The 250,451-nt window shown below is 38.8% G+C and overlaps 2 protein-coding genes and 1 long non-coding RNA gene across 12 annotated transcripts; 2 read left to right on the forward strand and 1 right to left on the reverse strand.

Moving 5' to 3' along the window:
- Positions 1-34,172: 34,172 nt before the first annotated feature.
- OSMR (oncostatin M receptor) lies at positions 34,173-86,179 on the forward strand. Of its 2 annotated transcripts, none has more exons than XM_047731258.1 (18): positions 34,173-34,475; positions 47,602-47,687; positions 52,204-52,376; positions 57,889-58,060; positions 60,462-60,737; positions 62,428-62,557; positions 63,139-63,290; positions 67,257-67,399; positions 68,142-68,292; positions 71,834-71,910; positions 73,364-73,586; positions 76,533-76,712; positions 77,808-77,912; positions 79,264-79,437; positions 80,189-80,359; positions 82,971-83,052; positions 83,546-83,618; positions 83,963-86,179. In XM_047731258.1, the coding sequence occupies exons 2-18, from the start codon at positions 47,615-47,617 to the stop codon at positions 84,515-84,517; spliced, it is 2,910 nt and encodes a 969-aa protein (XP_047587214.1). In that variant the 5' UTR covers positions 34,173-34,475; positions 47,602-47,614; the 3' UTR covers positions 84,518-86,179. The 2 variants fall into 2 exon arrangements, with proteins under 2 accessions (XP_047587214.1, XP_047587215.1); XM_047731259.1 differs by lacking the exon at positions 34,173-34,475 and adding an exon at positions 35,272-35,474.
- Positions 86,180-88,681: 2,502 nt separating this feature from the next.
- On the reverse strand, positions 88,682-230,105 carry RICTOR (RPTOR independent companion of MTOR complex 2). Of its 9 annotated transcripts, XM_047731253.1 has the most exons (40): positions 230,022-230,063; positions 229,803-229,850; positions 222,485-222,526; positions 184,192-184,289; positions 172,044-172,108; positions 171,090-171,221; positions 156,478-156,541; positions 152,567-152,693; positions 149,426-149,595; positions 144,078-144,145; positions 140,619-140,686; positions 139,292-139,374; positions 138,078-138,165; positions 137,238-137,328; positions 137,062-137,128; positions 136,836-136,916; positions 134,719-134,819; positions 132,536-132,701; positions 132,126-132,227; positions 131,962-132,008; positions 130,167-130,302; positions 129,576-129,775; positions 129,228-129,354; positions 128,463-128,627; positions 128,194-128,270; positions 127,668-127,746; positions 121,528-121,637; positions 120,918-121,005; positions 119,679-119,771; positions 119,223-119,329; positions 118,299-118,528; positions 115,570-116,578; positions 115,216-115,287; positions 111,582-111,759; positions 110,705-110,789; positions 109,693-109,926; positions 101,668-101,823; positions 101,235-101,358; positions 93,306-93,444; positions 88,682-93,181 (listed from the first exon to the last, which is right to left on the reverse strand). In XM_047731253.1, the coding sequence occupies exons 4-40, from the start codon at positions 184,225-184,227 to the stop codon at positions 93,107-93,109; spliced, it is 5,040 nt and encodes a 1,679-aa protein (XP_047587209.1). In that variant the 5' UTR covers positions 184,228-184,289; positions 222,485-222,526; positions 229,803-229,850; positions 230,022-230,063; the 3' UTR covers positions 88,682-93,106. The 9 variants fall into 9 exon arrangements, with proteins under 9 accessions (XP_047587209.1, XP_047587207.1, XP_047587204.1 ...); XM_047731251.1 differs by lacking the exon at positions 222,485-222,526 and having other exon boundaries at positions 109,693-109,812; positions 230,022-230,105; XM_047731248.1 differs by lacking the exon at positions 222,485-222,526 and having other exon boundaries at positions 230,022-230,105.
- LOC125100814 (uncharacterized) lies at positions 187,887-228,961 on the forward strand. The gene is made up of 2 exons (XR_007127665.1): positions 187,887-188,151; positions 228,827-228,961. It is a non-coding gene; the product is annotated as an uncharacterized LOC125100814 (long non-coding RNA).
- Positions 230,106-250,451: the final 20,346 nt, after the last annotated feature.

The raw sequence follows: 250,451 nt of genomic DNA on the forward strand, positions 1-250,451 counted from the left end.
TTCAGCACAGTGTAAGGCGAACCTTTGTCCTCGGCTGCTGTGTTTCCATCCCCAGTCGTCCAGAGTATAATAATCTCAGTCTGAAAAGCCTTCACCAAAAGAGCATGCTTGCATTTTCTTTTCCTTTCTAAGGCTAAATTTCTTACTATAGATGTATTAAATATCTACTGCTGGGTAACAATACTACAGCAAAATTACTGGCTTAACCAGCACACATTAATTACCTCGTGGTTTCTATTTGTCAAGAGCCCAGGGACAACTCAGATGGGCCCCCTGGTCAGGGTCTCACAAGGCTCGAGTTGAGGTGTGGATTGTGGCTGCAGCCTCATACAAAGCTTGACCGGGGAAGGATCCGGGGGAAAGAACGCTGTGGCTGCAGCGTTCAATGCCTTGCAGCTGAAGGAGTGAGCACTTTGGGCTCCTGTTGGCTACTGGCCAGAGGCTGCCCTCAGCTCCTTGTGGTAACATACCCTCTGCAGACTGGTCACAGCAATGGCAGTTTTCTTCTTCAAAGGCAGCAAAGGAGGGGGTCTCCTTGTACTGGGATCACCTACAGATAATCATAGTCCAATTACCTTTCCTGTGTCCTACCGGTTAGAAGGAAGCCACAGAGTCTGTCCACACTCAAGGGATGGGATAAGGGCACGCATGGCCAGGAGGCAAAGATCATGAAGATAAGCCTCCTGAGGCCTCCTCTGCTACAGTGGAGTGTGAGCACCTCACCCCCTCCCTGTTCCTTCTGAGGGTTCTCTCTTCTTTCCACGTGTCCACTTCCTGCCTCCTGGTCTTTGCCCAGATTGCCCCAAATTTGGAGGGCAAGGGAAGTAAAATTTCTTCCACCCCCAATGCTTACTCTAAGGGCAGGAAAGGTATTTATTTGAGAAAAAACCCTTCATTGTCAGTTAAGATAATAAAATTTGGCAATGTAATCCAGGGTAAAAAGGGGCCAAATTCTGCCCAACCTAAAAGAGATCAGCACAAATTTACATGAAATAGAGTCGAATGTATGTAGTTGAGAGGAATGTGAGTTTTTCATGCTAATCCAGTGGCTATAGTTGGAAAGAAATGAATGCTGTTATAATGAGGTGAGTTTAGTTTTTGGAGATTAGAAGAGGGAATAAACCACAAGTAGAGTGGGAGCCCTTCCACTCTTCCCCACTGGTCCAAATCCCCCCTCTATACACACTGCCCCTCTCCAGGCCTGTCATCTCAGAGACCAGGATTCACTCTTTCTGCTGCTGAGCCAGCAGAAGTTAGGCTGAGGGGAAAGGAGGCCATCTCAGAGGATGCAAAAAACAATAAAGGACCAAATGGTGTAGGGCTTGATTATCTCTCTAGGGAGTGGTGAGTTTTACCTTGGGGGAAAAAGGTATATGAGAGTGTAAACCAGAATTAGTTTCAGCAGTAAAAACCACAACATTCCCAGATAAGAATGACTTAAACAAAAACAAAGGTTGTCTGTCTCTCGCCTTCTAGAAGTCTGGAGATAGCCAGAGCGGGTTGGTAAATAATCCCCGGGGGGCAGAGAAGCAGACTCCTCCCTCCATACTGCCCTGCCCAGGGCAGCCTCCATTCCCAAGTAACTGCCAGAGCCCCCTTCTCTTACTCCATGTAGGGACACCGTGTGGAAGCTACACACACAGACTTCCGTTAACATCGCCCTGGTCAAAAGCAAGTCATATAGTCACACCCGGCCGATAGGGTGGCTGGAAGCTAGAGTCTTTATTCTGGTCAGCTAAGTCTCCAGATAAAAATTATTCACTTCGTGGGGCGCCTGGGTGGCTCATTGGGTTAAGCCTCTGCCTTCAGCTCAGGTCATGATCTCAGGGTCCTGGGATCGAGCCCCGCATCGGGCTCTCTGCTCAGCAGGGAGCCTGCTTCCCCCCCTCTCTCTGCCTGCCTCTCTGCCTACTTGTGATCTCTGTCAAATAAATAAATAAAATCTCAAAAAAAAAAAAATTCACTTCGAAGGAGGTCAATAAATGCCTGCTGGTGGACATCAAGCATCCTCTTGCCCAGGCGTGGTGACTGAAGACGCAGCCCCTGCCTGCCCCTGTCAGGGAGGACGCACTGCCTCCCTCCTGGGGCTGCCACCAGCTCAGGCCCCTGCAGGTCTGCCTCAGCTGCAGGGAGATGCCCGACCCAAGGAGTTGTCCACATGGAGCAGCTGAGATGCAGGCATGGAGACTGGCCCTTCAGCCAGGTGTGGGACAACTCAGACAGGCCATTGTAGCTCCGGAGCCCCTGTGGGCTCAGCTAAGGTTGCCGTTGGGGAACTTGGAGGTTCTACTTCTCTTTCATCTCAATCCTGCTCCCACTTCCTCCTTTTCCCAGCTGTGGACACCAGGGGTACGACTTAACAGACACTCTGTGCCCCAGGCTCTGGTTCCCAGGGACCCCACCTGCAAGAACAGGGGGAAGAGGATTTAAAGAGAAAGGACCACAGGAAGTAAAGTGAGAAGAGAGAGAGTTAGGACATAGGGAGGTTCGTGAGGGACCCCATTAGTCCGGGTTCTCCGGAGGAACAGAACTTACAGCGGGTGTGTGCTTGTGTGTATAAATACAAAGCGATTTATTATAAAGAACTGGTTCGCATAAATTCAGATGGTGATGAATCTCAAATCTGCCACGGGGGCTGGCAGGCTCAAGACCCAGGACAGCCAATGGTGCAGATGAAGCCCAAAGGCAGTCTGGAGAATTCCCTCTCACTCCGGGAGGCTCCGTGCGGTCCTCCGAGCCTATTTAGGCCTTCAATGATTGGATGAGGCCCACTCACCTTATGCAGAGTAATCTGCTTACTCAAAGTTCCCAAATTTAAATGCTAAACTCATCCAAAAATACCCTCCAAGTTGACCTGTAAGATCGAGACCCAGGAAGCTTCCTTCTGGAACCTCCACGGTCCTCCCTTCATCCCCCAACACAGACACGCATACATGTACCAGGCCAAGGTGGTGGACATGGGCACCTTGGGTGGCTCAACCGAGCCAGACCCCTGATTCCAGCATCCCCTCTGCTGCCCTGAAAGGCTGTCAGACTTCCCAGAAAGCTTAGGGAAGGAACATTCCAGGTACTGCACACTAGCTTCAGGAAAGGTCACAGGGGTTGGGATCTAAAAATACAAAACGGAGAGTACCTCCCTCCATCCAGGGCAGAGACGGCCACAGCAAGAGGTGTCATGGAGCATTAATGTACAAACACTAACGGAGCCGGCAAAGCCCCTTCGGTCCTGCTTTCCATGCCCCGGTGGGAACAGAAAAGAAGAGGCCACCAGGAAAATTCAGCAAGTGTCTCAGCTGATGCCCATCACATCCCCCCGGCTCAGGGCTGGCCTGACACCTGTCAGATTTCCCTGCCCAGCTCCAGCCCTTCCTTACCCTCCTCTGACTCTCTGTCCTCTTCCAACTCCTTTTTGTTCTGTTGGAACTAAGTATGTATTGTGGTCATTTTTGTCTTTCCTGTTAGAGGATGGGCAACCCAACTACAATGAAGATGTCCACTCTTTCGTAGGTACTTACGAGAGCCAAGGATGATTTTGCTTCTCGTGTGCACTCAAAAAGGTCAGGACCAAGATCTTTTCATTAGGAATGCAGGTTACATCAGAAGGGGTGCCGGTCCTACGTTACCATGTCTTTCCTGCCCCCCACCCCCTGCACAAAAGTGTATATACTCTATAAATGATAGCGGGAGATATAGAAAAAAACAATTACTTGGCCTCCTTTTCTTTGTTAGGATATATCCAAGATACAAGAAAAGAAACTTAAAAGACACAGAAGAGAGTTTAAAGCAGGGCAGCTTGTCCTGATTAAAAAGCCCCAGCCCTCCTGGGAACCGAGACGGAGCAATAACATGATTTGTTCATCGTCAGCTCGTTAGTTGTGGAGCTCGGTTTTTAACACAAGTCTTAACTGCCATGATATGCCATAAATGGTACTCAGGTTTCTTGGCTTCTTATTTCCATTCAATAAACCCATCATTTTCACAAAAGCAGTATTGCGTGCCAGTGGGACTTTCCGGTGTTTGCTGATGGACTGGCAGATGGTACACAGACTCTCACTGAACGCTGACTCTTCCCATCACGACCAAAGCAGGGTCCCCAGGACCCTTGCCGGGCACAGGGCAGAGAGAGGATCCTACTAACGCTTCCCAGTAGCGGCCCCAATAGCCCCAGTCTTTAGGGATTTGCAACACCTGGCATTTTATTGGATTACAGAATAGTCATCTCCTCCCCACCCCAACCTCCGTCTGTGATCAGACACATCCAAATGACTTAAAAAAAATAAAGATGGTTAGTATGCCCCCTTGAGACAAACACAGCTATACCCCTGGTGTTGCAAACGAAGGCCCTCGCAGCCCTTCCCTCCAGGAAAATTAATTATACATGAGGATTTTCAGGAATCGCTAGAAGTATGACACCCCCTTTCCAGATTTCCTGGAAGAATCATTCGTTTCTGACAAATAAGTTCATTTGAGCATGTAATGAAATTTGATTTGATTTTTAGACCTTTGCAAATGTTTCATGTCCATCAAACTGTGCATCAGAACAAATAACTCTGCGTTGGACCTTGTGGGGGCTCCAACCCAGTGTAAAGAACGAACTAGAGCAGGAGAAAGCAGCCTGAGCCCCTCCACATGCAGGTCTGGTCTCCAGCTCTGTATCCCCCTGGCACCCAGGGCACGGACCACAGGAAGGCAAACACCTACATTCCCATCTGGCACCCAACCGTGGGGAGCTTGCGGCTCTCTTCCCACAAAGCAAATTTCACTTGGCCTTTTGCAGAAGATGAATGTGACTCATTTTCCCTGCTGAGGGCTATGTGATGACCAGCCATGAGCCACACATTCAACTGAGTCATGAGTGCTGACATGCCAGTCGTGCCCACTCGATCACATTTAATGCTCAGACGTTCTGTAAAAGCCCTAAACCCACAAAAGCAACTTGATGGCAGGGCTCAGACCAGATCAGCTGTGGGGGGCAGGGAGACACTCACTGCTGTCCCCTCAGCCATTTTCCCCTGAGCCCCGCCCAGACCCCTCCCTGTCCTTCCCTCTCTCTCTCGACGCCTGCATCTCCAGGCTGGTCAAATCTGGGTTTAAATGCGCCAGCATGATTTATCCTTTCTTGAGGAAGAGGCTGCTGCCAGTTTCTGGCTGCAGGACCGGGGACCTCACCAACAATCCTCAGCCAGAGCTCACTGTGCTCCCAACCTTTCTTCCTGTCACCTTCCGATTCATTTCCTGTACGCCATGACCCCTTCTGGGGAACATTAATTAGCCACCATGTTTTTCATTATAAGAATTCTAGGAAAGTGACATCTGTATGACTCACACTTCTGCAGTGTAAAAAGTATTTACTATAGTTGATTGAGGCAGATACGTTTTTGTGCTAGATACGTACTATACGGATTTATGACCATCTGTAACCATTTTGGGAAAGGGAAAAAAATCAGCACCATTAGCTGTGAAGAAGGCTTCACTGTATCACTAAAACTAAGTGAAAACATATGGGATGAAATATCTCTAAATGATCTCATAAATGTCTTTACTTAGAAATACAACAGACTTCCTCTATAATGCTAGTTTCCAGAATAAAGTTAACACGGCCCTTAGTCATCATATTCTACCACTCGTGGCTCGATAAGATAAGAGGATGATTTTACAACCTATACTGTCATCTGGCTAAAGGGTTTTACAATCCATACAGTTGTGAGCTTGTAAAATAAACTATGCAGATTTATGTGGACCAGGGTCTAAATTAATTCAGGTCTAAATAAATCAAACCCTAGCTAGACCGTGATTTAATTAAAAATTGAAAATATGACTCATGGCACTTAAGTCTGCTGGTGTGTCCTCTGCCAGAAGAGGCATCCTTGCTGTAAGAGACACAAATGCTGGGAGGGCTGGCAGATTCTTAAAGGTCTAAATAGAGGGGGGTGGGGGGCATCCAGATAAACGTGGCATTCTGAGAGTTCTGTAATTGCTCAGATCGATGTCTCGAGGGCCATTTCAGAACAAGGAAGCTCACAGTGTCGTTCGGCAAATACGCATTTTTATTGTCACTTTCTCTCCCTCTGCTTTTGGGTTTTTATGGTTCTCCGTACCTTCTTGTGAATATGTATATATTTTTTTCAAACTTGATCTTTGTTCCATTTTAAGTTTGTATATGATTATTATCAACTCTTTTCTCCCTTTCTATTTTCCAAAATAGCTTCCCTGCCCGCAGTGCCCCTACTGTGTCCCAGGGGCTTGGACAAATCTGACTGTTTAGGAGGCTTCCCTCCCTGGCTGGGCTCCTTCTTCAGCCCGGTGCTCCCAACAAGGACCTGTGACCACTGTTGGGTGACCCTGGGCATAAAGCAGATTTCGGGGCAGGGCATGTGGGCCAGGGATGTCTGCACCCCAACCAGGACACAGGGGCAGACCGGTCCGCGTGAGCCTATAAAGATCCTGGGACAGTCTCTGAAAACTTGGTTCTCCTGGAAACCTTGGAGCACACAGTTCCCACGTCCCCGATGGTGCAGGTGGAGAGGAAGCTACCCCACTCAGGACTGGCTCCTCCCCGGAGGGCTCTCTGGGCAGTGCCATCTTACAATAGATTCTTCTTCCAACATTTCCAATTAAAAGCTTGCCATCCCATTGGTGTTTTGAGAAGAGTCTTTCATGCCTTCAGGCAAAGGGGTCAGGAATTTGGGAGTCTGGGGTCTCTGGTAGGGTGAGAAAGGGGATTCTCGTTGAAATCAAAAGGTATATGGGTGTCCACCAAACCAGACAGGGCTTCTGGACCTGTGTTGTACCTTGTCTCCCCAGCCTCCACCCCACACCCCCAAGCAGGGCCTTCCATTCCTCTGCAAAGGGCTGGCTCGGAGGACTGCTCAGATTGGGAGCAGCCGTGGAGGCTGGGAAACACTGGGCTCACAGGGGAGGACAAGGGTCGGGATTTCCCCACATGCTGACCTTGCTCGGAGAAGGCAAGGGAGCTGATGCAAACCTCTGAATTACTGTCCCTTCCTTTGGTCCTGCTTCCCAAGCTCCTGAACAAATTTTGAGAGACTCAGAGAGAAACAGGGCTTTTGGGATCAAGTTGAAGATGCCCCAGAATTTTCCTCAAGAATAGCCAAAACCGAGGGCCTGGACACCCCGTCACTGCCAGCTGTGACCAACAGGCAGGGGAAGTGGGGGAAATAAAGAGTTCCTAAAACGACAGAGGCCAAAGCCTTGGCAAATGAATCTCACCTCCTGTCAGCTGATTGATGGCCCTGATGAACTCCCAAGGAAAAGCGCTGAAGCGGAAGCCTCCTTCTTCTCTTCCTTGCGACCATCCCGCAGAAGGTGGCTAACCGGGGAGCGGAGGAAGGCCCATCCATGAGCCTGTGGCGCCACCTAGCAGAAACCAGAAGGTACTGGAGAAATGCCGACCTGGGAGGTTTTTGGGTTTTGTTTTGGTTTGTTTTTCCACCATCAGAAAAAGGGGGTTTCCATTTCATTCATGGAGTTCTGGGAAATGGAATTTGTATAAAACCTTTCTTGCACATGATGGAAAACATGTATTAGCATCTAATGAGAGAACTTGGCCCAAAGGCAATTATAATCAAAACATGAGGATAAGAGTTTAGTTCTCTAAACTTGCATTTTTTTCCCCCCAGGGACAGCTGTGACTCTGCTTCCAGAAGAACTGGATTCTGTCTTAAGTTATACATTTTGGAAACTGACAGAGCTACCTTTCTCCTGTTTTCTTTTCTTTTCCTTTTTTTGCTTTTTCCTCCTATTCTCTCCCAGATCAGAGTTACTTCTGAGTGACGCCTATAAGTCCTGCAGGGAACACAGGCTCAACGAGGACAGATTCCACAGGCAAGTTTAGGTACTGTTCAGTCGAGGGGACATTCTGACAATTTTATGATGTCACTGTGCCCCTCTGGGTTCAGGGGACAGAGATGAAGTTGCCTCTGTTCCCACAAACCCAGCCCCATAAGGAAACACTTGCCATGCATCATGAAACCAGAGCTTATCAAGGGATACAGGTACACCTGAACCGTAAATGGACATGGCCCGGCACAGAAAGCTGCAGCGGCCTCCCATCAGAGCTGCCCGAGGCTCCAGAGGAAAACAGAGACTCAAGGAGGCTGCTCAGCATCCAGCCAAAAGCTCTTTTGACGACCACATTGGGAAGAGGTGAGTCATTGCCTTTGAAAGGGTCAGGAGAGCATAGAGGTTGTGACTACAGACTCTGGAGCCAAATACCCATGGTCCATGTTTGCTTCTTTTAATTTAAGCCTCGCCTCAATTCTCTAAACCAAAAAAAAAAAAAAAAAAGGCCATTCTAGTACCTAATGTTTCCACCGGGTGAAGTTTCACAGGGTGAAGATTAAATGAGATAAACCATATAAAATGCTTAATTAGGATAAGGCCTGGCACGTGGCAGTTTGCTTCATAAATATTAACTAGTGTTTCGTTATCTCAGAGTTTAAAGAATCACACCTGAATTCCCTTGCACTCTAATAAACCAATCGTGGTTTTCTTTTGCATCCGAAGGTTTTCGTTACCCAGCATGGCCAACTGTTTGTGCAGCACACCCCCCTCCTTCAGGGGAAAATTCTCTGGATATTCCCACACTGGCAGCAGAAACAGGAGGAAATAAGCAGCCTTAAAAAATTCTCTTAGGAGGAAGCATGCAAAAAAATTTGAAGACCACCAATCTCTCTCAAATGGATGTTCGATTAATGCCATTGGGGGACTGCCAATCAGCGCGGTTTCTTTTCTTTATGATGTTCTGCAAACCCCAACACTGTCTCTGGTTGATTCAGTGAACATTCCTCAACAGTCCAACCACAGTAAGTCTTTCTTTCAGGCTTATCTATTAGATTTGATGTTTCCCAAGTGCAAGGATCCTACTTAGCCTTTCCGTGCCCGAAGTGACTAGAAACGGTTTTGTGCTTTTGGGTTAAACACCTAGACAACTGGAAAAGTGGTGATTTGGAGGCGGAGATTCCTTGTCCGCTGAATTGATTCTACAGCCAAATGGAAGTAAGCCTTAACTTTCAGAGCATCTCTGTAGGGTCTGCCTCTGTGTGCTGTCCTTGAACCTGGTCCAGTTTCATCGTCTGTGGGTGCCTTTCAAGAATCAGATTACAGGGCACCTGGGTGGCTCAGCCGGTTAAGCCTCTGCCTTCGGTTCGGGTTGTGATCTCAGGGTCCTGGGATCGAGCCCCATGTCGGACTCTCTGCTCAGCGGGGAGCCTGCTTCTCCCCCTCTCTCTCTGCCTGCCTCTCTGCCTCCTTGTGATCTCTGTTTCTCTGTCAGATAGATAAATAAAATCTTTAAAAAAAAAAAAAAGAATCAGATTACAGCACAACATTACAGACAGCCCATTTCATAGGAAGTGGCAAACTGATGGCATTTCCCGCAAGGTGGGGGCCTGAAGAATTTACCAGAAAGCCTTTGACAAAAGTGAATAATGCCAGTGAACCAGCACTTAATCTTTAGAAGTCACGGGATACACATCCACATACAAGACTTTTCAAGCTGAAGCCAGAGTGTAGTGCGTCCTCGAGTTTCACTGACTAAGACAAATGAGGTTGTGCTCGGGCACTGGTGGTGGGGAAAATGGCATGACAAGTTTCAGAGGTCTCCTATCTTAGGCTTCACGTGGCTTTTTAATGCAGCTCTAATTGAACTGCAAAGCAAAGATTATGAATATTGATTTGATCTAGCAACAGGGTCTACTCTCTTCCTATTTTTTACGCTCATCCCGCTGCTCTGTTGCATGATCACACATTCTCATCTGAATCAGGTCAACAGTCCTTGATGAAAAAGTCTCACAAACTCTTTAAGGTGGGGAAGACATGGACAGATGGAAAAGGCTTTCTTGCCTACTATGTTATTTAGCATCTGCTTCCAAGTCTAGATGCAGGGTTCATGCGAGGCATACCCAGAAATACCCTTTTCACCCATTATATTGGCATACTTGTGTAAAAGCAGTTATAATCCTTGAGGTCTTCTGGCTTAGGAAACAGCTCTTTATATGTGAAAACTCTGTCCATGCTGAGTTAAGCACAGGATCTCCTTCCGTGTCATTACCTTATAGTGAAATACTGCAGCCAGGAAAGAGATATGGGCTTCATGTACCTTCCTACCAAACCAACCCCCTGCCTCTGATATGCCCCAGGATCTAAAGAGGTATAATGCTGTACAAATGAACTGTTTGCAAGATAGATCAGTTGCAAAATATGGTTAAGTTCATATGCACATACACTTGAAGATATACGACTTTCTGAATTCAATAGAATTCCAATCAAAATTCCCCTGGGCTTTTGGGGAAACTTGCAAGCTGATTCCAAAACGTGTATGAAAGAGCAAAGAGCCAAGAATAGGCAAGACACTCAAAAAGAAGAGAACTTGACTTCCAGATATTAAAATTATTATTAAAATTATTCTAGGGCTAAAGCAATTGAGATAGCATTGTACTGGTGGGGAGAAGTGTAGATGGACTAGGACAACAGAATATAGAGCTCAGAAACAAGTCTACATTTGCATAGAAATCGGACCCATTTTTTTCTAGAGCTGACATTGCAGATGCCTGGGGTAAAGATTTTTTCAGTATATGGGTATGGGGAAAACAAATTACCCATATGTTTAAAAAATAAAATTGAAAAACCCTCACATTAAAACTTCTGGTGTATTAAGGACTCAAATGTAAAAGTAGAACTATAAAACTTATCAAAGATTAATATACTAGTATAACTTTATGTTTTTCTGGTTTGTAAATATTTCTTTGAAAAAATATATGTACTATAAATGATTCTTAAGATGAGATCAACTATATTAAAATTAAGAGTATATTTCCTTAAAAGACACAACAAACAAAGTAAAAGGATAAGGCAGAAACAAGAAGAAGGTATTTGTAACACAAAGGATTAATCTCCAGCATATATACAGAATCCCCATAAACCAGTAAGAGAAAGACAACTTAACTGATAAATGGGCAAAAGTGTTAAATGTGTATTTCTCAGGAGAAGAGAAAGAAATAGGTAATAATGTATTATTTTGAGCAATTTTATTAGATATTATAAAAGAAAATTAAAACCACAGTGATCAGATACCATACACACAAGCAGTAAGAATCCTGATATAACCAACATCAGCCAAAGTTCCACTTTGGAAGATAATCTGGGACTATCTACTAAGTCAGAAAAGTGGATGAACTCTCTGACTCAGTCATTCCACCCCAAGGTATAATCCCTTGGGAAATTCGTGCAGTGTGGACTAGCAGACATTTGGAAGAATGTTTCATAGCAGCACTGTTTGTTTGTAATTGGGGAAAGAACTCTGATAACAGACGGAATGTTAATAAACAAAAGAATGGACAAATAAACCACGGCATATTCACAATGAATACATCAAGGAACAAATCAAAAAACTGCACTCATTATGGATGGAATTCGGAAAGAAAACTCGCTGAGTGTTAAAGCAAGTAGCAGAATATAGGCAGAATGACTTCATTTACATAACATTTGAGAACATGCAAAACTAAACAGTATGTTCTGTGGGGATGTAAGTATACGAGATAAAGCTGTAGAGAAAAGCAAAGGGGTGATGAATAGAAAAATCCAGATAGCAGTTCTCTCTGCCAGAGAGTCAGGAAGGATCCCATGGAGGTTTGCAAATAATGGTAATGATCTTTCTTGAGCTGGGCCATGGGTAATGGACTCCGATTGCATGTTTATTATTTAAACTTCCCACATTTAAAAAATATTTTTATTTTGAAATTTTAATCGAAATATCTTGAAATTTATTTATTTATTTATTTATTTATTTATTTATTAGGGGGAAGCAGGCTCCCTGCTGAGCATACAGCCCGATGTGGGGCTCAATCCCAGGACCCTGAGACCATGACCTGAGCCGAAGGCAGAGGCTTAACGCACTGAGCCACCCAGGCACCCCAAATATATTTAAAAATATATTTTTAAAAATATATTTTTATATTCACATAGAAATCTTAAAAAGAGCAAAGTGAACTCCCATGTATCCTCCAGTGATTAGTGTAGTTCAATGACCAAAACCAGAAAGTTGACCTTGGTGCCACACGATTAACTAAACTGCAGACCTTATTCAGATTTCACTGTTTTTCACGTGGACTCTTTGTGCGTGTGTGTGTGCGTGCGTGTGTGTGTGCGTGCGTGTGTGTGTGTGTATACTTCCAGGAAGTTTTATCACAGGCTTAGATTCCCGGAACGGCCACCGCAGTCAAGATACAGAACTTCTCCATCATCACAAATAAACTTGATGGTCACATCCTCCCCCCAGCCCTAATCCCTAGCAACTGTTTGTCTGTTCTTATTACTGTCATTTTGCTACCCTGTTTATTTTTTTAAATGTTCTTTTGTATTTCTTTAAATAGTTAAAAAATAAATAAAACAAAACCTCAAATTCAAAAGGGAGGAATGCTTAGCTCATGGACTGGAGATCCCCACCATCTGCCTTAGCCTACGCAGTGTGGTTTGCTGAGTCCCCAGGCACCTTGTGGTCCCGACAACTCATCTTCCTGGCCGCCTAAGAGGCCATGCGTAAAGATAAAGTACCTGTCTGTACCACCCTGTCTTCCCCAGCTGGCCCCTCCCCCTTGACCTCCAGTCCCTACCAGCGGGTAGCAGCAGCTCCTGACAGTTTCTGTTCCAGAGCGTGAAGTTAGCCCCGCATCGGAACGCTCATCACACAAATGAGACACAGACAGTGATGGTACAGATGCCCTTTGAGTCACCTGACTGACTGACAGCTCAACACCCAAGTCTTATTTTCAGTGTCAATCCCTGTCCCCGCCGGCGGGCTGGGTCCTGCTCAAGCAGCGTCCCTGCAAGATCTCAGGCGGCTCCAGACCCAACCAGTTTAGTTAGGTTGAAGCGAAAATGTTTCCATCCATTTGAACCCCAGCCTCGCGCTTGCCTGCCCCACTGCCCCACCTGCTCGATAATGTGCCTCCTTCTCCTCCAACCAGCCTCTCGGGGATGGAGCCTTCCCCTGCTCTGTGCCTTTTTACTTAAAAACAAAATTGTATCTCATTTGTACTCCTGTAATTCCATGAGGTTTACTGCCGTCTTCCAAACCTGGTTCACAACAGCCTCCCTCTCCTCCCTTCTGTTTTTCCCTCTTTCTAGTTGAGGTGTGTTTTGTTTTGTTTCCATTTTATAGTGCTCAGGCAGGCATGTGTAGGCAGACCCTGTCTTCGCCAGCATCGATCAGTTCTTGGAATCCTTCTCATAAGAGGAATCACATTTCCTTCTAAGAACAATGCCATAATTGGAGATTGCATTCCTGAAGAAAGTCCAATCACAATTAAATAAGCTTATAAAAGTGTATTCCTTAAGACAGCAACACGTGATTTGAGAAAGGGGTTGTAGACAAATAAATCTGGGAAACACTGGATTTAACGAAGTTAACCCCCGACCCGTGTCACTGGGAGAATGCTCAGATCTTTCTGTGATCCACAGACCTTTTGGGGGTTAGAAAGGGGAGTTTTCTATGGACTACTTGAATGTAGAACCACCACCAAATTAAAGCATATATATGACAAATATGTATCATTTCTTAAAAAGCAAAGTTAAAAGACCTGAAGAGGCTATTTTCCAACTCGTGTAAAAAAAGAGCACAAGCACGTTCCCCGCGCTGATGACAACCCTGCTTGCTCTCCAGACCTTCCCTCCACCTCGCCATCTCCCCACCCTGGCGAAGATATGAATGGCTCCCCTGCCCCTCACTCAGGTCTTGTGTACAAGCTTTGATCCCAGGACCACTTCCCAGAAAAGGTGTTCCAGAGGCCTCAACCACAGACAAGAGTCAAATCGCTCTACGGATCTCATGAGAAGACTCAGCTCCTCCCTTTTCATTTCTGTTTTCCAGAGGCAAGTAGTTCCGGCTCCCTTGATATATTTTTTGTATATCTCTGAAAAAAATACTTATGTTGCTATTTTTTAATAATTCTGTTCTCGGTATTACCTATCAGCTTTCTTCCCTAGAGACAGGATATTGCTCTCTTTCTCGCACACACACACACGCGCACACACACGCACGTGCGCGCACACAGTGCACACTTCTCATCCACCTATGATGTCGGTAAAGTTGGAATCGATACTCAAGGGCACCTGAGTGGCTCAGTCAGGTAAGTGTCTGCCTTCTGCTCAGGTTGGCTCAAGTCCTGATCTCAGATCTTAGGGTCCTGGGATCAAGCCCCGCATCCAGTTTCCCCGCTCAACAGCCAATCTGCTCTTCCTCTCCCTCTGCTCCTCCCCACTGTTCTCTCTCTCACTCTTTCAAGTAAATAAATAAAAGCTTTAAAAAAATCAATACTCAATAAACATATTATTATGACTATACATAAATGATAAATAAAGTTAGCAGTGTAATATAACATGACTTGCTTTTTTTCCACTCACATTTCCTTTCCTAAATTTCCTAAAGTTAGTATGTCTTGCTTTTCCATTTGCTCAATTTTCTATATATTTATTATTTATTTCCAAATCCTTCCCCTCTTGATAAATCTCCTCTTGATAAATACAAATAAAGCAACATTCCATCCACTTCATCTTCTTGAAGAGATCTCTCTTAGAGACTCTGGCCTGCAGTTACCTGATCGGGTTGACTTGTAGTTCTATCCCCTATCTGTTTTCTTGGTCTCCTTTCCCGTCACTTCCAGGACTTCCTTCACATCTGTCTTGCATTGGATCTTTTATTTTCCTCTCCACAGTTTACTTCCTTGTTTTGGTGGATCACACCCTTCAGTAGTTTCCTTAGCAACAATATATGGGAAGTCAAGTTTTTGTGATCTTGTTTGTCTCAAAAATGACTTATTTTACCTTTGTACTTTGCTGACTCGGGATGGTAGCAGGCCTAATGCCTCCTCCTTCTCTAAGCATTTGTCTTTGGCAAAAATCTCTTCTCCCTTCTATGGTTTCTCTATCTCCTTAGGTATCCATGCAAAAGGACTCTTGAACCAAGACCTCAGTTTATAAGTTAAACATGTCCTCAGGAGAAGAACTTGATTTTCATACCATAGTCAAATATCAGTTAGGTCATGTGAAGAACCAATTGTTTTTTAAAGTCAAGTTCACTTTTACTTAATGGTTTAAGCTTAGATGTCCAATTTCAAATATTTTCATTCCTCAAGAAAGCCTATATTTCATTATCATTGATATTAATGAAAAAATATAAATTCCCTCCTGATACACAGAGGTCTTAGTGATCCTACAAAAAGCATGAAAAGCTAAAGAAGTGCCAAAGTAAGAGTTTTCATATTAGGATAAATATACAGAAAAACAGTTATATCAGACATTACTGCATTTTATTATTTGTATATATGTTTTGTATGTATATGCATATTATACACATACATATGCACATTATACATATATATGTAAACATGTGTAATACACACACACACATACTTGATCCTTGAACAACATGAGTTTGAACTGTACAGGTTCACTTTTATCAGATCTTTTTGATATAGTACAATACTATAAATGTATTTTTTCTTCCTTAGGATTCTTAATAACATTTCCTTTTCTCTAGGTTACTTTATCGTAGGAATAGAGTATATAATATAGATAGCATACAACATATGTGTTCATCGACTGCTTTGTTCCGGTCAACCAGGAGGCTGTCAGTAGTTAAGTTTTGAGGGAGTCAAAAGTTATACGAAAGGGTCATGTATGTCTGGTTGGGGGTAGGGGTTGTTCAAGGTTTAACTGTATGTATGTAGCTAATGCATCTACATCATTCAAAAGTCAAGGGGTTCTAAGAGTACACAATGAACGGTTTTTTTCCCACCCAGTTTCCTAGCCCATAGAAACCATTACTTGTTCCTTGTGTATCCTTCCAGATATATTTAATGTACTTGAATATTAGAAAATACATTGATAACTTGAAAGAAGTGTAACAAATACATTATTCAAAAAGGTATGAACAAGGTAAGAGGAAATGACAATCTTCCCATGGTTTCTTCAGAGCCCACCCGGGCCAGTGTTCCCCAAGGGACTGTTCACAAACCAATGGTTGTGCACAATACAGTTTAAGGTGAGGCAGGGATGAATGTTCATAATTTGAAAATTTTTGGAAAGAATCGCAAACTACACAGAAAATTTATTGCTACATAGAGAAGAATTTTTTTTTTCCCTGAGCCATTAGGTAAATGGCTAAACTAAAGCCCCATTACCACCAAATTCTTTAGTATTTTTCCTACAAACAAGGGCATTTTCCCAATACAACCACCAAAGTCAGGATATGTTGTTACCATTCAGTCCTCAGACTTTTGAAACCTAATTCCCAATGTGATGATATTAGGAGGAGGGACTTCTGGGAGACGATTTGGTCATGAGGGTGGAGCCTTGTTAGTGAGATTAGTGCCCTTATAAAAGGTGCCCCCAGAGAGCTTCCTTGTCCCTTCTGCCATGGGAGGTTTGGGTGAGTATACAGTCATCTAATGAAACAGAGAGTTTGATCCTGAACCTACCAACATCTTGATCTGGAATTTTCCAGCCTCCAGAACTGCGAGAAATAAAGTTCTGTGGTTTATAAGCCACTTAGTCTACGGTGTTCTGTTATAATAGCCTGAACAGACCACAACAATTACGTGTATCAGGGATGCCTGGGTGGCTCAGTGGGTTAAGCCGCTGCCTACGGCTCAGGTCATGATCCCAGGGTCCTGGGATGGAGTCCTGCATCAGGCTCCCTGCTGGGGAGCCTGAAGCAGGGAGCCTGCTTCTCCCTCTGCCTCTGCCTGCTACTCTGCCTGCTTGTGTTCTCCCTCTCTCTCTCTCTCTCTCTCTCTCTGACAAATAAATAAATAAATAATCTTTTTTAAAAAAATCTTAAAAAAAAAAAAAGAATTACATATAGCAGAAGGCATATGGGGTTAGAGCAACCAGGCTAGGTGAAAAAGATTCAGAAAGCAGTTCTAAGAAAACATATTTCTTCATTGTAAAGGCATATGTCAACTTCTTAGTTCCTGACTGGCTATTGCAAAAAGGGCCAAATAATTGTAAAGATAAACAAGAAAGAAGTACCACATGGCAGTGAAAGTTTGGTGTTGTTGATGATTTATTGAACGAAAAGAGCGAGCAAGCCACTGCCGCTTAGAGCTAAAACGGAACCTCTCCAACACACACCACTCTCCTCTTTTCAATAAGCCACTTTGTTACAATATTAAATGTCTTGGGATTTAAGCCTTGGACACTTGTCAGAGAGGCAGCAATAGATTAATACAGCAACTGAGGCTGAAGTCTGAGTGCCAGCTGGTGAAACCACTTTGAAAATGTTTTCTTTCTGTACAAAGAAAGAATGAAGTTCAAAGGAAATTCTAACACAGACACTATGAAAAACAGTTTTGTAAAGATAAATAATTCTCCAGAAAATTATTCAAGAGCAGTAACAGGAAGCATTTAACAAGCTGACAGCTGAGCAGAATGTGAAAATCTCTTGTTTTTAATTTATTTAAAATATACAGAATCGAACTGTTCCAATTAAAGTGAGTAGCTAAAGTGACAGGCCCAGTGACAGATTTTATAGATTAATGCCTCTGTGGTTAACACGTCCTGAACACCCAGAGAGAACTATTTATTGTAGTTATTTGAAACTGTTGTAAGCTGTGTCCTACTCCAAGAAATAACTGAATGCTCTCTTTAATAGAAATGTATACATTGCACTTAGTTAATATATGATATTGGATTTTTTAAGTATCTGTATCTTTTAGAAATGAGATCTTTATAGATGAAATGATAGGATGTTTCAGATTTGCTTCAAAATTGCCCCGTGGAATGAAGGAAAGGAGATAACCATACAGATGGTGGAACACTGGCCAGGAATATATCATTGTTTAAGTTGAGTGATGACTATGTGGGCTCCTTATACTACCTTTTGTTACTTCTGCATAGGTTTGAGATTTTTCATAATACGAAGTTTAAAAAAAAAAGATTAGGGAGTTGTGGTGGTTTCAATGGTCATAGTTTCTAGAGGGCTGAGCATAGACTATTTTCTCTTGGTCTCGAGACACGGCCTGTGGGGCACCTCCTCATGCTGATGCAGCTCTCAGGGCTACCTGCAAAGATGAGCATGGTCCCCATATTGTTGAATAACTGCCAGTTTGCAAAACAAAGTCATCTTTCTGGTGGGTGACACATTCAATCCTTGGAAAGATTAAAAAAAAAAATAGGGGGTGCCTGGGTGGCTCAGTGGGCTAAAGCCTCTGCCTTCGGCTCAGGTCATGGTCCCAGGGTCCTGGGATCAAGCCCCGCATTGGGCTCTCTGCTCAGCAGAAAGCCTGCTTCCCCTCCATCTCTCTCTGCCTGCCTCTCTGCCTGCTTGTGATCTCTGTCAAATAAATAAATAAAAATCTTAGAAATAAAAAAGAAAGAAAGATAAAGAAATAAAATTTGGGTGCATATTAAGGGGTCTTTAACCCACTTATATTTACTCTTGACTCACACTCAGGCCAGGGCTGTGGGTATCCCATAACACCGTTTTCCTAGGCATGGGCTGTTCTTACCTCCAAGACAGGCATTTTCTTGACTCAGAAGCTTCCCACCAGCCTTTACTGGGGATTCTGCTAAAATATATAATTGCTTCAGGCAAAACCATGAAGCCTTCAGAATAAGTTCTTTTTGAATAATCTGTTAAAAAATAGAAATATTCCGGGGCGCCTGGGTGGCTCAGTGGGTTAAGCCGCTGCCTTCGGCTCAGGTCATGATCTCAGGGTCCTGGGATCGAGTCCCGCATCGGGCTCTCTGCTCAGCGGGGAGCCTGCTTCTCTCTCTCTCTCTCTCTCTCTCTCTCTCTCTCTCTCTCTCTGCCTGCCTCTCTGTCTACTTGTGATCTCTCTCTGTCAAATAGATAAATAAAATCTTTAAAAAAAAAACTTGTCTTTCCATTAACTTTAAAAAAAAAATAGAAATATTCCTTTTAAACGTTGACTTCTTCCGAATCAGTCTTCCCATTCCAAGCTTCTTTGATTCCCTCTGTCTCTCCCCATGTTTTCGTGTCAGTCCATCTGATTGACAGAATCTAAAACATGTTGGGAGTCCTAGATGCAGGGAAGGTTAGCATAGGTAACTCTATAGCTTTCCAGCCTTTACAACCTAGAAGGAGGCTGTAATGGGACTTGAGTGAGTCATTTCACTTTTTCTAATAGACCACTGAGAGGGGGAGTTTAGGGAGGAAAATGAAAAGATGAAGACAGAGAGGACTGGGAGAACCTGGGGTCATAGAAATGACGGCAAGATGGCGCATGAGGAAGTAAATTGTTAAGCACTTAGATGATGCAGAAGACCACCATATACAAGTGTAAAGAAGCCATTGAAGCGGGCAATAACCAGAGCCCCACAAACATTGGTATGGTAAAAAGATAAGGTAGAAACAATGAGGCCTAAAGTAGTCCTCTTTCCAGAAACTTTGGTTGGGAAGGGGAGGGGAAGGATGTGGTTACCATCCATGGGTTCTTGTGTAATAGTGAATCATTCCTCACTAAGGGATTCGTAAATTTGGTCTGCCCTGAATTGACTAGAAATAGGCTTAATTTATCTCTTCTTTGCCATTTTTTTTTTAACTTGTTTTCTCCTTGTTCCCTGAATCAAGGATGTTCTTTTTGGGTCTCCCAAGTCTTCTTGTGAGTCAACAGCAATCACTCTCAGATTCCCTGTGCATTTACTTATTGTCAAATGATCACAGCCCACAGCTGTGGGAAAAGTCCCTGAATTTGCTGCCATCTCTATGTCTGTGCTCCCCTTGCTCCCCGGCCCACACAGTCTGCATCTCATTATCTCCTGGCCAGGGCCTTCTCTCCTACTCACTTTCTTTGTGCTACAACTCACACTAACTCTCACGTTGTGCTCACAGAACTCCGGCCTCACAGTCTTCCAAGTCAAACCACGGCCTCAGGGCATTGGTACACACAGCAAATTATTTCCCAATATCCATCTCCCCTTCTTCCTCACCTCTAGACTGTTAAATGAGTAGGAGATAAATACAGGTTTTACGTGAATCACAAAGTTTGTTTTAGACTGTACCTTACATAATACAAGGACCACAGGACAAATCGCTCACCTTGGTGACAATGGCTGTGTGGTCCAGCTGCCACACAATGTGTAGGACTGGCTTCACAATGACTCCTGTGTCTTCTGAACCAACCTCCATGATTTGTTCTCTGCCTCTTATCTGTCTCCTCTGACTAGAACATCTAAAGATGTTTCACATCTATTACGACATTTGGAGATTTGGGGGCAAGAATGAACAGTAATTGGTAGGATTCTTCTGGAAGCTCTGTCCCCTTGGAAACAATATACACACGGCCCACGATTTTCTGGTGTTGGTGTCAGTTAGCTTGTAACGATTCCAGGCTCTACCATTTAATAGTAATGCTATCTAACCTTTTTGTGTCTCAGTTATAAAATAGAAATTATTATCACCGTCCCTGTCTCCAAAAATGGCTATGACAATAGTTTGAAGTGAATACAGTTATTTTACCTTACTTTTGCACGTTTTAGGATATGACCTAATATGACCATTTGGACCTCTCCCTGGATCTTGGAAAATTCTGCGCCATTATCTTCACAGTAAACTGATCTCTGTCTACCCTCTAGGGTCATTCCACGGTGACACAAGATGGACCCGGGGCCACTAGCACCTAACACACACTTTGACCCCCCAGACTGACACAGAGCTTGACTGACAGCTGAGTGCGGCTAGATTTCAGCCCTCGCTCTTCCCCCTTGGCTGGAGCCTTCAGCTTTGCAAAACTTCAGGCCGCTGACACAGTGGGAGGTGGGTGCGCGCCACCAACGGGTCCAGCCGACTGGGTGGAGTGGGTGGGAGCTAAACTCAAGTCCCCTCCTCTCGCCAGCTTGTGTGACTCAGCACGCAGTTACGCATGCCTGGGAAGAAGGCATTTTTGGCTTTACACAACTGGCTGTGTCTCCTGCACCCACTTTCCGCTAATAAGCAAAGAAGCACCTTAGAGTTGCGGGTGGCCCAGTAAATGACACAGGGTCCTGTGGCAATCCTGATGGCTGGCTCACAGACCACCCTCTGCTCTTCCGGGCCCCCTAGTCTTTCCTCCCAGGGTATCCTTCTCCTTACTTATTCAATCCTGTAGAACTCACGGCCATTTCAAAGGTTAATTTGCGCATTTCCAAGGAAGTTGGAAACCTAAGTTGCTCCAGGGAATTGCTTTACGAGTGTGTCCCTGGGCTGCATGGAAGGTCTACACCAGACACGGCTCTGGGGGATGCGGCCGGCTTCCGTGGCTATCTGCGCTGGCACGCTGCTGGGAAGGAATGCTGGGTTGCGCCACCTGGGGAACACCCTGACCTCATCATGGCCAAGTTGAGCCGAAGGGCTGTTCCTGGCCAGTACTAGAGTCTGGGGGTGGAGAGTGGGGGAACAAGCATCAGGATCCTGTGAGGTCAGACTTGGCTTTTAGCGCCAAGGTGGGAAGACAGTGGAAATTCCTAAAAGAGCCTGTTCTCTAGACAGCTGGTGGCCACTAGAGGGCTCTAGAGTCTCTCTCTCTCTTCCCAGCTTGTCCTGCTGTGAGCTGAGAGGTTGACTGAGCTGCTTTGGATCTTACCAGGTCGGCTAAGGGATTAAGAGGGATAGCTATATTTTACAGATTAAGCTATGAAAAAGAGTAGAGGCCTGGCTCACCCCTCCCCACCACCAACTTTATTTCTGCTGAGGGAGTTATCCCGAGGCAAAGGTGCTTCTTAGAAGCTCAATCTCTCCAAAGTAAACATGTATTTAAATTTTTGATAATATAAAGGTTGACCAACTTATACTTCTACCAACAACATTTGAGAATTAACTGTTGTTCCATGCTCTCATTAACATTGGACATGATCAATCTTGTAAATTTTCCAACACAATGGATTAAAACTACACATTGAGCAAATTTCCTTGTTTTTTAATGAGCATCTGCATTTTGTCTTATTTCTATTCTCTCAATGTTCTTTGCCCTATAATTAAAGATAAATAAATAATTAAAATTTATTTTATTAATAAAATAATTAAAGATAATTAAAAATAATTAAAGATCATTAAAGATAGTAAAATAATTAAAGATAATTAAAAATGATATCTATTTTTTAATGCACAAAATCTCCCCACACAAAGGAAAAATGACTTTCATGTAGTCCTTTCCTACCAAAATATCCAAGCATCTTGGCCTAGCCCTCATTCCCTCCCCAACACACTGTGGCTGTCTTTCTACAAGGACAATGTTCACCGTGTGGATTGCTCTGTTCTCATAGTTTTGTGACTGAGCCTGTCAATATGTGAACTATCCGCTTTAGATTAAAACCGCCTAAAGGGCAGACCTGGTTTGCTGATTTGCTCTGTTTAGCCAAATGTGTCCTTTCAGTAAGCGTTGCAACTGCCAAAGACAGGTTTCAGACTTGGCTTCTCCTTCCCAACACAATAAATCTAATATGCGATTTTGGCCACAGTTAATGCGTAAAACAGGGGATTTGGCTAGCATCTATGCCAGGAGGAAACATAAGCAGTAAAGCAGAGAGCCGCCCTCTGCTGATTAAAGGGGGAAAAAAGGTTTACTAGCAAAGTTCAAATTCATAGTCTGTAGCAACTTATAAAGGAATGTGAAGTGTTAGCTCTGGTTTCAGATGCGCTGAGGGTTTCTTCTCCACTATGAAAAAGAAAAGTCCTGTTTTTTAGATTATACATATTTCTTTTCAAAGAAATATATGATCACTAGAGAAAATCAGCCATTTCTTCAGAAGTATAAAAAAATGACTTATAACCATGTAAAGATAACCACAAATAACATATTTTATATTTCCTTCTCTGTATAAGCATGCATACTCATATATAAATACTATGTTTTCCAAAGTTAGTAAGATTCAGTATCTTGCTCTTTGTACTGAACACTGGCATTTTCCCGTCATTAAATACTCTTCAAAACCTGATTTTTCATGGCTATTTCACTTTAAAGGTGTATCGGTAATTTGTTAACCAAATTCTTCCCATGCCCATACGTCTTCATGCCTCTCTGCTTCTGCTTCTGCTTCCTCTTCTTCCTGTCTTCAGAAGCCAAATCTGAACACAGGATGCTTCCATATCCCAGCCTCTCTTGCGGTTCTGTTGGGACCATGTGACCGAGGCCCAGCCAATGGAATATGGGGAAAAGTGGCCGGCCTTCCAGCCAATCCGCGCCATCCTCCCACCCTCTCTTTTGCTAGTGCAGCAGCTCCAGCAGTCTTGCATCCAGGAGGCTCAGCTATCCCTTGGAAGCAGCCTTTCAGCCACTTGGAAGGGGGCTGCCTGGAACAAGGGCCCCCTCTGCCCCATGGGAGGATCTGTGCCCCAACCTAGGCCCCTGGGGCTTAGGGGCTCTCCTTCGCCTAGCTCTGTGAGGCCAAGTTCTAAAACAGGCATCGGGGGCCAGGGACACATTCTCAGACTCCTGTTGCACAGCCTGGGACTCAACACAGACTACTTGGAATCTCAGGTCTGTCTGTTCGTGATGAATAAAGCCCACAGTTGTCAATCTGGGCCCATTTAGCTACATTCAGATAAGTGTGTCCCATTTGTGGGGGGGGTGTCGTCATAGCATTTTAAATTTTAATTTTTCTAACCAAATATATTTATGTATATAAAATTTCAAAAGATACAAAAGGGTAGAGTTAAAGCTCTCCCCTCTGCTCTTCAGTCACCTAGTTCTCTTCCCCAGAGGCAATTAATTTCATTTCTTCTATGTCCTCAGAGGGATTCTAATTGATTATAACTTATAAAAACCAAACTAAATAAATGTGGCCCCTTCTCAATCAAGTAGGGCATTCTTTCATTTTTAAAATTATTACCTTTTATGGTGGACATTGCTGCTATGAACGTTGGGGTGCGGGTGCCCCTTCTTTTCACTACATCTGTACCTTTGGGGTAAATACCCAGTAGGGCAATTGCTGGGTCATAGGGTAGCTCTATTTTCAACTTCTTGAGGAACCTCCATACTGTTTTCCAGAGTGGCTGCACCAACTTGCATTCCAGCCAACAGTGTAGGAGGTTCCTCTTTCTCCACATCCTTGCCAATGTTTATTGTTCCTTGTATTGTGTAGCCATTCTGACTGGTGTGAGGTGGTATCTCATTGTGGTTTTGATTTGTATTTCCCTGATGCCAAATAATGTGCAGCATTTTGTCATGCATCTGTTGGCCGTTTGTATGTCTTTTTTGGAGAAGTATCTATTCATGTCTTCTGCCCATTCCTTGACTGGATTATTTGGAGGGGATTATGCTGAGTGAAATAAGTCAATCAGAGAAAGACAATTATCATATGGTTTCACTCATATGTAGAATACAAGAAATAGCTCAGAGGATCAGAGGGGAAGGGAGGGAAAACTGAATGGGAAGAAATCAGAGAGGGAGCCAAACTGAGAAAGACTCTTGACTCCAGAAAACAAACTGGGTGTTGTGGAAAGGGAGGTGGGTGGGGGGATGGGGTAACTGGGTGATGGGCATTAAGGAAAGCACAGGATGTGATGAGCACTGAGTATTATATGCAGCTAATGAATCATTGAGCACTACACCAAAAACTAATGATGTACTATTTGTTGGCTGAGTTTAAATAAATAAATAAATAGAATTACTACTTTTAAAAGGTGACAAAAATCCAGTCTACACAGCCAGGTCTAAAATGAAAGAACAAGCCTCCCTTACACACCATACCTCATTCTTAGACTATCTCCCCAAGAACCACCACAGTTACCAATTTCTTGTAATCCTAATCAAGACATTCCTATGTATCTATAAATATCAACAAATTAAATAGGTGCATGGACATACCAAACGCACATTTCTGACTCTTATTTTTTTCACTTAAGTATATATCTTGGGTGTTATTTCCATAGCAGTACGTACAGATAATCTTTCTTTTGAAAGGTTAAATCATAAAGTTTCCTATCTTCTGTTGAAACCTCTTTAGACTTTTGCTACTAAGCAAAAAATGCCCTTTTCCCCCACCCTTGTATCCCCCCATTTTTCCCACAATGTTTTTCTAATGAGTGCTGGGGTGTGATGTTTGTGTGTGTGTATTACAATTTTACCACTATGAACGTTTATAAGCCTAAAGTTCCAGTCACATAGAATATTCTCTCTTCCTAAGAACAGGGGAGAGTTTCCGAAGAAATTGTCTATTATCATTATTTTTCAGAAAGTTTACAACTTCATCTTTAGGCATCATTTTCCAAAAATTTTGAGGAAGACAAGTTCTTATAATTATTTTTGCTACAAGGTTTAATAACATTGACTGAATAACATTTCCGTCCTTTTGGGCTGTTTCATCTTATTCTAGTTTAGCTCAATTATTTTGTATTGAATTTCTGTGAATATTTCTCCTAAAATGCCTTGGGTGTGGGGAAACTACCTGATCATTATTCCAAAGTGACTAAGCATCATCTGATATTTGGTAATGGACAAAATAATTGCTGTTGTGTTAGAATTGGATGAAGATGGTGACATTTGAGAAGCTGACAAAATCTAATACAAAAGTGAGTGTAAACTTTGGGAAGTTTTCATTTCAATCTGGGTGAAATTAATTTGGTTTTGGCTTTAGAACAAAGTTCAGAGGAAATACAAAGGTAAGTCTGTTAAGCAACTTTGTTGCTTAAAACTCTTTCCTTCCTTTTATAGTGCTATTGAGATGTATAAATCTTCATTCTAAAGTGATGCTTAACACAATGGATTGACCTTATCGATTCCACCCGTTTTCATCAATTTCCAGATTGAAGTCAGAGGCAAGTATACTTCAATCTTTTGAAAAACTGGTTTGTTTTCAGAATATTTTATGGGAAAGAAATCTAACCTAGCAAAGGAAAGGAGCTGACACCACTTTCCCTCAACAAGCTAGTCACTTAGCAGGTGAAAATACAGCTAGAGACGTGCCACTTCTAGTCATTGATAGGTAACTCCTTCTTAAACTGACCTCCTTCACATAACAATATAAAGGACTAGAAAAAACACTTCTTAAAATTTTTTTAAAGTTTATTTATTTGACAGAGCGAGAGTGGGAACGCAAGCAAGAGGAGTGGGAGAGGGAGAAGCAGGCTTCCCACTGAGCAGGGAACCTGATGCAGGGCTAGATCCCAGGACCCCGGGATCATGACCTGAATGGAAGGCACATGCTTAGCCTTCTAAGATGCTTAGCCTGGCCACCCAGGTGCCCCTCTTAAAATTTTTAAGAAAAAAAATAGCTTTAAAAAACCCACATCCAAATGAAATGGAAAATAACCAACAGTAGAAAGAATTTTTTGTTGGGGGAAGGGGAGCATCAACACTTGGAGGAAGGGAGAGTCAGTTTCCTACATTTTATAACCTTTAGTCTGAGACCAGCCCAAGTCTGGATAGTGAGGGGGCGCCTAAAACTCTGTTAGAAAATACACAATATTTCTGGCTTGAAGAACCAGAGGTCAGAGTTTGGGGAAACCATACCACTTGGAAAATGAGGGGAAATTGCAGAAAAGAGAGAGCTAGAGAGGAAGAAGCTGTGTGTAAAGTCCATATCATGCATAATGTCTGAACCATCCTTATCCAAGACAAACTCAAAGCAGCCTAGCTGAGCCCCAAAACACTGAATTCAGGCTACAGCTATTATTTTTTTATTTTTTTTTAAAGATTTTATTTATCTATTTGACAGAGAGAAATCACAAGTAGGCAGAGAAGCAGGCAGAGAGAGAGGAGGAAGCAGGTTCCCTGCTGAGCAGAAAGCCCGATGTGGGGCTTGAACCCAGGACCTGGGATCATGACCTGAGCCGAAGGCAGCGGCTTAACCCACTGAGCCACCCAGGCGCCCCAAGCTACAGCTATTATTAATGCAAGCAACGTCAAGTTTGCAGCTTGAGTCTAACCATGAGAATTGTCCATTTAAAAAGAAAATCAGGGGCGCCTGGGTGGCTCTGTCGGTTAAAGCCTCTGCCTTCGGCTCAGGTCATGATCTCCGGGACCTGGGATCGAGCCCCGCGTCGGGCTCTCTGCTTGGCAGGGAGCCTGCTTCCCCCGCCACTTCTCTGCCTGCCTCTCTGCCTACTTGTGATCTCTCTGTGTCAAATAAATAAATAAATAAATCTTTAAAAAAAAATCAGTACCATTGACAGAACATAACAGAATCCAGTCTTCATAACATTATATTTACAATGCCCATGTTATAATCCAAAATTACTAGACAACACTAAACAAACAAACAAACAACCAGAAAAATGTGATCTGTTCTCATAATAGAAACAATCAGTGGAGACTGACTCCACCATTATCTAAATACTGGAGCAATCAAGCAATGCTTTAAAAAGCAGCAATTATAACTATGATCAATGAAGTAAAAGAATATGCCCGTAATGAACTAAAAAATAGGAAGTATCAGTAAGGAAATGTAAAATATTAACAAAAGAATAAATAAATAAATAATTCTAGAATTGGAATATACATCTTTTAAACAAAACTTGCTGGATCGATTTAATAGGGGAATGAAGATGGTGGGAGAGAAGTCAGCAAACTTAAAGATAACTCAATAGAAATTATCTAGTGTGAAAAACACAGAGGGAAAAGAGTTAAAACAATAGAGGGACACCTGGTTGGCTCAGTTGATAGAGCATGTGACTCTTGATCTCAGGGTCATGAGTTCAAGCCCCATACTGGGTGTGGAGCTCACTTAAAAAAGTTAATAGAGCCACATGGGTATTTGGGACTATATGAAGAGGTCTAGCATATTTGTAACTGAGTCTCAGAAAGATATGAGAAAGATAATGGGGCAGAAAAAACATTTCAAGAAGTACTGAAAATTGCTCACATAAAGAACAAATTTGCAAATTCAAGAAGCTTAGCAAATGCTAGGCAGGATGAATAATGACAAACAGCACATTATAAATACAGTGATCTGAATGACTGATGATTTATCAGAAACAACGAAGGCCAGAAAATCATAGAACAATGTCTTTAAATAGTTGAATTAAGGGGCGCCTGGGTGGTTCAGTGTGTTAAAGCCTCTGCCTTCAGCTCGGGTCATGATCCCAGTATCCTGGGATCAAGCCCTGCATCGGGCTCTCTGCTCAGCAGGGAGTCTGCTTCCCTTCCTCTCTCTCTGCCTGCCTCTCTGCCTACTTGTGATCTCTGTCAAATAAATAAATAAAATCTTTAAAAAAAAATCGTCAACCCAAAATCCTATATCCAACAAAAATATCCCTTAAGGATGAAATGAAATAAAGACATTTTAAAATGAAACCAAGAGAATGTACTCTAATGGGCCTGCACTAAAATACTAACACTAAAGGCAGTTCTTCAAGAAATGTCAGCAGGTGGAAAATATTTCTTTTAAATATATATCACATTGCAGATTTTACTGTGTTATAGATATATTTTACAACTGTAAGGTCAAGGACAGATCGTGTGGGTAAATGCACCTATTAAGTGACAGAGTACAATATTATCTCAAGTAGACACTGAAAATTAGGGTATATATTGTAATTCACAGAGCAAACACTAAAGAATCATGCAAAGGCAAATTAAAATAGAATTCTAAAAAATATTCCCATAATGTAAAAGAGGACAGAAAAGGACAAATACAGGGACAAAAACAAGAGGGAACAAAAAAGAAAACATATAGTAAAATGGTAGGCTAAACCCAACCATATCTATAAATGTCTTAAACATAAGATTACTATGCATTCTCTATCAAATTAAAATAGAGAGGCTATCAGACTGAATTTATTATTCTGTTTATTTATTTTTTTTTAGATTTTACTTATTTATTTGGCAGAGAGCCACGCTGAGCAGAGAGCCCGATGCGGGGCTCAATCCCAGGACCCCGGGAACCCAGGACCCCGGGATCATGACCTGAGTCGAAGGCAGAGGCTTTAACCTACTGAGCCACTCAGGCGCCCCAGACTGAATTTTTTAAAAAGTCCCAACTACATACTGTCTGTAAGAGATGCTATTTAAAATATAGAGAGGACTATAGATTTAGTTTAGATTAAGTTTGGCAAACAGCTTTCAAAAGTCCCAAAAGTTCCCACTGAATTCTCTCCAAGTTCTACTCCTATTTTAATGTTCTAGCCTTTAACATTAACTACCTCACTCATATTTATTAATTCTCATCAACACGGTCCAAGAAAATAAAGCAGCAATCTGAACAAACACATATACATCATTCTCCCTAAGCCCATGGGGAAAAAAAAGGGAGAGATTCAGAAAAGCTCTTCCACTGTCTGGTTTCTGATGATTTCTAGGACACAGTATGAAAATAATTACAATATCTAGGAGAGAACAGATTGTGTAAAATCAATCAATTAATCCAACAATCAATCTTCAAGTAATATTTAGTTCAAAAAAAAACTTTTAGAACTATTAAGGATAATATTATCCTTCACTGAAATTCATTTCACAGGTATTGAAAGGAATGCAATTCATAATTAAGTAACTATAAAGAATTACCTGAAATTACAAAATATAAACATTCCATGTGATTCCAACACTCAACATCTTGCTTCATCATTGCTGGCAAAATTTTATATCTATATAGTTGGAAGTGACAGCTATCTCTTAACTAACCAAGCTTTATGATATATCAGACTAAAAATTTTTCTGGAGGCCTACTTAGTTTTTCACAAGAATACATGCACATAACATCATTTTCATTTCCATTGAGTTTTCTTAGAAATAATGCTGGTATCGCCCACAATCATACTTCAAGCAGTGGCGTCACATACTTTAGGCATACTTTAAGACCTAAAAGTGAATCTTTAAAATAGCAAATGGGGTGTGTGATATATTGTCTCCCAAATAGAGAATTCTTATCCACGAGGCCAATTACAGATCAGCATCTCCTACTTACCTGATGACGCCACTTGCTTCAGAAAACTCCCAGCTCCTTCCAGCTCTATCAGTGTGGTTACAAACACTGCCAAACATGTAATTTTAGATATTTGTAGTAGTTGAAAAAAGAGAATCGTGATTATATTTCACAATTTACATAACTGATTTCATATATCTCTATGTATATCTATACCCATACCCAGATCTAAGCTAGTGTCCCTGATAATTACGGAACTGTTTTTCCTCTAAGGAGTTGGCTAGGATAAGGGTACATCCCACTCACTCGTGCCTTCCCTATAATTGTTACACAAATGAGACCTTCTGGTGGACGATAGATGACGAGGATCATTTCCCAGGTCTTTTGACATGGTGTCTACAGTCTTGGCCATTCACTTAATCTAACAGAATCATGTGGGGATAAGTGAAGAGTTTGAACTTGGGCATATTGATTTTGATATACAAATAAAGTGGCCTGGAATTCAGATGAAATAATTGCAATCAAAGATTTGGGGTCATCAGTGCACAAGTGATCATTGAATTCAGGAGCACGGATGCATTCACTCGGGAGACTGGGGATCAGAGAAGAATGTCAAGGATAGAGCCCCGGATATAACAATGTCTAAAGGAGAACAAGAAGACCAAGAAGGCGATGGGGAAGAAAGTCAGGGAGAAGGGGGAAGTGGAGAGAGTTGTGCTACTGAATTCAACAGGAAGAGAGAAGAGTGGGCAGGAGGGCAGATGGAGAATGAATATGTATTTTCCCAGCATAATCTTGTGGACGCTAACAAGGAAGGGTATTTCAGCTCTTAGCTTAATGCCTTTGGTATCTTTATCTTTTTCATTTCAGTTATTTTCGGGCTTATTTTTAATACTAACCTTCAGAACACGTATGTCATGCATGCTTATGTATCAGCTTGCTAGGCCTGCTATAACACATTACCACAAATTAAAATAATTTGTTCTCTCATAGTTCTAGAGCCCAGAAGTCTGAAATCAATGGGTTGGCAAGGTGAGTTCCTTCTTAGTGAGTAAGGAAAGGGTTAAAGCACAGGCAGGGAGAGACAGGAGGCCCCTGACTAGGCTCTGAAACTATTCCTGGCTCAGACAGAGCAGAACAAGAGATAAGCGAATAGGATGGGAATAGGATGGTTTAAGCGTCTTTGGCTCAGTTCACAATCTCCATCTTGGGGTTTTGAGATTGAGCCTAGTGTCAGGCTCCCTGCTCCCTGCTTCTTTCTCTCCCCAGACTCTCCTCCCGCCTCTCCTGGTGCTCATGCACTTTCTCTGTCAAATAAATAAATAATATCCTTTAAAATATATTTAAAAAGAGAGAGAGAGCGAGCTAAGGGAACAAACCAGACCAGCCAGCCCTGGATGTTAGCGGGGTTTTTTGTTTTTTTGCAACTACATTTTAACCACAGAAAATGACCAGACCCCAAAGAAAAAGTAAGCCATTAGGGATATTATCAATAGTTTTGCTCAAAGAAAGAGGGCACAAGAATCTCACGGCCACAAGCTTCCCAGTCAGTTGTCAATAAAAGAGCGTCAGTAAAAGCCCACAGTGGCAACCCACTCAGGACCCCTCTCACTCCAGAAAGCATTTTTTTTCCTTCCTTTCTGTTCTCACCTTCGCTTAATAAATGTTCACGTCACCCTTTTGTGTCTGCAAGGTTCATTCTTCAACTCCGACGAGAACCCTGTGATGCTGCAACAGTAGGGGCTCAGAGGGAGACTCTGTTCTGTAACTTTCTCGTGGCTTCTGCCGACGGCCAGCAGTTCTTGGTGTTCTTTGGCTTGAGAAAGGTAACTCCAGTCTCTGCCTCAGTATTCAGATGGCATTCTTCCCACGTGTGTGCGTCCATATTTCCCTCTTCCTATAAGGACACCAGTCATTGGATTAATACGGTAGGACCTCATCTTCCCTTAATTAAATCTACAGACACATTTCCAAATAGGGTCATATTCTGAGGTTCTGGGCCGACATGAATTTTTGGAGGATACTATTCAACCTAGTAGAATCACAAATTTACAGGTACTATAACTACTAGACTCTAGAAAGAGGGATAAATTTAAGTTATTAGAATGGTACACAAAATCAAGGACTTTTATGTGGGCACCTGCTGCAGGAGGTCATTGAGAGGACATGACCTCCCGTTGACTTATGGACTGGACCTGGGGAAGCAGAGGCTCCTTACTGCCTTCTCTGTCCTTGGATGTAAATTCTGCCCACAGGAAGACCCTGCAAGGACTCTGCCTTACGAGAGTAATGTGTTACTGAGACCATTCGGACTCTACACTGACTGAACCCAGTAAGGCTTCTACATAAACTCTTAAGACTCTGGCGGGCAGGTGCAGAGATCTACTCACCTTGCAGCAGCCCAAGACAAGCCTCGTATGTGAACTCCCTTATTAAACCCTACAGGTACTAAGCTGGAGTGGTCTGCCTCTTTCTTTGGCCTTTCCTTCCCTTCCAGTATGGGTTAGTTTTGAAATTCGTAGCAGGGCACTGGCCCAAGACTAAAACCAACAGCCTGGAATTTTTTCCAGCTTAGTTTCCTTCCTTTGTAGGAGGAGCTCAAAGTAAGTTTAGACTCGGGTTGCAGAAATTCTTCACACTCAATATTTTTAAATTTGGCATCACATCTACCCTAAGAGACATCCCTCAGAACTCTTCCTATAAAGAAGAAATTAAAGTTTTTTTTTTTTTTCTTCACTCACTAAAATATAGACTCAGAAAGCTTTTCCAACCCTTTGGGATCTGGTCAAGTAGCTTCCATAGCTGAGCAGATGACTAAACTAATGGACACTTTAAAACTCTGGAAGTAATGAGGTGTGGCAAAGGACCACATGTTTGTTTAGACAAAAGTACCTTCTCTTCATTTTCATCAAATATTTACGCTGCACACTGGTCTTTGTGGCACCATTAGGTAGTAAATGTATCAAAGACTAAAACAAAACTCTCTCCCTGGGGGGACACTGGGAGGAGCAAAAACTGCACAACCCAGAAGTAACATTTGGGCTGATTCTGATATATTTTGAGCCATTGGGTCAATTCCAGAAGTGATCCTAAGATAGGATTCATCATGAGCAATCCTTCTTAATCACTCCTGGGTTCCTTCCCCTCCTACAGTGCTTGGCATTCATGATCCTGCCCAGGTCCCCAAACTGGACCAGAACAGGTCTAGCAAAGCTCCATGAACAATCCTCCATCAGGCACCTCAGTCCTCCAGACACTAGAACACACTGCTCTCTTCTCTGGGTCCCAGCAGGCCACAGAAGCATGGTGAACTGCCACCCCCTCCTGGGAGCTTCCCACCTGCAATCCGAAACTGGCCAGTACTTGGGAGGGCAGGCAACGACCAAAGAGAGACACTGGCCCCTCCCGGGTGGTAGGTGCAGCTCTTATAAGCAAAGGGAACTTAGGCAGGAGGCTCGTCTGGAGTGCCAACAAGATGAACGGGATCCTGGCATCCCTCAGCCAAACCTTACAAGCTGATGCAGAGGCCTGAACCAGGTCTGGTCAGGTATATCCTGTAGGTGTTCTGGCCTCACTACCTCAAGGCCGTGTGCATGGAGCAGCTCCTGGCTGCCCAGCTGGCAAGCAGAACCCACTTTCCAAGAACAGGGGAAGGGGCAAGGAGCCTCGGGTTGTCCAGGTGCAGCTCAAGGGTCAACTGGAGGTCATGTCCCTTCTATGACCTCCCCCAACAGGGCAATACTAGGATGGTCTCCATTCCAGCTCAAATTCACAGGGCTCTCCATAGTCCAACACATAATTATGAAAGAGGAGTCAATAGATACTTCAAAGGCCCTGTATTTAAAATACGCGTTTCAAAGACTGGATGGCATTTTTAAGAGGGAAAAGCAAGTTGTAATATATACGGCTCTTTTGGGAAACAAAGGCTTTAGGACTGTGGCTCTGGATGAAACTTGATCAGAGGCGTTTGGAGATAGAGAGGACAATCAGGTTCCTAGAACTGTCCAAACACATTTTTTTTTTTAATCGCTCTGGGCGCCTAATGGACACACAGTTTGGCTGGAGCTCTTGCCTTCTGCCTGAAGATTTTCTTCAGGGACCCCAGGGTTCTGTATCTCGCTTGGAGTAACAAGTGGCCGCACGAGGTCACCCCGGCTCCTGGGTCCCTCGGCTGCTCTCAGCGTCCCGCCGCCGCGGGGCCCACTGGCCCTGGCCAGAGAGGCCGGCCCGCGATGCCTCTCCGGGCCCCACAGAGACTTCGGTTCCACTTCTCCTTTCCAGGCCTCTCCCACTTCCTTTCCCACCACTCCCCGCCGGCCGCCCGCCAAGCCCCGGACCGCACCTCCGCGGGGTCTCGCCCGCCTCCCGCAGGGTCCCAGCCGCTTCCCCCGGGACCCAAAGGGGAAGAATTCCTGTGGGTCCCAGGAGTGCCAAGAGTGCGCAGCAGGACGGGAAATTGCAAAAGTCCTCATCCCTCTGCCCTCCCCCGCGGTTTTCCCGTAATTCCCGCCCCTCGGCGCTCGCCCCGCAGCTGATTCATAGCCCGGGCGCGGGGCCGCCCCTGCACGTCCACACCGGCGTCCACACCGGCGTCCGCATCCGCGGCCCCGCGCCGCCCAGGACCCGGCCCGGCCCGCGGAGCCCTCCGCCCGCGCGGGGTGAGTACCCCGGCCGCCCGCTCTCTCCGCGCCCTGCGGCAGCTTTCCCCGCGCCCCGCCAGCTTTCCCCGCGGGCGGCCCCGGCGCGGCGCCCGGCGGGACCCGACAGCTTCGCAGCCCCTTCCCGGTGTCTGCCCCGCCGGCCGCGGCCCGGTCACGGCCGCCAGCCCGCCCTGCCCGGCGTCGCCCCTACCCCGCGTCGGCTTCGGCTGGCGCTTCGACCTGCTCCGGGACGGTGCTCAGAGGGGTCCCCGCCTCTGGCCCGCCCGCCCGGCTGCTGCGTGTGTCTTTCTCTCCCGAGCGCACGCTGCCGGCGCCCCCGCGGCGTCTCCCCCCTGCTGGAAGTTCACGGTCCCGTCACTTTCTCAGTAGTCGGGGATGTTTATTGAGTTAAAATCCCCAAGCAACCCACTTTCGCGTCTCTCCCAACACATCGCCCCGGGAGTTCATCGTCCCCAACCACCCCCGCGCCCCCCGAGCTCCCCCCGAACATTCCCTCCTCTCCGCGCGATCGGCGATGCCCCTCCTCCCCGGCTGTGTTTACACCTGAGAGTGGGCGGCGCTCACACCCGGCGGCGCGCGGAGATCCCGGGGGCGCGGTGCGCGGGCGGGCGCCTGGCCTCCTCCGCCACGTGAATGGAGGAGCCACCCAGCTGGCAGGTTGAGCAGCGGCGGACTTGGAAATGCCAGCGCTCCACCCCTCGCCCGCGGAGAGGGGTTCAGGAACTTGTCCAAGACCATAGAGCGGGCCGCGGTGACTCCGAAAACGCCGCGTAGCCCAGGGGCACTTGCGCTGACACCGGGAGTCCTTTCTTGCTGGTCCCGGGCCGGCACTTCCTCAGCCGGTCCGTGCCTGCTTGCGTGCGGCCGCCTGCCTGCCCAGTGGTGGCAGGCACGCTCTTGGGTGCCACGGAGGACAGGCAGGCTCGAAGACACTCTGCGTGCGAATAAGCTTATTCTCCGACTCTAGAGGGGTCCACTGTAGGGGATCGGATCCACGTGAGTGTAGTATATTTGATGTGAGCTGGAGGGAAAGAAGCTCGGGTCGTATGCCCAAGTCTAATGGTGACTGTGGGACTGGGCTGGAGTTACTCATCCGGTCAGCCTCGGGTTTCCCCCGTGCAGAATAATGGTGGTTCGTACTTACTGTGGATCAGGCACCGTGCTAAGCACTTTACTATGCCAGTAAATGAGCTAGGTAGTAGTTTTGTCATTCTCCTTTTATCAGTGAGGACACCAAGGCCTAGAGAAGTTCAGTAACTTGTCTGGGGTCACACAGCGAACAGGTGAGAGTCAGGAATTGGCTTTGGCCGCTGCTTATAAGCACTACGGTGTGCCTTCCAACTCTCGGACCCTCTTTGGAGTGGTCCTGGTTGTGGTGCTTCCTTACTGCTCTCCTTTGTCTCTCTCCTGGGCTGCTTTAAAAGGACACCTTTTTGTCTTTGAGGCTGAAGGGCTCCAGACTGAGCTGAGCCTCAGAATCAATCTTGGGTCTTTTTAAAGCCCTGGACTCCCACTTACCTATTTAGAATCTTCAGGTTATGCTCAGGTTGTGTCTGCCCTGGTAGCATTCAGAAGTATTAGAAGCCAATAGTGACGGGGAGCTCACCACCTAATATTTGATGGCTGGACAAAGTGAATTCTCAGCTGTAACTTGCCTCCTGGTAAATTACATCTTGATCCCAGTTCTGCCTCTTGTTGGCACCACAAATGTGTCTGAGCTTTTTGTATCAAAGGTCAGTTTGACAGTGTCCAACAGGACTCTGGCCATATGGGGCAAAATACTTTTTGCACACTGGGTCTCTCCTTCTACCCCTTTCTTTAACCTGAAAGACCAGGAGCACCTACAGAGGTGCGTGGAGGTGTTCCAGACTCTCTGATATTCCTTGTAACCCTTCTGTCCTGAAAAAGGAACCAAGTCAGGAAAGCTACTATGGTTTTGAAAGAGAGATCAGTGGTAATAGCTTCCACAAGACGAAGGAGTATGTTTTCCTTGTGGGAACTGGGCTGGGGCGTTGTTGTCTCCTGTAGAAAAAAATCTGAGCAAGTGTCATCTTGCTCACTTACAGAACAGTGAGACCTGGCACTCCTTACCCTGGAGAGGGAAGCCCTTCTCAATTAAAAAAAAAAAAAAAAAAGAAAAGAAAAAAAAAAGAAATGGGGAAAAAATAAAACACAAACAGTATTGTGAAAAGTATCCCTTGCTCCCAGCAGGCTTCTTTGTAGTTACAAATGCTCATAAAATGAGTGTTTTTTTCCCAGCAACTGTGTTCTGGGCTTCACAACCTTCCTTCCCTTTTCATTTTAGTTTCTGCAGTTGGCCCTGGAGCAATGCGGGGTCTAGGGGTGCCCAAAAATCTGCATGTAAATTTGGTCTCCCCAAAACTTAACTACTAGTAGCCTAGTAGTTAAGGTTGATGAGCGTATCTTGTATGTTACATGCATGATATACTCTGTGTTTTCTATGAAGTAAGCTAGAGAAGGAGAGATGTTATTAAGAGCATCATAAGGAAGAGAAAATACACTTATAATTCCGTATTGTATTTATTGAAAAAAAATCTGTGTATAAGTGGACCTGTTCAGTTTAAACCCACATTGTTCAGGAGTCAGCCGTACAGGTTTTTCAGCATTTATTTATTCCAGGTTGTCAAAATTTCATTTTTATGTTTTAAAAATAATACAAATAATAACTAAGTATGTTCTCATTCAAAAAACAGAGAAGTATATGGAATGAAATGTAGAACTACCATGTAGAACTCCTACTCCCACTCAGAAGAGGGAAGATGAAGTTTGGCAAATACCATTCTGAGATTTTATTTTGTTTTCTATGCATTTGCATAATAATGTGTTTATACATATATCTTCATATATGTAAATGAGATCTTACTATACATTATGCAGCTTACTTTTTCATTTTCCAAGTCCTAGAGATTTTCCCATGGCAGTATAAATCTCTTTTGCTAAAGGCTACATGTAATTCTAAATTAGAGCTATAATTCATCCATTTTTCTCTTATTAGTGGACATTTGGATGGCTTAAAATTAGTCAGCATTAGCAACAGTACTTCAGGAAAGATGGTGCGTTCGTCTTTGTGTGTCAGCCTGAATATTTCTATTCAATAGAGTCTAGGGTCAAAGGGTTCGTTCATGTTTCCACTTGATAGACACAATCCTTCAAATGATAGCACTGCCCCACCCCAGGTACTAATTTAAAATCTGCATGAGAATCTGTTTCCGTCATCTTTCCTACCATCAGCCATTATCTTTTTTTTTTATTTAGATTTTCAAATCTGAAACCCAATATGGCATTTTAATTTGCATTTTACTGATTACTACTGCGGTTTAATGTCTCTTAATGTTTATGGGTCATGCAATGTCTTCTGTGAATTACCTGTTCCTGTCTTTTGCTCATTTTTCTATTGAGTTGCCTTTTCTGATTCCTTTTTACTGCAGATTCTCTGTACCAAGTCAGGATCTTAATTCTTTGTCTGTTGTAGATGATTTAAATATTTCTTCTGCTGCAATGCTCTTTTTTTCCCCCACTATTTTTTTTTTTGTGGTAAAATACATAATATAAAATTTGCCATCTTAATCATTTTTAAGTGCACGGGTCAGTGTTATTAAATACACTCCGTACTGGGCAACCGTTGCTAGCATTCATCTCTAGAACTCTTTCCATCTTGCAAAACTGATACTCTGGACCCATTCTCCCGAACCCCTGCCAGCCAGCATTCTGCTTTCTGGCTCTGTGAACTTGACTACTCCAGGTGCCTCATATGCATGGTGGACTCATAGAGCACTTGTCTTTTTGTGACTGACCTGTTTCACTTAGCAACGTGTCCTTAAGACCTTCCATGTTGTGGCAGGTGTCAACATTTTTCCTTTTCGAGAATGAATAATATTTCATGGTTTGCATATACACATTTTGCTTATCCATTCATAATGCTTTCGTTTTTAACTACCTTCTGCTTCATGGATGTTATAAATATTTGTGTAATCAACTCTGCAATCTTATTTTTTTTTAAGGTTTTATTTCTTTGTTTTTCTTTTAGAGAGAGAGAGAGAGAGCTAGAGCGAGCAATGGGAGGGACAGAGGGGGAAGGGGAGAATCTCAAGTCAGATGCTGTGCTGAGCTCAGAGCCCTCCATGGGGCTCGATCTCATGACCCTGAGATCATGACCTGAACCGAAACCAAGAATCGGTCGCTTAACTGACTGAACCACCTAGGCACCCCTGCAGTCTTGATTTTTGTGCTTCGTCTGGCTTGGGGAGATCTTTTTCACCGAAAAATTATTTTTTAAATTATCTTATTTTCTTCTAAAACTTGTATTATTTTGATATGTACAGTTAGCTCTTTGTAATACCAGATTTTTGTATGAAGTAAGAAGTGAGGATATAACTTAATTTCTTTCTACAATTTTAGGCAGCTCACCCGACACCATTTCTTTAAGTATCTGTCTTTTTTCCAGCTCACTTGAAATTCTGTTTTTATAGTAAAATAAGATCCTATTCATACGTGAGTCTATTTCAGGACTCTCTTCTGTTCCATGGATCTGTTTTCTCTCTTCTTCTTCTTCTTTTTTTTTTTTTTTAAAGATTTTATTTATTTATTTAGCAGAGAGAGATCACAAGTAGGCAGAGAAGCAGGATCCCGGCTGAGCAGAGAGCCCGATGTGGGGCTCAATCCCAGGACCCTGAGATCATGACCTGAGCCAAAGGCAGCGGCTTAACCCACTGAGCCACCCAGGCACCCCTGATTTCTCTCTTCTTATGCTAGTACCACCCTGTGTGACGTGCTACAGCTTTGTTCTTATATCTAGTCATATATATTTGTATTTTTTTTCCAAAAAAATTCTTTTGAAATGATTCTGATACATTTTCTCTTTTTATAAACTTTATAAATAGCTTGTCAAGTTTTAAAAAATCCTGTTCGAATTTTTGTTAGGCTTTCTTGGGTTTATAATTGTTAATAATTCTTTATGCCTTGGAACCCATCCTGGTATGAGCTCCAAGGATGGAGGAAGCAGTGTGAGGGGGGAAAGTGCTGTGCTCTGGGGAATGACTCACCTGGTTTCAAGTTCTGGATTAACTCTGTCAACCTGTACCAAAGTCACTTTAGCCTCCTTAGCCTTCATTTCCTCATCTGTGTGTGAGGTTAATAATATAATTTCTTGGGCGCCTGGGTGGCTCAGTGGGTTAAGCCGCTGCCTTTGGCTCAGGTCATGATCTCGGGGTCCTGGGATCGAGTCCCGCATCGGGCTCTCTGCTCAGCAGGGAGCCTGCTTCCCTCTCTCTCTCTCTCTGCCTGCCTCTCTGCCTACTTGTGATCTCTCTCTGTCAAATAAATAAATAAAATCTTTAAAAATATATATATAATTTCTTCCGTAAGACTCGTGTGAGGATTCAGTTAATAAATTCATATAAATCACATCGCAAAGCCCCTGGCAGAGAGTTAACATCCAATTCGTGCTAGCTAGGATTGTTTTCATAGTTACTTCATGTCTTACTATGAGCCTCTGCAGAGCCACATCATGGAAGGCACTGGTAGATCTTTCCTTTATGTATCAATAGTATCCTAAGACACACAAATATGCAATAGATATTGAAAGTAGTGGTGCTTCTCAAACTTTAGTGTGCCTTTGAAATCACCTAGGGATCTTGTTTAAATGCATACTTTTATTCAGTGGATCAAAGGTGTGATCTCAGGTTTTTCATTTCTAGCAATTTCTTGGGTGATGTCTTCATCCACGCTTTGAGTGTCTGGTCTTTGACTGGTATTTAAAACCACGCTGCTAGGGATACCACTTCCTGTTGGGTTAAATGTGGTTGACAGAACTTGTAAAGTGCTTTCTTTTAATAGTACATGCTAAAGAACTAAATTATAGTTGTGTTGTTTCCTTCCTCCTCCTCTTCCTCCTCCTTTTCAGAGCAAAGAGGGTTTGAGAGCGCTAAATATGATACCAAGTTCTAGTCTTAGATCTGAAATCACTGAGGCAATTAATTCTCTGGATTATTTAAAACCTGTTTTAAGATGAAGTCAGCTACCTAAAATCTACCCAATCAGAGTATAAAATCTAAAGCCAACTAAAAGAAAAGCCATAATTTCAAATGTCTTACCAAATGGAAATGTGTAAGGTATAAGGAAGCACTTGGAAAAATGTAAGACAAAAAGCACTCTTGGAAAACATGGAATCTGGTCCCACCGTGTGAGAACATGGTGTGTGGCAAGCCTTGAGAAGTGGTACACAGCAGAAGCTCTGCTACTGTGAGTAAATGTTTCACACAGAGATCATGTGATCTCTTGCTCGCCTCTTTCTACTACCAGGCTTCCCAGTGGGGGACTTTGAACAAGGTAGCTTCGTGTACCTTAGTACGCTGGTCTATCAGGAGGGAATGACAGTATATTTTTTTACCCAGAACACTGATTACTTTCTGTGTTTGAAAATGCCTTTTTTTTTTTTTTTTTTTTTTTGCAGGGGAGGTCAGGGAGAGCAGAGGGAGAGGGAGGGAATCTTAAGCAGGCTCCATACATAGTGCAGAGGCTGATGGGGGCTCCATCTCATGACCCTGAGATCACAAGATGAGCTGAAACCAAGAGTTGGACGCTAAACTAGCTGAGCCACCCACATGCCCCTGAAAATGCATTTTTAAAGTGCCCGTACTCTCTTGGGAGACATCACATTTTTGTACAGAAACACATGACGTGCTCATAGGCTGATCCAGTACCTAAAAAATTCCAACCGTTTTTTAGGCCTCTTGGACAGCTCTGCGTTGGATTTGAATCACAAAATACCATCAGCTAGTTTAGCCCTGTTGGGATATATGGTTCAAATATGAAAATAATGGAATTGCAACTACTTGCATTCATAAATATATGTGAAATACACGCACGTTTTAAAGAATGCTTTATGTGGCCGAATTACATAATGTGATAGAGTTGACCACAGTTGTCCCTCATCCTGCTCACCTTCCTTACCCCATCCCAGCTCTAAATTTATAAGTGTTCATTGTTGGGTGTGTCTTTGGAGGCCAGTTTGGGTCCTTGAAGTAGAAGACAGCAAGGCAGAAATAGATGTGCAAGAGATCTGGGGGGAGAGCTCTGGGGAGGGATGCAGGGACAAGGGAGCAGGAGGAGACAGCCCCAAGGCAAGGTGACAGGGAACAGGGAAGACTAGAAGGAAGAGCTTCCCCCTGCAATTCAGTTGTGAGAATGTTTTGCCCAAGCCAATGGGAGACTTTGATCAAATGTTGCCTGTTAGAGGAGTCCCATGTTGGGCAGAAAAGGTTTGGTTTGCTCACTGCCTGCGAGCAGCCTGCAGGAACCATGGGCTCGGGTGTGAATGTGCGTGGATCCCGATGTACAACAGGGGAAGCTGTCAGGCATCTAGTTCCTGCAGCAGATCCTTCTAAAGAGAGTACTAAGTGGCACGGTTGCACACCCCTCTCCCAGAGGTGTTTGTGTACACACGCTGTTCTGCAACCTGCTTTTTCACTCAGTATTTTTGGGCTATTCTTCTACAGCAGCCCGTAGATCTGTTTCATTCTTTTGACAGTTTCATAGTTTTCCTTTGTGGAAATGCACCATAATTAATTTTTTGGATCCTTTTTCACAATTAGTTGGGTTGTTTTCATTTTTCCTAAATATTAATAATACTATAATGAACATTCTTTAAAATATATAACTTTTTTTAAAGATTTTATTCATTTATTTGACAGAAAGAGATCACAAGTAGGCAGAGAGAGAGGGAAGCGGGCTCCCTGCTGAGCAGAGACCCGCCCCCCACTCTGATGTGGGGCTCGATCCCAGGACCCTGGGATCATGACCTGAGCCAAAGGCAGAGGCTTTAACCCACTGAGCCACCCAGGTGCCCCTAAAATACATAATTTTTGTGTACAGACACACATATATAAGGATGCTATCTGTAGGACAAAATTCCAGAAATAGGATTTCTGGATCAAAAGGAAGGCACCCTGAAATTTTAATAGGTAGTGCCAAAATGACCTTGATAAAGTTGTGCTTTTTGACCATCATTGAGTAGCAATACTTACTTATTCAAACTCTTACCAGTGCTAGATGGTAAAACCTTTTTAGGCTTTGCCAGTTGGACACCACATAGACACACACGCAGACGTACAAACTACTATTATAATTTGCATTCATTTAATTACTAGTGATATTGTCTAGTTTTCCTTATTCCCTTTTGGTTATTGGCATTTCCTTTTTTGTGATTTACATATTCATATCATCTGCCGGGTTTTCTACAGGGTTGCTTGTCTGTTTTTGATTGATTTCTAATTTCTGAGAGCTCTTGGTATTGTAGGGGACAGTAACCCTTTGCCATCAGTATTGAAACTATTGTTCCCAGTTTCTTATTGGGCCTGACTGTAGCACTAAAATTTTTTGCAATGTTTATTTAATCGTTGTACAATGTTTATTGCTTCTAGGATTCATATCATGCTAAAGCGGATTATACATGACCCTTGGCTCAGATTATGATCCCAGTGTTCTGGGATCAAGTCCTGCATTGGGCTCCCTGCTCAGCATTCTTTAAAGTATTCCTTTCTCTCTCTCTGACAAATAAGTAAATAAAATCTTAAAAAAAAAAAAAAGAGTGTTCAAAAAAATAAAAAAACAATAATTGGATTTTCTGTATATAGGTTCTCATAATCTCATGTAATCCTCATGCCAATCCTATGAGGTAGGTTCTTTTTCCTCCTTTTACAGGAAAAGAAACTGAAGCTTAAATGGGTAAAGTACCTTGTCTCTGGTGAGACGATTCCTAAGTGTCCGAGCAGTGATCTGACCGTCAGCAGTCTTCACATCCGAGCCCGTGTACTGGACTGTTACTACCTCCTTTTCCCACAAATGTCCAGGTTATTGTTCCAGTACAACGTGGGGGGAGTAATCTGTCTCTTCTTTAGTGATTTAAAAGACTGTCGTTAGCATATGCTAAATCCCTACGTATTCTTTGGGTCCGGAATATTCCTTGGATCGAGGTTTTCTCTTCCTTCCTTTGGTTTCCCTGACCATCTGGGGACTCAGCTTGAATGCTAGCTGGAGTCCCAAGGCCCAGGAATCCTCACCTGAATATGGCTTAAGAAAAAGAAAATCAGCTGTGCATAAGCCAGTTCAGTCTCCTATAAGGGATGACCTCACGAAACTGCTAGAAACACTTAGCCAGGTAGGTTTAGACAGAGGGGAAGGTGTGCTTGAACCTTTCTTTAGGAGGAAGAGGGTGGAGGGAGGGTTGAGGGGAAGCCTTGCTATAATGGCAGCGCCCTTTGGAGGGGGTCCCCAAAGACAAATAGCGGTGCTCATAAGAAAGAAGTAAAGATAGATGGATCTGGGAAATGTGGGGACTGTGCCACCAGCCCTTCATACTGCCACACAGAACTCTCTCACAGGGAGCACACACCCAGCACACGTCCCAGATGAACAGCTTCTTTCTTGAAACTGGGATTTGCATATGACGTCACGAGGCACCCAGCCAATTCCGCTGCGTTTGGCAACACACCCATGTTCTTGGGAAGCAAATGACTGGTCATGTTGCTTCTCAAGGGGTTATTTATGGTGAGGAAACTTCCCAGGAATAAATATTTTAGTAATGATGGAAAAAAGTGCTAGCGAAGAAGGGCAGGCTTCTACCCCTGGCAAAAGTCATGTTTCGTTGCACATGTAGAGTTTGTCCTGGGCGACAATCGAAGGTGGCTTCTTTTTGCCCAGAGATGAGATTTGAATGGGAAGTTCTGCACAATGAGTGGGTAATTTTTTTTTGCTCTCGTCCCTTTTCCTCCCCAGAGAAGACAGGTCAACGAAAGACTATGAATTAGGCAATGTTTGGCGCTAGAAAAAGTGGAAGGGCCTGAAAAGGAATCTGTTTACTAAAATAAAATTGAAAGCAAAGAACGAATGTGAGAACATTGGTGCAGATATTTATTCATTCACAGATATTTCCTGGGGAACAGCTGTGGCCTGAGATGGTGATGGACAATGGGGACTGAGACCCAGGCCTGTCCTCAAGCAGCTCAGTCTGGTTGGGAATGGCAGGGATCTGAAAAATAGAAATAAAGAACCAGGTTGAGCGTAGTGTGGGTGAGGCAGGAATGTGGGTTTTCCCTTTCTGAATCCTGCCCCTTCATCCTTCCCTGACTTCCTTTTCCTACGACACAGTAGTGGCCATGCTCCTCACAGACAGTTGTGCGGGGAGAGAGGGCCTGACGAGAGAAGGAGAGGGCACGGTGGCCTTCTCTAGCCCGAGGCAGACCTCTCTTTCCTATGTGCGCTGCCTCTCCAGGCCATCATCCGGTCCCTGCGGTTTAAAGACCGTCTGTGTACGCCCAGGATGACTGAGCCCCCTGCCAGGTCCCCTCCCAGGGACTCCAAAGTGTGTGTCCGGCTAACTCGCTCCCTTGGACATCAAATCAGCAACTCAAATTGAGCATGCTGCCACCAGAGCCCTTGCTAAAGCCCACGACATCTGTGCTTCTACCTCTGTGAATGGTAATTTCTGTTCTGCCAAGGGCTCTGGCCATTCAGGGGGCTGTCCCTGATGTCTTCGTCTGTCACCCCCAGCACGTCCTGACTGCTTTGTCAAGTCTCTCCCAAATCCCACCACTGTACCCACTTCCAGTGCCTTCATCCCGGCCGGAGCCCGCACCATTGTCCCGGCCTATCGCATAACTTCCTAGCTGCCGTCCCTCCCACTACTCCTGTCAGTGGCCATTTACACCTTTCCCAGAGCCCCCGGTGGCTCCCACCTGACTCAGGGTAGAAGCCACAGCTGGAGAAATGTTTCCCGGGCTGCTCTCCATCCGGGGCCCTCTGCACCTCCTGCCTCTCACCTCCTTGCCCCCTGCAACACCAGCTCCTGTGGTTCCTTGAATAAGCCCAGCACAACTCGCTCCCTCGCCCCCAGATCTGTCGCCATGCTAGCGGGGAGCTCGCCAGCAAAGAGCTGGTACCCTCCGAATAGGGCACAGGGTAACTAGAGGCAGATTTACAGGGGAGGGGAGGAGGGAGTCCTTGTGGGCCATGCGGTCAGTCTCCTGGGGCTTGGAAGCAGCTGGCTCGGGGTCCTCAGTGGCTGTATTCTTCCCGCAGCATCAGGCTCTGGCACTTCGGGAGAACTGTTCATGCAGCATTTCCCAACGGCTGATATGCATGTCTCCGGAATGTTCTTCCAGTGGCCAACTCTCATTCTGAAGCTAACCTCCTCAGGTTCACAACCTGCCGTGTGGGAGGAGGTGGGGAAGGGCGGGACTTCCAAACGAGACTGTCCCCATGCTTCTCAAGAGTCCAAGAAGTCTCGTCTGGAAGTCAATATTCCTGTGATCCCCCGACCGTAGATACAAGTCCTTTGTAAAGACTCCTAGTTTTCGATTTTGTTACATGACCACTTTTATTCTTTAATTTCTGATTACCCTTAATTCATAGGTGGCTACTAATTTGCCATTTCAAGTTTCTCTGTCTTAAGTTTCTCTGTTAAACACAAATTTGTTTAAATTCTGTGACATGTGAGATATTTGATTCATCAGAACTCCAAAATTTGAAAAAAAAAAAAAAACATCTTAAGTAGCCCTTTCCTACAGAGAACACAAAGCAACCTACATCACTCCCAGAATCACCTGGTTTTCAATTTACAGGATGAGATTTCCTCACAGAGAGAGGCACCTTGCGCTCCTCAGGGTAGGCCGGCCTTAGGATAGGCTCCTGCGCCCATGGACTAGGACTGGAAGGATGGGTCTGTTGCGCGCAGAGTGTCACACACTTCATGCTAGCATTTTCCTTTGCCTTACCTTCAGTGCTGAGCAGAAACAACTTCCTCTTGAATTCCTTTTCTCCCTGGCTTTGATATTTAGTTGTAATAGGAGCCTCTTCAACGTGGTAAGTTGAGATTTTAGAGAGGTGAATGACCTGTTTGCCAAAACTAGAAGTAGCAGAGAGCAGGCCTAAAGGACTATGAGGAAAAGCTGTTGTTCGCAGACTTTCTGCTGGTGATTGGGTCCGTCTGTAAGCGGATGTGACTACCCTAGAATAATTTAAGGGCTGGCTGTATTCTTTTTCTGTCATCACTGTTGTTCCTATTTAGTGATGGGCAGTGAAAGGGAATGGTCTGGTTTGCTGAGTTTCTGGATTTGATGAAGTCTGCGTGGCTAGACTGAGGTGAAGGGGACTCTGAACGGTTTCATTGCCTGTCAGTAGGGTGAGTCAGGCTTTGAAGTAGAAAAGTGAAACTCAGGGCTTCCCTTGACTAACACCATTACTATTAAATTAAGAACAAATTAGCCTCCTTGAGGTCATCAGTGTTCACCCTTTGTGCCCTCAGCTTGTCCTGTGGTCAGAGGACCCGATGAATCAGTGAAGCTCTTTGACCTTCCCTTTACAACCCTCCTCTAAAGCGAGGAAAACCGGAAATTATCTTGAACAATGAAACACTGCCTATCTCTTCAGGGGGAATGTGCTGGGTTTTCTTTGGTGAAATTGTAACAAGGGAGATAGGGAAGAGTGAAGATGACTCCTCTCTAAGTAGCTCACTCAGATATAGCTCTTCTGAGACCATGGTCCACTTTTTTACGTTTCACTTCTGTTCCTTTGTTTTACCTTTCTTCACGAGCCTTCTCTGGGTTTGAATAAATTGGTAGGCCACTTCTCTCTTGCCACATGGCCTCCGTGGCACGCGGCGGTAAGCATTCATGGCTTCCGCATCTGGGACCAGTCACTCTTGGCCAGTGGCTGGCTGACCTGGGCTGACGCCGGTGAGGATGGGGGACAGCCATGGTGACTCAGTGCCCCCCCCCCGTTGCTCCTCCTCCTCCTGGGTCCAAGAGGGTAGCCCAGAAGGGCTCTTTTCTTGCCAAAGGTGGAAGCACAGAAAAGCAAGCAGAATGACACAGGGGTTTTGAGGCTCACCATGGCTTCGGCCTCCGCAAGTCACCTGGAGCAGGGAAATAAACTCTTACTTTGGAAGGCAGGGGGTACTCCAAACTCTCATGACAAGAGGCATGGATGGATGAAAGGAGAGAAGAATGGGAGCCTTTAATACCATCATCTACCACAATGGGGTCAAAGACACCTACTCAGAGCTAAAATTAAATGAAATTTTTCTCCTGTAATTTATCTTTTTCAGAAATCCGGAACCTATGGCTCTCTCTTCAGTCTCTCAGACAGCATTCCTCTTGGCATTGCTGTCCTTGAGAACTTACCAGAGTGAAGGTGAGTAGTGGGAAGAACAGTAAAGAAAAAAAAAATGCAGAGAAAAAGAACAAGGTAACTGGTACTTTGGAGGAAAGTTGCACAAGTCTTTTCTTTGGTAATTACTTGGAACTGGTGAGTAGCAATGGTTTCCTTAGTTTTGACTTCCTGATAGCTCATGGTAATAAAGCCACACCTTAGCCCTCATTTCCTAGCCAGTGCTCTGGTCATCCGGGCACTTGTGAGTGGATCTAATCCCGCAGAACTCATGGTAGATACACTGTGAGTGACTTCTCCAAAAGAGTTGCCTTGTCCTGTGGGGCTGAGGTACAACCAGACCAGTGCAGGCCACTGGCTTAGAACAAGTTGCGATGTCCTTCAGTGACATTCATTGAGAAACTGTTTGCTGCAAGATAATATGCTAAGTACTGAAATGCTGTTTATGGGAAAAAGAAACAGCATTTTTCACTTAGCTACTCTCCCAGTGAGGGTATTTTTCAATAAACCAACTTTGTAAATAGTGTCAATAAGGACACTTGTAAAATGTTCATAATGACTTTGGCTAGTACTTTGAACCAGGTGGAAGGTACTCAGGCTCGAGTCTGTTGCCTGTGTTTAACAAAGCTTTGCACTTTCCTCATCCTGTGTTTACTCTTTGCTGTCCTCCCTTTGTAACAGAGAGCACAGATGTACGGCCTTGTAATTATTCACACAGCCCCTTCCATGGATTCCTGAAGTGATGTTTCCAGGAAACACCCACAGAAGGTTTCTATTTTCCCTAACACTCTGTGAGAAGATATTTGGAAAGAAAAAGATTTTGTTCTGATAAGAGCTCAGTTCTCTGCCGGGTGTTCTGTAAGTCTGGGTCTCTATCTTTTAGGTTCAGGGCACATGAGATGCTGCTGCTTTTTTGGCTTCTTAAAATTCATAGTTTATTGATAACCTTCCATAATCTGGAACTGAAAGTTGGGAATTAGGACTTCTCATTCTCACCCTATCTATCTTACTTGCTAAATGTGAACAGTCGGGCTGAGGGGGTGGTCCATACCATAGGAAGGTTGGGTCCAGCTAGAGCCTCTGATTCTCAGACAGACCCATGCCCCCAATTCCAGGCTCTCCAGAAAATCCTACGCATTTAATCCCAAATTTTTGGCCCAGTTCCCTTCCCAAGTGAAGTCTCATTATCTGATCCAATGACGACTGACTAGGTACCTTCTACGTGTAAGACACTGTTCTCAGAAGAAATTCCAGGGAAGAATGGACCTTTTCTGCTTCAACAGACGTTCATTACCCATTTCTCTCTCCACCAGTCTTTGTTTCTGCGTCCAGCTTTCTCCGCTAAGCATGCCTGCCTTGCCACATAATCCTGTCTTTGAAACACCACTTGGGCTTCTCGTCTCAATTTTTGCCGCCTCTGCCAGGTACCCGCTAAACGTCCACTCAGACTAGTGGGCCTCCCACGTGATGGCCCAGCCAGGCTCAGGGCTGAGACTTGGGTTCTGAAGTCCTAGCTTCTCCCAACCCATGAGACAGAGCCAGACTCACTTCCACTTGTTGCTGGGCTCGTGTCTGCTTCAGTCAGAGATCGTGGCTATAGCATTTGGTTTCTTTTCTCCCATTCTCTTGTGTAAGTACCATATAGACCAAGACAGAGATGTAAAAACGTAGATTTTTTTTTTTGTAGAAGTGAAATTACACTATATATGCTGGGAATATTTATACTATGTATGGACTTTTTAAACTCTATATAAAGTATGTATGTTGTATCTAGTGTAAATATATATACTGGGAAATTATACTATAATATGTAAATATAGGTAAAATATAAAAATATATGCAGGTAAATTATGTATATTTTAGTATGTGTACTTCAGTATATGCTTTTTAAAACAATACAACATACAATGAGGCTTTTTAGCTTTGATCTCAAATGTTCTTTTAGCAATAATATTCTGTTTAATGGCTGTGTGATGTCCCAAGTTATAAATGAACCATGGTTTATTTTCTTAAGTAGTGTCAGGGCCAGACAAAGAGCCTGATTGAGAGAAGTCAGAGAAGAGTCTGTGATTAAACCCAGGGCTGTCTGATCACCCACTCCTCACTGTAAAAAGAGAGCTGGGCCCAGGGCCAAGAACCCTGGGTTCGGGTCTAGTTGGGCGCTCTTGGGAAGTCACTTCCCTTTTTTTAAAACTCAGTTTCCTCATTGGAAAATAATGGGTTTGGGTTTAAGAGTCTGCACAGTCCCTTAATCTCTCTGACTTTACCTTGACATCTCCCACTGTTTCCCAAGGAAGTCCTCAATTGCTTTTGACCCGAATTATTTCTGACTGATGTCTCTCCCAACTGCTTGAGTCACTCAGCACTCACCGATTGCTCACGTCAATATAGAGTTCCTCTTTTACCTAAAGCATCACACAGTAGCTTTCTCGAGCCTCCAGAAGTAAAGTTGATACTGGTCGTTGACTCATCCTTTAGCAAGGAGTCCCCGGGTGTCCACACTGTGACAGGTGTGTGATTGGACTTGGTTTCACTGAGCTGAGTAAGAATTAGTCCCGCCCTTGTCGAGCTCACAGTCCTTGGGGAGACACCGGGAGACACACTGTGATCAGTGCTCAAACAAGGGCTTAGAAAAGCAGCCCTGGGGAGAAGAGAATGCCACGGATGAGGAGAGACAAGCTGTTGCTTGTTGTGCTCTTGAGAACTTGTGGAGATCCTGAGTCCCTGTGATTTGAGGTCAACATCCGCTGTGGGGAAGAGGTTGTGCCGAAAGCTGGGGACAAGAGTCCATTCAAAGATGTCTCTGCCTTGGCCTCTGCCTTCCAGGAAGTTTGCATCTAGAGTGTGAGACTGACAGCAACAAATTACTACCCAGACAAAATGGAATGAAGGCTAGGGAAGCTGGGATGATTTTGCAGACATCCAGCCTTCTCCATGCTATTGGTTATTATTAATTATTAAAAATATTTCCTCCTATTCCCTAAGGGATCTGCTCTTTCATCCCCCTAAACCTCCTTTTACTTAGCTTACATCTTAGGCTTGGAAGACTCACCCAACTGGCTGGTTTAAGGAGAGGATGAATAATGGCTATTGGCTTTAACTAAAGAGTAGAGAAATTTTATTCACAAAGGAGAAAAAAAAATCTCTAACCAAATAATAAGAGAAAGTGGCCATCATGTTTTGGGCTTCGAGTATTCAGAAATTCCAGCTGACTTCATTTAACTTTGTATGAATGGGGTCTGATAAATGACTCACTCTGACAAAGCTCATTGAGAATCAGAAAGAAAAAAAAAAAAAAAGACTCAAAATGCCAATTCATTAAGTTGCAATGGGAAGTAAAACTGGAAAAATGACTGGTGCCTAGCCTTTTGGTGCAGATTGACCCAGAGGACTAAATTCTGCATCCTGAAGTATCATCACAGTGGAGTGAACTAGGTGTCTTAGAAGACTAGTTCTTGTAAAATCTAGCATATTACGGGGTCTGAAAGTAATGCATGCTTCTAAAGAACATTTACAAAATACAAAAAAAGCATAAAAAAGTAAAATCACTCTGCCTCGCCATCCAGAAGTAATGAGTAGTAGCATTATAGCTTTACTTCTCTTTATAGCTTTCTGAAAAATAACTTAAGCACTTTAAAAAATATAAAATGGAATGCACAGTCTTGTGTGTTTTTAAGTGTGTGGGAAAGGTCGAGAAAAGCATATGATTTAAACATGGCAATAGAGTGGAGTTGGTAGGATGGTAGGGTCTCAATCTCTGTATCATTTGAATGTTTTGATCATGATCACGTATATGTAAAAAAAATTTTTATTGAAGGGAAATTCACATAACTTAAAATTAACCATTTTGTGGTTAAAATGAACAAATCAGTGACATTTGGTACATTCAAAAATACGCAACCGGCACTTCTGTGTAGTTCCAAAACATTTTTATCACCTCAAAAGAAGACCCTGTAATCATGGAGCACTTACTCTCAACTGCTCCCATCCTCAGCCCCCAGCGATCACCAGTCTTCTATATTCTTCTATGGATTTACTTATTCTGAGTGCCTGTGTCTCTCCAGCTGGGGTCCTTCCTTGAGCTAAAAACATCATCACAATTATTTTATTCCACACAAGTGCCTTGCTGGTCTTATCCACAGAGTTCAGTAAATTCTTTCCAGCAGTGTTTTAAGTGTAGTGCATTGAGATCTAAGCAATCATGTCTAGAGATAGGGTATGTTCCCACTTCAGCGTTATTTAATAAACTATGAAATACTGATTTTCAAACAGAAAACTCATTTTTGATTTCCAGGAATATGAAATTTATAGCCAAGATACCTCTTTATATAACCTTTCATTTATCTAGGCTTTAATTTCTTTATCTACCAAATGATTTCCAGATTCCCTTGCAGACTTTCAAGATGGCTAATTCTAAGAGGCACCTGAGAGCATTATTTTCCAAAACTAGACAGTGGTGATACTGACCAGTTTATTATCTGTGACTCTTCAATTGTGTTCCTATTAAATGTTATTTCATATCTTATTTTTGACCTTTCAGTTTTGTCTGAACCTTTGCCATGTGCTCCTGAATTCCTGAAGGTTTCCGTCAATTCTACATGTCAGTGTTTGCATTTACAATGGACTGTCCACAACCTTTCTCATCATCAGGAATTCAAAATGGTTTTTCAGATAGAAATCAGTAGAATTAAAACATCTAATGTCATCTGGGTGGTAAGTACTTTTTTTTTTTTTTTTGGCTCAACATTTTAACAATCCTTTTCTGACCAAGATCTTTCTCTTATAACATCCACAAAAATCCCAATACAGAAACATTTTAGCGACTCAACATGGTTTTCCAAAACAATTACATTTCTGTATTTGTAGTTAAGAGGCTATGGAACCAAGTAACATGACAGCTTTGGTTCAGTAGGCTGGATACAATATGTTATGGAAACAGATCATTTCCTCATTTCTGTTCTATCCCCTAAGCAGGCTAGTGGGCCCATTCTTGAGTCCTAGATTCCAAAAATCCATGAACACCAACCTTCTTTTTTCTCTTCCCTCTTTCTTTCCTGTCCACCAGACATTTTCCTCAATTAGATGTAATTGTTTGGCAGCATTCTTCTTGCTAGTGTGGCTTCCTGTCTGTTGCTTCTCTCCTACTGTGGTGAAATACAAGAAATGATGAGTCCAAGCACTGTGTGTTCTCTCCAGCAAAGAGGTTCTTCCTGGACCCACCATGTTGGAGAGTAACTTAAGATGTCCTTTGTTCCCTCACTTGTGGCTTTTTCTACAGCAAATCAAGTTATGAAAATCCTTCATTTCACGATCATTTTGCCTTTGAATTATTTGGGATTTGTCACTTGTCTTGGTTCAGATCATGGTTGGCCCATTTAGCTGACACTTCTCCATCTCGTGCATTAAGATACTGTGGTGGTTTCTTTCAGTTTCCATTTTATGGTCTGGGGACCCTTAATGATCTACCCACACAGCGTGCTCATTCATTATCAGAGGATGCTGAAGGACAACGCAACAGAATGTTGTCTCCTTGAAGGGGAACAGAGAATTTGCCTGGCGTGAAGGGAAACGCAGGGATGTGTCACGGCTGGGGATCTCTATTTGCTCAGCCAGAGGCTACTCTTCTCTCAGGCATTGGAAGTGTGGGCGCAGGGATTTGGAATGGTTAGTTAGTTTAGGAAAGTGTAAATGTTACTCGTTTTGAAGCCTCCAGTTACTTTCCATGTTTATGCATTTGAGATCTAGATGAGAGGCCTTAAGTATAACTTGGACTCTGTCAACCTAGGTTGATAGCAGTCTGCCATTCCACGCTGCCAAGAGTCATTTCCCTCAGTGAGAGTTGTTTAGTGTTCTGATTTTTTTTTTAAAGATTTTATTTTTATTTATTTGTCAGAGAGAGAGAGCACGCGCACACACAGGCAGGCAGAGTGGCAGGCAGAGGCAGAGGGAGAAGCAGGCTCCCTGCCGAGCAAGGAGCCCAATGTGGGACTCGATTTCAGGACACCAGGCTCATGACCCGAGCTGAAGGCAGCCCCCCAACTGACTGAGCCACCCGGGCATCCCTAGTGTTCCGATTTTAAGCAAAAGCATTGCATGTTACAGCTACTCACTTTCTACCATCAGCATATCTGCCCACTGGACCTCATACTAATTGTTTTTGTACTTTCATTTATATATGTATGTATGTATTTTTTTTTTTTTAAGAGAGGAGAGAGACAAAGAGAGTGCATGCAAGTGAGCAGGGGAGGGACGAAGGGAGAAAGAGAATCCCAAGCAGGCTACATGCCCAGTGTGGAGCCTGATGTGGGGCTTGATCTCATGACCGTGAGATCTCAATCTGAGCCGAAATCAAGAGTCACATGCTTAACCAACTGAACCACCCAGGCGCCCCCATAGTTTTGTACTTTTGATGGTTGCACTCATTGGTTGTCGATTTAGATCCAGTAAAATATTGCACAAAGGTCATATTGAGGCTACTTGTCTAAGAAAAGGAAGTTTGAGAGAAATGCTGGAAGAATTCATGGAAAACTAGTACTTAACACCATGAGAAGTAATGCTAACCATAGACCAAGTGGATCCCATTTTTTATTTTCCTAACAGGCACTTGTTCATTTCTGTTTTCACCTTTGATTAGTCTAAGAGCTCTTTTTTCTGGGGAGAGCAGCTTGTCAAACCTGCTTCTGTAAACTACTAAGGCTCGAGATCTTCACGACTAGAGTTCTGCCTCGTCCGATATCTGGTCCCCATTATCAGCCAGCTCAGCCCGACAGGGGAGAGGAGAGTAGTGTGTTGTGCCAGGCAGCTCCTTCAGCCACACGCCCAGACAGGGGTGACGGCCACGGGCACGCCCCAGGTAATCAGTGGCCAGGCCTCCCAGAACAGACAATACCACAAGAAGCCTTTGACCCTTCCAGACCTAAAGTGAAGGAGAGACATGAGATCCCCCTGCAGCTGAGGGGAAGGAAGCCAGCCAAGGGGACTGCTTCTGAAAAGAGCACAGTCTCCCTTTTTGTAAGGTGGCTCCTCGTAAGGCAAGGCTGGCAGTTCGCTTTCCTGCATGCGGAGAAAGGACAGCTTTCAGGACTCCTGCCTCTGGCAGTCATGTGCCTAACCAAGCCAAGGAGGACCGAACTGGTCCAAGTGCTTGCAGCCGGGCTGGGGACCCTGGGCTGCCTCCCGGATGGTGCGGGCCACGCAGAGGCCTGCTGGCAGCCAGCCGCCTGCCCGCACCACACGGCCTCGCCTGGGCCTGCTCCTGCCCTCGGACTGTCCAGCCGCTGGCCTTCTGGTTGGGTCAGTGGCCAAGGGAGGCGGCGTGGAGTCCTAGTGCAGGCCCAGAAGGAGGCCGGGAGCTGAGTCTGCCAGGAATCTGCGCTCCCCTCAGGAACGAGTCTGTGACCTCAATTGGACTCCTGGAGAGATGAATGTGCCAACTTCTTGCGACTTACTAGTGTCTGCCAAATTAAACTTGCCACTTCAGTGAAGGAAAACAGCCCCAGCACAATTCATCACATTAAAAAAAAAAAAATCACTGAATTGATGCATTCAAGGAAAGTTTTATCTCCTCCATGACAAGGCTGTGAGCAGCACAAAGCACAAGTTTGTGGTTAGACAGAATCAGCACAAGTAGCGTCTGAGGAAAACAGAGTCCACACTGCCTGTTAATGATGCAGTCACTGGGCGCATGGTTGGGAGACTGGGAGCCGGGATCCAGCCATTATTCAAGGCGTAGGTCTGTCAGGGCTGAGCGGGAATGAGGAGAAAAAACACACAGACCAGAGTGTCCTAAATGTGGGACGTGCAGTGCTGTGGGGTTGCGGCAAGGCCTGACCTTCTCCAGCAACTTGAAAGAAGGACTTTTTGAACCAAAATAAGGAAGAGGATTAGAAGCTAATTTAGAAGGGAGGGTGGAGAATAATATTCTGGGAAGAGCCCACAGGTGTGAGCTGAGGCCCTGAGGGGACGGCTGTGAGCTCCCAGGCCTGAAAGCTTGGAGCACAGAGGGGCAGGTGTGGCCCCGGGTGGACCACACAGGACACTGGAGGTCGTGCTCAGTTTTCCTGTTTTATCCTGAGAGCCACGAAAAGAAGAGGAGTGACAGGATCTGGCTGGAAGTGTTTGACATGTCTGCTCTGGCTCACAGCGGAGAACAGGTGGGGCAGTTGGAGAAGCCAAAGCACTCCCTGTATGAAGGGGGCTGTGCAGTGGGCCCAGGGGAGAGGTGCCTGGAGTGACCGGTGACAGTCCGGGATGATGACAAAAGTGGCTAAATTCCAAAGAGATGCAGGAGGAAAAACCCAGACTGTGGCTTGTGGACAGCAAGGTCACCATTATTGATACAGTTTCTGGGTTGGTTTTTTTGGTATTTGCTCTTAAACAAGATTTAATCAAAATGGACTCAAGATTGCTTGTATTAAATAGGAAAAGTTGTATAGATCAGGACCTCAAATCTTGTATTTAAAACGTGTATTTTGTAGTTTAGGAGTAAAGCAACACGATAAACCAAAAGAGAAACGTTTCGTAACTTGGAGTCCCACACGGAGGGCGAGTGCTGTGCACTGGGAGGTGGGCGGAGGTGCTCTTCCCCGAGGGCTGCACCAGATTCCGCCCAGGCTCCGCTGCAGCCCAGCAGCCTGGAAAGGGGGAAAGGAGAAAGTGGAAGGAAGGTCTCAGAGTCTGTCAGCTCTGGCTGTATGTGACACGCACGTCACCCCCATCCTCATGACTATAGGGTTTTAGATTGGCCTTTAGAAATGGGGCTACAGACTCAGTTTTCCCCAGGAAGTGCAAGCATTTGATGTTCCCATCATCCAGCGGTGAGGGCAGAAAGCAAGTGTCCTGGAGGGGCCCACTGGGGAGCCTGAGTGCCCGGAGCCTTGCGGGACAGGAAGAAGAATAAAACCCTGTGTCCTTTCTCTTGGGGCCATGCTCCAGCCAGGGACACAACCCGACCACAGATGAAATGCCAGTGACTATACGCAGTGTGGAGGAAGGCTTCTTTGGGGGGGGGGGCGTGTAGCCTGGACTAATTCCCAGTGCAGAGGGGGCGTGGGGACCTTAAACCAGGGACGCTGGGTGAGCAGACACTGAGGTGTAAAAGTACAAAGCTATTCCCCAAGTGCAAGGTAGACCACTGTGTCCAGAGAGGAGGTCCCTGTGAGGGAGAGGCAGGTTGGAATCAGCATGTAGATGGCTGAGAGGGTAAGGTGTAAAGGAACCATTGAAGCCCATTGAATGAAAGAAGACACCAGAATTTTAGAAAGATCAAGATGAAAGGCTGTGTGGAGGGGCGCCTGGGTGGCTCAGGTGGTTAAGCATCAGATTCTTAATTTAGGCTTGGGTCATGATCTCAGGTCATGAGATCGAGCCCCACATTGGGCTCCCCACTGAGCGTGGAGCCTGCTAAAGATTCTCTTTCTCTGTCTGCCCTTCCCCCACTCACGCACTCTGTCTCTAAAGTAAATAAATAAATCAAAAAAAAAAAAAAAAGGCTGTGTGGGAAGAGCAGTTGCAGTTGAACTTGAACAAGCTTCCCAAGAGCACAGTGTAAGACATCTTGTGTGCTTGACCTCCCTGGGGACTGAAGATTCTAACAGGCAGAGCTCAGAGAAGAGGACATGACCCCTTGGCCGCCATATCTGCAAAGACAAGTAGACCAAACGAAACAAAACAGAAAATAGACAAAGCCAAAAGGCCTCACGGAGAGCCTCCTACTGGCTTTGGAGAGCCATCAGTACTCCTGGGTACCATGAAGGCCTGCCCTCTCTATGGAGATTTGGCCAACTTGGTGTGGCTGTGGCTAAAAAAAATTATTAGGAAAATACTCCTTGGTCTTGCTTATTTTTAAAGAATGACTCAATTAGTTCTCTAGTTTGCAAAAATTTTCTTAGCAGCCTCTGTGCGACGAGTCCCATGCCTACCTTCTAACTCTGACCTCTCCCCCCAAGACTTGAGTATGTTCAGCTTTCTTTCACCTGCACCCCACGAGCCCCCTGGAATCAGAGAGCCATTGGGGGTGGGAGATGAGCTCTCAAAAGGCAGGAGGCTGTGGCAGGTTCTGCTGTGACGTCGGAGTCGGGGAGCGGACTGCTTAGGGATGGACCACTCTTGCGTGTATCTGGGAGCTGCACTGAGCTCCTGGCTGTGTGCTTAGGGGTAACTCTAATCAGGCCGTTTTCCAGAACAGCATGGATTCATGTTTCCAAATTTTTCCCTTTCTTTCTAGGAGAACTACACCACCACTGTGAAGTGGAACCAGGTTCTGCACTGGAGCTGGGAATCCAAGCTCCCCTTGGAATGTGCGAAACATTTTATAAGAATGAGGAGTGCGGTAGATACTGCCAAGACCCCCGGGCCAAGGGTCTGGAGCAGCTGGAGTTCGTGGGAGGAAGCAGATGGTAAGAAAGGAGGTGGTAAAAGAATTAAAAGCTCGAATATTTAATATTACTTAGGAATCAATAACCAAATAATAGAAGTCTCTTTTGAGGAAACCGAGTAGAAACCGACATTATTTTTCTTTGTCTTCCCTTGGAATGAAGAAGTGCGGGTGTGAACTGTGCCACCAGGAGATAGACGTCTACGGTTTTGCCTCACAATTTATTCTCAGCGATAATTACGCAAGTTCAGACAATTTCGTATTTATTTTCCAAACATGGGACCTGTGTTTATTACAACTACTAAGAGAACAAAGCAGGACATAAATTGTACATATGCTTTTATTAGAAGAAGACAAAATGTGTCTGCACCTAGAGCAGAGGTTAGGAAGCTTTTGTGTAAAGGGCAAGATAGCAACTATTTTAGGCTGTACAGACCCTATTGATCTCAGCCATGACACTGAGACATGTAATTGTAATGGGAAATCCATCTTAAGCAATATGTAAACAAATGAGAATTGTTGTGTTCTAATGAAACTTTATTTACAAAAACAGATGGCAAAATAGAATTGGTCCATGGGCCCTAGCCTGCCAACCCCTAAGGTAGAGAGAAGCAGTGAAATATGGAAACAATGAAATCAAGTCTTCATTTGAGTAATGAGGTTATGGAGAAATACATTGTATGTATCTCCTAATTTTGATAATTTAATTTTGTTATCATTAAAATCTAGAGTGGATTTTACCACAGCTTATTATGCTTCATTTAAACTATAAGCTGGTTCTAAAGCAATGCCATTTGGCTCTCTCAACATATACCATTTGCCAGATAATCTGGAATTCCTGCCCATAGAACCATTCCTTTGTTAAGTGTTTATACAAATCTATTAAAGTCAAACTAATAGCAAACATTAACCCATAAGTAGCCACGTTATTAGTTTAATACTGCTAATAGAATTAAATCTGCATTTTAGTCATGTTCTAAGCACTCTCCATATTAATTTAGCCCTCAAATCAGCCCTTTGGAATATGTATTGTTCTTATCCCCACTTCACAGATGAGGAAACTGGTCACAATTAGCTTAAAGAACCCATGCGAGGTCATCAAGCCTGTAAGTGGTAGAGTTGGAATTCCAGCCCAGACCAACCTAGCTCCAGAGCCCACCCTCCCACCCCACCCCTGTTCACATTACATCCTACTGCTGACAGAGGGACACAGAAAAAAAACAGACTGAAAAGATAGTAAGAGAGGACAACATTATAAACAGCTTTGATAAAATGGGCTAGATTTCTCAAAGCTATAACTTCTGGTCTAAGTCAAGGATGAATGAAAAACCTAACTGTGTATTCTAGCCCCCAAACACTGGTTCTCAGCCGTGGTTGCCCATGAGACTCGCCTGGAACCTTTAAAAAAGCTCCTCTGCGCAGGCCACACAGCAGGGTGAGGTCAGTGGTGGCGGTTTCCGTGGCTATGGTGGGCTGACTGAGTGGGAGCCACGGAGCCAAGCAGTCAGAGCAGGCAGCCCCTTCGGGGGTTGCAACTGGGGGCGAGCGGGGCTGAGGGGGCGGGAAGGAGGCATGGGGAGGGTGGCGAGTTGGCTTGAAATAGGAGACACCTGAGGATTTTTATACACTGATGGTCATACAGGAGAGATGGTGGAAAAGGAGCTATTGGAGTGACCGGCATTTCTGAGAAGGTGAGCAGAGATGTGGTCAGTAGTACAGTGTAGAGATTAAGAGGGACACGTGGGGGCGCCTGGCTGGCTCAGTCAGTTGAGCGTCCGAAGCTTGATTTCAGCTCAGATCATGATCTCAGGGTTGTGGGATCGAGCCCCGTGTGGGGCTCTGCACTCAGCATAGAGTCTGCTTGGGATTCTCTCTCTCCCTCTCCTTTTGTCCCTCCTGCTCACGTTCTTTTTCTTGCTTAATTTCTCTAAAACAAATGCATAAAACCATAAAAAGGGGGTATGGGGGAGACACGTGGCTATGGAGATGGGCAGGCCTGGCAGATGTGCATGTGACCTTGCCACCTGCTGGGTGAGTGAACTTGGGCTCCGTGGATCCTACCTGTGCTGGTGGTAAGAGATATCATACGTCCCACCTAATGCAGAACCTCCTCGGGGCTGAGGCCCGTAGAGGGCAGCCATGGCTGTCACAAGCAAATCTGGCAGGGACACCTGATCCCAGGGCTGAGGGATGCACTGTCTTTGCAGAGGGAACGTCAGCAACATTTTGCCTAACAGTAGGAGCCCTTGTAAGAAGGAGTGTTTGCGCAGCCCTGAACTTTTCTAGGTTTGCCCAGAGGTTTAGGCTTGGCTTTTCCCCAGCAGGTAGAAGAGGCTAAAGCTGTTGTTGTTTGTTTCAAACCAGAGGGGCTGGTTTGAAACTTGAGTGATGTTCTAACCGATCGGCCTTTTTTTCTCTTGCAGTACAGAATTCTCTTGGACAGGACCCGCTGTTCGTTTTCCCTAAAGATAAGCTCGTGGAAGAAGGCTCCAATGTCACCATTTGTTACGTTTCCAAAAGCCATCAGAATAACATATCCTGTTATTTGGAAGGCGTACGGATGCAGGGAGAACAGCTCGATCCAAATGTGTCCGTGTTCAACTTGAATCATGTTGCTTTCATTAGGGAAACCGGGACAAATATCTATTGTAAGCCGGGCCAAGGAGACGGGATAAAGGGCACCGTTCTCTTTGTGTCAAGTAAGTGTGCACACGCTCTGTGCTCTTCTTTCCTGTTTCCTAGAGCAGATGGAATTTCCTTTCCCAGAAGGCAAGTAAACATTTCCACCCGTGGTCTGGATGTTCTTTTGTCTCCCCAGTCTTCTAGGAGAGATTGTGAAAAAGATCTTGAAGGGTTTCCTGTTGTTATCTTGGCCTTATTGACAGTTTTATTCCTAGAGACCAAGATTATTCAAGGGGAGAAAGTTCGGTCCATTTCCTGGACCACCAGGAAGGGCCCTGCCTGCCTCAGCCATGCGGCAGGACTGCAACATGGCGGGGGTCGGGGGGTGGAGTGGGAGAGATGGCAGGGCACCGACTCCAGGGAGGCATCCAGTGTTGCACCCAGAAGACCTGGGTTCGACTCATCTTCCTGTGCCTGGGTGTGCCACCTTGGCCAAGTTTCCCCACCTCTCTGAGCCAGTTTCCTTCTCTGTGAAGTGAGCCCAGGACTGGTTGTTTGAGGGTGAATGAACACAGACAGGCCTGGCTCCCAACACTGTAGCCGAGGAATCCAGAGGAACCCGCTCTGAAGTGGGTGTGGAAAACGTCAGGTGCCTCCGTGGCTGGCAACAGGGAAGGGGGAGCACTGCGCTTTTCATGGAGGTCTGTGTGCATGTGCCTGGGGGCCTCCTGCATTTGGTCAGGAGACTTCCCTTCCCTGAACTGGCGGTGAGGCAACATCTGAGCCTGCTCCCTCCTGCTTCTCTGGCCCGAGGTGTGCTCCAGGCTCCCGGGCACCCACCTCCACTGTCTCCCAGGGCGAGGCTTCTGAGAGCTGCAGGGATGCGGGCGGGTGAAGGAGGGGATGACTTGGAGGTGCTGCATTTGACCTTGGAACTCTCAGCGCCCTGCTGCCCAGCTTAGCAGTCCCCCAAATCAGACTTGCTGGCATCCCAAGCCTAACAGCCCCAAGGCTGTCTGCGAGCCCCAGCTTCCAGGGGAGGCAACACTGACTTCATTCATTCATTCATTCATTCTTCTGCTCACTCCAGCTGTCTGACAGCCAGTAGTAGGTGTTGAGTGCCTCCTAGCAGGCCCTGTGGGTACGACTCCTGGGACACACTGCAGACCCCGGCACAACTCCCACCACTGGTCCCCGGTGATGGCTCAGAGAAGAACAAGGGAAGGGAGAAGGGGCCCAGATGAGGTGCCTGAACTGTGACTTTCTAGAGCTGCGGGTGGGGTGTGATGCTTTTATCATTCAGAGTGATTCTGTGGCCTGAGACCCAAAAGGACCTCTCCGTTTTCCTTGTCTTTCATGAAAGGGAATTAACTAAGCCTTTCTTTTCTTTTTTTTTTTTTTTATAATTTTTTAATTTTTTTCAGCATAACAGTATTCATTATTTTTGCACCACACCCAGTGCTCCATGCAATCCGTGCCCTCTACAATACCCACCACCTGGTGCCCCCAACCTCCCACCCCCCACCCCTTCAAAATTCTCAGATCGTTTTTCAGAGTCCATAGTCTCTCATGGTTCACCTCCCCTTCCAATTTCCCTCAACTCCCTTCTCCTCTCCATCTCCCCTTGTCCTCCATGCTATTTGTTATGCTCCACAAATAAGTGAAACCATATGATAATTGACTCTCTCTGCTTGACTTATTTCACTCAGCATAATCTCTTCCAGTCTAACTAAGCCTTTCATCTGTTTTTTTCCTTTGTACGGACAGAAGTCCTCGAGGAGCCCAAGGACTTTTCTTGTGAAACCCCGGACCTCACGACATTGAACTGTACTTGGGATCCGGGGAGTGACACCGGCTTGCTCAAACAGCTTTCCCAGAGCTACGCTTTATTTGAATCGTAAGTTAGCTCCCATGGCATTCTTGACAGAGTCCTCCTTGTTTAAGGCGCTTGTGACAGCAACAAGAGCCACATTCAGATGTTGAGGAAAATGTGAACAGATAGTTTACAACCGTCCTGCCAGAGTGAGGAAGAAGTCTTTCAGAGGTGTGTGATACTTTCCACCTGAGTTTCAAGAAAGGAAACTGTCACATAGAAATGATAAGAAAACCTGTTAGTGGTGAATCTTGATGTGAACATAGTTCCATCTGGTGTTCTGGGTCTACCTAATTTCTAACTTTTTAAGAATATTTAAAATACATTAAGGAGTCGTCTCATCCCCCATGTTGGTGGAGGGGGGTGGTCAGTGGTTCATGGTCATTACACATTTCACTACAGAAGTCGAATTTGTTGAAACGTTTTCACTTTTGACATTTGTTGATGGCGGGAGATCGACACCGTCATGTGGAACATAATTTGAAGGCCACTGAGTGTGCCCTGAGGTAGGGATATATCTCTGTGTTGACAAAAGTGTAAACCCTGAAATTGTCGTTTTGTGTGTGTGTGTGTGTGTGTTTTGTTGTTTTTTTTTTTTTTTTAAGATTTTCCGGGAAAAAGACCCTTTGTAAACACAAAAGCTGGTGTCTTTGGCAAGTGGCTCCAGAGTCCCAAGACATGTATAACTTCACACTCACGGCTGAAAACTACTTACGAAAGAGAAGCGTTCACCTTCTTTTTAACCTGACTCATCGAGGTGAGACCAGTATCAGAACCCGCTATGGCGTTGTGTGACATGCTCTGTGATCAAGGAAATTTTGATTTTCACCTAATTCACATCCTAAGTGAAATTTTTAATTTAGGGGCACCTGGGTGGCTCAGTCAGTTAAGTGTCTGCCTTCAGCTCAGTTTATGATCCTGGGGTCCCAGGATTGAGCCCCGCATCAGGCTCTGTGCTCAGCGGAGAGTCCGCTTCTCCCTCTCCCTCTGCCCCTTCCCCTCCCCTGCTCATGTATGCATGTGCTCTCTCTCTCTCTCTCCACCTCTCTCAAATAAATAAGTCTTTTTAAAAAAAGTTTTCATTTATAACTCTTGTTGAAACCACACTTCTCTTCATGGAAGCACGCATGGCCCACAGTCCCTGGTTATTTGTTTTGATAATGTAATAGGCACGTGCATGCTTACTACTCACCTTCAGACTAGAACTCTGACGGGAACTCACTGCCTCTCCCATCCCCCAGCCCCCCACCCGGCTCCTTCCGCCAAGATAAGTACAGATTTAAATCTCGAATGTGTGTATGTATGTATAGGTGTATGTATTCTCATTTCTAATGTCCTCCAAAAAATGTTATGTTTTTATTTTGATTGGTTTTAATGTATATAAAAGGCATCAAGCCACATGTGATAATTTAGTAATTACTGCTTGTGTGGTAGTAAATTACTGATATTGACCCGTATTATTGAGTGGTGTTATAGTCCATTGGTATTCACTGCCGTGAAGTATTTCATTGCATAAATCTATGGTATTTTGGTCAGGCATGTCCTCTAATGGTTTTTCAGGTTGTATCAAGGTTTTTGTTCTTGAGGATGGTGCTACTATGAGCATTATGGATGTAGGACTGGCCTCCTTTTGTTTTCTTTAAATTATTTTTTATTTATTTGACAGACAGAGATTACAAGTAGGCAGAGAGATGGGCAGATAGAGAGAGAGAGAGAGGAGGAAGCAGACTCCCCGATGAGCAGAGAACCTGATGTAGGGCTCGATCCCAGGACCCTGAGATCATGACCTGAGCCGAAGGCAGAGGCTTAACCCACTGAGCCACCCAGGTGCTCCCTCCTTTTGTTTTCTTGAGTGTATACCCCAAAGTGGAACCGGTGAGGACATAGAGAATGTGAATGAGCAACTTCAGATACAAAGCCAAGTGGTTTTCCAAAGGGGCTGCCCTGGTCATACCCTGGCCCTTGAACTCATACAGCCTCTCCACGCTGGGGTCGTTGCCCTTTCCATTGTGTCAGTTTCCTGGGTATACATACCCTGGTGTCTGTCATGGTTTTGAGTACAGATCCTGAAGGTTGAGAATCTCTTCCTATGTTCTGACCACATGTTTTCTCTCTTATGAAATGCAGAATCTTCACATGTGTTCCTTTTTTCTAGAATGCTCATCCCTTGCTTTTTACTTTCTTAATTCCTACATATCTTCTAGATTTTAGCTTAATCACCAGTCAGCCAGATAATGACAGAGTGCCTCTAGTATAGCTGGCACTGGGGACTGGGCAGTGAACAAAACTGGGTGACTGCCCCATGTGACCTTGGGTGTGAGAGTGCGTTGGGGGAGGGGATGAGAGTGGGGAGTGGACACATACAGTATTTGGAGTATCGCTACACACTGTGGAGAACGTCAGCTCGGGTCATGCAGTAGAGAATGCCTGATGCCACTTCAGTTAGGATGAGGCCGCCAAAGAATGAGACAGAAACAGAAAACATCTAGGGGAAGAGCATTAGAAGCAAAAAGAATAGGATTTGAGAAGGTCATAGGATGGGAACAAGCTCTGGGTTGTTTGAGAGACAGAAAGAATGTTCTTGTGCCCATACTATGAGAGAGAGGAGATCGGAGTGTCCTGGTTATGCAGTGACTGTGGGATGAATGGGGTAGTCTTACCAGCTGTATTAGAAGGTGTCCATCAGGACAGGTCAGTGGCTTACACTGTAGGAAAAGCTCACGCAGGTGGGGCTGTCAGAGGTGAGGGCGGAGAAAGGAACTGGATGGGAGGCTCTTGCAGTGGTCAGGCAGAGACTTTGCACCAGAAGGCATGATGAAGTTGGTGGGATGTGGTCATATTCTGAATTCACTTTGGGATTGAGTTGGTAGGACTTACTTAGGGAAGGCAGGGGAAGAGGAATTTAAGATGATTCCTAGGATTTTGGCCTAAACAACTGAGCTAATAGTGGAACTATTTCCTGAAATGGGGAGGGTACTGTGGAGGAGCAGCTCTGAGCAGGAGGGTGGAGTTTTGTCTTTGCCTTGTTGAGTTTGAGGGGTCTTTTAGACATGGATGTATTGAGGAGGCAGTTGGATATAGTTTGGAGAGCATGGCGGAAGTCTGGGATGGAGAATTAGAATTGTGAGTCATGAGACTGTGAATAATGAGATAAAGACGAAGGCTCAGGATAGGGGCTTCTAGAACTCCATCATTTTTTTTTTTAAAGATTTTATTTATTTGACAGAGAGAGAGAGAGAGAGAATGAGAGAGAGAGGAGGAAGCAGGCTCCCTGCCTAGCAGAGAGCCTGATGTGGGACTCGATCCCAGAACCCTGAGATCAGGACCTGAGCTGAAGGCAGAGGCTTAACCCACCGAGCCACCCAGGCAGCCCTAGAACTCCATCTTTTAAGTCAAAAGGCCTTTAACACTTTCACTGTGGTCACCCCACTTTCAGTGTCACATTTGGTTTTGTGGTTATTGATTCATGTTTGCTTCCCTGTTGCACTTTGAAGGCAGGTCCATGACTGGTTTCAATTTCTCTCCCACCTGACAATTTGTCTTTTAATCAGTGTGTTTGGAACATTTATATTTGACATAATTATTAATACGGTTGGACTCAATCTGCCATTTTATTATTTATTTTCTATTTGTTCCCTCTGTTTTTTTGTTCCTCTACTCTTCCCAGCCTGCCCCCTTTGGGATTATTTGAATATTTTTTTTTAGTATTCCACTTCACTTTGTCTACTGACTTTTTCCTACATCTCTTTGCATTTCTGTTTTTTCCCTCTGGAGATTATGTTACTAATATTTCACAGTTTTCTTAGAGTTATTATTTTCCACTTTACGTAAAATATAGAAGCTTTACAACCCATGTCTTCCTTTACCCCCCACTACCGACTCAGTGATATTTCACATTCTGGTCTTCTCCAATCTGCCTGTTGCTGTCTACCTTTGAGAGTTCTCAAATGGAATATTTGAGAATGCTTCATGCACTGTATTGACTGGATTCAGGAAGAGAGACAGGATGGGAGGTGCTTACTTTGTCTTTTAAAACCTGAACCATATCCAGTCCATTTTTCATTTCAGATATTATATTTTTTAGTTCTAAATTCCCATTTGATTTTTTAAAAAATAGTTTATATTTTTCTGCTAAGAAGCGTTTTCCTCTATTCATTTCAAACTTGTTTACTGTTATGACATAGGTCTCTCTTAAAGTCTGTAATAATTGCAGCCATGTGGGCCATCTTAAGGTTGGCATCTGTTGATTATCTTTTCCTTCGGAAATTGGTGACATATTCTGTTTTTGTATGTAGAATATGTATGGATTGTATCTTTGACATTGTTGATGTTATTTTGTTTAGACTCTGGGTTCTGTTATACTCTCCCAATGAGCCAACTCTTCCAAGTTTTGATCCTCTTTCACAATCTGCCTGCTTAATTTTAGGAGTCCTAGGTAATTTCTTCTTATGTTTTGTTCAGAATTTCTAATATAATTGATGAGAGAGAAAGGCTGTAGTTGGCTTACTCCATCTTGGCTGTAAGTCTGGTTTTGTTTGCTATTTTTTCAAAAGCAAACAACAAAAAAATATCAGTGAATAAATAAATGTAGACATGAACTGCTGTTTACCAAAGTCTTTTTGGATTTATGCTTGAGTTTTTTTTTTTTTTTACTTTGTTTCCTTCTTTTCTTTTCTTTTTTTTTTTTTTTTTTTTTTTTTTTTTTTTTTTTTTTTTTTGGCAGTGCACCCAATGGCTCCTTTCAATGTATTATTTAAAAATGTAAGTGCCACAAATGCCACCATGACCTGGAAGGTACACTCCATTGGGAAGTATTATACACTATTGTGCCAAGTTGAACTCTACGGTGAAGGAAAAGTGACACAAGTAAGAATGCTGCTGAATTTCCTATTTTCAAAAATCCCTTTATGTTCTGAACAGAGAGACTTATGAATAAAACCTCTTTAAAATCTTATTTCTGGGGGAGGTGGGTGGGGAGAGGGATAATTGGGTGATGAGCATTAAGGAGGACATTTGATATAATGAGCACTGGGTGTTATATGCAACTGATGAAGCACTAAATTCTACCTCTGAAACTAATAAATTAATTAATTAATTAAAAATAAAATTTTGGGACACCTGGGTGGCTCAGTGGGTTAAGCCTCTGCCTTAGGCCCAGGTCATGGTCTCAGGGTCCTGGGATCGAGCCCCGCATCGGGCTCTCTGCTCAGCCGGGAGCCTGCTTCCCCCTCTCTCTCTGCCTGCCTCTCTGCCTGCTTATGATCTCTCTGTGTCAAATAAGTAAATAAGATCTTTAAAAATAAATAGATAAAATCTTATTTCTGTGTGGGTTCAGATGGCAAGGGTAATCTGTTTAATTAAAAAGTTCATGAAATTAATCACAAACTTTAGAGTTGGGCAGAGGGCTTTAGAGATTTTCTTTTCCCAAAGAAGTAGTCTTACCCCAAATCTGATTGAACCGTGCTGTGATATGACTTTGCAGTGAAGTATGCTCACCACTACACCTGTCTCCTCTATTCCTTCTTCTGCTTCTTCTTGTTTCCTTTTTTCTTTTCATTTTGTTTCTTCTTTTCCTTCCTTCTTTCCTCCCTCCCTTTCTTTGAAACAGCACAACGTTTCCATCAAGGTGGATGGTGCGCACCTCTTCAGTGGCCTGGAGCCGGACACGGAGTACATGGCCCAGGTGCGCTGTGCTAACGGCGACCACTTCTGGAAATGGAGTGAGTGGACACCGCAGAACTTCACCACAGCCGAAGCTGGTATGTTAAGCTCCCTGCAGTGTCACTCAAGGATCTCAGCTGACTCATGGGAGATGGGTTAGGGTTTCCCTGAGAGCTTTTGACTGTACCCACACCTGAGGGGAACATATTGCAACAGAGGCTGAATACTCTTTTTAAAAAGAACCGGATTAAATGCTTAACTGCGTGTGAGTGGGAAGCCATCCACCTCAAACATGGGTCAGTCAGTGTTCTTTCTTTTATATGTTTTCTCTCTCGTCTTTGATTTTGCGAAATGGTTTCTAAGCTAGTATTGCTGGGTCCCCATTGGATTTTGCGAAATGGTTTCTTTTTTTTTCTTTTAAGATTTTATTTATTTATTTGACAGACAGAGATCACAAGTAGGCAGAGAGGCAGAGAGAGAGGAGGAAGCAGGCTCCCTGCTGAGCAGAGAGCCCGATGTGGGACTCGATCCCAGGACCCTGAGATTATGACCTGAGCCGAAGGCAGAGGCTTTAACCCACGGAGCCACCCAGGTGCCCGCGAAATGGTTTCTAAGCTAGTATTTCTGGGTCCCCATTGGATCTGGAGCTATGTAAGTCAATGTAGACTTTTCAAATTAAGGGCTAAGGACAAACAGTAGTGTCCATGCCAAGAAAAACTTTGTTCTCATACCAAACAACTTCAGGCTATGTGTGGAAATGTGATGATATTTGGAAACTGAATTTTTAGTGACACGTCATTCGTTCAGCAGCAGCGAGCTGTGAGTTTTCTCGATCATTCTTGCAGTGGGACTTTCCTCACCCCGACTGAACCACCAGTCTTTCCTACAGATAACTATGGCTTGTGGTGCCTTCCAATAGGGCCTCCAGAGATGAGCTGGCCCGGCGCTGCTTTCATGTCCTTCCCACTCAAAACGACAAATCATCGTTGTTGCGCAGAGACAGAGGAGGCAAGTTCTGCCTGTAGATTCCTGGTTTGTGGAGTTACTGAGATGTAGCAATCGTGACAGTTAGGGCAGCTGGCCCTTACGGAGCGCCCCACAGAGCTCCAGCGCTTGCTGGGTTTTTCTCTTATGCCTCATACCAGGCAGGAGACACGATGGGTAACCATTCTTGCTGTGTAGGTGAGGGCCCCGAGGCGCACAGAGGAGCAGTGATTTAGTTGGCCTCACCAGGGAGTGACAGAGCTGTTGACTGTGACCCAGACCCCGGCCCTCTGACTCCAGAGCTCTACCCTCACCTAGAACTCGATTCTGTGTGTTCTGTCTCTTGATGCTGTATTACAGCCTCCAGATCTTGTCGATTCAAGTCCTGGCTCTTTTACTGCCAAAGGAAGGAGTATATGTATTTATTTGATCCCAACTTTTTTTCCTCTGTGTGTGTGTGTAGGCGTGTGTGTGTAGGCGTGTATGTAGTCGTGTGTGTGTGTGTGTGTGTGTGTGTAGGCTGGTGGGGCTCTTTCTGTTTCTCCACAGGAGGACCATTTTAAAGTAGTGACTGGAGCTGAGGGCTGACGAGGACAGCTCTTCTAAGCCTACACTTGCGTTAGTCACTAGTGGTCCTCAGCAGCCTTCCTCTCCTTGTCTGGTGTTCCTGCCCCACCTCCCGCCACTTCCCCCTCCCAACCCGCTCTCCCACCATCCTGGGGGCCTCCAGTAATTTTTTTTTTAGAGGCATAGACTCCTCAAGAATCCCTGCTGTAGAAAAGCCCTGTTCCTGACAGTAATGTGGTATCCCCCTCAGTTGTGTTTGATTAAAGAATTTTTACTTTAATGGTAGTGCTCTGCTTTGGTTTTTTTTTTTCTTCCAAATTTATTCCAACATTATAACCAAAATTGAGTATAAAAGGACAGTGGCAAAAGGATAGAGTTTTTAGTAAATTGTATTTCTTTAGTGCAAAAAATCTGAAAATAATTTTGCTTTTGATAATAACAAGAGAATGAGATGAAGCTACTGGTAGTGAATCTGTGTGTTATGTATCTATCTCTATCTATTTATATCTGTATCTACATTTTTTTAACCTCTGACAACACTTTGCTTGATGCTGGAAAGATCGATATTTATGTGTAGTAGAACCATGCTGCAGTGTAATCGTAGTGAGCAGACGGCACCAGTAGAAATACAGCAGAAACTATATTGACCCAAACAGAGTGCTGTCAGCTGTGCTGCGGGTGCTGTTCTCACAAAGACTGACTTACCAACCCGCTGAAGATTTTGCATTGAGCTTAGAGTCCTGTGTCATTTCTGAGTATTTTAGTAAGTTTTTGCTTGCGTATTGGCTTCTCCAGTGGATTATTTAGCAAAATGAAATCTGCTTCAGGGCGCCTGGGTGGCTCAGATGGTTAAGTGTCTGCCTTTGGCTCAGGTCATGGTCTCCAGGTCCTGGGATCCAACCCCATGTCAGGCTCCCAGCTCAGCAAGGAGTCTGCTTCTCCCTCTTCCTCTGCCTTTCCCCCTGCTTGTCCTCTCTCTCTCTCTCAAATGAATAAATAAAATCTTTTAAAGAAATAAAAATAAAATAAAATCTGCCTTAATACATTTTTAAAAATACACAGTCATCTTTAAGTTGAGAAAGTGTCAGCAACTAAAACGGGACTTATTTAAGTTTCAATTATTAGGCACAGTAAACTATATTTTTATAAAACAGCTAAATCTTGGGCGCCTGGGTGGCTCAGTGGGTTAAGCCGCTGCCTTCGGCTCAGGTCATGATCTCAGGGTCCTGGGATCGAGTCCCACATCGGGTTCTCTGCTCAGCGGAGATCCTGCTTCCCTCTCTCTCTCTCTGCCTGCCTCTCCATCTACTTGTGATCTCTCTCTGTCAAATAAATAAATAAAATCTTTAAAAAAAAATAAAAAATAAATAAAACAGCTAAATCTTTGTGTCATGCTCCAAAACAATTCTTCTTGCACTGAGATGTTTAGAATCAAATCACAAATCATTTGTCCTACAATTTGCTGGTGATAAATACAGACTTTTCTAGAACAGTATAGTAAGGGAGTGAGCGGGTGCCCTGAGTGTCCAGCTGGCAGGCAGCTTCCCCAGGCAGGGGAAGGAGGGAGCGTGGGGATCAAGGAGGGGTGCCAAGGCCAGGCGAGAGGACCAGTGAGAGGACCAGCCACTGTGAAATCATGAATACACGTCAGAGAACCACCAGCCCCTAGGGCTCCCCATTAGGGCACCTCCATTGCAACCTTCGCAGATGAAGCAAGGAAGTAGCAATGGTCTGCTGCTCTTAGAAATTCAGCAAATGAGAAATTTACCTCACTAACTTCCTACAATTGGTCTAACTGATGAATGATTCCAAAATTTTCTGGTGACTTCCAGAAACTCAGGCTTGATGTTCATAAGAGCTTTCAGTTTGATGCAGCAGACCTTTTGTGAAGCACCTACTGTGTGCACTTAGTGAGGTGTAAACAGTTGGCTGTGGACAAGTGGGTAGAAGTCACAGAGAATGAAGAAAGTGAAGAGCAAGCCTCAGGTAGGCAGGCTGTCCTCACTTCTTCTGACCGAACTAGAAACAGGTTGTATTGTTCTACATACATATAACAGGACACACGATCTTTCCTTTGGTTCCTTTCAGCTCCCTCAGAGGCTCCTGATGTCTGGAGAAATGTGAAAACAGTGCAGGGACGTTGTGTTGTGACTCTTTTCTGGAAGGTAAGACATACGGATTTCACAAGATAGGTTTGATTGTCACTGTCTTCCGGGGTGACACCAGATACTGGTGCCATCTTTGTTGAGGGAAGGGGGGACCTTAATGTGAGCCCAGTAGAACTAGAACGTCTTACCCAGGGGAGGAGTCCCCGCCCACCCCCATTTCCCTAATGCTGGGACTGTTCCTCCTTGACATCCCATTCTACAGATGGCCAGTCCTGAACCTCTGAAACTTCTCTTCCTACCTCCTGTAACTTTTGCAGGGCTCAAGGCATGAGTGTAAGTGGAGAAGCGTATACCATATTTAAACGTTATAAATATTAAATACAATATTTACATACTGGAGTTATGCATCAAGCTGAAAAACTTTAATGTAAATATATTTGGGGAAAAAAAGTAAAATCTATTTTGACATTCTCCCTTGCCCATTAAAGCCTGGCAACCTGGAAGCCCAGGTTTGTGTTCAGAACTCTCAGACCCTGGGGCGCCTGGGTGGCTCAGTGGGTTAGGCCGCTGCCTTCGGCTCAGGTCATGATCCCAGGTCCTGGGTTCGAGCCCCACATCGGGCTTTCCGCTCGGCGGGGAGCCTGCTTCCTCCTCTCTCTCTGCTTGCCTCTCTGCCTACTTGTGATTTCTCTCTGTCAAATAAATAAATAAAATCTTTAAAAAAAAAAAAAGAACTCTCAGACCCTCAGATCATGTTTTCATAAGGAACACAACAGTCCTAGGAGAGTTGGCCCCAAGCCATGCCCTCACCCCTACCCCCGCCCCCGCCCGGCTCTCCTTCCCACCTCCAGGCTGGCTCTCTCTGCAGGGAGCCTGGCACTCACATGGGCAGTCTCTGTGTCCAGGCTCTGGCCACACCTGGGTAAACAGCTGCTCACAGTCCATTTTCAGGGCTAGGGGTGTACATACCAGGGCCACCGTCTGCCCTTGAAAAGGCAGACTGGAGGGACAGACCCTGGCAGTGAGCTTGGGACGGTATGGGCAGGGAATTCTCTTGAACCTGGAGGATGGTCTGGAGGGGGCTATGTGCTCCATGAATGGCTCAGGGCACAACTGTGCAGGGAGAAGATGGCTGAAGGGAGAGGGGAGGCCAGAGGCCAGGCCCTTCCTGCCAGGATCTGCTCTTGTCTTCCCCCCTCAGCACACACTGACTCCTTTCTTATCCAGGCTGAAGAGAAACCCTTCCTCTCTAGCTTGGTCCCTCTTCTCTGGACACGTTGTGCTCTTGAGGAGCTCAAATGGTCCCCTTTTCTACTTAACTTCAGTTAGAGTGGAATGCCTGATTTTAAGCTTGGTTTAGAGTGTTATTTTCTCAATTAAACTGTTTTTTTAATTTGCTGGTGTGTGGGGGGGGGGCAATGGAGGGACAGAAAAGATTTTAAAAAAGGAATTATGCAAATTCCTTTCAAAGGAAGGCCCATTTTGAAACGGTGATCCGTATTTTTTTCAGCCACTATCAAAACTGCAGGCCCACGGGAAGATTCTGTTCTATAACATAGTCGTAGACTATCTAGACCGAACATCCGTCTCCGAGCTCCTCTCCATTCCTGCTCCGGCCAATGGTACAGAACTACCTCTGAGCCAGTGTTCATCCCAAATCCGCATCACGGCTAATAACAGTGTGGGCACGTCCCCTGCTTCGGTCATCGTAGTGTCCCGAGAGCCTGGAAACGGTGAGTTTTGTTTTGTCTCATTTTGATTCTCTGGTAAAGTGTCAGTGATGTAACGAATTAGGAATGGGCCAATTGGAAAGGCAATAAATAGCTCGGAGACAAAATGTCTAGCTGCCAAACACTGTCCGTCCTTTTCTTTTGGGCTCAGGCCGGCTGTGGGCTTTCTGGGACAGGCCTGCCGCGTGCGGGAAGAATATCGGCGCCGCCGCAGCCCCGCGCACGGCTGCCCTGGGATTCCTCAACAAATTCAGAGTTTCCTCACGTTTACCCAAGTATATGCAACACCAACGAGCAGCCTCCACTGAGAGCTGTCAGCGTGCTTTGTAGCTGATGAAAAAGGGGTCGCGTTTCTTGTAGAATATTTTGTCGGTCTCTGTCACCCGGAAAGAGCCCATGAGCGCGGCCAGAGGTGATGGAAAGAGAACTGACTGGCATCAGCTTTCCAGAGGGCTTTGCAGAAGCTGCAGAATGAAAGATGGTAACTGGCTAGTCTCGTAGCCCGTGAGAGACCGGACGAGGCAGAAATGACCTTACATGTACAGTCGGTAGCCTCGTGCATGACCCGGTTGGGACTGCGTGGGGAGAGGCTTGACGCATTATCCCTTTGCCACCTGCACGCACATGCGCTCGTGCACGGGAGCGCACTGTGCGAGTGCGCATGCTCGGGCAGACCGTCCTCCGCAGCCCACACTGGGTCCTGCACCTACCCTGACCGGGCTTTGCTTCCAGCAGCGCTGCCTTCCAGCTCCGGCTCCAGGGGCTGCGGCAGGCTGGGTTACACTAGTCTTCCAGGTTAGGCTTCCCTTTGGGTTACGTAGGCTAGATCGGAGGATGATGGTGCCTTATTTGTTTTTAGAACTATCCAGTGTGTCAAGGAAGAAAAAAGAAATCTGGTTTGTGGCACTGAAGGAAAACTAAGAGTTTCTTCACATGATCTTTGCTTGTCAAAAGCTGCATTAGAAAAGAAAGTGAACTAATAGTACACTGTATGTTGAATAACTGAATTTAAATAAAAAATGAGTCACTTAAAAAGTTAGTAATAATAATAGAAGAAAATGAAAAGTTATATTCTATCTTCTTTAGGACAAGATGAGGAAAAGTGGGCATTTTAATCACTCTGGGGAGCTGATAAAGACAGCCTTGTGTGAGGCCCAGTCCAAACAACACTGCAGAGCACTTGGTTGTTGGGGGCCTTCTACTGTACCTTCCTTCCCCATACCCTGCCCTCAGACCCCCCCCTCATACTTTCCCTTGTGAGTCTCTATCCAGCCTTCCTTAAGTGGCCCACATTCTTAAATCACCACAGTAGATAAAGTCACTGATGCGCTATGAGGCCAACTGTTAACGTTAAACCAATTCACACTAGAGTGTGAATGATTGAAGAAAAAGATTTTCTTTCTCTTTCCCTCCTTTATCTCTGCTTCTCAAAACATACTTGCAATTTTCAAAAAGCAGCTTGATAAGGGTTATGGTTCGGAGTGTGGGATGAAATTTTAGCCAGTGTGAATAAGTCAAGTGAAAAATGTCAGCTTTGATGTGAGAGAGATTTATTTCTCTAATGGAAGAAGACAAGAAAGCCATGTAAGTGGTATATACAAAGACCTTCACAGAGAACCCTTTGTCTTATACCTAGAGCTACATGTTCCTTTGGGTATCCCCTAGTTATTGTCTAGAACAATTAAGAGCACTGTGCTTTCACACCAATGTCCAGCTGTAATTAGGGGTGCCAAAGGAAATACAGGAGGCCCAGTTAAATTCAAGTTGTAGGTGAATAATGAGTAAATGTTTAGTTAAGTCTGGACCATGCAATATTTGCTCTTCATTGATTGCTTTTCTGAGCGGCTGCCTGCAGGCCCACTCACTCCTCGGTCTGGGTCTGCTCTCACGTGAGCGACCAGCTGGGACCCCTGCCCTATGAGCAGTGGCAGGCTATAAGGGCAGCCTGGGGAAGTAGGAGAAATTCTCATCCCCCAAGGTGACTCTGCTTGAAATCAGTAGAACCGGGAGTCCATTGAGATCCTGCCACTTGTTTCCGGTTGAAAACTCCCCTGGCATATGAAATAGGTTGAGATGAGAGCCTGATCACGAGGACTGTGCACATCCCTGCAGAATCCAACTTAGTACATAGCCGAACTTGTTTACTTCTGTCCTTCTCACTCAATTTCTACCCCTAACATCAAAGAAGTAGTAGTTCGTCCAGGAGCAGTCAGCATTACTTGGGGGAAGTAAGACACATTACTCATTTAGCCAACAGAGATTTTTTGTAAGTATTAGGCACCAGACATGGTGTCAGCAGTTTGTTGGGGAAAGGGAAAGATAGTAAATATTTTAGACTTCACAGGTCATACGACCCCTGTTCTATATCCTATATTCTTTGTTTTTTTGCAACTCCTTAAAAATCTTTCTTTAAATATTATTTATTTATTTATTTGAGAGAGAGAGAGAGAGAATGAGAGAGAGCATGAGAGGGGACAGGTCAGAGGGAGAACAGACGCCCCGCTGAGCAGGGAGCCCGGTGTGGGACTCGATCCTGGGACTCCAGGATCATGACCTGAGCCAAAGGCAGTTGCTTAACCCACTGAGCCACCCAGGTGCCCCCGTTAAAAATCTTAAACCCCTGCTTAGCTCAAGGGTCATAAAGCAGGCTCTGGAGGCTAGATTTGTCCTGCTGGCAGTAGTCTACTGACCCTTGTTTTAGGGACTGAAGTCTGGTTGGGTCTCAAGGTTAGGACAAGAGGCATCCAAAGGGCAAAAGTGAATATTTGCTGGGAAGTGAGAGGCAGGAAAACATTACCTTGTCCCCAAGCTTCTGTAGCCACCACAGTGACAGGGCTCTTCACTGTCAGAGACAGTGTATGCTCAAGTTGATTTTCTTCTTTAAAAACTTTAAAAAAAAACAAACATATGATTAATTCTGTCTGAAGCATGGCTCTATTTGTAATGTAGAAGAAGTTGAAGAAGAAAGAGTTAAAGGCACGGAGGATGGATTCCCTCTGTCTTGGAAACCCCAACCCAGACACGTCACAGGCTACCTTGTGGAGTGGTGTGAGCATCCCCAGGACCCACCCTGTGATCTCCAGTGGAAAAACCTGGGTCCCAATGTCACAAGCACAGTTGTGAGCTCAGGTAAGAAGAACCCTGCGTGTTGCCATCTTTTTCCATCCGCCTCGCAGCAGGTTCAACTAGGACCTCTGGACCATCTCTCAGCTAGTTGGTGCTAAACTAGTCATTTTGAGATGACAAATCCAGCATGGGTACTCAGAGCTCAGATTTTACAACGAGGTAGCCTAAGATTTGGCCTTCAATCTACTTTTACACAGATAATCTGGACCTAAGGCTGGGATAGGTTTTCATGACTTTTATGAACTTATACCTCGAAATCAGTGGTCTCAAATGAATGGCAAAGGGACATTATAACCCTGCCTCTCTAGAGGGCTTTTACAAAAGCAAAGAAATGTAGGGTTTGGGGAAGGACACAGAGTTGTAGGAATCAGTCGTCAGCTCCTTCACTTTCAGTGGAAAATGTAGAACTGGACGTCCTACCTTCCACATTGGAGTTGTAATTTCAAGATTGCCCCCCTTTAGCAGTCAAAAGACGCCTGGGTTCATGGCTGCAGTGGTGGGGTCAGCAGCGCCATCTGCTGGGCTCAAGATACAGATGTGGGACTTGTCAGCGTCCAGAGCGTGCCAGAGGCCAGGGAGGACATTCAGTTGCTGCTGGGGAGTGAGGAGGTGAGGCTGCCCTTGGCTTGAGCAGGGCGGCGGCGGCGTGGCTGGTGTTGAACGTGGACTGCAGAGCTGCAGGTGTGAGGGCAAAGTGAGGAGGTGCCGGCAAAGCCTTCCAAATGCTCAGCTTTCACGGGGGCGAGAGAAGACAAGTCTTCCTGGGGGAACTTGGAGTCACAAGAGACTTTAAAATGGTTTTCTGTGTCTGGTTAAATTCCACACCCCTTCCGCATTGAATTTCATGCACGTGGACTAGAGGGCGTTGAAGAGCTCTTGTTGGAGAGGACGGTGTAGAGGACAGGCCCTGCAGGCTTCGCGGGACCCAGTGGAGGACTCCAAAGGCCAAGGGAAACGGGGAAGATGGTGGAGATGAAGTGCAGGAATTCTAAGGAGGAAATTATTTAGGAGCCAAGTCATTTTTCATTCTCTTCCTTTTCAGAAATAAAGAGACTGTCACTCTGTGTTACTGACGATCTGCTGACCTTTCTTCTCTAGATGCTTTCAGACCGGGGGTTCGATACAACTTCAGAATTTATGGAATTTCTACAGAACGGGTTCCCTATTTATTAGCGAGAAAAACAGGATACTCCCAGGAACTGGGTAAGTTGACAGCGTGTAATGTGTCCGTGGGCACACTTGTTCGGAACGATCCAGAGAGCCCAGCCATGAGTTTAGGAATATTTCAACACCTTTCCTAATTTTCAGTGTCTCATTTATTCTGGTAATTCGGTCTTAACAATATTATGAATCATAAACTATAAACCATTTTCATTAAAGACCATTTATAAAATATTATACAAAAGAAGAAAACAAACTCATTGCTAATTTTACCACCTAAACGCAAATATCCAGTTAATATTTGATGTATATCCAGGTATTGCTTTCTCTGTACAGATACACATTTTTAAATAAAAATGGGATCTTACTCCATACAGTTTTTTTACTCCTCTCACCCAGTATTATCTAACTACATCTTTGCAAAGTGTTCAGTTGTTTTTGTCAAAGCACCCATTGGTGGGCATGTAGGATGATTACAGTGTTTTTCAACTAGAAACTGTAAAATTCATCTTCAGGTGTCTTTCCGTAGGCAGTGCTCAGTCCCTTTTCTCCCTAGCCCAGTCTCTTATGACCTCTGAGTCCCCATCATTTTAGCGATATCTTTTCATTCATATCTACAATAATGGTTTTTAAATGAAGTCTTAGAATACTTGAGTCAAAGGCTTAACTTTAGTTTCTTTTCTTGTACAATTTTCAAGAATTTTGACACATATTGCGAAATCACCCCCTAGAAATTTCACTGTGATTCCACCAACAATGGAAAGCAATTTGATGCCACTGAAATCTGGGCACCCAGGACCTCCCCTGCCTTGCACTTATCAGGTCACGTCTCCCACAGCTCCGTTTGTAGGAGCCGTCTGTGACGCGCCGCGCCGCGCGGGTGTGTCGCTGGTGCACGTGTCTCTGTGCACAGATGTGTGTGTGAAACAGGCCCAGGAGGCTTTCAGAATGAGCACTTGCTTGGAGTATTTCAGTGACACTTGGATGGCTTGGCATTGTCACCTGGGGACTAGAGTTCCTCAGATGCCCCCGTCAGCCCGTTCTCTGGCAGGGTCTCCTGTCAAACGCTATTTAGAATTCAAGAGCACAATGAAGTCTAAGAAACCCTTTTTTCTCTTTCCTACTGTGTGACCTCGTGCAAGCTGGTGAGTGTCTCTGGCTGTCCCTTTCTTCACCCATGAAAGGCCAGGCTTGGATAGGAAGATGGCTCAACTCCTCCCAGCCCTCACAAACCGTGTCAAGGCATGAATCCCCTAGAGAGAGAGAGAAAACCCCTGAACTTGGCAGAAGTGCCTACAGCCTCCAGACTTGGCTGTGGCTCAACTTTTAGTTTACGTGTGTGCTCGCAGAATATTTCCAGTGATGACTTTCTTACCCCAACTTCCTTTTCTAGCTCCTTCAGACAACCCTCAAGTGGTTATGACTAACCTGACCTCCCACTCCTTCACTCTGAGTTGGAAGAATTACTCCACTGAATCCCAACCCGGTTTTATACAAGGGTACCACGTCTACCTGAAATCCAAGGCAGGGCGGTGCCACTCAGGATCCGAGAAGGCCGTTCTTCCAGGTGACATTTTTGGTTTGTTTACTCTTTCAAGACCTCACTCTGCAAGGCCATTTGAAACATGGCCAGGGGTGCCTTGGTGGCTCAGTCAGTCAAGTGTCTGCCTTCAGCTCAGGTTGTGATCCCAGGGTTCTGGGATGGAGCCCTGCGTCGGGCTCCCTGCTCAGCGTGTAACCTGAGCTTCTCCCTCTCCCTTGCTTATACTTTGTCGAATAAGTAAAAACTTTAATAATTAAAAAAAAAAAAAAAAAAAAAGGAAGGTGGCCATGTGTGACGGTGGCCAGGCTGAACCCTCTTCTTGCATGCGTTTATGGTCCGAGGTGCTCTTCAACAGATTAGTGGGCAAGAGGGCAGGGGTCAGTATTGTAACTGACTCAAAACAAAGTGCCTGGTATTTTTGACTCATTTGAGTACCATCAGCTCCTTAACCTGCCAATTATGAAACTTTCTTGCTAACTCCCTTTTCTTTTTTTTCCTTTGACCTTGTTAAAGGTTATTACAATGTATTTTTAAGTCTCAAGCTCTTACTGTGTCTGGAAGATTCGTGTGCTCTTTCTGGATCGCCAGCACCCCTTGTCTCCTTTGCTTTGCTTGCCATCTCCTATTTTACCAGCGACCCAGAGTGATGGACTCATGCTTCAGTTCTTAATTGGTTTAGGGTGCTGACAGTGTCAAGTCAACAAGAGTATTGGTGCCCAGCCCTGTCACAAGATCTCTAATAATTATTTTTCCTGATTTTTTTTTTAAATTACAGATGATGCAGCAGTGTGTTGCAAATACAAAATTGACAACCCAGAACAAAAAACATTTGTCGTGGAAAACCTACAGCCGGAATCCTTCTATGAGTTTTTGGTCACCCCATACACCAGTGTTGGCGAAGGCCCCCATGATGCTTTCGCAAAGGTCACAACTCCTGATGAATACTGTGAGTTTTCCCGAATCAACTCTTCCCTTAGGTGTTGCTGGGAAGCTAACAGATAACACGCACAGGGACATTGGCTTTGTTGAGATTAGGAGTTTTTAAATTTTCTCTCGCTCTCTAGATGAGATTCTGTTTCAGAAAAAAAATGTACGTAACCCCACTATATTAACCAGAAAACAGTGGGGCCAGTCTGACTGTCAAGACCTGGAGCCTTCCTCTGGCCTGTCTTGGTGGCCCTGAGGCAGTCTCTGGAACTCAGTCCCAAAATGGTTTGAAAATCCCACAAGGCATGGTTTCGTGTCCAGTTCGGAAGAGCTCCAGACCTTCTGTCTGGAGGAGGGTGGGTGTTTTCTGCAGCCGGCCTTCTGGCTGGTTTCCCTCAGTCGTGAACCAGCTGCTTCCTGACTTGGCCTTTCTGGGGGCAGTTGAGAGAGGTAGGGTGGGTTGTTGGTTATAGATCTGGCAGAGGCTAGAAGTGTTCCTTCAGGAGCCTGGTGTTTGCTGATTGGGGGGTGGGGTTGTGAGATAAAGAGATCCGTTTTTCAAAATGCATTTGTTCTGGAAGGAGAAAGAAGAGGGTGGGGAGAACAGCAAGACCCCGTTGCCAGGAAAGGCAGACCTGAGGCCAACAGGAAGTGGTGTGGGAAGAAGGGGAGAAGCAGGTATCCCACAGTGGATGGTGGAAGACACTCCTCCCTGAGGAACAGACCGACTGAAGAGTCTGCCTGCAGGGACCCGTGGTCCTTGGGCCTCGTGCAGGGTCCCTTTGACGGCAGCCGAGCTGTAGAGACAGGATGGCCGCTGCAGGTACAGCTGCTGTCCGGACGCGGTGCCCGGGGCTGAAGACACCTGCAACTCTGCCGCAGGCTGGGGCCCTCTGTGCTGCTCAGCCCTCAGGTTTCCAAGGCAAAGGTCGGCACTCTCAGAGTCAGATTAAGATTCCAGTCAATGATTTCCATTATTTGAGCATTCTTGCTGTTTGAGGGTAAATTTTAAAATTTTAAATTTATTTCTAGGCTATTTTTATTCCAGCTTTGGTATTCCATTTAGGTGGTAGGTGTGTGTGTGTCTGTGTGCGCACGCGTGCGTGAGAGAGAGAAACAACACAAATAATTATCTTTCCCTCAAGTATATTTTCTAGCTTTCATTTATCTCCCTTACTCATGCTATACTCCCTTAGCCTTCGCTGCGACTCTCTATTGATGATATCGGTTATTACTAAAGAAGAAGCAATTATGCAGCAATGACAGTGACACTCCGTGGTCACACTAACAACGGGGGTGAATCTCACAAATGCCATGCCACGTGACGCGTCGGAAGCCAGACCCGACTCCTGCTGCAGGGTGTCGTGACACAAAGAGGCAAACGCCGTTTGTGTTCTTAGCGGACAAGATAGTGGTTACCTTGGGAGGGGATCCTGGTTGGATGCGGACCCCAGGCGGGCTCTCTGGGGAGCCGAGCATGGTCTTTCTCTTGACCAGGATGCTGATCACATGGCTATTTTCAGACTGTGAGATTCCTCGAGCTTACTTTGTGAGCACTTTTCTGAATGCAAGGATTCCATTTCAATAGAAGTTTAGCAAAAACGGCCTGAACCTTGGAAGCTATCATGGTTAGGCCCCCAGGTTTGTTCTCAAATAAGTTTTAAGTCCATAACTTAACTAAATCTTAAAACCAATTATAGTTGTCAAAAGTATGGATCTGAGAGCAAACTATTCTCTAGTGGGGTCGTGAGGAGGGTTTCCTTCCCCTCCCCGCTGCCATAACTGAGAGCCAGGTGCTAGCGGCTTGCTTTGCGTCCTGTTCCCTTCAGACAGGAACTGTCCTTGCCTCCAGACCCCTGTGCTGCCCCATCGCACTGGGTCGGGCATCTCCCCAGGCCTGCCCTCCCTGACAGAATGCCAACATTATCCACCGCATCCCCAACCTCAAATCAAACCGCACTCCTGTGCGGGGGCACTTAAAGCAAGTACTGGGATTACAACTACTACCAGCCCATGGGCCAAACACTGTCATGCTGCTGAGCCCCCAGTGAGGGGCAGAGAAGTACACTCCACCCACCAGGAAGCTTTGGCAAAGGCAGGGAGTATAATTCTAATAGGAGGAAGGAGTGAAGAATTGGAAGTAGTGATCTAATTTGTCAGAAGAGAAAACGAGGGATACCCGGGTAGCTCAGTCCATTAAGCATCTGCTTTTGGCTCAGGTCATGATCCCAGCCAGGGTTCTGGGTTCCAGGCCCACATCAGGCTCCTGGCCCAGCAGGAAGCCTGCTTCTCCCTTTCCCTCTTCCCCTCCTCCCGACTCATGCTCTTACTCTCTCTCTCCCTGTGACCCTCCCTCCTGCTTGTGCTCTCTCCAATGAATAAACTTAAAAATCTGGAAAAAAAAAAAAAAAGAGGGCAAGAATCCAAGTCACAGGTGCTGACAGCAGATGTTCCCTGTGTTGGTTGGTTGATAGAACCCCCACCCCGTCAGCCAGAAATCAGACTGAATCTTGCATAAATAGATTTTTGAAGAATAATAACTGAAATTAATTTCAATTTTAACTTAATTTTGTTCCTTTGAGGAGGGAAAAGTACTTGTTAAAAACACCACTTCCTGTTTTCTTCTCCAGCTCCTACACTGATACGTATCATACTCCCTATGGTTTTCTGCATTTTGCTCATCACGATCACATGCTACTTGAAAAGTCAGTGGTAAGTGTGTGGGGAAGAACTTTATCCAAGAAGTCAGAGAAAAAAAAAATCTTAGAAACCTAGAAAGGAGTTTCAGAAGCTTGAAATCATATTAAATAATGAGAGAAGGTGCTAAAAAAGCAAAGGACAGAGACTTAGATGAAAATATGAAAATTTTTAAACACTTTTGCTTTCCAGGTCGATACATAAAGAAGACGATAGCTATCTGAAAAGACTGCAGAGCCTGTTCAATAACATAGCTAATACTGGTACTGCATACCTACTTGGCAATATTCTAAGTGCTTTACACACAGCTCATTCAGTCCTCGCACCACCACCGTGAGCAGGAAGGAGAATTACCTCCACTGAATCAATGAGTAGATGTGAGCATAGCCTGCCCAAGGTCACACAGTTAAGTGCTAGAGCCAGGTTTGGAACCCAGGAATCTGCCTCCAGAGTTCTTTTAACTAGTCACTAATTGTAAAATTCAGTCCAATTTTTCACTGTGTTCTAGGATGAAGGAGAAGTGTTATCCTGACATTCCAGATCCTTACAAGAGCAGTGTTCTGTCATTAATAAAATCCAAGGTAAATGGTGGAAAATTGTATGTGTGCCATATATCTATTAAAGACCAATTTAGGGTTGGGACTGTAGTCATACTTTTCTAGACCTCCTCAGGAAGATATAACAAAGCAACAGCCACCTTGGCTCCCGTAGCCATGAAATGGGTGAATGGAACTTTGAGATTTCTTCCATTGGGAAAATCCTTTGGTTTGCAACACCACCTCCAGTTAACCTGTGGCTAGGATGAAACACACAGAACTGAAGATCTAAGTGCATTTCACATACTTTATATACTCGGACACACACACACACACACACACACACACACACACACATTTCATATTCGCATGTTTTTTGTTTGTTCCAGGAGAATCCTCACCTAACAATAATGAATATCAAGGACTGTGTTCCCGACTCTATTGAAGTTCTAAACAAGCAGGAAGGCACTAGGAAGTCACTCATGGAAACTGAGTCTACCAAGCCCACCTACCTTTACCTCCTTCCAACAGAGAAGAGATACTCCAGCCCTGGACCCTGCATCTGTTTTGAGAACTTTACCTATAATCAGGCAGCTTTTGACTCTGCTTCTTGTGGCCATGTCCCAGCACCCCCTAAAGCCCCACCAAGTCAGCTGGGACTGTTGACATCACCTGAAAATTTACTAAAGGCACGAGAAAAAAACTACATGAACTCCCTGGGAGAAATTCCAGCTGGAGAAACTAGTCTAAATTATGTGTCCCAGTTGGCTTCACCCACGTCTGGAGACAAGTCCAATCTCCCCACAAATCCCCCAGAGCCAGCACTCTGTTCAGAATATAAAATGCAGATGGCCATACCCTTGGGTCTTGCCTTTCCTCCCTCGAGTGGGAGTAGCAGCCTCTCTTCCATTACCCTTTTAGATGAAGGTGAACACTACCACTGATCAGTATACCCATTTCATGCCTTTATGCTACATAGACGCAAAAAAGGAGCATCGCCAGCACCATTCATTCCATCACCCGATGCCTCGGCACCTGTTTCCAGTGAGCAGTCCAAGTTGGCACATGAGACCACTAGAGTCTGGCTTGGTTTCAAAGGTCAGAAACTATGGAACTTAACATCTCTCCTTGGAGCAGGCTTGCCGTAGAAATGGTGGGATCATGGGAATAGGCTTACCTTGCTGCTGTCTCAGGCTCACCTTTGGAAGAGCAGACCCAGCACTTGGCACAGAGATAGACCCTGCCCACTCAGTATTGGACAGGGTGGCTATGGTTCTGGAAGTTCAGTTTTTAGAAAGGAAATATTTCCATTAAGTTTTACCCCATGTCCAGTATCTTAAGGGTAAAGAAACTAGATTTAAGGTTTTAGCGAAGGCCACAGAAGATTTGTTACTAGACCATAAGATGCCCAGATTAATTTATTCTGGGTGTGTTTACTAAGAGAGTCACAGATGTTTGAGAATAAAACGGGATTTGAGACTTGCCTTTAAGTGAGAACAATTTGTAGTTCATTGATGGCAGTAAAATGAACTCTTCTGGGCCCATAGACCTTATCTGAAAGGTAAGAAATGTGAATATAAACTAAGCTCCCCACAACTGCCTTTCCATTTAGCTTACTACAGTTAAAGAATGGGATTGGCAAGGAACTTAGTGTCAAGACAACAGCACTCCTACATGGTAGACATCAGTCTTTGGCCATAATTTTTGACAACTACCTCAGAACAGAAAAAAGAAAATGTTATTATTAATTCCATTCACACTTTATGGTTCCTTTTTTTTTTTTAAAGAACTACTATATATAAAGACCTGTTTTCATTTAGTACCCTTCAGTCCTTGCAATTGTCTGGGTCAGGAAAACACCCTGTCTCATTTATATTCCTATTATGCTAACAGTGAATAAATAGAAATGTCATTTTTGGGCATGGTTTCGACAGAATTGTAAAAAGCTATATAGAGTGGGAAGTTCTGTATTCGCTCAGCAGCAGCTTTGTCTCCTTGAATCAATATATACAAATGCACCAGATGCTTAACAGGTGTTCGGTATGTGCCCGTTCCTTTCTCTTCCTTCTACCCATCAACGCTTCCTGTTTATTTATCACATTTCTAAGCAAGCCTGATCAGGAGTTCCTTGTTTGCTGTGCTGGAAATGACACCATCTAGACCTCTGGCACCAAATGCCCTGCAGTGTGTCATCAACACGACACAACCAAGAGTGAGAGCAAAAGATCCGCACCTGCAAGTGAGGGGACTGCCAACTGGCCTGAATATACCAGCACAAACCAGGGATTCTATTCAGGCTTTTCAACTTTTTTCTTATGTAGAACTAAACCTTTTGTTGGAAAAGCTGGTTATGTACTACTAACACAGTACAAACGACTATCTCGATTAGTCTGATAGTTTCAAGACGACTTCAGGGGCCAGTATTGTCATCATTTAGCCTCTTTATTGCTTTCTCATGGTGAACAATTACAAAAGAAATGTCAATGGCAGTGAAGACTGATTTGTAAATAGTATCTTTCATATAGATTTTCCTTTAAAAATAACCCATGAAAGCTTGAAGTCATTTTTGTTGCAAAAAGTCTTAATTAAAATAGTTCACCACTGCATTTTGTATTTTCTCTACCTCAATGAAATAAGAATCTAACAGTAAATATAGTTAATAAATCACCTTGTGAGCTTACTAAGAATGTACATTTCTGGGTACCACTCCACACCTCCTCATCAGAATCTCTATGGTATGAGGCCTGAAGTCTGTATATTTCATCAGCTCCCTCCCAGGCATTTGGACACACACTCAACTTTGAGACGCACTGTCCTAAGTCAAATCATGTCTTTCTGAAATAATAGCAACACACCAACAGGAAATGCTGGGCTATGTAACTTTATGCTTACAATATCACCGTGACTACACTTCTGGCTATAAACATCCCTCGCCCATGCCCATCACATCAAATACATTCATATTTAAAGCCTTAATGTCAATACTATGTGCCATCTTAACAGCATTGCTTTAAGAAGTGTTCTTCAGAAACTCTGAAATTTGTATTCATGTCAGTAAAATCAGGATTAAAAAAATACTCCTGGAAAATTTCAAATGACACAAAAGTATAATAGTTTAACAAACCCTTATGTATATCATCAGCTCCAACAGCTACTAACCCATGGCTGTTTCAGCCCATCCAGATCCTCTTTCACTCTCCCTCCTGACCGTACTTGGAAGCAAATCATACAATTTCACCTGCAAATATTTCTCTAATGTTTCTCTAAGCCCTATTTTCCCTAATATAACCATAATATACCTTTAAAAAATTTTTACCTAGGGTCACCTAAGTGTCCAAACCTTGATTTCAGGTCAGGTCTAAATCTCAGGGCCATGAGTTTAAGCCCCACCTTGGGCTCCACGCTGGGCATGAAGCCTACTTAAAAACAAAACAAAGTACCTAAAGCCAAATTAGTAACAGCGCTTTAAACATATCAAGGTATTTTGATGGTGTGCAGGACTGGCATTAATGACCTATAAATATCACATCAACCTGGAGAGTGGTCCTCAGCTGCGTGGGTACCGCGATCACGCAGAGCAGAGACTTAGCCACACAGCAGAACCACGCACTTGCCAAAGGAGCTTGCTCACATTCTAGCATCTACCTGACTCAACGCTGATTCTAGCAAAACGGATTCTCCACTAGAATGTGTATTTATCGAGAAAATCAAGTTGAATTAGACAACTAGTATTTCTCCTAAGAGCTCTGTCGAAAGAAAACTGGCTTTCATCTCAAAGAATCTACAAAACTTATTTAACATTTTCCATTAAGTAGAACTTTAGAAACCCCTGAAGAGATGCAACAGGAGAAAAACCCTTCAGAATTAGTAGTTAAAAGATTTACAACACAGTAACTAAATATATTCAATTTAAAGTACCAAGCAAATGCAGTTGACTTAATCCTCTAGGATAAGCATTAAAGAGACAAAGTTTTAGTGTATTTTGCTTTTTTTGAAATCAACACAAAAGTACGTGCTATGATCTCAATGACAGTCCCCCTCAATATATGATGAAATCCTAGCCCCCAAAGATGATAGTATTAGGAGATGGGCCTTTGGGAGATAATTAGGTCACAGGGCTGGAGCCCTCATGGACTTGGGATTAATGCTCTTAGGATACTCTGCAAGGCTACTATTCCTTCTGTCATGTAGGGACACAACAAGCACTCTGGAAGAGGGTCCTCACTCAACTGTGCTGGCCCTCTGGCCTCAGACTTCCAGCCTCCAGAATGGCAGAAACAGATTTCTGTTGTTTGTAAGCTACCCAGGCTGTGGTGGTGTTAGAGCAGCCTGAATGGACTAAGACGATACTTTATTTTTGAGAACTTTTATGTACCAGAGAACCGGGTTTTTTCAAATGAAACAAACTTTCTGAAGTTTAGGTCCACATTTTCCAAAGATCAGCTGTCTAATGATTATTAAGTCTGCTTTTAGTTTATTTTGGGGCCAACTCTGTTTTTGTTGACCAACAAACATACACAGAAGGCGATGGGAAAATGATACACAGAAATGTGCCTAAAGACCAATCTATCCAAACAAATCTATTTCTGAAAGTGAGACATATATTTTACCACATTTAGACAACTGTAAACTAGCTTTGACCTGGCTTTGACACTGAATTTTATTTTCCAGCCTTGGTAATTTCCCTTGTGGTATTTTCTTTTGCCACTAGGTGGCTGTACTGATAGCCCATCTGATCAGGACAGTTTCTGCCTGAGAAATCAAGTACCTTCCACAGAAACGTCATCATCATACTCATCGTCTTTACTGTATATTATTTCCTCAAAAAATTCAGAACTATTCTGGCTAAAGATTGATCCATTTTTTAAAACACTCCATAATGATTTCAAGTTAAAAATAAAACCTGTAAAGTTATTTGTTTGATTATGAAGAATGTTTAAAGTGTAGATATCTCAAAACATCTGGATGAGCCACTAATGTATTACTGAACTAGACTCTTATCTGTGGTACCTAAAAATCATTTTTACTGGGGGTCACACGTGTCAGCCTCTATGGTACATAATTAAATCAACACTGATTGTTTAAAATTTCAAACAGAACAACACAAGTTTTAAGAATTTTAAGTACATTTTATTAACAATGTATCCCTTTAATAAGATTATGCTTCAGGAGGCTTTTAATGCCCTTGACATAAACTGTACACATTATACAAAAACAAGAAAACCACACACACACAAAAAATCAAGGTGAGCAAAACCATTTGGGGACAAACCTTCTTTAAATTATACAGAACTCAATGAAATATTCTTACGGAAAATATATAAATACTTTTTCTTTCTATGTTACAGTTATACAATATAAATCAGATTTCAATGTCTGTTCAGTGACCTACAAACACCAGAACCTCCAAATATGTAGCAGCTTATTACTAAATAAAAAAAGGATATCATGTGGCTAGGGAGCAGTAAGTCTGAGATTTTTTTCACAATCCCTTACCACTTTTCAAAACTAATTTACACCATTTGTTTTACAATGCAGCTTCAGGGTTTCTGTCAGGCCAGTAATGGAGCATTTTTCAACTATTATCTATGAAAAATTTTTATCTCTCCCCCGCTCTGCCCTAAGACTTTGTATTTTGTGCTAAGTCAACCTATTTAGTGGCAAAATTACAAAGTATACTTTTTGGCATAAATTATATTTTTCAAATTAAATATTTTGTAAAGAAAAACAAGATGTGCAATTAATGCATGCTGTCGCATAGCTATCCACCTACATTATAAAAATACTCCAGTGCGGGGGGGGGGGGGGGGGGGGGGGAGAGCCACATCCTGTGTGAGTCATAAAAACCTACTATGAATGAGAAATACTTTGGGAACCTGGAACTTAAAGAAAAAAAGAATGTTCCTAGAAAGATTCTCACAGATTTCAATATTGTCTGATAAGCACTGCTATCCATTTCACTAGCATGCTATTATAATGACACTCTCACTGTAGTGAAACTCTTGAAATTAAGCTTGTGACAATGGATTTCCTGAATGGGGAGCCAAGGGAGGCCTTTCCCAACTTACATTTTGGAAAACCTGAAATGTTCTTTTATTTCATCAGTTCTTCTCATAAAACTCTGTTAATTCTACCTTTTCTTTTTTCCCAAGTTTAATGGACTGTGAATTTTAGACAACACTGGAAGCATAAAACAAAAGGGGGAAAACCTTAAATCCAAAGGACTTTTTCCCAAGGTAGTTTTACAAAGCTAATCTCACACAAAATTAGCACCTCACTCTTACCATGCAAAAACAATTGCAGTTATAATTTGGATGACAATTTGATTAGTTTTTATTGCTCAATGATCTGTGCTTTAATGTGGGGATAAAAGGCATCCTCTGAATGGAATGAAAAAAAAAAATTATAAAGAGCAGTAGACAAATCTAAATAAGCATTGACACCTCACTGTTGAACACTTTAATATGCCCTGAAAAACTCAGCTTTAATTATCTCAAGCTCTGGATAAAAGAGCTAAAAAAGCTACCATTTCAAAAGACCTTGTACACATGATGTTAGAATAACTAGTATAAGAATGTATATCCCTCCAAAGAGCCTCTTTTAAAGTCGCTGTCTTACAGAATGTACTTATGCTACTAATCTTTATTAGAAAAATTTTTATTAGGGAGACTTACCCCCTTCAAATCTACCTAGGCATAAATAGGAAATAAAAGTATAAGAAATTTTAGACCATATTTAATTATTAATACTAATTTCTAATTTCCTTATTATTTGTCAGTATTTACTTAGTATGTGAAGCTGAAATCTGTTCTTGAAAAAAAATTTCAATTAGAAATGACAGTTCACTTTACAATTAGATATTCACAGTTTACAACCAGCACAACTGCCCAAATTCCTCCAAATTGTTCAATAATTACCATTAGTACAAATTTATAGGACTAAGATTAATTCTAAAATCTTGAAAAACTACAGTATTGACATTATTTTGGTATTTTATAGTCTGGTAGTATCTATTATTTATAGATGATTTTCTCGATTATTTCTATTACCACTGACACCATTCCTAATCTTTTCTGCTATAATGTTTTTAAACACTAAGTTAATCACTTGGCACTGCATGTGAGCATTTTTCATCATAAAAGTCTACCTTTATACAGATGAGTACTTGAAAACGTATTAGACCTGTCAGTGAAATATGGATAAACCAAATAGCACTCTGCATTTAAGTACAGACATTTTTTCTTAGATTACTGATAACCACAAAACTCTTGTCTCTCCAAACTAAGTGTTACAGGCAATTATTATAATGTATACATACATGTCTTTCAAAGTAATAGTCAAACTGTTCAGGCTAATAGTAACAGAGACTTCATTTCAAGATGGATGAGTGAAGTGGGGTCCAGGATGGGGACAGTTGTGTGCGTGTGTGTGTGTGTGTGTGTGTGTGTATGTGTGTGTGTGACAAAGAAGAATTACTGTTAACTTTTGAGGGATTAAACCACAGATTTTATATTCTATATTAACTGAGGTAGTGTTTAAAATGAATGTCTAAAATATGTCAACCCCATTATGAATAAGATTACTAAATTACCTCCTTTGGAGTTTTTAACCACTATTTGGTCTAGTAACTCTGACATTTGGTTCTCTGGAAGGCATTTTAGTCATCCAAGACCAAAGACCAAGGTGACAGGCAACGTTCTTAATAGTACTGTTAACATTTAAATAAACACTTGGGTTCAGTGATAAATTAAAGTTAAAAAAAATATTTTATTTTCACTTGGATTTTATGAGAGAAAATCTGAAGAACCACTTTTTAACATAAGCAGCAGCTTACAGCCCTTATCTGCTTTGTTATAAATGTAAGTTGCTACACAGTGCATGTAAGAACAATTCACTGAAGTGCAGTCGAAGAGGTGTTATGAAGTGAGATGAAAAGTTTCATCCCAGTTGGAACTTTCAGTGCCAGTAAATTAAAAAGAAACAAAAACAAAAAAATAAAAATAAAAACAAAAACTATCTCTGTGAGTTATGTTTTCTAGTTCACAGGGTTCTTTACAGAGATCTCAAAGAACAAGCCTGTTATAAAAAGGATCTGTACTATGGGAAAATATTACTCAAGGTACTAGGACTGTGTCAAAGCTGATGTGTTAACTGTAAAAATGGTATAAACAAATGAATTAAAAAAGGGGTCCTAATCAGTCCAGCTGGATTTTTTTCTATTTATATATAGACCTCAAAAAAGATAATCCTTTCATTTACAAGCATTCTACTGGTGATGGCCATGCTATTTTTATATACAAATTTGCATATATGTTTAATTCCTGTAAAGATTTCCAAATATCTTTAAACATATACAAATTAAACACACAAATAAACAAAACCTTGCCCTCATCAACTTAATAACTTCACAAATATGATAAAGGCAATGACTGTACTGATAAACGCACCTATCACTGCATTCAGTTTGTGCAAAACAAGAACACTGATAGAAAAAAATTAAATTACTGCTGCTTTAAAATTTGATACTTAAGGCTTTTCACTACAATTTTAAATCATAATTCAAGTTGCATTTATGACTTTTTTAAAAGGAAATATGGCTCTTCTTTTCCCATGGAATGTGTAAACCAGAGGCAAACTTCTCTGTCAAGAGATCCAAAGTGTTAGTTACTGCTTTCTTTTGTTTTAGGTCTCAAATAATAGCGCTTGTTCAAGTTCCTGTTTCAAATGGTGACATGGGAAGTTGATGAAAATGAGGAGTCCACTGAAAACATTTACAACTGGGAAATACTCTGAATTATAAAATGACATTCTGATTGGAATCAAGAACTGTAGTGAAAAACCTTAATTGGTTCAAATAACCTATACTAACACATTGCCACAAAACTGAAGAGACAGAAAACAAAACTGTTTGCAAGTCTAGTAACATAAAAATAACTTACAAGTCCTGGGTTGTTGAGGCTCTTCTTTTGCTTTGAGGTTACAAACCTCTGAAGTAGTGTTACAAATATTAAGAAAAATGCGGAAGGGCCAAAGTTCCCCCTCTAATACCAGCAGTTACAGCACACCCCACTGTGGGACAGGGAGTAGCCTCAGAGACACTGATTCCTGGTTTCCAGGAGTTAGTTAACAAACAAGGCATCTTTATATTTATCCTAAAAAAAGAATTCAGAAATAACTGCGTGAAGGGTGCTTCTGGATATCCTATTATTGTTCCACTGTTACTATGCTCTTAAAATGAAAAAATAGAAAATACCTACGTAGGTATTCAGTGCTTGGCTCTTGCATATTATGGAAACTAAAATTCGTAAAACTGTGGTAATGAGCAATGAACCCCCAGAGGGTTCAACAGGGAAAAGAGGAAGTTGTTTTGGTTAGGGAAGTCTGCAGTTCCAACTGTGCGTGTACCAGTAATGGCTGGAACAGAAGATACTCCTGTCTTTGCTGCCCAGTCAGCCAGCATTTTCTGAGGCTTTTAGGAAATCCACAAATATGAATATATATAGCATTCGTCTATAAACATCATAACCATGAGGTCAGGATTCAGCAGATGTATCAACTAAAGGTTGCTTTGGTGATGTTGCCAGCACAGCCTCTGCTTCTTCATGCATCTAGGAAAGAAGTGGTAAACTGTGAATGACCTTCTAGTGTTATCGAAAGATAGAATCTCTCTCTTAATCCCAAACACAGAATTATTCTTGAAAGTTAAATTTGAGAAATACAAATCTTACTTACTTGTAAAAACTGTACATCTTGAAATAATTCTTGTATGAACCTCCGACATGGAAGTCTAAATGTGCAGTGTGAGAGCAAATGGGAAACCTCAGAGTAAAGGCAGATGTCATCAAATGTTTGAGGATACTTCTCTTTAATTCTAAAACCAAAGAAAAGATGATGGTGTGCTTAAAAACTATTAATAATGACTTACTATTTTTCCTTCCAAAATACCACTTTTTAAATATTTTTTTCCTCCAGACATTGATCAGATGGCATATTTGGAATGATGGCATAAGAATATAAAATATTAAATATTTCTACCTCAAACTTTAAATAGATATTTTAAGTTTGGGGTTATCTCTTAAGATGATTAAGAGAGTCAGAAATATTCTTTTTCACTAGCATGAGAAATGGCAAAACTTATTTATCAGCCTAAGATGACTAAACTATTTTCAAAATTAAGTTTGAAATATCCTTGACTGGGCTCTTTGTATCTATCTACCTTCTAACAGTGGCTTTTAGCTAAGATAGCATCGCAGAAGCGGGGGTGGGGTGCCACTGGGGTAACACACAGGCTAAGGCCCCACTACTGTTGGAGCATCTGGCCAGGAGGTCTGCAGGGGGACCCCGGCATCTGTGTTACAGTTCTTTTAAAAGGTCCACAGGAGACTCTGAGCTGCATTTCTTCGGAGGACCGCACTACTTTTAATAGCACAGATCAGTGATGGCCATAGTTCAATGTGAATTTTCCTTTATCGTGTTGCTATGATTTAGGGGAGAAAAATTAAAATCTTGCAACTTTTATTACAAGAAAAGTGGAAAATTAGGGAAAAAATTAAACCAAGAAAATATCACTTGTTTTTGTGTAGGCCGCCTTTCTCAAACTGTTCAGTCTCAGGATTCGCATACTTTCTTAAAAATTAAAGAAGACTGGGGGGAGGAGTCAAGATGGCGGAGAAGTAGCAGGCTGAGACCACTTCAGGTAGCGGGAGATCAGCTAGATAGCTTATCTAAAGATTACAAACACCTACAAATCCAACGGGAGATCGAAGAGAAGAACAGCAACTCTAGAAACAGAAAATCAACCACTTTCTGCAAGGTAGGACTGGCGGAGAAGTGAATCCAAAGCGACGGGAAGATAGACCCCGGTGGGAGGGACCGGCTCCCGGCGAGCGGCGGAGCGACAGAGCACAAAATCGGGACTTTTAAAAGTCTGTTCCGCTGAGGGACATTGCTCCAGAGGCTTAACCGGGGTGAAGCCCACGCGGGGTCAGCGTGGCCTCAGGTACCGCAGGGTCACAGAAGGATCGGGGATGTCTGAGTGTCGCAGAGCTCACAGGTATTAGAACAGGGAAGCCGGCTACAGAGACAGAGCCGAGGAGTGACTCTCAGCTCGGGGTTACCTTGAACCGGCGCAGGCTCGGTCAGCTTGGAGCCCGGCCGGAGGCCAGGGTGGCGGGAGTCATTGGGCGCTGTTCTCTGAGGGCACACTGAGGAGTGGGGCCCCGGGCTCTCTCCTCCGGGCCGAAGACCGGGAGGCCGCCATCTTCATTCCCGCCCTCCGGAACTCGACGACGGAAAGCGCTCAGGGAACAAAAGCTCCCGAAAGCAAACTCGAGCGTCGAGCGGATTACTCAGCCCGGCCCCGGATAAGGGCGGTGCAACTCCGCCTGGGGCAACGACGCTTGAGAATCACTACAACAGGCCCCTCCCCCAGAAGATCTGCAAGAAACCCAGCCAGGACCAAGTTCACCTACCAAGGAGTGTAGTTTCAATAACAAGGAGAGCGGCGGAATTCCAGAGGAGGAGAAAGCAAAGCACGGATCTCATGGCTTTCTCCCCATGATTCTTTAGCCTTGCAGTTAAATTTTTTTTTTCTATTTCAATTTTTTTTCTTCTTCTGCTAAATTTTTTAAACTTTTAACCTTTTCTTTTTTAACATTTTTAAACTAGATTATCTAATATATATTTTTATTTTTTCCTTTTTATACTTTTTCTTTATTGGTTTTCTTTTTTTAATTTTTTTTTTCTTTCTTCCTGAACCTCTTTTTATCCCCTTTCTCCCCCCCCCCCACGATTTGGGATCTCTTCTGATTTGGTTAAAGCATATTTTCCTGGGGTTGTTGCCACCCTTTTAGTATTTTACTTGCTCCTTCATATACTCTTATCTGGACAAAATGACAAGGTGGAAAAATTCACCACAAAAAAAAAGAACAAGAGGCAGTACCAAAGGCTAGGGACCTAATCAATACAGACATTGGTAATATGTCAGATCCAGAGTTCAGAATGACGATTCTCAAGATTCTAGCTGGGCTCGAAAAAGGCATGGAAGATATTAGAGAAACCCTCTTGGGAGATATAAAAGCCCTTTCTGGAGAAATAAAAGAACTAAAATCTAACCAAGTTGAAATCAAAAAAGCTATTAATGAGGTGCAAACAAAAATGGAGGCTCTGACGGCTAGGATAAATGAGGCAGAAGAAAGAATTAGCGATATAGAAGACCAAATGACAGAGAATAAAGAAGCTGAGCAAAAGAGGGACAAACAGCTACTGGATCACGAGGGGAGAATTCGAGAGATAAGTGGCACCATAAGACGAAACAACATTAGAATAATTGGGATTCCAGAAGAAGAGGAAACAGAGAGGGGAGCAGAAGATATATTGGAGAGAATTATTGGAGAGAATTTCCCCAATATGGCAAAGGGAACAAGCATCAAAATCCAGGCGGTTCAGAGAACCCCCCTCAAGATCAATAAGAATAGGTCCACACCCCGTCACCTAACAGTAAAATTGACAAGTCTTAGTGACAAAGAGAAGATCCTGAAAACAGCCAGGAAAAAGAAGTGTGTAACGAACAATGGTAAAAATATTAGATTGGCAGCAGACTTATCCACAGAGACCTGGCAGGCCAGAAAGAGCTGGCATGATATATTCAGAGTACTAAACGAGAAAAACATGCAGCCAAGAATACTATATCCAGCTAGGCTATCATTGAAAATAGAAGGAGAGATTAAAAGCTTCCAGGACAAACAAAAACTGAAAGAATTTGCAAATACCAAACCAGCTCTACAGGAAATATGAAAGGGGTCCTCTAAGCAAAGAGAGACCCTAAAAGAAGTAGATCAGAAAGAAACAGAAAATATACAATAACAGTCACCTTACAGGCAATACAATGGCACTAAATTTATATCTCTCAATACTTACCCTGAATGTTAATGGGCTAAATGCCCCAATCAAAAGACACAGGGTATCAGAATGGATAAAAAAACAAAACACATCTATATGTTGACTACAAGAAACTCATCTTAAACCCGAAGACACCTCCAGATTTAAAGTGAGGAGGTGGAAAAGAATTTACCATGCTAATGGACATCAGAAGAAAGCAGGAGTGGCAATCCTTATATCAGATCAATTAGATTTTAAGCCAAAGACTAAGAGATGAGGAAGGACACTATATCATACTCAAAGGAACTATCCAACAAGAAGATCTAACAATTTTAAATATCTATGCCCCTAACGTGGGAGCAGCCAACTATATAAACCAATTGATAACAAAATCAAAGAAACATATCGACAATAATACAATAATAGTAGGGGACTTTAACACTCCCCTCACTGAAATGGACAGATCATCCAAGCAAAAGATCAACAAGGAAATCAAGGCCTTAAATGACACACTGGACCAGATGGACATCACAGATATATTCAGAACTTTTCATCCCAAAGCAACAGAATACACATTCTTCTATAGTGCACATGGAACATTCTCCAGAATAGATCACATTCTTGGTCCTAAATCAGGTCTCAACCGTTATCAAATGATTGGAATCATTCCCTGCATATTTTCAGACCACAATGCTCTGAAGCTAGAACTCAATCACAAGAGGAAATTTGGAAAGAACCCAAATAAATGGAGACGAAACAGCATCCTTCTAAAGAATGAATGGGTCAACCAGGAAATTAAAGAAGAATTGAAAAAATTCATGGAAACAAATGATAATGAAAACACAACAGTTCAAAATCTGTGGGACACAACAAAGGCAGTCCTGAGAGGAAAATATATAGCGGTACAAGCCTTTCTCAAGAAACAAGAAAGGTCTCAGGTACACAACCTAACCCTACACCTAAAGGAGCTGGAGAAAGAACAAGAAAGAAACCCTAAACCCAGCAGGAGAAATCCTAAAGATCAGAGCAGAAATCAATGAAATAGAAACCAAAAAAACAATAGAACAAATCAACGAAACTAGGAGCTGGTTCTTTGAAAGAATTAATAAGATTGATAAACCCCTGGCCAGACTTCTCAAAAAGAAAAGAGAGAGGACCCAAATAAATAAAATCATGAATGAAAGAGGAGAGATCACAACGAACACCAAAGAAATACAGACAATTCTAAGAACATACTATGAGCAACTCTACGCCAACAAATTTGACAATCTGGAAGAAATGGATGCATTCCTAGAGACATATAAACTACCACAACTGAACCAGGAAGAAATAGAAAGCCTCAACAGACCCATAAGCAGTAAGGAGATTGAAACAGTCATCAAAAATCTCCAAACAAACAAAAGCCCAGGGCCAGATGGCTTCCCGGGGGAATTCTACCAAACATTTAAAGAAGAACTAATTCCTATTCTCCTGAAACTGTTCCAAAAAATAGAAATGGAAGGAAAACTTCCAAACTCATTTTATGAGGCCAGGATCACCTTGATCCCAAAACCAGACAAGGATCCCATCAAAAAAGAGAACTACAGACCAATATCCTTAATGAACACAGATGCAAAAATTCTCGCCAAAATACTAGCCAATAGGATTCAACAGTACATTAAAAGGATTATTCACCACGACCAAGTGGGATTTATTCCAGGGCTGCAAGGCTGGTTCAACATCCACAAATCAATCAATGTGATACAACACATTAATAAAAGAAAGAACAAGAACCATATGATACTCTCCATAGATGCTGAAAAAGCATTTGACAAAGTACAGCATCCCTTCCTGATCAAAACTCTTCAAAGTGTGGGGATAGACAGCACATACCTCAATATTATTAAAGCCATCCATGAAAAACCCACCGCAAATATCATTCTCAATGGAGAAAAACTGAAAGCTTTTCCGCTAAGGTCAGGAACACGGCAGGGATGTCCGTTATCACCACTGCTATTCAACATAGTACTAGAAGTCCTAGCCTCAGCAATCAGACAACAAAAGGAAATTAAAGGCATCCGAATCGGCAAAGAAGAAGTCAAACTATCACTCTTCGCAGATGATATGATACTATATGTGGAAAACCCAAAAGACTCCACTCCAAAACTGCTAGAACTTGAACAGGAATTCAGTAAAGTGTCAGGATATGAAATCAATGCACAGAAATCAGTTGCATTTCTCTACACCAACAACAAGACAGAAGAAAGAGAAATTAAGGAGTCCATCCCATTTACAATTGCACCCAAAACTATAAGATACCTAGGAATAAACCTAACCAAAGAGACTAAGAATCTATACACAGAAAACTATAAAGTACTCATGAAAGAAATTGAGGAAGACACAAAGAAATGGAAAAATGTTCCATGCTCCTGGATTAGAAGAATAAGTATTGTGAAAATGTCTATGCTACCTAAAGCAATCTACACATTTAATGCAATTCCTATCAAAGTACCATCCATTTTTTTCAAAGACATGGAACAAATAATCCTAAAATTTATATGGAACCAGAAAAGACCTCGAATAGCCAAAGGAATATTGAAAAAGAAAGCCAAAGTTGGTGGCATCACAATTCCAGACTTCAAGCTCTATTACAAAGCTGTCATCATCAAGACAGTATGGTACTGGCACAAAAACAGACACATAGATCAATGGAACAGAATAGAGAGCCCAGAAATAGACCCTCAACTCTATGGTCAACTCATCTTTGACAAAGCAGGAAAGAATGTCCAATGGAAAAAAGACAGCCTCTTCAATAAATGGTGTTGGGAAAATTGGACAGCCATATCCAGAAAAATGAAATTGGATCATTTCCTTACACCACACACGAAAACAGACTCAAAATGGATGAAGGATCTCAATGTGAGAAAGGAATCCATCAAAATCCTTGAGGAGAACACAGGCAACAACCTCTTCGACCTCAGCCGCAGCAACATCTTCCTAGGAACATCGCCAAAGGCAAGGGAAGCAAGGGCAAAAATGAACTATTGGGATTTTTATCAAGATCAAAAGCTTTTGCACAGCAAAGGAAACAGTTAACAAAACCAAAAGACAACTGACAGAATGGGAGAAGATATTTGCAAATGACATATCAGTAAAAGGGCTAGTGTCCAAAATCTATAAAGAACTTAGCAAACTCAACACCCAAAGAACAAATAATCCAATCAAGAAATGGGCAGAGGACATGAACAGACATTTCTGCAAAGAAGACATCCAGATGGCCAACAGACACATGAAAAAGTGCTCCACATCACTTGGCATCAGGGAAATACAAATCAAAACCACCATGAGATATCACCTCACACCAGTCAGAATGGCTAAAATGAACAAGTCAGGAAATGACAGATGTTGGCGAGGATGCGGAGAAAGGGGAACCCTCCTACACTGTTGGTGGGAATGCAAGCTGGTGCAACCACTCTGGAAAACAGCATGGAGGTTCCTTAAAATGTTGAAAATAGAACTACCCTATGACCCAGCAATTGCACTGCTGGGTATTTACCCTAAAGATACAAACGTAGTGATCCGAAGGGGCACGTGCACCCGAATGTTTATAGCAGCAATGTCTACAATAGCCAAACTATGGAAAGAACCTCGATGTCCATCAACAGACGAATGGATAAAGAAGATGTGGTATATATACACAATGGAATACTATGCAGCCATCAAAAGAAATGAAATCTTGCCATTTGCGATGACGTGGATGGAACTAGAGGGTATCATGCTTATCGAATAAGTCAATCGGAGAAAGACAACTATCATATGATCTCCCTGATATGAGGGATAGAAGATGCAACATGGGGGGTTAAGGGGGTAGGAGAAGAGTAAATGAAACAAGATGGAATTGGGAGGGAGACAAACCATAAGTGACTCTTAATCTCACAAAACAAACTGAGGGTTGATGGGGGGAGGGGGGTTGGGAGGGGGGTGGGATTATGGACACTGAGGAGGGTATGTGCTATGGTGAGTGCTGTGAAGTGTATAAACCTGGTGATTCACAGACCTGTACCCCTGGGGATAAAAATATATGTTTATAAAAAATAAAATTAATAATAAAAAAAATACATGCATCACTTTCATAATTCAAACAAACAAAAAAAATTAAAGAGGACCCCCAAAAGCTTATTTTTTGTGGGCTTTGGCCATTGCTAATTACCATATTAGAAATTAAAATTGAGAAAACTTCAAAATATGCTTTAATTCATTTAAAAAACAAACCCATTACTTGTTAACATAAATATATACTTTTTTTTTTTTTTTTTTTTAGAGAGAGTGAGCAAGCAGGGGTTGGGGTGTTTGTGTTGGGGGGTGGGCAGGAAGAAGGTGGATCCCAAACAGACTGCCCTGAGTGTAGAGCCCAAAATGGGGTTCAATCTCGTGACCTGAGCCAAAATGAAGAGTCGGATGCCTAACTGACTGAGCCACCCAGGTACCCCATAAATATTTACATTTTAATGAAAAATAATTTTTTTAAAACCAAAAAAGTGAGAGGAGTGGTATTTTACATTTTTACAGGTCTCTTTAAAGTCCAGCTTAATAGAAGACAGCTGGATTCACATACCTATTTCTGTGTTCAATCTTTGACCATACGTTATTTTGGTTGAAGTATGTGAAGAAAATCTAGCCTCACACAGATATACCATGCAGAACTATGGATGTAAGCTAATTAGTCTAACTTTTGAAGTATTTCAAGGATCTTTTCACCCTAAAAAGCAGAACAAAGAATAGCCATGTTTATAGTTTACTTACGTTAAAAGCCCAGTTTCATGACATTTAGTTGATACTGAACTACTCAAATTAATGACTAATCTCAAGACTTCTTTGCGAAGGAGTATACGGCACATTGGTGTATCATCTGGAATTGTTTTAACACCTAAAGAAAAGATGAAAATATTCTATCTTTATCACAATAGAAAATGATTGCAACTTGTGAGATTCTTTAAATCTTACCTAAAGATCTCAAACGGAGATAAACTGCACCTAATCTGTCAATCATTTTGGGATCAAAATTCTAATGGAAGAGGAAGGCTAAGAGGATACACAACAGTAGCGCCAACAGTTGGCTAAGTACACCTGAATAAAACTGACTTGTAGTTTTGAGATAATTTCCATTACTTATCAACAACAACAAAACTAAGTATGGTTTTATTAACAATGCTTGGATGTAAATCTGCAAACTAACCGAGTAGCAGTTCTGTGCTTTTGGTGCTGCTGGCTGAGCCTTCTTGAGACACTCCATCACTGCATCCAGAAATCCCCGAAAATTTAGAAGGAACCACTTCTAAGGGATTATGGATCGTCTGCTCACACCAATCAGAATATGGAATGTCTTGAAGGTCTGAAGAAAAAAAAAGTTATTTCTATTAAAGTATCATAATGGTTTAATTCCTATGCTTCATTATATACCACAGAGGAGATGATTTCTTATGATTTCTTTCCAGTTTTCAACAATTATTTTCCATGATGATCTTCAAAGTAAATTTGTACTGCTCAGATAGTGAAATCTGTTGAATTCTAGAGACATTTATACATGAAATTTTATTTTCCTAAATTACAAAATGTATGAATATATGATTAAAGAATTCAAATGAAAGATGTACGTAGAATGAAACAGATATATATCTTATCTACCCCATCCCATATTCCCACCCCCACAATAAATACCTCTCCAAAGGGAAATACAGTTCAAAGTTTGACACACACATATGTGCGTGTGTGTGTATTTTTTAAGGTTTTATTTATTTGAGACAGAGAGAACACAGAAGGAGAGAGGGAAAGGCTGACTCCCTGATGAGCAGAGAGCCCGATGTAGGGCTTGATCCCAGGACTCTGAAATCATGAACTGAGCTGAAGATAGACATTTAACCAATGAGCCACCCATGCACCCCCAACATATATATCTTTTAAGATCTTTTGCTACTTTAACTTTGTTTTTCTGGTTCTTTGGGTGTGTAAGTGGGATTATGTTATATTTCTTATTCTGTGACTTGCTTTTCTCCCCATTTAATAATTACCAATATAAGAATTACACTTCCCTGAGCTTATCAGTTCATTCCTTAGAATTAAATTTACTACACTACCCATGCATTGCTAAGGTACTCCTAGATGAGATTTCGAAGTCAACCAAATATCTCAGTATTGCTAAACTGACATTAACTTTTTTGATTTAAAATTCTCCTGAGCACTTACAATGATTAGAGCAAATGGATATCATCAGGAAATCTTTGGCTATTCTTGTAGAGAGTAACACTGGGCAACCTATAAAATCATACAACCTTGGTACTATAAGAAATACTAGAAATTAATTGACGTTTTCATCTCATGAAAGAAGAAAGATTCAGAGAGAGGAGATAAAACTCAGCCAGAAGGTAAGAGCTTTTGACAGATGGTCCAGTACTCTTTCTACTATAGCATGTTGTCATAGTAGAGAACAAAAAAGCTCTATTTTTAAAACCCAGGAAACCAGACCAATGTCAATCTCTCCCAATGTTGTTTTCCTTTGAAGAGATATGACCCTTTCACCTCACCTCTAAACACTTCCTAAGATGACAATTTATAAAACATTAAGTAGAAAATGCTTTGGTTCCTTGGAATAGATGATCTATAAATTTAGCATAGTTTTAAAATTTTGCTTATTAAGGAAATCATGTGCCTTTCAGGCACTTAAAAGTAACACATGCTATTTAATCATTCATTGATTTAAAAAATAAAACTTATGCCAAAAATCTGAGAACTGAAGACATATTTTAAAAACAGTAATGCGGGCGCCTGGGTGGCTCAGTGGGTTAAAGCCTCTGCCTTCGGCTTAGGTCATGATCCCAGGGTCCTGGGATCAAGCCCCGCATCGGGCTCTCTGCTCAGCAGGGAGCCTGCTTCCCCTCCTCTCTCTCTGCCTGCCTCTCTGCCTACTTGTGTGATCTCTGTCAAATAAATAAAATCTTTAAAAAAATAAAATAAAAAACAGTAATGCTGAATAACTAGGTAAGAGATGAATATATTATTTTAGAATCAGTAGATATGCTACCCAGGGACTATGATGACAAAGTATTTCAGCACAAGGAACAGTAAGAAAGTTCATTCATTCAGTCAACACGTTTCTGGAAAGTTACAAACTATTTCAGCCTCACTTTTTTTTTTTTTTTTTTTTTTTTTTTAAAGATTTTATTTATTTATTTGACAGAGAGAGATCACAAGTAGACGGAGAGGAAGGCAGAGAGAGAGAGAGAGAGAGGGAAGCAGGCCCCTCGCTGAGCAGAGAGCCCGATGCGGGACTCGATCCCAGGACCCTGAGATCATGACCTGAGCCGAAGGCAGCGGCTTAACCCACTGAGCCACCCAGGCGCCCTCAGCCTCACCTTTAACCTATGATGACTCCTAGCATTTCTAACCGTCAGAATCAGGTCCTATCTCTGAACATGTCAAGCATTCTCATTAAGAGAAAAAAAAAAAAAACAAAAAAACAACATTCCTCTAAGCACACTAGAACCATACAATGCATAAAAATCTGTGAGGTGGCAGATGCAGACTAAAACGTTACCAGATAGCTTATTCCAATAGCCTTTCCTCTGAGCGTTAAATTTTTGAACCATTACCACCAGACCATAAGTTTTAGACAAAGAAATGTCTATGTTCAAGTCTAGATGTTCCTTTAAAATGATCATTAAATAGCACAGGGATTATTTTTTAGTCATCTGCCATGGACAATATGGAAGTCTTCTTCCTGATACATAAAATCCTCAATATGGCCTACAGGAGTGCTTCTCAAACTTTATTATGCACGTGAACAACCTGGGAGTCTCGTGGGAGTGCAGATTCTGATTCTGCGCATAGCGTGGAGTTGGAGATTCTGCATTTCTGACAAGCTCTCAGGTGATGCTGATGCTGCTGGTATGCCGGCCACACTTTAGGTAGCAAGAGTTCTGCAGGACCTGCTCGCTGCCCATCTCTCCAGGCTGATCATATACCTGCTTCCCTCTTACTGTCTAGGTTTTACTCACACAGATGTCTTTTTGGTCCCTACTATTCTCCATGCATGCTCTCATGAGAGAAGACCGTTGCTTAGGCTGTTCACTCTGTCTTTAAATTTTCTATATTCCATCTTCACCTTTTTTAGCTTCTATTCATTCTTTAGATCATAGCTCAATAGTAACTTCCTCAGAAGTCTCTTTTTTGACCTGCCTACTTAGTTATATTCCTTTGCTGATACCATGTACCTATTCTTGATGGCACTTGTTACAAATGCAGTACTATATGCACACATTCGATTCACATATATTCACATACTCGACTGATCAAGTGATCAATCAATCCATTCACCCATTTCTTTCCTCACTGAATGCTCAAAGAGTGCAAGAACAGTGTTTATGTGTTTTGTTTTTTACTTTTCCCTCTCACAAATTTTTCTCTGGCATCTAGTTTAATGCCTGACCCGTGGTAGTAGCATAATAAATATTATGTTGAGGGCATGAATGAATGAATGAAGGTTTGGCAACTTTTTAACCATTTGGCCTTCCTCCCTTCACACTTCTAAGATGGGTATCAGTAGTAAACTGTAATCATTTCCCAATTCAGAGCTATTCTTCCCCTGCTGCTTCTTACTCTAACACATCTTATCACTGGCCAACCAGCTGAGAGGCTCTGATGGCTGCCAAGGTGAGCGCCTTTCCGCCTGCCGTCTTTCACAAGTCCCAAACCTTATGATCAACTCTCCCCACGACAGGTCACAAATGGATTACAATAGAATTAGCGATCTTGTGACTAGGTACATGAGAGGTGGTTTCCCTATTTCTTATTTGATAAAGTAAGTAGAAAACAGTAAAGTCGAGTCCATAGTAAGTACTTCCTAAGTAGCTGATGAATAAGTATACAAATGAAGAACTTGCAGAAACTGAAAATATCATAAATGATGGAGCCCAAATGACTTAAAACACATTATTTTTTACAGTGCGCGATACATCAGAACAATACTGCCCAAACTTCTCACTCACAGGAAATGACAATAATTACAACATTCCGGAGCCCTGGACAGGGGCTGTTCACAGTGTAAAATGCCTAGTCCAAGGGTCTGTCCAAACCCAGGCCCCAGAGGCATGGAAACATTGAGGGAATTAATGATCTCAGCACACCCATATCCTATGCAGTGCATCAGCATGCTATAACCCATCAGTTGGAAAGCTCTTAATCAGAACACCAAGGAAAAATTTAGAAGAGTGACTCAGAGAACTTTGATATCACTAGGTTTTTCTGAGCATGGCTAAGTGATACTCACCAAGAAAAGGTACCCATGGAAACACTTTAAACACATATACAAACACCTATTAGTTGGAAGTTGCTAATATACATGTTGCCCAACTTATGATGGTAGGACTTTACAACGGTGCAAAAATGATACACATTCAGTAGAAACTCTATTGCTTCAAATTTTGAATTTGGAAATTTTCCTGGATAGTCATGTAGTCATGTGTGGTACAATCCTCTCTTGTGACACTGGACAGTGACAGTGATCCACAGCTCCCAATCAGCCATACGATCATGAGGTAAACAGCCAATACACTATAACCATTCTGTTCCCAAACACCTATTCTGTTTTTCACTTTCAGTATAGTATTTAATCAATTACATGAGAGAGTCAACACTTTATAAAATAAACTTTGTATTGATGATTTTGCCCACCTATAGGCTAATGAAAATGTTCTGAGCAGGTTTAAGATAGACTAACCTATAATGTTTGGTAGCTTATGTATATTAAATGCATTTTAAAATTATTTTTATTAACATATAATGTATTATTTGCCCCAGGGGTACAAGTCTGTAAATCATGAGGCTTACACATTTCACAGCACATACCCTCCCTAATGTCCATAACCCAACCACTCTCTCCCTACCCTCCTACCCACCAGCAACCCTGTTTATTTTGTGAGAGTAAAAGTCTCTTACCGTTTGTCTCCCTCCCAATCCCATCTTGTTTCATTTTTTCCTTCCCTACCTCCCAAACTCCTTGCCCTACCTCTCAAATTCCTCATATCAGAGAGATCATGATAACTGTCTTTCTCTGATTGACTTATTTCACTCAGCATAATACCCTCTAGTTCCATCCACGTCATTGCAAATGGCAAGACTTCATTTCTTTTGATGGCTGCATATTGGTATTCCATTATATATATATATGTATATATATATATACACACACACACACACACACACACACCCCACATCTTCTTTATCCACTCATCTGCTGATGGATGTCTAGGCTCCTTCCGTAGTTTGGCTATTGCAGACACTGCTGTTATAAACATTTGGGTGCATGTGCCCCTTCAGATCATTTTATCTTTAGGGTAAATATCCAGTAGTGCGATTGCTAGGTCATAAGTTAGCTCTATTTTGAGTTTTTTGAGGAACCTCCATGCTGTTTTCCAGAATGGCTGCACCAGCTTGCATTCCCACCAACAGTGTAGGAGGGTTCCCCTTTCTCTGCACCCTCACCAACAACTGTTGTTTCCTGACTTTTAAATGCATTTTGACTTACGAGTTTTTTCAACTTAGGATGGGTTTATCAGGATGTAACTCCATCATGAGTTGGGGAAGATCTGCATATGGCATTTGTTGTATCATATAAGACAGCTGAATCTGGGTCTGCTCTCACCAAAAACATACTGTCTACTACAATGTAGACATAGTACATAATACTATGCAGCTAGGTATTAGAAATATAAAAATGAAAAGACATGACAGTCCATATACTGAAAGAACTTAATGAGTGGAAGGGGAAAAAAATAATGACCAATATTGATTATAAGAGATCCATGTACAAAGGACAATGAGAGTAAAGATGAAGGAATGTGAACATCTGACTTAGAGAGTGAGGGACAGCTTTATGTGTAAAATACTGTCATTCAGGATGAGGTGGACCAGCCAAAGGGACTGTCTGTATGTTAGTTTCTGTATGGGGGCCAGGGGAAGAGGGAATAGCAGGGAAAACACATTTTTCATGCCCGGAATTATGAAATACAAAGAAATCTGTTGCATTCCTATACATTACTAATGAGGTAGGAGAAAGAGAAATTAAGAAAACAATTCCGTTTACGACTGTACCAAAAATAAGAAAATATCTGGAGAAAAACTTAACCAACAAGGAAAAGACCTATATTCTGAAAACTTCAAAACACTGATGAAAGAAACTGAAGATGACACAAACAAAAGGAGAGATAATCTATGTTCATGGATTAGAAGAACCACTACTGATAACATATCCATACTACCCAAAACAACCTTCAGATTTAATGCAATCCTATCAAAACAGCAACAGTATTTTTCACAGAACGAGACTAATACTAAAATTTATATGGAATGGTGAAATACCTCAAATAGCCAAGTAATCCTGAAAATTTCAAGATATGGTACAAAGCTGAAGTAATCAAAACAGTATGGTACTGGCACAAAAACAGACTCATAGATCACTGGTACAGAGCAGAGAGAGGCCTGAAATAAACCCACACTTATTTGGTCAATGAACCTAAGACAAATTATACAAGGGAGCCAGATTGTACAAGGGGGGAAAGATAATTTCTTTAACAGATGGTGCTGGAAATACTGGACAGCTACATGCAAAAGAATGAAACTAGACCACTTTCATTCCGCTTTCACACCATACACAAAAGTAAATTCAAAATGGATTAAAGACCTAAGGTAAGACCTGAAACCATAGAACCCTTAGAGAAAATAACAGGTACTAATTTCTTTGACATTAGCTATGGGAACATTTCTCCAGATATGCCTCCTAAGGCAAGGGAAACAAAAGGGAAACAAAAATTTAAAAATTATTGGGACTACACTAAAATAAAGACTTTGCACAGCAAAGAAAACCGTCAACAAAACAGTAAGTTAACCTACCGAATGGGAGAAGACATTTGCAAATGACATATGCAATAATGGCTTAAAATCCAAAATATATAAAGAACTTCTACAACTCAAAACCAAAAAACCAAATAATCCAATTAAAAATGAGGAGAGGACCTGTACATTTTTACAAAGAAGGCATACAGATGGCCAACAGACACATGAAAAGATGCTCAACATCATTCATCATCAGGGAAATGCAAATCAAAACCACAACGAGATACCATTTCACATCTCTTAGAATGGCTAAAATCAAAACACAAAAAATAACAACTGCTGGTGAGGATGTGGAGAAAAAGGAACCCTCATGCGCTGCTGATGGGAATGCCCTTTACAGTACAGCCACTGTAGAAAACAGTATGGAAATTCCTGAAAAAAAGATTAAAAATGGAAATACCACATGATCCAGTAATACTGGGAATTTACCCAAAGAAAACGAAAACACTAATTTGAAAAGATATATACATTCCTATGTTTACTGCAGCATTATTTACAATAGCCAAGATATGGAATACCCAAGTGAGTTTTTATAGTGAATGGCTAAAGATGTGGTATAGAAATGCAATAGAGTATTACTGGATTATAAAAAAGAATGATATTTTGCCATTTGCAACAGCACCGGATGGATAGACCTAGAGAAAATAGTACTAACTGAAGTCATCAGAAAAGACAAATACCCTATGATTTCACTCATATGTAGAATTTAATAAAACAAGCAAACAAAGAAAAGAAACACAAATAAAAGAGACTCTAGAACACAGCAAACAAAATGGTGACTGCCAGAAGAGAGGTGGGTAGGGCCATGGGTGAAAGAGATAAAGAGGATCAAGAACACATTTATCTTGATGAATATACAGAATTAATGACTCACTATACTGTATACCTGAAACTAACACTGTATGTTAATTATGCTGGAATTAAAAAATAAAGAGAACAAAAACAGAATTGCTGAATCATCATACTGTACATCTGAAACTAATGTAACATTTTATGTTAATAATAGTCCAACGGGGAAAAAAAAAAAGACAATATATCACACAAAGAATCTTGTGTGATCTTGTGTGGTAGGCATGAATAGCCAGTAAAGAACTGTCAACAGACTCATCCCAGGGAAGACTATGAAAGATGAATTGGAAGGGGCCAAAACTGAAGACAAAACACTAACCTCCAATCTTCCAATAGGGAAATGCTGAGTGACCGAACTAAGGCTGAAGTAGTAAGAACCGAATTAAGAGGGATGGTCAACAGAAGTGGGACATGGCTTGTGACTGGAGCACATTCAAATTAGGTAGAGAAGGACATAATCACTTACCTGAATGACTGCATATTGCACTTAGTTGATTACTGGGCTGGAAACCCAGAATTTCGATACAGACACAATAAAGGCAGTTATCATCTGTATGCTCCTGTAATCCAGTGTCTTCTGTACTTTCTAAAAACAGAGAAGCATCTGAATGGATTGAATTCATTATTTCCGTAAGACTCATCTGCTGTCGTAGCAAGTGAAAAGAGTTTTTTACAAGACCTCCAGTTCCAGATGGAAGACCTGTGCATAAGTAAATATGAAACAAAATCTGATAAAGATAGTATCAATGACACCTCTTTTCAAGATGTCTCAAACTACATGAATTTTTAAAGAAGGAATATAAGCGAAGAAAACCAGAACTCTTTTTACGACTCAAGATCTTAACTTTAACTGGGGAGAAAAAAAGAATGATTTGCTTAAAATTAGGAAAATAAAGTTAGCAGATAAGCTTATATTACTTTAATATAAAATTTTAAATGAAAATGGAAAACTAAAATAATACAATTAAGACATAATTTCAATTATTCTCAGTAATTCTATAAAGAAATGTAATAATTCTGAGTCTAAAGAGGTACTAAAAAAAATCAGATTATGAAGCTTTAAACCTATGGCTAACATGCATATATTCATTATAATCTTATTGTTCATTATAAAGAGAATCATGTAATATTTAAGCATATTTTTCTCTCTCTCCTTTCCCCAAACACCTTTGAGAATCAGAATCACAAATTTTTTCATGCATTAGTTTTTAAAAATAGTATCAAATGATCTAGTTTTTGTCTTCTTGAGAGGCTGGGTAGAACAGTTACAGTCCCTCACAAAAATATACTGTGGTTTAGTTTTAAATTGACTCAAACAATTATTTTGGCATAATTTTTAAGTTGATCCAAAAGTAAGTATATCTGAATTTTTAATGTCATCCTACTGAAAAAATTTTCTTTTTCATCAACTTTGTTTTAAAAAGAATTTTCTTTTTAATACAAAGAAGAGTCTCATGAAAACAAAAACCATGCATTACCTCCTGCCTCATGAGCAAACACTCTGGCACCTCGATCATCGTGTGGAGGTATGTTTTTTGTCTGAAAATAGGGAATATCCTTTACCTAAAACACATCAATTATGAAGAAGTTCACTTTATGAATATTAGCAAAATTAAACAGAATGCAATTGAAATAGAATTACTACAGCACATGAACTTACAACAAAAAGTTCACTAAAGAAGGTTAAATTACCAAAACTTGATAAAATAACAATTAATCCTTAAAGTTTTCATCTCCTCTTAGTAATTTAAATAAATATTAAAATAATTGCTTTTAGAATTTATCTAAAATGTCTTTAGACTCCTGAGCAAATGTGGATTCTTTAGTGCTGTATCATGTAGGTATTTATGAGTATCTCGTGGGATTAGGACAACTTTATATTACTGGACACATGTGGCTGTCCTATGTAGGATAAACAGGTTCATGGATTAAAAAACAAAAAACAAGGAATATACTGTATACCTCGAACTTACACAACTTTGTGTTCAATGTCAAAAACAAAAAAAGACAGAAACACAAGGATAAATCAAATGTGACTAAAAAGCAAAGTAAGAATTCACTGAACTTGTATAGAGAATATACTGGTAAAGAAATCAAACAAGAGGCTGTTTTACTATGGGAAGAGAAGGAAGTATAATGTTCTGGGGACTTGGAATGGTGTATACCACCAAATGGTATACACCTCAAAAAAGTACAGAACAGTTGAGAAACGTGAAATAATTTTCATCACAAAATGTTTTTAAGCAAAACTGCCTTAAAAATAATTATCTTCTCCCAAAATAGTAATCACTTAAATTGTAATTTCTAGTAAGCAGTTACACATATGAAATAGTAAGAATATAGAATTCATGATACCTGGAATATATCATTGATGTCTACTGGAAGAGCAAGACCAATATAGTCATCGGAACTACCATATGTTGCACTGGACACCATGGACCTCACTGAGGAGGATCGCTGCAGGGTATTTTGATTAATAGGACTTAATAAATCTTCTTTATCTAATGAAGCATAACTTAAAGCTTTCATGAACCTATAAAACCATAAAAAAAAAACCCATTTGCATTAGTTTCTTGATTTGTAGTATTTATCATATAGAGAAATTATAATTTTTGTAACTTTTTAGCTAGCCAAGTACTAAACAGTGGTACCTTTTTTATTAGGAGCATATAAACACTTGAAATCATTTAGCTGTTATAAAATGATATACAAAAGACCATCCGTAATGGGACTGTTATGAAAAACAACTACAATGGCCTCCTGGGTTAAAGTGAAAAGGTGGGCAATTAAGATAACTTTCAATATCTAGAATTAAGAAAAAAAAAAAATGACCCCAGAAGTCACAGGTATGATCCAAGCACTATCTTCACAATCATTTCAAACTAGTAAATTTGCTATCATACAACCAAGGGCATGTCTATTAACTCCATTTAACATTATTTTTATGAAAAATAAGAACAATTATCATCCTTTGTATGATAATTACTTTAATGGCTATAGGAACAAGATTTATGTAACACAGCAGAAAGACACAAAACAGCAATTATGTTATCATTTGTAAATATTACAAGGCACTTTTATTTAAAGCACTGATATTTCCTCAATGCACTTCTTGCTAGTGACTCCATAATAAATATGGTATACTAATATTTCCATAAGATACAGATTTCTTATTCATGCAACATACATGCTAAAATATTTACTAGGCACTTGCTTCATATACACAAGGCACCACACAAGGCTCCAGTTAATGTACACTGGCATTGAGAAACCCAAGTCATTTAAAATGTAACAACGTAGCCTGATATTTAAAAAGGAATTATTTAATAATGCACACAAAAGAAATCCTTCAAAATTTTAACTATTAAGGTTATCATAGTGGGGACGCCTGGGTGGCTCAGTCGGTTAAGTGTCTGCCTTTAGTTCAGGTCAGATCCCAGGGTCCCACACAGAGCTCCTTGCTCAGCGCAGTCTGCTTCTCCCTCAACTTGTTTCTCTCTCTCTCTCTGACAAATAAAAAAAAAAAAATCTTAAAAAAAAATATAGTAAAAACCACTAACTGAAATTGACAAATTTCATAAAATGGGTCAGTGGTTTTAAAATTATATTGTTAAACCTCTCTTACTTCATAGAACTCTTTCTTTAAAGGAGTACTGAGGGTGAAAGAAGGAATTATTGGATTACTTGCCCTCCCAATCCCTACTTCAACTGACTAGCTCCGTTTTAATCTATTCTGCAAACTGGGTTTTCACAGAAATGCTTTTGTGAAGAAAGAGATTCTCTAGTTAAAAAGCAGTATTTGAAAAGCTTAAAACCACTGATCTAGTCCAAATTCTATTAGATGAGGCAACTAAGGTCTAGATATTTCAAAATTCATGAACCTTCCCACACAGATTCATAATAGTGAGCAACTGAGGTCTGCCTAGTTTTGTTCTGGGCTGATTAAGTGCTGCAAAGCTGTTGAAGTCTAGGCAGATGAGACAGTACAGCACAGTTTATGAAACACTGTTTCAAGTTCATTCACTCAGTGCCAGGATTAGTTAGGATTAAGAACTCCTACTTCAGTGTTTGTTCTACCATGTCCCAAGGAAATAGCTGAGTGAGATATGATTTTTAAGACTGCTGTGTCAGGCTCTCCATTATACCACAGGCATCTGCATGCCTACCCTTTTAATTTTATAAGAAAACAAAACAAGTAACAACAGTCCTTCTTTGCCTGGATTCCAATCTGAAAGTAAATTTGTAGTTAGCTTCCATCACTTTCATTTTCTCTGAACTAACCAAAGGTAAGAAGTAGGAATAGAAACACTAATGCCAACACGACTTTTTTCCTCCATGGAACCTGGTACACACACAATAGGTACTAAATACAATTTGAAAAACAAACGAAAGATTTGATAAACACAAGGTTCTGCTATGCCGTCATGCCTCTGTACAAACTGTTCCTGTCTCCTGTTTTTTGTTTTTATTTTTTTTCCCTCCCAATAAAAACATCCATTCATCTTTAATCCAGGAGTAAAATTTCCAAATAATTTTCTCCTGGTCTAACAGAGAATACAGGAAATAAGATTCTAAGAACCCAGACTGGTTAAGATATAAGTGACTGGGGGTAGCTGTCTTTTCTGGTCTATTCTTCAGAATATTTAAACAGTGCATCTCTATGCCTTCAACAATTTGGACAGAAATGCCTGCTTTGATGGGATATAATCAACCTAACTGAATGATGCAGAGTTAACAGCACCTTGGTTATCTTACTGAGCCGTATGACAATACTATTTCTACTGCTTATTTTGCTGTGCTAGGTTACTTACTGGCCCTGGCTGTGCAGTGACCTCTTGAGTTTTTAAATTTTTTGTTGTACTACAAAAACTTCCTTCTTTGCTACCAATTTTATCATCTGTCCTTTCCCGTTATAGTGTTCCTACCAATCAGAAGCTTCTAATTGTTGCTCCTATAGGCCTGAAAACCTGATATCCAAGCTTGTTAGAATAAATATCAACTTTGACTATGTGTCAGAGGTACCTCTTCTGAATACAATTCATGAACCTTACTGATAGATTTAGACTAGTGAGCTATTAAGAGATCTGCCTGTCTTTGTTCCGAATTGGTGAGGCTGTCAAAGATGGGTGAGTTTCTGTATGAGACATTATTGCATAATTTATAAAATTCTATCAAACAGGGTATAATTTATTATCTGCTGCAAAGGAACCCCTTCTACTAAGTGCATTAGCATTACTGAAATATTAAGAATATTATTAATATTATTACTATTAATATTACTAAGAATTTGGTTCTATAAAACCCAAATGGGTTACATAAACAAATAACTACCCATAATGCCAATGATGATGATGATGGTATGTGTCAAGCACTATTCTCGGTATTTCACAAATACTAATCCACTTAAATAAACGGGAATTAATAACCAAAAATGAACTAAATTTTTTTTAAGTATTTGGCCCAACAAAAACAAAAAAAACAGGGGTGCCTGGGCGGCTCAGTTGTTAAGCATCTGCCTTTGGCTCAGGTCATGATGCCAGGGTCCTGGGATAGAGCCCTACATCGGGCTCCCTGCTCAGCAGGAAGCCTGCTTCTCCCTCTCCCACTCCTCCCTGCTTGTGTTCACTCTCTCTTGCTATGTCTCTCTGTCAAATAAATAAATAAATAAAATCTTAAAAATAAAAAAGGTACAGAAATCTTTGCAACAAATTTTTCATTTCATATATTTTAAAGGTAAAATCAAATTATTTATTTTGATCGACTTGGTCACAGTCTTTAGACTTGGCACAGAAATTCCCTAATAACAGTTCTTGAGCATAGACAAACTGCTACTGCTGAATTCTGAGGGCCAAGTAATTCATGTAATGTTCGTTAGGTTCCTACTAAATAATCACAGCTACTTAAGACAAACTGAGAATTTTACTAAAATTTGTAGTTAGAAAATATAGTAAAAATAAAGGTCAACTTTTGGGGCCTTAAATTGACCTACCTGAAAAAGTTGTTTGTTATTGTAGGTCTTAAGCTCCTGATTCCCCCGACATGCTTCTTTTTAAAATCGATCCTTGCAGAAGCGAGAAATAAAAAAAAGCTTGTGACTTATGTGTCCTTGCAAACCATATATGTTTATTTTCAGGGCCTAAAAGAATTTCTTTTCCCCCCTCGCAGCTGCAAGAATCCATTTCAAATCATATCGGGTAACTAGGAGCTTACAGCCTACCATAGTAAGCAATTATAATTGGTCAGTTCTGAGGCTTATGTAGATGTAAAACCTGTCTACTAATGCTTTCCATTGAAGTCTGTTAAAATGCAACCATAATTGTTCATTAAATGCGTATTTGCTCACCTGCTTGGTGTTAACCTGGACTCAAAACTGTTGGCCTTCATGGTGATGGTATCAGTAAATAGCACGTCTTTTGCTGGAGATGCCAAAGCTTCAGAATGAGATAAGGATGGATGCATTCTTTGTTGCTGTAATCTTTTCAGCGTAGCGTAGCCAAAGGCATCTCTAGAACTCGTGTAACTAAAGTTACAATCTGCTAGACTTTTAATCGTAGCAATTGAGGGTGCTTTAAGGGACTGTGCTCTTCTAGGAAGTGTATGAGAAGAACCTGGAGGCACCAGGGACACTGAGTTTGATTTGGAGAGAGACAGATGGTTAGACTGTGGCGTCAAATAGTGGCTTGTCTTAACAGTTTTAGTACTTACCACAGTACTCATACTTCCACAGTCTGTGTCCACAGTTGTAGCATCAACACCTACTGTCTCTCGTGAAGGACTTGAACTCATTGAACTTATGCCACTTGTTGTAGTGTCTGTATTAAAACTTTGGCTACGTATCTTCATTTGTGAGCTTGTTGAACTTTCTACAACTAATCTCTCTCGGCTTGTGTTTTCTCTGTGATTCTCTGTACCAAGACTCTTGGTGAATTTTAAGTCATTCTCTCCAATACTTGGAGTACTACCAGTGTCTTCAATGTGCTTATTCCCAACAAATGAAGTTTCTAATTGTAATGTTTTCTGTACTGTGGATATGGGTGTGAAATCATCACTATGATTAAAGTCAACACTGGGCTCTGTAAGCGTTCTGATCCTCCTGTTGTTTGTCTTATTTTCAGATGACAGTTTCCCTCCTTTCGGATCACTGCTACTTCGATGTTTTTTATTAGGCAAAGTAAGTGAATTTAAGATACGATTCTTCACAAGTTTACTAGAAGCAAAGAAAGGGAATGAATTTTTATCCTTTATAGGTCCAGGTCGATCATAAAATGCTGGTTCTGTATCTTCATTGATGTCAAGAAAGAATGTACTGGTAGAGCTGCTGCCAAACCGGTCATCCTCCATCATGAACATACCTATGATCAAAAGATTGTTAATACAAGCACATCAAAAATGACAAAACAAAATCATGGCAACTGTTTGTGACATATTTCAATAATTCTTTGTCGAATAGTCATCTGGGGAAAAAATGTTCAAAAATAAAGGGTTAAACTGCTGAGGAGCCACATTTAAAAAAAAAAAAAAGAACTTCTTGAGACCAAGTGTTTGAACTTAAATAAAAATGTGATATTATGTCATTGTGAGGAACTTCTGTTATTTCCCAAGAAAAACTACAGGATTCCTTACAACACAATTTACATGAAGTGGTTTTTTGCTTGCTGTTTTAATGGCACGGAGTTTCCAAAACCTCCAAATATTCGGGATAAAATTAAAGGAAAAAGGAGATTTGACCATAGATGTTCACTCAGTTGGCAGAGATTCCCGTTAGCTTATTTTTCAAATCATAATAGGTGGGAGATATTAACCTTACAAGAAGTGAATTCTTCCTCTTAAAATATACTTATAATGAACAAAGTCACAGCATTTTAAATTCATGTTTAAATCAATTAGGCTTATTTATTTTCCTTTAGGTACTAAGGATCTCATCTAAATTCATTGTCTAATAAAAAAGAAAAAAGACTCAATCTGGGTGCCCAATGACATCTGTGATATTTTATCCTATTTTACTTTTAACTTTTTGTTCAGTAATTATAAACTACTTGAAATTTATTTTGAAAGAAAGCAAAATAAAATCCCAAATAAACTTGCATAATGTATTTTCAGATTTTGTCAATTCTAAGATACACATTTTTCCACAGATAATATTTCTAAAATCAGAATGCATCTTGTAATCAGTGGTATGTCCTAGCTTAATAGGCAGTATTTTTTTCTTCTTTTTTAGTGGTCCATAAAATACTGGTGCATCTTATAATTCACAGCATCTTAGGCCTGGTGAAATACGGTTTGAAAAATGTTGCACTATCTTTTTTTTTTTTTTTTTTTTTTAAGATTTTATTTATTTGTCAGAGAGAGAGGAGAGCGAGCGAGCACAGGCAGACAGAATGGCAGGCAGAGGGAGAAGCAGGCTCCCCGCCAAACAAGGAGCCCGATGTGGGACTCGATCCCAGGACGCTGGGATCATGACCTGAGCCGAAGGCAGCTGCTTAACCAACTGAGCCACCCAGGCGTCCCTGCACTATCTTTTTAAAAAGAACTATGTCTTAAATTTTGTACAACTAACAATATTTTTAGCACAAGGCTTAAAACCACAAACATTTTTATTTAGTTGATTTTTTGATACTCTTTTAAGAGTTTCAATATTTAGTTTTAAAAATTTAGCTCTTCTCTCAAAAATGAATATGTAAATTTAGTATCTTAACATACATTCTGGTTCAACAATCTCTATCTGAAAAATGAGTGAAAAAATTATGTAAACGAAAAAGGTAAGCAAATAAACATTCACTTTTTAGATTTTATGATAAGCAAAAATGGGAATGGTTCTTTTGGCACATGGCTTTTTAACTCTGTCAATAAGCTTTTCCAAAGACTATTTAGAAAAGCAAGGAGAGAACAATGGAGTCTGTTGGCTATCACTCTCTGTTGTGAAAAGATAACGTATTTTCCAAGACCCCATGACTGCCAAAGTATCTTAGAAAAAAGTACATTAGGAATGTAACAAATACATTTCCATTATGATATTACAAACACAAATGTTAACTACAGCTAACTGTACATGACCTTGTCAAGAATACTCACTTGATGGTGCAGATTCACTTTCACTATTATGTCTAGAGCTGGTTGACTCTGAGTTCAAACTCAGGGTGCTTGGGATAGATGAAAGTTCATTACATAGTTGTTCTACATCATCTGGAACCACTGGCCACAGATGTTTGCGACTGTGCCTTACAGAATCCCAGTTGTGACATTTCAGAATATCACAGCCCTGTTTGGTTTTGGCTATGAGCCCAAGCACATATACACAGGTCCTATATGTAAAAGATGTAGTAATGACAGTTTATAATTCCAAACTGAGATTTCTTAAAGCAACCAAAATATTAGTTTGCTATATGTACATTTGAATTTTTTTTTAAGTCATTAAAAATTACTTAGCTTGTAGAAAAATATATTAAAATGAGTTAGGAGTAACTTAGAAGCCGTAAGTAACATGAACACCTTCTTAACATACACAGTAATTACACAGAAGTAATTTAAAAGAACATAATGAAATCTTAGAGGAAAATGGCATATACAAACTTTTCTGGGATAAATGTGAAATATAAGGGCTATTGGAATACTGCATATACACCATACTTTCACTGTTTGCCAGTTACTAAACTTCAAAATTATAATGATAAAAATGAAATGGTAACATTAAACAAGGAGCTCCTTAAGATGTTAAACAGTGCATTTAAAAATCTTTTTTTTTTTTTTTAAAGTAAACTCAACTCCCAATGTGGGGCTCAAACTCATGACCCCAAAATCAAGAGTCGCATGCTCTACTGACTGAGCCAGCCAGATGCACAACCCACCCCCCAACCTTTTCTTTTTAAATCTTGCATCATTAGGATTTTCAGTGAATAGTTCTAATGGACTACACTGAATCATAGAATACTCTTCCCTCACAGCTACTTGTGAACAAGAATATATACACTAAAAAGATTTATTAGTGAAGTAACATACCCTCTGATTGAAAGAACCTCACACTGCTTTGCAAGTTTTAGTATATCTGGAATCACATTTTCCTCCTGTAGTAAATTGAGACCCCAATTTGATGAGCCAATATTTCCCTGAAAGAAAAATCACTTATATCAAATATATTTATAAGAGTAACTCTTTCAAGAAATTTGGAGAGCTAAGAAGAAATTTAACCCCATCTATGAGAGAGAAAAAAAAATGTGAAAAGAAACCTTAAATACGGAACTTGAGAAATTAATGCTTCATTTGTCTTAGCAAGAAAACTAATAGCTTAATCATCTACTTTCCAGTCTAAAAATATTTAAAATGGGCAGAAACAATTTTGGTCCTAGAATATTAATCTGAGAACAAGTTCTAAATAAAATGATTTTTATTTATTATTCATGGGAAAATTTTAAAAATCTAAAAATGATGAAGATCTTATAGAAGTTTATTACAAACCAAGGCCCAAAGAGATGCTTTCAGTTTTTTAATTTCTTCCCATTTATCCAAATCTGGACTACGAACATTGTGACAGAGTTCAGTAATAATATTCTGGAGAAAGAAAAAAAAACCATGAGTAACAATATGTTTTCAAAGCATCTTAAAATCAAATTTTTAAGGTTTGCATTTAGTAACTTTTACGTATTTAAAATTCTAAAATAATTTTATGTAAACTTTAATTTTATGTAAACTTTTTAGGCAGCATTAATGCGGGGGTTCTAAATTCATATTCTACAGAGAGCACTTACAAGCTATGTGGTTTTGAGCAAGTGAGTTAATCCCCCATGCCTTGATTTCCAATCTCTAAAAGAGAGATCTATTTCATATGGTGTAATAATGACTTAAGCATTACACAGGAAGTCCTTAACAAAGCACTTGGTACCTCGTATTATAAAAATGTTAGTCATAATTATCAGTTTTTTAAATAGAACCTAATACTAGTGAATAAAAAAAAAATACTGTAAAGATATGTGCTCCAAAAGTCTTCATAGACTTAATATAAAAATAGGACATTATAGAATACATTTATGTAAAACTTTTGTTCCTGGGATAAACACTGATACAAAAATGAACTAAACTGCCAGATTACTATTGTTCAAAAGACACACACGCAAATACTTCTGTATCTATTTCTAAAATAAGAAAAAGCTTGCATTTATTGAAAACACTTAATAACCAAGACATATTCACAGCCATAAATTTGGTGTGCATATAATCAAAGAATAACTGCTTGACACAAAGCCTGTTATATTCCAAAAAGTATATGAGAATAGGGAGGTACAAACAAACAGCAATTAATATTTCCAGTTTGTTGCTCACCAAAGATTCAGGTTCAGTTTAACTCCCCCACAAGAACAATGAAGAAATTCAGTTTTTCAGTATGTTTCTACAAAAGAGATGAACTTTCCAACAAACTACAAAGGACAGAACTCAGATTTTAAGTGGCTTACTTACTCTACGTTAACATATTAGCTATGCAAAAGGTGACAGGTAAGTCAGGGAAAGGCATGCAAACCAGTGCTACATCTAAGGATTACAAACACCAAGTCAGTTGTAAGATAGAAGGCTTTAAAAGCATTATTAATGCTGCTAACTTTAAGGCTTTTGAGAAGTTTTTGCAAAGGTACTACACTTTAGCAATATTAAGATTTTTTTCTATGATTGTAGCTATTTAAAACAAGTAAATTGTGTTTTTACCTGTACTTCCAACAAATGGCAGCCTGTTTTGTGGTGTACCAGTTGTCCATAGAGGTGTACAGGCAGGTAGACATGAGGACGCTGTAATCTAGTATAAATAAAGATGACTGATATACCTGTTGTCTCATTTACAATATGCTAATTAAAACAAGGACTACTAATAAAGTAGTAGATAAAGATATAATATATATCTTTTTGGCATAATATAGATATAATCTCTTATATCTATAATATAATATAAAGATATAATCTCTTGGCATACATAAATATATGAAAGTGGAAAAGCATGAGGATTTCTCTAGAAAAGTAACAGATTAGCTGGCCTCAAAGTAATGAGTAATGGTAAGAGAGCTGAGACCAGAAAAACAGACTAGGGTAAGAGCATGGAAGATATATAAATTATATTAGTAAGGGTATTCAGCATGTTATGAGTGCCACTTGAATTCTTGAGCAGTCAATGCTATGCTTTAAGATTTTTTTCTTATGTCAGTGAAGGTAATAAAATTTCCAAGTACTCAGAAAATTTTAAAAAATAAAGAAATATTATGAACTGGGTTTGAATTTTATATTAGAGGACCAGCAATAAATTATTCCATTAACTAGACTGTACCTTTGGTTACTCCGACGAACATAGTTATCACCATCAATTGGCTTTCGATAAGTAGTAAGTGCTTCATTAAGTTGTTCCTCAATCAAGTCAACATATTTTGAATTATATTCCTGGAAGATAATATTGTTTTAGTTATACAGAGTATCATATTATTCACTAAATTTATAACATGTTAGGTACATGCCAAATCTTAAAAGCATAAATATGAGGAAAATGAACACAAATTTAAGACATTTTTAAAATGGTAGAACATGGTATTATGAATGCAAATGTTCTATCAAATCTAAAAGCTTTCTGCTTATACTCTTATTCCCATTTTCAATTAGTATTTTAGAGTCCATATAAGTTACTAGTTTTGTTTTTCATCTTATTTAAATCCCTTCCCCATTAAATACAAACAAAAACTGGCCTCTTATTATTAAACCGTAAGCATATTCACTAGAAATCTTAAAAAGAAAATTAAATGAATTGTATCATTTTAGCATCTTTTGGCAAAAACTAGTATCACTTTCCCCACTGATTTAAATCAAGTCAAATGTAAAAAATGTTGCCAACTAAAACTTGAAAAACTTTTGAATTCTTTAATATGAAAATCAGTCATACTTCCATCTTTATTGCAAAAGATCTCTACTTCATTTTTTCCTTTTTTAAACTATTTTTTAATTTAAATTCAATTAGTTAACATATAACCTATTATTGGTTTCAGAGGTACAGGCCTGTGATTCATCGGTCTTATATAACACCCAGTGCTCATTACATGCCCCTCTTAATGTCTATCACCCAGTTACCCCATTCCACCCCTCCAGCAACCCTCAGTTTGGTTCCTATGATTAAGAGTCTCTTGAGGTGCCTGGGTGGCTCAGTTATTAAGCATCTGCCTTCGGCTCAGGTCATGATCCCAGAGTTCTGGGATCGAGTCCTGCATCAGGCTCCCTGCTCAGCAGGAAGACTGATTCTCCCTCTCCCACTCCCCCTACTTATGTTCCCTTTCTTGCTCTCTCTCTCTGTCCAAAAAAAAAAGTCTCTTATGGTTTATCTGCCTCTCTGGTTTCATCTTGTTTTATCTTTTTCCTCTCTTCCCCTATGACCCTGTTTTATTTCTTAATATGAGATCATATGATAACTGTCTCTCTCTGATTGACTTATTTCGCTTACTATAATACCCTCTAATTCCATCCACATCATTGCAAATGGTAAGATTTCGGTTTTTTGATGGCTGCGTAAAATTCCTGTGTGTGCACATATACCACATCTTCCTTATCCCAGCTGTCAATGGGACATCTGGGGTTTTTCCATAGTTTGGCTACTGTGGACATTGCTGTTATAAACACTGGGGTACGGGTGTCCCTTCAAATCACTACAATTTATCTTTAGGGTAAATGTTAAAAGATCTCTAAACTGCTCAGGAGGAATTGGCAGAACCTCTCTGGAAAGCAATTTGGCAGTATGTATCAAAAATGTTACTTCACATACTTTTTGACTCAACTACACTTTTAGAAATTTATCCTACAGAAATACATGTACAAGCATGCAAAGGCATACAGAAGAATATCCAGCAAACGTGGTTTACAAAACAAAAAAAGTTGGAAACAATGTCAATACAGGAGTGGTTATAAAAGCTAAGGTACATTCATACAATGTACGATGACGCAGCCATTAAAAAGAACAAGCTAGATTTAAATGTACAGCTCTGAACAGATCCCTCAAATATGCTGCTAAATGAAAAACTTATTCTTATCTACTCTTGAAAACAGAACACATTTGTATTTTTAAATAAAGAGTATATACTTATAGATGGATAGAACATCTCTGAATGCACACAAAATAAACTATTACAGACATTACCTTCAGAAAAGACAGAATAAGCGCACAGGGAAACATTTTTCATTCAAAACCATTTCAGACAACTTGAATTTGCTGAGTTACCTTAATTCCCTACTTAAAGCCTTTAAAAATGTACTTTTCCTATTTTTCCTTTGGGTTCCATATTTACTTTGTAATAGTAATAAAAGGTTTTAATACTATGAGCATACCATAATTATTACTACTGCTACTATTACCACTACACTACTACCAAACTTTCCTCTACATATGAAAATCTTAGGGGCACCTGGGTGGCTCAGTGGATTAAGCCTCTGCCTTTGGCTCAGGTCATGATCTCAGGGTCCTGGGATTGAGTCCTGCATAGGGCTCTCTGCTCAGCAGGGAGCCTGCTTCCCCCACCTCTGCCTGCTGCTCTGCCTACTTGTGATCTCTCGCAGTCAAATGAATAAATAAAAAAATCTTTTAAAAAATATTTTCATGAAAATCTTAGTGCAAAAAAAAAGCAGATATTCTGAGCTTTGCACAGGAGTAGTTACATTCCTGTGGTTAATCTTTTGACCAAAGGGATTCATTTGGAAAACACTAGCCAAAGGTCGGGGTATGGTTTATAGCTGTGAAATAGTATACTGAGTTTCTTATGTGGGTCATCCTGAGGATTCTGCCCAAAAGGAGCAATCTGGAGGGACAAGAAAATCCCAACTGAGGGGTGGACCTCTACCTACCAGGAGGTAATGTAAGTATGCAGGCAGAGGAGCCCTTGACGGCCCTAGTCAAGGGAACTGAAAATGAGAGATGCACAGTGGTGAGGTCTTGAAAGTAATGCTCAAGTAGAAGAATTAACATCTGAAATCTGCCACAGTCAAAGCTAAACAGCCCAGATAAAAATTGTACCAAATAAGTCAGTCTGTTCTTAGCCCCATGCCTCTTCTTCCTCCTCCTGCTCTAAAGCTGAAAAGGCCCTAAACTGGCAGACAGCTACTAAATGGAGAGGAAAAGGAGCGCAAAGAGTGATGAGATAAACTGTAAACTCCACTGTAGTGTTTCTAAGTCTATGTCTGGATGCTAGGGTGAAGTTTTAAATTGAATGAGTGAGTTTTTAATATTGTACTGGCCTGGAAGTTTTATTACCTTGAAACAGAGACAGTCTCAGTCCATCTTGGCATGCCATAAGCTACTGGGAGGAAATCAAATACAGTGAACATGGGCTTTGGAATCAAAAAGCATCCCTGTTCTGCTATTTTTAAGTTCTGTGACCTAGGATAAATTACTCCTCTAGGATAAAGTTTACTCTTTTTAGCCTCCAAATTTTCATTCACAAAATAGAAATAACAGAATGTATTTCACAGGACTGCCCTGAAGATTAAATGAAATAAGACTTGAAATGGTAGGCAATCAGTAAGTTCTTTCCCTTTCTCCTTTTCTCTAATTAATTTGAGAGAGAGGATTATGTTGTTTTTATTTTTACACCTTCCATTTACTGTTTAACTAACTGTAACTGCGATTCAGCATGTTTGTAACTTTCTACTGAAAATGCTCTAGCAAAATTCACCAATGACCAAACTGTCAAATTCAACAGCTATTTTCTATTGTTCATCTTATTTGACCTCTTTATCAAATATCTATCACTGGCCTCTCCTTCCTGAAGCATCCTTTAGTGACACCATTCTCTTTGGCAATTTTCTCAGTGTCTTTGTCCTTCTCTTCCCCTCATTAAACCAGAATGTTCTTTAGGGAGCAATTTCCAGTCTGTTTCCCTCCTTCTTTCCCTCCTTCCTTCCTTCTTCCTTTTTGTTCTTTATATCTTCCCTGGTGATCTCACTCATTTCAGGTTTCAACTACTACTATATGCTGAAGACTCCCAAACTGCGATCTTCCAGCACATACCTGAGCTCTAGATCCACAATTCCAAATATTTTCTGGATATCATCTTTGGTCATCCCAGAGCAATACAATTCAACATACCCAAAATTCATTATCCTCAACCTGCATACCATTTTTTGTGATCACAATCTCCTTTTTGAGGATTTTTAAAAATTTATTTGAGATAGAACAGAGTGAACACCAAGTGGGGGGAGGGACAAAAGGAAAGGGAAAAGCAGACTCCCCACTGAGCAGGGAGTGTGACCTGGGGCTCAATCCCAGGATGCTGGGATCATGACCTGAACCAAAGTCAGATCCTTAACTGACTGAGCCACCCAGGTACCCCTGTAATCGCAATCTCTTTGTGGTGGTTCACTGCATGCTCAATCACGGAGATTAGAAACCTGAAGAGTCAAGATGGACTCTTCATTCATTATATCCAATCTGTCCACACATCCTGTTCATCTTAGTTCAAAGATGTCCAGAAAATGTATCCCTGCCTATCCAATCTCAGCACCACTGAAGTTCACATTCTTTTTTTTTTTTAAGATTTTATTTATTTGACAGAGAGAGAGAGATCACAAGTAGGCAGAGAGGCAGGCAGAGAGAGGGGGAGAAGCAGGCTCCCTGCTGAGCAGAGAGCCCGATGCCATCCCAGGACCTTGAGATCATGACCTGGGCCGAAGGCAGAGGCTTAACCCACTGAGCCACCCAGGCGCCCCTGAAGTTCACATTCTTATCAAATCTTTCTTCTTAACTGGTCTCAATATTCCTAGGCTTTACCTTTGATAATCAAATATGAACTCCTACACTGCAACCTGTCATGTTTCTAAAGCACAGCTCTGATTATGACTACTCTTTAAAGACCTATAATTCCCTCACTTCCAATTAAATTGAAATACATTAATGACATAATGTGGTTTATAAGGCCTTCTATAATCTAGTTCTAACTTACCATTCTAGCCTTATCTTGACACTCCTCACTTAGCCTCACTGCAACTACGTGGAATATAGCATTCTTCACAAGTCTGAAGTTCCAATAATCTATAAAGATTTATTATTCTGCACCCTCGGCCTTGAATACCCTTCATCCAACTTATTTACCTACTCCTCAAGACCATTTCAAATATCATATCCTTTCCTGAGCCCACCCAACATTTCTTTTGCTAATTCTAATCCCTACGGCAGAATCATTAACCCTTCCTTTGTGTTTCCTTATATTCACATGCCTTTGTTAGTTTTATTTTGTACCTACTATTTGAAAGTACTATACTAGATAAGCTAAGCAATTTCCTAATACTATAAATCGTATAATAAGGTGACCGATTTTACTATGGTAATTTGTTTAAATAACTTCTATTTATGAAATAAAACTATCACATCTTATTTCAATTCTCCAATTCATTAATTATTAAAAGACTTAATCCCTAAATCACGTTTTTGTTTTTAAAGATTTTACTTATTTATTTCAGAGAGAGAGAGAGAAAGCAAGCACAAGCAGGGGAAGAGGAAGAGGAAGAACCAGGCTCCCCACCGAGCAGGGAACCAAACATGGGGCTCAATCACTGGGATAACGACCTGAGCCGAAGGCAGATGCTTAACCAACTGAGCCACCCAGACACTCTGCCTAGTTTTATAGTTACAATATTTTTTAAAAATGAGAATTTCTTGTGAAATATGGTTCAATATAGACAATGATTGAAATTATGAAAAATCTAAAAATTATTTACATTAGCATTGGTTATGGGTTTGGTATTGGTAGCATGAGTTTCTAAGATGTTTTGACAATTAAGAATGCTTCAAACAAAATAAAATCACGATGATGACCAACTAAAGAAAAGCTAGGAAGTTACTAATAACAAGAAGTACATTCTCAGATTTATGTCAAGTAGCATCCTAAAATAAAGTTTAATTAGATTATTATATCTGCTTGGTAGAATCATTTTATAATCTTCCTTTATTTAAGAAAATTGTTTTAGATATAGCTTAAAACGGCTATCAAAAGGGACCCAAGAATAAAAGAAATGATAGGTTAAAAAATTAAACCAGTAGACTGTAGCAATTAAACTGAAAGAAAAATTACAATAGAATGGACACAAAATCAGTAGGTTTGCTATAAAACAAGGTGGTTTAAAAAATGGATAAATATAAACACAAATAATTACATAGAATTTAAGATGACTTCATATGAATGTTTAAATTTTGTTGTTGTTGTTTTGTTTTGTTTTATTAATTTCTTTTCAGCGTAGCAGAATTCATTGTTTATGCACCACACCCACTGCTCCATGCCATACGTGCCCTCCATAATACCCACCACCTGGCTCCCCCAACCTCCCATATGAATGTTTAAATATTTGACCTCTTAAGCTTCAAAACACGGATATAAAAAAAATCCTCTAAATTCATAGATCTATTTCCTAAGACATAAAACTGAAGCTTACTCAACAGAAAATTACCTTGTGCCACTTTTCCAACTGTTTTGCTACATAACCCCTTTCATTCAGATAGGAAAATCCTTTTGGGATGGAAAGAAATCTGTAAATTAAAACAATAGTTTAACACAGAGCCTGACCACAAGTGTTTAAGGAGCAAAAATATCTTAAGCAATACCATGTTTAAAGAGCTAAAAGACTTTAGAAATAGCTTCATCCTGACAGTAAAAGGTCAACTATTATTTACTATAATTTCAAATATAAATAAATTTTCATAATCTTGCAAAACACATGAATTCAACCACAGTAAAGAAAATGTCATGAAAATCATGAGGAGACACAGAAATGTAAAAGAAACATTAAGGAAAACAATGAAAAGACAGAGTTTCAGTATTAAAAATATCTAAGTTTCTAAAATAGACCTCTTTCAGAAGTTAACACTAAACTCTTTAAAGTGTTTCCTGTTTGGATTGAATCCAGCTTTAAAATACACTGCTAAAGAGAACACAACAAAAAACATAACTACAAGAAAAATTTACTTAACATTTACCTCAGGAGAAGAAGCAAACCCTTGTCTCCAAGGTGGGATAAAGCTGGCTTCATCTGAATAAGAGCATGAAGATTGGCCTAAAGAAAGTAATTATCAGGCAAATTAACAATTGCAAAATGATAGTAAATTGTTTCCAAAACACCTATATTAAGTACATTATAATTTCACATAATTTTCTATTAAAATTCAGTACTTTAATAAAGTTTAATAATTAAAATAACAATAAAAATCATGTCCAAGTATTTTATTATAAAGTAATAAACCTTCACCTTGTCTTCACATGCTTCATCAAGAATATCAAGAGCTTCAGAAGAAATCGTTTTGTTTTTATCATGTAGCTGGGTAACTAGTAATTCAATGCCCCAATTATTGAAGAATTCAACATTAGCTCTCAATAATACTCTTAAATGTTTTGTTGCATACAGCCTGCAGGCCTACAAAGATAAATGAAAATATAAAAACAAACAAAACCCAAACTTCATGGATAGTCTATTTGGACATTGTTTTGGGACAGTTTTGCTATTTGAAAAGAGCAGAAAAACTGGAATTGAGGGTCTAGCCCCTGATATATTTTCTTAGTACTAGGTATATAAAATATTTGCTTCAATCTAGCTGCTTCTTCCCCTTTAGAGAAAGAAATGGGTACTGTATATGGTTCCTTGGAGGAACTACTGTTTTATTTTTATTATTATTTTTAAAGGTTTTATTTACTTATTTGACAGAGAGAGAGGAGAGCACAGGCAGAAGGAAGTGGCAGAGGGAAAGGGATAAGCAGGTCCCCCCGCACTGAGCAGGGAACTTGATATGGGGCTTGATCCCAGGACCCTGGGATCCTGATCTGAGCCAAAGGCAGTCGATTGCCTGACTGAGCCACCCAGGCAGGTGCCCCATGGAGGAACTACTATTTTAAAGTAAACTCAAATCCCATACCCTATTCTTAGAATTAGTAATTAATTTTGCTTGGCTAAATTTTATGAAGTAAAATAAAAAAAATACAGCTATAAAAAATACAGTTCTGTTAATGTTATACTCACATCAGTGGCTGCAGTAAGGATTTTGGAAAGGATAACTCTCGCCAATCCATCTCTGCTGTAGTCCAAGCTAGAAACGGTCAGTTTCAGTAAGTGATCTTGGTTTTTCAAGGAACAGAGATTAAGGAGACTTAAAAAAAAAAGGGGGGGGGAATGAAAATATAAACAAGCATTTCTAGAAGAAAGCATTTAATGATAAATATCACATAAAAGAGTAACAAAGCATCAAGATAACTCTAATTTTTTTTGGATTTTAACAGAATTTAACAAATATATATGTACATGGAATAAGAAGCATGCTACTTCTAACTACATTAAAGATTAAGTTCAGGAATATATTGAAACAACTACCATTGAAATACGCTGCATTTTTCCAGCATTTTGACTCCATGAGGGTGGCAAGAAAGTGTTCCAATAAATAAAAAGTAGTGTTGACTAAGGGTAGTCAATAAACCATTATTTTGAAGACTTCTTTCAGGTTTCATTCCAGATGAAGCATTGAGCCACTGAACAATATCTTTTACCAGATCTTCTAAGTATCCTTGCCCATCCTAAAAGCAAATACATTGTGATATTATTGGAAAAGCACTTAGTGACTGTAATTAGAAAATTAACTTTAATCAAATCCAAGAAATGTAATGATAATGATAAAGTTACTAATAATGGATACCAACCACCAAGTATGTTCTTTTAAATTTCATTCAACACAATCCTGCATGAAGATGATATTATCTCCCATTTTACAAAGAGAACACCAGGTCTTCTCTAAGGCACATAAGCTGTCTTAAGTCACATAGCTAATGATAAAGTCAGGATTCAAATCTAGATCTGAGCTCATTCCTTATGTTTCTAAATACAACTTATATATACTCAGAAATAAAAGGGAGAGGGCAGATTTAGTGAAAAACATTTGCTCTGGAAAATACTCAAAATGCTTATTACCTCTTCGGACTCAAGAAGAAATTCTGTAAACTGGCAACCCACAACTGTGAGCTGCTTGGACTTGGCAAAATCCAGATCCAGGTTGGCATATAATTTACTGCTGGGCTTATAAAAGTAAAGTAGTCTTCGTACAAACCTAAGAGCAAAATAAAATTAGCAAAAGAAAGGAAAATTACTTTAAAATATTAACCAAAGCTTAAGATAATAATAAAGTCTTGAATATGTCTTGGGTTTAAACCACTGGAGTAAATGGCAAGGAATAAAAACATTTGGTACATTACACCCACATGCACACATGCAAAAACAACAAAATACAAAAAACCCTCCTTATTGTGAAGAATAGTTTGTAAAATAAGAATTTTATGGTGAGATGCCTCAAAGAAATATCAGAGAACAAAGACACTAGCTGACTAAATGCAGATGTAACAACAGCCTAGAAGATAGGCTTGGATAATACGAAGAAGACAGAAGACACCTGAACATAAATTTTCTTCTACTGTATTTTGTGACAATCTTTGTCCCATGACTCTGTAAAATAATCCTACACTGGATAATTGTAAGCAAAATAAATCATACTACAATTCTGTCTGTTTTTCACCATTAGGCAAAAAAACAAGCACAAAAGCTACAGGTAAAATTTAAGAAACTGAATTTATGAAGCAATGAACAATTTATATTTCAATGTTATAACTTTCAACATTACAAGCTAAGCTTCTAATTTAACTCAGTTCAATTTAATTTCATGCATTACAATCCATCCAATCCAATAATGGTGCCAATTCCAGAATGTGGAGAAACAAAGCTGAAAGAGACTTCATCCCTGTTTTCAACCAGTACGGAAAGTTGAGGCTAAGCTTCTTTATTCCAAGTTTATATATGTTTTGTATAAACTGAATAGAGATATTAAGTTAAATATCATGAGTAGATGAATATAACCAAATAATAAAGTTAAGGACATAAATTTTTCAGAAACATGAAGTAAAGGCGCTCTCATCGAATGAGATCATTAATGGTAGTGGATTAGTCTAAACTCAGAATGAGTAAAAAATGCATGGGGTTACTAGAGAACAGCACAGTAGCTTGAAGTACTGTGTATGCCATGAACATTAGTATGTTTTATGAAAGGTGTGGAGAACATTAACTTGGTTAAGGGGAATGAATGTAAAGAGGAGGACAAATGGCTAACCCTCCAAAGTCAGATGCAAATGCAAGTAGAGACAGAACAGTAAAAATGGCCATCATTTTAGGAGGGTAACACGATGTCCTTATTATGTCATCCTCATGCCTAGGGCTAAGATTACAACATTGTTGAAATTACCCCCATTTGAGAAACTTTCATCTGAAGTACTTCGTATGTTCCAAAAGTAAAACCAGAATATAAATACTAGAAAAAGAATTAGCTGATGCTTTTGGGTTGTTAGAGTATACACAAAAATGTATATACATGTACCTACTGAATACCGATTATTAAAATGTATGTATGTGTCTTTTTTTTTTTAAGATTTTTAAAATTTATTTATTTGACAGACAGAGATCACAAGTAGGCAGACGGGCAGGCAGAGAGAGAGGGCAGGGGAAGCAGGCTCCCTGCTAAGAAGAAAGCCTGATGTGGGGATCGATCCCAGGACCCTGAGATCATGACCTGAGCTGAAGGTAGAGGCTTTAACCCACTGAGCCACCCAGGTGCTCCTGTATGTATCTTTAAAACACCAATTATTACTTTTCATGGGTATCAGGTATAATATAATTCAAATATAAGTTCTTTCAATTTAAATGCAAAACAGTTGTTACATACCTGTGTAACTGTTCATCTTTATAGTTTCTTAGATTTACATTTGGCCACTAGAAAAACACAATATGTTATATCATATATGTATTTATCAATTCCCAAAATATAATTTATGATGAATTACAATGAATAATACAATGAAGCCATAACCAAGAAGTAGTCTGTCCTACCTTAAGAATGGTCCCTATAAGATTCCAATTCCATTCAAGATTCTCTTTATGTTGAAGGACTTGGCTATCTCTAAGGTTCATTAGAAGGGCTTCCTCTGTATCCTAACATCATCAGAAAGTAATTAGGAAAATTAAGTCAAATTATCTTCACATCCAGAAAACGAAGTTCAAATTTTTAAAATTCAATTTCAATTTAAATTTCATTTAAGGATGAATTATCAAGGCTTTTTAACTTTAAAAAGTTATAAAAACATAGCTCTAAACAGTCTAGTCATTATAAAACTAGAAAGCCATTTGAAATTCCATAAGCATGAATAAAACTGCTAACTCAAGCAAGTATATGCATATTAAAATCCATCAGTTAAAAATTAAGAAACTAAGTTAAAAACTGCGACATTTCACGTCAGTACCTTAAGAACAAATATATCTTTCTGAACTCGGAGATACTGATCCCGTTTCTGGTGGGTTGCTATTGCTTTCTGAATAATGTGATCTAAATGAAGGCTGTAAGGTTTAGGTCCTCGTTTCTTCATTTCATGGAAGCGTTTTAAACAGTTCAAGGCTGCACTGGCTCGCCTAATTAAAATAAAATGAATTAATTCTGTAGCAAAGCTAGCATAATTTTAGAGATCACTTTGGTAAATTAGTAAAATATTTAAATTCAAGGCTAGAGATTGTTACTAAAAAGTAAATTATTTAATCAAATTTGAACCACAAAGAAAAAAATCAAGAACACTGCTGATTTGTATGAAGAAACACTATGTAGACCCAACTAAATATGTATTTGTTAATCTTTTCTTCTGTGGTGGTGGGCACTTTTTGTATACTGGTTTTAAGAACTCCTAAAAGGAACCCAGTTTTCTCTCTTTTCTTAGAGAAGTTTAAAATTTGCTTTTTACATTTAAATCCTTAATCCACCTGAAAGGAATTTTTGCTTATGGTAAAAGGCTGGAATATTTCATTTCCCCGCATCGTGTGGATAACTGATGATTCCAGTATCAGTTTGTATAGTCTCTATTTTCCCACACTGATCTGCAACTGTTAATGGTATCCTTCTAAACATCATTTTTAATTCCTTGTTTGTGGTCCATAAAAGCACAGTTTTCAAGAATTGGTAGCAATCAAGTCTCAACTCCAGAACTTCTGGTAAAAACAAATCAGATTTAAAATTTTAAAACCTTGAGATGTGCTCAGATTGGGAACTACTGAAGGTAAAGAAAGCTTGCTGAGCTAAAAACAAACAAAAAAACCTGTTATAAGACTATTATTACTGAAATTTTGAAGGTAAATTTGAATTCCTGATGAACCCTGAAATTCATGGCCATAATCTGACCTAGAGAGGTTAGCTCTACCAGGCTTTGGGAAACACATTCTTCCATCATGAAACTACTATCCATCATGAAACTGAAAGGGACTTCTGGCTGGCTCAGTCAGTAGGGCATTCAGCTCTTGATCTTGGGTTTATCAGTTTGAGCCCCACACTAAATACAGTGATAGATTGCTTGAATAAATAAACTTAAAAAAAAAAAAAAAAAAAAAAAAAAAAAACACCCTGAAAGCTACCATTACTTATGGAAGCCTAGAGTTAGAACTGAGATAATCCCTAGTTAACTCTCAGTTTATAATACAAGTTCATTCTATTCATTCTATTAAATAATAAATTCATTTAATTTTATTAAATAATAAATTTAATAATAAATTCACTGGCAGAGATAAAATTAAAAGAATGTTATTTATTTATAGTGAAGCCCACATATGTACTTCTGAATTAATAAAACTAACTAAACTTTTAAGAACTGTGTAACTGTCAATAAAATTAACAGTTCTGAACTGCTAATGAACTATATTTCACTAATACTACAAAAAAGTCTAAATATATAGATTTTTCTAATAGGTAGAATTAAAGAAAAAAAAAAGAAAGGAAGGAAGGAAGGACGGAAGGAAGTCAGACTCCTGGCTTAGACTAATCTTAACCAAATGAAAAAGATTCCTACTAGCACTTTCTAATCAAGCTTCTCCATCTTTACCTTTTAAATTATATTTTATTATTAGCACTGAAATTCCAGCAGACCTACAGCTGTATTAGCATATTTTCGTTTATAAATTCTGTTTGCAGTATCTCCTTCAGATTTAAAAGTTTAGCTTACTTCAGTGCCTATAGTATGGGTTTCTAAATTCCAAAATTTTTAAAGACACATACAAATGAATACATTGCTATTCTTTGTGCTTTATTAAGTACTTTAGACATTAAAGAGCCCGAGTTGCTACTCAAAACATAAAATAGTCCAAAAAATTCTCAAACACCATTTTTAATGATGTGGTAGAGTTTATGTCCTGGTCCAGAAACATGCTAGAAAAATTTGATTTTATTTTACTAAGCTATAATACTTTGTAGACTACATTAAATAATACTATCAATTTTCCTCTCATCTGTAAGGCATCCCAAAAGAATTCTACCCCTCCCCCCACAAAAAGCATTTCCAAGCAAACTCTACACATACACATACATACAGAATTTTAAAAAGAAGAGAAGGTCATCTAAATGGGTATTAAATATACCAGGCACAGTCTTTGCTAGAGCTCTGATACTTACAGTCTCTTTTCCTTGGGAATATCAAAAGATGCAGCCATATTCATTAGGGTAGGCAGGCAGTGCAAATGATGGCTATGTGAATGAGGAAGTATTGTATTTGCCTAAAAAATGAAACAGTATTTTTTAGGAGGTGACAAATAGGAATATTTTATATAACAGATTATCCACAGATAAAATACTAAAGCTTTTACTCATGAAATGAACTTAATGATTCACTCTCCAATACATACTTATTTATAATTTATCTTATCTACTTTCAGTAAGGATGAGAATGAATGAAGATACAGACTCATATAACATTAATAAAATTCTGAATTTTACAGATCCTTTATTAAACATTAAGTGGTAACTTAAAATGAATTTAGTTATAATTAAACTCAATTCTTAAATGATCTGAAAGGATTACATATCAAAACTCAGATCCAGTGCTATAATGTTACATTAATCCTACTTTCCAAACAAAACCCACCACACAATCTGCTTTCCACCAGTGAAGATAAGTAAATTAATCAAATATGGAAGCCAGAAAATGTAAGCATAACAAGCAATGAACTAATACCACTATATTCAAAATGAACAGCTTTTTTATTTCAAGGGAATCTAGAATTCTGGTCATGGAGGAAGGAAAAAATGAAATTTATAAAAAAGATTCCTTCATAAAGAACAAGTAATTCTAAATATTGATAATCTTACAGGAAATGATATATTAAGAACTAAAATAAAAGGGATGCCTAGGTGGTTCAGTCGGTTAAGCATCTGCATTCAGCTCAGGTGGTAATCCCAGGGTCCTGGGATGGAGTCCGGCATCGGGCTCCTTGCTTGGCGGGGAGCCTGCTTCTCTCTCTGCTTGTGCTTGTGCGCATGCATGCTCTGACAAATAAATACAAATCTTTAAAAAATTTAATCAATTAAAAAAATAAAAATCAGATCTGAAGGGATGCCTGGGTGGCTCAGTCAGTCAAGCGTCTGCCTTTGGTTCAGGTCATAAAGGGTCCTCGGATCGAGTTCTGCACCGGGCTCCTGGCTCAGCAGAGCCTGCTTCTCCCTCTGCCTGCCACTCTCCCTGCTTGTGCTCTCTTTCTCTAACAAGTAAATAAAATCTGAAGAAACAAAAAAGGCAGATCTGAAAACCTGCAGAATTACTTATTCTTCCATGGATGGACTGAAGGAGAACAGAGCATGTGGCTAAACAATTCGTTGGTAAATAAAATAGTTATCATTAAACTCTGTTTAATTCTCTTTACCTCACTCACAGAACCCAGCTATGATGTGGAAAAAAACAAAACAAAATACTAGAGGTGGGGAGAACTGAAACAACAAAAACAAAAAAGTACTTTGCCAATATGAGACGATCATAACGTAATTTTAAAAGATCTGCTACAAGGTTACTTCTTCCTTAACCAGTTAAAATGGTTTTTATTTAGTATTCTATTAACAAACAGGTGACCTAGAAATAGGAATTCTATCTTGCAAACAATCAGTTCTCCCATTGCTTGATTTGCTGGGAGTAGAGAATGGTTGGATCACTTCCTAAGTGCCTTGTTTCCAGAAGTTACTGACGTCATAAAATCAAGGCAAACCAACCCCCAAACAAACAAACACAAAAAACTCACCTTCTAAGCCTCAACTCACAAGTTTAAAGAGAATGTTTTCAAACAAGGGAATTATACTTAGAATTTTTTTCAGTTTTCTAAAATTCAGGCACTAATTGCTGCATCAATTCCACTGCTGCCTGACTGCAGTAATATCTAGTTTTGTAATTTCTTGCTTATTAGGCAACAAATCTTTTTGAGATACATTAAGATTTGTAAGACTCAAAATGTTAACATCCAAAGTGGGTATAAAAATCAATATTCAGTACTTTTTGATTTTTACATGTTCCATTTATAAAACTAGCCTATACTATATATACACATTACACACACACACACACACACACACACACACACACACACACACGTATGTATAGACAGATACAAGGCATCAAGGGTTCTTCGCATCATAAAGACAAACACTCAAAAAAAGCAAACTTACTTTTTGAGATACTACAAAGTAACATTATTTTATAAATTAAAACATTAATGGTATGAAACATAATCAGAAGTTGTTCAACTTACCATATGTAAAAGCTCTCCTAAAAGGATGGTAGCTCTAACTGAGATATGGTCATCACTGTTTGTTATCACTTCAACCAAACCCTTTGAAAATATAAAGAAAATATTACTGTTGCAAAACAGTACATAGGAACACATTTAAGCATCACATATGCTTATTGCTCTGAAAGAATTCTGTCAGAGAAAATTTAAAAATAAAATAGAATAAAATAAGGTTTGTAAGTCTTACCTCTAGAAGCCCATTACGAATGAACGCAGAGAGTATCAGTGCCAAATAATTATCCATAAGGTCTGGCCTAGAAATAAACATAGCACAGAAACAGTTTAAAAACTGCTCAGTATATTACATGATTTACCAAAAAAACAGTAATTATAATAAATTTGAACTATTTCCCTAAATTCTACCTGGATCTGGCTCGATGAGGAAGAATAGTTTTTGCCTCAGCTGCTACAAAGCCATCTGAAAGCCTCCAACTGTCTTGGAATCTGCCTGGATCTAAAATAGTTAAAATTAGGTAGTTACAAGAAAATGAGAAATCACTAAAACACATTAGTTAACCATTGGCTAGTCAGGCTATAAAGAATGTTGTAAAATGGTTAAAAAAACAAAATTGGTTAAAAAAACAGACTGAGGGGCACCTGGGTGGCTCAGTTGGTTTAAATGTCCAACTCTCGATTTTGGCTCAGGTCATGATCTAGGGGTTGTGGGAATGAGCCCCACATGGGGCTCTGGGCTTAGCAAGGAGTCTGCTGGACATTCTCTCCTTCTCTGCTGCCCCTGCCCACTGAAATACATAACAAAATCTTTAAAAAATGTTAAAAAAAATAAATGAAAAGGCATACAGCAAATAAATGATTTATTGATATACACAGATCTAAACTTCCTCCATTTTGGGACTTCGGAGTCATTTGGGTAAAACACAACTATAGCAAGGATTAAATAATCTAATTTGAGAACTACATCATTTTCTTATCTCTGCTCTTTCTTTCTTTGTTCATTTTTCTATAAATTTCACTGCTCATTTGCAATATTTAGGGTGATGGTAAAGAAATTAACATTTCATATTTTTTGAAATTTATTTAAGGTTTTATTTTTATATTAATTTATTATGCTAGGATGATGCAGTAAGAAAATGGTATTCAATATTTAGTTCAGTATTTTGCCTTTGAGGGACTCTGTGTATTAGATAAACCATTTTAAAAATCACAGTATATGAACAGATACAAATGGACTTCAGTACTTACCTACACTGAGCAATGCTTCTATGAATTCTTCAGTCACAACAGGTAGAGGAAGACGAAATATATCATAGAGCACTTCAAGCAGACCTCGCTGCAAGTACAAATAAATACAGTTCATTTATTTTTATGGAAGGATCTTCATTTAAATTTAAAAATTTAAAACAGATGTTTTAAATGTCCTATTCACAGAGAAAAAAACAGAAAGAGAACTCCTTATTTTAGAAAACTGCCATCTCAGGTCTATACTAGAGAAGAAATAACTATGGTGTGCTTACTACATACACGACTTAATCTTTTCAATTAATCTTTTATTATCCCCACTGTAGTACATATGGAAAAAGAGATTTAAATGTAATTTGCCCAAGGCCACGGAACTATAAAGACTCAAATAAGGAGTCAAATCTCAGTGGGCCAAACTCCAAAAACCATGTTCTTTCACCACCTGCAAAGCAAGCCATCATGTGAACTGGCCCCACCCTTTAGTTTCCTGCTTATAGATCTTTCCATCTAAAATCATATCCTTCCATTTCCATGGTCTAACGGCTTCTCAGTTCACATTTTAAGCAGGGAACCCCTAGCTAACATCTTCTAATATTTTTCAACTCCAGGTTTGGCTCATATAAAGAAAAACAAGAAAAAGGCAAATTTTATTCTTTTGAGCGCAATTAAAAACATTTAAGTAGAAAAGGAAGAATCACCGAAGAGTTCATATTTTCCCCTCCAATTTCAATTTCTTCTAGCTGTTTGGTATAAATTACAATGCACTAATAATTTAGGAATATATCTAATAAATAAGCATATAAATATTAACGACCCAATTTTTATGAAAACCACCATTCATTTTATAAAAACTTAAGTTAGAAGGCATAAGATACATAAATACTGCATTTACTTTTTACTAAATATATTTCTGTATTGCTTGAACCTTTTACAATGAGAATGCCCTCCTCTGTCTGCATTTCTAAATGAATAAAGCATAATTAATTTTGTATTTTTAATCCAGTTTTTAATTCAGTCATAGTTCCTAACAACATCATTATTTCAAATTATTTGTATTAGCCTCAGGGATCAACTTTATTCAAGTATTTTTTTTCAATGCTCTATGATACAGACGAACAATTCATGAGGAAAAAGCAACACATGAATTAAGTTTTTTTATAATTAATTTCCTCTGTTAAAAGTCTGGGAATGAAATAGTAAGAGTAACTTTTGCCTACCCTTATTTCCATATTTGGTATACAGAGTACTCCAATTAGAGACTGGATCCCAGAGTTTCCAGGTTTACACAAATTAATAATACCTAAAGAGGATAAAAAAGAAAAAAAAATCACTGATTTAAATTTCAAAAAATACATAGAGCAATGTATTCGTAATATAAAATCTGTGATATTTTTCCAGATAACTTCAAAATTATGCTATTATTTGGTTATCATAATAACATTTCCCTACTGACTAGAGATCATCAGTAATTTTATCATTTAAATTTTATCTTGTATCATTTAAATTTAAATATTTGTTGCATACTCAAAAAAGTTCATCAATCTGACTGCCTAGTACTCCTCCTGTTTGCTGATGAGTGAGTCCCAGAGTCAGAATACTAGAGAGAGTAGAACAATGTTCTGTCTCTCTTACCTAATACCTCCTTAACCTAAAGTGAAATGAAAAAATTTGTTCGGCATTTGTCTTTTAAAAGCATAATTCTAGGGGCGCCTGGGTTGTTTAGTGGGTTAAGCCTCTGCCTTACGCTCAGGTCATGATCTCTGGGTCCTGGGATGGAGCCCTGCATCGGGCTCTCTGCTCAGCAAGGAGCCTGCTTCCCCGCCTTATCTCTCTGCCTGTCTCTCTGCCTACTTGTGATCTCACTCTGTCAAATAAATAAATAAAATCTTAAAAACAAAAAAAAGTATAATTTAAAAATTTATTGAATGCACAAAAAACTATAATTGGCAGAATTCAAATAATCTGTATAGATTGATATTTTAAGTGGGAGAATTAAGTCAAACAATTTAAAGCACATTAGTATGTCACAAAGGAAGTGAATAGCCAATAAACGCATACAAAATATTAGTATCATTAGTCACTATGGAAATCTAAGTAACATTTACAATTAGATACCATGACACATCCCCTAGTATGGCTAAAATGTAAGACAATGTGAAATGCTGGAAAGGATGCAAGCAACTGGAACTTGTACATGCTGATGATAGGAGTATAAAATAGTTTAAGTATTTTGAGAAAAAGTCTGGCAGTTTCTTATAAAACTAAACATATATCCATCCACCTTGTGACTCAGCAATTCCATTTAGGTATTTACCTAAGGCAAGTGGAAAGCTCATGTCCACAACAAGACTTTTTAATCAACCGGGTAATCATTAGCACACAGACTTACAAATAGTCAATTTTAGTAATTTTGTACAAATCCCTCTCTAATAATAACATACAAAGTTAAGACCAGGTTAACATCTAAATTAGATGCTGCAATAGTAATTTAACATTTGAAAAAATGAATCAAGTTTTTCTTATTAAGCAGCACAAGTAACTTACCTGCCCATGACCGGAATGTTGCTATGATTCCCATTTTACTGGCTAGAAACCTCGCTTCTCTGTCTTCTCTGAGAGGAGGTGGGTGCAGGGCGCAAAAAATTAAATGTTAAAATAAAAAGTGAGATTTCCCTCTACTATATCAGGAAAAAAAACTATCATTAGTTAACATTTAAATATTTACACAGGATATAAAACATGTTTTTTAAAAAAAAAGGTCAGATCTAATTCAAAGAAAATTACCCAATTATATATTGACCCTCACCCCAATTTAAAACTCCCAACATAGTTTAAAGTAAGTTATAAATTCCACTTTTCAATTTGGTTCTACTTTTCCTGCTCTTCCTGAAAATTATTCTTAGATACCTCATTAATACCTCTAATTGAGCACTACAGACAGCACCACCCTATTTAATAAGCATCCCTGTCAAAAGGCTACCCCTTAGCAAAGAAAATTACCTCTTACTTTTACCACATGTTTTCTTTTTTTAAAAGTTTGTTTGTTATTTAAGTACATATATGTATGTATGTAATCTCTACACCCAATGTAGGGCTCGAACTCATGACCTCAAGATCAAAAGTCACATTCTCTTCTCACTAAGCCAACCAGATGCCCTACCACATGTATTCTCTTCACTTGAAAATTCTTGCCCCAAACTTATTTCAGCATTTCTTTACTTTTCTTTTTTTATTTTAGCATTTCTAACATGCAAGCTCAATAACCCATATACTCACTGATATGAAATAACTAGATATTATTAATATCACAGCTATTTTCTTCTAATTGAGTATTCAAGTATCATACTGTTTTCTTATGCAATAGTTTTTGACCATTAATCAAGCAACAGAACTATTATATTCATTAAATATTTTCCACATATGACTTATGGCCGTTTTCAATACTTAATAGCAATCTTCCACTATTTATGCCATGTCAACCACCTCTATTTTCCCAACTGTCTGTGGGTTTTTTTGTGCTTTTTGTCTTCCCTAATAAGGTCTTTAACAGTTTTGAGAATACAGAAATCTGAGAACTGGGAAAGAAAAAATAGAGGGGTTGGATTTTAAAAAAAAAATCAAGTTAAAGAACAGTGAGCAGTCTGCGAAAGAGAAATGAAACACTTAAAAAAGATATACAAACGAGCCACACTAAGCTCTGCAGCATCAAATACATGAGAATGTAACAGAAACTAAAATGAGAAGATAGGGTGGTGGAAGAAATGAGAATTGGACAATTGTGGGATAAAGTTTTCACAGCTCCTTCTTGTAAAGATGTTAGTGACAGGGGCACCTGGGTGGCTCAGATGGTTGGGCATCTGCCTTCGTTCGGTTTGAATCATAATCTCCAGGTCTTGGGATAGAGCCCCATGTAGGGCTCCCAGCTCAGTGGGGAGTCTGCTTCTCCCTCTCCCTCCGCCTTTCCCCCAGCTTGTACTCTCTCAAATAAATGAATACATCTTAAAAAAAAATGTTAGTGACAGGAGTGCCTGGGTGACTGTCAATTAAGCATCCAACTCTTGATTTAGGCTCAGGTCATGATCTAGGGTCATGAGATGGAGCTCCGCATCAGGATTCAGGTTGAGCAAGCGAGAAGCCTGCTTAAGATTCTCAGTCTTTCTCTTTCCTTCTGCCCCTCCCACCTGCTCACACTTGCTCTCTCGTCAAAAGAAAAGAAAATGTTAATGACATACCTACAGTGACTGCCTAGTAATCCATCTCTAACCTACTCAATAAATTTGTAATATTAAAAAAAAAAAAAAAATCACTCCATTTTCCCTTGTTCCCTGGCCATAATGTACCAATGCTCCAGAAACCACCCATAGTCCAGGAACTAAATCAAAGTAAAGCACAGAACCAAACAGGTAAGAAAGGAATTTGGTAGAATGTACCTTATCCCTCCAACTCTAAAAACAGCCAGGCTCATCTCTCACTCATCCCAGTAGGCAGAATTCTAAAAATGTCTACCATGCCCTCAAGATTCCACACCCTATCCCTGGATCCTGTGAATATGGTATCATTGCTATGACTGTGACTAATTTAACCTTAAACAGCCTGGCAGATCTTAAAAGACAGGGAGATAATCTGGTAGGCTTGATCTAACTGGAGCTTTCACTAGCTAATGGCAGAAGAGAAAGAGAGATTCAAAGCAAAGGATTCCAGGAATTTCTGCTCTGTTTGAAGACAGAGGGAGCCAAGTGGAAGGAACAAGGGTGGCCTCTGGAAACTGAGAGTAGGCCCCAGCTGACAGCAAGGAAACAGAGATCTCCGTTTTACAGTAGCAAGGAAGTAAATTCTGCCAACAACGTGAATGAGCTTGGAAATGGATTTTTCATCAGAACTTCCAGATAAAAGCTATGCCAGCTCTTATCTGACTGACCTCTTCTGACCTACTGAACTGTGAGCTAATAAATTGATTTATTTAAGCTGCTACATTCATAGTAATTTGTCAGTTAACAGTGGAAAGTGCATTTCTGCCATCAATAAGGAGAATATCAAATGTCATCAGGAAAAGCCAAGAAAGGAGCCTAAGAATCCCAATTCACAACTCAGCAGGAGGAAGATTTGAGAAGTCTTAAACAGAGAACATCTATTTTGATTTCTTAGCTCAGCCAATATTTCTTTCAGCCATGAAATATTAGGGTGTGATCAGTCCATAGTTATAGAAGTAATTAAAGACATAAAACCACTCACTATCTTCCATAAAAATGAAAAACAATGAAAAATGAAAAACAATAAAAATATCCCGTTTCACAATATTCTAAAACTTAAGAATTTTAAGTTATATTCTATCTATTAAATAAGTGCTTATGTCTGTCATTCAATAATCCTACTAGAAAAACACTTCATAGCACATTTATTATCATCGCACCATCTGCAAAATCTTTACAGATATGTTAATACACTGATCACTAAATCAATTTATAGTTATCCCAAAATACCTCACAAACATGGGCTTTTCTCTCCAAAATGATGTTGAAAATTACCCTACCTCATTCCTAGAAAACAACCTTTACTTTATCTCCTTTCACTTTCCCATTAACCTTACTTTCAAAATTCTACAGAGTATCTTTATCTTTCTGCTCAGTCCGTTTGTTAAGGCGGCTCTTCATTCTATTCCCTGTTGTTTCATTCTCTTAAGTCTCCCAATATAATTATGCTAAAAATACGTACAATAGAAAAATAATTAAAGATCTAGGTTTTTATTGCAATCTATCTTACATTATTTTAAATAAGAAATTCGGAGTCTTTAAATTTCTCATAACTGTTTAATTTTTTAAACCTCAGCTAATTATGAGAACCACAACATAAATTTCCTATTAGTGAAAATTTACTTAAACTCTCATTGAGGAAATTTACTTAAACTCTCATTGCTCTAACTCTACATGCAATCAGACAAACCTAAAAGCTTTAACAGCAACGTACACACTACCTTATAAATTACTAGAAACAAATGGTACTTACTTGAGTTGTCCTTCAGCTGTATCTGGACTGTGTCTGTAGTGAAAATCAGTATAGGGTGCTAAAATTCGCTAATTAAAAAAAAAGGAGAAAAAGAAGAAAAAATTTAGTGTTTATTATAAAACACATCCTTCCTGTAACAAGCTAAAATTAATTTCACTTCTCTGTATCTTTATTGGGTATGCTGTTTGAGAAACTTGATTCTTCAAACTCATCATCAAGGAATGTATGCGTGATCTGTAATTTTATTTTAAGATTTTATTTATCTGACAGAGCAAGAAAGCATGAGCAGGGGGAAGAGCAATGGGAGATGGAGAAGCAGGCTCCCTTCAGGGAGCCAGATGTGGCCTCAATCCCAGGACCCTGGGATCATGGCCTGAGCAGAAGGCAGACTAGACTGAGCCACCTAGGTGCCCAATTTGAGTATTTTTAATGTACCAATTAAATTATGGATGCACAACCCATGAATCTAAGGTTTGGTGTATTTTCTCAAACTAAGTCCATCCCTCTAACTAGCACCAGATGAAGAAGACATTAGAATCCTTAAAGCCTCCTTATTCCTAAATTCAGTCACCACCTAACCCAAAATTATTATCCTGACTTTTAAAACCATGACTTAGTTTTGCTTATTTTTGAACATTATTAAGTGGTCTATTACACCCTCTTTTGGGTACTAGTATAAAAAATCCAAGTTATTTGGTGTATTATCCTTGTATTTAACAATCTTGCTAAAGTCACTTATTTTAAACTTTTAACCACTATATCTCATTTATCAACTCTCTCACCATGCCTACTGCATTATTGTGGTCTAACTTTTAATGTTAAATATAACTTAAAATACATAAGGCATTATTAAAATTGCTTTCGACAATCAGTATTCTTTTATATTTAGTCATATATATGCCTTTTCTGTCACTACTCTTTTCTTCCTAAATTTCTTCGTTTATCTTAGATCATTTTCCCCTTGAGGACTCCCTCTACTCTTTTATTCTTTGTGTATGTCATTTTTTTTTTTAAAATCTATTTATTTGTTTGACAGAGAGAGAGAGAGATCACAAGTAGGCAGAGAGGCAGGCAGAGAGAGAGGAGGAAGCAGGCTCCCCGCCGAGCAGAGAGCCTGATGCGGGGCTTGATCCCAGGACCCTGAGACCATGACCTGAGCCGAAGGCAGAGGCTTTAACCCACTAAGCCACCCAGGTGCCCCGTGTGTGTCATATTTTAAGCAACAATAAATATTTATTATCTCATATGGTTCCTGGGAGACAGCCGTCTATGACAGGCTTAGCTATGCAGTTACGGTTTGGGGCCCTCATTAAGATTGCAGTCAAAATACTGGTCAGGCTACAGTCACCTGAAGCCTTGACTGGAGCTGGAGGACCTGTTTCAAGAGGGCTCATGCACAATGTGCTAATTGACAGCGACAGAGAATCTAAGAAAGAGTAGTGTTTCTTTACATTCTATTTGGTCTTCTCTTTTTTATTTTTAGTCTCAAAAAATCTTTTATTTTGCCTTTGTTTTTGAAAGACATTTTCTTTGGGTTAGGCTGGCATATTCTCCTTTCGGTGCTCTAAAGATGCCATTTTACTGTCTTCTAGTTTTTAAGAGTTCTGTTGGGAATCAGCTATCAGACATGTTCCTTTGAAAGCAATATGTTTTTGTTTTTTTTTTTCTCCCCCTTAAGCTGTTTTCAAGATTTTTATTTATCTTGGTTTTCAACAATCTTACCATGATGTGCCTACATGTTTTCTTTGTATTATCTTATTCGGAGTTTTGTGAGCTTTGTGAGCATAAAGTTTCATCAGTTTCAGAAACAAAAGTCCTGGCCATTGTCTCTTTGGATATTTGCTTCTGCCCATTTTCTCTTCTCCAAAGACAAAATTATATCTTATCCCTTCTGTGTGTGCTATTCATTTCTTTCTTTTTCCTCTCTGTGCTTTACCCTGGATATTTTTATTGACTTTTCCTCTAGTTTACTAATATCTTCTTGTCCAAAATGCATTTTTCATTGAGTTCAGAATTTCAAGTATTTTTCAGTACTACAACTTCCACTGAAATCATTTATGTATTTCTATTATCTGTTCAAATTCACCATTATTTCATCATTTTCTTCCTTTTTTCTTAATTTTCCTGAACAAATTACACATGGTTGTTTTATTTATTTATTTTTAAGACTGCTTAAGTCTTAAAAAGTGAGAGTGAGCACGGAATGGGAGAAGCAGAGAGAGTGAGATAGTCTTAAGCAGACGCTGTGCTGTGAGGCTGGATCTCACAACCCTGAGATCATGACATGAGCCGAAACCAAGAGTCGGACCCTTAACCAACTGTCACCCAGGCATTCTGGGTGTTGTTTAAAATAACATCCATGGTTGTTTTAAACTCTTTCCCTCTAACTGCGCTATCTGGATCACCTGTGGGTATGGTTCTGTAGAATGTTTCTCTTTTGGGTGTTTAGTCAAATGGTCATATCTTTTTGCATGACATTCAATCAAATTAGTAAGTGAATGTCAGATACTGTGAATATTCCAAATGATGTTACCTCCATCAGAAATGGTTTATCCTTTCCTCTGTTAGGTAGAGTAAGGTGGGGGGCTGATCACCTTATCTTTATCACCAACTGTGTTAAAATTGAGACTACACTGTAATTTTGAGAAGACTGAGGATACCTTTGGTTTTCCCTCGTTCCTCAAGTATGGTCTTCCAGGATTTTCAATAGAGAACTTAGCAAATATTTTTCTCCTTAGCAATAGAGACTGGGAATCTTTTCTACGTATTTTTTAAGTTTTGAACTTAAATCTTTAGCTACCCATCCAGAAAAGCATCTGTAGATCTTCAGGGCAACTCAAAGAATCTTCCCTCTCACAAATTCCACTTTCTGGCTCTTATTGCTTTCATAGCTCTATGCTGCTTTAAATATATGACTTTCATAATTATTCCAGTTTTTTTTTTTTTTTAATTTGACAGAGAGAGAGAGAGATCACAAGCAGTCAGAGAGGCAGGCAGAGAGAGAGAGGGGAGGAAGCAGGCTCCCCGCGGAGCAGAGAGCCCGACGTGGGGCTCGATCCCAGGACCCTGGGATCATGACCTGAGCCGAAGGCAGAGGCTTTAACCTACTGAGCCACCCAGGCGCCCCAATTACTCCAGTTTTGTAGTTTCCATAGCAGATGCTATGAGTGATCGAATTTATTCTACTCTGAAGTGTAACTTTAAAAGATAAAGTTTTTAAAAATTACTATAAAAAATTACAATTGATTTACAACCCTTATAGACTGTCTATATTATATACATTATATACATTATATTAAATCCACACATTTTTCTGTCTGAGGTCAAAACATATCACAGATAGCAGAAATTAAAGCGAGAATAAATTTAAAAAGGGATTTTTAAGAGGAAGACAGACCTGAGCCTAACAACAGAGACAGCAGCACTGAAAATAGTTCCTTTGTATGGAGAAATGGAAATCAAAGTATCAATTTAGAATCAAATTTTGTAAAATATAATTATTAAAAATGAGGATAATATTCTCTTAGTGACTATAAAATGAAGATTATGATATTAAAGTGGATGATGAAGAATGATATGTACGGTAAACAGTATTTGTTGAATATTTACTATGTGCTAGGTACTGAAGTACAAAGATCAGAATTTTATGCAGATTAGAATTAATATATGTAAAGTGCCTGGAAATACTAACTCATTATAAGCATTACATGAGTGTTAGCTGGTGTTATTACAACTATTATTATGACAGTATTTATTGTTCACAATAATTCTTTAAAATGAAAACCATGACCTTCCTTTTACCTAAGAAAAAAATGGGTCCAAGAGAGGCTCATAACTTGTCCAAGTCGTAAAGCTAGTAGATTACAGGAGCAAAAAAATCAAAACCAGATCTGTATAGTCCAAAGTCTATGCTCTAAATCACTATGCTATTTTGGGGAAATCTTGTTAGAGGAGTAAAGAACAAACATTTGTGGTTTTAAAGAAATAGATACATAAGCAAAGACACTCCTGTACTTAAATGTCTACCATATTCTTTTGAGTTTTTTTTTTTTAATAAAGGCTTGGCTAATTTGTTTTATAATTACATAGGAATAAAAAAACAGGCCTTTATTATAATCATCTCACCAATCCTAAAATAATAGTTCTACCTGATTAAAAAAAATTCAGGCTAAACATACTATAAAACATCAAAAATGCTAGTTTATTCCCAATGGACTCCCATGAATAATGAATGTATTTGAAATCACTTATTGAGAAGAAAATTTTACTTATTAGTTAATGATAAAAGCTGTCACTTTTATAATCTCAAATACTTCTACTGGCCTTAATAAAACCAGAACTGTAAGACTGAAGACAAATTCCATATAATGATTTAGAAAAACATGCTAGAGAACAATTTATCTTTTATACTTTGCATAATTTCATACCCAAATATAAACAAGTCCTTAGTTTAATCTTACTCTGAATGGTATCTACAATGGACAACAATGTAGTGCATTCACACAGATAAACTGTAAGATCAGTTTGCAGTAATTCTGTTCTAACCTCCACTACACACTTTATTATAAAAAAGAGTACAAAGCAGTCTTATTATTTTAGACTAACTGCAAAAAAACACTGAAATACTAAAAAAATTCAATTGCACTATATTTTAAAAAGAAAAGATACGTATTCTTTTTCTTTCAAGTATATATGGTCATTAGTTGCTAACAAGTACCTCTAAGTTCAGAGAATTTTAGCATGGGTTAATAAATAAATAGTGTATAATTAGCAGGAGCTATTCACATAGTTAACATACTAAAGTTCTTAAAAAGAATCGGTTCTCGGGGGACGCCTGGGTGGCTCAGTTGGTTGGACAACTGCCTTCAGCTCAGGTCATGATCCCGGAGTCCCGGGATGGAGTCCCACATTGGGCTCCCAGCTCCATGGGGAGTCTGCTTCTCCCTCTGACCTTCTCCTCGCTCATGCTCTCTCTCACTGTCTCTCTCTCAAATAAATAAATAAAATCTTAAAAAAAAAAAAAAAGAAAGAAAAAGAAACGGTTCTCTTAAATAAGCAGGTAAATGTATATGCAACTTTACTTGTGCTATAATTGGCTTAATAAAGTTTTCACAGATAATAAAAAAATAAACTTCACTTTATATATTGATGAAATATTCTTGAGAATAGTATTTCCAAATCAGTCCCAATGGAATGAACTATAAAATACTGCTGAGGAAAAGTCAGTCTTAATTTATGTTTGGTAATTAACTTTGTGCTGCATCTATTAACTTTAAAATTTCAAAGCAAGAGTAGGTATGTATTTAAAGTCATACTGTAAAACTAGAAAAGGATATTAAAGTTCCTACCTCCAACTCTACATCAGCTCGCACATATTGTCGGGTCTTTGGATGATTAAGGAGGTGCAAAATTGTAGTAATTAGGGCCTCATTTATTCGACTTAATTGACAGTCGATCACATTTTTCAGGATGGTGTTCAGTCCACCTCGAAGGGCCACCACCTCTGGATTCTGAAGTGCTAAAATAAAAAAGAAAAACTTAATAAAGTATGTAGTGGATATATAAATAAAAAGTAATCAGAAATCTGGAATTTTATGGTGAAACAACTTCCTTTCTGACTTGAAAAACTTTCTCGTCAAAGACATTTAAAACATGAATAAATGTATCTAATAAGAGTCACTGAATATACTCTTCCCAAAACCCTGATTTTTTTTTAATGTCTCTGAATTGCTTTTTTATATTCTTTGTCCATATTTTACTGGAATGGTTTTTCTTTCCTATCAACTGCAAGAAGTTGTTCATTTAATGGGAATATGTTAGCTTTTCATCTATTTCAAATCTTTCATCTGCTTTGCAATTTAACTTTGGATTTTAATCTTAGATTTTAAACTCAGAAACTCCTCCCTTACTTCAAAGATCAGGCCTTTTCTGATCATGCCCACACATACATCTATGTGTTTTAAATGAGTTCATGATTAACATTCCAGCTTTCAATCTCAGGAAACTGAGCTTTGCTTAAGACTGATAAACTCAATCTTTTTCCAAACGTTTAATCAATTATCCTAGCATGCTTTACAAACTGATTTTTATTCTTCTGATATACTAATTCCCTATATACCATAGTCTGTAACTCAATTTCTTTTCATTTTTCTCTCTTAATCACCTAGCTTAATAAGTTTTTATTAAAAAAACACACACACAAAAAAAAACCCTTTCCCTTCCCTTCATTATTGTTTCTCAAAAATGTTCTCATGGTTGGATATCTCATGTTTATTCTAGCCTTATTTTAGAATTAGGCTGCTTCTATTTTTTTTTCTACATTGAGGTATGTATAATCACATAGAGTAAAATTCACAGATTTTAACAGAACAGTTCAATAAATTTTGAAATTTTATATTCTTATAACCAATATCCAATCAAGATACAGAAATTTCATCATCCTAGAAAGTTCCCTCATACCACTTTTCAATTAGTATCCCCTCTACTACACAACCAATGTTCTCATTTCTACATTATTAAGAATTAACTTGACAAATTCAAATGTAAAAAGTATCCCCCCAAACACAGGCACAAGTCATACATTTCTTACTAAGTTTTGTGATACATAGTTTCCTTTTCTACTCTGGAAATAGTATTTTTTTCTAATATATTTACTAATTTTATCATAAAACACAAAATAAATCTATCTGTATTTTCACATTTCTACTGTCTTGAATTAGTTAAGTTCTGTTTTTCAGCTGATTCAGAGTTTTCTAGATACATCATCTACAATATGTAAACGTCCTTTATTATTTTAATTTACTAACCTGATGAAAGTTTTTAGCAATACTAATTTAATTAGGAATTAAAAGTTTATAGTACTTACAGAGATCTACCATTAAGAATAATACAGTACTGATCTGAAATATTCTAGAATGTTAACAAAAAAGGTTTTAATTATTTTGTATATGTGTATAGGTGTGGGTATATGTATATATGTACATATATGTATATGTATATGCACATAAAATGATAGTTTCATTAAAAAATTGGTAGGTTTCCATATTTTAATACTTTCAGTTAGCTTACATTATATAAGAACTCTGTTCCTTGGAACAATTTTTTAAAGACAAAACTATCTGAATAAGTCTTTTTGAAGGCAATTATTTCATCAAGTACTTCCATGGTTTTTATCTTATTATGTTTTCTACTTCTTGAGTTAACTGGAAATAAAATTTCCTCCAAAAACCCATTCATTTCAGCAAGATTTTCAAATATTTATAAAAATTATTTCATAATTTTAAAAAATTCCTATTTCTTTCTTCCTCATTTGTATATTTATCCTGTGTTTCTCTGACTTCCCTGTTTTTCAAACATTAGTGCATCTTTGGGTACCCATGTATGTTTCTCTTCAACTAACAGATTATTTTAAATTGTCAATCTTGTTCTCTAATTAGGACTCTTAATTTCATTGTTGCTTTCCTCCTGCTTACCTTAAAGCTGATTTTCTTTCCTTTTTTTTACTTCTTGGGCTCATGCACTTATTTTCATTGCTTTTTGCTTAGTTATAAAAGCGTTTTATGTAAGTTAACTCTGAATACAGCTTTCCAAGCATCGCATATACTGACATGTCAAATTTTTATTATTTTCAAAATGTCCTTGATTAACTTTCTGACTTTAGTAAGTCTTTAAATAAGTATATACTGTGAATGGAAGTTTTAAATCTTCAATAATAGGGTTTGATTCTCTTAAATTTAGTTTATGATTTTGTTAATAACTTTATTATACCAAGAGTGAATGTAACCTACATGAGCTCTACTTTTGGTGGGAAAAATCATCTCTTATCATTTAAAAGTGTATTTTTTTGGTTTTAAGTGAGGTTGAACTTTTTAAATATGTTGATTAGTCATGTTTCTTCGAGAATTATTTATTTTTCTTACTGATCTGCATGTAAATAAGTTACTCACCTATCATGTTTGTAACATTTATTTTTTGTTTGCTCCAGCACTGAGCGTTTTTTTGTTGGTTTGTTTCCTTTTAACAAAATCTATAGCTGCTGAAATCTGTTTATTTCTTTTGATAACTCAAGACTCCTTTTCTTTACAATCATCAGTTAAATGCTCATCCATTTTTCTGTTTTTCCCCACGTCACTCTTTGTTTTGCATTTAGATTTTTTTTAATGTATAATAGATTGTTTTTTAACCCACATCAAAATATAGTGTGGTTAACTAATGTCTGAGAAGCAATTTTATTCTCAACACTGGAATCTGGACAATTCTTATATTCCTATGAACTAAATTTTTCATATCTTTGTAGCAATAACTAAGAATTCAAGTATGAAAGGCATTTTAAAATGTCATATCTTATATTCTTATATTTGTTCTAAAACACTTTATTTTTATTACTTGGGAGAAAATTCTGACCCAGTTCACATTAAAAAATGTTACATTCTTATATATATATATATTCCTAAAATGCTTCATTTTCATGACTTGAAGAGAATTCTGACCTAGTTCACAGATAATAGCAATGCATGCTCGGACCATTCTGTCTCTTTCTTGAAGTCCGTCATTTCCAACTGCTATTAATGAGTTGGCCACAGAGCTAGGAAACAAGGAAGCATTCACAGTAATCATCTGTAACAGGGAGGAATCAGAAAAAGAAGTTATTTACTTCATAACACATGTTTAAACCCTATTCTGTTCAGAGCGAGGTGTTTATAACCACAGAACATTTATAAGATCCAGACATCAGTTTTAATCTTCTTCATAAGAACATTTCTAAGGGTTACTAATTGATGCAATAAATGTTAATAATTATAATTATGGGAAAATGTTGGCTATTTTCCCCTAATAATTCAGACTATAATCAATTAAATGACAATATTTAACGTTTCTGAGATTCTAAGTTCTCTCAAATAGGAACTATATTTAATACAACTTTACAGTACCTAGACACAGGAAGTCAGTGGTAACAACAGCTGTTAACACACTACTGTACTACTCCATTCCTATGTCTTCCCCATATATAGCCACCAAGTCCTGTCCTACCAATTTATTCACTATCCATATTCTCTCTCCCATCAAACTCTAATTTGGGCCCTCATTCTTCCTCACTTGTTGCTATGCCAAAAGGTAAAATTAGTAATCCATAATCTATGTTTAATATTTCAAAAAGCATGATGCAAATAGTATGTTTCTGGTGACAAAACTTTGGATAAATCTTACTTTAAATGAAAAGTTTAATTGGCAATAATATATTTATAACAGTGAAAATAGATAACATTATCTTCAGTTTGGAAATTAGAAAGAAAACAAATTATGTAGTTAATGACTGTTTAATAAACGAAGCCTGGTAGGTGAACAATTTCCAAAATAATAGGTCTCTGAGTAGGGATAATTGATCTGTATTAGATGTTATTGGATTTATAAACCTATGTATCAAGGGCAAGTAATTCCCTAAATGAATCCCTTCAACTGTAAAAAAATATGTGCTATGTTAATCTCTTACTATATGAATAAAGAAACAATATAGAAGGAAAATTGATGGCTTAAATTAGGCAGGCAGTGAATAGAATTTCAAGGGGATAAAGAGTAGTAACAGCTGAAAAGTGGGAAAATTATACAGAAGAAGAGAAAGACAAAAACCAGGAGAGATTCTCTGGACTGGAGAGAAAGGGAAAAAAAAAAAAAAAAAATCGAAGACACTGAAAATGAGCATGGAAACAAAAAATCTTCCAAATGAATTAGACAAGTGAAGATAGGTGAAAAAGGAAGAAAAACCCATGAATATTCCTTAATTATTCATGGAAAAGTTATCCTAAAGCAACAAATGTTTCTACCTTTTCTTTAAAATAAAGAAGATTAATATTTACATAGAAAATTTTAAAACTTTTTAAATGCATACAAAAAAACCATCGTGACCTAGCCATTATAACATTAACATTAATTTCTACTAGCTCTTGCCAAGATGTTGCTGAAAAAAAGAAATATGTGCTTTGGTTGTTAAAAAAATACTACTGAGGAGCGTCTGGGTGGTTCAGTCATTAAGCATCTCTGCCTTTGGCTCAGGTCATGATCCCAGGGTCCTGAGATCGAGTGCCCCATAGGGCTCCCTGCTCACTCTGGACCCTGCTTCTCCCTCTCACACTCCCCCTGCTTGTGTTTCCTCTCTCGCTGTCTCTCTCTGTAAATAAATAAATAAAATCTTTTAAAAAAAATACTACAAAAATTACAGTTCCTCTAACCAATAGAGGTCACTATTCATTCAGCAAGTATGCTTCCTCTTAATTCTATCTTCTTTTAGCTAAACCAAGGAGGAACCCTGCACCACAATTCTTCCTCTGAGTCTACATCCTACCATCAGGTATAAGCAATTTTCCTGCCTTTGGATTCACAAATGTTATCTGCCTCAAATTACTCTGTGTTTTAGAAGATAACAGAAGAAAATAATATTTTTGCAATAGCATTATTAAATTGTTAAGGGTCTATTTACTTCTACTGGGCTGTTTACAAACTAAATTGTAATGTGCCAAAACATTTTATAAGGGGTGCCTGGGTGGCTCAGTGGGTTAAGCCTCTGCCTTCAGCTCAGGTCATGATCTCAGGGTCCTGGGATCAAACCCCCCTTCGGGCTCTCTGCTCAGCAGGGAGCCTGCTTCCCCCTCCCTCTCTGCCTGCCTCTCTGCCAACTTGTGATCTCTCTATGTCAAATAAATAAATAAAATCTTAGAAACAAAAAATTTGAGGAGTGAAATCATAGCCTCAATATGACACTTTACCCACTGACAGAAATACTGTAATCTATTTTCAATATTACTCTTATTAGAATTGTAAATTTCTTTTAAGCCATTCATCCATTTACCTCTTCCTTACTATGCTCATCTGTGGGTATTACTACTAACCCCAAGCTGGACATTGAAATAAACGGGAAAAAGAGGAGATCTAGTTAATGTACAAATTCAACACTCTACCATTCTGAAGTATGCACTGAATTCAAAGGGGAGTAAAGAGAAGGGTTAAAAATTTTATTTTTTTAAATAATTTTAAAAATTTTTGATGTTTTTACATTAAAGCAACCATATACTGGATAAGTCTCATAAATGTTTAGGATGAAACAGGATACTTAGGATGAAACATGAAAAAATTCATACATAACCGTCCTTACCAAGTTAACTGTTAGTTCAGTATTTTGCCATGAGGGTATCAATTAACAACAAAAAATTCCTTGAAAACCTCTCAATAGAAGCATTATGGGTTATCCTTACCATGCTCTAATGCAGAATTTAGATTCTGACCTATCCTGTAAAATGGTCTGAACTGCTTATTGAAACTGCTATGGACTCTACCTAAATTTGACCCCAAAACCAGCTTGTAACGCTCTGTGACATTCTTTTAATGGTATTAACTCCATGCATACAAGTAAGAGAAAAGTAGAGCGGGAAACAAGTAATCCTCTTTCTCCAATACTACATCAAAAAAGCAGTAATTTCATTTACGTGTCTACGAAGGAAGAAATACAGTAGTTCTTCCCCACTATCTTATCCACGCGGGATATGTTTCAAGACCCCCAAGTGGATATTGAAACCACAGACAGTACTGAACTCTATATACAAACTATACTAAAAGTCTACCGTTGACTGAAAGCCTTACTGATAACATAAACAGTTAACACATATTCTGTATGTTTTATAGACTATGTTCTTACAATAAAGGAAGCTAAAGAAAATGTTAAGAAAATCATAAGAGATAATACATTTACAGTTCTATATTTATAGAAAAAATTTACATAAGTAGACCCATGAAGTTCAAAAGTCAAGTATACTATTTTTTTTACTGTACATACATATCTACAATAAGTTTAACTCATAAATTAGGCACAGCAAGAGATTAGTAACAATAACAATAAAACAGAACTGTAATATACTATAATAAAATTTCTATGAATAGGGTCTCTCTCTCTCAAAATAGCTTATTGTACTGTATTCACCCTTCTTGTGGTGATGTGAGATGATAAAATTCCTATGTGATGAGATGAGTGAGGTGAAGATATAAGTATTGTGACGTAACATTAGTCTACTACAGACCTTCTAACCATATGGCAGAAGGAAAACCACAGTTGACCTAAGGTAACTGAAACTCCAGATAACGGGTAGGGGGATGGGGTGGGGGAACAACTCTATTCCTTACAGTGAATATTTTATTAAAAAATATTGTCCTAGCTGTACCCAATCACACAGAATAATTACACAAAATATTTATGCTTAACTCTAACAGGCCTATTCACCTTATATAATTTTAACAAAAATGTTTAATGTTTAATTTTAATACAAAGATTTCACAAAATAGTCTAAATCTAAAAATGTAAAATACTTAACGTAAACACCAAAAATCTGCCTTCTCTCTCAGACATAGAGCATACCTTTCTGACTAATCGAAGTGCTTGGGTCCTCTCTACCTCGTTGCTCTGCTGTATGTCAATGCACCTAAATAATACACAAAATATTTAATTATTGATAAAAATCTTATTAAACAATTTTTTATAATACCACCAGATCAGACCCATCTTCATAATGTTAATATGGTATTTTAAAATTTTAACATGATTTTAAAACTTGCAGACATTTATTTTCTTAACTTACATTCAGTTCTCTTATGATAAATATTTGTTATAATAAGGCATTTCAAAATTATTTCATTTAAAACTCCAGAAAAGACTATAGTAAATAATTTACAGATTTATATACATCAAAAATAGAGAAACAATAAACATACATATAAAGTATCAGAAATCTACTGAAAAAAACAATTCACCTATTTTTGATAAAAATTCATAATTTTATAAAAATTGTGAAGAAAAAAATTTCCACCTTGTTTTAGTTGAAATGTGATTTTTTAGGGGCATATGGGTGTATCTGTCGGATGAACAACTGACTTTTGATCTCAGCTCAGGTCTTGATCTCAGGGTTGTGAATTTAAGCCGTGATGGGCTCCACACTGAGCGTAGAGCCATTTTTTTTAAAAAAAAGTGATTTTAACCAGGACCTACATTTTATATATTATGTTAAAAGTCATATATAGTAGCCACAATAATTCTATTTTACCAAATATAATTTTATAAATGCACTTCAAAAATTAGTGATCAATCACATATCACTTAACTAACACTTCTCTGTAAAATTTATTAAATTACTCAATTTTTAAGAGTTTTTGGTTTATGTAGCCAAATAATTTTTTACTTATGGTAGTTCACTATTCTAATCAATACATATAGTTTGCTTCTCAAAGAAGAATTTCTTCTATCTGAATGCAATAAAATCTAACAACAATTTTATAAAGAAATAACAGAATTTAATTTGTGGCCACAACAGAGAGGCTGGATCAGACCATCCCTCTAGCCAAAGACAACTGTAAAGGGTAAACAAAATACTTGTAAAAACTGTTAAAAGGGCAATGGATCCCTGGAAAGACATGCACAAGCTCCACATCCAACCAGGCTTTGTCCCTAGGGGCACCTGTCAATCCCGTTTTAGAGGAATAGAGTCTTGGCAGAAAGCAAAAATCTTTCTAGACTGGAAAGACAGAATGAACTTTAATGCAGCCAATGTGGCCATGACTGGACGGAAAAAAAATCCCAAAGAAAAGAAAACATAGGAAAGTGAATGCAAATCTTCATGCAATCTCCTCTCCAAGGCACTTGCAAATCTCTATGCTGTGCAAAACAGAGATGTGGAGAATGTGGAACCCTCCTACACTGTTGGTAGGAATGTGAGCTCATGCAGCCACTCTGGGAAACAGTACAGAGGTTCCTCAAAAAGTTGAAAATAGAACTGCCCTACGACCCAGTAACTGTACTACTGGGTATTTACCCAAAGATACAACTGTAGTAATCTGATGTGGCACATGCACCCAAATGTTTATAGCAGCAATGTCCACAATACTCAAACTATGGAAAGAGCCTAGATGTCCATCAACAGATGAGTAGACAAAGAAGATGTGGTGTGTACACACACGTATACACACACATAAACACACACACACACACACACACACACACACACACACACACAGGAATACTATGCAGCCATCAAAAAAAAAAAGAAATCTTGCCATTAGTAATGATGTGGACGGAACTATTATGCTAACCGAAATAAGTTAATCAGAGAAAGACAATTATCATATGATCTCACTGATATGAGGAATCTGAGAAACAAGACAGAGGATCATAGGGGGAAAGGAGGGAAAAATGAAACAAGATGAAATCAGTGAGGGAGATATAATCTCAGGAAATAAACTGAGGGTTGCTGGAGGGGAGAAGGGTGGGAAGGATGGGGTAGCTGGGTGATGTGGGAGGGTATGTGCTATGGTGAAAAATAAATAATAAATAATAAATAAATAAAGTATCAAGATGGGTGGAAAAAAACAAAAACAAAAAGAAATCCAAGGAACCAAACAAAAAGCTACTCCTAGGAAGTTAAGGAAGTAAGCAGAAATTTGAGCAGGTACATAACACTCCAGATAGATATTTTAGCTTAAGGCTGGTCAAGGTGAAGAGGTTCTGTTCAACATCACCAATTGTCATTTGAGGTCCCAAACAGCCATTCCTTAGATCAAAGAGAAAGCTAAAACTAAACAAAATCAGTTATAAGCCAACATTATAAAATAAAGCTTAACTCTCTTAAGAGGAAAACAGCATGATCCAGAGTAAAATATTCTGAATATGCAAAGTTCACATCCAATCCTGTAATAACATGAGGTATGCTTTAAAATAAAGGGCCAAGTCATCAAAAGAAATGAAATCTTGCCATTTGCAATGACATGGATGGAACTAGAGGGTATTATGCTTAGCGAAATAAGTCAATCGGAGAAAGACAATTATCATATGATCTCCCTGATATGAGGAAGTGGAGATGCAATGTGGGGAGTTTGGGGGGTAGGAAAAGAAAAAATGAAAGAAGATGGGATCGGGAGGGAGACAAACCATAAAAGACTCAATCTCAAAAAACAGACTAAGGGCTGCTGGGGGGTGGGGGGGACCGGAGAGGGTGGTGCGGCTATGGACATTGGGGAGGGTATGTGCTATGATGAGTGCTGTGAAATGTGTAAACCTGGTGATTCACAGACCTGTACCCCTGGGGATAAAAATACATTATATGTTTATTTTTAAAAATTAATTAATTAATTAAAAAAAATAATAAAGGGCCAAGTAACTAAAAACCAAGAAAAGAGAACAGCAACAGAAATAGAACACAGGTGAGTAACATATTGGTGTTGTCCTAAGAAGGCTATAAATCACTATGAGAAATATGATCAAGTAAATAGAAGGAAACATGGAAAAAGAAAGCAGCGACCTGGAATCTTTAAAATAAGAGTAAAACAAACGATAGAAATAGAGTAACTGAAATTAAAACTTGAAGAGATTTAATAGCAGGATGGAGGAAAAAACAGGTGAGTAGAAAGTAAACACACTGAAGCCAAAAATTAACAATAAAAACTGAAAATAACATCAGAGACATGTGAGACAGTGAACAGATTCAATACTATATAACTGGAGTATGAGAGGATGAGAGAAGAATGAATGACTAAAACAGAAGAAAACCTTTAAAGTAGCCAGAAGAAGCAGTAAGAAGAGACTACTGCTGTTCACCAGGTTAAAAAAACAAAACAACAACAAAAAAAACCCCAGAAGATACTAACTTATATAAAGCATAAAAAATAGGAACCAATCATAAAAATAGCTTTCAAATATCAAGGTAAAATAGAGGCATTTACAGACCAAAAAAAAAAAAGTGAAAGAATTTATCTTGAGTAGACCTGCACTAAAAGGAACAGTAAAGGAATTTATCAAACAGAAAGTGATATAAGATGAATGAAAATGTACAAAGGCCAGAAGGAAGGATACTGGAATGCGTAAATAATATAGATAAATGTCTAAAGTTCCAGTTTAGGGACACCTCAACAGGTTTAAGTGTCCAACTCTTGGTTTCAGCTCAGGTCATGATCTCATGGGTTGTGAGATGGAGCCCTGCACTGGGCTCCACATTCAGCAGGGAGCCTGCTTAAAATTCTCTCCCTCTGCCCCTCCCCCCATGCTCTCTCTCTCTCAAATAAATAATCTTTAAAAATATGTATCAATAGGGGCGCCTGGGTGGCTCACTTGGTTAAGAAACTGCCTTTGGCTAGGGTCGTGATCCCAGGGTCCTAGGATGGAGCCCTGTATCAGGTTCCCTGCTCAGCAGGAGGCCTCTGTCTCCCACTCTCACTCCCCCTGCTTGTGTTGTTCCCTCTGTCACCGTCTGTCAAATAAATAAATAAAATCTTAAAAAATATATATATGTATGTATCAATAGTTCCAGTTTAAAACAACAACAAAACTATCTTGTAGGGTTATAAATATATGTAGAAATAAAAGCAACAGCAATAATATAAAAAGCAGAAGGAAGATGATATAAACTGTAAGAGGTTTCCTGCACTGTTCTGGTTGTAATAAAATACTAAACCTTAATATCAACTGCGAAAAGAAGAAAATATTTTATAACCAAGGTATTAATAGAGGAGGAAAAGAAAATCTTGACAATTCCAAAAGAAACAGAAAAGGAGAAACATAAGGACAAAGAACAGATGTGACAAATCTCAAGACAGCAAATAAACTCAAGTATATGAGAAAATTAACAAGATGAAAAAACTCATAAACATACATAAAATTACAGTGCATAAAGCCCACAGAACATACATATAAAAATCCACTAGACACAGTCTAAATATTCCAATTAGAAGACAAATTAGATAGTCAAACTAGATTTAAAAATGAACAAAAAAAAAATCTATATGATGTTTATAGGCCAGAAACTTAAACGTAAGGACATAAATAATAAAAAGTAAAAGGATGGTAAAAGATATATCTTGCAAGCCCTAAATCAAAGTAAGTATAGCCATTTTAATATAACATGCATACTCAGAAGTATTACCAGGAATAAAAAGGGACATTTCATAACTATAAAAAGATTAGTCCAATGTAAAGGTTTAACAATTATAAATATGAATGTAGTAACATAGCTTCAAAATGACTAACAAAAGGAGAAAATCTGAATAGGACTGTATCTGCTGAAGAAACGGAATCCATAATCTTAAAACTTCCTTAAAAAGGGAGGCCTGGGTGGCTGGATAGGTTTAATCGGCTGCCTTGGGCTCAGGTCATTATCCTAGGGTCCTGGGATAGAGCCCCACATTGGGGTCCTTGCTCAATGGGGAGCCTGCTTCTTCCTCTGTCTGCTGTTCCCCCTACTTGTATGCTCTCTCTAACAAATAAATAATAAAATCTTAAAAAACAAAACAAAAACACTTCCTAAGAAAGAAAGCCCTATGCCCAGGCAGATTCACTGGTGAATTCTACTAACCATGTAGGAAAAAATAATAAAACCCATCTTACATACATTCTTCCAGAAAATATAAAAATAGGGTAACATTTCCCCAGTTGTTTTACAAAGAAAAAAAAAAAACAAAATCCTGATGCCACACCTAAACAAGGACATTAGAAGAAGGAAAAAATATAGGCCAATACCACCTCTCATGAACTTAGCTACAAAAATCTTCCAAAAACTATTAAGAAACTGAAGTCAGTTAATATTTAAAAAGGACAAAACACACAGTGAACATGTGTTTACTTCAGGAATGCAAACAAGGAATATAAAAAAATCCACAAAAAGCCTACAGCAAGTATCATAAGTAACAGCAAAATACTAAGTACTTTTAACCTGAGTTCAGGAGGAAAACAAAGTTGTCCACTATCACTATTTCTAATCACTGCAATATTAACCAGTGCAATAAGGCAAGCAAAAGAAAGATACAAGGACTGGAAAGGAAAAAATAAGAGTCGTCATTTGCAATTAATGCTACGTATACAGAAACTCTAAAACAATTAGAATTAAAAGTGAATCCAGCAAGATCAACAGTTTAGTATCCAAACCCACACCAAAACCAAAAACTCACAATTATTCAGCAAAAAAATATGAAAAAGAAAAATTTAGCTTACATTAATACTATCATAAAAAAATACCTTAGAATGGAACCAGAAAAGACCTCGATTAGCCAAAGGAATATTGAAAAAGAAAGCCAAAGTTGGTGGCATCACAATTCCGGATTTCAAGCTCTATTACAAAGCTGTCATCATCAAGACAGTATGGTACTGGCACAAAAACAGACACATAGATCAGTGGAACAGAATAGAGAGCCCAAAACAGACCCTCAACTCTATGGTCAACTAATCTTCGACAAAGCAGGAAAGAATGTCCAATGGAAAAAGCCTCTTCAACAAATGCTGATGGGTATATATATATACACACGATGGAGTACTATGCAGCCATCAAAAGAAATGAAATCTTGCTATTCGTGACGTGGATGGAACTAGAGGGTATTATGCTTAGCGAAATAAGTCAATCAGAGAAAGACAACTATCAAGTGATCTCCCTGATATGAGGAAGTGGAGATGCAACGTGGGGGGCTTGGGGGGTAGGAAAAGAATAAATGAAACAAGATGGGATCGGGAGGGAGCCAAACCATAAGAGACTCTTAATCTCGCGAACAAACGAGACATTGTTGGGGGGACGGGGGTCGGGAGAGGGTGGTGGGGTTATGGACACTGGGGGGCGTGTGTGCTGTGGTGAGTGCTGTGTAGTGTGTAAACCTGGTGATTTACAGACCTGTACCCCTGGGGCTAAAAATACATTATATGTTTATTTAAAAATTGAAAAATTAAAAAAAAATACCTTAGAATGAGCATAGCAAGTAATGTGCAAGGTCTCTGCATAAAAAACTACAAAATACTGTTGAAATTAAAGTTCCAAATAAATAAATACTTAGAATAGTCAATGTTATTAAGATATCAATTCAGCCCAAAATAATCCAGTGCTTCAATGCAATTACTACTAAAATCCTAGAATGTTTTAAGGAATTGGACAAGCTGATTCTAAAATTCATACGAAAATGTAGAACATAAAATAGCCAACAGTCTTAAGGAAGAAAAACTGGAAGACTTATACCAACAGATATTAACATTTACTATCAAGCTTCAGTCATTAAAATAGTCAGAAATGGGCAAGAATAGACAAACTAAAAAGAAAAGGGAATGCAAAAACAGATCCGTACTTACCAGGTACCTGGTTTACAACAGAACTGTCACTAAACTAGACACCAGAGGATAATCTTTTAAATAAATCCTGCTAAAATGTACTTCATTATCCATAAAAATAAAAATGAATTATGACCTGACACCTAATTAAACATATAGAGGAATAAAACCTTTTAGAAGAAAACAAAGAATAGTATCTTCCAAAGAGCCCAAGAGCATTAACTATAAAACCGGATTTTACTAATTGGGAAGAGAGAAAAGGCAAACAGACGGAGTTGGAGAAGACATTGTCAAAACATATACATGAAAGGAATCCTATCCAGAACATCAAGAACTCCTATATAATGAGATAGACAGATAATCCAATTTACAAATGAGCAAAAGATAAGGAGGATGTTCAAACAGCCAACAAACAAATGAAAGGTGCTTAATATCACTACTCATTAGGGAAATGCAAATTAAAACCACAATGAAACTCACAAAAATAATACAGCAGAAAGTCTACAATTAAAAATTAAAAGCAACGTTATGGGGAGCCAAGATGGCGGAGAAGTAGCAGGCTGAGACTACTTCGGGTAGTGGGAGATCTGCTAAATAGCTTATCTAAAGATTGCAAACACCTAGAAATCCAACGGGAGATTGAAGAGAAGAAGAACAGCAATTCTAGAAACAGAAAATCAACCACTATCTGAAAGGTAGGACTGGCGGAAAAGTGAATCCAAAGCGACTGGAAGATAGACCGCGGGGGGAGGGGCCGGCTCCCGACAAGCGGCGGAGCAACGGAGCACAAAATCGGGACTTTTAAAAGTCTGTTCCGCTGAGGGACATCGCTCCAGAGGCTTAACCAGGGTGAAGCCCACGCGGGGTCAGCGCGGCCTCAGGTCCCGCAGGGTCGCAGAAGGATCGGGGGTGTCTGAGTGTCGCAGAACGGGGAAGCCGGCTACAGAGACAGAGCCGAGGAGTGACTCTCAGCTCGGGGTTGCCTTGAACCGGTCGCAGGCTCGGTCAGCTCGGAGCGCGGCCGGAGGCCAGGGTGGCGGGAGTCATTGGGCGCTGTTCTATGAGGGCGCACTGAGGAGTGGGGCCCCGGGCTCTCGGCTCCTACGGGCCGGAGACCGGGAGGCCACCATCTTCATTCCCGCCCTCCAGACTATACGGAAAGCTCTCAGGGAACAAAAGCTCCCGAAACAAACCCAGCAAACCCAAGCGGATGACTCAGCCCGGCCCCGGGTAAGGGCGGTGCAACTCCGCCTGGGGCAAAGACGCTTGAGAATCACTACAACAGGCCCCTCCCCCAGAAGATCAACGGGAAACCAAGCCAGGACCAAGTTCACCTACCGAGGAGAGCAGTTTCAATACCAAGGAGAGCGGCGGAATTCCAGAGGAGAAGAAAGCAAAGCACGGAACTCATGGCTTTCTCCCCATGATTTTTTAGCCTTGCAGTTCATTTAATTTTTTTTTCTTTTCAATTTTTTATTTCTTTTTCTCTTTTTCTGCTAAATTTTTTTAACTTTTACCGTTTTCTTTTTTAACGTTTTTTAAATAGTTTATCAAATATACATATATTTTTTTCCTCTTTTTATATTTTTTCTTTATCGGCTTTCTTTTTTTAAATAGTTTATTTTTTTTTTCTTTCTTTTTGAACCCCTTTTTATCCCCTTTCCCCCCCTCACAATCTGGGATTTCTTCTGATTTGGCTAAAGCATATTTTCCTGGGGTTGTTGCCACCCTTTTAGTATTTTACTTGCTCCTTCATAAACTCTTATCTGGACAAAATGACAAGGCGGAAAAATTCACAACAAAAAAAAGACAAGAGGCAGTACCAAAGGCTAGGGACCTAATCAATACAGACATTGGTAATATGTCAGATATAGAGTTCAGAATGACGATTCTCAAGGTTCTAGCCGGGCTTGAAAAAGGCATGGAAGATATTAAAGCAACCCTCTCGGGAGATATAAAAGCCCTTTCTGGAGAAATAAGAGAACTAAAATATAAACAAGTTGAAATCAAAAAAGCTATTAATGAGGTGCAATCAAAAATGGAGGCTCTCACTGCTAGGATAAATTAGGCAGAAGAAAGAATTAGTGATATAGAAGACCAAATGACAGAGAATAAAGAAGCTGAGCAAAAGAGGGACAAACAGCTACTGGACCACGAGGGGAGAATTCGAGAGATAAGTGACACCATAAGACGAAACATTAGAATAACTGGGATTCCAGAAGAAGAAGGAAGAGAGAGGGGAACAGAAGGTATATTGGAGAGAATTATTGGAGAGAATTTCCCCAATATGGCAAAGGGAACAGGCATCAAAATCCAGGAGGTTCAGAGAACCCCCCTCAAAATCAGTAAGAATAGGTCCACGCCCCGTCACCTAATAGTAAAATTGAGAAGTCTTAGTGACAAAGAAAAGACCCTGAAAGCAGCCCGGGAAAAGAAGTCTGTAACGTACAATGGTAAAAATATTAGATTGGCAGCAGACTTATCCACAGAGACCTGGCAGGCCAGAAAGAGCTGGCATGATATATTCAGAGTACTAAACGAGAAAAACATGCAGCCAAGAATACTATATCCAGCTAGGCTATCATTGAAAATAGAAGGAGAGATTAAAAGCTTCCAGGACAAACAAAAACTGAAAGAATTTGCAAATACCAAACCAGCTCTACAGGAAATATTGAAAGGGGTCCTCTAAGCAAAGAGAGACCCTAAAAGTAGTAGATCAGAAAGAAACAGAGACAATATACAATAACAGTCACCTTACAGGTAATACAATGGCACTAAATTTATATCTCTCAATACTTACCCTGAATGTGAATGGGCTAAATGCCCCAATCAAAAGACACAGGGTATCAGAATGGATAAAAAAACAAAACCCATCTATATGTTGCCTACAAGAAACTCATCTTAAACCCGAAGACACCTCCGGGTTTAAAGTGAGGGGGTGGAAAAGAATTTACCATGCTAATGGACATCAGAAGAAAGCAGGAGTGGCAATCCTTCTATCAGATCAATTAGATTTTAAGCCAAAGACTATAATAAGAGATGAGGAAGGACACTATATCATACTCAAAGGAACTGTCCAACAAGAAGATCTAACAATTTTAAATATCTATGCCCCTAACGTGGGAGCAGCCAACTATATAAACCAATTAATAACAAAATCAAAGAAACACATCGACAAGAATACAATAATAGTAGGGGATTTTAACACTCCCCTCACTGAAATGGACAGATCATCCAAGCAAAAGATCAACAAGGAAATCAAGGCCTTAAATGACACACTGGACCAGATCGACATCACAGATATATTCAGAACATTTCATCCCAAAGCAACAGAATACACATTCTTCTCTAGTGCACATGGAACATTCTCCAGAATAGATCACATTCTTGGTCCTAAATCAAGTCTCAACCGGTATCAAAAGATTGGGATCATTCCCTGCATATTTTCAGACCACAATGCTCTAAAGCTAGAACTCAATCAAAAGAGGAAATTTGGAAAGAACCCAAATACATGGAGACTAAACAGCATCCTTCTAAAGAATGAATGGGTCAACCAGGAAATTAAAGAAGAATTGAAAAAATTCATGGAAACAAATGATAATGAAAACACAACGGTTCAGAATCTGTGGGACACAACAAAGGCAGTCCTGAGAGGAAAATATATAGCGGTACAAGCCTTTCTCAAGAAACAAGAAAGGTCTCAGGTACACAACCTAACCCTACACCTAAAGGAGCTGGAGAAAGAACAAGAAAGAAACCCTAAACCCAGCAGGAGAAGAGAAATCATAAAGATTAGAGCAGAAATCAATGAAATAGAAACCAAAAAAACAATAGAACAAATCAACGAAACTAGGAGCTGGTTCTTTGAAAGAATTAATAAGATTGATAAACCCCTGGCCAGACTTATCAAAAAGAAAAGAGAAAGGACCCAAATAAATAAAATCATGAATGAAAGAGGAGAGATCACAACGAACACCAAAGAAATACAGACAATTCTAAGAACATACTATGAGCAACTCTACGCCAACAAATTTGACAATCTGGAAGAAATGGATGCATTCCTAGAGACATATAAACTACCACAACTGAACCAGGAAGAAATAGAAAGCCTGAACAGACCCATAACCAGTAAGGAGATTGAAACAGTCATCAAAAATCTCCAAACAAACAAAAGCCCAGGGCCAGACGGCTTCCCGGGGGAATTCTACCAAACATTTAAAGAACAACTAATTCCTATTCTCCTGAAACTGTTCCAAAAAATAGAAATAGAAGGAAAACTTCCAAACTCATTTTATGAGGCCAGCATCACCTTGATCCCAAAACCAGACAAGGATCCCAACAAAAAAGAGAACTACAGACCAATATCCTTGATGAACACAGATGCAAAAATTCTCGCCAAAATACTAGCCAATAGGATTCAACAGTACGTTAAAAGGATTATTCACCACGACCAAGTGGGATTTATTCCAGGGCTGCAAGGTTGGTTCAACATCCGCAAATCAATCAATGTGATACAATACATTAATAAAAGAAAGAACAAGAACCATATGATACTCTCCATAGATGCTGACAAAGCATTTGACAAAGTACAGCATCCCTTCCTGATCAAAACTCTTCAAAGTGTAGGGATAGACGGCACATACCTCAATATTATCAAAGCCATCTATGAAAAACCCACCGCAAATATCATTCTCAATGGAGAAAAACTGAAAGCTTTTCCGCTAAGGTCAGGAACACGGCAGGGATGTCCGTTATCACCACTGCTATTCAACATAGTACTAGAAGTCCTAGCCTCAGCAATCAGACAACAAAAGGAAATTAAAGGCATCCAAATCGGCAAAGAAGAAGTCAAACTATCACTCTTCGCAAATGATATGATACTCTATGTGGAAAACCCAAAAGACTCCACTCCAAAACTGCTAGAACTTGTACAGGAATTCAGTAAAGTGTCAGGATATAAAATCAATGCACAGAAGTCAGTTGCATTTCTCTACACCAACAACAAGACAGAAGAAAGAGAAATTAAGGAGTCCATCCCATTTACAATTGCACCCAAAACTATAAGATACCTAGGAATAAACCTAACCAAAGAGACTAAAAATCTATACTCAGAAAACTATAAAGTACTCATGAAAGAAATTGAGGAAGACACAAAGAAATGGAAAAATGTTCCATGCTCCTGGATTAGAAGAATAAATATTGTGAAAATGTCTATGCTACCTAAAGCAATCTACACATTTAATGCAATTCCTATCAAAGTACCATCCATTTTTTTCAAAGACATGGAACAAATAATCCTAAAATTTATATGGAACCAGAAAAGACCTCGAATAGCCAAAGGAATATTGAAAAAGAAAGCCAAAGTTGGTGGCATCACAATTCCGGACTTCAAGCTCTATTACAAAGCTGTCATCATCAAGACAGCATGGTACTGGCACAAAAACAGACACATAGATCAATGGAACAGAATAGAGAGCCCAGAAATAGACCCTCGACTCTATGGTCAACTCATCTTCGACAAAGCAGGAAAGAATGTCCAATGGAAAAAAGACAGCCTCTTCAATAAATGGTGTTGGGAAAATTGGACAGCCACATGCAGAAAAATGAAATTGGATCATTTCCTTACACCACACACGAAAATAGACTCAAAATGGATGAAGGATCTCAATGTGAGAAAGGAATCCATCAAAATCCTCGAGGAGAACACAGGCAGCAACCTCTTCGACCTCAGCCGCAGCAACATCTTCCTAGGAACATCGCCAAAGGCAAGGGAAGCAAGGGCAAAAATGAACTATTGGGATTTTATCAAGATCAAAAGCTTTTGCACAGCAAAGGAAACAGTGAACAAAACCAAAAGACAACTGACAGAATGGGAGAAGATATTTGCAAATGACATATCAGATAAAGGGCTAGTGTCCAAAATCTATAAAGAACTTAGTAAACTCAACACCCAAAGAACAAATAATCCAATCAAGAAATGGGCAGAGGACATGAACAGACATTTCTGCAAAGAAGACATCCAGATGGCCAACAGACACATGAAAAAGTGCTCCATATCACTCGGCATCAGGGAAATACAAATCAAAACCACCATGAGATATCACCTCACACCAGTCAGAATGGCTAAAATGAACAAGTCAGGAAATGACAGATGTTGGCGAGGATGCGGAGAAAGGGGAACCCTCCTACACTGTTGGTGGGAATGCAAGCTGGTGCAACCACTCTGGAAAACGGCATGGAGGTTCCTTAAAATGTTGAAAATAGAACTACCCTATGACCCAGCAATTGCACTGCTGGGTATTTACCCTAAAGATACAAACGTAGTGATCCAAAGGGGCACGTGCACCTGAATGTTTATAGCAGCAATGTCTACAATAGCCAAACTATGGAAAGAACCTCGATGTCCATCAACAGACGAATGGATAAAGAAGATGTGGTATATATACACAATGGAATACTATGCAGCCATCAAAAGAAATGAAATCTTGCCATTTGCGACGACGTGGATGGAACTAGAGGGTATCATGCTTAGCGAATTAAGTCAATTGGAGAAAGACAACTATCATATGATCTCCCTGATATGAGGGAGAGGAGATGCAACATGGGGGGTTGAGGGGGTAGGAGAAGAGTAAATGAAACAAGATGGGATTGGGAGGGAGACAAACCATAAGTGACTCTTAATCTCACAAAACAAACTGAGGGTTGATGGGAGGAGGGGGTTGGGAGAAGTGGGTGGGGTTATGGATATTGGGGAGGGTATATGCTATGGTGAATGCTGTGAAGTGTGTAAACCTGGCGATTCGCAGACCTGTACCCCTGGACATAAAAATATATGTTTCTAAAGCTGTAAAAAAAAAAAAAAAAAAAAAAGAAAAAGAAAATAAGAAAAAAAAGAAAGGATGAATACCCAAGTTTTGTAGCAACATGGACGGGACTGGAAGAGATTATGCTGAGTGAAATAAGTCAAGCAGAGAGAGTCAATTATCATATGGTTTCACTTATTTGTGGAGCATAACAAATAACATGGAGGACAAGGGGAGATGGAGAGAAGGGAGTTGAGGGAAATTGGAAGGGGAGGTGAACCATGAGAGACTATGAACTCTGAAAAACAATCTGAGGGTTTTGAAGGGCCGGGGGGTGGGAGGTTGGGGGCACCAGGTGGTGGGTATTGTAGAGGGCACGGATTGCATGGAGCACTGGGTGTGGTGCAAAAATAATGAATACTGTTATGCTGAAAAAATAAAAAAATTAAATAAAAAAAAATTGGGTGAAAAAAAAAAAAGCAAATGCTGATGAGAATATAGAGACTGGAGCTCTCAAACGTTGTTGGCAGGAATATAAATCGGTATAATCATTATGGAAAACTGGCAGAATGTAGTAAAGCTAAACAGACATAAACCTATGACCCAGCAGTTTGTTCCACTCTCACATATATATATCTAAGAAAAATGAGTGCATATGTCTACCTATAAGAATGTTCAGGGCAGCTTTATCCACAAGAGCAAAAATCTGAAAGCAACTCAGAAAACCACCAACAGAATGGAATAAATTATAGTCTATTCATTACATGATATATTATATAGACTTTAAAAAAAAAACCAACACAGATACATCTGACAAATAACAGTAAGGAAAGAGTAACTATGTATTTTTCCAACATATGATGCTCAAGAACAGGAAATACTGGTTTACAATGAGAAAAGGCAGAATAATGTTTACTATTGGTTGGAGACACATGGGAACTTGACTGGGATGAAGAAAATATCTTATTCAGGATAATGGGATACTTGGTTGTATATATCTCTAAAAATTATCAGGCTTTACCCTAAAAATCTGTATACTTCGTGATATGTATGCTGAAACTTAATACATAATTTTAAAAACATAGACAGCTCTAGGAAAATTACCTTGCTATTAAATAGTCCACTTTCAGTTTTAGCACCTTCTGCAGAATACTGGAGTCTTGGATGAGATATCGAAGAGCTCGCAGCCCTGCTGCCCGCACTTCTTTTGCTTCATTCAATAAAGCTAACCGCAAACTGCATAAAAACAAAGAGTTTTGCTGCATGAATTCCAAATACACATAAAATTATGGTACCAAATTCTTCCTCAGTTAAAATAAGCAAAACTACTAGTGATTTTCTATCTACGTATATACATCATTCACTGTAAGCCATGGAACTTCACTAATACTGTTATTTTTTAATCTGTGGTGCCTTAGCATATTCTTACTCAAGAAAACGTTATTTTGTTCTACCTTCTGTACTTTATTTTCTATAAAGAATGGGAAATTAAATATGCCTTTTTCAAGGTGTATCACATATGTCTCTATAATCTACTTCCCTCTGCCTACCTACTTCCACTCCTCTCAGAAAATCATTGGTTTAAATCAATTAATACTTTCTCACAGTAGGCCCAGACAATATAAATTTTAATTCCCAAACACACCAAAAAGATGGCTATAAAATTAGAACATTATGTCTCTGTTGACAGACTTGAGAAAATAGTTTGCCATAAGCACACTTTGTCTCAAGTGAGGTCTAGAGATAATCATACAGGTTCTTCTTGTTCCTAGGAAAATTTAAGAACTTTTGTTCTGTGAATTTCATGTTTAATTTAGAAGTTTAAATTATAGAAATCCAGGTATTTCTCATCATTAGCTTTGATTCTTTAATTACAAAGCATCAGTAAGAACAACAGGATAACCAAAAATATTGACAATCTTGAATTTTTCTAATGTTCAAACAACTGTTTCTACAAAATCAAATATAATGTGTTATACTATCCTTTTAGTTTAAAATTACTAGAATTGAAATTACTAAAACCTAGAAAGGTGAGGGAGGGAATTAAACTATACTTACCAAATTATGATATCCTCATAGTTAAAACCCAATTTTTCTTCACTATGGCCAATATCACAAAGGAGCTGTCAGAAAAACAAAAGGATGTAAATATGTGTTAATTATTTTTATCTATTAATATTTACATTACTTTTTAGCCTGAAAAATGAGGCATTTTTCTTTAACAAAATTCTAGAAAATATATCTACTGTTCAAATACACATATTCCTATCACCTTATTTGTTTTTTATTTGACCTGCCAGTTTTAGATTTAACCCTCCTTTTTGCTTTCATTTGAAGCAACCAATTACTTTTTATTATTCTATTTTCCCCCTCAATAAGTTTACTATTTTAAGTGGTTACCATTGAGCTTACAACATGCACTATTAATTAATCACAGTCTAAAGAGAAACTATTACCATGTCCTCAACAATGCTAGACTCGACACTTGAACTTCATTACATGCCTCACCTTTCACTTTACTGATGTTTTTTCTTTCAAGCCCCATAATGTGTTACTGTTATTTTTATTTTCAGTTAATATTTAGTCAGTATCAATTTATATTTACCCACAAATTCACCTTTTCCATTATTCCTCATGTCAGTTGTATCTTAATGGGATATTCTTCCTTCTGTCTAGAGAATCCTCAGTTTCTTGATTTGTTTTATCGGTGTTTTCATTTATTTAATTTTTAGCCAAGGTTGCTGGTAACAGATTCTTTTGACTTTTGTTTGCCTGGAAATTTCTTTTTCTCTTCTGTTTTTAAAGGTTATCTTGCTGGATTTATAGGTTTTTAGGTTAGCTGCTATTTTCTGAAAAGCTTCAAAATGGTTCCCATTGTCTCTGTTGAAAAGTCTAATTATCAGTCTTACTATTGGCTCCTTTGAAGGTCAGATCATTTTTCTCAGACTCCTTTCAAGATTTTTTTCCCTTTATCTTTGGTTTTCAGCAATCTTACCATTCAGGTGTGATTTTCTTTTTATCTATCCTGCTTACGAAGAACAAATTCCCGGATCTCCGGGTTGATATATTTTATAGTTTTTAGAAAATTCTGTACATTATATCTTCAAAATTACTTCTGCCCAATTTCCTCTCTTCTCTCTTTCTGGTAATTCAAGTATCAGATCTTTTTGTGTATAATGCAAATCTCTAAAACCTCTTCTCTATTTACTCCTTTCTCTTTTATCTTAGTGCTCTGGCTGGACATTTTCGATTTATCGGTCTTCCAGTACGGCTAATCTTGAGTTTTCATTATAGATACTGTCTTTCCCTTCTTGCATTTTCATTTAACTACACAATTCCAGTAATAAAAAAAAAAATCTTCTTTTTCACCTACATTCTCCATAGATCCTCTATTTTCTTGACATATAAATCATATTTTAAATATTTAAAGTGCTTATTATCTAATGAATGTGAATGATGTAGACCATCTCTGGATCTGTTTTTCCTTTTGCTGTAGTCATGTAGTCCTGCCTTTTGGTGGATCCTATAATCTCTGTATATAAAAACTTGCAGAGATTCCTGATGTTATCTTTCTCCATTGAGGGTTTATCCTTCTCTTTGTTAGGTCACTGGACAATACTAAGTACAGACAAATTGCTGCTCTGGTAAGACTCAGTCTATCTCCCCTTTTTCCTTTTCCTCCTTGCTCCCCATGTTTCAACTGAAAGCTTGTTTGTTGTTGAGGGGATTATTCCCAAGAGGATGGCATACCTAATTTTTGTCTTAGGAAAACACTACAATCTCCACCTTTACTTTCAAATATTTTTTGTTTAGATTTTTAAGTGAACCATCTCAGATAGTTTCAGGATTCAACAAATGTGTAGAGACAACAATCTCCTTCTACTAGATCTCCCCTAGGTCTCCACCAAAAGGTCTGTGCTGTCTTTTTCTTTTTTTGTCTTTTAGTAACAGTACTCCTGGGCCTAAAGTCTGAGTCCTAGTTTTCTGCCCATAGTCTACACTAGCCAGTATCTCTTGGCAAAAGTTGTTGGAGAAGTAAAGTTCACCTCCACAAGACTGTCCCTTCTCCGAAGCTCTGGCTCCTACATTTCTTGTCCACTGAGCAGTTTCCTGCTACCTTCAAACAGTCTTTCTTGTTTTCATTAAGAATGCTGATATAATACTAGCGTTACTTCCCTCCCACCTGGATGACTATATACCACTTTAGTCTGAGTTTTGAAAAATAAGTTATATAAGTTTCTCAAGTTATTTAATGGGCCTAACTGAAATGGATGAAAGAGAAGACTGACCATTTAAGTAACCTGCAGAAGGGATTCCAAACGCTATTATTTGTCAGTATGAAGTTATGAACATGTTAACGAGATAGAATAAATCAACCAAAGGGCTCTTACATTTGTCTGTGCAAAGAACGGACCCAAGAATATATTTCAAAGGGCACAATAGTGCAGGGTTAAAAAAAAAAAAAAAAAGCTAATCCTATCCTATTGGTAGGCTCCTTACAAAATGTCCTATCCAGTTTCTTCTTTAGAAGCAAAAGAAAAAAGAAATGTTCCAAATAGAATAGGTAAGGGGATCAGAACAGAGTAGCTCTCAGATACTACAATATTTCATAGCAGAAAAGTAGACTATACAAATGATCACTTTGTGTAGTCAGAAAATGCTGCAAACAGGCAAAACAAGGTAAAAAGCTTTTGTTCACAGGTCTTTCTCCAAAATGGTAATACTGGTATACCTCTAAAATCCTCAAAGTTCTGAAATATGACAAAGAAGCTTTAGACTAAACTTTCAAATGGCATGAAAAATTTTGTTATTTCTATTGCATTTTGTTGCACAATGTTTTAAGTACTTAAAAATGGAGGATGAGGATTTTTTAGATATACAGATTTAAAATAAAACATAAGATTTCCTAAGTTTTGAGACAAAAGAGGAAAGTTTATGTGTATCTAAAAAACCAACTGCATACTTAAAATTAGAAGTTTATTAACATATTAGTCAAAAATATTGCAGAATTATGATAACCAAAGGTTACAGCCCAATATTAGTTTGCTGGGGCTGCTGTAACACATACCACAAACCAAGTAGCTAAAACGTAGAAATTTATTTTCTCATGATTCTGGAAGCTAGAACATCAATGTATTTTGACAGAGGTTCTTTGCTTTGGGGTCCTCTCTCCTGGGTTCTCTCAAGTCTTTACATGCTCATTTCTCTGTGTATATCTGTATACTAATCTCCTTTTCTTATCAGGACACCAGTCACATTGGATTAGGGATCACCCAAATGACCTAATTTCACCTTAACTGCCTATGAGGAGCCTATCTCCACATATAAACTCATACTGAGGCACTGCAGGTGAAGGCTTCAACAAATCAATTAGGGGGACACAATTCAGCCCCTAACATTAGACCCTCACATAGCAAAGTAGGGCCTACAATGAGTAGGCACTTACAATGTGAAAGGCCCAAAGAAATTAGGGACAGATTACTGAGAAGAGGACAAGAAAATGTACAAAGAGTTTAATAAAGAACAAAACTGATAAATAAACATGACATACTTCCTATGTCCTAAAATCTGAACCAAAAACAATGAAAAATATCATTGGAAATAAAGCTTACCAAAATGCCATAAATTGCTTTTTTAACATAATACCAAATAAGACAAAATATTGTCAGTGGGATTATAAACCAAAAACATTTTATAAAAAAAAATTGGAAAAATGCTCTAGGGTAGGGATCTACTTTTGGTGATTTATAGTAACAAAATAATCTAAATATAGAGTGGGTTGTAACATTATTACAATGGTAAGGAACTGGAAGGAAAATGTTCAAAAAGGAGCAAACGCCTGTAGCTATCAATATTATATAATATTTAAACAGGAGGAAAAACAGACATAACGTACTGGTAAGACAAAGAAAAAAATTCTAAAAGATATATATGTTTTTTTAAAGATACATTTTTTAAAAGTCTATACATCAAAATTTTGACACCAAAAATGAAAGTGCGGTCAAGGTGATTTATTTTCCTCTCTGTGCTTTTCTGTATTTTGGAAATGTTCATAATGAATCAGTATTATATAACCTGGGGACAGTTATCCATATATAAAATTCATGAATAGTAATGGAAGTAACATTTATTCACTATTAATCTTGCTAATCCTAGAAAATAATATTTTTAGAAATGAAGACAAATGAGTTTTAGACATAGTAGATAATATGACTTCTCAATGCCAAAAAGCTAGTAAGTGATAAAACCAGAAATCAGACCAAACTAGTCTGAGTCCAGAGTCCACTATGAAAAATATTACTACAATTCTGTATTAGAATTATTTACACAGGGGCAAAGGGAGAGGGGAGATTTGATATAAAAAATAAGTAACTGAACATTACCATCTTTATTTCATTTCTCCAGCCTCAAAAATGGTATGATTCTAAAGTCTGGAGAACTGCACTATGGTTATTATATCAGTAAGTGAAATTATTTTTTCCAAAACAGTTAATTAGAAACACACATAACAAAAACTGCCCATTTTAAAGGATCAGAACACACACAAAAACTATTAACTACTGACACTATTAAACATAATTTAGCATTTATTTGAGATTTCCAGGTATTTAAGATTACTAGCATTGTTATTGTATGGTACATTACTTAAAAAAAAAAAAAGAAGAACTTATGACACATCATGAACACTTAGACCTTGGACACATTCCAACTCAAATTTAATAGAAAAGTGATGCTTAGAATTTGTTTGTATCAACATATAAAATATTGTGCTTTGGGATGCCTGGGTGGCTCAGTCGGTTAAGTGACCAACTTTAAATTTCAACTCAGGCTGTGATCTCAGGGTGGTGGGATAGAGCCCTGTATCTGGCTTCATGCTCAGTGTGAAGTCCACTTGAGATTCTCTCTCTCCTTCTCCCTCTGCCCCTCCCCCAAAATCTTTAAAAATAAATATATTGTGTTTTTAAAATGGGAAAAAATGTTACTTCTTGAAACAATGATTTACGTATCAACTCAAGTTCTAAAAAGGCAGTATTTCCGGTTTTTTGTTACAGTAGCAATGCATGTTAATAAAACAAAATGCTCTGAAATCCTAGAAATAAAGTAAATGAAGTCTTGTCCTGTCAAGGGTTAGTTTCTCCCCTAAATGTGTACTTGATTCTCATTTTTGTACTATCTTTTTCACATGTGCCAGATCCTTGTAGAAAACTGTAGATTCAGGGAAACATAGTTTCCAAATTACCCACCCTCCTAGACACAAAATATAGGACTGTCCACGATTTAACATTTGTTAGAGTTAGCAGTTTTGATGAAAAGCTAAAAGAAACCCTCAAAGTTATTATTATGGTCTTCAAAAATCACATTTTGAAAAGTATTTTGAAAAGAGTATAATTTCCCTCTTTTGTCTCAAAGCTTAGGAAATCTTCCATTCTACTTTAAATCTATATGTATGTATAAAAAATCCTCATCCTCCATTTTGAAAAAGAAAAAACAATGCAAGAGAAACGTTTCAACTGCAAGAAACTCTTCTGAAAAAAATGCCCACTCAGTTGGAAATGAAGATCACAGTAACAACTAAAAAGATCAATTTATGACAAAACATAGCATGTTTGTCATAATTGTTGTCTATTTTCCAGGGATAGTAACAGATGTAAGGGCTATGTTTTCAGTGGTGGTTAATAATTATTGCTTTTAAGTTGTCTTAAGTTATTAAAATGTTAACACTGCCTGCCCTATCACATAAGTGTGTTATATTCAGAACCAAATCATGGGTTACGTTCAGAAATCAGTAAAGACCTTTCAAAACGTTAGAATGAGCATCCTAACAGTCACTTAATATGTAAAATTATTAGATATCACATTTTTCATTGGGTTTCTGTTGCTCCCATCCCATTTGTTTTTATGACTATCAGTCACAATGCCTAGCTGAACGTGACCAAAATGATAGTTCATATAGAAGATGGTAAGAGAGGGCTACCCTCTGCTTTTATGATTAAAAACTGGAAGGATGATGTTATCTTAGCTAAATGGAAAGTGTTTCAGAATGAAGCTAACTTAAAAAAAAAAAAAAAGGCAAGCCAGCTAAGAAATGGAAAGACAGAATACAATTAACATTTTTTCAACCCTTGGGTTGTTTTATCTGAAATTAGGACCCAACATATATTTTTTCTCATCATGAGAGCAAATAACTTCTTCTTACTTTAGTTCAGTTTAATTAAGTTTGTTGAATTTTTTTATAAGACTTTCTTATAAAAACTAAAATATGTAATAGGAGCAATCAACAATAGCATAATCTTACAAAGGTAAGACAGAAGTCTAAACTACTTCTAGATAATAAAAATGCCTGAGATGCTTATTAAGATTATTATTTTTAAAAAAACATAATGATCGGGGCCGCCTGGATGGCTCAGTGGGTTAAGCCTCTGCCTTCAGCTCAGGTCATGATCTCAGGGTCCTGAGATCGAGCCTTGCATTGGACTCTCTGCTCAGCGGGGAGCCTGCTTCCCCCTCCCTCTCAGCCTGCCTCTCTGCCTACATGTGATCTCTCTTTCTCTATCAAATAAATAAATATAATCTCTTTTAAAAATATATTATGATCAATTAAAACAGGACAATTAATTGATATTCACATTTTACTCATATTGTTCTGAAGGTTAAATGAATAGTTCTCACAAATAAGAACAGACAGAATAACCCAAACTTAAAAAAAAAAAAATCTTATCACAGATAAGAATTCCACAACATGGTCTTTTCAGAGTGCATTTTAGAAGCAGGTTTTAAAATAAAAAGTGAAAATGCTTTTTTTTACTTTTTTTAGAAATCACACTTCTAAATCCTATTCTGCATAAGAAAGTACACAAAAGTGTTATTATACATTATTTAAAATAGCAAAAAGAACTAGGAAAAACATTTTTTAATGGTGGACTAAGTTACAGTATATGTATGTATGCATATGTACAAATATGTATATATTTATAAACATACACAAATATATATGTGGATACATCTACACACATATATCTAACCACACACATACATGCAGCTTTAAAAAAGTAGATCTATATTTATAGAAAAGGAAAGGATCCTATGATATATTAGAAAGCAGAAAAGTGCAAACTATTAATCAATATATGTCATGATCTCATTAAAAAACCAGGGCGCCTGGGTGGCTCCGTGAGTTAAAGCCTCTGCCTTCAGCTCAAGTCATGATCCCAGGGTCCTGGGATCGAGCCCCGCTTTGGGCTCTCTGCTCAGCAGGGAGCCTGCTTCCCTTCCTCTCTCTCTGCCTGCCTCTCTGCCTACTTGTGATCTCTGTCAAATAAATAAATAAAATCTTTAAAAACAAAAACAAACAAAAAAACCTTTGTGCACATGTAATAAATGGTAAATAAATTCAGTAATCTATTAAGCACACATTTTCGTTTAGCTCATTTAATTCTCACAACTCAGTGAAACAAACACACACACACACACACACACACACACACACACACGCACACAATCATACCAGAGAAGGATAAATACTTCCTGGTGGTTACCTCTAGAGAATGGTACTTTTGTCATAATGGGGAGGAGGATGGGAAGGGTATGTGAGAAAGGACTTTCACATTTTACTGCAAATTATTCTGTGCTGTTTTAATTTTTTATATTTAGCTTATACTATTTTTGAAGTTTTTTCAATATAGAACAAAATAAAGATTCTTTTGGAGCTTTCAGTATAGAATATAGGAGATTAAACACAGAAAAAGAGAACTTTTAGAATGCAAAAAGCTGAAATATTTTCATGTTTTAAAAAAAACAGGTCATTAGATTATAAGCATGTTGTCAGTTTTAAAAATAGGATACTAAGATTATATTCATCAGTAGTCTGTTATACACATTACTTTATCCAGTGAAATGATGTCAGAAGGCAAGCATCGGTGTGTGACATTCACATGGTTATAGGATCACATCACTAGCACCCTCTCTTCATACTTTAAAAGGAAGTTTAATTCTGCAGAAGAGGTCTACCCTATACAACATTTTAGCCCCATTGATCTACAAATTAAGTTTATCCTAACAGCAGGCTTACATTAAAAAAACAAAAAATAGTAGTACAGCCAAAACTCATATTAAAATACAAAATCTTCTCGATATAATATAAAACCTTTAATTAAATACTTGTTATATAACAGACTTTGGAGTAAAAGGGAATATAAGAGCAGAAGAAGAAATACTACAGGTTTCTTATGTTTAAGAAACTCAATTTATCTACTTTTTTCTTTTTTTCTTTTTTTATAAACATATAATGTATTATTAGCCCGAGGGGTACAGGTCTGTGAATCACCAGGTTTAGACACTTCACAGCACTCGCCATAGCACATACCCTCCCCAATGTCCATAACCCCACCAGCCTCCTCCTCTCCCCCTCCCCCAGCAACCCTCAGTTTGTTTTGGGAGATTAAGAGTCTCTCATGGTTTGTCTCCCTCCAGATCCCATCTTGTTTCATTTATTCTTTTCCTACCCCCCTAAACCCCCCCACGTTGCATCTCCACTTCCTCATATCAGGGAGATCATAGGACAGTTGTCTTTCTCTGATAAGAAACTCAATTTAATAAGACAGTAACCCAAAACAAACAGTAATAACAAAACAATAAAATTTAGTAGACACACATAATCTGTTACGGGAACAAAGAGAAGGGTGGCCAACTAATTCCTAACTAGTCTAACTAAGTGACATCAATTATTTTTCTTATTTTCTTATTCTATAGAGATATATATATTCTATAAAGATTGGGATATTCATAGAGATTTCTGAGACTTTCTAATTTTACTCTGTAAGAACATGAAATACCAGCTATGTAAATGTTTATGAACCTAGCTCTCCACCACAATGGAATTCAAAGATACATTATATTATGATTAAATTTGCTAAGCATTTATTTTGCACTAGGCATCTGAAGAAATTTTACAATAAAATCTACTGACACTTATTTACAGGAATGGTTCTTACCCAGGCAGAATTGCCCCTGGGTAAGAACCATTCCTGTAAATAAAATTCTGCCTCCAGGAAACATCTGGCAATGTCTGGAGACATTTTTGCTTATCACAACTGGTGGAGGTATGCTACTGACATCTAGGGGGTAGAAGCAGGAATGCTATAAAAGATACTACAAATCAGAAGACAGCTTCCTAAGACAAATAATTAGCTAGTCCATTATGGCAGAATTACTGAGGTTGAAAAACCCTGTTATAGTAACAGTTTACTACTCTGCAACTTGAATTATTAAGCAGTTTCATGTCCTTAGAATCAGCCAAAAAAAAAACCAGAAAAATGGCAAAAAATATTAAAGCAAACAAAAACAAATCCCAGGTTAAAATGTGCTATGTTATCTGTTATGAAGAACCTACTATATGCCAGGTATTATAATGACCTTGCCTTTTAACAGCATCAAGATTACCTGAGTAAAGAAATCTGCCCAAGACTGCCTTGCTAGTTATGGTCAGAGCTGGACTGTAAGTCTCCATCTACTTGATCTAAAGCCCATGCTTTTCCCATTGTTATCACTAGGCAGCCAAACTGATTTTATCAAGTCCAGTGTTCGTGGACTTCACTAATGAGAGAGCCCCTCAGACCCTGACTCAAGGTTTAGTCCCGCATATTGTAGACAAATCCTAGTAAGTCTGGTTTTCTGGTTTTTAAATCCATAAATAGTTTATAATAGCAAATAAAAGAGCTGCTATAGGCTGGTATGAGGGCCAGAGGGAAATGTGAAAATTACAGTGAGAGGATAAAGCAAAATAAAAACAAACAAGAATACAAAAAGCCCCAAAGCCCAGGGCCTTTATTAAGGAGATAAATCATACTGTACTCTACAGGACTACGATAGCGGAAGAGGAGGAGAGAGGGAACAGAGAAAGGAGGGAGAAATAAGGAAGGAGAGAAAGGGAAGAGGTTAGAGAAAGGTGAAGAGAGAGGAGATGAAGAAGAAGGGAGAAAGAAATAGCAGAGAAGGAGAGAGTGAAGGGAAGGAGAAGGGGGAGAAAAGACTAGGATAACACAAATCAAGGAAAGACCAAGCAAACAACTTAGTGAAATACTGTGGGAGAAATTCAAACAAGACAGAGGAACAAGGAAAATGGAAAAGGGAAAAAGGGAGACGGCACCCAACCCTAACCCAAAAGAAGCATGGATGGAGACAGAAATCAACGGAGAATATAGAAGGGAAAAAGAAAAGTGTCCAACAGATTCCCAGAAATAAATGTTAAAACTACGTCTATTCCAAAGTCTCTCTCTATGTATGTATTGTCCATTATGGTTGGTATCTACTAGGCACAGGATGCTATGAGCACTGTTAATGTGGCTATTCTGAATTGATATGCACTATAAGCATAATATACACACTTGATTTCAAAGATTTAGTATAAAAAAATGTTAAATATTTCATTAATATTTTATACAAACCACATCAAATGATAATAACTGTAATATACTAGATTAAAGAAAGCAGTTTTATTAAAAATAATTTCACATGCTTCCTTTTCCCTTTTTAATGTGGTACTAGAAAATTTAAAATTATATTTGCAGTTCACATTATATTTCTACTGGAAGGTGCTGCTTTAGATTTTTTAGTATTGCTTTAGGATCCATACTAGTGCCACAGTAATATTTAAAAAAAATCAGTCATCCTTACATCCATCCCCAACTTTCAGAATCCTAGCTGGCAAAAGATGTGGAACTACATATCTAGATATCAACCTGATTATGACAGGAACCATGAGCTCAAACAGGACATAAACCTATATTAAGTTGTTTTTAATGGTTAAATCTAGGCAAGTGATAATAGAGTTGAGTGAAGAATAGTGCGGTAAAATTGGAAAATTTAATAGAAGGGAGTAAAATGAGGATATACAATTTACAATCATGAAAGAATTCTGGGTCTCAAAGACTTGACATTATCTGACAAGCACACTGAAACATGCACTTGGAAGATTTTCATTACATTCATTAAAAAATGCCAATATACCTAGGGATATTTTTGAAAACTCTTTCTCAAGCACCTATTCAATGTTTTTTCAGGTCATTTAAAATATCATTTTCTTGTCCCTCATAGATGCCAGAATATTCCAAAACTTCACTAAAGAAAAATAAACACATTCTTCAACTATGAAAAAAAAAATCTATTTTATATTTCTTGTTTGTCACCATATTGAAAAACCGGTTTTGTTACATACTGACTATATTCTCATCTCCTTTTAGTTCTGTGAAGTAAAACAAACTCAAAGCCATAGTCTAATTATTAGTTAGCAAAGAATTAAACATTTTGGAAGCATTAAAAAAGCGCCACTCAAACTTCAATGTACATACAAATTCCCCTGAGTATCTTAATTAAAATGTAGATTCTGATTCAGTAGGTCTGGGGTAGGGCCAACATAGTACATTTCAAACAAGCTCCAAGGTGACAGCAATGCTGCTGGTCTATGGGTCACACTTTTAAGGTGTTAAACATATAATTAATCCCAAATTTAAATGCAGCAGAACAATGTATATGGAGGAAATTAAAAAAGAAAAAAAATTTTCCCAAAGGAACCATTCTGTTTCCTATTTATGGGATCATCTCAAAAAACAGGCATTTTTAGTGTTTCCAAGAGTTGGCTGTCCAGCATTACCAAGCTCAAAAACATATCAATCCATCTATCAAAGTCAAGAATTCTTGGCTTCTAATAAAGATCAAGTCAATATTTATTTGGGACAAGGGCCCTTCATTTATCCTGGGCTCTAATCAAAATTAGAATTAGAGTATCAGGGATAACAGAGAGGAAGTTTTAATATTTCTCTGAGAATAATGGTTATGCCTATGAAATGCAAAACACACACGTACTTATGTACCAACACTTATCATACATTATCACATAAAAATGAGTATTAAAAAGGTAAAAGTAATATACCATGTGAAAAACAGTGAAGATCCAATAATGGACTTCTTAGTGACCTTTTTTACTTCACTTTCTGAACCTACCAAATTTCCTGCAACAAGCACACGCTTCCATTATTCAAATACACTGAAATTAATAACACATGACAAAATCCATGAAAAGCAGCAGAGGAAAGCACTAATATATTAGGTGACTACTCAAGAATTTCTTGTTAATTTCTTGTTAATGATAGTTAAAAGGCATCTGAGATAAGTACAATAAGGAATAACAAATTTTAGATGAGTTACTTACCTTAGTAAAGTTATTCAGATGGCCTAGTTTTCTCATATTTGATACTCCTTGCAATTTGGCCACATTTTGGAGAATCTCCCTTAAGTTGTCAGAAGGTTCTAGAAGAAAAGACAAGACAAATTAACATAATTTTAGAAGAGTACTTTCCTAACCAAACACATAAAACATGCAGTTATTTAAGCTCCACAACTTTGGTCTTGGTTTAAAATCTTATTCTCTATCTCAAATCCATCTACTTAGGTGACTTCAAAGTCCATACGAATGACCTTCGCACCTCTGCTCCACTCATACCTATGGTCCAACTCGTGTATCATCACCTGGAATTATTTAACTACTAAACCTTAAATTTCAACATTCCAACTATACTTCTTGCTACAATATACAAAAGGCACCAAAAATACTGTCCAATATATTTGAATCAATCAAAAAACAGGACAAAATATATGAAACCATTGTTCTCAAAACACAGTAAAGAACAGTGATCCCTGAGAGGTGAGAAACACACAACTGTACCCTAGGACTGCCCCCAGCTAACTGTCTTAAGAAAGTTTCCAGGTGTTGGTGCCGACAGGTGAAAATCCAGGCAAACAGTCCAAGATTTAAAGACAGAACTCAGAGTCCAAGAAAACTAAGAAGAATTAGAAAAGAGAGAGAATGCTGAAGATCTGCAAAGGGACCCCTCTGGTAGTCTGTACAGCAATGACTAGTCCAAGCGTGTGAGAAAATTATCTACTTGAAAGAAGTAAAAAGGAAAGTACCCTCTGTTCACAAAGGACGGGGCAGTGCCTGTTCCTAAGAGCCAGACTGAAAATCTGTACAATTCACGTGGATTGGTTAGAGTCAGAGTAAGACTAAACACTTCTTTTATCCCACCTAACAAATCTTCAAAGCAAAACTTGAAAGAATTAAAGTAATCCCAAGTAACTAAACTGTGTCTCAGACCAATGGTCAAAATTTATACGAAATAAAAAAAAAATGAAGCACCTAACAAGGCAAAAATTACAATGTTTAACAGCCAGTCGAAATTTATCAGATATGCAAAGAAGCAGGAAAATAGACTTATAAAAAGCAGAAAAATTAATCAACCAAAATGACCCAGAAATAACAAAGATGTTAGAATTAACAGATAAGAACATTAAAAGCCAGTATGTGCAAAAACTTTGGGAGAGGCATGAAAGGTATATAAATCATTCAAATTGAATTCCTGGAGATGAAAACTAGGTCTAAATGAAAATATACTGGATGGGAATAAATGCATAATTACTTTTATAGAAAGTAAGAACTGTGAACTTGAAGACAAAGCAATTTAAATTACCCAAAATGTAATACAGAGAGAAAAAAGAAATAAATGAAAAGAACATCAATGAACTGAAGGACGTCAAGTAGCCTAACACAATGACAATGTATAACTGGAATCCTCAAAGGAAAGAAATGGAGGATAAAAAAATTATTTGAAGAAATAATGGATGAAAACTTTTCAAATTTGATGAAAATAATCCAATAAACCCTGGAAGTTCAACCAATCCCAAGTACAGAAACATAAATGTTTCTGTACTTGTTTACCAAAGTGTAGACCAAAGCACATCATAATCACATTACTCAAAACCACTGGCAGAGGGGCGCCTGGGTGGCTCAGTGGGTTAAGCCGCTGCCTTCGGCTCAGGTCATGATCCCAGGTCCTGGGTTCGAGCCCCACATCGGGCTTTCTGCTCAGCAGGGAGCCTGCTTCCTCCTCTCTCTCTGCCTGCCTCTCTGCTTACTTGTGATTTCTCTCTGTCAAATAAATAAATAAAATCTTTAAAAAAAAAAAAAAAAAAAAACCACTGGCAGAGAAAACCTTAAAAGGAACCATACTAAAAAAGACAAAAGTTATGTTGGAAAGGGGCAAAGAGAAGGCTGACAGGAGACTTCTCATGAGAAACAAGGCAAATGAGGAGAAAGTAGAGCAACATCTTTCAAAATACTGAAAGGAAAAAAAAAAAAAGCTTCAAAAACATAAAAAAACAATCTTAGCTCACTTGCTCTACAAAAATGGGTAATAGCCAGATATGGCCCTGTGGTCAGCAGCCCACCAACTCCCCTGGAATAGAGTGTCAATTTCCTCAGGCTGCTGCAAGCTATTTTACTTTTCATATATTCAGCATCCATTTGTTTAAACAAAACAAAAGCACAAGCTAAAGAAAAAAAGAGCATCATCACATGGCTGATATTTTAATCTAAGAGCCATTATGACTTTGAGAATTTTATCTGTTAACACAAAATCAAAGAACTATTTGTTTTGAATTACTGTTTTCCTCAGCAAATGAAACTGCATTGTCCTATTTTACATTTAGCTTGCATCTGCCTATTTTCCTCCATTCTGTTTTACTGGGTGTTAGCCATGACAACCACAAATTGGTTAGTGCCAAACCACTAAGCACACAACATACCCCAGCTATTTCCAAGTACTTTAAAATTGCTATACACTGAGATCATTCACAGCATCTCCCACAAATTCTGGATTTTTAAAATCCCAATGTAACTCAATCTAATTTTAAATGGCTCAGTATATTGGGGCGCCTGGGTGGCTCAGTGGGTTGAGCCGCTGCCTTCGGCTCAGGTCATGATCTCAGGGTCCTGGGATCGAGTCCCGCATCGGGCTCTCTGCTCAGCAGGGAGCCTGCTTCCCTCTCTCTCTCTCTCTCTGCCTGCCTCTCCGTCTGCTTGTGATCTCTCTCTGTCAAATAAATAAATAAAATCTTTAAAAAAAATAAAAATAAATGGCTCAGTATATGTCTTTATAATTGGTGACTCTGAGGTTATCTTAAAAGTGGGATGAAAGCAGCTCATCACTGGGTAGAATCAGATCCATCAAAAAGAACTGCGAGGTTAAATCAATGTTATTATTTAGTAATACCTTTTCACTATTATAAATGGTATCTGAAGAGATTGAAGAAGAAAATATTAAGTAAACCAATGGTGTCAAAATGGTTTAACTGTATTTCAGAACTTTATATTAATTTTATAACAGCCGTCAAGGTAATTCAGAACCTATATAGCATTTGCAAAATAAGAGTTAAGATCACCAAAGCCAGTTGAGAAATTCACCTAATGGAAACATATAACCTAACCAGTTCACATCAACTTATAATTAGGTTTTCAGGCACCAAAGCTTCACTGAAGTGATCATACAGTTACTATTATGTAATGTTCTGATAGGACCAACAGTTAAAATCATTAGTCTGGAAATATTTATTCTTCACAAAGGTTTGTGGATTTCTAACTATTGCCTATTATCTAGGTACAAACTGATTGTAGACATTTTTGAAAAACCACAATCTTGCTACAAAAATAATATCTCGTATCTGAGTTCATTCACTCAACAAATAATATTTAAACATCTATCACAGGCAAGTACTATTTTAGGTAGTGGAAATACATCAATGAGCAGGAGACATCCTTCTTTAATAGACCCTACATACAAGTAGAAGAAAACTGACAACAGCAACAAAAAAATCTCCCTGCACACAATCTGAAAATTGACAGGTGGTGAGAAGTCAACATTGGATCAAACGTTTGCCTCATGAATAATAATACAAAATGAACCGAACACTAAAAATACAGGTGTTACAGTTGTCAATCTAAATCAAAATGAATTAGCCTTTCTCCTTCCTTCCCCTCCTCACCTCCTTTCTCTTTTACATAATTCCCAGGAACCCCCAACTAAGGACAACTTTCAAAGTTTCTTCATAACATACTTGCTGAAAAAACAAGCTGTTTCCTTCCAGAAGCTACTTCCTAAACCAACTCAAAATAATATGAGAGCCATTCTAGATGAAATACTATGTAATGCTCATGTCCTACAAATGTTCCCATGGAAATAACAGGTTAAAGTTCCTGGAAAAGAAATGAGAAATCCCTGGTTTCTTCCTTACCTGCTACATCAGGAGTCTGCAAACTTTTTCTGTAAAGATCCAGACAGTAAGTATTTTAAACTTTGAAGGACATAAAGTCTCTGTTTTAACTACTACACTCTGCTGTTTTACCAAGAAAGCAACTGTAGAAAATACATAAATGAATGAACGTGGCTTTATTTCAATAAAGCGGACTTGGCTCACATAGTTTGGCTCTATAGTCTGTCAACTCTTGTACTAGTCAGAACTTACACTTGGATGAGTAGCAGGGAAACTGAGCTCAATGTGGTTTTTACTGGGGGTTGGTAAGATGGCAAGAAGCAAAAAGAAATTCAGGAAAAAGTTTACCTCTTTTTATTTCTTCCTACTTTCACTTAATGTTTCCAACTTAGTATCTCCTAAACTATCTACTGATAACAGTGCTATGTGAGAAGTATAATGCACAAATGAGATAGTCAGGATATTCCCAGAAGCCTTGATGTTTAGGAAACCCACAGATACCTAGGGGAAGAAAAATTTCGGCTAGCTGGCTATGATGGCAAACCATTCAAAAGCAAGGAAGCAAAACACAAAAGAACTAGTAGAATTACAGTGGCTCTTTTCCTCTTATTGTGTAACTTGTGAGTCCTGAGTGTTCCTGATGAATCTCTCTGAGGGTAATGAAATAAACAGCCAACTCTAAATATCTAGCAATTTAATATTATATAAACACATATGCATATACATACACATACATGCAGAAAAACACCAAGAGAAAACTACAGTAGACAAACCTTTTATCTAGATCTATATATGTACAGACACATACATATACACTCATTCCCCTCCAGCTCAAGTCTCCCTATAGGCACACATGCACACATATACACACAGGTACACAGTGTATGTCATATTTGTGTGAGTAAACATGCATTTATTTTAAAATGTTTTTAATATTTACTTCTTTGTAACATGCTGCAATAAACTTTATAGAAGTATTTTTATCTGTTAATAAATACAAAACATAAAACTGATTTTTAAATAAATTTAGGTTCAAGTACATGTAGTAGATTAATGACCAAAAACTACTGGCATACAGCTATTCGGGAGTACTGTAAAGAACTATGAAATGAAAAAGAACTGGATTCAAATCTAGTTTATTCACCTACAAAAAAACCACACAGTCCTAAGTCAATCTCGTGCGCATCCACTTTCTCCTATCTATAGTGAAAATACTAATTACTTACTTTGAAAGCACTGTTAAAAGATGTGAGGTGCTTAGCACAATGCCTAAACCATAACAAACACCCAATAAATAGTAGCAACTATAGTTAAAAGTTATTTTTTAGTAAATACAATTTTTATGAATCGTGAAAATTATGTGTTTAGTCCAAGCAAATGCTTAATATCCACGTTAATGTGGTTTTTTTTTTTTGTTTTTTGTTTTTTAAGATTTTGTCAGAGGGCGGAGAGAGAGAGAGAAACAGAGCACGAGCAGGGAGAGCCAAGGGCAGAAGGAGAAGCAGGCTCCCTGATGAGCAAGGAGCCTGATGCGGAACTCAATCCCATGATCTGAGCTGAAAGGCAGGCGGTTAACCAACTGAGACACCCAGGCATCCCTATTAATGTGTTTAATGAATTTTTGTTTCATGTTTTAGAACATTATTTTATGATCCAAGATTTGCTCATTTTTAAATTTTTTTTAAGGTTTACTCATTTTTAAAAAAAGATTTTATTTATTTATTTGACAGCACAAGCAGCGGAGCAGCAGGCAGAGGGAAAGGAAGAAGCAGGTTCCCTGCTTAGCAAGGAGCCTGATGCAGGGCTTGATCCCAGGACCCTGGGATCATGACCTGAGCCGAAGGCAGATGCTTAACTGACTGAGCCACCCAGATGCCCCATGATTTGCTCATTTTTAAAGTAGAAACTGTTATCATCTCATCTGCCTTCTTGAAAATTTCAAAGAGGAATTACAAGTGGGAGCAGAGCTGAACAATATTTTCTGTGATTTACTTGTGAATATATGCGAAAAAATGCTAATAAAGCAACAAGCTAGTAAAGTAGGGTGCATTAAAAACTTAATGTAACAAAATTAAATATGACTACATAAATCTGATATGACTTAGTGATATCTTTAATATCATCTATTAGATACTGTCTATTAGATGATTTAAATGATTAAAAGCATATAGGAATTACTATAGTTGGTATTACCTTTGCAAAAGCCAGCAGCAAATCTGTCCCCCTCTACTAGCAAACATACCGGGAATATATCTTCCCATCCTTATCCACAGATCCAAATGTTGAGGAGGAACTGCTTCAAGCTCTAACATTTCCTGAAATTCTCTAATAATTATTAATATCAAAGAGATATAATTCAGTAGGGAAATGATATATCCCATTGATTGCACCCTGAGAAAAGGACCTTCCTTTTACCTCTAATGCAGAGGAACTCAGAACTTGCAGGAGAGCCTGTTTCAACCTTTGGATCACATGGTAGGATACCTTTTCTTATACCAATAACAAAATATGCTCCTTTCTAACTTTCATCCATTTGTTCTGGTGTAACCATATGGAATGCAAAACAAGTATTATCTTTCCTCACATACTGAAAATATTCATGTTTCCTCTCTATAGCAGGTAATCATCTTCTTTTAATCATTGACATATTTTAAATATAAATACTATAGTAGAGATGTGCAAGGAAAATCTGTTACTACTGATAGCAAATCAGTTTAATTATAATCTTCTTAAATGTTAGGTTTATCATACTAAAAACTGCAAGTTTTCATAGGGCTGTTTTAGAAGAATGATGGACATAAAGCACCTCTTGAGAGGGAATGATTTGGGAAGAGGCAGGGCTACATGGTCAGCAAGATGACAGTAGGTTTCTTTAGCCTGGCCTGCCCTCTGTCTAGCCAACTTGAGGAAAAATCCTTCTCATTCTTGAAGTCTGGCTCAGATGTATAAAGGTTTTCCCTAACCTACAAGCCCCCCTCTTTATGTTCCCATGACATATCCTTCATACCACTACTGTGGCAGTTATGACGATGATTCTATCTCATCTGCCTGGCTTCAAATTTACATCTGTTGTTTCACTATAATTATTAATACCACCTCCTTTCACTCTGCAAAGTATCCCACATTGTATTATAAATGATATTACTGTAAGTATAGTTAAACTTCAACTATTATTAATAAGATTTTCTTAAACATGGGGCACCTGGGGTCTTGGGTCAGTTAAGCATCTGACTCTTGGTTTCAGCTCATTATCTCAGAGTCCCATGCTGGGCTCCCTGCTCAGTGGGGAATCTGCTTGAAATTCTCTCTCCCTCTGCCCCTCCACCTGCTTGTGCAAATACTCTCTCTCTAATAAATAAATAAATTGTTAAAAAAAAAAAAAAAAAGAAAAGAAAAGAAAAAGATTTTTTTACAACTAGGTCTGCATTCTATTTCTTTTTCCCAGAGACAGAAGAGAATAGTTTTGCTGGGTTCTTGTTCCCATGTCCTACTTGCGTAATAACAATGGCAGGAAAAAGTGAAGTGACTTTTGCTGATCTGTAACATTTTGAGACTGTCTTGCCAATGACCCAAAGATTCAGATCTCTTTCCCTCCACTTCAATTTTGGATGTCAAAGTTAGCTCAGAGAAAAGTTACCTTTTCTCTATTCATTCAAAAATATATCTTCCTTTCTATAATTCCAAAGAAGTGCTGATTTTGAATGATTTCAAGGGGAAAAGATTTATATACTAATATGGGGGGGGGGGATCCTAGTGGAAGGTTATCATTTTGTAACTGATAGGATAAATTAAGTAAGTGACATCTACCAGTTCACTAATGTGATTGGTTTACAATGGTACGAACAAAAATCGTGTCTTTAATTGGCTTATTACAAGCATGTCATAATATATTATAACTGTAAGATACAGGCCAAGATCAAGGTACAGAACATGAAACATAAGAGTCAGCTGGAAATAGGTAAATGACTCATCTGAACAGAACCTCTATTAAAAGATGTATGCATACCTCTGAAACTAATAATACAGTATATATTAAATTGAATTTAAATAAGATTTTTTAAATTAAAAGATGTATGAATATATAATCTTAATAATTAGAATGATATATTCTGTAATCTTTATTTCAAATCATAATTTTGAATAAATCCTTAAAAACTGGGGCACCTGGGTGGCTTAGTCGCTTAAGCACCCACTCTTCATTTGACTCGTCAGGTCATGAGATCAAGTCCCAAGTCGGACTCTGTGCTGTGTGTGAGGCCTGCTCGAGATTCTCATTCTCTCTCTCTCTCTCTTTCTCCCTCCCACTCTTCCCCTCCCCTGCTCACATTCTCTAAAAAAATTTTTTAATTAAAAAAAATTAAAATAGGGGCGCCTGGGTGGCTCAGTGGGTTAAGCCACTGCCTTCGGCTCAGGTCATGATCTCGGAGTCCTGGGATCGAGTCCCGCATCGGGCTCTCTGCTCAGCAGGGAGCCTGCTTCCTCCTGTCTCTCTGCCTGCCTCTCTGCCTGCTTGTGATCTCTCTCTGTCAAATAAATAAATAAAATCTTTAAAAAAAAATTAAAATAAATGACTTAAAATATTTTAAAATTTAACCTTTAAATGACAGAATATTCTTCCCAAAGTTCCTAAAGAAAAAAAAAATGTAACATTAAGATTATATAATGGGAATAATATACTCAGAACACAGGTTTCCCCACTAGACTGAACACAGCCATTTTACTACTTACATAATTAAAAATATAAATGTATTCTATAAAGGGCAGTTCTGACTTATCCTCGAAGTAGCTCTGGATTTAGATTTCCAACTTTTATTCAAATACACTTCAGTGATCACTCTATGCCACGTACTGTGCCAAATGCTAGGCAAGAAATATTAATAAACGTAAAATACGGTCTCAGCCCTGGAGATCAAAATTAAATGAGAAAAGAGAAGCACATTATCACTTAATAATATATGACAGAGAGGTTGGCAATAAATATTATGGGAACAAAAAAAAAGAAGGGTGCCTGATAGACTTCTCTAGACAATAAGACAAGTGAGAACAGGAAACCTATCTTTTTCATACATGCAACCCTGGCCTCTGATACAATACCAGGCACATGGTGGGTTCTCAATAAATACCCACTGAAAGAAAGACTGAAAAGGGGAGACGTAAGATAGAAAAGAATAGTATGTGAATAAAGACACATGAAAAAAAATGCTATTTTCCTCAAGGAACAGCAGGAAATTATATATTCCCAGAAACAAGGTGATCAGGAAGAATAAAGGAAAAGATGCATTACAATGTTCTTATATACTAAGAAACTCAGGTCATCTTTGAGCAAAGGGTAATTACTAGGGAAAACATTTATGCAAGTAGATGGCATAATCAGCTGTGTTTTAGAAAGACAACTTTGGAAAACAGACTGTTGGGAGGACAAAGGTAGGTATAAATAGATGTTACAAAATCTTCCATGCAAGGTGCGCCTGGGTGGCTCAGTGGGTTAAAGCCTCTGCCTTCGGCTCAGGTCATGATCTCAGGGTCCTGGGATCTAGATCTAGCCCCGCTTCTTCGGGCTCTCTGCTCGGCAGGGAGCCTGCTTCCTCCTCTCTCTGCCTGCTTGTGATCTCTGTCAAATAAATAAATATAACTTAAAAAAAAAATTGCTTTGGCAATTTGGGATCTTTAAAAAAAAACAAAACAAAAAAAAACAACAAAAAAAATCTTCCATGCGAGAAACCATCAGTAATGAATCAGAGGCAATAAGAAAGGTATAGGATTAGAGGAAAGGTAGAGGGAGGAATCAAGAATAAATCCAGGTTTCTCAATTGGCTAATCTGACATATGATACTATTTACTAATACAGAATCCTAGAGCCAATTACAGATTTAGGGATTTTTTTTTTTTTAACCATTTGTAGTGATAAGAATATGTACCAAAAACAGTAACAGCAAAAAACACCCCATAGTGTTATACGTTAAAATGATGGGACAAAATAACTGAGTATTTGGCCTACGTACAAAAGAGACTTAAAGAGGCGCCAGGGTGGCTCAGTCGTTAAGTGTCTGCCAACAGTTCAGGTCATGATCCTGGGATCAAGTCCCACATCAGGCTCCCCACTCAGCAGGAAGCCTGCTTTCCCCTCTCCCACTCACCCTATTTGTGTTCTCTATGTGTCTGTCAAATAAATAAAAATAAAATCTTTAAAAAAAAAAAAAAATATATATATATATATAAAACGCAAGAGACTTATAGCCCAGTGGTTTTCAAACTTGTGTTCCTAAGAAATACATGAGTTATTATAAGAAATATTGATTACAGAGCTAAGTATGGCTAGAAAGGGACCCACTGTAATGTGCATTTACAGGAGATACCCCAGTGATCCTTATCCACACTTAAAATTTTTTTTTAAGGTATTTATTTATTTTAAAGAGAGAGAGAGAACAAGCACTCCATGCATGAGTGGCAGGAGGGGCAGAGGGAAAAAAATCTTCAGTCTTCATGCTGAGCAGGGAGCCCCAACTCAAGGGCTCAATCTCAAGACTCTGAGATCACAACCTGATGCAAAACCATGGGTGGGACACTTAACTTACTGAGCCACTCAGGTGCCCCAAAACACACTAAAATTTGAAACATGCTATAAACACTACCAGAATATTATGTAACTAGATTCTGATATCCCTTTGGATTATTTGATCTGAACTCTAGAAGAGATAAGAAGCTACTTTATGAAGTATGCTTCTGTATCATTTTCAAATAAAATGATACAATATCAAACAAACAATACCCAGAAGACAAAATAAATTACTAATACATATAATCTACATTATACCAATTTTTTGCATAAATAATCTTTTAATGTCCACACCAACCATATAAAGTAGGTTACTATTACCATCTTCATTTAAGAAATGAGTTGTAAGAGACATTATTTTCCTAAAGTCACGTAAATACCAGAATTGACAGAATTTGAACCTAAGCAATCTGATTCTAGTATCTACCCTTATTCCCCAGTATAAAATCACTATACAGTCTACCTCATTATACTGCCTTTCACAGGGCAGAGAACATATGTTTAGTATACACAGCAGATTGTAATTACATTTATTCATGTGACTGATATTTATCTCCTCACACTCTAAGTCTGTTTCAGTTCACCATTGTATCATCCTATAACTAGAAAAATGAACACAGTATTCACTTAGAAAAAAATTACTGGACATACTATTCAGAAAAAAATTCATAAAAACTTTAAAGTATCCCAAACTCTGTTTCTTGAAATAGGTGCTGGGTTCACAGGTGTGTCAATCTGTGAAAATTCATTGAGCAATACACATATATTACATTCAGTTCTCTCTCAGTATATTACAGACATTACAGAAACTTGTGACTTTAACTTGACTTTTCACAATCCAGCATTTGTAATGAAAGGAGTCCCCACCTCAGACATCTGAATATTAAAATACAAGAATTTATAAGATAATACTCTTATGATTAATTATAATAACAAGAGCTATAGTACAAATTATGTAAAGCAGGAGCAAATAAAGAAGATCATGTTGCATTTATTTTACAACTCTGAGGACCAAAAAAAAGTATCCCCTTAAACCTAACCAAACTGATCTTGCTATTGCTTTGGAAAGGAATCTAAGAACTTACTTCACACAATTAACAAGGTAACTATCTTTGTCCAATCAAATTGGTCAAATTTTTGTTTTAAATGAAAGCACTTAGGAAAAGAAAAAGGTAGAAATTCAAATTATCTACCTTAAAAATCACCTTCATAATCTTTTTCTGCTCCTCTCCTCACACTTCGAAGCACTGTATTTATATTCATAGCAGTGCTACAAACCATGTTGTAACAGATGGAAAAAGAACCAAAGCCTAACTATTTACCTGACCTAATAATCTTCTAATCATTCCAACATTATCTATTTTACATTGTAAATGATCTGTGAATTTATAAAGATTTTCTGGTAAAAAGATGATTCAGGTTGAGTAAAAAAATGAAGAGCAGCTTGATAGGAAAGAATAAGTATGAACTGCTTTCTTAGAATTCATCTCTTGGGGCGCCTGGGTGGCTCAGTGGGTTAAAGCCTCTGCCTTCCGCTCAGGTCATGATCCCAGGGTCCTGGGATCGAGCCCCGCATCAGGCTCTTTGCTTAGCGGGGAGCCTGCTTCCTCCTCTCTCTCTCTCTGCCTGCTTCTCTGCCTACTTGTGATCTCTGTCAAATAAATGGATAAAATCTTAAAAAAAAAAAATTCATCTCTTTTCCTTTCTCATAATAAAATCAGAGATCAGTGGAATACTTGGGCTTATACTACAGTTATGGGACAACTGTGGTAGAGAACTCTACCCAAATTCACAAAGCACTTTTACTTTGTGCACAAGTACAAAGTATATGCAGTACACAGAAGACATGCACCAGTCTATGGAAATGGCTGTCATTCAAGTATCTATTTGTCATGACATTTATTTTACTGTCATTTTTTGGGGAGAAACCCAATATGAAAAATACTGTCTGCAACTAGAGCATTTTCCTTTTTTAATTTATTTTTTCAGTGTTCAAGATTCATTGTTTATGCACCATACCCAGTGCTCCATGTAATACCTGCCCTCCTTAATATCCACTACCAGGTTCACCCATCCCCCTTACCCCCCTCCCCTCCAAAACCCTCAGTCTGTTTCTCAGAGTCCACAGTCTCTCATGCTTCCTCTTCCCTTCCAATTTCCCCCAATTCACTTTTCCTTCTCTTCTCCTAATGTCCTCCATGTTATTCCTAATGCTCCATAAGTGAAACCATATAATCGACTCTCTCTGCTTGACTTATTTCACTCAGCATAATCTCCTCCTGTCCCGTCCATGTTGATACAAAAGTTGGATATTCATCCTTTCTGATGGAGGCATAACACTCCATTGTATATATGGACCATATCTTCTTTATCCATTCATCTGTTGAAGTGCATCTTGGCTCTTTCCACAGTCTGGCTATTGTGGCCATTGCTGCTATGAACATTGGGGTACAGATGGCCCTTCTTTTCACTACATCTTTGGGGTAATGCAAATGCAGGGTCAAGGGGTAGCTCTATTTTTAATTTCTTAAGGAATCTCCACACTGTTTTCCAAAGTGGATGCACCAACTTACATTCCTACCAACACTGTAAGAGGGTTCCCCCTTCTCCACATCCTCTTCAACTTGTTAAATACTGTCTTGTTAATTTTGGCCATTCTAACTGGTGTAAGGTGGTATCTCAATGTGGTTTTGATTTGAATCTCCCCAATGGCTAATGATGATGAAGATTTTTTCATGTGTCTGTTAGCCATTTGTATGTCTTCTTTGGAGAAGCATCTGCTCATGATTTTGACATGATTATCTGTTTTTTGAGTGTTAAGTTTGAGGAGTTCCTTATAGATCTTCAATATCAGCCTTTTGTCGGCAGTGTCATTTGTGAATATCTTCTCCCATTCTGTGGGTTGCCTCTTTGTTTTGTTGGACTGTTTCCTTTGCTGTGCAGAAGCTTTTGAGCTTGATGAAGTCCCAAAAGTTCATTTTCGCTTTTGTTTCCTTTGCCTTTGGATACATGTCTTGAAAGAAGTTGCTGTGGCCGATGTTGAGGAGGTTATTGCCTATATTCTCCCCTAGGATTTTATAGATTCCTGCTTCACGTTGCGGTCTTATCCATTTCGAGTTTATCTTTGTGTATGGTGTTAAAGAATGGTTAAGTTTCCTTCTTCTATACGTAGTGTCCAATTTTCCCAGCACCTTTTATTGAAGAGACTGTCTTTTTTCCACTGGATATTTTTTCCTGCTTTGTTGAAGATTATTTGAGCATAGAGTTGCAGGTCCATATCTGGACTCTACTCTGTTCTTCTGGTCTATGTGTCTGTTTCTGTGCCAGTACTACACCCTCTGTGATCACAGCTTTGGAGTAAAAAAGCTTGGAATCAGGCAACGTGATGCCGCCAGTTTTGTTTTTCTTTTTCAACATTTCCTTAGCAATTTGGGGTCTTTTCTGGTTCCATACAAATTTTAGGATTTGTTCCAGCACATTGAAAAATGCCAGTGGAATTTTGATTGGGATGGCATTAAAAGTATAGATTGCTCTGGGCAGCATAGACATCTTAACAATATTTATTCTTCCGATCCAGGAGCATGGAATGCTTTTCCATCTTTTTGTGTCTTCTTCAACTTCTTTCATGAGTGTTCTATAGTTCCTTGAGTACAGATCCTTTACCTCTTTGGTTAGGCTTATTCCCAGTTATCTTATGGTCCTTGGTGCTATAGCAAATGGAATCAATTCTCTAATTTCCCTTTCTATATGTTCATTGTTAGTGTTTAAGAAAGCAACTGATTTCTGTGCATTGATTTTGTATCCTGCCACATTACTGAATTGCTATATGAGTTCTAGTAGTTTGGGGGTGGAGTCTTTTGGGTTTTCCATATAAAGTATCACATCATTCGAGAAGAGAGAGAGTTTGACTTCTTCTTCGCCAATGTGAATACCTTCTATTTCTTTTTATTTTCTGATTACTGTTGCTAGGACTTCTAGTACTATGTTGAACAACAGTGGCAAGAGTGAGCATCCTTGTCATGTCCCTCATCTCAAAGGGAAGGCTGTCAGCTTTTCCCCATTGAGAATGATATTCGTTGTGGGTTTTTCATAGACAAATTTTATGAAGTTGAGGAATGTTCCCTCTATCCCTATACTTTAAAAAGTTTTAATCAGGAACAGATGCTGTATTTTGTCAAATACTTTTTCTGCATCAATTGAGAGGACCATATGGTTTTTCTCTCCTCTTATTGATTTGTTTTATCATACTGATTTATTTGCGAATGTTGAACCACCCTTGCATTCCAGGGATAAATCCCACCAGGTCATGGTGGATAACTTGTTAATGTACTGTTGGATACTATTAGCTAGGATCTTGTTGAGAATCTTGACATCCATATTCATCAAGGATATTGGTCTGAAATTCTTTTAGATGGGGTCTTTGCCTTGTTTGGGGATCAGGGTAATGCTGGCTTCAGAGAAAGAGTCAAAGTTTTCTTCTGAAACAGCTTCAGGGAGAATAGGTATTATTTCTACTTTGAATGTTTGGTATAATTCCCCAGGAAATCCATCAGGTCCTGTTGTAAACTTCTGTTTCAGTCTTGGAAGTTTACAGGTCTCCAGGAATGCATCCATTTCTTCTACGTTGCTTAACTTATTGGCATATAACTGTTTATAATAATTTCTGATGATTGTTTCTATTTCCTTGGTATTAGTCGTGAACTCTGGAAGTTTTACAGGTATCCAGGAATGCATCCATTTCTTCTAGGTTGCTTAACTTATTGGCATATAACTGATGATAATAATTTCTGATGACTGTTTCTATTTCCTTGGTGTTAGTTGTGAACGCTCCCCTTTCATTCATAATTTTATTAATTTGGGTCCTCTCTTTTCTCTTTTGGATTAGTTTGGCCAGTGCTTTATTGATCTTATTAATTCTTTCAAAGAACCAGCTTCTAATTTCGTTGATGTGTTCTACTGCCTCTAGGACATGAACACTGTCCCATTCCCCAGACTGGGGAGATTTTCATCCAGAATTTGTTCAACTATATCTTCTAGTCTTCTCTCTCTCTCCACCCCCTCAGGGATCCCAATAATTCTGACACTGGAATGTTTCCTGGCATCATTTATTTCCCTAATTCTGTTTTCATGGCTTCTAACTGTTTTAGGCCTCCTCCTGATCCTTCTTTTCTATCAGTTTGTCTTCTAGATCACTAATTCTATCTTCTGCCTTGGTTACCCTAGTTGTTAGAGTATTTAGATTAGATTGGACCTCACTGATAGCATTTTTAACTTCTGCCAGATCGGCTCTCACTTCTACCTTTAGAGATTCTATGTTGTCACTATTGGTTTTCTCCAACCTAGTCATTGCCTGGATAATTGTTACTCTGAATTCCCTTTCCAACATACTGTTTATATCCATATCCAATAGTTTTGTGGGGGGAGCATTTTCTAAGACAGTAAAATTAACTAAAAGCAATTACTATATAAAGATTTTTTTTTTAAAGATTTTATTTATTTGACAGAGAGAGATCACAAGCAGGCAGAGAGGCAGGCAGAGAGAGAGAGGAGGAAGCAGGCTCCCTGCTGAGCAGAGAGCCGGACTCGGGGCTCGATCCCAGGACTCTGAGATCATGACCTGAGCTGAAGGCAGCGGCTTAACCCACAGCCACCCAGGCGCCCCAAAGATTTTTTTTTTTTAAAGATATATTTATTTGACAGGGAGAAAGAGAACACAGGTAGGGGAGAGTGGCAGAGAGAGGGAAAAGGAGATTCCCTGCTAAGCAGGGAGCCTGAGGTAGGACTTGATCCCAGGGTAGTGGGATCATGACTTGAGTTGAAGGCAGATGCTTAACTGACTGAGCCACCCAGGCACTCTTTAGATTACAATCACTGGATGCTGTGCAAAAATTTCTGTGTCTTAATCTATTATACTTACAAAGACACCTATAAAATTATTAGATTTACACAGTCCCCTAAGTAGGAAACTTTTATTATATGAGAAAAATCCTGTTTGCCTCTGAAACAATTCACTATATAAATGAAACCTGTGAAATAGAACAGCTGAGTCTAAAGGCTGAGATAACTGTGATATACACCCAATCTATTAGAATTATTTAGAAGTTAGTTGTACATTTTGCTTGTACAGCTACTTTCATGTTTCTATTTTTCTCTATGAAACATGACTATTTATAGTTCAGATCACTTGTCTGACAGGTGGCTTCTATGAATGTAATGAAGGGCTTACCTCTTTGAAACTAATAAAGGAGCAAAAGGGTACAAATTCACTTTGGCAGCAGGACATTTACTTTAGCATGGGTTAGAAATGTTATTATCTAATATCTCCCATTTGTATTCTTGTTCTACAATTTATTTCATTCTAAGATTTCTACCATTAGTTATTCACTATTTCTCATTCATCTCTCTTCACTAGCTCTTTTATCTATCTTTAAAAAAAAAAAAAAAAAAAAAAGCTTCAGGGTGCCTGGGTGGTGCAGTTGGTTGGGCATTAGACTTCAGCTCAGGTCATGATCTCAGGGTCCTGGGATGGAGCCCTTCGTTGGGCTCCCTGCTCACCAGGGAGTCTGCTTCTCCCTCTCCATGCTGCTCCCCCTGCTTGTGCTTTCTGACAAATGAATAAATAAAATCTTTAATAAAAAAAAATGCTCCTGCCACTGTTTTCCATTTTTGAAGTGACATTACTTCTTTTACCAAATCTCTCTGGGATTCAAATTAATTAATTCCTACCTCATCATCTCCTAAACTTGACCAATCTAGGCCACTGTTCCAATAAACCTGTTTTCAAGTTTACTACTTGTCCAATTCAAGAGCTTTTTCTCACTTTTCAAACTCCCTGACTTTTCCATTATAGTACTGGCCAATGATAGCCAAATCCACCTTCTCTTCCTTGGTGTCTGTAATTGTACTGCTTTAGTCTTCTTTCCTATTTCTCAGGTTTCTCTTCTCATTGTCTCCATAACTCTAACAAATTCGATTTTAATTTTTAAGTGAACAATGCCTCAAAATCTCAATTCTGGACTTAATCTTCAAATAAAGCACCATAGCTCACTCTTGTGTTTGGTCTACCTCAAATTCATCATGTCCAATAATCTCATTCATCCTTAACAAAAAAAAGTTTCCAAAATGTCCTTTTTGAGACAACAGTAACTGTATGAAATAGAAAATTACATCCAGGTCATTACCAAATATCCCTGAGACTTCTTAGTGTATCTATCTTAAGCACTACTTCTTCTTTTTTTATCATCCTCACCATTATTTTTTCATTATGTTGTTAGCCAACATACAGTACATCATTAGTTTTTGATGTAGTGTTCAACAATTCTTTAGTTGTATATAACACCCAGTGGTCATCACCACACATGCCCTCCTTAATACCCATCACTGGATTACCCCATTCCCCCACTCCCTTCCCTTCTGTAACCTTCAGTTTGGTTCCCAGAGTCCAGAGTCTCTCATGGTTTGTCTCCCTCTCTGATTTCTTCCCATTCAGTTTTCATTTTCCCTCCTTTCCCCTGTGGTCCTCCACGCTATTTCTTATGCTCCATGTATGAATGAAACCATATGATAATTATCTTTCTCTGCTTGACTTATTTCACTTAGCATAATACCCTCCAGTTCCATCCTTGTCGATGAAAATGGTTGGTATTCATCCTTTATGATGGCTGAGTAATATTCCATTATATATATAAACCACATCTTCTTTATCTATTCTGCTGAAGAACATCTCGGCTCCTTTCAGTTTGGCTATTGCGGACATTGCTGCTATGAACATTGGGATGCATGTGCCCCTTCTTTTCACTTACCTAGTAGTGCAACTGTTAGGTACTAGGGTAGCTTTATGTTCAAATTTTGAGGAACCTCCATACTGTTTTCCAGAGTGGCTGTACCATCTTGCATTCCCACCAACAGTATAAGATGGTACCCCTTTCTCCACATCCTCGTCAACATTTGTTGTTTCCTGTCATGTTAATTTTTGCCATTCTAACTGGTGTAAAGTGGCATCTCATTGTGGTTTTAATTTGTATTTCCCTGATGACTTAGTGATGTTGAACATTTTTTCATGTGTCTGTTAGCCATTTGTATGTCTTCTTTGGATAAGTGCCTGTTCATATCTTCTGCCCATTTCTTGACTGGATTATTTGTTTTCTGGGTGTTGAGTTTGAGAAATTCTTTATAAATCTTGGATACCAGCCCTTTATCCATAATGTCATTTGCAAATATGTTCTCCCCATCTGTGGGTTGCCTCTTAGCTTTGTTGACTGTTGTCTGACTTAGCTTTTGTTTCCTAGCCTTTAGTGACATGACTTAATGGCTTAAGTGGCCGATATTGAAGAGGTTACTGCCTATGTTCTCCTCCAGGACTTTGATGGATTCCTGTTTCACACTGAGGTCTTTCATCCATTTTGAGTTTATCTTTGTTTATGGCATAAGAAAATTCTCAATGGGAAAAAAGAGAGCTTTTCCCTTAAGGTCAGGAACACAAACGGATGCCCACTCTCGCCATTATTTTTCAACATAGTACTAGAAGTCCTAGCCTCAGCAGTCAGACAATGAAAAGAAATAAAAGGCATTCAAACTGGCAAAGAAGAAGTCAAACTCTCTCTTAGCAGATGACATGACACTTCATGTGAAAAACCCAAAAGACTCTACCCCCAAACTACTAGAACTCACACAGCAATTCAGCACCATGACAGGACACAAAATAAATGCACAGAAATCAGTTGTGTTTCTATACATAAACAATGTGACTAAAGAAAGAGAAATTAAGGAATCAATTCCATTTACAATAGCATCAAAAATCGTAAGATACCTAGGACTAAACCTAACCGAAGAGATAAAAGATCTATACTCTAGAAACTACAAAACACTTATAAAAGTAATGGAGGAAGACAAGAAAAGATGGAAAAACATTCCATGTTCATGGATTGGAAGAATAAATATTGTGAAAATGTCTATGCTGCCCAGAGCAATCTATACTTTCAATGCAATCCCTATCAAAATACCATCGACATTTTTCACAGAGCTGGAACAAACAATCCTAAAATTTGTATGGAACCAGAAAAGACCCCAAATTGCCAGAGGATTGTTGAAAAAGAAAACTAAAACTGTGGGCATCACAATGCCTAACTTCAAGCTATATTACAAAGCTATGATCATCATGACAGCATGGTAATGGCACAAAAACAGGCACATAGATCAATGGAACACAATAGAGACCCCAGAAATGGACCCCTGACTCTATGGTCAACTAATCTTTGACAAATCAGGAAAGAACATCCAATGGAAAAAAGACAAGTCTCTTCAATAAATGGTACTGGGAAAATTTGGACAGCCACATGCAGAAGAATGAAACTGCGCCATTCTCCTGAGCATTCTTATACCACACTACTACAGTATCATCATGTTTTTATATATTACTAAATTATGAATCAGTAATTTGCAGATATTACCATATTTCGCATTATGTTTTTATGTTTAAGTAAAATCATTTCTATACACCAAATAAGACAAAACTCACCTAAAATTATCAAAACAAAAACATACTGGCTAATCTGGAGTCCCATGCATCAAAGTAAAAAATGAGAAGTTAAGCTTTTTTATCAACACTGGACAATGATGATCATAATCGGGCAAAAAAACAGTAATACACAATTAAGTTGTGTAATACAAGTGTAAACAGATCCTCTAATTACAAGTTTACTACTTGTTATTCTTCCTCACATTTCACTTAGTCATGCATAAATAATTGCATTAACACCAATAATCAAAATCTAAAAGCATATTTACAAATTCTCTTTGAATTAACCTTCAAAAGCTATGAATTACTACAAATGAAACCAGTATAATGCATTTCTTAGGTTACATCTTGCATAAACAGGAGGTTTGAATATGATCCACTAATTGTTAATATTTTTATATTTCTTTATGCATTTTGATAATACTTTTGAGACATATTTGTTTTCCATATTTCCACTAAAGGACCATGATGCTTCATGTGAAAACCTGGGGTCAGATAGGGTTAGGAATTCAAATATATTTATTTCAAAATGTAGTATTTACCACAGATGCACCATACCCAGAAGGGTTTGAGGCAGCACTGCATATTCACCCACAAGAATATTTTTTAGGTAAAAGCTATGAGTAGACACACTGAGATAATACAAATGCTGGTCAGGTTTTTTTTGCCAAATGAATTTAGGTCAGGTTAGGTTTTCTCAGGTCAAGTTATTCATGAAAATAGTTTTCATTTTCAGAATTCTTGGGTTTTCAAGTTGTGGGTAAGAGACTGTAGGACTGTACAATTAATACTACCAACATTCTAGACCTTGTACCCTTTTCTGTAACAGTCACTAAAACTGTCTTTTTTTTCCATGTTCCCAGTGACACAAAATTATGGAAATACTGAGGTATAAATTTAGATCTCTTTATTCAAGTTTGATAGTTTAGTAAGAAATAAACTACATCACTCCAGAAATAACTACTGGTTGTCCACACAGAGAATTTAACCATCAACAAAAAAATTTTCCCACTATTCAAAATAAAAACATGTCATTTAGAATAAAAAACACTTAATAGAAAGGACGACTTCAAGCTTTCAGAGTAACTACCTGGCTACCAAAGTACATTTGCAATCTACCAACATGGGTATTACTTGAATGTGATTAGAAATGCCAAATGTTGGGCCCTCCTACACCTACTGAATCTGACTCTTCATTAAAACAAAATCCTCAGGTGCTTCATTTGTACATTTAGCCAGAAAAAAATTAATAGCAGGCCTAACTGCTTTTCCTTTAAAAGGTCTGCTCAATGGGTTAAGGGGTGCCTGGGTGGCTAGTTGGTTAAGCGTCTGCCGCTGGCTAAGGTAATGATCCCAGAGTCCTAGGATCAAGCCCCACGTCTGGCTCTGGGCTCAGCAGAGAGTCTGCTTCTCTCTCTCCCTGTGCCTCTCTCCATCACTGATGCTCTCTCTCCTTCTCAAACAAATAAGTAAAATCTTTAAATTGAAAAAAAAAAAAAAAAAAAAAGGTCTGCTTAACTTACAAGGTTGGCTCTTGGCTGGAATCTAGAAACAAATCTGGGGAGGGTTTCCACCACCCTATCTGATGAGAGTGGCTCACTGGGCCTAAACTATTTACACAAACAATATGGTTTATGCTGAATACCAGCTTTTCTTCTGTGAGTCTGGAATTTTGTTACCTGCCAGATGAAAGGTACCTACTTGACAAATCCTCAAAAAAAACCCTGGGGACTGAGATTCTAACAAAATTCCTGTTGTACAATATTTCACTTGTTCTCACAATCTGTTGCTGGAGAGGAATGACCCCACAGGAAGAAGATACTAGAAGCTTACACCTGGTTTCCCTCATTTTACCAAATGTACCTTTTTCCCTAAGCTGATTTTGCTTTGTAATCTTTTGCCATAATGAGCCCTCAAAATTATCAAACCTGGGGTGATCTTGGGGCTCTCCAGTACAACATTAAAGTTTGAGAAACACTGCTCTAGAGCTTAAATGTAGGACTTAAAGACTACGGCTCATCCCTGGACAAGTACAAGACAAGAAATCGATCTTGTACAGGGCGACTGGGTAGCTCAGTCATTTAAGTGTCTGCCTTTGGCTCAGGTCATGATCCAAAGTCCTGGATTGAGCCCCTTATCAGGCTCTCTGGTCAGCAGGGAGTCTGCTCCCTCTGCCCCTCCCCTGTTTGTGTGCATCTCGAGCTCCCTCTCTCTCAAATAAATAAAATCTTAAAAAAAAAAAGAAAGAAATCCATCTTGTACAAAATCAGACCTTAAGAAAAGACTACTCTCCCAGGAAAAAGTGTGAATTGGAAGCACATGCATCAGACAGATGTAGATAGCAAAGAAGAGTACCTCTGGGTAAAGCTGAAAACAAAACGAATAAAGACTTCCCTGAGATTTTGAAGCCACTGTACAAGGCTTTGGAACTTAGATGTATGTACTCTTTTGCATGGTCCAAAAAAATCCAACATGAGAATTTTAATTTAAAGTAGCCCCTTGCTGAATATAAGTCTCTTCAACAAATGTGCTGGGAAGATTAGAGAGCTACATGTGAAGAACGAAAATGAACCACTTTGTTTCACCACACACAAAAATAAAGTAAAAATGGATTAAAGATCTAAATGTGAGACCTGAAATCATAAAACTCCTTGAAAAGAGCACAGGCAGTAACGTCTCTGACATTTGCCATAGCAATATTTTTGTAGATATATCTTCTGAGGCAAGGGAAATAAAAGCAAAATAAACTATTGGGACTACATCAAAATAAAATGTTTCTAGGGGTGTCTGGGTAGTGCAACTGGTTAACCATCTGACTCTTGGGTGAGCTCAGATCATGATCCTGGGGTTGTGAATCAAGCCCCACATTGGACTCAACATTTAGCATGGAGTCTGCTTAAGACTCTTTCTCCCTCCGTCCCTCCTTTCTCCCATTCTCTCTCTTTACATATATATACATAAAATAAATATTTTTTAAAAAGTGTTCACAGTGAAGGAAACAATAAACTGAAAGGAACCTACTGAATGGGAGAATATATTTGCAAATGGCATATGCAATAAAGAGGTAGTGTCCAAAATAAATAAATAACTGATAAAACTCAACACCAAAAAAACAAATAATCCAATAAAAATAGAAGACATGAACAGTCATTTCTTTGAAGACACACACATGAAAAGATGCTCAAAATCACTTAGGGAACTGCAAATCAAAACTACAATGAGATCACCTCACACCTGTCAAAATGCATAAAATCTGCAACATAAGAAAAAAAGTGGTGGAAAGGATGTGAAGATGAAACCCTCTTACATTATTAGTGCGAATGCAAACTGGTGCATCCATTATGAAAAACAGTACAGAGGTTCCTCAAAAAAATTAAAAATAGTACTACCCTATGATCCAGTAATCACACTATTGGGTATTTACTCAGAAAATGCAAAAACACTAATTCAAAGGGATACGTAACACCCCGATGTTTATTGCAGCATTATTTACAATGGCCAAACTATGGAAGCAGCCCAAGTACCCATCAATAAGTGAATGGAAGAAGATATGGTGTGTGTATGTGTGTATAATGGAATATATGTATATATAATGGAATATTACTCAGCCATAAAAAATGAATTTTTGCCATTTGCAACATGGATAGAGCTAGAAAGTATAATGCTAAGCAAAATAAAAGAAAGAAAAATAGTATGTGATCTCACTTATATGCAGAATTTATTTAAAAGATGTTATTTATTTATTTGACAGAGAGAGAACACAAACAGGAGTGGCAGGCAGAGGGAGAGAGAGAAGCAGGTTCAATCCCAGGACCCTGGGGCCGTGACCAGAGCTGAAGGCAGACGCCCAACTGACTGAGCCACTCAGGCACTCCTCATATGTAGAATTTAAGAAATAAATAAACAAAAACAAACAAACAAACAAAAAAGAGAGAGAGAGAAGAGAGAGACAAACTAAGAAAGAGACTCTTAATTATAGAGAACAAACTGATGGTTGCCAGAGGGGAAGTTGGATGGGATGATGGTGATTAAAGAATACACTTACCATGATTAAAAAAAATAAAATTTTTTGGGACGCCTGGGTGGCTCAGTTGGTTAAGCGGCTGCCTTTGGCTCAGGTCGTGATCTCAGCGTCCTGGGATCGAGTCCCACATGGGGCTCCTTGCTCAGCGGGGAGCCTGCTTCTCCCTCTGTCTGCCTGTGCTCATGCTCTCTCTCTCTCTCTCTCTCTAACAAATAAATAAATAAAATCTTAAAAAAAAATAAAATAAAATAAAATAAAAAATTAAAAAAAATTTTTTTTTAATTTTTAAAAAAAGTAGCCCCTGGTCTACCATACTCCCAGGCAGTAGAAAAAGCAAACTCAACCATCAACCAGCCCCCATAACCCACTCACCCAACCAGGTACCCGCACTTAGCCTGGGTAACCTAACAAATTTAAAGGGCACAAGCAAAAATCATAAACACAGAAGGAAACATGAAAATAAGACATTATAAACAGAAACAATAAACAACAAAACAATCTACAAAGGCTTGAAATACTAGAGTTATCATATATATATATATAAAAAATAAAATAATAATGTTTTATATATCTAAGGCAGCAGGGGTTGGGGGGAGTAGGACCATATTGGCAAACTTGTGCCACAAAGGGTGAGACTGTCAGTATTTTAAGCTTTGAAGGCCATTCGATCTCTGTCACAACTACTTAACTCGGCAGCTACAGCATCAAAGCTGTCATAGGCAATGCTCAGATGAGCATGGCTATGTCGTGCAGCATTCGCAAGCTGTATCTGTGAGATTTGGAAGCTACAACTTAACAAACCTCCAATTCAAAGAAAAAGGACTGAAAATAAAAGATTCAAGAGAGCACTTACTTAAAAAATTACAAACATCCAAGCATAATTTCTTTAAATAATTATGATTAAAATAAAAACTCAGTGGGGGGATAAACCAAATAAACACAGCTAAGAAGAGAATTAATAATTAACTGAAAGACACATCTGAAGTTTTATACAGAATGTGGCCCACAAGAAAAGGAGATGAAATACATGAAAGAGCTTAAAAAAACAAGAAAGATAATGGGAAAGCCTAACATACATTTAATAAGAATTTCTAATGGAAAGAAAAATGCAGAAGATGCAATACTTAAAAAGTCAAATACTAAGAATTTTTTGAATTGTTCAAAGACATGAAATACTTAGAATCAGGATGCCCAATAAATCCCAAAGTAGGATGCGAATAAACATGTAAACTTATTTTACTAAAAATGTTTAAAACCGAAGCAAAAATTGTTATTACAGAAAGAAGACAAACTATCCAGAAATAAAAGCAATTTGATGGACAGTTTGCTTTTTTTTTTTTTTTTTTACATACTAAGAAAATAAAAATAATCAAAAGTGTAAGAATCTTGTATGAATCCTGACTCAAAATGGTATCTGTTAAAGAAAAAGAAATCTATAAGACAGTCAGGAAAATCTGAACATTAGATGAGATAAAGAAATTATTGTTAATTTACTTGTGTTAATGGTATTGTAGTTATAGATTTTAAAAGTCCATATCCCTTAGAGATATATCCCTTAGAATCTTTATCCGTTAGTTATAGATTTTAAAACTCCCTATCCCTTAGAGATACAACTGATGTTATCTACAAATGAAATTATTAGATGCCTGGCATTTGTTTTAAAATTATCCATGAGGTGGAAAGGAGGATAAACAGCTGAAATAAGATTTTCCTATATGTTTATAATAGTTGAAGTAGGGTGAGCAATACATGAGGGTTCCTATACTTTTTTCTCTACTTAAGTCTATGTTTAATAATTTTCATAATACAGTATTTTTAATAAAAGCTGATAATCCCAAGTGTTGACAAAAGTATGATTCTGGAGCAAGTCTTAGATATTGCTCCTATGAGGATATAGATACAGGAGATATAAAGCCATATACAGATATATAAATATATATAATATAAGCAGTGGTTCTACTATACCAAGTTATATAACCTAGAGAAATTTAGGTAGGAGTATCACAATTCACATATAAGACCATGTAGAAAATCATTGTTTATAATTATTTATAATAACAAGAAACTACAAACAACCCAAATGTCCATGATCAAAAGAATGGATAACTATTATTTATTTAATAACATCTTTCCTCTGGATTTTTACCTAAGTATTTGCCAGATACAATGCTAACTTCTTTAAACAAGTTTCCTCATTTAGTATTTATAATCTTGCAAGATGCACATTATATCCCTTCCCACATTTAAGAAAATTTAGGCTCAGAAAATTAAATAGTATGTCAGATATTTCCCTGTAATATTATGGCAAGAATTTGAATCTAGATCTCCCCTACTACAAACAGTTTTCATTTCACGGTAATAATTAGGAATGTATATTTTCAAAAAAGAAACAATTTGTTTACCTTATAGGCAAAATAACTTAAATTGGTATTATAAGAAAAATACAGTGCTATAAAAGTAAACAGTAGTTCATTCAGACCTGTACAAATTACCAAAAAGGTTGGAAATAATTTGCAATTCCTATTTTATGTGTTTAAATGTATGTAAACAAATAATAAAGACAATGGGGGTCGTTTCTAACCAGTTCATCTCAAACAACTTGCTTAATATTGTCATAAGTCTCCTCAAAGTACAGTAATAGTTGCAACCTTGTTAGTATGTACAGAGCCCTTTTCTTTTTTAAAAAAGTCTCACTACATTAAGTCATCTCTAAGGTGTCTGCCAACTAACTCTAGGTGCTTATTCAGCTTCAGCTTTAAGCTTCCACACCAGTAAACTTCAACAACACTAGTTCATAAACCATGAAGCCCTTCTTTAGTGCAAAGCTTGGCTTATTAAAAATGCTCAGTTCAGATCAAGGGAGAAATATCAAATGAAGAAATAACATTATCAGTTAAGAATCACATGCATGCGGGGCGCCTAGGTGGCTCAGTGGGTTAAAGCCTCTGCCTTCAGCTCAGGTCATGGTCTCAGGGCAGTGGGCTCTCTGCTCAGCCAGGAGCCTGTTTCCTCCTCTCTCTCTCTGCCTGCCTCTCTGACTACTTGTGATCTGTCAAATAAATAAAAAAAATTCTTAAAAAAAAAAAAAAGAATCACATGCATGCTACTTCTAGCGATTAATCTTCCATAGCATGAGAGTGTTCAATTTGAGTGTTAGTTAGTATTCCACTCAAATACTTTTACCTACTAAGTATTTTTTAAAAGCAGATCACTAATCAAAATATTTCATAGTATTTCTCTTATTTATTTTAGGCTATTACAATGTCCTTGCTGCACTTAACTAATACTTTCCCCAGGAAATGCTAACAGTAAAAAACAATAATACAACTTAACTGCTCCTTCTTTATTTGCTAAAAGTGCAAAACATCCCTCGATTAACAAACCAAAACCCAGACATTATAGAATTATATTTGTTATAGTAAAACAGGTTTCTAGTCTAGTGTCACCCCTAACACTGCCAGAAATCCTACACTGAGGATTATGAAGCCTCAGTGATGCTCAGGGGAAAGAATGTCATGATCCCTGGGCACCCCTGCAGAGCACACATACTCATATTCAGGACCTCGAACATTGTCTGGCAAATAAAAAATATCAACTAAATAAATGTTCACCCACAGAGGGACCTGCATGGCTCATTCAGGAAAGCATGCAACTCTTGATCTTGAGGTTATGAATGCAAGCCCCACACTGGATGTAAAGAGTACTATAAAATAATAATAATCATCATCATCACGCACAGATGTGCACAGAATCAACAAGCAAAATTTGGTAAAAAAATAAAAATTTTCAGCTTAACCAGCTGAAACAGTTGAAAGTCTACATGCTAAAAGAACACGTTGCAAGGACCTCATTCACTTTAAAAAGAAAGTACAATTTTAAAAATACATAAGTAGAAGTTGTGATATTAAGACAAGATTTTCCCAAAAATCTGCCTGTAAGCTATTCTGCTTAGAGCTCATATTCAGAATAAAAAATTTAAAAACATTAAAGAGAATAAAGGTAAAATTAATTTCTCCCACAAATAAAATTAACTGCTCCCATTCCTGTACTTTCCCTATTTCTTTATACTTTCAATGATAGATTCAATATCTAAATGAAAGAAGCATCTAGCAACAGCAGCAGGAAAGTGAAATGAACAGAATCATATTTTACAAAGGTCAGGGAAGGCTAGTAACTCCCTTCTTGGCCTCCTGATTTGTCAATCAAGTTTAGCTAACCAACCAGTCTACATTTTCTGAATGACAAGTAACTAATTTTTAAAAGCAAGGTCTGATTTATCTTGTAACCTCAACCTTGAAACTTCAGAAAACTTAACAGAATACTCTGTCTATGGTATATAGTCAGTAATTAACTGAATAAATAAATGAATGAATACAGCATTTCCACTCATGGTGGAATTGTCATTAATGACAACTCAAACATTATTTGCTAACTCAAAATACTAAGGTGATTAGGGTTAGACACACATAGCACAATTTTAATGCAACCATCCTTTCTACAATGTTGGTTTTGTGGTTTTCTCCTCTTGAATACTGAAGTCTTATGTGATTCAAAGTGGATATAAAGTGAAAGGATTAATTCATTCACTTATTCATTCAATTAACATTGATTTAGTGACATGTGCCATGCACAGGTTTCCCCAGGGGCCTCAGTCCACTATCCACAGACCAATCAAGAGTTAGCTTTCTAAATAATCAGATAATGTCACTCCCTTGCTTAACCTTCTAATAGCTTCCCTTTGCAAGCATACTACAATCTCTAATCTCATTCTCTCTTCTCCCTCTGGTTCATTGAGCACTAACCACTATTTGTTCTTATCTCTGGGCTTTTGTACCACGTTCTTTTACTAGGAAGAAGTAAGTAGACCCACCCCCCATATCTTCACTTTATGCCTCCTCATTAGTCCTGAATCAAAAGTACCACTGCCTCTAAGAAGTTTTCTCTGACAATCCCAACTACCACTCAACTCCCTTTCAGATACCTAATTGCACACTATTCAGAGCATCAGTCCTTTACTTTGTTTTCACGTGTTTTTTGTCTGCATTCTCCCCCACTAGAATATAATCTCCTCACCCACAGAGAGACAATCTTTTTCACCACTGAATCACCAAGAAAGGAATGGTAACCTGCATATAGCAAAGGTCCATAAATGTTTTTCAACTGTGCCTGAGGAAGGCAGACATGGACAAATTATCACAATGTTGTAAGAAAGGTAACACAGAAAGTTTTATATAGTATAAAAGCCCAAAGAAGGAAGATACTGAACCTGCTGGGGATATTAAGATTAATTTATGTGGAAACCTTATTGCTAGCTACAATAAAGATTGGGAGAAGATAGAACTAGAATGGATAGAGTAGTTAAGAAGCCAATGCTCTCATCCAGGAAAAATAAATGGTAGCCCAAATAAAGGCACAGCAGCAGAAATAAAAATAATTAGGATGCCTGGGTGGCTCAGTCTGCTGAGTATTTACTCTTGGTTTTGGCTCAGGTCATGACCCTGAGATGGAGCCCCTGTCAGGGTCCACACTCAGTACAGTCTGCCTGAGATTCTTTGCCCTTTCCCTCTCCCTCCCCTTCTGCTGCCCCCACCATGCACTCTCTCTAAATAAATAAAATCTTAAAAAATAGTAATAAAATTAACAGATTTAACACTTTTCAGAGATAAAATCATTATCATCAGACTGGTAGCAGATTTGATGTGTAGAATAAGGACAAGGAATGAGGCCAGGATGTCTCCTGGGTTCCTGCTTTGGCCCCATTAAAGTACTGCTCTTAGCCCAGATGAAATATATAGAAAGATTTTTAGAACAATAATTATTAAGTCTGAGACATAGATACGTTGATATAAGTGACTATACGGTCAAGATGTTAAGTAAGCAATCTGGAGCCCTCACACTAAAACATAAACTTCACAGACATTTATTCCACCAATAAATACAGAATCAAGTACATACAATGTGCTGGGGCTGTTCTAGGCACTGAGAATACAATGGTGAACACACAAAAGAGTGTTTGTCCTCATAAAACTTACATTCTTTGGAGACAATAAACAATACTGTAATAGCAATAGTGACAAGGACTATGGAAGAAAAAACAATATAAAAGAATGGAAAATGAGGGAGATAAGGGCTACTTTAGATAGAACAATCAGAGAAGGCCTCACTGATAAACTGAGAGTTGAACAGAGAATTACACAAACTGAGGAAGGAAGCCTCCAAATATGGGGGAAGAACAATTCAGACAGGATTTAACAGAGGTACAAAGGTTCTGGCTCTGAAAAAAGACTATGGGTAGGAATGAATGGCGAGGAGGAGGTTTTGCCAAATAAAGTGAATAAGAGGAAAAGAGTTAGGCAATGAGATTATTGTAGAAGTAGCCAGGGACTAGATTACAATGGGAGTCATCACATATAGTGGCAGCGTTTTTCTTAGAAAAATCATCTTGTCATACACATCCCAGTTCTTAATACGGTGCTGAGAATATACCAGGTGCTCAATGAATTCTTTTCAAATTAGTAAGTGAATAAATCCATGAATTAATGAATCCCCATTATATTTGACCACAATTTATATTTGACCAGTTCCTGAACTCCAATTCATCCCCAAAGGAAAAATCAAACAGCAATTTAAAGGGCTGTATTATAAGCTTTAGCAATCTTCAGAAGCAGAATTTTTAAAATCTTTCTAACAGGTACATCACCACTAGAAAGTACATATCCTTCCAAGGGGACTGCTTAAAGGAAACATATACTTCAAAGGATATAATTTCTAGACTGTCTGCTAAAACAACACATCATTCGATAAACCCTTCACAAAATAATCAAAATATCATTTTAGACCAACCTCTGATCACGTTGGACAGCCAAGAGTTTACTACTTCAGTACTATTCTAGGAAAAATCATTTAAAATAGTTGGGGGGAAATATGATGTACTGGTGTGTACAAGAGCAGTAAGTAATATAATCCTGAAAAACATGGTTCAAAATATAGATTTACTGCATTTTGTCATTCCTAATTAATACTGTTAAACAAGCATTCACTCAAAATTCACCACTAAAACAAAGCATTTTTTGATAGCTAATAATCCATACTCAATGAACTAAATAGTCTAGACAGAATCAGCAAGGATCTTCGAAGGTTATTACTATGTTCCCACCTTCAGGGAATTCCAAATTTATTGTTTCCCATATTCGCAGAGTAGATACATGAACATTTTAAACATTCTGAATATTTAAGACAAAGTGAATACTAATATTTTTTAAAATATCAACATTTAAAAAATGCACTTCATCAGAAGTTTCTTTACCTTCAGTAGAGTGAATACTTGTTTCACTTTCACATTTACTCTTGCTGTTGCATACTGAAATAAGTAAAATGTTCTTTATTCTACTAATCTATGCTAAGCACATAGTGCTACGTTGCTTTCAAGTATTTAACCAATTTCCTATGCAATACTCAGTTCTAATTTCTTGGGGACAAGTACCAAGAGATGAGCAATGGAATCTTTTTCTATTAAAGCACCACCAACTCAGGGAGAAAGAAAAGCCCTATAATCCAATGACGAAGTAAAAGCAAAAACAAAAAAACCTTCAACAGTTAAAATATATTTTAAATTAAGGAACATAAAACATTATCAAGTACAGCAAAAGACAAATGTCCATTTCTATAGCACGTCCTATTATATTAAAATCACAAGAAGAAAAACTAGAAATAAAGAAACAGAAACCAATGAGAGAAATTAAGAAATACAGGGAAAGAGAGAAAAACAATCACTTAAAGACACTTTATAACTAGGGTGCCTGGGTGGCTCAGTGGCTTAAGCCTCTGCCTTCGGCTCGGGTCGTGATCTCGGGGTCCTGAGATCGAGTCCCGCATCGGGCTCTCTGCTCAGCAGGGAGCCTGCTTCCTTCTCTCTCTCTGCCTGCCTCTCTGCCTACTTGTGATCTCTGTCTGTCAAATAAATAAATAAATAATCTTTAAAAAAAAAAAAAAGACACTTTATAACTATCAATGAGGTCTTCAGCACTCTCACTTAACCTCATAAAGTTCCACTATGTCTCCTAAAAAAATCAATTGCATTACTTTACTACTCTCTCATATGTTGAAACCTGAAGCAGGATTAGACAAGTGTTCTAATGGCCCCTTTTGAGCTCTTAAGAAAGAGAATCATAAAAGACATTTAAACATTTATGCTCCTTCAAGGAGAAGCATCTCTATTTTATACTCTAACAACTTTTCAACTTTGATTAATACTTAAAACTGTATGTTATAAATGTAAAATATTAACACACTGATATTTCTGTATCAGCATATCATTTTAAGTGAAGACCAAGAAATGTTTATCATCCTCCCTTTTTTTCCTATAGAAATACTAACCAATTTCAGTAATCATTCCACCAATTTTATTAGGTCAACACAAAACTTTTATTGCACTGGAATTCTAAATTTTTCCAATCTTCTTTCTAACCTGTAGCTTTGAGTTTATTGAGTTCTGATTATACTTTTTCTTTCTTTTTTTTTTAAAGATTTTATTTATTTATTTGACAGAGAGAGATCACAAGTAGGCAGAGAAGCAGACAGAGAGAGAGGGGGAAGCAGGTTCCCCACTGAGCAGAGAGCCCAACGCGGGCTCGATCCCAGGACCCTGAGACCATGACTTGAGCCGAAGGCAGAGGCTCAACGCACTGAGCCACCCAGGAGCCCCTATACTTTTTCTTTAAACAACCATTAAGAAATAAAAATTCACCTATCTAATGTATTGACTACAACTTATTAAAGCAAAAGATCAGGCTAAAGAGGGAAAAGACTAATATATTCAGAAAATGATTTAAATTTTTAAAATAAAGTTGGAATTAACGTCATTATTCCAAACTCTATCCACTCATTCAAATCCACTGCCCATTCAAAAGGAAAGAATATATCCATATCATCACATACCTGATAGATATAAGCAGACCTGGATGAGTGTATCACAGAAAGTTCAAAAACAGGCCAACTAATCTATGGTATTAGAAGTCAAAATAGTGGCATCTTTCGTGTAGGAAAGTAGTGCCTCGAAAGAGACAGAATGGGAGCTTCTGAGGTATTGCAGCATTCTGATTCTTGATCCGGGTTCTGCTTATTCATGTGTTCAATTTATCAAAATGTATAGGACTATACAATTATGACAAACATTTTTTGGATCTGTTTTCTTTAAATAAAAAGTAACTGAACATTTACTGCTCTCTGACAACATTATGTATTTTAACATGTAAAAAGAGAAAAGCATCTAATATCTCAGTTTTCAAGGCCCTCAGTAACTTACCCCCACCTTACAATGAATCCAATATGAATACTAAAATTCTATATCCTTATTATTCCTCTCTCAATAAAATGTTTAATGCCTTTATTTACGCTCAATTTCTCTTAACAACATCCTGTTCTTTCAAAGCTGTAACAATGCCCCACTTTCTTTTATTCCCCCCCCCCCCCCTCACACTTATCTTTCCCTTCTCTCATTTCTGTTGTTTTAAATAACCACTAAAGAACACCTAATATATATAGGTATTAGGTACAGATACTGCCAAACTGTGCCAAAATTGTAATAAATATTTTACATTTTATTCACTCCCCAAGTGTTATTTTTAGCAGAGATGAGAAAACATTCTCAGAAAAGGCAACTTGTCCAAACTCAAAAAACTTCTAAGAGGCAGGGTCAAGATTCAAATCCAGATCTGACTCTAAAGGCCATGCTTTCAGCTACAAAGAGAGTTAGACTATATCTTATGCAATTAGCATATTATTTAATGTTATTTTGTCCATATTAGTCATATTTTGTACCTTAATATCTATCTTTATATAATCCTACAGTCCATGTTGTATACATATATACTAACTCTATCAAGTCATACCTCGCCTACCTTGAACTATATGCTATGAGGCCATGCTATCTGGAAAACAACCAGGACGTAAAAGTAAGCACACCAAAAAATGGCAATAAAGATTCAAAGTATGTATCATCACCAAGTTTATTCACTACAGGTAACATATATTATTGACAGCAGGGGCCCTTAATTCTACATAATCACAACCTATTGATATTTATTTTCCATCTAATATTAGCAAGTCCAGTTATATAGTTTATATTTTATAGCACAGTAAAAGTAAAAAAAGAACTGCTAAATATAGGAATAAGAGTTGCAATGTAAAGTGATAGCTGAGTATAAGAAAATAGCACATAAGATCCAAAAGAGCACTCCAATGTCACACATGGTAGTAATAAATTGTTCTGCCCCCACCTCCAACAAAATAATCGACATTCATGATGGCCCCAGCCAAAGAGAAAAAGTTAAAATGTAGTTGATATATTCTTCTTAACAAAGGAGAGAAATATGTAATAGTTATAGAAATATTTATATCAATAATGGCTAAAATGTATATTTCAGAGCTCAACCAATAACTTTCTTCTTGAGGGCTCCAAATCAACATTACTATAATAAACAGCATACTAATTTAATCGCTAATTATTCCAGCAATGATTTATTTTCTACTGTACTTGCTTTTAGAAAAATTATAAAAGGTTAAGTGTATGGGTTTTAGAATCAAAAACAGTGAATGGATCTGAATCCTTCCTCTCTCTTCTATTGCCAGTATGACCTTGGGCTACTTAGGCTCCCTCTGGGCCCTACTTCCTTCACCAGTTATATAAGGATATTAAAACATATTTTCTAGAAATGTAGGAAGACTAAATTAGATAATTTAAGTAATGTTTTTAACAGTTTCCAACATATAATGAAGTTCAAAATATGGTAACTGCTATTTTTTGTAATCAAAGACGATGTCTTAAACATCTAACAACCAGAACAATGCTGGACACATAAGCAGTACTCAGTAAGTAGTTGGGGACTGGCCTGTATGAGAAGAAAAGGTAAGACTCTCTAACAGCACATAGCAGTGTCCAACATGAGTAAACCTATTACTTTTATTTGTGAGTATTTACAAAATAAAAATATGAAAGAACTAGGATCAATTACTGAAAAATGATTTATTAAATTTTGGTTAATTTGATATAAGAATTTCATTAACAAACTTAGCTGCTCAGCAAAGAAACAACTTAGAATAAGCTACCTATCAATGAAAGGTTTGAGTGATGGTGGGTGACATCAAAGATTCGTTTTGAATGAAGGAGCTAATAAAATAATTTCTGAAGTTTCCAAATATGCTTAAAAATAAACATAATATGTAGATGCACACATACCTCCCCCAATCCATTCATATTCAAAGTATCCTAAGTGAACATTTACTTGCAATATAACTACTTATGTTAAAAATAACTGTACTTATTCTCTACAGTACCTTTAATATAGAAACAATTACTGATTTAAGTGAAAAATTCTTCCTAGGATTCAAAAGTAAGTCTAAACTTTTTAAATAAAATAACTATCAAAAGAAACAGCAGCATAGTAAAAGGCAACACAACAGCTTATCCGAATTTCTTAATCTTCTTTTTTATCTCCTTTTAAAGAATGATTAGCATCTTTTTAAGTCTTCCATTTCACTAGGTAAAACAATTATATTTCCGTATTCAAAACAATGGTGCAACATGAACACATCTCCCATGACAAAGGAGAAAAAGGTTATTGTAAGGTTCTTATGAAAATATACAAAGTGATTTAAACATTTTTTAAGGCTATGCTAATCTAAAATTTAACTCCTTAAAAAGTTGTAAAAACTTATGTTGAGAATTATTCTTACATAACATATGAAATCTTATATAATAATCTGACTTGCTTTGTACCAAGTTATGCCATTTAAAAATAATATTAGAAATCCCAAACTACATCAATAAAATAAAAACACAAGTCATTCTAAATAAAGCAGAAAATAGCTATTTGTATTCAAATATTCCATTATCATGATTTTATGCTAATCATATAATAGACACAATTAAAAATTTATCCACAATACATATAAATAAAACGTTCCACAATATTCCACTAGCCACCTGGTCACACACACAGAAACTGCCATATAACTAAATGTTAAGAGTTCACAGCTCACCTACCTCCAACCACTGGAGTCTTCTCACTCTTTCTGCAACTCTATTCCCTTCAGTTTTTCTTTTTCTTTTTTCTTTTTTTTTTTTTTTCTTGGGGTAAGGGGGTTGGTGGTGATGGTGGTGGTGTGGTGAACGTTAGGGAGTATATTATACAGAATTATGAGCAGAGAAAAAAACAGGGCAATTAAAAGTTTTAGTATATGAGGGATGAACATTAAGCATGGAAAGAATAAGCAATACTACCTTAAGATGTGATTTCTCGAAGTATGAGACTATGAGACTACAGATAAACATATTTATGTGCACACATCTAAACGCAGTTAAATACACTTTTATCTGGCAAGTTGCTCCTTCTTAGTAACTAAAAGTAAATTACTTGGCAGTCTTCTTTGTTTACAGCTTCTGTGTCTCTTCACTCTTTATTCATTTTAAAAAACACATGAAATTACACTGGATTCTGAACAAGATCACTAAAATCCCTGCAAGATGCAATTCAACTCTCATTTTGCCGCTTTAATAAAAGCAATTAATTTCCCCAGTATACCATTTACCCAAATAACTAGAGGGCTGGGTAGGTTGTCTGGATTTAGCAATGAAACATTCCATGTTTTTCAAAATGATCTTAATTTCAAATATTCTATCTCACCATGAGGCCAGGGTGTTTAAATTCCGAGGTCAGCAAATACAGTCATTTCAGTGTGGAAAGTAACAAAAACACTACCCATCTCATATATAATCTCTATTTCCAAATTACATAAATCTCAAAGTAAGTTTGATAACAAATTTATAGAGCCCTTTGAACATGCAGTATTAACGAAGGGGAAAGGAAACACATATACTACAAAACAATGGAAGAAAAAAAATCATTTATACTTGGATTTGGAATAACAGCCAAGCTTTTATATACTCATAGTCACAAGCACACAATTATTTCACAGTATGCCTAAAAGCTCTCAGTCCAGTACTGCACTACCTTTAAAGGCCAGAAGAGCCCTACTTTAGAGATATAATTAATCTTCAATAATTATGAGAATTATATAGTCACCAACTTTTCCTCAACATTACCTTCAAGTATGGAATAATATGCCAGAAATGTTAGTTCACAAAATTAAGTTGCAATTTTTTAAAACACTGACCCAAAGTTCTACCTATACAAATGCTACCGTTAGTGCAAAAAAGTCTGACAGTCTGACCGGTGTCAAGACTTCTATGAGGTCTTCCCTCTAAGCTATTCCTTACCTATCTCCCATTTTTTAAATTTTCTGAATACCTCCAGCTTTTGATTCCTTTATAAGGACAACTAACAGGTTCTTCAAATACTACTGTCTTATACTACGCCCTGATACAGGTATATCCCAACTATAATATAAACTTGAAACCAAGAATTGTGCCTTCCTAATTCATGATAACACTTACTAACTCTATTATATAATACATGGATCAAAAAATATGCTGACTGGCATTAACAAACCACTATAAATTCTAATCTTCAAACCATTGGAGCAAAAAAAAGGCAAAGTAATTGAAAGAGTTAAATTCTTGAAAATGCAGGTAATTAAAAAACGGTCTTCGGTATTTCTTACAAAACTCAACTGAACTTCATAAATAGGATATGTTTGAAGTTCTGGCACACCCCAATTTTATATAAATTTCATCATTACCAGGTACGTTGCTCGGTTTATGCAATCTGCCTGGCTCAAAGACTTTGTAAAAGGGATTTTAAGAATGTACTTAAGTTTCAGTTCTCTTTCAATCCTATGACTTGGGACATATGTTATATTTATCTAGTTTTACACAATTATCTTCATTTTAGTTTGGCATCTGTATAATTTTAGAAGTATATTCAGATACAATTTTAAAGTAGCTATTCAGCTTTAACCTGGCCACACTAACAAAAAAGCACAGATAATACAAAACAATGGATGATCCAAAAAGCATTAACAGTCAACTCTCAAATATTCGCATGTGGTTCACCTAATATACATTTTCACCTATTTATGTTTGCTATTCTAATAGTATTTGCTCAGGAAATAAAAATTGATGCTAATAATTCACATAAAAGAAAAGACACATCAATCTATTGTAGGGGAGGAAAGAATGTAAAATCTTCCCAAGCCACATACAAGTAATGCTATTTAGATTATGTAATTTAGCACTCTTCCGTCATTATTCACCTTTTTTAAGTGCAGGTAAATGAGAGTGGACTGTATTTAGCTTGGTGACAGTCAGAGATACAGACACACAGGCATGCAAACCATTCACTCACCCCACTGTGCTTTTCACAGCCCTATTTTCAGTAGCCTGAGACCTGGGAGGGGGAGGAGGCAGCAAGTCACTGCAGATGATCACTTAAAAGGAAATTGAGAGTTGACTATAATTTACATTTAAAGTGCTATGAAATACCATCACTCCTACATGTAATCATTACTGTTTATGGGAATACTTCTTACAGTGATTTAACGAGGCTGTAATGCTTTCTTTTTAACCTTTCAATATCCCAGAAACACGGAGATATCTGAGGATCACAAAGACAGAAGGTGACAGTGTTACAGGTGTAATGTAGTATGTATTTCAGAGATCCAGGGAACTGAAGCCCAGAGAGATTAAATAGTATGCCAACATCATCCTTATATTAAGGAAGAGTAGAACGGAATTCTCCAGGAACCAACTTCAATGCTACAGTCTTGCAGTCTCTTCAACCAAAACTCCCCTCTTGTCTTCTGAGATCATAGTCTTGCTAGTTTTCTTCTCTTGGCCACCTTCTTCTCATTTTTTGATTCTTAAGCTATGACGCTCTCCTCAGCTTATCCTCTTAACACTTAGATCTTTCGCTTTCTCCATTTACATTCTCCCGTCTCAACGCCCCATGCAGAAAACAATCAGATCACAAGTTTAGAACCAAGCCAGTATTTGCAGCTACCTTTTATATATGATTGACTTAATCGCCTGAAATTCAAAGTACAAAGCTTAACTCATTATCATCCCTCCAAAATGGATTTCTTCATTTCATAGCACCATCAATCTCAATGTCCCTCAGGACTGCAAACCTAAAATGTTCTTTCACTTCTACTCTCCTTAGTGCTGTACTATTCCATTTCCTATCTCTCTCTCCATTCTGACATTCAATAAAACGCTTCAGTCATTATTATATCATAGATGCTGGGGAAGCTTAAGATACAGTAATGGAAAAACAACAGGACAAAGAACGTAAGGCAAGGAGAAGTGATATTTTAAAAAGGAACAAACAAAACGTAGAAAAGCAGAGGAGGAAGCAATCCCAGTGAATTCCCACTCAGATGATTTCTAGACGTTGCAAGTAACCTAGACCTTAAAGAATTAGGATTTCAACAAAGAGTACTAAAAATGTACTAGGCAGAGGAAACCACCTGTACAAGGTCAAGTAAATAGAAACCACATGCCATATGCAAGGAATAAATCATTTTTTCTAAAGCGGATTCTCAACCAGGGGTATAACACAATCTCCAAGGGGAAAGAACAAATATGGGGAGGTAAGTGCTTTGGACTTGCTAACTTCCCCCATCCCCGCTGAAATGTGCTGTGTGTAAAGAAGGAAGAGAGTGTCTTACACAAGTAAATTCTGCACAGAGGCTGACAGAATAGTATGATTAAGACAGTACAGAAGATAATAATTCTGGAATAAATCATAAAAGGCCTTCAATGCCAAGTTAAGAAATCTGGACTTTATTCTGTGAGCAACAACATGCCAGGGAAGTGTGAGTGTTCTGGGTTTTGTTTTTGTTTTTTTTAATTTAAGGGAATGATAAGATCAGATCTACATTTCAGGATAATAATCCTGGCAATCATATAGCAGAGAAAGTGAAGAAAAGGTGAGAGAAAAGATTTTACATCATCCAAATGAGATAATAAAGATGTGAACAAGACCAATGACAATGTTATAGGAAAGAACAGATTTCCTTAGATATTTCACCAGCAATCTGAAGGAACATGGCATAATAATCAACATAGCTTGATTATTACAAAGGATGGTGGTGGTAACTAGAAAGTAAAAAGAAGGGACGCCTGGGTGGCTCAGTTGGTTAAGCAGCTGCCTTCGGCTCAGGTCATGATCCCAGCATCCTGGGATCGAGTCCCACATCGGGCTCCTTGCTCGTCAGGGAACCTGCTTCTCCCTCTGCCTCTGCCTGCCATTCTGTCTGCCTGTGCTCGCTCTCTCTCCTCTCTCTCTCTGACAAATAAATAAAATCTTTAAAAAAAAAAAAAAAAGAAAGTAAAAAGAATATGCTTTGGGATGCAAAGTTTTACACATTAGGCCTTTTAGATGAGTAGCAGACACATAATACTAATACGTTTTGCAAGCTTAAAAGAAAGAGTCTGAAAAAAATGTAATTATCATAATTATCTCAGCACATGGATTTTTTTTTCCCCCCAATTCATGGATTTTTGAAGCTCTCAGTATAAAGGCTGTTCAGGGACATAGCACCTAGCCCTGTAGGAAAGAAGAGATAAAGGACAGAACCTTAAGGTTCACTTGCTTAAGTAGCTGGAAGACTAGTCAGGGAACACAGAAGGGGCAGCATGAGAGGCAGGAAAAGAAGCAGGAGAATATTTCATAGAAATCAAGTGAAATAGTTGCAAGAATAGCAATAGTGTAGTGCCTACAAGTGCATGATCTGCAGTCGCTCACTAATCCTATGACCCTGGCTGAATTACTTAACCTGAATTTCAGACATTTAGAATTTTAAAGCCTATATCCTCAACTGTAAAATAGGGATAAAAAGAGTACCTCAGTTATTAAAGATTAAGTGAGATAACATATTTTAGAGCCTGGAACAAAACTATTAATACAGCAGTAGTTCTAAAATAGAATAGGGAATTTAAAAATGCCAATGAATTTTACATGAGATTACCAGCATCCTTTAAAAAACTATTTTCAGTACACGGGGAAAGCTGTGCTTAGAAGACTAGGGTGGTTAAGGAAGAAAGCTCTAGAGTGAGGATGAACTATTCTTTCTGTAGAGTCGATGGAAAAACAGATATTTTGTAATCTTTGTCTTTATCTTTCCACACCTCCCACCATCATCCGATGCCTGGTTTAGTACCTGATCCATATGAAGGATGTAACAAATGATGACTGAACATAAGAAAACTTCCAATAGGAAGGAAGAAATGAAGAAGAAAGGGATCTCAGTTCTACAAAGAATCTTAGAGGAAACAGTATTAAAAGAATAAAATTCCTTTCCAGATTAGCCTTGAAAGGGAACCGAGATGCTTTATTCCCTGACTCAGGGAACCAAAAGATACATATGTATAAAATATCAAGGTGAGAAGACAGGCGCACCCACCTGGCTGGCTCAGTAGGTAGAGCATGACTTTTGATGTGAGTTCAAGACCCACACTGGGCACAAAGATTACTTTAAAAAATAAAGGGAAGGAGTCAAGGGAATTCACATTAGACAGCTTCGACCTTCTTAATAAAATAAGTTCTCTGCACAGTGTAGTCAGTTTGAAATCTGAAGAAAACAAATTAGTTGATTACTCCATTTCAATATATATTGACCTTCATTTCTAACTCCAACATCCTAGTCTAGTTCACCACCATTTCTTAGATTACATCAGTGGAGCTTCCTAGGCAGCTCCTTTTCCTGCTGACTTTTACCTTTCAGAAGGTGTGGTACAATCGCTTGGAACCCATGTTTCCTTTCATTATGTCCACCACTATTCTTATGAGAAGTCAAACATTCTGTGAAGCCTTCTCTGATCTTCTACCTGCCAAACAATTCATCACTTTCTCCTCTAGGTTATTTCTGGTCCTTGTACAGTTTGGTTACTTAATTTATAGTTCCATATTACAATCGCTTAATCTGTTCCAGTAAACACCTAAAAAGGGGAATAACATCTTCCTTATCTTCATTCCTCCAGCACTTAATTCAGCATTTAGTAAATAACAAGCATTCAGTCAACGTTTGTTTTGTCTAACTCAAGTCAGCAATTAAACAACATGAGTAATCTATCTGCTCACTAGAAAAAAAATCATAAAACAAAAAGTAGTATTCAAATCTGCATCACTCAGTTAACCTTCCTATCTAAGTATGAAACAGCAACTAAGCCAATTTTTGTATTCTTTCTAACAGAAAAGTAAAAGAATTGGATAATCAAGAAATAAAACTCAATACTATTACATAAATTCTATTCTAAAAGATTTCATTACAGGTTTGTCCATGTCCTAAAAATTCACTTTGAACACAATGATTAAATTACCGTACAGTAAGAAGAACTTACACAGGAAGAATACCCTGTGTCTTTTCACGTTATTCAGTACCACAAATGTACTATGAGACTGATAAAAAAAAAAAAGCCAGGCTATCCTTGCAGTGGAAGTGACTAAGGGAAGCATTTTGGTTTCAAAATAGATATTGGCATGCAAAACAGAGAGAGTATTTAAATTATATCAATAGCAACTATCAGGGACTTTCACAAAATTAAGTAGTTGTTTGAACAAAACTGAAAGCAGCAATCACCAGTAAGTTTACTATGAGGTCTACTGCAATTAAGTTCCTAAACTAGATCAAAATTAGTCCACCAACAATTTTTAACTGAAGTACACTATGTATGAACTAACTACCAAAACCAAAGCGCCTAGAACTCTCCTGGGCCTCAAGAAGCTTGCAAGGCTAGACAAATCATTATTACTAAGAAATTTCTGGAGTCAGAGAAAAATTCTAAGGTTCTATAAAATAAAATACTACATTTTATCTTAAGTACATATGCTACTCTTTGCTTAGACCTAATTTACTGGTAATCTCACAGAATATTCCTTTACAGTTGTTATATTCAAGAACTCTACTTCAGACAAGCTATACCCAATTAACAGTATGTCTCAAAAAAATGAAAGCCTCAATACCATAATTCCTTATTAAGTTTATAATGTTCAAAACAACTTTGAAATATTTTAATTGCGATATAAATAATCACAACTGATTTCATAGTGTGGGAAAACAACTAACGTTTAGTTAACATCACTCACAAAAATATCAGCTCCTGTACTGAGTATTTTAAGCATTAGTTCATTCACTTCTCACATTCTTAATAGCCCTTTGACGTTATCTCTCTTTGAGCTGAAGAAAACAAGAGTTAAACAAGGTCAAATAACTTGCCCCACATCACCTATTAAGTATCCCCGCTGAGATTAAAACCCAGAACTATTTGACTGTACAGTCTGATCTCTTTTCACTATACATTGAGGGTTCCTTTAGGAATTACAATGACCATGACCTCTGTTTAACAATGAACTCTGTGAGACAGCTACACAATGAATTTCTCAAAGGTTATATAAAAACAATTAAAATGAGATCAAACACTGCCTTCACATTAAAAACATGTAGTTTTGGTTACCCAAACTTTATCTAAAATGTATTGTAATTCAATCCACAAACAGCTGCCTTTCAGCAGCAACCAGACTGCCCTAGAGCTCAAAAACTATTACTAAAGAATAATTCCTCATGAGGTTTCTTGAGGTTAGATCCACAAGACTTTAGATTCACAAACCTTTCAACAATGAAATGTCTGTCTGAACAGCAGTCTCTTGAACAACAGCTTCCCTATATAATAAATTATTTTTTATTCTCATATAGCTTCTCTTACTTGCATACGCCTTTTGCCATCAATTTCAATTGGCTGTGTATATTCCAAACAACTATATTTTATCAGGGCAAGTAGAAATAGCATTTTTTACTTGTTGCATTATCTTAAAAACATCTACTGACAATAGTGTTCACAACGTGTGCAGGAACTATAACATTTTAAATAGTAAACATACACTTATCTGTGCATTTGAGTAAGTTTGAAGTAAATCAAAGGTATCAAAACAAATTACATTTTTTTACAAACCAAAATTTTGATACCAATCACAAAAACTGCTACATACAGCTCAGCAAACTCAACCTAAAGCACAAATATAACATTTCTAGCACCACATCCAAACAAGCTTTTAAGGAGAAAATTAAGACAGAAGATCTATCTAATAAGTTCCCTTTTCACCATCTAAATACATATGCCCATTAATAAATTAAATCACTAATAAAGTACATCTGTTACAGAACACAAATGTTAATTTTGAACCCTGTGGGAATTTTGTTTTTGTTAGGAAATTTACTAGATTACCACATACATCTCATACAGATTTTTCGTGTCTGTGTTTTAAAGTCAAGTTTGCAAACTGTTACACAAAAGTCAAAAGCTTTACATCTTTCTACACTAATGTTCGTGAAAAAAATGAACACTAATGAAAAAAAGTTTGTTTAGTGCATTAGTAGAAACCCATCTGCCTATTAACACCAGCATCTAGCTCGCCCAAAACAAAGTCCCTGAACTTTCAGAATAAAATATTCGTACAAAAATGTACTCTTGTAGCTAAACAAAAAGCAGCCGTTTAGTTTAGAACAGTTATCTTACACTGTGAAATATAAAATACAACAGATAATGCACTATGCTTTAAATACCAGAGATGAGCCTCAACAATGAGCCCGCGTCTGACAAATACTTTAGATAACAGTCATTACGTCAAGTAGAACATGGGTTAAATTTTTTAACTTTTTAATGAAATGTTTACGACTTTAACTTCCTAAAGTGTTTTTCAGATCTCAGAAAAGAAACTCATTCTATACAGCTGAACCAGCTTACACTCTAGCCGGTGTGAAATACGACTTCTTCGGAATCAGTAGACCAAATCCTGTTTACCGTGGAAGAAAAAAAAAAAAGAAAAACCCTGTATACAACTACTGTATCTTCAGCGAGATATTGTCGAATAAACTCCATTACGGTGACTAGTATAAGATTCACCGGCCAGTAGCTGGATTAAATCCTTAAAAACACAACCGCGGGGTTCGCCCAGTTCCCTAGGTGTAAACAAACCCGTCGCCACTGCAGAAGGTAAACAATGAACCTGCAGCGAGGGTGAGGGGGCGGTCTTTGCCAACTACACTCCCAGCCACCGGGGAAAGGGAAACGGGAATGAACTACAGCGTAAACCAGACACTTAACCATAGTCCCCGATTCTAGGTTTCACTACCGAGTTATCAATGCTGCGGGTCCCCCAGGGCGGTGAGCAAACAGTAAAGCAGTCACACAGGCAAGCAAGAACCCAGCAGGTCCGGCTTCTGCTCTGGGGGACGGGGAGGGCAGGATGTGGTCGCTCTTCCCTCAGACATCCTCCGGCAACCTAAATAACAGCCTCTACCTCCCGCCGGCCGCCTCCAGGCGAATGGCTGCACGAGCTCCGGGATGGGAGTTAAACGCTCCCTCGGGGGTCCAGAACACCCAGACGGTCGCCGGCTCCACTGAGTCCCGCCTGGCGTTCCGCGGCACTCGCCGCACCCAGAGGCCCGGAGAAAGGCGCGGGGCCAGGGAAGCGGGCACCGGGAAGGGGGATGGGTCCCGGGAGGCTGCCCCGGGCTTCGCTCCCGCGAGCCAGCAGGCGGGGCTCGGGCTCTGCCTCCCGCACCCCCGCCGGTCCCGTGCGGGGCCCGCCCCTGCCCCCCGGCTCCCGGCCCCCAGCTCCTCCCCAGCAGCGCGCCCTCTCCGGCGCCCGCGGCGCCCCGCGTTACCTCGGGTCAGATCCAGCGGGACGTTCTCCTCGCCGCTGTCATTCCGCCCTGTGCGAAACAGACACACAGCTCCAATTAGGATTCGCTCGCAGGCCAGCGGCGGCAACCCTGGCTCCGGCCAGCGCCCCTAATCGCTCCCCCAGCCCAGGGCCAGGGGGAGGCAAGGGCCAGGGGTCGCGGGCCCCAGGCGGTGGGGAGCAAGGGTTGCAGGGGGCTTACCTCGTATTCGGAGGTTCTTCAGCGAGCGGCCGCGGCCGATCGCCGCCATATTGACGGGTTTCAGTCACAACACCGGAAACCTCGCCCAATCGCGCGAGAACCCCTTCCCCTCCCCGCGCGCCGCGCCCGCCCCCAGCAGTATCTCCCCCGCCCCTCCGCGGCGGCAGGCGGCGGGTGGTGCCGGCTCTTGCCGGGGCGTGGAGGGGACGCGGTGCCGACCCAGGGTTTCCATGGGGCTCGAGGCGTGCGCACCCGTCCGCCCGCCTGGGAGCCCGAAGTCGCGGCTACACGCCCGGCCCTCCGAGTGCAAGTCTGTCGGGAGGCGGCATTTCCCACGAGGGGAATCCCATTGATGGGAGTTCGCAGCGTGGAGGATGCTTCCCCTCCAGCGCCGCGGAAACTGTAATCAGCCGAGGAGGCCGGGATGCGGCCGCACGCCACCTGCGGAAACCATCCTGCCCCGTTCTCCGTCTGGCTTTCAAGCCCTCCCTTCCTTCTTCATCAGTGAAAACGATGTTTATTCAAAAACAAAGCTGCGCACGGTTTTAACGTAACTCAGATCCCTTCCCGGAGTCGCTCTGCTCCAACCAAGTTAACCCGTAACAAAGTTTGTTTTCCACCCTCGTTGTGACCACCGGACTAAGCAGCCTTGCACTTGATCTTCAAAACCACATTTAGCGGGAGAACTTCTCTAAGAGGAAGTGGTCGCGTGGACGTTTCGTTTTTCACCGCCTGGCGCAGGCCGGGAGAAGGGAATTCGGAAGCGGGCAGCGCGGGGTGGTGGTCCCGGGCGGTGGGGGAGATGGTTCCCGCGCACGCGCGGGCGCCGGGAGGCCCGGGGAGAGGGTTTCCTCTGCCTGGAACGGAGCGCACGCCGCCTTGGGCTAATGCAGAGGTTGTGAGGGTTCATATTTTTTATGCATAAACCTGGTAACTATTAACTGTAGAGATTTCAATTCTAGAAACTGTTTGCCTAATTAATATGTATACACCTGGCCTCTGACCCAGCAACTTTCTCTTAAAGTACAATAACTTTAAAGAGAGGGTGAGGGTTCTGCCGCCTCCCATCCTCGACTTGTCGTTTATTACGTGAGACTGGTAGTTCAACAGTGGAGAGCTTGGTTTAACCACCTCTCTTCTCCCAGTTAACGCAGTGTCCAGGATAAATAAATGTTCAATAAATAATCGGTTCGATGAGTAAGTGCCGTGGAGTCCTTTATTCCAATGCTCTCTTTGATGCTTAAAAAAAAAAAAAACAATATTTGAGCTATAACTGCAGTTGTTAATAATAGTGAACAATTGGAACCACAGATGACCAAAAGTAGGGATTATGCAAATTATTACAACCATCAAAAACGGTGTAGGTCTTATATATTTATAGAAAATAAGGTTCATGATTTTAAGTCGAGCAACAGATTACAAAATTCCCCCTTTTTATAGACGTTTAAAATACGTATAAATTAAAATTAGGCGTTATAAAATATTTTACATATCTCTACATAGAAAAGAGTCTGAGAAGATACAGATCGAAATGTTAACTTATTTTTTTTCTCTTCAGTTGTATCATTAAACATACGGTTTTTGTTCCTGTTTGCTGTTTGTACTCTAAATGTCCTGTAATAAATATATATCTAGTATAAAACAAGCAAAATAAAAGCAGCATACAGTAGCATCATCAGAATAAAAGAGGAATACTGCTTCCTTAGGAGACAATCCTCATCCAGACATTCCACATCCTTTTCTTATTAGGTCTACGGTCGGATATCTGTTCCTGATACTGCCCTTGTATTCAATGATGCAACACAATTAGAGCACTTTTTAAAAATGTCTCCTGACATAACCACTAATAATTTTGATAACAACAAACTTTGCTCTTGCTCTTGTAGCTTTTAGGTCTTGGTGTAAATTTATTGATTCTAGTTGCAACCTAAGGCAAAAATCACAACATTTGAGGTCTGGTTTGGACATTTAAATTTTGCATTTCATCCTCCCATGTATCACATTTCACCATTTTAGAAAAGTAGAAATCTAACAATGGAAAGTCTACCAGATTCTTAGAATTGTTCCAATTTTCAACCAACCCTTTTTATCCTATTTTTTGTCCCTATTTATTCTAAAGTAACTCCTTCCTAATACAATTTAACTTCATTTCTCTTTCATTTTTCTATGAAAGTTGAGTACAACTGATCCACTTTTAAATTACTTAAGGTACATGAAAGCCATGAAGCTTTTCATCTTTGTCACTATACATTCCTATTTAAAGATCATTATTTGGGGCGCCTGGGTGGCTTAGTGGGTTAAAGCCTCTGCCTTCGGCTCAGGTCATGATCCCAGGGTCCTGGGATCGAGCCCCGCATCGGGCTCTCTCCTCAGCGGGAAGCCTGCTTCTCCCTCTCTCTCTGCCTGCCTCTCTGCCTACTTGTGGTTTCTGTCTGTCAAATAAATAAATAAAATCTTAAAGATCATTATTCAATTATTTTCTCTTTCATGAGAAAAAAAAAGTCCTCTTTCCCCAATCTTACAATGAGACTGACTAGTTTTTCTTCTATTTCCGTCTCAGTCATTTAAGTGGTTATGTTTTTCACATTTGTTGTTAAGGTGAACAGTAGGATTTCTGGTAAAAAGAACAAGTTATTAGTGTTTGCAAGTGACACTCAACTGGGAAGTAGGATTTTAGGTAAATTTTAGTAAAGAATACATTTCCAATGTTGTGTTTGCTTTTCAAACAATATATTACTGATTCTAGTCAGCCTGTTACTTGTTAGAATCTAAGTTATCTTCTATACTTGCCAAAAACTAGCTATTCCTCTTTTGAAACTTGTTTTTCTTCCTTGTTTATTTTAGCCCACCCCTATGTTTTACTCATTCTGTTTACTTGTTACTACTTCTCCAATTTTCCAGGTCATTTTGATTCTAATCTGGTCATTGAGAATGTGACTTCCTCTTCTTAGTTTTCATTTCCCAAGTAGGTTTCATTTGCTGTGTGAATGAAATGTCTTTTCTCATAGTATTAGTCACTGATAAAAAATGTTATATGAGATTGGGTCCAGGACCACACCTCTGAGAGATAACTGCTTGATTCTGAAGATAAATGACTCAATTGATGATCACTATCTGGGTTCTATCCTCTATCCTATTACACAAAGTTAATAATTCTAGTTTATAAACCAAATATTATCAGTTTTGGGTACAGAGATAATGTTGAACAGAAACAAAGCCTTGCCAAAATCTTAGTTCCCTTTATCTATCTGCCTTACTGCATAGGCCATATGAAGATAAAGCAAGTAAAAAAAAACCACAACATTTGATGGTCTGTTTTTTGGTAATTTTTCTTCATAGTTAAACCACACGTTTAAAATCTAGATAAAGAACATTAAAATGACAGGCAATGGACTAAAATCAAACAAATGTTGTATTCTTGTATAGTGTTGATTATGAAGATTCAGCCTTGGTGTTGTTTGCCTCTTAGAATTGTTCCTTCAAATTTTAATCTCTGTCTTAAAATAGCAGGAAGGAGTCTCTTACTATTGTTCCTTTAAATTTTAACTTCTGTTCCAAAAATTTCTTGTAAATTTCATTTTAGAAAAATTCTGTAAGGTATAAAGACACTCTACAAAAACAGTTTTAAATATAGTATGAGCCCTTTTTTTGTGAAAGAAGGATACATACATTCAGAAAATAAAATTTGGAAGGGTATGCACTAAAATTTCAGCAGTGATTATCTCTGGTTGGTAGAATTTTGAATGGTTTTTATCTTTTTTATTTTAACTTTCCTAAATCATGTTTTTACTTATATAATTTTTTTAAAGAAAAATTATTTGAGAGAAATTTTTCTGACTATTCTAAATCATAATGATAAACATCTCATTATAATAACGTGCTAAGCAATGGACCTACCAAATTATTTCTCTGTGCATCTCATCATTTTAAAAAGAACACTTGTGCACACACTCCAATAACGTATGTATTTACTCATTTTTTAAAAAGATTTTATTTTTAAAGTAATCTCTACACCCAACATGGGGCTCAAACTACAACCCTGAGATCAAGACTCGTATGATCCACTGACTGAGCCCCTACTTTTTTTTAATTAAATAAGACTTAAAACGTAAAGATGAAATAAAAATGGTTAAAGGTACATTTTAATGTTAGTTTATTAATGACACTAATAACAACAATGGGACTGGATATCTTTTATTATTTTTTAAATTTCTTGTTAAATACTTTATGGTATAGCAATCCGAAGTCCAACTCTAAGAAGAGTTTACTTGGATGTTGGGTTTTAGTAGCTGAAATCTCACAATATGCCAAGCTGTTGTTGTTTTTTTTCTTTTTTTTTTAATGGAAGAACTACTCTACTGGCTGAAGCTTCTAAACCATAACGCTTGTTTTTTAATTCCACCATTGGTTATACAAGGTTTTCTTATGTAATTTGGCTAATAAATGTCCATCTTTCCTAATGTCAATTCATTTTCATAGCAAGCTGGAAGACAGAACATTTAGAAATGTTTAGCAAATGATTTAAAAATGGTTTCAAAACTCTTCATCTGAAAGATATTAAGCAGAAAACTGTTCCCATGGTTTTTAAGTGTGTAGATATAAAAATTTATATAAATGACAGATTTATATTTTCAAGTATTTTTAGGAAAAAAAATCACAAAACTGTGGAAACGTTTCCAAATACTTGTTTTCTAAATGCTCCCTCCTAGCACAAATTTCTTTTGAAAAGTAGTAAGATTTGCAGTGCCTGGGTGGCTAAGTCGGTTAAGGGTCTGTCTTTGGCTCAGGTCATGATCCCAGAGTCCTGGGATTAAGCCCCACATCGGGCTCTCTGCTCAGCGGGGAGCCTGCTTTCCCCTCTCTCTCTGCCTCCTTCTCTGCCTACTTGTGATCTCTGTCTGTCAAATAAATAAATAAAATCTTTAAAAAATATATCGAATCTAATCTTTCCCTTTGAGGTAATTGTGATAACAGTAACTAAGAACCTTACTACTTTTTTTTCCTTTAAAGATTTTATTTTTTTGAGAGAGAGAGAAAGAGACAGGGGGAGGAGCAGAGGCTTAACCCACTGAGCCACCCAGGCACCCCAAGATTCAATATTTTTTAAAACATCTGATAGATAACATGGTACTAGAAGTCACCAATCATTATGAAATACTTGGTTTTTCAATTTAGACTAAATTAGGAAAAATTTAGTTTACCACTAAATAAATATCAAACATTCTCATGGTACAAAAGATTTTCATGTCACTTCCTTTCTCTTTTCAAGGTGTATGAAAATTAAGCTACATTTTAGAGATCTTAATTATATAAAATTATCTCTACTGTGAATACCTTTTAAATTTTCATTTATAGAAACTACTTCATCAATTTTCCATAAAATATTGTCTTTATTAAGGTAGTTGTTTACTGATAAGGACACACATTCTTTGATACATCTTTGCTTTAGTGGCTTAGAAAAAGCATAGGGATTTGTGTATTTTCATTACTGAATAGAATTCAGCAATACCATAAACTAAGCAAGTGTAGGAGCATCGATGCTTCTAACCATTGCACAGCAAAGTTTCCATAATGCGTTTTGTTCAAATATCTTTTTCTTCAAGTCTTCAGACATTTTGGTCTTTTTTTTTTTTCAACTTTTTCTGTCTTGGTTGACCAATGGGACTGCATTTTAGTTTGTCAGCAAATTTTCTTCTTTTTTTTTTTCCAGTTATTTTTTTACCATAGGAAATACAGAAAATTATCTTCATATTCTGAATGTTTATTTTTATATATTTTACAAATCACATAGCTTTATGCTATCATTAGTGAACATCTCAAAGAATATACACTTAGACTTAAGTAATAGTAAAGGATAATCTACATAAATTCATATTTCACATGACTGTAATTTCCATTTTAAAAAGTTGCGGCTGACATTGTGACATCCGACTTCATTGTCATTGTTTTTTTCTTGTAATGATGTTGATAAAAAGTTAACATCAGGAGTAAAGTTACCAGAGCTTCCATATTTTCAAACTGTGCTTTTATTACTTACAAAGTATGTAACTTTTGTTACATACCACAGTTTCTTTGCAATATCCTTTTATTTTTTTTTAAGATTTTATTTATTCATGAGAGACAGAGAGAGAGAGAGCGCGCGAGCAAGGCAGAGGCATAGGGAGAAGCAGGCTCCCCAAAGAACAGGGAGCAGAATGTGAGACTCATTTCCAGGACCCCCAGGATCATGACCTGAGCCGAAGGGAGATGCATAACCATCTGAGCCACCCAGGTGCCTTGCAATATTCTTTTAAGCCAAGTTTCCACTTGATAAAGGGTAGTTTAAAATATGTCCCTTAAAATATGGATAGTTAAGCTATGCCCCTTGGCCATAACAAGTGGAAAAATTTTTCAGGAAAATGTTGTCACTCCTCTGAGTTGCAGAACTCCCAATCTTCCCTCAGGATACCTTCTATGACTCATGCTAATTTATCCACAAAAGCTGACCAAATGACAGCTCCGTTGTTAAATCTGAATAATATATACCAATAGTTTATTTTTTTCTTTTCTTCTTTTTTTTTTTTAGCTAAAATCTCCAAAATTCCTCCACCAGAAAACAAAAACAAAACAGTATACTAAAATTAAAAGAACAGTGTGAAAACAGAAAACTGGAAAAGCGGATTTATCTAGAGGGCACATGCCAGTTGCAAACCCACGATCTACCAGAGGCAGAAAAGCAGAACTTGAGACCTCGGTGTTAAGCCCAGGATCCTAGGAGGGGACCAAAGTGGACCCGGGTTGTAGTGCCCCCTGGCTTCCGGCAGTAGCAATTACAAATCCTTTCTGCAGAAAATGCAGGACGTGAGCTCTTAGACTCTTCACAAATTGAGATCGAACAAATAAAAGTTCATACTCAAAGATCATCAAACTCATAGGAAAAAGTCACTATAAGGAAGAATCATTAGAAATTAAAACTATAACTCACGGACTTCAGATATTGATGATCAGAAACCTAATATAAAGGAACTGTATGTGAAATGATTATTTTTAATGAAGAGTTCCTGATTTCATCAGGAATTGAATGGGTATTCAATTCACTTTCCTATAATAAACAACTGTACATTTAGACAAAATATGTGAACAACTGTTTTAGGAATGGGACAATAGGTAATGTGGCACTGTAACCTTGAGATAAAAGAAACAAGGGGAACTCCACATTCTTTCTGGCTTTCTGCCTGGGGACACCTTTCAGAACACAACGCAAAACTATGGAAACCAAATGGAGAACAGCTGTGTCGTAGGATGGAAGGAAGAAAGATTGAAGTTCAGACATAAGGAGGCAATTGAAATTTGAGGAGCCGAATACCAGAGAGGAGGAACATGTAGAGTAGGAGCTCCAGAAATTTGTATATGAATCCTCTTGATTAGTTAGCTGAAATTTAAGCTGCACAAGTAGAGGGTGAGATTCTGGGAGGCCTGTCAGAGAGCAGCTCTGGGGGGCTCCAAACTAATGGAAGGTTCCAGAGGTTGGTGGAAGATTGCAAAGACAATAGAGTTCTAACCAGCGAGTAAAGAGACTTTGTTAGACACCCTGAGCATTCAGTTAAGAACACCCAGAAAGCTATAATTTAGAGAAAGGTTTGAATGGCGACCCCCCAAAAAGCCATATCTTAGGGAAAAAGCTACACTAGCCTAAAATAAATGCTGCTATAGACATATCGAAACAAAACCTAAAATCAAGTCTCAACAGTATCAAGCTGATCTTCCAGTAAATTAATGAAGAGGGAAACCCCCCAAAACTCGTTAAAAGGAAAACAGCAATAGCCAAACTCTAAAACACATAGCCTGTACAATGTAAAGCATATAATAAAAATTGTATTAGACGTGAAAAATCAGAAAAATGTGATTCATTATCATGAGAAAAAATAGTCATTGAATACAGACCAAGAAATAACACAGACATCAAAATTAGCAAAATTTTAGAAATATGATTAGAGATTTAAGGGAAAAGCTGGATGTAAGTAGTGACCAAATGGGAGCTTTTTCTAGAGAAATGCTTACTATAGAAAAGAACCGTGTGAAAATTGTAGAAATAAAAAATACAATATAAAAAATGTAAAAATCCACGAGATGGTGACATATTGGACACACAAAAAGGGGGAGTGGCCAGTAGATTGAAACAGACCAATAGAAAGAATGAAGAAGAAAAAGACTGAAAAAAAACAAAAGAGCCATATTTTTAAAAAATCAGTCTGAAATATGTGAATTGGACTCCAAAGAGAAGTGGAGTTAGAGATTACAGCAGAAAGAAGACTTGAAGAACAATGGCTGAAATGTTCCAAATTTGATAAAAAATAACAAGACACAGATCCAAAAAGCTGAATGAGTCAGAAATAACACAAAGAAAAACATTCCTAAGCATATTATAGTCAAAATTGCCAAATACCAAAAAAAAAAAAAAAAAGAGAGAGAAACAACTTTAAAGTGATCAGAGAATAAAGACAAATCAACTGCGGGCGATAATAGTAAGAAATACTGATGACATCTAGTCAGAAACAGTGCAAGCCAGAACTCAGTCAAATGACAATTTTAAAGTGAAAAAGGAAAGAAATATCTATAATCTAGAATTCTATATCTGATAAGATCAATCCTCAAAAATGAAAAATAAAATTTCAGATTTTAAAAAACTGAAATAAATTGTCATAAACAGATGAGTTTTAAAATAAATTTTAAGGGGCGCCTGGGTGGCTCAGTGGGTTAAGCCGCTGCCTTCAGCTCAGGTCATGATCTCGGGGTCCTGGGATCGAGTCTTGCATCGGGCTCCCTGCTCAGCAGGGAGCCTGCTTTCCTCTCTCTCTCTCTCTCTGTCTACTTGTGGTCTCTCTCTGTCAAATAAATAAATAAAATCTTTAAAAAAAATAATAAAATAAAATAAATTTTAAGCTTCAGCAGACCAAAAGGGAAATAATAGCAGATGGAAGTGCAGATCTACATGAATAGACAAAAAAATGCAGAAAGTGGTTTATATATAAGTCAATAAATTATTAGATAATTTCTCATTTAAAGCAAAGGCAATGCGGTGTATTGTGTGTTTAAATTATAGAAGTAAAAATCAGACTGTTAAAAGATTCTCATATTCTATATGAAATAGTACAATGTTAGTTCAACATATGCAATTAGTTAAAAAATATGTAAATAAATTGCTACCTAGGAAATTTCTAGGAAATTCTTACATCAATTGCCATGTTAAAAGTGAATAAATTATACACTTCCTGATTTCAAAATTTACTAAAAATTGTAATTAAGACAGTCTGATATTGGCATAAGGATAGACAAAAACAAGAAGCAGATAGATAAACAGAAGACCTGAGTAATGTTATCAACAACTTTATGTAATTGACATTTATAGACACTCAAGAACAGCAGTATACCCATTCTTTTTTTTTTTTTTTTTAAGATTTTATTTATTTGACAGAGGTAGGCAGAGAGGCAGGCAGAGAGAGAGGGGGAAGCAGACTCCTTGCTGAACAGAGAGCCCGAAGTGGGGTTTGATCCCAGGACCCTGAGATCTTGACCTGAGCCAAAGGCAGAGGCTTAACCCATGGAGCCACCCAGGTGCCCCAGAATACCCATTCTTTTAGAGTAGATGAAATATTCACCAAGATAGACCACAATCTGGGACACAAAACAAATTTTAACAAATTTGAAAAATTGAAATCATAGAAAGCATGGGTTGGACCATAACAAAACTAAACTAGAAATCAATAACACAAAAAGATCTAGAATGGTCCCAAATATTTAGAAATTGAACAGCAAAAGGTGCACTCATAATTCACCCATAGAATAAAGTAGAAATCGAAAGGTAAAGGAAAATATTTTGCATTCTATAGAAATGAAAATATACCAAAATGTCTGGCATGGAGATAAATCAGAGAAATGAATAGCATCAAATTCCTAAATGTAGGTCTCAAAACAGTGGTTTATGTTCCTACCTTAAGAAGCTAGGAAAAGAACAGCCAATTCAATCCAAAGCAAGTAAAGCGAAGTCAATGAAAAAAAAAATGAAATAAAAAGCTGTTTCTTTGAAATAACTAATTGATGAATCTCTAGCCAAACTAATCAAAAGGAAAGAAAGAAGCTACAAATCACAAATATCAAAAGAGAAACTTAGGATATTACTATGGAACCCAACAGATATTGAAAGGACAAATGGACGAATTCCTTTAAAGGTATAAAATACTAAAGCTTATTTAAGAAGTTATTTTGTAGGTATTAACAAAATGATTCTAAAGTTGATATGGAAAGATAAAAAGTATAGAATAACCAACACAATACTGAGGAAGAATGAAGAATGAAGTAGTATTTATTGTTAGGATTTACTGTAAAGCTATGGAGAAGTCAGGGTAATTTTAGACGTAAATGAATTGAACAGAAATAAAGAGCTCAGATCTATGTCTCCACACCTGTATCTATATCATCTGTCTCTATCTCTATCTATAGCTATATCTTCAATTAATTTTTGACAAAGCTACAAAGGCAATTCAATGGAGAAAGCATAGTCTTTCAATAAATGGTGTTAGATCACTTGGGTAGCCTTATAATAAATAATGAGCCTTGATCTACACCTCACTCTAAATAAAAATTAACTCAAAATGGATCATAGATCTAAATACAAAACTCAAAACCACAAGACTTCTAGAAGACAGCAGGAAAAAAAATCTGTGATCTTGAGTGAGGTGAAGATTTCTTAGGACACTGGAAGCGTGGTCAATATGAGAGAAAAATGGATAGACTGGATTTCATCAAAAGGAAGAAGTTTTGGGGGCACCTGGGTGGCTCAGTGGGTTAAGCCTCTGCCTTCAGCTAAGGTCCTGGTCTCAGGGTCCTGGAATCGAGCCCCGCATCGGGCTCCCTGCTCAGCAGGGAGCCTGCTTTCCCCCTCTCTTTGCCTGCCTCTCTGCCTACTTGTGATCTCTCTCTCTGTCAAATAAATAAATAAAATATTAAAAAATAAAGAAGAAGTTTTGTTCTTGGGAAGACAATTTTAAGAGAATAAAAAGACAAAATACAGATTGAGAAATTTTCTAAATTGAGGTATACTTGACAAAAGGATTTCTACCATCAAGCTGACTAACACCACCTCCCTTACCTCACGCATTTACCATTAGAGTTGCTGTTACTGCTGTTGAGAGCACTTAAGTTCTATTGTTTTAGCGAATTTCAATTACAGAATGTGGGATTATCACTATAGTCATCATATTATACATTAGTTTCTCAGACCTTGTTCCTCTTTTTTTAAATTTAATTTATTTATTTAAAATAATCTCTACACCCAACGTGGGGCTCAAACTCACCACCATAAGATCAAAAGTCACATGCTCCACGGACTGAGCCAGTCAGGTGCCCCAAAAATTATTCCTCTTCTAAATGGAGGATGGTAGCCTTTCACCAGACTCTCTCTGTTTCCCTCACCCTCCGGTTCCTGGCAATCACCAACCTACTCTCTGTTTCTATGGGTTTGGTTTTTAGATTCCACATCTAAGTGGGATCTTGCAGTATTTGTTTTTCTCTGTCTGGCTTATTTCACTTAGCATAATGCCCTCCAATTTCATTCATGTTGTTGCAAATGGCAGGATTTTCTTCTTTTTAAAGGCTGAATGATAAATGATAAATATTATTAGATGTAGAAAGAAACTTACATTGTTTTTATACCTTGGTTATTGAGCATAATGTTGCATGAACATGAGAGCACAGGTATGTCTTTAAGATAATGAATTGTTTCCTTTGGATATATACCCGTAAATGGAATTGCTGGATCATATGGTAGTTTTATTTTTAATTTCTTGAGGAACTTGCTAATTGTTTTCCATCTTGGCTGCACCAGTTTATGATCCCATCAACAGCATGCGAATTTCCTTTTTCTTCATATCCTCGCCAGTATTTCTTATCTCTTGTCCTTTTGATAATAAACATCCTAACAGGTGTGAGGTAATAGTCCATTGTGGTTTTCATTTACTTTTCCTGATGATTAGTGATGTTGAGCATCTTTTCATGTACTTGTTCGCCATTTGTATGTCTTCTTAGGAAAAATGTCTTTGGACATCCTTTGCTCATTTTTAAATTGGGTTATTTATTTTTTATTTTTTGGTTCTGTTTTGGGTTTGATTTGGTTTCTTTTGTTTATTTGCTAATGAGCAGTATGAGTTCCTTGTACTTTTTGGATATTAACTTCTTATTAGATATGTAGTTTGCAAATATTTGCTCCCATTTCATAGGTTGCCTTTTCATTTTGTTGATGGTTTCTTTTGCTGTGTAGAAGCTTTTAATTTTGATGTAGTCCTAATTGTATATTTTCCTTTTGTTGACTTTACTTTTGATTAATGACAAATTGGCACAGGGAAATTTTTAGAATGATGAAATGGCTCTGTTTTTTATTTAGAGTGGTAGTTCTGTGACACTGTGTGTTTGTTAAACTTGTAGAACTATGTATTTAAAGGGTCAAATTGACCTGTACATAATTTCTACATCAGTAAAAAAATGAAAATAACAAAATCATTATTCCAAGGGATAGAAAGTATAGGGGGTGTAGTATGAGAATGTCTAAAATACTTTATTTTTTAAAAAGATTTTATTTATTTATTTACAGACAGAGATCACAAGTAGGCAGGGAAGCGGGGGTGGGGGGGGAAGCAGGCTCCCTGCTGAGCAGAGAGCCCGATATGGGGCTAGATCCCAGGACCCTGAGACCACAACCTGAGCCGAAGGCAGAGGCTTTAACCCACTGAGCCACCCAGGCGCCCCTCTAACATACTTTAATAGGTTTCCCAGAAGGAAATAATGGAGAGGATAAAAAAAGATTCAATATTTAAAGAGATTATAGCTTACATTTTCTAGGATCTGTGAAAGACAAAATTAGCAAATATGGGAGGGAAAATACATGCCAATCAGGATAAATAAAAGGAAATCCACACCTAGACACTATGTAGTGAAGACAAAGACAAATCTTAAAAGCAGTTGCAGAAGAAAGACAACCACAAGAATTACAATTGGAATAATTATAGACTCCTTTGCAGAAAAAATAGATGCCAGGAGATAGAAAAATTATCTTTAAAGAGGTAACAAAGTGGTACCAAGTGGTAAACAACTGTCAACCAAAATTTCTGTACCTAAAAAAAATAAATCTGACTTTAAATAATATGAAAAATTAAGACATTTTTAGATAATCACAAAATGGCAGTGTTTACCTCCAAAAGACATGACTATTAAAGCTTTCATTATATATATTTCAAGAAGAAGAAAATGGCCCTGGAAAGATAGTCTAAAATATAAGAAACAGTGATGAGTAAAGAAATTGGTTAATCACATAGACATATTTATGTAAATACAGTCTGTATTTATAATAATATTTAAACATTGGGGATTAAAAGGAAAGAAAATACTTGACAGTAGTAGCTTGCCATTAAGGAGTGGGTGATCTTTTTTTTTTTTTTTTAAAGATTTTATTTATTTATTTGACCAAGAGAGAGGTCCCAAGTAGGCCGAGAGGCGGGTAGAGAGAGAGGGGAAAGCAGGCTCCCTGCTGAGCAAAGAGCCCAATGCGGGGCTCGATTCCAGGACCCCGAGACCATGACCTGAGCCGAATGCAGAGGCTTAACCCACTGAGCCACCCAGGCACCCCAAGGAGTGGGTAATCTTAGTTAAACAATTCTAAAGCTCTCGTGTTGTTTGAGAGAGGAGTTAAATAACTGATCAATTTAAGACTTTGTATAGTATGCAGAAAAAAATATAAGGAGAACCACTAAAAGAAGAGCAACAAAGTATAGAGTATAGAACATGCACATCAATGAAATGGGGTGAAGGGAATGCAGGAAGAACATCAAGAAAGGAAGAAATCAATCAGCCCCCAAAAAGGACAAAGAGGAGAACAAAGACACATAGAAAGAAACCTAACAAATAGAAAGAACAATGTGAAATAGGAAACAATTCTAAATATGTATACATGGATGGAATACCTACTTGTGACTTTATCAGTTAAAAGGAGGAAATTGTTAGATTAATTTAAAAAAATCCAACTATACGGTGTTTCCTAGAAATACACTAAAATAAAAAAATTAAAAAATGAAAAGATGGAAATTGTGTATAAGATAAAAGACAGCTCAGTAGCTGGATTAATATCAGAGAAAACAGACTAGGTCAAAAACCTGTCGCAACACAGTGAAAAAGGCTTAATAAGGAAGACTTCAAATTACAAATTCATGTGTACTTAATAGCTCAGTAAGTCATAGAAATTGAGAAATCAACTCGCTGGTCATCACGGTGGGAGATTCCAACACACTTCCTTAATTATTGTTGATTTAGGCACACTCCTGTCCTGATGAATACTATTCAAACTTGATTTTCTTTTTTTTTTTTAAAGATTTTTTTTATTTATTTGACAGAGAGAAATCACAAGTAAGCAGAGAGGCAGGCAGAAAGAGAGGAGGAAGCAGGCTCCCTGCTGAGCAGTAAGCCCGATGTGGGGCTCGAACCCAGGACCTGGGATCATGACCTGAGCCGAAGGCAGCGGCTTAACCCACTGAGCCACCCAGGCGCCCCAAACTTGATTTTCTTATGAAGAGACGTATTGAAAAGAGCAAGCACAGAAGAGGAAGTAAGCAGGATTCCCTGGAAAAGAGTGTCCAAAAAGTAGTTGGCTTGTGTTTTTACTCACCATCAATGTAGAGATACATCTGTCAATTAAGAGAGGAGCTATGGGACCATGGCTGAGCCAATGTTAAAAACAAAGGTCACAGTGTGAGATTCCATGTTCTCAAAAGAAGGAAAAGTTATTACATGGTTGGTGCCAGTGGTTTTCATATCCTATTTTAGAATTTTCCTGAAGGTCCCACTATAACATATATTCATGAGAATCTTTTATTTAAGGAAGCACTTTTTAAGTGGATTAACTATCTCAGACCGAAGTATCTGTTTCTATTCTAACAGTATCCTCTTTCTTTCCTCCTTTCCCCTTTCCCTCTTTCTTTCTTTTCCTTCCTTTCTTCCTTCTTCCTTCCTTCCTTCCTTCTTTCCTTCCTTCCTTCCTTCCTTTCCTTTCTCTCTCTCTCTCTCTCTCTCTCTTTCTTTCTAGATTTTATTTATTTATTTGACACAGGGAGAGATAGATAGAGAGAGAGAGAGAGAATGAGCACAGGCAGGGGGAGCAGGAGAGGGAGGGGCAGACTCCCCTCTGAGCAGGGAGCCGGATTCTGGCAGGCCAGTTCCAGGACCCTGGGATCATGACCTGAGCCAAAGGCAGACGCTTAATGACTGAGCCACCCAGGCTCCCCTCACAGTACCCTCTTTCCAGATACACTTGGTAAACTGAATTAGTAACCAGAAGGTACTTGGTCAACATGGAATCAGATAAATGATTTTTTTTTTTGGAAGAATATTTTGCTACTTTACGTTTTCACAAATTATGTCTAATATTCTGCATTAACTTTTCTGAACTTTTTTTTTACTTTTACTAACTCCTTTTAATAGTAATTAATTTAAAAAGTGCTGCCACAATTACGAGAACTTAGAAATTATTATGAATCCCCTTTTAGTACTATACTGATGCTACTGAAGTCTGGACTTTCTGTAAAAAGTGCTCGAAGACTTGAAATTATCTGGTCAAATAGCGAGCAATGCTCAGCATGACCATACTGGAAATAAAGACAGTGGTGAGGTCCTAGGAGTGAGTCTCACAGCAGATGCAGGCATAAAGGGAACTTCGACATTATGATATGGAGCTGGCTTTGCATATTGTGCAGAAGGTGAGCCCAGTCAAAAAAATGGTTGGGAGGAACTGCTTCTCTGAGCAGAAAAAAGATTGACATTTCCAGATATGTTCAAAGAATTTAAAGTGGAAGCAAAACTTTCAAACTTTTAGAAGAAAATGTAGAATATCTTCATGGGCTGGTAAAGGTAAGGAGTTTCTAGAATAAGACACAAAAAGCATCGGGGAGTATCTGTTCAAGTGGAGCATCTGCATATTCTACCACTGAGCAGTTCTAATTTGGGGCATTTGCCATAGAGAAACCCTCATATGGCTGGGGAAATTCCAACATGAATGTCCATAGCAACATTGTTTACAATAGCAGAGGTTGGAAACAGCCTAACATGACTTTTTTTTTTTTAAGATTTTATTTATTTATTAGAGAGAGAGAGAGAGAGAGCACACAAGCAGGGGGAAGGGCAGAGGCAGAGGGAGAAGCAGACTCCTCTCTGAGCAGGGAGCCCCATGCGGGGCTAGTTCGCAGGATGCTGGAATTATAACCTGAGCCTAGGACAGATGCTTAATGGACTGAGCCACCCAGGCGCCCGCTAACATGACCTTAGTAGAAAAACAGAGATATCTGTGTTTTTTTCATTTAGTAGAATGCTTGCTATGCTTTTCCCAAACAAAATGAGAAGTGTCAAAAGCAGATGGCAGAAAAGCACAGACAGTATAATACCAGTCATATCAAATTTTAAGATAAAAAAAAATACTTGAAACATTTTAAAATATATACCTATGTAAGGGAGTATAAACAAATACAAAGGAATCAGAAACACCAGAATCAGGTGCTGGTTTTCTCTGAGGACGAGGGAAGGAAGGAGTAAAATTGTGATGACATACACAGGGATCTTTTAATGTACTCATAGTATTCTATTTAATGAGAAAATTCATGTTTGAAAGGTGACTGAGAGAAAATGCAAAACTTTTATATTAGTATTATAAAGTGAAAAATTAAATATTCACTAAAATTTATCTTTAGATACTAAGAAAGGTTACAGGGGACTTATGATGAGCATAGAATGGTCATTAATTGGTCATAACTCAATTTCACAAAACATTGCCCTGTTTGTTCACTCACCTTATACACCAGATGGGGTTTTAGCTGGTTTTAAGCTGTTTGTAAAAATCAAATCCATTTTCAAAGGGTAAACATTTATGATCTTTGGACAACAAGGAGACTACAAGTAAATTTTTCCTAAGTACTAAAGGCAAATTTGAAAGTGGAATTCCTTCTTTTCTGGAATAATAATAAATCCTATCCCCTGCAAACCAGTGAAATAAGTGTAGAGACTTATAATTGACTAGTTTGAAGGATGATACCACTGTGAATATGTAACTTCTGGTATGCTGGTTAAAGGGTCAATCATGATACATTGTTACCATTTTTTCCCTGAAATTATGATAGACTTCACAGCTCATGTTCTCTAAATTTAACATTAATTAAATATATCTTTTAGTCTTATAAGTCTCTCTCTTGAAACTGGGTTCTGTACCTTATTCAACACTAACACTTCTGCTTGTCATCGGCATGGTAATGAAAAAGAACCAACAATTTTCCTAAATCCTGGCTTCTTTGTATCTCACTAACAGTTTTCATTATCATTATTATTACTCGGGAGTGGGAGAAGTGTGTATCATACACATAGAAAACAGGATATCACAATAATAAGACCTTGAACATGTTCATGAAACTTGAGTAAAGCATATGCACATCTAAGTCTCATTTCCTTTGAGCCTGACTTGATAGAGTTGACAGAGGGTTTAAACAGAAAAAGGTTCATAGCACTCAGCACAGTGCCTAGCATACAGTAATGCTCAACAGTTGCTAATGGATGGTGAGAATGACAGTGACAAGGAAGCACATATATGGAATTGACTCAAATACTGAGATTGGATGATTTTACCTTTTGAATACATGAGTGACATACATAGTGAGAATAATAACAAATAGACTTATAATGAACATTCATCTTTCAACTGCCTCTTAATGTACTTGCCAGTGTAAAATTTGGTGACTTAGGTGACATTGACGCTGAAATGATTCAGGACGTTTACAGGACCTTGACAAGCCGGGACAATCCCTTAATGATGTGAGGAAGGCCATCTTTAGTGTTTGGTCCATAAAATACAAGTGTTTATGTCCCTTCCTATTTGATGAGAGAGCCCACTATTTCTGCAGGAAATTTACTTCCGATCTACCCTTGGTAACTTTTACAGGCAGGTGCACCCATCCCTCAGCTGTTGTAAGAACGGGTTGCTGAAAGTCACAGCTGCACCTTCAGAGAATTTCTCTCAGCCCAGAGAGGCACAGGCAGACACAAGGAGACTGAGATTGGGGGAGGAAGCATCTGGTAACCAGTGACTGCTGATGAAAAGATACAAAGCCCAGTTCCCTTGCCTCAGGGCAGCTGACTCAATGGAGCCCTTCTTCCTTCTCCCTTCTCCTTTCTCCCCCTCCTCCTTCTCCTTCTTTTTCTTTTTCCCCAATAGTGATGTATCTTGTTTTATGAACATTTAAAAACAGAAATATTTGTCCCTTAGTCCAAAATTTTGTCGCAGTAGAACCTTAGGATAATTTTCAGCTCCCAGATTTAGTCCTCAACTGATCATTTTCTTTCTTTCTAATTCAATCTTTTTTTGAAAAAATTAAATTCAGTTAGAAAACATAGTACATCATTAATTTCAGATGTAGTGTTCAATAATTCATCAGTTGCATGTAACACGCTGTGCTCATTACATCGTGTGCCTTCGGGGGGTGGGGTAATTCGATGGAGCCCCTCTTGCTCCAACTTTTTGTTCCGAAATCAGGCTAAGCATGGGCTGCAGATAGATCCACATCTTAGCCCAATTTCTTCCCTTGTGCTATCCTGCTTCCTCATTCTTACAGATTTTTTTTCCCCCTGCAGAGCCCCCTCAACATATCCTGCACACAAGAATTCCAGTCTCAACCTTGGCTTTTGGGAGGACCCAACTTAAGATACCTCCTAAGTATGTCTATTTCTACAGTTATGTTACCAATAGGAGAGATTTTTTTCTGTTATTTCTCTTCTAGACAAATGCACAAAAATTTTTAATACCTTGTGGTTTTGGTTTTCTAGTCCTGTACTCTTATTTAGATCTTGGAGGTTAGTAACCATGATACCTTACTGCACCTCTTTTAGATCTATACATACTAAAGACAAGAAACCAAAAACAGAACAACACAAAAACAAAAATAAAAAAACCACAAAAAACACAAACCTCTGGTCCCCTGGGGCATGTGGGTGGCAACAGCATTTCAGTTTCTTTCTTAACACAGCTTTTCCCATATAGGGCAAAGCTCTAACAAGCATATCATATTAATTAGAGAACAATAACCCAAATTTCATCCTACCTTAAAAAGTCTTACCTCTAGTACCACTCCCAGAGAGGTGATGGAGAGTCAAGCTTCCATATCTGATGGCATGTGTAAGGTCATGAGTTTGAAAGGGAAGAGATAGTTTACATGCCTGAATATAATTCTTCATCAACTAAACTGAAGTTTTTGAAAAATATTACATCATTTCAAACATCTGTTTCTAAGAACTGAGATAAGGTGGCGACAGGAGGTATTTCCGTCTTCTTTGCTACTAAGAACCTGTCCACAAATAGCCTTGTATTAGCTCTTGAATATTATTCTCAGCTGGGCAAATCCCCAACCATGATTTGACTTTAAATTTCTATTCCAGGCCGTGGTATTTGCATCCCATCAGATGCCGAGGAGTTCGTGTGCAGCAGCCTTAGTTTTTTATGATCCTATTCCTGTTAGACCTTTCGGGGGCATTTGGCACTTCTAACATAAATGCAATCTGGCTGTCCTAGACAATAACTGAGGTTTGTCCATCACTCACCCCCACGAAAATGCCCCTCGTTATTGGCAAGTTGGAGAGCTATAGTGTGGTCCGTGCTTCATCTGATTTATTTCCCATCATAAGTGGCTGATGTTGCAAAAAAGTGGAAAAATGTATGTGTGAGAGGAAATGGGGAGGGAGCCAGGGAAAATAGGAGGAGCCATCAGAGAGCAATGGGAGTCTGACCCTAATGAAGAGGGGAGGGAGGAATGTTGGGTAGAAGCATCTCAGAGCACTATGCAGGGTAAGGAAGTTTCCACTAGGTAGTCGGAGAGATTTCAAACCACAGGCTGCCAACTGAGGGCTTCTGTACCTTTCAAGAACAGGACTGCCATGCTTGGTCATTGGCTGGGAGCAGTCTGTGGGAAGCCTGGTGTTGGCACAGCAGTGGAAATGGGTTTCAGAGTGTAGAAGGCAGGACCTTTGGTGAGTTAAACCTCTCATAGTTGGGGGTCTGTGAGGCTAGTATTCTCCTGGTTGTCAAATGCACCCTACAGTTTTCAGACAATGGGATGAGAAAATGAAGATAGAAGATAGAAATTGGTTGTAGTTGATGTAGAGATGTTTGGATTCAAGGCAAGGTTTTCTCTTGTTTTTTGAATTAGAAGAACTTCAGTACCTTTGTAAGTCCAGAGGAGGAAATCTGCACAATGGAAGAAGTTAAAGAAGAGTAAGAGAGGAAGAGAAAGGAGGAAAAGTTGGGCAGGGTCTTTGTGTGTGAGAGAGAATTAGTTAATCGTGAAGGAAGAAGACTTCAGAGAAGGAAAGAAGAAACTGGAT

The sequence above is a fragment of the Lutra lutra genome, chromosome 5 (genome assembly GCF_902655055.1).
Source record: "Lutra lutra chromosome 5, mLutLut1.2, whole genome shotgun sequence".
Lineage (NCBI taxonomy): Eukaryota > Metazoa > Chordata > Mammalia > Carnivora > Mustelidae > Lutra > Lutra lutra.

Coding starts and splice junctions, on each gene's coding strand:
- RICTOR (XM_047731248.1), bottom strand. CDS start 230,070: ATGGCGGCGATCGGCCGCGGCCGCTCGCTGAAGAACCTCCGAATACGA. Junction 139,375..140,618: donor AACATTCCGGTCATGGGCAG/GTAAGTTACTTG, acceptor TATCCTCTTTAG/GTATTATTAATTTGTGTAAA. Junction 128,628..129,227: donor TCCTTACTGCAGCCACTGAT/GTGAGTATAACA, acceptor TTATCTTTGTAG/GCCTGCAGGCTGTATGCAAC.
- OSMR (XM_047731258.1), top strand. CDS start 47,615: ATGGCTCTCTCTTCAGTCTCTCAGACAGCATTCCTCTTGGCATTGCTG. Junction 67,400..68,141: donor GTGAAGGAAAAGTGACACAA/GTAAGAATGCTG, acceptor TCTTTGAAACAG/CACAACGTTTCCATCAAGGT. Junction 76,713..77,807: donor AAGCACAGTTGTGAGCTCAG/GTAAGAAGAACC, acceptor TTTCTTCTCTAG/ATGCTTTCAGACCGGGGGTT.